Source organism: Delphinus delphis, chromosome 15, assembly GCF_949987515.2.
Source record: "Delphinus delphis chromosome 15, mDelDel1.2, whole genome shotgun sequence".
Classification (NCBI taxonomy): Eukaryota; Metazoa; Chordata; class Mammalia; order Artiodactyla; family Delphinidae; genus Delphinus; species Delphinus delphis.
This window is the reverse complement of record NC_082697.1, coordinates 51,018,516-51,294,410: the sequence shown is the minus strand read 5'-3', so window position 1 is coordinate 51,294,410 and position 275,895 is coordinate 51,018,516. Positions and strand designations below refer to the sequence as shown.

Below are 275,895 nucleotides of genomic sequence, written 5' to 3'. Positions count from 1 at the left end.
CCATGATCGATAGTGATGTAAGTAAGTAAATGGGGAGATGGGAAAGCTCTTACAGTAGAATGCCAGCTAATAAATGCAGAAGGAAGGATGCGGAAAATCACCCTTTGGCGACCATCGTAAGTAATAATTGATTCGGGCAAAAATTATCAATGGCCGCTAAGACCGGAGGGTGGAAGTTTAACAAGGAACTAGTATTTACATATTCCCAAAGTACATATTTCCCCACAATACATTTATTAATTACAAGAGGAAAAATATGAATTTTACAGTAGGCAAATGGTCCTCAAAGTGTAGTCTGGGGTTCCTGGAAGTCCCTGTGGGATATTCCAAAGGTTACATGACGTGTAACAGGTTGAATGCCAAAGCACAGATGAGAACCTGTAGTCCTCCATTAAGCCTACATTAAAGAGATTTGCAAAAAAAAAAAAAAAAAAAAAAGAACAACGCCATTCTTATAAAATTTCTTTGATTTGGAAAATATAGTGATTTTCATAAAAATATGTTATGCTAACACATAAAGGGTTTATTATTGTATCTTTTGGTAACAGATTTATTGGATATAACTCACATACCATACAGTTCACCCATTTAAAGTGTACCAATTGAATGGTTTTTAATAGATTCACAGAGATGCGGACATCACCACACTCAGTTTTAGAACAATTTCATCACTCCAAAAGAAACCTTTAGCGATCACCCCCAAGTCCCCCATCCTCCCACACTAAGCAACTATTAATCTTTCTGTCTCTATAGATTTGCATATTCTGGACATTTCATTTAAATGGAATCATACAATCATATATCTTTTGTGTGTGGCTTCTTTCACTTAGCCTAGTGTTTTCAGAGTCCATCCATGTTGTAGCATGCCAGTAGTATTTCATTATTTTTATCGTCAAATAGTATTGCACTGTATGGATATACCCCAATTTGTTTATCCATTCATCTGTTGACTGACGTTTGCATTGTTTCCACTTTTTGGCTACTATGACTAATACTTCTGTGAACATTATGTGCAAATTTGTGTGGACAGATGTTTTCAATTCTTTTGGGTATACACCTGGAATTGGATTTGCTGGGTCGATGTTTAACCGTTTGAGGAATTACTAGATTGTTTTCCACAGGGTCTACTCTATTTTACATTCCCACCAGCAGTGTGTGAGGGTTCCAATTTCTCCACATCCCTGTCAACAGTTGTTATTATCTGTCTTTCTGATTACAACCATGCTAATGGATATGAAGTGGCTTTTCATTGTGGTTTTGATTTGCATTTCCCTGATAGCTAATGATGTTGATCCTCTTCTCAAGGGCTTATTTGACATTTGCCTATCTTCTTTGGAGAAATGTCTATTCAGATCCTTTGCCCATTTTAAAATTGAGTTGTCATTTTATTATTAAGCCTAAAAATTCTTTATATTTATATTCTAGATACACTTCCATTGTCAGATATATGATTTACAAAATCTTTCTCCCATTCTGTGGGTTGTCTTTTCACTTTATTGCTCCCAGTTAAGATGGTGTCCTTTGAAGCACAAAAGTTCTTAATTTTGATGATGTCCAATTTATCTGTTTTTTCTTTTGTTGCTTGTGCTTTTGATGTCACATCTAAGAAACCACTGCCTAATCCAAGTTCACAAAGATTTACCTGTATGTATTCTAAAAAGTTTTATAGTTTAGTTCTTACATTTGGGACTTAGACCCATTTTGAGTTGTTTGTTTGTTTGTTTTTATGGGCAAAGTAGGGCTCTGATTTCATTCTTTTGCATACGGATATCTGAGTTGTGCCATTTGTTGAAAAGACTGTTAATTCCTCTCTGTGATTATTTTGGCTCCCCTGTTGAAAAACAATTAACCATAAATGTGAGGGTTTATTTCTGGACTCTCAATTCTATCCATGGGTCTGTGTTTATTTTGTGCCAGCACTACATTGACTCAATTACTGTTGGTTTGCAGTAAGTTTTGAAATCAGAGAGTGTGAATTCTCCAACTTCGTTCTTTCCCTTTCGTTTTGGGTCTCTTGAGTTTCCAGTTGTCATCTTTCTTGTCAATCTTTTTGAAAATGAATCTTCTTTTAAATTTTACATCATTGCAAACACACTCCATGGCAATTATTTTCAAGTATTCCTGCTTTTTCCACCTAACTGTATATTATAAAACTCACCGCCCCCATATTATAACCGTATTTACATATGGCTGGCTACATAGTTTAGTTATTTTCCTATTAGACACTAGTTTCTTTTTTTTACAGGCAAATGTATTTTATAAGATGCCCAGATCTCATTTTTTTCCATCATAATACATCATATAAATTCAGGGGAAACATTTAAACGTTTTTCAGATCACATGATCTGATATAGATTTTCTAACCAGAAGAATCCTCCAACTCAATTTGAAGAAAAAAAATTTTTAAGCATTTTTTAAATTAATTAATTTAGTTTTGGCTGCGTTGGGTCTTCGTTGCTGCGTGAGGGCTTTCTCTAGTTATGGCGAGTGAGGGCCACGCTTCATTGTGGTGTGCGGGCTTCTCATCGTGGTGACTTCTCTTGTTGCGGAACACGGGCTCTAGGAGCGTGGGCTTCAGTAGTTGCGGAACGCGGGCTCAGCAGTTGTGGACACGTTTCTAAATTTCACTATTGCTGCTGTGGCTGGCTTTATTCCTAACTTTTGGGGAACCTGGGTGAAAAGTATATGGGCATGCTTTGTACACTTGCAGTTTTTCTGTAGGTGTGAAATTATGTCAAAATAAAACGTCAGAAAAAAAAAATCTGCCCCTTTGAGGGGATTCCGTGCGGGGAAAGCATCTTTTTCTGCACTGGTCCAACCCTTGCCCATCTATCCAGCCCTCGCCCATAGGTCCAGCCCCCACTCACAGCGCACAATCACTGCACACTTATTCTCTGATCACCCTGCGCGGTGGGGACCGGGATTGTTCTGGCGCAGGGAGCTGCGGGGCCTGGGGACTGCTTTCCTGGACACTTGGCGGGTGGCGACCGGAGCGGCCCAGCATCCTCCGAGCGGACACCCTCCCTGCCTCTCGCCTGCCCAGGCGCGACGACGCCCCCGCCTCCCCTCCTGCAGGGCGCCCCGGGCCCTCCGCTCACCGCGACCCTCCGCAGCCCCGCGGACTCCTCCCTCCGCCCGCCCTCCTTTGCCCAGCCGGAGCCCCCAGTCTCCCAGTTGGCAGAGTGAAGACGCTGCTCCTCTCTAGAAAACGCCACTACCCTGACACCCCTCCCCTCCGCCTTCCTCCTCTCGCTCTAAAGCTGCTGCTGGAAGTCCCCGCCGCCCCCCTGCCCCTGGGCTCCAGGCAGGTGCAGGTTCAGGTCCCATGGGGCCCTCCTGCCCTGGTCCCCCGCCCGCTCCGCATTTCCACGTTCTCCGCATCCTCCGTCGAATCACCTCCTTCCCGCGTTCTCCCGCCCCCTTTCCCATCCTTGTTTTCAGTCCTCCGCCTCCCACTGCCTCATCCTCTGCGCCTTCCTCTCGCACCTACGCTCCGCCCAACTCCGACTGCGCGCTCTGGATCCCCGCACCTCTGCCCCTGCCTGGGCTCCGAGTGCCGTACCCCATCCGCACCCTGCGCCTCTCCGCCCGCTCCCCTGCCAGGTCTCCACCCTGGGCACCTTAGGAGCCCAAGTCCACAAAGACCCCTGCCGTGGTGGCGTTGAGCTTACGTTATGGGGGGTGGGTTGGGGAGAAGCAATAGATAATAATAAACAATGAGTCACATGGGCTCTTAGAAGAGGTACTTGCTGTGGGGCAATCAGACTGGGAGGAGGAGGGGCTGCGACTTGTGTTGGAGTGTCTGAGGATGACGAGGAGTACGGATCTCACCCGCGTTCTTCGGATAGCCGGCCATCTGCCGGATTGTCACTGAGGAATCATCCCTGGCCCCTGCAGAAGGCAAGTTAGAGCCGGTGCCCGGGCCTCAAAGGGCCTGGGTGGGCGTCCGGAATCTGCTGGGCCTGACGGCGTCCGCGCGCGCCTCCTCCCGGCCTCCAGGAGAATCAGCCACACTGAGCCTGGCGGCGGCTGGGGGAACGGGGGCGTGCCTGGACCAGCTCTCCAAGCTAACCAAGGAAAATGCAACCCCCAGGAAAAAGCACGCAGAGGTTGTGCATACAAGATGAAGCGGGGAGCGTTATCAATATTTTCTTCTTCTTCTTCTTTTTTTAAATATTTTCTTCTTAATGATATTACCGGATGTTTGCAAGGATGCCTGAGAGCCGGGTATTCACGGGCCGCGGGTGGAATGATAGTGGCTGTGTCCAATCCGTGTGCAGGAATCTCACCCAAGGCTTTTGAAAGGATTGTTGCCAACCTGGAAACAACGGATACGTCCAACAATCAGGACTGGTTGGATAAATGATCCACCCCTGTAGTGGTACGTTGTAAAATGGACGCTGGAGAGACATTTGTAATACATTAAGAAAAAAATAGGGAATTCCCTGGTGGTCCAGTGGTTAGGACTCCGTGCTTTCACTGCCGGGGTCGGGGTTTGATCCCTGGTCGAGAACTAAAATCCCGCAAGCCACGCAGTGCGGTAAAAAAAAAAAAAAAAAAAAAAGGCACTTTATCACCCCAATTTTCTGAATATAAAAAATATTTATCATAGACTTATCTCTAGATGGTGGAATTATTGTAGATTTTGTAATATTTTTTCATAATCAGTATTTTCTGTTTATTTTCATGAACATGAATTACCTTTTTTTGTTTGTTTTTTAGCTTGAAGGAAAGACCAATGCAAGATATTTTTTTAAAATAAGTGTAGGGACTTCCCTGGTGGCGTAGTGGATAAGACGCTGTGCTCCCAATGCAGGGAGCCCGGGTTCTATCCCTGGTTGGGGAACTAGATCCCACATTCATGCCACAACTAAGGGGCCCATGTGCTGCAACTAAGACCCGGTGCAGCCAAATAAATAAATATTTAAAAAATAAGTGTACAGTAGTCATCCTATTTACTTTTTATCCCCATCATAATTAATGCCCCCACCCACCCACTCACTGAGTGCAGAGACTCAGAACTTGTATCAATCTGCCACTTCTGAGGGATTTCTGCTCCGTTGACACTGGTGGGAACCACTCTTGACCAACAGGAACACACCCGTCCAGCAGGATGCCACCTGTGTGAACTGGAAGGCCACTTGCCCCCAGCTGCCTTCTCCCCTTGGATTCTCCTCCTGGTGGATGGCACTGTCATCCCGGGCTGGGCAGGCCAGTCTTCCCTCAAATACTGTCCCCCAAAAGAGGCCTACACTGAGCCCTTCTCAGTCCCCTTCTAGAATCTCCCATCTCCCCTCCCTTTGCTCTCCCCCGGGCTGTGGTGGTGCCCTCACCAGCCTCTCCGCTCCCACTTGGGACCCCCTCCAGTCTGTTCTCCTCAGGGCACCAAGGGAGTTTTGTAAAACGACACTGATCACATTCCTCCTCTGCATAAATCCGTCCCAACCTCCTACTACCCGTGATGAGCCTGGAACCCACCTGTGGCCTCAAGGCCCTGGGCCAGTAGCCTCTGCCAACCATTCCTGCCTCGTGGCCTTCCTGTCCTACTCCGTCTGGGCTCACTCCTCCTAAGCCCGCCCTCTTCACCTTTCAGCTCCCTCCACGGGGCTTCCTCAGGCACCTGTCATATGCTGAGGAGCTCCTGGTCCTCTCCTGGGCAGCCCTTAGCCCCAGATTTCATGGACTCATCAGCAGGAAGTCCTGTGTCTCCTGTCTACCTCTGGGAGGCTGGGGTTGTGACCTGTTTACCACTAGGTCCTGTGTAGCAGACATTAAGGTCCTCAAGAAGTGATGAGGCAAGAAAGCGGCAGGACTAGGAGGGAGAGGGAGGGTGAATCTAGGTGAGGGATATGTGGTGTTGCCTGCATGTTCCTTCAACTTTTATGGGAGTTTGAAATGTTTCAAAATTTAAAAAATAAGAAAAGCTTAACACCTCCGGATCCAGTGTATGAGCTCCCTGCCTGGCTTGGCAGTGGCTTCCCACCCTCCTGGCAAATGACAGGCACCACAGGCCGCTTGAGCCCCCGGAGGGAGGTGCACCCTTCCTGTGCCCCCACCCAGCCTCCAGGGGCCACCTAGTCAACCAGGCCCCCTCACTGGGGACCCAAGTGCCACCCCCGCCCCAGGCTCCCATGGCAGCTGCAGAAGGGGTCGATGGTGCCACAGCAAAATGCAGGGGAGTGGATGCCTGCAGTGACCCTGCCCAGGCCAGGACTGCCTGGAGTCCAGGATGAGTGGCAGGGGTCGAGGCTGGCCAGTCCCTCTCCCCACCTCCTCTACTCCATGCCTCCTCCACCATCAAATGTTAAACCAGAGCAAGCCCTCAGGCAGTCTCCTCAACTGACAGAACCAGCCCTCCAGGATGACTCAGAGCCTCAGGAAAGGAGAAATCTTGTGGGGGATGGGAATCTATTTAAATATAGAATTCAGACAAAACAACTTTTCAAGTTATGGTTACAGAATATAATTGTTACAGACAACTATGCTGTAAAAATAACAGCAAAATGGAGAGTTGGGCGCTGCGGATGTGCTGTGTAACTCACTTTTCCCAAGAGGGAGTCAACAGATACTGATTAAATTTGGAAAATGTTTGAAAACATAAGTCCTCTAAACTCTACTTTTAAAAAGTAATCCATTTCCTTTTGCTCAAAGGCAGTTTTCAAATGATGAGGAACACGTGGGCTGAAGCAACTTGAGGCCGATGCCTTTTCTCAGGGGACCCCGACTTATGGTTGAAGGAGGGGAACAGTGTTTCTTCATCTTTCCCTCCAGCAGGGCAGCACCCAGGGGACCTGAGGAGGGGCTCAGGCTCCCAGGAATCTCCCTCAGCCCCCAAACCACCCAGAAGGAACATGGCAGGGGCACAATACACTTCTGTCAGGCGTGCCCCCTCACACCGCAGGCTCACCTCCTCAGCAGAACCTTGGGCTGCCGTGGACATCAGGGCCCTTGTGCACAGGGGCTGTCAGTCCTGTGTGGCTCCCTGGAGGAGGTGGCCTTTATGAGGGTCCAGCAGGAAGAAGCAGGCTGAAGCCTCCTGGGAACTAGCCCTGGAAGGAGAGCCAGGGAGGGGCAGGATTGGCTTCCCAGGGGTTCAGGGCTGGACACCAAAGGCAGCAGAAAGTGGAAACCTCAGAGACTCCACCTAGTCTCTGAGTCAGTGGTTGGGTTTTCCAGGCTGAGGAGGCCCTGGGGGATGGAGGCCGCTGGAGAGCCCTCCTGGGCCTGAGAGATGGCCTAGGCCAGGAAGCCCTGGAGCAGGGCCAGGTAAGGGCTGGTGGGGGTTGGGGAGGCTCAGGAGCAGGGGGGTGGGGATTGGAGCTGGGACCTCAAAGGACCCAGAATCATGGAATTTTAAAAACCTACCCATGGTGGGATCTAGTGTACAGCTTCTTTTATTCTCTTTTTAATTTTTTTTTCTGCTTACAAAAGTAAATTATGCTTGATCAGAAAAAGATTACAACGTTGAAAGTGAAAATCAGCCCAGTGGCTGGGCCGCAGGCAGAAGCCCAGTGGAACGTGTAGAAGTTGCAGCCAAGTTCACTGACCCAGCCAGGATGCACCCTCAGTTGTCAGGGCTACGGGTCCTCCCTGGACACGATGGGGCCCATGGTGGACTCCTCCCCATCCACCAAGGGACTGGGGGCAGGCTGTCCTGCCAACCTTCCATCTTCTTTTCCGTCTGGAAGAGAAGGGGATGGGTCAGGCTGTTGTCAAAGGAAAAGGGGGAAGGGGTGGGGGGCAAACCTGGGGGTCCCAGCTGCCAGAGCAGGGGCAGGGATTGCTGACTCCAGAGACATGCTCCCAAAGGCCACTGGCCCAGGGACACAGAGGCTGTTTCCAGGAAACTTTGGGCCAAATCTGGGCTGAGCATCAGGAAGCTGCTGCTCCCTCCCCGCTGCCTGGCCCAGGATGGGGCAGGAGGTGGGGAGGGCCGTGGACAGGTCTGGAGGTAAAGACAGAGAGGCAGGTTGAGAGGTGTTGACTGCCCATGAGCATCTGCCCAGGGGAGCCCATGGGGCCAAGCTGCAGCCCTTGTTACGCTCTTCATCTCTCCATCTGAGGAAGGGTGACTTTGTCCTGATTCTCACAAAGGTGCCATATGGGGTGGGGTCCATATGGCCCCAGAGCCTGCCTGATCTGAGAAGTGAGCAGAGGTCTCAGTTGGGGTAGAAATGGCCTGTCCCATCCAGCTCAGCTGGAAGAATGGGCTCTGAGCCAGAGGGGGCCCCCCCATCCTTTGCAGTGAGCTAGCTGGTGGCCTCAGGGTGGTGACTTGGCCCTTCTGAGCCCTGCCTCCACACAGGTACTGAGGACAGAACCCTCTCTGCACTGGGCAGAGGCAGGTGGACATGAGGAGGCACTTGGAGCAGAACAGGCTGGTGGAAGGGCTCAAGGGTGAGCCAGGCCCACTGCAGAGGGGCCTCCAGGCTCTGGGGTCCCTGACTCCAGCAGGTGATGGAGCCTGAGGGGGTCCCTCAGGTCCCCTGAGAACTCTAGGCTTGTGGCTGGGGATGCCCCTATCTCATGAAAAACACATAAGAGTAGACACGGAGAGAAATAGGCCCAGGAACACAGACATATAAGAACCCACACAAACTTACTCTCCTAGGCAAATACACACATAGGGAGACAGAACCTTAGAGAAACACACGCGTGCGCGCGCACACACACACACACACACACACACACACACGGAGGCCTATAGACCCGCAGAGATTCACACTGAGATAATGTAGACAGATGCACGCAGAAATGTTCACAGCACACACATACTCCCCTGAGCCAGCCGAGCCTGCTGTCCCCCTGGCTGCCCAGGTGACAGGGGACTTCGGCCCCAGGAAGGTCTTGCTCCCGCCCTGCTCGCTGGGCTGGGGCCTCACCTGTGTCCAGCTTGCTGCGTTTTTGCTCAGGCTCCTGGGGGGCGGCCTCGATGGCCCGCTGAGCCTCGGGATGGATCTTGAGGAGGGCTTTGGCAAGGGTGGCGGGGCCGGGCACCCCCAGGGACATGATGCAGTGCACTCCTTTGCGCTTGGCCCCCGCCACTTTGGCACTGTCCTTGGAGGCTGTCAGCAGCACCAGTTTGGAGAACTTTCTGGGCTTCCTGGGGGCTGCGGGGACGACATCTGTGCCCGGCTCAGGGGACTCAGGGGAGGGCTCCTGGCCGGCCTTCACGCTCTCGCCCTCCTGCTCACTGGGCTCAGGCAGGGGCATTCTGGGACCGATGGCCTGGCCCCCAGGCCACGCTCAGGCCCCAGCAGATGGATTTCTCCTCCACCTCCCTGGAAGGAACCCAGCAGTTCAAGGGCTCCGTCCTAAGGCAGGAGGCAAAATCCCATTAGTGGAGGTGCCCTTAGGCCTGGGTTCAGGAAGAATCTGGGCTGGAGGTTGGGGCAGATGGGGCTGCCTCGGTGCCCCCAGGAAAGGACCTGAATGGAGCCAGAGAACCCTGGGCTGGTGCTTCTGCTCTCTTGGTAGCCTTGGGTCCGTCACCTCTCCCAGCCAAACCTCACTTTCCCATCTACAAAATGTGCCCAAAACAGGGCTCTCAAGGGGCTACTGGGGTGACCAAGGTGCTGACAGCTGTGAGTTACTAGGAATCCAGGCCCACAGGTGCTGAGCACGGGGTGAAGTGCTTCCACAGGTTTTTCCACTTAACCTTCAGCCCCATGTTATTGAAAGTTGATCTTTCTCATTGACCCAGGTTACAGATGAGGACACTGAGGCATGCAGCCATGAAGGCAGAGCTGGGAGTCCAGTCAAGGTGGGTCCAGAGCCCGCCCGTACAGCACCTGGGGTACCTTGTCCAGGATAATGGACACCCATCTTCCTGAGCACCAGTCTTCAGGGAAAAGTACTTTGGGGACAGGAGCTCAGGTCACTGATACTCCCAGAATGCCCGGTGCCCTTCACCCTGACACTGTGTCACCAGGAACATGGGCTGGGCCCTGGGAGGCAGAGCTCTCCAGATTTACAACTAGATCCAGCCCCCATCCCAGGCCAGAGGCCCCAGGGCACCCAGTGCTAGGGAACACTAGGACCCCACGAGGGCAGTGACCTTGTGTCTGAGCTGGTGCTGGCTCTGCCTCAGCTGAGTGGGGACAGGGCTGTGGAGGTGTCCAGAGAATCTGTGGTCACTGAGGGCTCCCTGGCTTCTGGTCTGGAGAAGCAGAAAGGATGGATGACAGGGAATTCCCTGGTGGTCCAATGATTAGGACTCTGCACTTTCACTGCCGGGGGCCCGGGTTCAATGTCTGGTCAGGGAACTAAGATCCCACAAGCCACATGGCATGGCCAAAAAAAAAAAAGAAAAGAAAAGAAAAAAATGGATGACAGGGGCAGCGCTGGCCTGGAGACCGGGGCTCTGGGGCATCAGTGTGGGCTAGCTGTTTTGTCTGTTGGGGGTGATTGGGTGGTGGGCAGATGGCGGGGTCTTTCTCAGTTTCCAGTTTGGCCCAGTAACAAGATTGCCGCCTTGGCAGACATCTCACCCTCCCTGTCCAGGACTCAGGCAGCACCAAGGCCCGTACACTCTTACTTGGCCCCCTAGACCTGTTTCTCCAACCTGGCTTTTAGTTGTGTTTCTCTGGGCGCGTCCAATGCACATGGCTTGAGGTGTCCATGCCCCGCACCCAAAAGTCTTCGAAGACCCCTTCATCCATGAGAGGAGCCTGAGGTGCAAGGCCAGTGCATGGTTGGGGTGCCTTGCCCCCTGCAAGCTCCCCTTCTCAGTCAACTAGACATGAAAGCAGAGACCAGACAACTAGACACGAAAGCAGAGACCTCCCAACTGCGACAGAGGAGGACCCCCACCTCCAGGGGGTGTAGCCTCAGGTAAATGCTTCCTGGTAGCAAGTCACCTGACCACAGGCACCCCTGGGATTGATGTCTCATTATCCCTCCTGTCCCTGGTCCAGCCCCTGGATAAGCTAACCCCTACTCCTCCCATGTGGTCCTTCCCAGCTCTGCCCATCCTGCCTCACAGGGCAGGCAACATGGTGGTACCTGGGACCTGGGGGGACATGGGGCCCAGCAGAAAAGACACTGCCTACCCCCCCCCCCAACCCAGAGAACCACTCTGGGCAGGAAAGGGTTATGGTGGGAAGCCCCACCCACAGGACCCTGCCTCCATACCCTGACTGGCCTGGTGTACAACACTGGCCAGCAGCCCACACCTCTGTGGTCCAGGAATGAAACTCCAGGAGGTTGGACCCCTTTCTCACATCATAAAAATAATTAACTCTAAATGACCATAGACTTAATTATGAGAGCTAGTGATAAAACTCTTAAAAAAAATAAGAAACGAGTAAATCTTCCTGACCTTGGATTAGGCAAAGCTTTCTTCAGTACGACACTAAAAGTACAGGTAACCAAAAAAGAAACACAAAAATTTGACTTCCTCAAAATTTAAAACTTTTGTGAGTCAAAGGACACCATCAAGAGAATTAAAAGGCAGCCCATAGGATGGGAGAACATTTTTGCAGATCATACATCCGATAAGGGACTTGTATCTAGAATTTATAAAGAACACATAACTCAGTAATAAAAAGACAAATAACTCAATTTTTAAAATGGGCAAAGGATCTGAATAGGACTTTCTCCAAAGAAAATATACAAGTGGCCAGTAAGCACAAGATGTTCAACATCATTAGTCATGAGGGAAATGCAGATCAAACTATAATGAGATACTATTTCACACTACTAGAATGGATCTAATAAAACAAAACAAAAAAACCAGACAATAACAAGTGTTGGTGAGGATGAGGAGAAAATGGAACCCTCATACCCTGCTGGTGGGGATGTAAATAGTGCAGCCACTTTGGAAAACAGTCTGATGATTTCTCAAAAGGTTAAACATAGAATTACCATATGATCCAGCAATTCCACTCCTAAGTGTATCCCCAAGAGAAATGGAAACTGATGTCTACATAAAAACTTGTACATGAATATTTGCAGCAGCATTATTCATAGATGCCAGAAAGTGAAACAGCCCAAATATCTATCAACAGATAAATGAATAAATGTGATGTATCCACACAATGGAATATTATTTGATAATTTAAAAAATTCATGCCACGACATGGGTGAACCTTGGAAAGATTAGCTAAGTGAAAGAAGCCAGTCATGAAAGATCACATATTATACACTCCATTTCTATAAAATGACCTGGAGTCTATAGAAAATCTATAGAGTAGAAAAATCCATAGAGACAGAAAGTAGATTTGTGATTGTCTAGGGCTGGGGGTGGGAGGGATGGGGACCAGAAGAGTGAGGAGTGAATACTAGTATGTATGGGGTTTCTGAGGTGATGAAAAAGTTCTAAAACTGATTGTGGTGATGGCTGCACAACTTGGTGAATTTACTAAAAGCCATTGAATTGTACATTGTGAGTGAGTGAATTGCATGGTATGTAAATTATCTCAATAAAACTTACGTATTGAGAAAAGAGAAATTAAGTCTATAATCAGTGGTTTCCCCACTTCATGATACCTAAGAATCACCCAGAATTCTTGTTAAAAATGCACAGTTCTGGACTCCTCCACCCCCAGACTTCTTTCTCAGTGGGTCTGGAGAGGGACCTGAGAATCTACATTTTTTTTTTTTTACCATTACCCTATTTGATTTGATACTTTGTGAAAAATGGATGATGCCATGGGCCCTCTGTTTAAGAAGTTTCTAATTTCTAGTTCATAGCTGAACTGTTTTTCCACCACTCCATGTACAGGGGTGGACAGTTCCTCAGGCTGGATCAGTCTCTTTTCTGGATTCATCCCTAACCTTCTAGCAATTTATTTTTGAGATGTGAATGGAAGAGTTGACAGGCAGCTATTTTAAGCTATTTATTTATTTATTTAAGCTATTTATCTATTTTGAAAATTAAATTTTTACTCAATAAAAGTTCATTGAATTAACAGAATTTTTAGAAGTGAAGCAGAAATGAATTAAAAAGATCAAAAGGCTTAATAGTTTACCTTACTTCACTCACTTTACACCCTCCACCTGCATCCCCAGTCGGATGGTTTGATATTGCTATGGGTCTCCAGTCACCCATTTATCCTAGCCAGCTGTCATGATATTGTAAGATGGCTCAGTGTAAACCCCAAACCACACAATGTTAAGAACTGGCAGGAGCCTCTTAGACACCTTGGGAGGCAGAATAATGCCTCCCCGCTGCCCATCGCTAAAGCTGTCTAGGTCCTGATCCCTGGAACCTGTAAATATGTTACCTTACATGGCAAAGGGGGAATTAAGTTTGCAGATGGCATGAAGGTTACTAAACTAGGAGATTATCTTGGATTGTCCAGGTGGTTCCATCACAATCACAACGATCCTAAAAAGCAGGAAACACAGGTAGAAGAGTCAGAAAGAGTGGTGTGATGATGCAGGCAGGGTCAGTGAGAGGAGAGATTCAATGTTGCTGGCATTGAAGGTGGAGGGAGGGGGATATGAGCCAAGGAATGCTGGAGGCCTCTAGAAAAGACAAAGAAACAGACTGTCTCTCCTAGAGTCCCCTGGAAGGGTTACAGCCCTGCCCACACCTTGATTTTAACCCAGTGAGGCCCGTGTCAGACCTCTGACCTCCAGCACTGCATGACTTTTACAAAGCTGTGTTGTTTTAATCCACTAAATTTGTGGTAATTTGTTATGGCAGCAGTAGGTAACTAATACAAGGTCCAATCCCTTGATGGTGAGGTTCTGAAAGCCAGGATCATGGGAATTACCTGGCGGTCCAGTGGTTAGGACTCCCTGCTCTCACTGCCGAGGGCGCAGGTTCGATCCCTGATTGGGGAACTAAAATCCCACAAATGGCGTGGCCAAAAAAAAAAGAAAGCCAGGATCATTGCCTGGAAACTGATGATGGATTAACAGAATTACCATTACCTTCATATGTATGGGAAAGAAATACCATCAATGTCCACCAACACCTGCATTCTCAGCTAAGAGGCCAACCCCTTACACTCTCTGGGCTGGTTTCACCTATGTAATGGGAGTAGTGGTGAACTTCGCAGGGGCTCTCAAGAGCAGGCAGGCAGGCAGGCAGGCAAGGGTGAAGTCTTCAAGTTACCAGTGATACTGACAGATGCCCCTTCTATAATCGCTGTCTCATGTGGTTCTTGGAGGGCTGCTGGTGGGATGATGGACCCACTTAGATATGCAGGTACACATCCTTACAGGGAGATTTTCAAAGCAGCAGTAAGACCCAGAATGGGTCAAGAACTGCTACTCTATAGTGTGCAGGGAACAGCTTCCCCAAAGTGGGAATTTCATGTAGTGGCACCTCCTTACCCTAATCACCATGGCTTGGAATCTTAGTTACTTTTACTCCTCCTTACCCACTGCAATTTGTCCTAAGACCTGTCTATGCTGCGCCCAAATGGCCCCTGCTCCCCGCCTCTCTCCTCTCGCATCATTACCGCCACCTCCTAAGCCTCCGGAGTGCCTCCCCCGCCCCAACATCTCAGACCTCCAACTGCCATCCCTGCGAGCATCTCTAAAGCCACAAGGATGGGACGGGACTGGGGATGGGTGCAGCGCAGGGGCAGTACTGGGCGGGGCGGACACGGTCAAGGAAAGGCAGACCAATGTGGGGCTCCCTGACTTGGGGTGTGAGAGCTCAGTCCTGGGGTAGGGTGGGTTGGGGAAGGACGAGCGAGGAGAAGAGCTGAATCGCTGGTGAAGGACAAGGAGGCGGCCTGAGCGCCGGGATGCAGAGCTGGGGGGCACCCCCCAGCATCAGCAGCCCTTGGGGATCCCCAGAGGAGCCCGGCAGGGACCCGAGACCCTCCCCAATCCGCTGGGGCCCGTCCTCACCGGGCACCGGCCGGGCGGCGACGGCAGCGGGGCCCTCCCTCTCCGGAGACCGAGCCGCGGCAGGTCCCTCAGCCTCCGTGCCTGGGGCCCCGGTCTGGGTTCGGGCAGTCACCTCAAGCTGGGGTCACGGAGCGAGCATGCGCAGAGGGTTTGTGGGGGGCCCATTCCTTGGACTAACTCGATTTCTCCGGGTCTTCCCCTCGCGGGGCAGAACTGGCGGCCTGACCAATCCCGCGCGGGGGCGGAGCCAGGGCTCGCGAGGGGGCAGGACCGTGCCGTTATTGGGCGGTGGCCCCCGGGGGGCGGGGTTCAGCCTTCCAGTGGCCAGACTTCGAGTTTTGGGCGGGGCTCTCCCAGGACAAGAGGGGGTGGGTTTAACTGAGACCACACGGCCTCCCCCAGTGTTTGACCTCGGCTCCACGTAGAGGAAGTCACAGCATTTGTTTAAAGGCCTCGATCGTCTCCGTCGTTCTTCTGAGCGAGCAGAGGGAAGAACTTTCAGTATGCTCATCAAAGCTACTGATTCCGCTCCGCCCAGCATCCCTGAGGGCGCAGCATTTTTGCCATTGGTCCCTCCCCGACCCTCGGTCCAGCCCTCGCCATTGGCCCCTCCCTCGTTATTGGTGCTCCCCGACCCTCCCCCGCCACAGGTGCAGACCTCGTCCATCATCCCGGCCTTCGCCCATCGGTCCAGCCCGCACTCACAGCACACAGTCACTGCACACTGATTCTCTGACTACCCTGGGCGGTGGAGACCGGGATTGCTCCCGCACGGGGAGCTGCGGAGCCTGGGGGCTGCTTTCCTGGACACTTGGCGGGTGGCGATCAGAGTGGCCCAGCATCCTCCGAGCTGACACCCGCCCTGCCTCTCACCCGCCACCCCTCCTGCACGGTGCCCCGGGCCCTCCGCTCACTGCGACCCTCCGCAGCCCTCCCCCCGTCCCCCTTCGCCCCGCTAGAGCCCCCACTCTTTTAGCTGCGCGTCCTAACGTTGGCAGAATGAAGACGCTGCTGCTCTCTAGAAAACGTCACTCCCCGGACACCCCTCTTCTTCTCCTCCTTTCTTTCTCTTGCTCTAAAGCTGCTCCTGGGCTCCCAGCAGGTGCAGGTCCAGGTGCCATGAGGCCTGCCTGACCTGGACTTCAGGCATTTCCCACGTTCTCCGCATCTTCTGCATCCGCCGTGTCCTCCAGTTCTCCCGCGTTCTCCTGTATCCTCCTCCTCAAGTCCAAATATCAGCAGAACCTGCAACTGCCTCTACAAAGGCTCCTAGCTCCCTCCTCCCCCGCCTCACCCCGCCACCGCCGCCCTGGCTCTGCAGATCCCTGATCACCACCCTCGGTTCAGCAGCCACGGCTTCCACCGAACTCCAATCCTTTCTCCAGGGGCCAGGTCATTTCCTGGGTATTCTTCAGAGTCATTCAAAGGCCTTCATGAATTTATTTGCCATTATCTATTAATAATCCACTGACTACTGGTTGTTTCTAATTTTATTACGTTATAAATATCTTTGTATCTAAATTCCTGACATCTGATTATCCCCTTTCTTGAAATTTCAAAAAATAGTAAAAGAAGGCAAATGTCTTAAGAGCTTTTTATTTTATTTTTGATAAGTTTTTTAAAAAATTATTTATTTTTATTTATTCATTTTTGTCTGCATTGGTTCTTCGTTGCTGCGCGCGGGCTTTCTCTAGTTGTTGCGAGCGGGGGCTACTCTTGGTTGTGGTGCGCGGGCTTCTCATTGCGGTGGCTTCTCCTTTTGCAGAACATGGGCTCTAGGCACGTGGGCTTCAGTAGTTGTGGCACGAGGGCTCAGTAGTTGTGGCTCACAAGCTCTAGAGCACAAGCACACCAGTTGTGGCACACGGGCTTAGTTGCAGCATATGGGATCTTCCCGAACCAGGGATCAAACCCTTGTCCCCCGCATTGGCAGGCGGATTCTTAACCACTGTGTCACCAGGGAAGTCCATAAGAACTTTTTAAACATGTTGCCAGATTGTCCCCAAGGAAGTGCACAAGCTTGGAGTCAGATGCCTGTGTTCAAATCCCAGCTCTGGCGTTAGCTTGCTGTGTGACAAGCAACTGCTTCCCCTGTCTCTCAGTTTTCTCATCTGATAAATGGGTATAATAACATCACTCACCTCATGGAGTCATTGTGAGAATTCACAGAGTATTATCCTGTGGGTCGTGGGTTCCAACATTTATATTCCGTAGTCCAGCGGTTCTCAGGCTTTTTGGTCTCAGGACCCCTTTAAAGAGTGATTATACTCTTTAAATTATTGAGCAGCTTGAAGAGCTTTTGGTTATGTAGGTTACATCTATCAATATTTACAATATCAGAAATTTAACATGAGAATTTAAAATAGCAATAATAAATTCACTGCATAACTGTATCTTCAAACCAAAAATGAGTGAGAAGAGTGGCAATGTTCTACATTAAAAAAAAAAATCTGTTTGGGGACTTCCCTGGTTGTCCAGTGGTTAAGACTCCTCACTTCCACCGCAGGGGACCCGGGTTCAATCCCTGGTCGCGGAACTAAGATCCCGTGTGGTATGGCCAAAAAAAGAAGAAAAAAATCTATTTAATATCACGTTTGAGAAAAGACAGCTGGGTTTGCATATCTGTGTCTGCCTTCACTCTATTGGGATACGCTGCTTTGGTTGAAGTACGTGAAGAAAATTTAGCCTCACACATAAAAAACTGGAAAAGGAAGGAATATTTTAATATCCTTTTCAGATAATTGTAGATATTCTTCTTTGATACTACACCAACACTCAAAACATGGTAGTTTTTTGAAGGTTAGTTGCAACATGGAATCTGAGATGATATCAGTGAGCTTTTTGTGTTCTATTACATGAAAATCCATTGATCTGTCGTGCATTTTGAAAGACTCTTTTACCCTCATGTGATTTCATAAATCATGTGTTGGTCTTTTCAAAAATATTTGTTCATTGACTTATACAGATCTTGCAAATGTTGACACATCTCATTATACAGTATAAATAAAATGTATAACATTCATTAATACTGCCACCAATCTCAACACAAAAGTCTGGCAATATTGGGAAGCTGTGAAGCTAAAGGTGGCATACAAGTTTTCCAAAATTGTACTTTTTGCCAGAAGACTTAGAATTTTATCATTGGCAATAAATTCTGTCAGTTTGGTGTCACTGCCTTGATTCACACTAAGAGTCACCATTGCTTCTGCATCATCAGTGCAAAGTCATCACAGTGAAAAAGGCAAACATTGTCTCAGTATTACTATGAAAATAATCATGGACCTTCTGAAAAGTCTTTGGGAACCCCCAGGGGCCACCAGAACACACCTTGAGAACAGCTGCACTTTCATTTTTCTATTAGCTTGTTCATCTTTTTCTTACTGATTTAAGAAACATTTTTATTGAACTCAGATTAACCCTAGTGTTCCACATGTGATGGAAATATTTTATTATTTACACTTGGTGGGGGAGGAGGTTGGGAAAATAGGTGTATGATAGGTGTGTGTGTTTACACATCTGAATCTTTATTTATTTGTTTGTTTGTTTGTTTGTTTATTTTTTGGCGGCACCTCGCAGCTTGTGGGATCTTAGTTTCCCGACCAGGGATTGAACCCGTGTCCTTGGCAGTGAAAGCACAGAGTCCTAACCACTGGACCACCAGGGAATTCCCTACACAGCTGCATCTAGTGGTCTTTTCCAATTTGAGTTTCTCTGTTTTTTAAAATTATCCTAAGCAAGTTCTTCCCATACTTACTTGAATAAATACTGGATAGTTTCTGTATTAGTTTGTCAGAGATGCTGAACAAGGTATCACAAACTGAGTGGCTTAAACAACAGAAAATTTTTCCTGGCAGTTCTGGAAGCCAGAAGTTTGAGATCAAGGTGTGGACTGGGTGGGCTCCTTCTGAGGGCTGGGAGGGAGAATCTGTTCCAGGCCTCTCTCCTTGGCTTCTAGGTGCATTACCCTGATCTCTGCTTTGTCTGCACACAGTGTTCTCCCCGTGTGCATTTCCGTGTTCAGATTTCCCCTTTTTAAAAGGACACCTGTCGTTTGGGTTGTGTCCACCCTAATGACTTCACCTAACTCAATCATCGGCAAAGACCCTGTTTCTAAACAAGGTCACATTCACAGGCACTGGGGATTAGGACTTAAACTTCTTTGGGTGGGGGTGGGGTGGGGACATAATTCAACTCATAGCATTTGCTTTTACCTTTTTCTAAAGGTTTGATAATTTCTCCCTTTCCACTTGATTCTCTCATGTTTTGGAATAAATAATAAATAAATAAATAATAATAAATAATAATAATAAATAATAAATAAATAAATTTTTTTTATATATATTATCAAATCGTTTCAAAATACTGATACTGCTTAGGGACTTGTCTCTAATTTTAATAGATTGAAAATTAAGTTTCTCATTGCCCCCCAAACCAGGGATCGAACCTGTGCCCCCTGCAGTGGAAGGTGGAAGCACGGAGTCTTAACCACTGCGCTGCCAGTGAAGTCCCCTGGAATTTATTTATTCAACAAATGTGTGTTCAATAGCTACTATTTACTCGGCACTGTGAACTTGGGAACCTCAGTGAACAAAATAAAGATCCTGCTCTCCAGGAACCCATATTGTAGGGTCAATGGAGGAGACATAATAAAATAGATATAATAAGTGATCAAGTTATATAGTTTGTTTAAAGTTATATACCTTGCTATATATCAATAGTTTGTGCTATCTGAGGGAATGTTTTGGATTATGGAAATGTTCCATTTCTTGATTGGGGCAGTGGTTATATTTGTATATGGCAAATGTACATTTCCAAAGGGAAATTTTTATCCTATGTCAACTATATTTCAAGAAAATTGATTTTGTAAAAAGCGTTGTGAAAGAAAGAAGGAAGGAAGGAAGGGAGGGAGGGAGGGAGGAAGGAAGGAAGGAAGGAAGGAAGGAGATCGAAAGGGGGGCCTGCAATTTGTATTGCGATTTATGTTGGAATTCGGGGTGGAGTAAGGATGTCACCGCATTCTTCGGATAGCGGGCCAAATGCCGGGTCATTGCTGAGGAATCCTTCCTGGCCCAAACGCCACCCTCCCCGCCACCCCTGCAGAAGGCAAATTAGAGCCGATGCCCAGGTCTCAAAAGGGCCTGGGTGGGCTTCCGGGGTCCATTGGACCCGACGGCGTCCGCGCGCGCCGCCTCCCGGCCGCCAGGAGCATCAGCCATACATTGTCCACGGCGGGAAACATGGGTGGGATCGTAATCCGCTCTCCACGTTGACCGAGGAAAAGCACAGAGGTCGTGTGCACAGAGCGAAGGGGTGTTTTGTCTGGTCTCCCCTCCTCCACCCCCCGTTACCGAATAACTAGAAGACCTCCTGTTTATCCTTCTGACATAGTTGTTTCATCGCAATTTCACTCCTTGGCCTATGCTGAGGCGAGACGGATTTAGCTTCAAGGCTTTTTGAATTATTCATAACAGTGAAACAAATATGACGTAACTCGGATGTCCATCTAATGATGACTGGATAAATAAATGTGGGCTATCCCTGCAATGCAATATTGTTCAGCCATAATAAGAGACAAAATACAGATATCTGCTACACCGCGAAGGAACCTGGGAGACCATACTCTGGTGAAAGAAGCCAGACACAAAAGGACAAATACTGCATGATTCCATTCATGTGAAATGCCCAGGACAGGCAAATCTATAGAGACAAAATAGATTAGTGATTGCCGGTGGCTGGGAGATTTGGGGGGAAATGGGGAGTGACTGCTAAAAGGGGACTGGGTTTCTTTTGGGGTAATGACAATGTTCTGTGATTAGATAATGATGATGGTTGCACAGCGTTGTAAATATACTAAAAGCCACAAAATTGTACACTCTAAAATGGTGAATATCGGGAGTTCCCTGGTCGTCTAGTGGTTAGGATTCAGGGCTTTCACTGCCGAGGGTCCATGTTCAGTCCCTGGCTGGGGAATTAAGATCCCACAAACCATGCGGCCAAAACAAACAAACAAACAAAGATAAAAAAGGAAGGATCAAGAAGTGGCATATAGGGGCTTCCCTGGTGGCACAGTGGTTAAGAATCCGCCTGCCAATGCAAGGGACATGGGTTCGAGCCCTGGTCCTGGAAGATCCCACATGCCACGGAGCAACTAAGCCCACGTTCCACAACTACTGAAGCCTGTGTGCCTAGAGCCCGTGCCCCACAAGAGAAGCCACCGCAATGAGAAGCCCGCCCACCGCAACGAAGAGTAGCCCCTGCTCGCCGCAAATAGAGAAAGCCCCCGTGCAGCAACGAAGACCCAACACAGCCAAAAATAAATAAATTAATTAATTTTTAAAAAAAGTGGCATATATATTAAAACTGCTCCCTCAGAATGGTTTGTATATCCATAGCCATAATTTCAGTTACTTTATATAATTTCACTTTATTTTTTAAGATTTTAAACATCTTTATAGGAGTATAATTGCTTTACAATGGTGTGTTAGTTTCTGCTTTATAACAAAGTGAATCAGCTATACATATACATGTATCCCCATATCTCCTCCCTCTTGTGTCTCCCTCCCACTCTCCCTATCCCACCCCTATAATTTCATTTTAAATACCAAAAAGTGAAACTAAAATATCTCTTGTTCCTTGATTCTAGACACGCATTTTCTGCCTATATTCATAACTTCTTTCACATTAAAATCATTGTTTAAACAGTACTTGCAAAGATCACTGATATGTTTTGTACTGATCCTGCCCTCATTGGCGTTAGTGGATACTGGCTTCACTGTCTGTACATTTTTCAACCAGATGGTGTAAGTGTTGAAGTGGCCTTTACATAGGTGAGGAAGGGATGTGTACTCCAGCGAGTGTACCATTGGAATCAAATTACAAATGTGCCCTATGCTTAGGCACATGTATCCACAGGAGATGGTGGTTCTCATTTCTAAAGTATTCAGTTTCAGTTTCAATCCTGGGATAAATATATCTTGAAACTTTATCTCTTTTTCTTTAGTAGCTTGAAAATTAAAATTTTTTTTAATTGATTAATTTATTTTTGGCTGCTTTGGGACTGTGTTGGGTCTTCGTTGCTGCGCGCAGGCTTTTCTGTAGTTGTGGCAAGCAGGGGCTACTCTTCATTGTGGTGCGCGGGCTCCTCATTGCATTGGCTTCTCTTGTGGAACACGGGCTCCAGGCGCACGGGCTTCAGTAGTTGTGGCACATGGGCTTAGTTGCTCCATGGCATGTGGGATCTTCCTGGACCAGGGCTCGAACCCGTGTCCCCTGCATTGGCAGGATGATTCTTAACCACTGGCACACCAGGGAAGTCCCTCCATGGTTCATATTTTTAAAATAAAGTAGAACTAATGAAAATTTGGATCATACATACATTTTAAATTACTAATGGCTGTACAAATATTCTAGATGGTTGTCACTGATTGGAGGAGGCTAAGGAGACATGACAGAGAAATACATTTGGGATCCTGGGTTAGATCCTGGACCCGAGAAGGACATTAGTGGAAAATCTGGTGAAATTTGAGGGCTTTAGTTAATGGGATTGTATCAATGTTCTTTTCTATGGTTGATTACTATGGTTATGTAAGATGCTAACATTAGGGAAAGCTGGGTGGAGGATATATGGGAAAACTCTATACTTTTTTTTCAGCTTTTCTCTAAATATAAGATTATTTCAAAAGACAAAGTTTTAAAAATTCTAGTTTGTGGTTAGAGAAATGTGTCTTCTCCACACTTTATTGTAGAAATATACACATTTATTATATGATATCACTTGTGTATAAAAAAATGTACAATTGTGTCCCCCAAAAGATGCATTCAAGTCTTAATCCCCAGTAGTTGTGAATGTGACCTTATTTGGAAATAAGGTCTTTGCAGACGTAAAAAGTTAAGGATATCAAGCGGAAATCATCATGGATTTAGGGTGGGCTGTAAATCCAGTGACTGGTGTCTTTCTAAGGGCAAAGAAAGGGGATGGGGACACAGACACACAGAGAGACACAGGCAAGAAGGCCATGTGAAGATGGAAGCAGAGATTGGAGTAACGTGTCCATAAGCCAAGGAATGCTGGACCCACCAGAAGCTGGAAGAGGCAGGGAAGGATCCTCCCCTAGAACTTTCAGAGGGAGTGACAACCAGATTTTGGACTTCTGAACTCCAGAAGTGAGAGAGAATAAAATTCTGTTGTTTTGAGACACAAAGTTCATTGGCTGGAGCGGCGGCTGCGCGGGTCGCGATGCTGTGAGATCTGCGGGCGCTGGTAAATCGGGCCCAGGATGCAGAGCTGGCAAATCGGGCCCAGGATGTAGAGCTGGCCGTGCCTGACGGGGAGCCTGACGCGGAATTGGGTGGGATAGAGAGTAGGGGGCAGTAGTCGGGGGTGAGGAGAAGGAGGAGGAGGCGGCGAATCGCTTGTAAATGGCTCCGAATCATGACCTGAAGCCTGAATTCCAGGAGGGTGAGTCTGAGCCCCTGGGGAAAAATCATCTAACAGCGTGTAAGAGGGAGAGGGAGAAGAATTGTAATAGGGGCGGGGCAGGCGCCAGCTATAGCAGCCTCGCTGCTCTAGCAACCCCCGCTCAGCCACTGGTGGGCGCCACAGTGGGCCTCCCCTCTTCCTCTCTTCTCTATAAAAGGAGTCGGAATTTGGACTGAGGTAAAATGTTTTGTTTTGTTTTGTTTTGTTTTTTAGATGCTAATCTGCCATCTTCTGGGTCTGCTAGCTTTCTGATTCAAATTGTTATTCCTTGTTCCAAAAAAAAAAAGAAAAGAAAAGACACACAGTTCGTGGTGGTTTATTGTGGCAGCCCCAGAGAACAGATACACCTACTTCGGATTGTCTCTGCACCAAAACATCCAGAGGGACAAGGTCCAATCCACCAGAAATGAGAACTGTAATTGGGGGCAATGGGACGGAAAGACTGTACTTTTACTTTACGTTTACTTTGTAAAATTTCTCTTCTGTGTGGACGGTCTTATGAACTGAAAATGACTGAGGCAGTGAAGGCTGGAAAAGAGGTCACCAGGGGAAGGTGATGCTGGAGGTCCCACTGTCCCCTTTTGGGTCAAGGACCACAGGAATGGGAAACCTCAGGGACCCTACCTAGTGGCTGGTTTTCCAGGTAGAGGGGGCCCAGGAGTATGAGGTCCTGTGACATAACAAGAAATATACAGTAGGGCTTCCCTAGTGGTGCAATGGTTGAGAATCCGTCTGCCAGTGTAGGGGACACGGGTTCAATCCCTGGTCCGGGAAGATCCCGCACAGCACGGAGCAACTAAGCCTGTGTGCCACGACTACTGAGCCTGCTCTCTAGAGCCCGCGAGCCACAACTACTGAGCCCACGTGCCACAACTACTGAAGCCCGCGCACCCAGAGCCCCTGCTCCTCAACGAGAGGAGCTACCACGATGAGAAGCCCTTAAGCCCGTGAACCCGCGAACCGCAGTGAAGAGTAGCCCCCGCTCGCCGCGACCAGAGAAAAGTCCACACGCAGCAATGAAGACTCAACGCAGCCAGAAACAATAAATAAATAAAATAAAATAATAAAATAAAATAAAATAATAAAATAAATTTATTTTTAAAAAAAGAGAATTATACAGTATATTTGATCTCTGCCTGTGGTTCCGGACACAGAGCTCCCAAATCCCTTGGAATTTCCCGGGTGACAGGAGTGTCGTTTGTTCTAATGTGGTGGCTCTGAGTGGTTAGGTTCAGGATGAGGGCTGCCACCAGAAAGACCAAGGCTTGATTAGAAACCTAGAACTTTCAGCCCCATCCTCTGGGGAGGGAACAAGGGCTGGAGATTGAGTTAATGATCAGTCACGCCCATGTGATGAACCCTCCATACACATCCGTGAACTATGGGATTTGGAGAGCTTCCGGGTTGGTGAACACCCAGAGGTGCTGGGAGGTTGGTGCACCCAGAGAGGGCATGGAAGCTCCTCGCCCCTTCCCTCATACCTTGTCTACTGCATCTCTTCCATCTGGCTGTTTCTCAGCCATGTCCTTCATGATAAACCCGTAACTTTTTTTTTTTTTTTAGCCACGCTGCGCCCCTTGTGGGATTTTAATTCTCCAACCAGGGATTGAACCCGGGCTCTCAGCAGTGTAAGCACGGAGTCCTAACCACTGGACCTCCAGGGAATTCCCTTTCATTGTTAACAAATTTGTTTTATTGAAGTATAGTTGATTTACAATGTTGTGTTTATTTCTGCTGTACAGCAAAGTGATTCAGTTATACATATATGTTCTTTTTCATATTCTTTTACGTTATGGTTTATCACAGGGTATTAAATATAGTTCTCTGTGCTATACAGTAGGACCTTGTTGTTTATCCATTCCATATGTAATAGTTTGCATCTGCTAATCCCAAACTCCCACATTTTTTCTTTTTTAATTGAGATTTAATTCACATGCCATAATATCCACCATTTTTTTCCTTTAAACAATTTTACTTATTTGCTTTTTTAAAGGAGCAGTCTTTTTTAAAATTAATTAATTAATTAATTAAATTTTTTGGCTGCATCAGGTCTTAGTCACAGCATGCGGGCTCAGTAGTTGCAGTGCATGGACTTAGTTGTCCCACGGCATCTGGGATCTTAGTTCCCTGACCAGAGATCAAACCTGTGTCCCCTGCAATGGAAGTCGGATTCTTTTTTTTTAATATAAATTTATTTATTTATTTATTTATGGCTGAGTTGGGTCTTCGTTGCTGCGCGCAGGCTTTCTCTAGTTGCAGCGAGTGGGGGCTACTCTTCGTTGTGGCGTGTGAGTTTCTCATTGCAGTGGCTTCTCTTTGTTGTGGAGCATGGGCTCTAGGTGCGCGGGCTTCAGTAGTTGTGGCACGTGGGCTCAGTAGCTGTGTCTCGCCGGTTCTAGAGTGCAGGCTCAGTAGTTGTGGCACACAGGCTTCATTGCTCTGCAGCATGTGGGAATATTCCAGGACCAGAGCTCGAACCCGTGTCCCCTGCATTGGCAGGCAGATTCTTAACCACTGCGCCACCAGGGAAGTCCCAACAATTTTATTTTATTTTATTTATTTATTTTTTGGCCACACCTCGGGGCTTGCAGGATCTCAGTTCCCCAACCAGGAATTGAACCCCGGTCACGGCAGTGAAAGTGCCGAATCCTAACCCCTAGACCACCAGGGAACTCCCTAAACCCGTATCTTAGTAAGGAAACTGTTTTCCTGGGTTCTGTGAGCCCTTCTGGCAAATTATTAAACCCTAGAAGGGGGTCATGGGAACACATGATCTGTAGCCAAGTCAGACAGATGTTTGTGGGTAATCTGGGGACCCACTACCTGGGATTGGCATCTGAAGTGGGAGCAGTATTGTAGGACTGAGCCTTTAAAATGTGGGGTCAGTGCTAAATTCTGTCAGTGTCAGAATTAAGTCATAGAAATCTTAGTTGGTGTCCACAGGAAATTGGAAAATTGGTGGGTGTGAAAAATCCCACACATCTGGTGTGAGAAGTGTTGGTGTGTGACTGTGAGTGTAGGAGAGGGAAAGCAGGGTGTTTTTCCCTTTTCAGGACCTCAGGGCACAGAGGCCCCATAGAGCCTCCCTGGGGCTGAGAGGTGGCCCAGGCCAGACAGCCCTGATGAAGGGCCAGGTCAGGGCTAGTTAGGGGTGGGGAGGGCCCAGGGCTTCTAGGGTTGGAGCTGGGCCTCAAAGGACCCAGAATCCTGGGATTTGGAGCCCACTTCTGGAAAAGAGTCAGGCACACACAGTAGGCACTGAATACATGTGCATTCAGTGAATTTTTATTTTTGCCCACAAGTTGACTTTGTTCATACCTCAATGGTAAAATGTTGCCTCACAGCATTCCCATCCCCAGGAAGGTGGGCTCTCCTGTCTGTAGGGGGCTTGGAGAGGATTCTTGTCAATACATTTTAGGGTTCTTTTTCTTGTTCATTTTTACCTGCAAGAGAAGGGGGTGGGGTCAGGCAGGGCCCAGAATTGACCATGGGAGGAGGACAATGGTGGCCAGTTGGGTGGGGCGGCCAGGCCAAGGGAGGGGGTCTCCCACTACCCTCTCGCCACCTCACTTGTGCCTCCCCCAAACCATGCCCAGGCCTCCCTCTTACTCAGGCACTCCCTGACCCCTACTTCTGGCCACCCTGGGACCTCCCACGGTACAAGCTCCGGCTTGCTCTGCTCTTCATCCAGCTGTATAAGGCCATCCCGTCAATCATTATTATCACAGTGTGCCACACTGCCGACCCGGAGGCCATTAATTTCAGGGCCGGAGGAAACGGGGCAGGGTGACCCCACAGGATGGAGACAGTAAGGGGACTGTAGGGCTCAGGGTCCCAGGCTGACACGGGGGCAGGAACCAGAGAAAAGACAGGGACACTCGAGATGCCCCCTCCCCAGCTGAGCAGAAAGAATGGGCTCCAAGGTAGATGCCAGCCTTGCCCCACCCTCTGTAGTGACAATCTGGTGGCCTCAGGGCAGTGACTTGGCCCCTCGGAGCTCTGCCTCCTCACAGCTCATGGAGATGGCACCCTCCACCCCCTGGGCTGGTGGGAGGAAGCAAGTGGACATATGGTGGCACCTGGGACAGGGCTGGCTGCAGGGAGTGCTTCCAGGTGAGCCAGGTACAGGCTCCAGGGTCTGGGGGCAGGGGGTTCCTCTGGCTCCTCAAGCACGGCTCCAGACCTGCCTGGACCCCTGGCAGGGGATGGAGGCTGAGGGGTCCCTCAGGTCCCCTGAAGCTCCTGGCCTGTAGCTGGGGATGTCTTGGGGTCTCAGTCCAGGGGAAGCAGCCCCCTCCCCCTCCCCCCATCCCTGGAGACTTTATTTGTCCTGGAAGCAACCAGGGTCCTGTTCTTGTCCTGGTAGCTGGCGGCTGGGCCTGGTCAGGCCTGGCTGATTGCGAGGGGGGACATGTCTCTCAACATGTTGATGGCCATTGCCATGGGCATCTCTCCTGCCACCATCTTCTCAAGGTATCAGAGCTCACCCCTGTGTGTGGGGCGGGGACATGCCTAGTCATCTTCCTTCCCACACACTCTGATTCCCCTAAGACCCCCAGGGATCCCCTCCCCAGAGGCTGAGGCCAGGGCCTTGGGCTCAGGAGTCCCTCCACAGGCCTGGGGATGCTCACATCCCCCTCAGGACTCTGGGCTGGGGGCCCATTGCCTCCCCACAGCCCTGCAGAGCCACCTTCCCCAGCCGCAAAGGGAACACACCCCAGGGGCCGTCACAGCGCCTGCTCCCTCCACCCACCCCACATCCCTGCTCTGTCAAGGGCCTTGGGTCTCTGCAGTTCTGGTTTCTGGTTTCTGGTTTTGACAGGGGAGGCAGCGGCAGAAGGCTGGAGCTGAGAGGAGGAGGGTCACATGTCCTGCCTCGCCCCACTCAGCCAGTGGCTCTCCTGCTCCTGGCCTCACTCCTTCTAGGCTACAGCTCTGGCTGGACTCCTCCCAGGGCCCCTTCGGGCCTATGGTTGGTGACAGCTTCCCCTGGGGTCAGCCCTCATGGCTACCTGTACCCTGACCCACTTCAGGAAACTGTCTCCTGAGGGAGCTCCTGCAGCCGCTGGTCTGGCCCCCTCCCTTCTGCCCTCTCCTCTTGCCCATCCTCCTCAGCCTCCTCCAGCTGCCCCCTCCAACTTGCAGCCCCAGGCTTGGCCACTGGGCCCCTCTCCTCTGCTTCCCATGTCATCTGGGAACACCCACCAGCAGCTCCCTGACCCCCGCCCCCACTCTGCCCCTCTTCATGTCCACCAGGCAATTTTGAAATTTTGTTCCTGCTCAGGATCCTGATGCCCCCCTCCCCCATCTCACTGCTCCCAGCAGGATCCTCTGGTCCTGAGAACATGCCATGGGACGAGCCTGGAGCTGACTTGAGGGGGATGGTCCTCTGGCAGGTGACAGTGGGGTGGGGGACCCCAGGGATTGCTGGGTGCAGAGGAAGGAGCAGCTTGGCACCCTCCCTCCCCTGCCCCACTCACACTCCCTGCCCAATTCCCCCTACTCCCTAGCCAGTTCAAAGGTACCCCCACATGCTGGTGGGGCAGCTCTCCCACCCTGGTCCCCTGCCCGGCACCAGGTCCTCACCTTCTGAAGAGAGCCAAGCTCTCTCCTCTCTGGCTCTTAGCCTATAGCTAGGCCAGGACAGGAAATGGACTTGGGCGTGCTATTTCCTTGCTCCTCCCTCCTGTGTCCCCATGATGGCTTCTTAGAAAAACAGTGGCTTCACTGAAACCACGTGACATTTTTCTGAGGCTATGATGGTTCATTTCATTTTCTCTTTCACCTGCTCTACAATAAAAGTGTTTAAGATGTACCTAGTTGTGGGACAACTAAGGGCACCGTGGGTGCAGGTGAGGGGGAGAGGGAGCACCCAGCTCCTGGGCAGGCTTCCCATGTGGCTGGTAGAGGAGGAATGTAGAGGCACTGGGCCACTAGCTGCAGGAAGTGGGGCCAAAGACTCCACAGTTCTGAGCCCTTTGGAGAGGAGGCTGAGCTCCTTGTGTAAGCACAGCTTTAAGTACAGCCCCTATGTCCAATCCCTGCCCTCTCAGTCTGTAGCCCCCAGCTCATACTCATTAGAATCCCTGGAGCCAACATTTTTGGCAGGAGATGCTTACCCTGGGAGCTCGCAGCTGGGAGCCTTCAGTCCTGGGAGACTTCCTGGAGGAGGTGATACTTGGGCTTGGGAGGGCAGTGACCAAGGGGTGTCCTGGGGAGGGCTAGCAGGAGGGAGACTGAGGCTTCCTGGGGACAGGTCCTGCAGGGGGGGGCCCAGGGTCCCTGACACATACAAAATGCCACTCATCTTACCATCTGCCGTCCACCACCCACCATCCCTGTATCTCTGCATCTAACTACCTACCTTTGTGGAGAATGCAGGCTGCCTGACACGTGTGCCTTGACAACCAGGAGAATAGAGTTCCTCTCTTAACATGAGGTTGTTTCACCGTTACTTTAACTAATATCCTATAGATGGGTATTTAGCTTTTTCCCTTTTTTTTTCATATTATGAACTTGTGCCAACACTATGCATGCATGGATGTCGCCTTCTGATCTTCAGGCGGCACGGCACTCTGTGACCCCTCCAGGGAGCGGCTCCCACCAAGGCTCTGGGGGCTCTGCAGTGTGAGGGTACCAGTTGGGGGAGTACCGCTTTATATTTTTATAAAATATGTTTATAATTTTTAAGTGATGGGATTTTGGTTGATCTTTTACTTTTCAGTGTTTGGGGGTTTTTTCCTCAGTATTTTTTAAAATAAAAAATGGCGGGGAATTCCCTGGTGGTCCAATGGTTAAGACTCCACACTTCCACTGTAGGGGATGTCAGTTGACCCCTGGTTGGTGAACTAAGATCCCACATGCCATGCAGCATGGCCAAAAATTAAAAAAAAAAAAGTGCCACGTCTGGCAGTCATAATTCATCTGAATTTTCATAAAGCCTCAACTGCTAACCTCTCCAAAGAGACTAAATATGCAGTCCTAACAAAATAAAGTTAGTGCTTTAAAAGCTCTAGAAACCCCCAAATTACGGAGAGCATCCACCCCGAGAAGGAAGGGATGGGGAGCACGGTGCTGCCCTGGGCCAGGGCGCATTGCACAAGGACTGCCGGCCACAGGGAAGGAGGCAGTGCCTGTGAAGGCTCGGGACCAGGACAACCCTTGTTGTCCATGGAAGGGCTTCCCTTATCAGGGTCCTGTCCTGGGCACAAGATCAGGGTCATCTTCCAGGGCCTTGGATCCGAGGTTTCTTCGGGGGCCGAGTGCTGCTGGGAGGCTGCTCAGGCAGACACTGACTGGTGTGTGCCCCCCTCAACCTGAGCTGAGGCTACCTGGTCCCAGCCAGGCCATCGAGCCCACACAGGGCCTGGAAGCTACCAGGCCTGGCCAGGACCATGCTTACAGGCCTGTTGGAGGGGGCGAGCTGGGACTGGGGGCCTCCAGATCAAAAGACCATGTTGGAAACCCTCACAGTTGGCCCAGTGTGCCTCAATATCAGCCCTGGGAGCTGCCCTCCTGCTGGGGCCTGGTATCCCTCTGGAAGGGAGGGTGAGATCCTTTTCTAGACCTCCTGCCCTCCCACCCCATTTACACCCTCCTTGCTGTTCCCATGATTGGTAATTGCCTATTATTTGTTTGTTTATGGTCTGTATTGCCTTGGGTGGAATGGCAGCTCCAGGATTCCTGGGTCCAGAAATCAAGAGGTGGAGGTAGGAGAGGCTCCACTCACCCCTGCCCCAGAGGTCACCAGCACCTCAGGCTCCGGTGGTCCAGCAGCTTAAGTTCCAGAAGGAGGAGTGCTTCCACTGGGGTGTTGCGAGGAGGCCAGGGAATCAGAGGTTGAAGGCACGGGCAAGGCCTGTCTGCCTGGGGGAACAAGCAGAGGCAGGTGTGCACGTTGATTCTTCTTCAAGTAGAAGGAAAAGAGGCTACAAAAAGGCCTGGTTCTGAGGCCCTATTAAGGAGTTTGAGAGTTTATCCTGAAGGCATTTGGGAGAACTTTAAGCATTTCAGAAGGTTGCATTTTAGAAATCTTACTCTGATGACATAGACGCTAAAGTGTTAACTGTGGTTGTTTCTGGGGGCAGGGAATTGCCTCTGTGCGGTTTGACTTTTCGTTTATCTGTATTTTCTCGTTTTCTACAATGACTATGGCTTACCTATATGGATGAGGCTTCACGGGGCTGCCATAACAAATGTCACAAACGGCATGACACAAAACAACAGGAATTTGTCACAATCTGGAGGCCAGAAGTCCTAAATTGAGGTGTTGCAGAGCCTCCCACCCTCCAACTTCTGCTGGCTGCTGGCATTCCTAGGTTTGTGGCTGCACCACTCTAATCTCTGCCTCCATCTTCCCATGGCCTCTCCTGTGCATCTCTGCATCTCCTCTTCCTTTAAGGACATCAGTCACTGGATTGAAGACCCACTCCAAACTCATGGTGATTTCTTCTGGAGATCCTTAACTGGTTACCTATGCAAAGCCCTTTATTCCAAGTAAGGTCACATTCTGTGGTTCTGGATGGACATGAAGTTTGGGGGGCCACTAGTCAACCTACCACACTGTAGGATACAAATAAAGTTTCAAAGGAAAATTTAAAAATCTTTTTGGAGGTCCCATGAAGGTTGGAGGGGAAGCCCAGAGGCTGGGAGCCTGGAGAAGAGTCCACCTTTAGAGTCTAGAAAGGAAAACATTTGTTCACACAGAGACCTGCATAGTAACGTTCATAGCAGCACTGTTCACAATAGCCAAAATGTGGAAACAACTCAAATGTCCATCAGTGAACACATGGGTAAACAAAATGTGGTATATATACATTCAGTGGGATATTATTCAGCCATAGTAAGGAATGAAATTCTGATACATGCTACAATATAAACCTTAAAGACATTATGCTAAGTACAATAAGCCAGATACCAAAGGACAGATATTTTATGATTCCACCCTATGAGTGTTGGGCTACACACAACAGGCCTACAAGGCCTGCACTTGCCTAGCTTTAAGAACGAAGAAAGAGCCCGGAGTCATCAACACAGACATCAATGGTTTAATGGATAGGGGGTTCTTATAGTTATCCATTTTATACATATTAGTGTATATATGTCAATCTCAATCTCCTAATTCATCACACCACCAACTAATAAGAACCTGCTGTATAAAAAAATAAAATTCAAAAAACAAAGCTGGCTTACACACACACACACACACACACACACACACACACACACAAATAATAATAATGGATAGGGGGGATCTTACATGTCTGAAGCAAGGTCCCGGAGCAGCTCCCCACCGTGTGCAGCTGAGGGTGGGGCAGGACATAATGGCAGTCTTCTCTGTGGGGAGGGGTGGGAGGTTTGATTACCAGTTATAGGGGCATGCCCCTCACTGCCCCTTTGATAAGAACAAGCACTAGCTGGGGCCTGGGGCAAGTACGTAGGAAGGTCAGTCATGTGCTTAAGATATAGGTGAAGCAGGCACTGGTCGGGCAGGGGAATATACAGAGAGCAAGAGAACAGCCATCTCGAGTGGCCTGACCATACAATGAGGTACCTAGAATAGGCAAATTCATAGAGACAGAAGACAGAATAGAGGTTACCAGGGGCTGGGGGGAGGGGGGAGTGAGGAACTGGTCTTTAATGAGTCCAGAGTTTCAGTTTGGGGGATGAAAAACATCTGGAGGGCTTCCCTGGTGGCACAGTGGTTGAGAGTCCGCCTGCCGATGCAGGGGACACGGGTTCGTGCCCCGGTCAGGGAAGATCCCACATGCCGAGGAGCGGCTAGGCCCGTGAGCCATGGCCGCTGAGCCTGCGCGTCCGGAGCCTGTGCTCCACAACGGAAGAGGCCACAATAGTGAGAGGTCTGCGTACCGCAAAAAAAAAAAAAAGAAAAACTTCTGGAAATGGATGGTGGTGATGGTTGCACAACATTGTGAATGTATTTAAATATTTATTTTTTTAAAAATATTTATTTATTTTGCCTGAGCCAGATCTTTAGTTGCGGCATGTGAACTCTTAGCTGTGGCATGCATGCAGAATCTATTTCCCAGACCAGGGATCGGACCCAGGCCCCCTGCAATGGGAGCGAGGAGTCTTAGCCACTGGACCACCAGGGAAGTCCCTGTGAATGTATTTAATGCCACTGAATTGTACACTGAGAAATAATTTAAATGGTAAATTTTATGTTTATGTGCATTTTACCACACACAAAACAACTGCACTAGAATACCATTTCTCACCTATCAGGTTAGCAAAAATGGAAAAGCACAGAAATGTACTCTGTTGGTGAGGTGGTGGGAAAGTAGGCCCTCCCATATTTTGCCAATGCACACTGGTATAACCCTTACTGAGAGGACTCTGTCCTTACTAACAAAACTACATTTGTCTTTACCTTTTGCCCTAGCAATCCCACTTCTAGGAATTTACCTTGAAGATATACCCCCTAACAATATGAAAATACATATGCTCCTGGTTACTCATTGCAGCATGGTTTGTAATTAGAAAATATTGGAAACAATTTAGATGCTCATATATAAGAGTGGTTAAATAAAAGTCCATCCATACATCTCTGTGAACTGATATGCAATGATTTCCAGGATATATTGCTAAGTGAAAAACAGTAAAGTGCAAAAGAGTATCTATAGTATGTTAAAGGAGTCTAAGAATGCAACATGCATGATTTTGAATTTTCTTTTGTTATTAAGGATATTATCAGAACAATTGATAACACCTCTATATAAGGTTTGTAGATTATAGTATTATTTCCACATTACTTTTCATATTTTGAAAACTGTGCTGTGGATATGTAAAGGAATTCATAGTTCTCCCCATAGGAAAAGGAGATTGTCACGAGCATTATTAACTGCAGTGATTCATGTACAGAATTTAGCACAAAATATTCAGTAAATACAGGGAATAATATCATTGGGAATTTGATTACAGGGAAGGGTCTCACTGAAGGTGGTGGGTTTTAAGAAACCACCACCTTCACCCTCAACCTCAGAAACACCAGCTTAGGCCCAGAAAAGACACAGGCTTTGCCACTTTGCCATAAATTACTCCAAAGGTTCATCCAGCTCATGCCGCAGTTCAAAGAGGCAAGATTACAACATCCCGAGCACCGTACACCGAAGCTACAGTTCCTACGCCAAGTGGTGGGTGGCCCAGTTACAGCGTCTGAGATGACTTTATCCTTCCCTGGTTACAAAGAAAACTAACATTAAACACAATCAAACTCAAACGGACCACAGTTCATTATGTGTCTGCCACGTGCTGGGTCCTGTTTAGGGTGCGAGACCCTCGAGATAACCAGGACTGCTGAGTGCGAGCTCAAGGTCAGGTTAAAATGTTGGCCTGCCTGCGAAGCCCAGCTTCTTCAAAGTCTGCTCTGAGGGAGACTGGCTGGTTCTCAGGCTCAAAGATAACGGACTAAAACCATTAACCTAAGACATTCTGCAGAAGGGTGAAAAATTTAAGGGTGTTTGTAACGTTTTTGCCCGGCCACGACGTATATAACATGTCCCAGGTTCTGTAGGCGAAAATCACATCGCTGCCTGGGCGCCTTACTCGGAGATCATAAAAAAAAAATCATTCCCCAGGGGCAGCCGGCCGGGTTCAGCGGCTGGAAGCTGCGAACACCACGGCCTCCTGGCTCAGCCTTTGGCTCAGGCCCTGGGCCTGTAGCTGGGCTCTGGGGTTCCGCGGGTGTCCGCTGGCCGGGGTCTGGGGGGCGGGTTCTCCTGGGTGCAGAAGGACGGGTGCGGCGCGGCCCCGGGCTCGCCCCAGGAAGCCTGCGATCACTTGCAAACAGCTGTATCAGTGGGCTCGGGCTCATCGCCTCCCAACACGGGGAGACAAAATGGCGGTCGTGTGGGGGCAGGGAGGGCGAAGCTACGTACGGGTTCCATGCCACGCTAGAACTACAACTCCCAGGATGACCTGGGTGGAAGGCGGGAGGCCGAGGAGAGCGCTAGCGTCGCTAGGCCCTGTGTCCTCTCGCCCCCTAGTGGAAAGTCTCTGGAATGCGTTGTTTGCTCCGGTCCGCCCCCCAGGCATTCCTCGCAACTGGCTGACGGGAATCGTAGTTCTTCGACGACAGAGTTGAACCTCCTTCGGGCCTTACGAAACTACACTTCCCGGTGCGGTTTTGGCGCCTGCGCACAAGGCCGGGGGGCGTACTACGGTTCCCGGCAGGCCCTGCGACGCGCGCAGCTGCGTGCTGACGCACATAATTGGTCGTGCTGACGTGCAGCGCGGCCCAGGCGGGGTGCGAGTGGCGCAGTCGGAGTCCGCTGCGGCCCCGGAGGAAGCGAGGAGTCGGCGGTGTTGGCTGAGGCGGGCGGGCCGGCGAGGCAAGGCGGCGGCTCCAGGCCCCGAGGGACTCAGGAGCTCGAGCAGCGGCAGCGGCAGCGGCAGCGGCAGCACCTCTCCCCCTCGGAGGCGGCGGGCGGAGGCGGCGGCGGCGGGTGAGAGAGCGCGCGAGCCGGGTGGGGGAGGGGCGGCGGCCCCGGCGCAAGGCCAAAGCGCGCGGAGAACGGCTCAGGCCGCCGCGCGCACGCGCGCTCGCCGCCCCTAGCTCGCGCGCGGACGTCCTTGCTGGTCTGCCTCCCCTCCCCCCTTCTCGCGGTTCCTGTCGCGCGCGGGCTTTTATTCTTCCCTCCCCCATGGCAACGGCGCGCGCCGCCGACTGCACTCGGGCTCGCGCGCGCTCTCGAGGGGGGAGCGCGCGACTCGGCTTCTCGCCTCCCTGACGCGTGCGGCGAGGAGGCTCTCCTGCAGCTGTCTTTGCCGACATTTTCTCGGCGAGGAGGGGGCTGCGGCGTCCGGGGCCCGCTGCCGGCTCCTTTCCCCCGCGCTTCTCCGGCGTCCGGCCTACCCGTCCCTCCCGGGGGCCTGGGGTCGGGCCCGGAGCCTCCCATACTATGGGGCGCCGCGCAGCCCCCTCCCCCATTTCTCAAGGCTGAAAATAGGCCTTGGCCGCTCAGCCAGTGCAGAGAAGGCCTTGAACTAGATGTCCGGGAGAGTTAGGCAGTTTGGATTCATTACTGTGTGTCATGAGGTATTAGGAAGAGAAGGGTTCTAAACGTTTTAAAAAAAATTTACGTATTTGGTTTAGGTATGTAAAGGCAGATCACATACTCCTTTCTTTCTTGCACTTTTTCATCGTCTCCCCCAAAGTTGTGTTACGGCTGGGGAGGAGGCTGCCAGCCCTTCCTTGAGAAAACGCTGGACTTTTGTCACTATTTCGCACACAACTTTTCTAGGCCTTGGTTTTCACTCGGACGCTTTTCTAAGATATCTTCTGGGTCAAAAATTGAAGAGTTGTGTTTCCTCTTGAGTGTGAGTCTAGGTCTCTTCCTGAGCTAGTATTTTAGCTTCTGGGGTTTCATAGTGTCTACTCAGCTACTACAGTGCCCCAGTGCTGAGCTTGTTGTGCTTATTACTTTTGTCCATTTTCTTGCACACTCTCCTCCCTTTTTGGTGCGTTTTTTTTCTTGAATACCATAATACTGAATTTCAAGACCCCCTTCTGCCTGGTTAGTTGGGCATCGTGATAATTTTCCAACAGAAAAAACGCCTTTTTTTTTTTTTTTTGCAGCTTTTACTGTCAGCTTTTAGCTTGGGTGATTTTTGCATACCCACAGTTCTGGACCCCAGTTTAAGTGTCCTTATTTAGGTTTTGGTGATTTGTGTTTGTGTTGTTAATACACTTTTTGGTCCATCCATCCTTTTAGTGTTTTGAGCACTGTCTTAGATGCTGTGGTATTTCTGTTTGTTTGGGTTTTGTTTTTCTTTCTTTTTTGGCTCATTCCGTAAAAGTTCTCCAGTCTGTTGTGATTTAATATCCTTTGCTTAGCAGCTGCTGGTTATCCTTTTCCAGGGAGTGGGAGGATTATTGTGTGAGGTGGTATGGAAGTGTGGGTGAATGGTTAAGCTGAAGAATTGATTGCAGGTCAGAAGCGTTCTGCAAGGGAAGCAGAAACTGGGTAGGGTATAGAGAGCCAAAGAAGGCCTAGCTTTAGAATAGGGAGGAGAAAATTTGAGAAAATAAAAGTGAGGGTTGGAAAATTTCTTGTGCTGTAAAGAAATTTTTCATTTCTTTGCACAGTTCCACTTGCCTTTCATAGATTTAGCATCATTTGTCACTCTTTTAACCCAGTATTGTTATTTCGTTTTGTTTTGCTTTCAGATCTCTAGAGTCTGCAACTGGGATTGGGCAGGGACCCAGCCTTAGAGTTGGGGGGTAAGGGGCTCCAAACTGTTCTAGAGTTGTCCTAGCTCCCTTTCATTCAGCATCTCCCTGTATGGGGTGGGGGGGGGCTTCAGTACATTCTTCCAGGTATTTGTATGATGTTTCTTTCAGAATTTTTAAAATGAAGCCTTTTCTTTTATCCAGTTCTCTGTTTTTCCCCTTTACTTTCACTAATCTCTCCACTTTGTTCCTTGGGTTCTTTCCTGGGATCATTTTCCCTCACACATTTCCCCATGTGAAACTATCTCGGACAGGATGAGTTGGAGAAAAAAACAGAGTACATGTAGCTGGAGAAAGGAATAGAGTGTACGTAGCCAAGAAATCTAATCAGTAAAACTAGGGTTAGAGGGCTCTTCAGAGTCATGCTGGGGTTGGGACAGATTGAGAGGATAGAACCTGGTAGGAGGCACGTGATAATGAGAGGGTTAAGGACGGCCTGGAAGAGAAAAACTAGGAAATGAGATAACGGGACTGTTAGGGAAAGTTGACAGTTTGACGTTAATGAAAGTGAGGTATGAAGAGTGGGGGTTTTGTAAGTGCAGGGGAAGGAATGTAGAGAAGGTATGGGGACAGTTGGAACAGAGGAGGCTTGTTTGGTGTATTTAGAGCATTGAGTTGAAAATGTAATATTTTACAGGAGCTAGTGAGAGTTCGGTGAGCCACAAACCATGTGAGAAATCCTATTGGGAAGGAAATTGAAGGAATATGTTATTAGTCAGGATAGTTGATTGGAAATGGCCCCTTACTTAAGAGGTGAAGTATAAGAGGATTACATATCCAAAGTTCATGTGTTTCTGATGTGCATGCTGGCCTTTAGCCTGGGCCACCTTTTGGATATCTAGGGGCTGTTCAGTCAGATATTTCTGGCTATCTTCAGGGTAGCCTGAAATGCTTAGGTCAGTTCTTGAAGAGTCTAGACTTGGACTGCAGGCCTTTGGGTGCCACAGATCTTCGTTTGGTGTTTGTTGTGCCCTGTTTGGAGGCCTCAGTCAGTTGCCAGGGTTAGGAATTAGAGTAGTTGGTGAAGATACCAGTTGTGTATATTGGGGCTAAAGGAGAATAAAGAGAGTGTGTGGAGAAATTTGGGAGAAATGGGATCTTTGTTTTGGGTGGAAACAGGAAAGCTAGGTGAAAACAAGAGTGGCTCTTGCACATTGTGGGGAAAGGCTGTAAGAGCTGGGCTATGATTTGGTGGAAAGAAAGCAGTGCTGGAAGGATGAAGAACAGGTTTTTTTAGGAGACCAGGAGGATTATGCAGCTAAAGGAGGTTTAGTGTGGAGAGACATGTTGAAGTAGGGTTGAAGAAGAGCAGGGATTTGGGTGGTGGTAAGTGGCTAGTTTGGGGCCAGGGGCCTGACCCGTGTCTCCCCGCTCCCCTTCAGGAGCGGTGGTGCCCCACCCCGGGCACGGGGCCATGTACAACGGGATCGGGCTGCCGACGCCCCGGGGCAGCGGCACCAACGGCTACGTCCAGCGCAACCTGTCCCTGGTGCGGGGCCGCCGCGGTGAGCGGCCTGACTACAAGGGAGAGGAGGAACTGCGGCGCCTGGAGGCTGCCCTGGTGAAGCGGCCTAATCCTGACATCCTGGACCACGAGCGCAAGCGGCGCGTGGAGCTGCGATGCCTCGAGCTGGAGGAGATGATGGAAGAGCAGGGGTGAGGGAGGGCTGGGGGAGAGCCAAGCACTGAGTGAGTGCAGAGCTGGGGGAGTTAGGTGGGATGTAGGGAGCTTAGGGCTGGTTGAAAGAGGCCTGGAGAGGACTTGTAGGAGGGGAGGAGGTAAAGGAGCTAGCGGATTGAAAGGAGTTAAGGGACAGTTCAAAGTGAGAGATGAGGAACCTGTGTCTGGGATATAAAAGGGAGCCTTTTATGAGGTATTTAGATGGAGGCACATGGGGAAAGAGGGGGGCCATTGAGAAGCAAATATGTGCTTTAAGGGAGAGGTGGGGAAGCAGACCAGGGAAGAGACAAGAGCTAGCTAGGTAAGCTGATATGTGTTGTCATTGGTAGAGAAAAGGAAGATAAATGGATTTAAGGATTGAGGGCTTGGACAGTAGCAAAGGCAGGAAAACAGGAATTGGAATAATACCCGGATAAAAGGGATCATGGGTTGGATAGGGAATTGAGATTTTGGAAAAGGAACCTATTAAGGTAGAAAACCTTTTAGAGCAGTGGTTTTCAAACTTAAGCAGTGGCGCCCGTTTCATATAATGCATGTTCCTTTGGAATCCCAGGAAATGAAAGACTTGTTCTTGTTGATTGGATTTGGGGAGGAACACCTGGAACTCTGCCTGCTTAACTTTCCTCTCTTGGCCCCTGGAGTGTAGCATGTTTAAAATCCACTGTTCTAGAGGGTGTAGTCAGTGGAGGGAAGAAAGATGACAGGAAAAGAGCAGGATTTAATAGAAGGGCCCTTTGGGTGACAGTGAGTGAAAAATTGTATGTGTGCATGGAAAGGGAAGGGATCCTGCTGGGAACGAGGGAACTGTAAACCTGGGACTGGGGAGAGTGTCTAGTCAACCTCTAACCCTGAAGGCTTTTGTTCTCCAGGTACGAGGAACAGCAAATTCAGGAAAAAGTGGCGACCTTTCGACTCATGTTGCTGGAGAAGGATGTGAACCCTGGGGGCAAGGAGGAGACCCCAGGGCAGAGGCCAGCGTGAGTGTTTCCCTCTCTTGATTTTCTCTGGACTTTATTCTGCTTTTGTTGTTCTCTCTGTTTAGTTTGGACTTTCTCCCTGCTCTTGTCTTCATTTTCTCATGGCTGTTTGTGTGAATATGACTCTGCATTTTGTTCTCTATCTCCTTTAGACCTTTGACCTTTTCTCCTCTAGGGTAACTGAGACTCACCAGTTGGCAGAATTGAATGAGAAGAAGAACGAGAGACTCCGAGCTGCCTTTGGCATCAGTGATTCCTATGTGGATGGCAGCTCTTTTGATCCTCAGCGTCGTGCTCGGGAAGCTAAACAACCAGTTCCTGAGCCACCCAAACCTTACAGGTACACAAGACCAAGAAGCCAGTGTCAGTTTCTCTTACTAATTCTAAGCACTCTGCTCCATTTTTTGTGTGTGGACTATGTCTTTTCAAATTCTTGAGATTTTGTTTTTCTGAAGTTGAAATGTCTAAGAAAGTTTGTCTTAGCACCCATCTCTGCCGTTTTTCATCTTTCCTCAGCCTTGTCCGGGAGTCTAGCAGTTCTCGCTCACCAACCCCAAAGCAAAAGAAGAAGAAAAAGAAGAAAGATAGAGGACGGTAAGTTAGTTGGAAAGCTATTCTAGTAGCCAGAGGACCAAACCTGTCATGTTTTTTCTTTCTCTCTGGAAATAGAGTATTCTTATTTCTAGGAAGTAGGAGAGAGTTGTCAGAAAAGTCAGGGAAGAGGGAGTTACCATTCAGGTCTCACCTGGTAGAAGAAATAATGTGTGCTGCTTCAGTGGGGAAGGGTTGATTCTGTACCTCTGCAAAACTGATCAGCAGCATTTTGGAGTTATGTTGTTTTTTCCATTTTGGGGTTTGTTGCTATATAATAGGTACCTACGCCTTTTGGAGAGTAAATAAGTTCTGGGCTTAGATCGGCACATTGGTGCTATTGGAGTTGTTCTGTGCTTTAGAAGCTTTTTTGGGGATGGATTATAAGTGGGTGGGCCAGAGAAGGAGGCAGGCTGAATGACCTGTTTCTGAACCCACATTTAGCAGGTCAGAGAGCAGCTCTCCTCGACGAGAGAGGAAGAAGAGCTCTAAGAAGAAGAAGCACAGGTATGAGCTGGGAACAATTGGAGAGGTTTGGTGAGTCCAGGCCTAGGTAAAAAATAATAATTTTACTTACTTTTTACCAACAGGTCAGAATCTGAATCCAAGAAAAGGAAGCATAGGTAAGAGGTCTTTGTGGCATTGGGAACATAGTGGCACATGGAGCAGTGAGCCATTGCTTGATGGCCTTGCTGGCTCTTTAGGGTTTTTTTTCCTTGGGGTAAAGCTCAGTTCCTTGATCTCCTACTGTCAGTAACTCAGTTCTTTCCATTTTACTTTTCATTTTATTTCTTTTTTTAAAAATGATTTTTATTTTAAATAATTTTGCCTTATTTCTCAGGTCTCCTACTCCAAAGAGCAAACGTAAATCTAAGGACAAGAAGAGGAAGCGGTGAGTGAATTAGAGGGGAATTTGCTTAGTGAGTAGATGAGTGCCACCTGGGGATAGGGCAGAATCAGTCACGTCCCTGACTGGTAAAAGGTTGAAGGGTGGATAAGGGGAACCCAGTGCAGGTGTGACAGCACCCTGAGCTGTGGTGGTGGTCTTCCTTCAGGTCTCGAAGTACAACACCAGCCCCCAAGAGCCGACGCGTGCACCGTTCAACTTCTGCAGACTCTGCTTCCTCTTCAGATACTTCCCGCAGTCGGTAAGGGGTGGTCCAGGAGGAAGGGAGGGAGAGGGACTTGTGGGTTAATCAATTTAATATTTATTGAGCGCCCACGGTGTGCTAGGCGCTGCACAGACCATTCGGAAGACACGGTCCCTGCCCTCTAGGAGCTGACAGGCTAAAGCAACAGGATGGACAGACATATACATTTCCCCTTCTCTTTTTTTTTTGTTTTTTGTTTTTTGTTTTCTTTTGTTTGTGATTTTGTTTTGTTCTGATATATATGGACTGCCAGAATAGGGAGGGTGGTGGTTTGTTCGTGGTGTCTGGGGGAGGAAGGAATCCTTACCCTGGCTTCCTTAATCGGGGAAGGCTTCCTGAAGGAGGTGGGCTCAGAGGTGAGTTGTGAATGAAGCGGGTAGGGAATGGACTGGGTGGAGGGTTTTGGGAGGTTTGGGGGAGGTAAATATAAAGGGGTAGAGGGAGAACATTTTTGGGGACTGATGTTGAGAAGAGAAGGAGCAAAGTGAACTGGACTTGAATTTCAATATGAGTTACTTGAATCCTGTGAGTAAGAGAAGGTTCTTTGGAAGAGGGTTATATTGAAGAAAGGTGGATGGGAGCTGGGGAGGGGGTTTTCTGTTCTCCCCTGAACTGATTTTCTTCCTCTTTTCCCATCCTCAATTACCTCCCTCAGGTCTCGAAGTGCTGCAGCTAAAACCCATACAACTACCTTGACTGGGCGAAGTCCTTCCCCTGCTTCGGGGCGTCGAGGGGAGGGAGATGTACCATCCAGGGAACCAGGTATCACCAACATAGGGCAGCCTAGTAGCCCGGAGCCTTCTACAAAGCAGCCTAGCAGCCCTTATGAAAACAAAGATAAAGACAAGAAGGAGGTATGTTCCTGAGTTAATGGATATTCTTTGGTTTGCAGGGCTGTGGATTCAGGATAGGTGTGTGAAGTTAAGGGAGAAGTAAGGTCCGGTTTTGTTTTTTGCATTCCTCTCAGTTATTCATAAAGTTCTCTTTTTCATTTGCAAATCCTTTAGAATTGTGGCTTTCAAACTTTACTGGGTGTTAGTTTTACATCACTGTCTTCTTTGTACTTACAAGTTGATAGAACTGGAACAAAAAAAATTTTTTGAACTACACCTAACTTTACTACTTATAGTGTCTCTAGTATCAGTTTCATTAAATGCTGGTTGTGGCTCATTAAAACTTTGCAACACACTGGGTTGCTGCTTGCAGTCTGAAAACACAACTTTGGAAAGATCTATTCAGTACCTGTTGTTTTATACTTGCTATTAAAATTCAAGCTCTAGGGCTTCCCTGGTGGCGCAGTAGTTGAGAGTCCGCCTGCCGATGCAAGGGACATGGGTTCGCGCCCCGGTCCGGGAAGATCCCACATGCTGCGGAGCGGCTAGGCTCATGAGCCATGGCCGCTGAGCCTGTGCGTCCGGAGCCTGTGCTCCGCAACAGGAGAGACCACAACAGTGAGAGGCCTGTGTACCGCAAAGGAAAAAAAAAAATTCAAGTTCTAATCATGTTTTCTTACTTCAACAGTCATGGTATAATTTAAATTGCTTTTTGCTAAATTTGTAGCTCTCCTGTCTGTTTTCCATGTTACCCAGAGTTGGTTTTCCAAACTGCAAGTTGGATCATCTCAGAAATTTAATTTACTTCCTATTGCTCTTGACTTTAATATTTAAAGCTTTTATAACTTGGTCTCTTTCTGTATTTCCCTGTACTTCATTCTGGTCTTTCTTACTCACATAAGTCACGTACTCAAATCTTTGTTTTTTTTCCTTTTATTTTAATATAGATATTTTTTAAGAGTGAAGTCAGTCATTTTGGGAAACTGCTTTATCTTTCCATTTAAAAATACCTTCTTTTTTGCACTCAGCATTTTGTAATGGTTGTCTGTTGTGAAATATAGTACATTAGTTTGCATTATGTTTTTTCTCTGGATAGAAGACTCAAGATTGTAGATTCTGTTTTCGTACGTTTCTCACTGTGTTTTATAGTGATCTCTTGTTATTGAATGAATGTGACTGCCTGTGGTGAGGAAAAGGACCAGTTGGTATAATGGGGTGCATAGAGTAAAAGTTTCATAGGAAAGGGTGTTGGGATCTTACAGGTGATAGGAAGTTTTGGTGCTTACATACCCGTATCCTTACTCTTTTTTCCACTCTTAGAAATCTGCAGTTCAACCTAGCCCCTCTCCGGAAAGGAGCAGCACAGGGCCAGAACTACCTGCTCCCACTCTGCTCCTTGCTGAGCAATATGGCGGCTCCCCACAACCCCTTGCAACAACCCCCTTAAGTCAGGAGCCAGTGAATCCCCCTTCTGAGGCTTCTCCAGCCCAGGGCCATTCACCACCTAAGTCTCCTGAGAAACCTCCCCAATCTTCTTCAGAGAGCTGCCCGCCCTCTCCTCAACCTACCAAAGTTTCTCGGCATGCCAGCTCTTCCCCTGAAAGTCCTAAACCTACACCAGCTCCTGGGTCCCGCCGAGATATTTCTTCTTCTCCTGCATCCAAGAGTCGCTCACATGGCCGAACAAAACGGGATAAGTCACATTCTCATACTCCTTCTCATAGAGTGGGGAGGTCCCGTAGTCCTACCACTAAGAGGGGGCGGTCTCGGTCTCGAACCCCTACCAAGAGAGGTCATTCTCGGTCCCGGTCACCTCAGTGGCGTAGGTCCCGGTCTGCACAGAGGTGGGGACGATCTAGGAGCCCCCAGCGACGTGGCCGCTCTAGGTCTCCTCAGCGACCAGGCTGGTCCAGGAGCAGAAATACACAGAGAAGAGGCAGGTCTAGGTCAGCAAGACGAGGCAGGTCACACTCTAGATCCCCTGCAACTAGGGGCAGATCTCGTTCTAGAACACCCACCCGGAGGGGCAGATCTCGGTCTAGGACACCTGCCAGGCGGAGGTCACGATCTAGAACACCCACTAGGCGCAGGTCTCGGTCTAGAACACCAGCCCGGAGGGGCAGGTCTCGGTCTAGAACACCTGCTAGGCGCAGATCTAGGACCCGATCACCAGTACGACGGAGGTCTCGTAGTAGATCGGTAGCCAGGAGAAGTGGCAGGTCACGCTCTAGGACCCCAGCCAGGCGTGGGCGGTCACGCTCCAGAACCCCAGCCAGGCGTGGGCGGTCGCGCTCCAGAACCCCAGCTAGACGAAGTGGCCGGTCACGCTCTAGAACACCAACCAGGAGAGGGAGATCTCAGTCTAGGACACCAGCAAGACGAGGAAGATCCCGTAGTAGAAGTCTAGTTAGACGGGGAAGATCTCACTCTAGAACACCACAAAGAAGGGGCAGGTCTGGCTCCTCATCAGAGCGGAAGAACAAATCCAGAGCATCACAGAGAAGGAGCAGGTCCAACTCAAGCCCAGAAATGAAGAAATCTCGAGTTTCTTCGAGGCGGAGCAGGTCTCTCTCTTCACCAAGGTCCAAAGTAAAATCCCGCCTGTCTTTGAGGCGAAGCCTTTCAGGGTCCTCTCCACGCCCTAAACAAAAGTCTCAGACACCACCAAGGCGCAGTCGCTCCGGATCATCCCAACCTAAAGCTAAATCTAGAACACCACTAAGGCGAAGTCGCTCTGGTTCTTCTCCGCCTCCTAATCAGAAATCTAAAACGCCATCAAGACAAAGTCATTCCAGTTCATCTCCTCAACCTAACGTGAAATCTGGAACGCCAAGGCAAGAGTCTGTAACAAGTCCCCAGGTAAATGAACAATCTGCAACACCACAAAGACAGAGCCGTTCTGAATCATCACCTGACCCTGAGGTGAAGTCTAGGACCCCTTCGAGACATAGCTGCTCTGGGTCTTCTCCTTCTAGAGTGAAATCTAGCACACCTCCAAGACGGAGCCGATCTGGGTCATCATCTCCACAACCCAAAATGAAAGCAGTAACGTCACCAATCCAAAGCCATTCTGGCTTCTCTTCTCCAAGTCCTAGTAGAGTGACATCTAAAACACCTTCAAGGCAAAGCAGATCAGAGTCTCCATGCTCCAAGACAGAATCTAGATCGTTGCAAAGACACAGCCATTCTAGATCCTCCTCTCCAGATACCAAAGTGAAACCTGGAACCCCACCAAGACAGAGTCACTCAGGGTCTACTTCGCCATGCCCCAAAGCAAAGCCCCAAACTCCACCAGGGCATAATCTTCCTGGATCAGTGTCACCATGTTCCCAAGAGAAGTCTAAAGATACATCAGCACAGAGTTGCTCTGGATCTTTCTCTCTGTGTCCAGGAGTAAAGTCCTGCACACCACCCTCAGCTCTGCAACAGAAAGGACAATCTCCAACTTCACCAGACTCCACATCTGGTACTTCAAGTCCAGAAATGAGACAGAGTCATTCTGAATCTCCATATCTGCAGACCAAATCTCAGACACCTCCTAAGGGTGGCCAGTCCAGGTCCTCATCTCCAATCACTGAGCTGGCACCCAGATCTCCAACAAGACAAGATAGAAGTGAATTGTCAGAAGGTCCTAGGCTGAAATCTGGAATGTCTCCTGAGCAGAGCGGGTCCCAGTCTGACTCTTCCCTATATCCTGCAGTGGACTCTAAATCTCTTCTGGGGCAGAGTAGATTGGAGCCTTCTGAATCAAAAGAAAAAACGAGCTTACTCCTTCAGGAGGATGTTACTGCATCATCTCCAAGACCAAGAGACAAATTGAGTCCTCCTTCTGTGCAGGATAGGCCTGAGTCTTCACCAGTACTCAGAGACACCCCTAGAACTCCATCAAGGGAAAGAGGTGGTGTTGAGTCATCTCCAGATACAAAAGACCGAAGTAGTGCATTAACTAAGCCAAGCCAAGATGAGGAATTAATGGAGGTGGTAGAGAAATCTGAAGAATCCTTAAACCAGGTCCTGCCCCATTTGTCTCCAGAACTTAAAGAAATGGCTGGAAGTAACTTTGAATCATCTCCTGAAATAGAAGAAAGATCTGCCATGTCTTTGACTCTTGACCAAAGCCAGTCACAGGCTTCTTTGGAAGAAGTCCCTGCGGTGGCCTCAGCTTGGAGCGGGCCACACTTTTCTCCAGAACATAAAGAACTGTCTGACTCTCCTCCCAGAGAGAATAGCTTTGGATCACCTTTAGAATTTAGAAACTCTGGCTCTCTTGCAGAAATGAATACTGGATTTTCTCCTGAGGTTAAAGATTTGAATGGACCTTTTCCTAATCAGCTGGAGACAGATCCATCTCTAGATGTGAAAGAACAATCAACAAGGTCCTCCAGACACAGCAGTTCTGAGTTATCCCCAGATGCGGTGGAAAAAGCAGGCATGTCTTCAAATCAGAGTGTCTCTTCGCCAGTACTTGATGCTATACCTAGAACACCCTCAAGGGAAAGAAGTAGTTCTGCATCTTCTGAAATGAAGGATGGTTTACCCAGAACCCCCTCAAGGAGAAGCAGATCTGGGTCTTCCCCAGGACTTAGAGATGGGTCTGGGACTCCCTCAAGGCACAGCCTATCTGGGTCGTCTCCTGGAATGAAAGATATACCTAGAACACCATCCAGGGGAAGGAGTGAATGTGATTCCTCTCCAGAAGCAAAAGCTTTGCCTCAGACTCCTAGGCCAAGGAGTCATTCTCCATCATCCCCAGAGCTCAACAATAAGTGTCTTACCCCCCAGAGAGAAAGAAGTGGGTCAGAGTCATCAGTTGAACAGAAGACTGTGACTAGTACTCCTCTCGGGCAGAGACGTCGGTCTGGATCTTCTCAAGAACTTGATGGGAAACCCAGTTCATCGCCTCAGGAGAGAAGTGAGTCAGACTCTTCTCCAGATTCTAAAGCTAAGACACGAATGCCACTTAGACAAAGGAGTCACTCTGGATCATCTCCAGAGGTCGACAGCAAATCCCGGCCTTCTCCTCGGCGTAGTAGGTCTGGCTCATCCCCTGAAGTTAAAGATAAGCCAAGAGCAGTACCCAGGGCACAGAGTGGTTCTGATTCCTCTCCTGAACCCAAGGCTCCTGTCCCTCGGGTCCTTCCAAGACGAAGTAGATCAGGTTCATCAAGCAAAGGCAGAGGCCCTTCGCCTGAAGGAAGCAGCAGTTCTGAGTCCTCTCCAGAACACCCACCCAAATCCAGAACTACTAGAAGAAGTTCTAGGTCATCACCAGAGCCCAAGACCAAGTCTCGTACTCCCCCTCGCCGTCGCAGCTCTCGATCATCTCCTGAGCTGACTAGGAAGGCCAGGCTCTCCCGTAGAAGCCGTTCTGCATCATCCTCACCAGAGACCCGCTCTAGAACTCCCCCAAGACGCAGAAGAAGTCCCTCAGTGTCTTCCCCAGAGCCAGCCGAAAAGTCAAGATCCTCACGCCGGCGGCGTTCAGCTTCATCTCCACGCGCTAAGACAACTTCAAGGAGAGGTCGTTCTCCTTCACCAAAGCCTCGTGGGCTGCAGAGGTCCCGTTCCCGCTCGAGGAGGGAGAAAACCAGAACAACCCGTCGTCGAGATAGGTCTGGATCTTCTCAGTCAACCTCTCGGAGAAGACAGCGGAGCCGGTCAAGGTCTCGGGTTACTCGGCGTCGCAGGGGAGGCTCCGGTTACCATTCAAGGTCTCCTGCCCGGCAGGAGAGTTCCAGAACCTCTTCTAGACGCCGAAGAGGCCGCTCTCGGACACCCCCAACCAGTCGGAAGCGTTCCCGCTCACGCACATCACCAGCCCCATGGAAACGCTCCAGGTCTCGGGCCTCTCCAGCCACTCACCGGCGATCCAGGTCCAGAACACCCCTGGTTAGCCGACGGAGGTCCAGGTCTCGAACTTCACCAGTCAGCCGGAGGCGATCAAGGTCCAGGACATCGGTGACTAGACGAAGATCTCGATCAAGAGCTTCCCCAGTGAGTCGAAGGCGATCTAGGTCCAGAACACCACCAGTAACCCGCCGTCGTTCAAGGTCCAGAACACCGACTCGCCGACGCTCCCGTTCTAGGACTCCACCAGTGACTCGGAGAAGGTCCAGATCTAGGACCCCACCAGTAACCAGAAGGCGATCTCGAAGCAGAACCTCCCCTATCACTCGCAGAAGATCAAGATCCAGAACATCCCCGGTCACCCGAAGGAGGTCAAGATCTCGCACATCTCCGGTAACTCGAAGGAGGTCTCGCTCTCGAACCTCTCCAGTGACACGCCGCCGATCTAGGTCCCGAACTCCTCTAGCTCTTCGGCGCCGCTCTAGGTCTCGAACCCCATTGTTAGCACGTAAGCGTTCTCGAAGTCGCTCACCACTTGCTATTCGCCGCCGTTCTAGGTCCCGTACTCCACGAACAACTCGGGGCAAACGGTCCTTAACAAGATCTCCTCCAGCTATTCGCAGGCGTTCTGCGTCCGGAAGCAGTTCTGATCGTTCACGTTCTGCTACTCCTCCAGCAACAAGAAATCATTCTGGTTCTCGGACACCTCCAGTAGCGCTCAATAGCTCCAGAATGAGCTGCTTCAGTCGTCCTAGCATGTCACCAACTCCTCTTGACCGCTGTAGATCACCTGGAATGCTTGAGCCCCTTGGCAGCTCTAGAACACCCATGTCTGTCCTGCAGCAAGCTGGTGGTTCCATGATGGATGGTCCAGGTCCCCGAATTCCTGATCACCCGAGAACGTCTGTGCCAGAAAACCATGCTCAGTCTAGAATTGCACTTGCCCTGACGGCTATCAGTCTTGGCACCGCTCGGCCTCCTCCGTCCATGTCTGCAGCTGGCCTTGCTGCAAGAATGTCCCAGGTTCCAGCTCCAGTGCCTCTCATGAGTCTCAGAACAGCCCCAGCTGCCAGCCTTGCCAGCAGGATTCCTGCAGCCTCTGCAGCAGCCATGAACCTGGCCAGCGCCAGGGCACCTGCCATCCCAACAGCAGTAAACCTGGCTGACTCAAGAACGCCAGCTGCAGCAGCAGCCATGAACTTGGCCAGCCCCAGAACAGCAGTGGCACCTTCGGCCGTGAACCTTGCTGACCCTCGTACCCCCACAGCACCAGCTGTGAACCTGGCAGGAGCCAGAACCCCAGCTGCTTTGGCAGCTTTGAGTCTCACGGGTTCTGGCACAGCCCCAACTGCTGCAAACTATCCGTCCAGCTCCAGAACACCGCAGGCTCCAGCCCCTGCAAACCTGGTGGGTCCTAGATCTACACATGCCACAGCTCCTGTGAATATTGCCAGCTCAAGAACCCCTCCAGCCTTGGCCCCTGCAAATCTCACTAGTGCTAGAATGGCTCCAGCCTTGTCTGGTGCAAACCTCACCAGCCCTAGGGTTCCCCTCTCTGCCTATGAGCGCGTTAGTGGCAGAACCTCACCACCACTCCTTGACCGAGCCAGGTCCAGAACCCCACCAGGAGGCCCAGGCTCCAGAACCCCACCATCTGCCCCAAGCCAGTCTAGAATGACATCTGAGCGGGCTCCCTCTCCTGCCTCTAGAATGGTACAGGCTTCCTCACAGTCAGTTCTTCCTCCACCTCAGGATCGGCCTAGGTCCCCTGTGCCATCTGCTTTTTCTGACCAGTCCCGATCTTTGCTTGCCCAGACCACCCCTGTAGCAGGGTCTCAGTCCCTTTCCTCTGGAACGGTGGCAAAGACCACATCCTCTGCTGGTGACCACGATGGCATGCTCTCTGGCCCCGTCCCTGGGGTGTTCCACCCAGAGGGTGGGGAACCAACTGCCTCTATGGAGGCCCAGCAGCCTTCTGCTTTGGCTGCCCTGCAGCCAGCAAAGGAGCGGCGGAGTTCGTCCTCCTCGTCCTCCTCTAGCTCCTCCTCGTCATCGTCATCGTCATCGTCGTCGTCCTCCTCCTCCTCTGGCTCCAGTTCTAGCGACTCGGAGGGCTCTAGCCTTCCCACTCAACCTGAGGTAGTACTGAAGAGGTGAGAGGACTTTTAGAACTCTTCTACGGGGAAGGTTTTGGGGATGGTTGGTGGGGGTGGGGAGGGAGAAGCCCTATCCAGAGGTTCTTGGCTCTCTGAGGAGGTATGGGGACCATGATCCTTAAGCTGGGGGTAGAAGAGAATGCCGGGGTGGGGGTTAACGGGGGGAGGAATGGGACAGGTAAAAGTCTCCGAAGGTTAATTCTCTAGAGGATAATGATAAGTTTTCCGTCTCTACAGAGGACAGAACTAGAGGAAATGGACTTAATTTTACAGCAGGAGGGATGGCAGTTAGACCTCAAGAGGAACTCCCTGGGCTGGAAGGATCTTCAGAGGTCATCCTATCCCTCTCCCTGCCTCCAGGCAGGACGGCCCCTCCCCCAGCCAACCCACACACACAGAGGCTTCCCCATGCTGTGGCTCTCCTCTCTGAGGACGGAGAGGACGGAGACCACCCAGCCTGGCTTCCACACCTGAGCCCAGGGACCTTATTCCTCCATCAGGGACATTCTTGAGGTTTAACCTTGATCCCTTTTGCTGCGGGCCCCAGCCTGTTGCTTGTGTTAGCAGAGGTTGGGTCAGTTGGGGCCACTGCTCTCCAGAGAATGCACTCACTGGCTCTCGGTTTGGAGAGCTCCGGGCCTTTCTCAGGCACCCCTCCCCCACTGCCATTCCTCCAGGCCAAGGAAGGTAGGGTTGGGGCTGGGGCAGCTTGTCTCCTTGTGACGCCCTCTTCTCCCACAGGGTCCCCAGCCCCGCCCCAGCCCCAAAGGAGGCTGTTCGAGAGGGCCGTCCTCAGGAACCGACCCCAGCCAAGCGGAAGAGGCGTTCTAGCAGCTCCAGTTCCAGCAGCAGCAGCTCCTCTTCATCGTCCTCTTCTTCTTCCTCTTCCTCTTCCTCCTCCTCCTCCTCCTCTTCTTCGTCTTCCTCTTCTTCCTCTACTTCTTCCTCCCCCTCCCCTGCTAAGCCTGGCCCTCAGGCCTTGCCCAAACCTGCAAGCCCCAAGAAGCCACCCCCTGGCGAGCGGAGGTGAGTGCTGCCTTGCTTGAGAAGGAAGGGGTGGGGTGTGACCCTGGGTTGTGAGATCCCTGCTGGACTGTGGTGTCTGCTTGTACAGTAGGAGTGGGGCTCTCCTCTCCCTGCTTACTCTGTTGTGCCCTGTTCTGGCAGAGGGCTGTCATCCAAGTGGGTGCTCAAGCCAGAATTGGGGAGTCCTAGGTTCCTTCCTCTCCCTGCCCCTGACATGCAGCCTGGTCCCAGGTTCCAGGGATTCTAGCTTTTAAGTCTCCCCTTTGCTACTGCCAGGGTCTGGCCACCGTCATCTTCTCCCGACTCTATCCACAGCCTCTTCCCTGTCTCCCTGCCTCCACGCCATTCTCTTCCACACGTAGCCAGAGGGATCTTTCTAAAACGCACATCTGGTTACTCCCTTCACAAATCCTTCCGGGACGCCCTGTGGCCTGCAGGATAAAGCCCCACCTCTGCGGGAATGGCGTGTGAGGCTCTTCACCAACTGGCCTTGCCTGCCCTGTGTTCTCCTCTCCTGCCCGCCCCCACACATGCCCTGTGCTCCAGCCACACTCAGCAGCGCCTTGCAGTCTAAGGAGAACCCCATGCCTTTGGACATGCTGTTCCTCCTGCCTGGAATTCCCTTGTCCGCCTGGTGAACTCCTCGTTCTGCAAGACTCCGCTCAAACAGCACCTTCAAGAAGACTACCCTGCCCCTTCCCTGCCCTGCCCCATGTCTCCCTCCCCTGGGTCCCCAGACCCCATGTACATCGGTCCTGCGGGGCTGCTTCCCACACGTGGGGCCAAGCGAGCCTCCCTTGGCCTTCCTTCACCATCAGACTGAGCCCCTCCAAGGGCAGGGACTGTCTTTATCTTTGCCTCCCCCGCTGCACCCCGTGCCCCGCCTGTTGGGGTACTCGGTGGATGGTGTGCGGGCGGATGGGTGAGTGAGCGGATGAAGGTGGGTCTGAGGTTGGCCCTGCGTGGTATGAGGTTTGGTGGTCAGGACCTGGGGTGGGGTGGGGGTGGTCCTGAGTGCTGGCTTGTGGGTTTGAAAGAGTGTGGCACTATGGGGACCTACTCTGATCCCCAGGTCCCGCAGCCCCCGGAAGCCAATAGACTCCCTCCGGGACTCCCGGTCCCTCAGCTACTCGCCTGCGGAGCGCCGCCGCCCCTCACCCCAGCCCTCACCGCGGGACCAGCAGAGGTAGGGTTGCCAGTGTGTGCTGTCCTGCCAGCAGCCCAGTCTGGCTGCCACTGATTTCTGCAAAATAAGTTCTAAGGCTCCAAGGTACCAAGGGTTGGTGGTGTCCTGTGTGTGGTCTCATGTCTGTCCTTCATTGTAGCAGCAGTGAACGGGGTTCCCGGAGAAGCCAGCGTGGGGACAGCCACTCCCCGGGCCACAAGCGCAGGAGGGAAACGCCCAGCCCTCGCTCCGTGCGGCACCGTTCCTCCAGGTATGTGTCTTTGTCACACTCTAGGGCTGGGCTCACTTCTGAGAGCTCCAGGGCTGGCTGGGGCCTCTGCATTGATTATTCTCTTCCATTTCAGGTCTCCGTGAATCTTTTTTGGGGAATTCCACCATACCCCAAGTTCTGGAGCCACAGGACGTGCCCCCTTTCTCCCCAACAGAGCCGTGGGAGGAGGTCTTTGTCTGCCCTCCCCACCAACCCTGGCAGCATCCTGGGGGAGGGCTCCCTTCTTTCCCTCCCTCTTTTTTTTTTTCTTTGTTCTGTGAAATGTTAATCTCTGTGAGTTTTTCCTGGTTCACATGTTTTGGGGGGTTTGGGGTGGGTGGGAATGAGAATGGGAGTTGCGGGAGGGGAGGATACAGTTTGGGACTCCCAGGTCTTGACTCAGAAAGGATCTGGGAGGCACTGTCCCCCTTTTAGCCCCGAGTTCTTGGGGGGGATGATGGTTTGGTACTTGCAGACCTGTGTGAGGTATACCTGGAAAAAAGGGGCAGTTGATTAGTTGGCTCCTCTTGGCCTCCCAGTGAGGTTGTGGCCCCCTCCCCCCCAACTTTTCTTCACGTTTCTTAAAGGCATTTTGGTTTTTTAAAATCTGTACAGCAAGAGCAACTTTTTCTGTCAAATAAAAACGAGAAATGCAGGAATTGGGTCTATAGATTGTTTATTATGGGTGGGGAGAGTTAGTTAGGAGAGGAGCTGCCCTTATTCTGTGGCTGCATCCCTCTTGCAAGGGGCATACCTTGGAGGAGCCTTATGGGGTGGCTCTAGGCTGTGGATCCCCCACAGAACCCACTCAAACCAACACGCTCGTTCCAGCTGGGAGCCAGCATGCTCATGCTAGGAGGGGGCTGGCCACTCTGAAGAAACAAAAGCCTCTAAACCTTTTATCCCCAGGCTGAGCAGAAGGCTGGCCTGGGGGCCCTGGGTTCCTCTCCCCATTATGGCCTTTTGAGGGGTAGGCTGGGCTGGGGGTTGGTAGCTGGACTCAGAGAGCTTGGGATACAGCAGGCTGGCCTGGAAGAGGCTGAGGGTGGGGCAAGGCAGGGAGCACCAGTGAGGTGATGCCTGAGTCAGGAGAAGGTGTGTAGAAAGAAGCAGCAACCAGGTGGACACCCAAATCTCTTTTATTGGGGGGGTAGGGCGGTTGGGGGACCTCTCACTGCACAGCTTGTTCATTGGCGCTGCTTCCTGAGTCCTGTGGCTTCATCACATCCGGCAGCTCGGGTGGGCTGGAGAAGGGCTCGATGCGCAGGGCCTCAAAGGCCTCATCTGGTGGAGAGGGGGTGGCCACTGCAAAGTGAGTCTCCCACACTTACAGAACCAACCTGATCCTGCTCCCCTCCCCCAGCCTGGCCATGCTAGGGCCCTTTTCCTCACCCTCTGCATCCCTCAGCCTCTGGGATTGCATCCACCTACAATCTCCCCCATCACCTTGTTCCCTTCTCTTGCTTCTCATCATACTTTGAATAAAATCATCATGTCATTGTCTCTCCACATGTCTCCTTGTGGTCCCCATGTTCCCACATCAACCTCTTTCTTGCCTCAAGGTCTCTGCATTTGCCACTCCCTAGCTTGACACTTAGAATGGCTGGCTGCCTAAGAAAGGCATCCAGGGGCAATCAAATATCACCTCTTCAAGGCCACGACAGTGAGAGGCCCGCACACCGCGATGAAGAGTGGCCCCCGCTCACCGCAACTAGAGAAAGCCGTTGCACAGAAACAAAGACCCAACACAGACAAAAAAATAAATTTTTTTAAAAAAGTTTAACCAAAAAAAAAAAAAAAAAAACACCTCTTCAGAGAAGCGTGCCCCAACCACCCTGTACAACCACCCACTCTACATGCCCAATGCCCTGTGCATTACACTGGGAACACTTAATCGCTAGCGCGAATGCCGTTTCTCTTGACCAGCTGCTTTCCTACTAGAACAGCAGCCCCAGGAAGATTTTCCCTGTCATTCCTGCTGTTACTACACAGATAAATGAACACAACTTTTTCTTCTACATGGGCAACTTCTCTCTACCTGGCTCAGGGATCTCAACCAATTAGGCTCCCCAGGGGAAGTCGGTCAGGTCTGACAAGTTTTAACTTTGGGGGTTGAGGGGCTGCAACTGGCCTCTAGTGGGGAGAGGCCATCTTTCGTAAAAGCCAGAGATGTTAAACATCCTGCAATGCACAAGACAACCGCACCCAGAATCATCCAGCCCCAAATGTCAACAGTGCTGAGGTGAAGACACATGGCCCAGCTTAATAACAAATTCATCTTCCAAGCCACAAATCTGAGTGACAATTCTTGCCTTCATCACCTCTCTCCATTCTTTGGAAATAAAGTCTGGAAGATGCTATTTAACACCAGACACTATCATATCTCCCTAACCAAGCAAACCACTTTGGGGGGTGGGGAGAGACCCGTCTCTGCACAAGGAAACTACCCACCCAGAAGTGCGTTTTTGCAAGTGGAAGCAGACAGACTGCAGTCCACACCACAGCCCCTATCAAAACAGCAATGACACAGCTGAGGTGATGCCACTAATGGTCCACAATCTATGCCATAAGTGGGGGTCATGGGGAGAAAAAAATCACCTCACTGTGCTGTGATTTTTTTCACCTGCAAGATGGTTGAGTAGCTGCAAGTCTATAGGGTGCCTCTGTTCAAATTAGAGGAAGAGATACTTTTTCTGGAAGAATGCAGCCTGGCCCTGGCTTAGAAAGAACAGATGTGCTTTCAGCCCTCCCTTACCTGCCTCAGAGAACAGCCTTGTATAGTACCCACCCTGTACAAAGTCTGCACCAGCCCCTCACCTGCCTCACTGTCACTGTGAGAGTTGAGGGAACCCACACAAAGGCCCGTAAAACTGCTTTTTCCTGAGCGCTTGCAGGGCCTGGGGTGCACGGGGGCTCACATTGCTTTGCTGTGAGGCTGGTCCCAGTGTCATACTCCTTTATGGAGACAAACTCCAGTCTGGGAGGGGCGGGGCGTGAAGTAGCTGCCCGAAGACACAGCTGCTGAGGCCTCACATAGTTTATCCTTATGAAACTGAGAAGTGCAGCTAAGGCTATATGCTCCCTCCTGAGCCCTTGCTACATTTTCTTACAAGAAGCTAGAAAAATAACTCCCTGTAACTTCATCCAGATTTACCCAGCCATTCACACAGCCCCTGGGTCTGTCTACAGCTGTGAAAACACCCTATAACTCCTGTTTAAATTTCCAGAGACAAAGGATAAAATTTAAATCTTTTTCTTGGCAAAAGGAGCAACATAAACCACCCCCACCCCTCAGGTTTCTGAACTTTGGTCACGGTGGAATGTGGTTAAGGAGAGTACAGGCTCTGGGGCAAGAAAGGGCTGAACCTGATCTAACCTCCCCAGGCTTAGTTTACTCATCCTTAAAATGATCACAATACAGCTCTGGCCTGTACAGAGATGCTGGGGGAGTAAGCGATGTACCACGGAGACACTGGCTGGCATGGTGCCCAGCTCAGACAAGGTCCTGGCAGCCGGCAGCTGAACTGTGGCCTCCCACATGACTGCCAGCAAGCCTCGGCGTCCATGTCTCCCAAATGGGGATGGCAGTGCTTACCCCTCAGGGCTATCAAGAGGATTAGATGGGACAACAGAAATAAAATGCAGAGTGCAGGGCCAGGTGCCCAGTAAGTTCCCTGTAACTGTAAGCTAGTACTGTGACTAAGAATCTTTGAATCCTCCATGAAATGGGCTTCAATTTCTACAAGTATCTCATGTGCTTCTCATTGTTTTTAATGGGGGAAGCAAACACACTATTATAGGATATTGCCGGCATTTGGTGAACTGGGAGACATGGTCCAGGAGGAACAACTGCAGGCTCCCTGACCACCCCTTTCTTTGGCCATTTCCACCCTGTCGCTGTCCCTCTCACCTGCCCTGAAGGCTAGCCCCACAGTGGCTGGGGCCTGAGGCCGTGCTGTCTGGCTGGTGAAGCCACACTCGCCCAATGTCTTTCCGTCGTCCAGAAGCTGGTCGTCCTGAGGAGAGAGGCAGGCAGGGTCTCAGAAGAGGCCCCAGGAGGGGCAAGTCCCAAAGACTTCTCTGGTCAGCAACTACACTGAAAGTCAGAAGACGGAAAAGAAACAGCCCCGAGTAGGGCCCAGAACCACCCCAGAGTATATCAAACAGTTTCCAGGACTACACCCAAGACTTTCCAAATCAGAACCTCCCAGGGTAGGGTAGGGGTCTGGAAGCTACACTCCTGCAACTCCAGGTGAATCTAATCTAATTTCAATCTACACCCCCCCCTGCAACTCCAGGTGAATCTAATTTCAAGTGTCAGTGACCCCCATCTGGCCACAGGCAGACCTGGTTGAATCCCAGCTCTACCACCTTGCACAAGATGTGCAAGTTTGATGTGAAGTTTCCTTATCTGTAAAACGGGAGTTATTGGAATTCCCAACTCATAGGGCAGCCAGAGGCTTCAATGAGCAAAGGACCTACAGAAAGCACAGAGCACAGCAAGTGAAACAAGCTCAGGCAGTAGGAAAGGTCCTTATTATAGAAGCCCCAGCAGGTAACAAGAAGAAAAGGCCTTTAGAGACAAAGGGGGTGAAGGCTCAGCCTGCAGCAAAAGATCAGTTTCCCAGTTTCCACCCAGAATCAGATCAAGGAACTTAGGTGAGGGACCTCATGCTGCCAGAAACTTGAAATGAGGGGCCAACAAACAGGACTCCCCAATGAAAACCCCAAATCCCACGACATCCTTGCTGGATAATTGCAATTGGCTCGTAAGGGGGAAAGGGGCGGGGGCTTTTAGAACATCAGCAGTAAGTTGGGGAGTAATAAACAGTTGTTGGGTGAAGAACTGGTGGGACCTGACTCATCTCAACACCCTCCATTTCTCCATTTCTTTGTATTAAGGCGTGTCTGGGGCGGGGGGCGTGTGAGAGTCCTGCACACGATTGAGCATCGGGGTTCAAATCCTGACTCTGCCAACAACCTTGGCCTCGTTAAGTGGCCACCTCCGAGCCTGTTTCCTTAACCGCAGAGCAGGGAAATCAAGGGCCAGCACGTCGCGGGTGGGACCGCTGTAGGGATCAGATGTGACGCTGGCCCTCGGCGCTCAGCATAGGGCCTGGCGCGCGACTTTCAAGCCATCCGAACGGAGACCCCCGGTGTAGCGACCGCTATCGGGGCTTCATCTCCCCGAGTTCGAGCAACGGCCCCACGCGGCGGAGTTCCGGCCCGCGGCAACCGGTCGCTGATGTTTACATCAACGACTGGGCCGCCTTGCGCCCACGGCCAGGCTCGGGCGGCGGTTCCGAGCAGCACGCTCCCCCAGCTCCCGGCCGCCCGGAACCGACGGGACCGCACCTTGTACAGCCGCTGCTCGTCCGGCGGCCGCTTGAGGATGCCCTCGACGATGCGCTTTAGCTCGAACACAGTGCTCGACTCCTTGGCGTCCGTGAAGATGGTGGTCTTGTGGCGCCGGATCATGAGGAACACGTCCTGGGGGCGGCGGGCCGGGGTGAGCGCGGAGCCCGGGCCCCCACGCACGGCCCACCGCCCTTGCCGCCCCCGGCCCCGGCCCCGGCCCCGGCCAAGCGCCCCTCCCCCAGCACCCGCTCACCATCGCGGCGGCTGCCTCTCCCCCTCGACGCGCCGGCGCGGCCGCGCTCCGCCCCGTTCCCGGCAGCCCGCGCGCTGTTCCCAGCGTACCCCGCGCCTGGCGGCCCCGCCCCATGACCGCCATTTTAAGTAATCCGTAAAGGGGCGCGCTACGGCCGAGCGTCCGACTGCGGACTGGGCGCCGTGGCGCGGGGCGGGGCCGGTTGGTGGAGTGGCGGAGGTAGTGGGAAGCCGACAGGGACCGAGCGCGGGAGGGACGCAGGGCGCGGTGGCGCCATCTTGGGTGTGGCAAAGCGAGTTCCCCATGTTGATGCAGTCTAGGGGACTCCCGTCCTTGTGGGGAATGTCAGCCTTGTGGGGACTAACTTCAAGCGTAGGGTGCCTCACAGCCTAATGAGAGTGAATGAATGATGTGTCTCGGTCATCAGGGCGGCAAGACATTCACATCTCAGCGAGACCTGGGCTGCCAGGTTTGGGAGTCTGACTCATGATTATGGGTCTTCCTGGCGGGTGTTTTGAGGAGGTGTTAAATTCTGGATCTTTCGGCCGCCGTATCAGGAAACAGCCCCATGTCCCTGCCCTAGCCTTGCTGTAAGGATTATTTAAACCAGTTTACCGAGGCTTTAGGGCCTGTAAGAATCCTTGGAAGCTGCTTTTGGGGTTAGGGAGTGTGTAAGCAGCTCTTTGCAGGAAACTGCCCTCAGCAGGAAGCCCCTTTTCTTGTCACTTTAGCAAAGCTATATTGTAACTAACTTTTTGGGGGGGGGGGCATACTGCTCACCACGTGGAAACTTAATTCCCCTGACTAGGGATCCAACCCCCTGCCCCCCTGCGTTGGAAGGTGGATTCTTAACCACTGGCCCACCAGGGAAGTCCCTGTAACTAACTTTTAAACCAGGCACTGCCCCTCCACCCACCCCATGTTCTACCTACCCATCTCTGGCCCAAGCACACCTTTCAAATCTTTTAATTACACAATACCTTGCCAAACTAGTTGGTTCTTTAGAACAATGAGCAAGTATTTAACAGATGACCAGATCTCTTCCCTAGCTTTCCCTTCAGTAACCTGAACAAACTGTGTGACCAAACTGTGTGAACAAGATAACATCTAGAGGAAGAACCCAAGAAGTTAACCAGCCTGCATGCAGTGGAGGGATGGCAATAATTCTGACCCGCTATCTCAACAATTAACTGAGATTACTTCCCTTCTGCCCTTTAGAAGTTTCATGGCCGAGCACAATCTGTGGAGGTGGTTTTTGGGGGACGCCGAGTCTACCATCTCCCCAGATTGTTGGCATTCTGATTAAAAGCACCTTTCCTTTGCCACCAACATTTGTGAGTATGCAATTGATTGTGAGCAGCAAGCAGCAGGACCCCCATTTGATAACAAGGCCTGGCAAACATCCTCGGAAGAAGCAGCATGCATGGCCAAAGTTGGTGTTCACGCTTCCCAGGAGGAGGGTGCCCTGGGCAACTGCCCGCCTTTCTGCCCAGGTCCACTCAGGCTCCAGAAGGGCCTGTGGACTTGGTTTCCCTCTCTGGCTGTCCTTCGTACCTACTGACAGCCTAGGCCTCCCTCCTTGGTAGTTGGATGCTCTCCTGCATCGCCCCAAATTGCAGTTATACTAGAGCAAGAGAAGGAGGCTTTTTCAACCTCTCCCAGGGAGAGGGAGAACCTCAGCTGAGTCATTGCTGGCACGTGCCAGAGAAGGCATGCCGTGGCACCCAATGAGAGATGAGCCAGTGGTGACCCTGGATGCTGAACAGCTCAGCAGTTGTTGAGGCCACAATTTGAGGTTCTTTGGAGTGGGTAGAATCTGAAGATGATGCTGCCTTGGCCCTGAATCAAGCTGGTGGCTAGCCATGCAGGCTCTGGGCTCAGACCTGCTGGGATTCAAATCCTTGCTCTGGCACTGAGTGTGCAGCCTTGGGCAGTTAACCTCACCAAGGCCCAGTTTCCCCCTCTCTGAGATTGGAGAATAACTGTTTGTAAAGTTTGCGGAGCCTTGGTGTAAGCAGATGGTGGGGGGGGTCCCTGGAGAGAGAACCCAGCATGGTTTTCTTGACAGAAGAGAAGCCATTTTTGGCCTAAGCCACTTTGTGATCTAAGCCTGGCCTCATTGCAAGCCCTTTCATGAATATGCATGTACCCTTAGCCTAAAATCCCCCCAATTTTGCTGTTCGGGAAGACACTGCTTTGGGAAAGATCCCTGGTGTTCTCTTCACTTGCTGCAAATAATAATAAATCCTTCCTTCTCCCCATCTTTGGCTTGGTTGTGGTCTTTTCGCTTGACACTCACCAAGAAGCAAACCCAGTTTGCCGGTAACATCACCAAGAGTTAGCACTCAATAGATGTTTCCTAAACTATAGCTATAGTTATCATTTTTGACTTCTGGCCTCTGGCTCCTCAGGAGTCCTTTGAAGTCCCTTTCCTTCCTGGGACTCCTCCACACCTGTGCCTCAAGGCAGCCCTTTCCCTCAGATGGGATCTCTGTGCACCCCATTGTGCTATGGTGGGTGGGTCGGTTGCAGGAGGTAACTGCAGTCCTCGTGTCAGTGAGTACAGTGACACCTCCTGCAGTGGGAATGGGGTCAGGAGAAGTTTGAAGGAGGAGCAGGGGCTGAGCCCCCAGCCACCCAGTTCTGTGGTCTAGCTGGGTGCAGGCCCTCCTTCCTGGGGGCCATGACAGACAAAATGGGAGTCTCAAGATGGTGGGTGAGCCAGCTGGCCAGCTGCTCTTGCTTCTCTGCACAGGAAGTCCTCCTGGGCCCTTTCTGCCCTGTGGCCTCAACCACCCAGCGCTCATGATAGAGACCCTCCCCGGCCTCCAAACTAAGCCTGTAGGGTATCAACCTGGTGGGACTTCTCCTTTGGTCTACTTAAACTTTTTAAAGTGTTGATTAATAAACAGTAATTGTCAATCATCACTCGTTACTAGTGTGCCTCTAGTTGTGTCATACAACTGGTTTCATTTCCATGAGGGAAGTGACAATTCAGTGTGGAATTAGAGTCAGTCGCCCAGATTCAAATCTGGTTCCACCTCTTGCCTGCTGTGGGTCTTAGGGCATATTACCTAGCCTTTCTGGTCCTGTTTCCCCATTCGTGAAATGGGAACACCTCACGGGTGTTCAGAGATCAGCTGAGAGCCCGCCAGTGCCTGGCTCAGCCTGCGTGCTTGCTGGGCAGAACTGAGTCATTTTGACTCTCCCTACAGCCATGATAGGGTTCGTGTTACCAGTTCAGATTGTAGATGGGGAAACTGAGGTTGAGTCAGTACTCCTGGGAGAGGCTGGGCCATCTGGCTGCAGCTCTACCAACTGGAGCAGGTGAGCAGCTAGAGAATGCTTGCTTGGACAGGAGCCTGATGTCCTGTCCCCGGTGGGTTCTGAGGACTATCCTCGCCGCCCCAGGGCCTCCCTCCTGGCAGATCAGGCAACCGTTGTGAGGCCAGGGGCAGGATGCTACTGATGCAGGGCCAGGTCCATACCCCGCCACCACCGCCGGCGCCCCCCCTGCCCCGCCCCAGCTCCAGGCCCAATGACCTTGCTGACAGGCGGGATGCAGCAGCACAGGGTGCCGTGCCACTGAGCCTGCTGGACAGAGTAGAGCTGTAGCTTGTCCAGCCCTGTGAGGCTGCCACAACAGGAACAAGCAGAGAGGAGGCAGGCCTGGAGGCCACACTGTTGGAGTGGAAGTGGAGAGAACCAAGGTGGTAATACCCTCTTTACCACCCCCAGCTGCCTCCAGAATCAGACCACCTGGGTTCAAATCACAGTCTACCATCTACCAGCTGTATGCCTTTAGGCCTGTTTTCTCATCTGACAAATGGGGAAACCCCCCTCACAGAGTGTCTAGTGAGAATCTCATGAGATGGTGCAGTAGAGCTCTCTGCACCGTGTCTGGTGAGGGTTTAACGAGTAGCAGATTTCTGCTCATTCCCTTCCGTGGGCAGCCCGCCCTCTCCACTTCTAGGACACTCCTGCTTAGCTCTCACCTTATGCTTCAGAAACACTTGGCTCTGGGACTTCCCTGGTGGTCCAGCAGTTAAGACTCCACGCTCCCAATGCAGAGGGCCCGGGTTCGATCCCCAGTCAGGGAACTAGATCCTGCATGCCGCAACTAAAGATCCTGCATGCTGCAACGAAGATCCCGTGAGCCTTAACTAAGAACCAGCACAGCCAAAGAAAGAAAGAAAAGAAACACTGGGCTCTGAATGGGGATCCATTACTCTAATCACGGCAGGTCCAAGACTGAGGCATCCTGGCTCTCAGTCCTTGGCTTTTTCTGGTCTCAGTACTTTGGGAGGCATCTTGAGGAAGTTCTCTGGGCTGGCCCCCGGCTGAGGGCGGGATGGGAGGATGGCCAGCATCACCCATCAGGGGCGGCCAGGGTCCCACCACAGATGTGCCCACAGCCTTTTGCCTGGCCTGCCACAGCCATGCCCTGTTCTGGGTACCCTGGTCCCCAGTGACCCCACCAGGGGCAGCCAGTAGATGGCCCTCAGCCTAGGGGAGACAGCAGCCCGGAGCTCCCTCACTGCCCAGTCCACAGCCCCACCCTCCCAGCCTGGCTTGGCCCAGCAGCGACCACGTGCTGCAGCCACTTTTTCCCCTGGGAGGAAAGAAGGGAGGGAGACGAAGCTCAGGCCTGCGTGGCGGCAGCTGCACTTGGTCCTGCCCAGCCAGACTGCCCCTTCGATGATAGCTTCCCCTGCCCCCCCTTTCCCGACTGCCCCGTCAGCTCCAAAGGGGGGCTTCAGAGTTTCCAGGTTTTGTTCTGGTTCTTGTTCTTTCTGCTGTTCTAGAAACTGAGCTCTGTCTATAGGGATGGATGATTCTTGGCCTGGGGATGAGGAGATGGCAGAGAGGGGATGGGACACCAGGTCCCAGCACATGAGGGTGGTCAGGGAGTTGAAAGGGCCTAGGCCGGTCTCCAGATGCAGGTGGGGGAAGGGGGCGGTCCTGGGCCTGGGGGCCTGGCCAAGGCTAGGACACAGCCTCAGACTCATCCAGGGCATGGATGGGGGCAGTGGCAGAAAAAACAAGGATATCAGAAGCTATGGCCAGGCCTATCTGGGGGCTCCTGTCTCCTCTTGGCAGAGGGCATGATGTCAGGTGCCCCAAACTCCTAAGACCTTAGAATTCATGGGAAGGCCAGGCCTGGTGGCTGGCCATCTGCCTCCTGGGGCACTTTCACTGCAGTGGGGCAAAATCTATTTGAGTTTTCTATTGCTGTGTAGCAGATGACTGCAAACATAGCAACTTAAACACTAATTTATTAAATCACTACTCTGTGGGTGGGCTAAACTGGGTTCTCTGCTTAGGATCTCACCGGGCTGAAATCAAGGGCTTGGCCTGTCAGGGTTCTCATCTGGAGGCTGGGAGTAGAGTTGGCTTCCAAGCTTGTTCTGGTTATTGGCCAAATTCGGTTCTTTGCAGTAGTAGTGCTGAGGCGTCCCTTTCCCTGCTGGCTGTCAGCCAGGGGCTTTCATCAGCTCCTTGCCACGTGGCCCCTCCATCTTCAAAGCTAGCAATGGACAGTCATTTCCTTGGTGTTGAATTCCTCTCATATTTGAGTTTCCCTGACTTCTTCCAGAAAAGAAGGGCACACAGACCAGACCTAGCACTGACTCACTTGCCTGTCTGACTGGAGCTCAGGGGGTTAAATATGAGCAGGAAGGGAAGGGAGGGAGTGTGAGACCCTGGGACACTCGGGAGGCTCCTGGAGGAGGGTTGGCAGCTTGGGTTTGGTGAGCCCCAAGGAGGAGGCAGGGGATAGACAGATGAATGGGTGGGTGGATGGCCCCTTAACTTTATTAGGCCTCTAAGCCCTAAGTCAGAAGGGGCAGGGTGGGGGGATGTGTAGATCCCCACACAGACCAGGCAGCTGAGGGACTCCAGAGTCTGGCTTCAGGTCACTGCATCAGAGGCTGAGGCGAGCCTGAATCCAAGGGCTGTAAGTAGCCATATTGGTATAGACACCTGGACGGTTGGGCAGGGCACAGCCCTTGCCCCAGCTCACCACACCCACTAGGACCCAGCGCCCAGACCTCATACAGGTCAGGGGTCCTCCAGAGTCACGCTGCAGGAGAAAGAAGAGCTTAGGTCCCAGCCCTCCAGAGACTTTGGGTCCCAGGGCTGCAATCCCCCAGGTGGTGCCTCTGGGTTGGGGTCCAGGACACTGAGCCCTGGAGGTGGTACCTCCTAGGTCCTGGGTTCTAAGGAGGTAGGGTGCTGGCCATAGCAGCATGGACTCCAGAGTTTCCAGGCAGCTTCTCGCACATGGCAGGCATCCTTCTGGCCCTCGACATAGCCGGTGCACAGGTTCCCTGGCAGCACTATGTGCTTGGCACGAGGAATGTTGGTGCCCATGTAGTAGAGGAGGTCACAGGTGTGAGTACCCAGCAGTGGCACCCGTACTCCCTGCAGAGGTCGCCACTCTGGGAGTGGCACTGGAGAAGAAGGGGGGACTTCTAAGAGCTGGGAGACAGTGAGGTGGAAAAACTGTGAGGATGTTTGGGTCCCTGGAGGTCACGGTGGGTCCTGGATTGGGGCAGTGAGGGGCTGGGATTCCCGATCAGAGAGAGGTGGAGAGAGATCGCCTGTCCGGCCCCAATGCCCCAGTGCCCCGCCCTCTGCCTCACCTCCTGAGTGGAGGCTGCCCTAGCCAGTGACCCAGCATGGTGTGCCTGGTGGTGGGCAACGCCCAGGCTCAGGCAGGCAGATGGGCTGGACTCATGTGCTCAAGGGCACTAGGCGGCGAAGCTGCAGCAACGCCAGGTCTCCTCGGGTCCCGTCCTCTGAGTAGTCCGGGGGCAGCAGCACCCTCTGCACGGGCACCAAGAGAACGTGGGGCGAGGCCAGGACACAGGTGCAGTGCCCCGAGGCGCACGGGGTACTCAGATGGCAGCGCCCTCCGGCATGACAGCGGTGGGTCTAGTTAAAGCAGCTCCTTCTCCACCCCCAGTAGGGCCCCCATCCCCGCCACCCTCTCACTCAGAGCCTGGGGACCATGCTTCCACCAAGTGGCACGCCCCGTTCCGTGGGTCTTGCTCCACCCGCCCCTGCCCCCTTCGACGTTGAGCCCTCAGAGTAGGGGAGTGCCCCTTGTCCAAGCCTGGGCTGCCTGCTCACCTCAGGAAGCAGTGTGCTGCCGTCAGCACCCACTGGGGGGCGATGAGCGAGCCCCCCCCCCCACACACACACACGTGCCCCGCGGTGCTGGATGCTCGCCTGCCTCGGCCACTCTCCGTCCTGGGTGTCCCGGTCCCCCACGATGAGACTTGACACGTGAGGCTGCCCGCAGGCTGTGGGAGGACAAGGGGAACTCAAGGGTGAGCAGAGGAGCGGGGAACTCGGAGGAGGATGAGGGCAGGGAGACACAGGGCTAAGGTTGGGGGGGGTGGGGGGGAGTGGAGGGGGGTTGGCACACTGGAGGAGGAAGCACGGAAGGGACTGGATTATGGGTTTGGTGTCAGATAACAGGGTGAGGGGAGGGAGGTCAGAGATTAGGAATGAGGGTGCCCTCTGGTTGGAACCTGAAGAGAGAGGAGGAGGATCTAGCCCCCCCAGAGGCCCTTTTGTCTTCCTTTAGACCCTGGTTGGTCCCAGACCTAGCCCTGTGGCCCAGGCTCTATGCCCTATGCCCAGGCCCCAGAGACCACCCCTGCCCCCCACCCACTGTGAGATTTGGCCACCTTAGGTCTCGATACAAGCCCTGGACCCCAGCCCCTCCCCCATCTTGTATTTCCATTGCCTGACAGCTGCTCCTGCGTGCCCCCCACCCCTAGACCCCACAGCCCCTGGATTCTGTTCTCACTCTTGCAGCTGGTGTCCTCCTTGCTAACTGGGCTGGGGGACAACCTGGGGGCTTAAAGACCCAGGAGGGGGTGGGGGCCTGGCCAGGAGGTAATTAAGGAGGTCAGGGCGGGGCTGTGGCTTCATCAGCCCAGCCTTGAACAAAGATGCTTTGAACAGTGCTTTTGAGGTGGCAGGAAAGGGACACCTGGATTTCTCAAAGGAAACCTGGCTTGGGCCAAGGTGCACAGAACTGGGGGCGGGAGCCTGTGCCCAGCCAGGCAATGTGGGGGGCGATGTGGGGTGGGGATGAACGGGGGTCGGGGTTGTTTTGGTCAGGCCACAAAGCTCCAGAGGATCCTTGGCCGCTCATCTCTGAACCTGATCCTGCCTCCTGGCTCCTTGCAGTGCTCAGTCACTGGGGCTTCTGAACAGCATTGTTCTGTCCAGAAATCCTGGCCGGGACAGCCTCATACAGAGCCCAGGCTTCAGGCCTTGCATAGACCCTCCCAGCCCCAGCTCTGCACAGTTTTTTTGTGGGGGGTGGGGAATGAATGTCTTATGAATATCTTGTTTAAACCTGGCAGCTCTCCTCGCTTAACCCTAGAGGCAGGAGCAGACTTGACCTTTGGAAACAGTCTCCTCTTCAATTTGGGGTGGCCAGGACAGCAAGGCTGCCGGTCTCGGGTGAGGCTGGGAGATGCTGGAGACAGGGCTCAGTCGGTGGGCTGGGCCTGGACTGTGCCCACTTCCCAGAAGGCTCTGGAACCTCCTTCTACCAAGTCATCCAGCAGCCCTCCACTTGGTTCTTCCTCCTGGGGGCCTTCCTGCCCAGCACACCTCCTCCTCTGCCACGTCACAGTGGGAGTTGATGTGTGATAGAGGAGGTTTGATTTGTTTGTCCTCCCTCCATGAGGCAGGGTCTGGGTCTCTGTCCCTGTCTTAGCTCAGGCTGCCAGAACAGAACACCACAGACTGGGGAGATTAAACACAGCTTATTTCTCACCATTCTGGAGGCTGGAAGTCCAAGAACAAGGAACTGGCAAGATGGGTTTCCCTCTGAGGCCTCTTCTCTTGGCTTGTTGGTGGCTGGCATGTCACTGTGTGATCACACGGCCTCCTCTTTATGTCTGCTGGGCATTGCGGGGGGGTGCTGGTGTCTGTTTTTAGAAGGACATTAATCCTATCGGATCAGAGCCCACCCTTAAGGCTTCATTTAACCTTAATTACTTCCACAGACAGTCACATTGGGGGTTAAGGCTTCAACATATAAATTTTGGAGAGGACACAGACATTCAGTGCATACCAGTCCCCCATGGCCTGAACAGTGCCCAGCACAGAGTGGGCACTGAGTCTTTGGGAGTGAAAGGGGCCAGCAGGGCATCATGCCGGGAGTGAGGGTGAAGGATATGAACGAGGGGACCTAGAGGCCAACCGGCCCCAGCCCCAGCCCCTCCACTCGAAGTGAGGGAGGGCAGCCTCAGGCCTGACCTCTGCTGTCCACACTCTAGGAGCAGGCTCAAGCCCAGGCTCAAGGACTCCGGAGTCGGCTTGTGGAACGCCCTCCCTCCAGCCCTGAGACCTTGGGAGAGTTTCCTCTTCTGTAAAACCCGCCTCCCAGGTGGTTGTGAAGATTAACTGGGTTCGCCCACGCAGAGCTTGGAATAGTGCCTGGCTGATGTAAATGCTATAGAAGTGCCACAAGAATAAAAGAAGCACCTTCCCCAAGGCTCCTGACCTTTCGTTACCCCGGATTCAGCTGCCATTAGAGGGCTTGGCAGGAATGGAGCCAGGTGGGCAGTGTTCCCCTTGGTGCAGAGTTGGGGCAGCTGGAGAGGCAGGTGGGAGTAAGAGTGACCAGGGACCCTGGGAACACACAGCTATCTCTGGAGATATGGGCCAAACCTTGAGAAGGGAGTTCACTGGAAGGCGGGATGGAAGGAGCTGCGTGTCTGCCTGTTGCAATTTAGGTGAGGCGGGAAGCCTGGAGGACAGACACCTGCATGCAGGGACCAGGAAACAAATTCCCACTGAGAAACTGGCTTATGGTGGGAGGATCTGGTACTGATTGAATATTGGACAATCAAAGCTGAGAGGAGTAGGAAAGGAACCTCGCTCCAGGGGCTCACCCCAACCCAGCCCCTGTCTCAGATTGAGAAACTGAGGCACAGACCCCTGCTGGGCCCACATGCCCTTCAGTCCCACCCTTGAGTCACACTGCAGAAATGGCCCCTCAGCAAATGCCATCTACTTGCCCTTCTCACAACTATCCTTCTCAGGGCCATAGCTGAGTCAACCCCACGTTTTTCTGGTGCTGGACCTGTCCCCACTCCCAGGGGAGGGCAAATGACCCAAACGGGGGCCATCATCCCACCATGTCCTCCAGGTCACAGTGATTGATCAAGAGGTGACACATGACCCCAGACCAGCCAATCAGAATCCCTCCCTGGGATTTTTATCCTGGAGGAGGGAGAGAGGACCCCTTGGGGCCCAGGCAGGGGGCAGCCATAGCTGCAGCCACTGGCGAGGACTCTCAGCTGGCCTGAGAGCCTGCAACCTTCCAGGCTGAGAAAGAGTGTCCTGTGAAGCTGGAGCTCCTCATTCCAGTCATCCTTGCCCTTGGTGGGCTGTTCTTTATCCTTCTAAAGCAACTCTCCTTCACTCATGCTGGTACTAGGGGATTCTTTTGCTTACAACCAAAGTCTTTAAATGCCAAGGATGAAAACAAAATAACAGTTCAACAAAGGTGCAGGGGATGTGCCCCCTGAGCTGGCTGCCCTGCCAGTGTGTTTCAGTATGGTGGTGCCCAGCCCACCATCTGCAGCACAGGACTCATCTCTGACGAGGGCCCAGCCCTACCCTTGGCCAGATCCCAGGGGCACCCTGTAGACCTGGCAGCAGGAGGAGGTGGGACGGGGTGGCCTTTCCAGGATCCAGGTGGTATGCTCACTGATGTCCCAGCAGAAGCTGGGCCCTTTGGGACGGCCACAGCCAGACCCCACACCATGCTGACCCAACAACCAGTGGTCATCTAAAGCAGCCTGAAGGGGAACAAAGGTGTGGGGTGAGCCAGGCCAGGGGGAGGGGCATGCCGTGGCACCTGGCTGGAGTCCTCTTGAGCCTCTGGGTAGGTGACCCTGAACAGGACCCTATGGGTGGACGTGGGACGTGCACCTGGGCAGGCTTGAAAGTATTTCTGTGGATGAGTCTGTCACATGGGCACTGGGCCACCAGAGGCTACTCTGCCTGCGCTGGAGGAGGGGCAATGTCCAAGCAGGCCTGCAGGGCAGTGTCGCAGCATGGCCGGTCTGGGGCCAAGCGCTTAATGGGCATTAAATCACACTGTCTTCCAGTAACACATGGGACACCAGGGCAGTGAGTGTTCTGCTTGGGTCAACTCAGAGGGCCTTTGTGGGAAGTGAGTGGGGGCACCCTCAGGTTTTGGCTGTTGGGGAGGGCAGATGGGGGGAGTGGAAATCTCAATGCAGGTGAGTCTTACAGGAGACCTGGGAGACCCCACCTGCCCGGTACCTGCTGGCCCCTCTGAGTCAGGCCATGCAGTGAGAGGTGGACACAGGCCCTTGTGAGCTGAGTGACTTGAATAGTTCTGTCACCTTGCTGGGCCTCAGTTTCCTCACTGTGATGAGGGGGAAGAGAAGCTCCAGCCTTGCAGGGCTGCCGAGGGGCATGAAGCCTGAGCGTGGTGTCCTACAGCCTGTGTGGCTGTCCTGGTGGGCAGAGGCGAGGAGGGCACCCTCCCAAGACTCCTCCACCTGCTTCTTCACAGAGACAAGCTGTCAATCGACCAGAACTTCTCATACCTTCTGCTCTCATAGCACCTCTGGATCTCATGAAAACGCAGATCTGCCCGAGCAGTTCCAAGCAGCCCAAGTCGGCCCCGCTGGCCTGGTCCCTTGGCCATGCTGAGGCTGGGGGGAGACACGCTTGATGCTGCCCCTCCACCCAGGCCACCTATGGAGCTTGGAGCCCCCACACCCCCAGGACAAGCCTCAACCACGGGGAGTCAGGAGAGAAAGGGCCATGCCAGGTCCTTGTCCCCCACAGGCAATGCTGAGGTGTGTCCCCGTGATTTCTCAGGGGATCCTGGCCAGACAGAGCCTCAGCTGCCCACAAGGGTAACCTCCTCATCTGGGCAAACGTCATTGGCTCTCAGCCCTCCTGCCTCAGTTTCCCCACTCTTCACTGGGGCTTCTTGGTATCACCTCCCAAATAAATTATCTGCACCCTCGTCCTGGTCCCAGGTCAGCCTTTGGGGGACCGTGGTGAGACCAGGAGTGTCTGGCGTCTGTGTGGTGGGGAACACGGCATGAGCGCTAGGGGTGTTTGGGGGCATTTCCTCCCCTGCACTCCACTCCAGCCTTCCTAGCCCCCAGGGACCCTGTTGCTACTTATGTCCTCCTGTAAATTATCTTTCTTTTTTTAAAATATTTATTTGGCTGCGCCAGGTCTTAGTTGCAGCACACGGGATCTTTGTTGCAGGATATCTTTAGCTGCAGCATGAGTGTTCTAGTTCCCTGACCAGGGATTGAACCTGGGCCCCTATATTGGGAGCACAGAGTCTTAACCACCAGACCACCAGGGAAATCCCTGTAAATTATCTTTCTGATTGAACTAACCTGAGAGGGTTCTGTTGTTTGCAACCAAAACCCGTATAGCACAGATGGGTGACGATGGTTTAGGAGTTAAGGAGTGGTCTTCGAGTGGATGGGACATGGGTAACTGTGAGGGTATCCAGGAATCCACCCAGGGCCATAGAACGTGGTGCAAGGCATCAATGTGAACATACACACGTTTATTAGCAAAGGGGACAGAAGGGGACTGGGCCTGGTTCAGCAGGCAGTCCTGCCACTGGCGTGCCCCCAGCCCTTGGTGAATATGTCTGGAGCTGCAGTAACTACTGCACCTTCATGGGCTTAGGTGTGCACAGGCCAGCTACAGGAGTCAGGGAGCCCAGAGCAGAGCGAGGGGCAGCAGCAACTGAGAGGGGTCTGGCCTGGGTGTGCTGTGGCCCACCAGCATCTGGATCCAGTTGAAGTAACTACTGACATTGGTATAGATGCCGGCCTGGTTGCGCCTACCACAGCCCACTCCCCAGCTCACAATTCCAATCTGAATCCACGGCCCATTCTTTTCACAGACCAAGGGTCTGCCTGGGTCACCCTGGAAAGCAGTGTGGGTGAGCAAGACCTGGGATGGGGCAGGAGGGGCCAGTGGAGAGGCTGGTAGAGCAGGAGGGGCTGTGGAGCTGGGCAGATTGGCTGCAAATCCCACTCCTCCCCCTGGAAGCAAAAAAACTTCAGTTTCTGCATCTGCAAAGGGGGGCAATAGTCTATCCACTCAATTTCACATAGGATCAAAGGAGGTACAATTAATGTAAAACAGGAAGCTTGTTTTATAGGCTGGATAAATGAGGTCTACAATGATTTTCTCATGAATGAACTCTAAGGGTGGATTGGTAGGGGGTCAAGGTGGTTGCTCTCAGGCCCAAGATTGGGAGGGGTGGTACCCAGTTTCAGTATGGCCCTCATTGGGGCAGGGGTACTCACTTTGCAGGCGTCAGTGTTGCCATCCTCAGAGCCAGGACAAATCATATTATTACTGCTGTGACTGCTGTAATCAGGCTGATGGAACAGGTAGGAACACCTGGATTTGTTTATGATGGAGACTTGCACTTCCTGAAGATCGTAGGGAGGTGGCAGATCTGCCAGGGGTTGAGGGTGGGAGAGAGAAAGACAACAACCTTAGCCTCTCCTCTGCCATCTGGGGAAAGGGGGTATGAAGGGGAGTGGACTTCCTGGAGTATCCACAGTACCTGGGACATTGCTCTTGATTCCTCTGCTCTAGTCCAGCACCCAGTATGTGGTGGGTGATGAACAATATCACAGAAGGACCCAATGGATGGACAGGCTGTCACAGCACCTCCCTGAGGCTTGGTTTCCCTCTCTGTAGCCTGCAGATGACAGGCCCTGCCTGAGCCAGTGGGGAGAGACCATGGCTGAAGCATACACAGGGGGAGGGGCTGATGCAGCTGAGCCTGTTTATAATTAGTATAGCTGCAGGATCCAGGCTGAAGTTTTCCCAAATTTGATGAAAGCTATGAAACTACACATTCAGGAAGGTGAACAAATTCCAAGTAGGATAAACACAAGGAGATCCACACTGAGATACATTTTCATCAAAATATCAAAATGCAAAGACAAAAGGAGAATCTTGTAAACAGCGAGAGAGAAGCTACACATCAAGTATAGGGGATCTTCAACAAGATTGACAGCCACATTCTTTTCAGACACCCTGGAGGCCAAAAGGCAGTGCAATGACATATGTAAAGTGCTAAGAGACTAAAACAGTCAACCAAGAATTCTAGATCAGACAAAGCTATCCTTCAAAAAAAATGAAGGCAAGATTAAGATATTCCCAGATAAGCAAATGCTGAGAGTGTTCATCATTAGTAGGCCTGCCCTACAAGAAATGGAAAAGGGAGCCCTTCAGGATGAAATGAAAGGGCAGTAGCCAGTAACTTATACCCATAGGAAGAAATAGAGAACACTGGTAAACGTAACTACACAGGTAAACATACAAGCCAGTATTATTATAGTTTTGGTTCATACTTTTTTTGCTATACAATTTAAAAGACAAATGCAATTTAAAAGACAATAATTGTAAATCTCTGTTACACAGAGATTGCTTACACAATATATAAAGATATGGTTACACAATATATAAAGATGTAAACTGTGACAATAACAACTTGAGAAGAATAGAGTTGTATAGGAACAGAACTTTTGTATGCTATTGAACCTAAGTTGATATTAATTCAAAATAGACTGGTATAAGTTTAAGTTATTAACTGTAATCTCCAGGGAAACTGCTGAGAAAATAACTAAAAAATATACAGAACAGGAAATAAGAAGGAAATCAATACAGTACACTAATAAAAATCAATTAAACACAAAAAGGAGGAAATAAGGAACAAAAAAGATATGACTTAGGTATAGATATAGATATGATATAGATATAAGATATCTATATCTTCCACATCCGACAAAATATAGAAAACAAATTGAATAATGGTAGAAGTAAATCCTTCCCTATCAGTAATTAATTTTAATGTAACCAATAAACACTCCAATTAAAAGGAAGAGATTGGCAGAATGGATTAAAAACAGAGATCCAACTATATCCTGTCTACAAGACAATAATTTTATTATATTTTAATTTTTGTATTTTTTAAAATTTATTTATTTATTATTTTTGGCTGCGTTGGGTCTTCGTTGTTGCATGCAAGCTTTCTCTAGTTGTGGCAAGCGGGGGCCACTCTGTTGTGGTGCACAGGCTTCTCATTGCGTGGTTTATCTTGCTGCAGAGCACAGGCTCTAGGTGCACAGTCTTCAGTAGTTGTGGCACATGGGCTCAGCAGTTGTGGCTCGTGGGCTCTAGAGTGCAGGCTCAGTAGTCGTGGCGCATGGGCTTAGTTGCTCCGCGGCATGTGGGATCTTCCCAAACCAGGGCTCAAACCTGTGTTCCGTGCATTGGCAGGCAGATTCTTAACCACTGCACCACCAGGGAAGCCCGACAATAATTTTAGATCCAAAGGTAAATATAGGTTTAAAGTGAAAGGTTGGAAAAAGACATTCCATGCAAATAGTAACCAAAAAGAGCTGAGGTTGCTATACTAATGTCAGACAAAATGGATTTTCAGTCAAAACGTGTTACAAGAGTCAAAGAAGGGGGACTTCCCTGGTGGTCCAGCAGGTAAAACTCTGTGCTCCCAATGCAGGGTGCCTGGGTTTGATCCCTGGTCAGGGAACTAGATCCCACATGCATGCTGCAACTTAAGAGTCTGCATGTCGCAACTTAGAAGTCTGCATGCCACAACTAAGAAATCCCACATGCCGCAACTAAGTATCCCGCATGACGCAATGAATATCCTGCATGCTGCAACTAAGACCCAGTGCAGCCAAAATAAATTTAAAAAAACTAAATAAATATTTTTAAAAAGAGTCAAAGAAGGACATTATATGTTGACAAAAGTGGTAAATCCTCAAGGTATAATAATTATAAATATCTACACATCTAACAACTGAGTCCCAAAATACATGAAGCAAAATTGATGTAACTGGTGGGAGAAATACACAGTTCTATGAGAACAGTTGGAGACTTCAATGCCCCACTTTTATTAATGGATAGAACAACCAGAGAGAAGATCAGTAAGATAACAGAGGACTTGAATAGCATTATAAAGCAGCTAGACCTAAAAGACATATACAGAACAATCCACCCAAACAAAAGCAGAATACACATTCCTTTCAAGTGGATGCAAAACATTCTCCAAGATAGATGACATGTCAGGCCACAAAATAAGTTGCAATAAATTAGAAAAGATTGACATCATAGAAAACAGTGGATTGAGGCTAGAAATCAATAACAGAAGGAAAACTGAAAAATTCACAAATATGTGGAAATTAAACAACATACTTCTAACCAATGGGTCAAAGAAGAAATCACAAGGAAAATTAGAAAGTATTTTGAGATGAATGGAAATAAAAACACAACATACCAAAACTTATTGGTTGCAGCAAAAGCAATTCTCACAAGGAAATTTATAGCTGGAAATGCCTATGTTAATAAAGGAGAAAAATCTCAAATCAACAATCTAACTTAAGGAACTAGAAAAAAAAAGAGCAAATTAAACCCAAAGGTAGAAGAAGGAAGGAAATAATAAAGAGAGGAATGGAAAAAAATCAAACTAGGGAACAGAAAAACAATAGCGAAAATCAACAAAACCAAAAGTTGGTTCTTTGAAAGATCAACAAAATTGACAATGAAAGTGGGGACATTATTACTGACCTTAAAGAAAAATTAAGGACTATAAGTGAATATTATGAACAACTGTATTCCAACAAATTAGATAACCTAGAGGAAATGGACAAATTCCCAGGAACACACAAAATACTAAAACAGACTCAAGAAGAAATAGAAAATCTGAACAGACACATAACAAGTAAAAAGATTTAGTCACTAGTCAGAAACCTCCCAATGAAGAAAAGCCTTGGGCCAGATGGCTTAAATGGTGACTTCTATCAAACATAGGAAGAAATTAACATCAATCATTCTTCCAAAAAACAGAAGAGGAAGGAACACTTCCTAACTCATTCCATGAGACTGGCATTACTGTGACACCAAAGCCCAAGCAAGTTATCACACACAAAAAGAAACCATAGGGCTTCCCTGGTGGCGCAGTGGTTGAGAGTCCGCCTGCCGATGGGTTCGTGCCCCGTCCGGGAAGATCCCACATGCCGTGGAGCGGCTGGGCCCGTGAGCCATGGCCGCTGGGCCTGTGCGTCCGGAGCCTGTGCTCCGCAGTGGGAGAGGCCACAACAGTGAGAGGCCCGCGTACCGCAAAAAAAAAAAAAAAAAAAAAGAAACTACAGACCAACATTATGCAAAAATGCTCAACAAAATACCAGCAAACTGAACCCAGCAGCATATTAAAAGAATTCTACACCACGACCGAGTGAAATTTATCCAGAGTGCAAGGTGGGTTCAACATACAAAAATCAATCAATATAACATACTACAGACTATAGTAATAGAATGAAGGAGAAAAAAAACCCCACATGGTTATCCTAATTGATGCAGGAAAATCCAACACTTTCATTATAAAAACACTCAATAAACTAAGGATAGAGAGAACTTCCTTAACATGATAGAGATCATATGTGAAAAACCCACAGCTACAGAATTGTGAAAGACTGAAAGCTTTCCCCCTAAGAACAGGAAAAAGATAATGATGCCAGTTTTTGCCACTTCTATCTAACATTTTACTGGAAGTTCTAGTCAGAGCAATTAGGCAAGAAAAGGAAATAAAACACATCCAAGTTGGAAAGGAAGAAGTAAAACTATGTCTATTCACAGGAGACATGATCTTATATATAGAAAATAATGAAGAGTACACAAAGAAGGACTAGAATTAATAAATGAATTCAGCAAATTTGCAGGATCTAAAATCAAGACACAAAAGTCAATTATATTTCTATACACTACCAATGAACGATTTCAAAAGGATATTAGAAAAGAAATATCATTTTACAATAGCATCAAAAAGAATGAAATAGTTAAATTTAATTGAGGACCTGTACACAAAAAACTACAAAACATTGCTGAAAGAAATTAAAGAAGACATAAATAAATGGAAACATATCTTCTGTTTATGGACTGGAGACTTAATATTATTTAGATGATAATACTCCCCCGAAGCAATCCACAGATTCAATGCAATCCCTATCCAAATTCCAATGGCCTTTTTAGTGGAAATTGACAAGCTCATCCTAACATTTAGAGGGACTATCAAGAGACCCCCAAATAACAAAACCAATATTTGAAAAAGTAAACAAAGTTGGAGAATACACACTTCCCAATTTCAAAACATACTTGGAAGCTATAGGAATCAAACAATGGGGTCCTGGCAAATGGATAAACATACAGACAAACGGAACAGAATTGAGAGTCTAGAAAATAAACCCATTTTTCTTTGGTCAACTAATTTTTGACAAGGTGCCAAGATAATTCAGTGGAGTAGAGAATAGTCTCTTTAACAAATGGTGCTGGGACAACTAGATATCCAAATGCAAAAAATGAAGTTGGACCCACTACTTCGCACCATAAACAAAGATCAACTCAAAATGAATCAAAGAGGACCTCCCTGGTGGCGCAGTGGTAGAGAGTCTGCCTGCTGATGCAGGGGACACAGGTTCGCGCCCCGGTCCTGGAAGATCCCACATGCCGCGGAGCGGCTGGGCCCGTGAGCCATGGCCGCTGAGCCTGCGCGTCCGGAGCCTGTGCTCCGCAACGGGAGAGGCCCCAACAGTGAGAGGCCCACATACCGCAAAAAAAAAAAAAAAAAAAAGAATCAAAGATATACATATAACAGCTAAAACTATAAAACTCTTCAAGAAAACATGAGGGTAAATCTTCATGACCTCGAATTTGGCAATTATTTCTTAGACATGATACCAAAAGCAAAAGCGCCAGAGAAAAAATAATCTGAACTTCATCAAAATTAAAATATTCTGTGCATCAATAGATACTATCATGAAAGTGAAAAGAGATGTGGTCCACGAGTCTTGGCTCAGTCCTGCATCTGAAGTGCTCTTCCCCCATCAACACCAGGGACTGACAACATGGAACAACCCGGAAGGAAGGAGCTATGATGCCTCTTTCGAAGAAACTGAAGAGTTAAGTAAGAGGATTCAAAACACAACTTTCTGACACTAAAGCCTACCTGTTCTGCAGAACTTCAGCTAGGTCTTCATTTCAACTTTCAAACCTTTAGCTCTTCGTCCTTTTCCTGGAGATTATTGCCTCTTTCCTGGCATCACTTGGCTAAGCATCATGAACCCCATTAGGCCAGCTGGTCTTACCCTTAGCTACATATTAGAATCACCTGGGACGCTTAAAAATATCCCAATGTCTGTGCCACATCCCAGACCAATTAAATCCATGGAGTGAGACCCAGGAGCCAGTTTAAAAAAAAAAAAGAAGAAAAAAGGAAAAAAAAACCCCACAGAATAGGAAAAGATATTTGCAAATCATATATCTAAAAAGGGTCTAGTATCCAGAATATATAAAAACGATTACAACATCACAACAAAGACAACTCAGTTTAAAAATGGGTTGGGGGGCTTCCCTGGTAGCGCAGTGGTTGAAAGTCCGCCTGCCGATGCAGGGGACGCGGGTTCCTGCCCCAGTCTCGGAAGATCCCACATGCCGCGGAGCGGCTAGGCCCGTGAGCCATGGCCGCTGAGCCTGCGCGTCCGGAGCCTGTGCTCCGCAACAGGAGAGGCCGCAGCAGTGAGAGGCCCGCATACCGCAAAAAAAAAAAAAAAAAAAAAATGGGTTGGGGGGCTTCCCTGGTGGCACAGTGGTTGAGAGTCCGCCTGCCGATGCAGGGGACACGGGTTCGTGCCCCGCTCCGGGAAGATCCCACATGCTGCAGAGCGGCTAGGCCCGTGAGCCATGGCCGCTGAGCCTGCGCGTCCGCAGCCTGTGCTCAGCAATGGGAGGGGCCCCAACAGTGAGAGGCCCGCGTACCGCAAAAAAAAAGAAAATAATAAATAAATAAATTTTAAAAATTGGGTTGGGAATTCCCTGGAGGTCCAGTGGTTAGGACTCTCTGCTCTCACTGCTGAGGGCCCAGTTTCAATCCCAGGCTGGGGAACTATGATTCCACAAGCCACGTGGTGTGACCAAAAAAAAAAAAAAGGGTAAGGGACTTAAATAGCCATTACTCCAAGGAAGATATACAAATGGCCAACCAGCACATGAAAAGTTGCTCAACATCACTAGTCATTAGAGAAATGCAAATCAAAACCACAGTGAAATACCACTTCACACCCACTAGGATGGCCAAAACAAAACAAAACAAAACAAACAAACAAACAAAAACCTGGAAAATAACAAGTTTTTTATTGAGGAGAATGGAGAGAAATGATAACCCTCACTGTTGATAGGAACGTAAAATGGAGCAGCTGCTATGGAACACTGTTTGTCAGCTCCTCAAGAAGTTAAACATAGAATGACCATGTGATCCAGGATTGCACTCCTAAATACATTCACAAAATAATTGAAAAGAGGTATTCAAGCACAAATTTGTATACTAATACAAATACCCAAAAGATGGAAACAACACAAATGGCATCAATGGAGGAATGGATAAACAAATTGTGCATCCATACAATGGAATATTATTCAGCCATAAAAGAGAATGAAGTTTTCATACATACTATAATATGGATGAATCTTGAGAACATTATGCTAAGTGAAAGAAGCCAAACATAAAAGGTGACACAGTGTATGATTCCATTTATATGAAATGTCCAGAACAGGTAAATCCATAGAGACAAAAAGTTGGTTGGTGGCTGCTAAGGGCTGGAGGGAGGGGGTAATGGGGAGTGACTGTTTAATGGTTATGGGATTTCCTCTGGGCGTGATGAAAATGTTTTGGATCTTGATAGAGTTGATGGTTATGCACTGTGAATGTTCTAAATGCCATTGAATTATATACTTTAAAATGGTTAATGTTATATGAGTTAAACCTTAACAAGAAAGAAGGAGTGAAGTACTGACACACACTAAAACATGAATGAACATTGAAAATATTATGCTTAGTGAGAGAAGCTAGCACGTAGTGTATAACTGTATTCATATGAAGCGTCCAGAGTAGGTAAATCCATTAGACACAGAAAGCAGATTAGTGGCTGCCAGGGGCTATGGTCCTAGAACAACGGGGAATTAGGAGTAATGGCTAATAAGCATGGGATTTCATTTTGAGATGATGAAAATGTTCTGTAATTAGACAGTGGTGATGGAACCACTCTGTGAATATACTAAAAAAAAAAAACCGTCTGAATTGTATGCCTTTTTTTTTTTGGCTGCACCACACGGGGTGTGGGATCTTAGTTCCCAAACCAGAGATCGAACCCACACCCCCTGCAGTGGAAAGAGTCTTAACCACTGGACTACCAGGGAAGTCCCTGAATTGTATACTTTAAAAGGATGAATTTTATGGTTTTTGAAGTATACTTCAAAAAACCCCCCAAAACAAACAATGCCTGATGCCTTTCTGACAAGTCCACCCCAAAACCTCGCACACCCCTGCAGGCTGGGGGTGTGGCCTGGGCCGGTGCAGGGGGGCCTCCCTCTCTGGTTTCTGGCTCACAGACTCGGAAGGGAGGGGTAGCTGAGTGTGGGTACAGAAAGCCCTGCTCTACGGGGGGGCGGGGTGTGGAAAGGAGGTGAGGAGGGATTGCTCAGCGGGCCAAAGCCAAAGCACAGTGGCACACAGACCAAGGTGGGGGCCACTGCAGCTGGTGTGGCTGGCACAGGACGTGGTGAATAACACTCCCCTTCCCAACCCGTCTGTCCCCAACCTCACTCTTTTTCTCATGGATGTCCCCCCAGCCATTCACCCAGCAGTCATCACGGTTCTTGAATTCAGAGGAGGAGGACAGGACACAGACGGGCTGGATGTGCTTATTGAAGGTGACGGAGGAGGACAGCTTCAGCAGGGAGCTGTCGTCCTGCAAATAATTCCTGGATTTGGGGTATATAATAATACTCTTCACCCTGTAACGATGGAGGTAGGCCCGCAGGCTCCAAATGGGTGGTGTGACAGACAGCTCGCCAAACTGGACCGACCATTCATAGGGATCTCTGTTGCTGGCAGGGGAGGAGAGAGCTGTCAGGGTGGGCCACCTGAGCACACCTGGGGCTGCTCCCTGAGCTGAGACCCCCGAGCTGCTGCGGGGGCTCACCCCAGGCACCATTAGCAGGTCTTCCTTCGACCAAAGAGGCCAGGGTAGAAACGGGGAGAGCCCAGACAGCCCCAAACAAAGTCCCACACCTGGGGACTTGGGGGTGTTGGCAGGAGGGTGCCTCCCCTAACAGCTCATCTGGCCAGTCACTCAACCACCTGTCACCTCCAAGAACCCTTCTCAAAAGGCAACGAGCAGGTGCATGGGCGCCACAGCAGGCTGGGCTCAAAACAGCTACCGGGGCCAGTGTCACCACAGGCCAGGCTGTGTGTCCAGCACTTACTTCAGCTCATTCCTCCCCCCGGCGGGCGGGGGGGGAAGGGGTCACCTCTGCTGGGAGGTGGGGTGAGGAAGGTGGAGGTTGGTGGTGCCATTTGGGGACAAGTGACGTGAGAAAGAAAAGAACAAGACAAATGTGCGTGGGAAAGTTCTGGGAGAACGTTCTGGTAGAAACCGCACAGCGTTTCCTCCCGGAGCGCCCTGGGGGACTCGCGTGGGTGCGTTACGGGCTGCAGCCGGGACTGCGCCTCAGGAGCACACGAGGGCCGTGTCCACGTGGGGCATGCGCGCAGGTCCTGGTGCAGACCCAGGGCCCGGGGTCAGCGGGCCGCCCGCCCCCAGACTCATTTTTGGAAGCAGTGCGCGGCCGAGAGCACCCAGCGGCGGTTGAGCAGGCTTGCTCCGCAGTAGTGGGAGCCCCATAGGCGCAGGCTGCCCTGCGCCCAAGCCCTGCATCCTTTCCATACACTATGAGTGTCGGGACAGTCCGTTGGCCACATGGCCCTGGGATGGACAAATGGACACCAGGCCGAGCTGCGGGAGGCAGGCCCACCCCGTCCACCCTCACCCACCGAGTGGGAGAAGAAAAGGGGCGCCCCGGGGAACCGCGCGTCCAGGGGTCTTGCCGCCCAGGAAGAAGGGGACGCTGGGGACCTGCCCCACGTGGTCCACAGGTGCCCGCCCCTCCCCCACACCCAGGGGGGCCCCATCAGTTACATGCGAGCATAGAAGAGTTCTAGAAACCTGGGGCGGGAAGAGGAAAAGATGAGTCGCCATTCGCGCTCCGGCTCAGGTGCCCTGCGCAGGGAAGCGCGTCCCCTGGACGCCTTACCTGGAAGCAACAGGTCCCTATCCCGCAACGCTGCGGGTAGGAGAGAAAGTGAGCTCCCTTTGGTCTCCACGCGCCCCACCTTCCCCCATCACCCCTAGCTGCGCCGGCAGCCCCCGCCTCAGCTCACCCTGCCTCGCGATTTCGACCCGCACCAACAGTTGCGCCAGCAGCAGCGTCCTGACCTGCGCGCCCACGGCTTCTTCTTCCCGCCGCCTGGCGCCCCCTCTGCTTCCGCCAGCTCCAAGGCGCGGCTGGGGCGCCCCCTCGGGGAGAGGGAGCCACGGGAACCCTGGCCGCCCCCTTCCCTCAGCTTGACCTCTCTGGTCCAAGGGATATTTGGGAACCTGGGACGTCACAGTGCCCCGGCTTTGAGCTTCTACTGGAGCTCGGTCCCCCAACTAAGTACCTTGTTATGGCCCAGGAGCCAGTGTACCCAGACGATCCCTTTCTTGTCTGCGACCCTGGGGACCTGGCTGCCCCCCATGCTGCCCTCTTTTCTACCCATTCCTTCCGCTAGGAAGGACCAAGGACCTGCCCCATAGCCAGGACTCCCGTGAAAGCACATTAGCAAGTCCTCACTGAGACCCCCATTGGGGGTCTTGCACTGTGTCATCTACTGTTAAACGTGATGATCCATTACAGGACCCACAGAATAAATGTTGGCCTGATTTGACCATCTAGAGGACTCTTAGCCTCCATGTCTGCCTGCTGCCCAGCAACAAGCCTCACCTAACTCTGTGGAGTCTACAGGTAGCTTCCCTTCCTTGCAGACAATATTGCAGGGCACCAAAGTCACCAAACTGACTCTCTCATAGATGTGAGCAGACCACTGAGTTGGGGTCCACAGGACCACCCTCTGAGTCAATGATTTTTTAGGAGGATTCACAGAACTCAGAAAAGCTGTTGTACTCCTGGTTATGGTTCCTTACAGTTAATGGATACAGATAACATCAGCAAATGTCAAAGGTGCAGAGGAGAGTCTGGAAGAGACCAGGTGCAGGCTTCCAGTTGTCCTCTTCCAGGGGAGTCAGGTGGGCAGTGCTTAATTTTCCCAGCAATGACGTGTGACAACACTCGTGAAGTTTTGCCAACCAGGGAAGCTCACTGAAAGTTTGGTGTCTAGAGTTTTTACTGGGGTTTCATCACATAGGCATGGAGGGTCCATGTGGCCAACATTATTTCTCAGATTGCAGCCCCTCCAGAGGTCCAGCTGATCCAGTGTGACCCAAAGCCCCGCCATAAATCACATCGTTATCATCAACTATCCGGAGTGGCCTGAGGCCCCAGGTCTACAAAGACAGTCTTTTCAGGCAGGACATTCCAAGGGCTCAGAGGTTATTTCCTAGGAGGTGGGCAAGGGCCAGTCCTTTCTTTGGATTGTGCAGGGTTTGAACATCCTAGGCCTGTTCAGTTAACCTTTTACTGCACAGCAACCAAGGATGAAGAAATATTTGTGCATGCACCAGAAGGATCTATTTCAATAAACTGAATGGACTCCAAGGAAACCAGAGATAATACAGTAAGTCCCCTACATACGAACGAGTTCCGTTCATAAGTCCAACAAAGTTAGCTGAGGTACCCACCTAACACAATCGGCTATATAGTACTGTACTGTAATAGCTTTATAATACTTTCACACAAATAATACATAAAAAACAAACACAAAAAATAAAGAAAACTTTAAAAAATATTTATTTATTTGGCTGCACTGGGTCTTAGTTGCAGCACACAAGATCTTCGTTGTGGCATGCGGGGTCTTTAGTTGTGGCACTTGGGAATCTTAGTTGTGGCATGCAAACTCTTAGTTGCGGCGTGTGGGATCTACTTCCCTGACCAGGGATCGAACCTAGGCCCCCTGCACTGGGAACATGGAGTCTTAGCCATTGGACCACCAGGGAAGTCCATAAAGAAAACATTTTTTTTTTTTTTTTTTTTTTTTTTTTTGCGGTACGCGGGCCTCTCACTGTTGTGGCCTCTCCCGTTGCGGAGCACAGGTTCGGGACGCGCAGGCTCAGCGGCCATGGCTCACGGGCCCAGCCGCTCCGCGGCATATGGGATCTTCCCAGACCAGGGCACGAACCTGCATCGGCAGGCGGACTCTCAACCACTGCACCACCAGGGAAGCCCCAACACTAATGGAATTTTAATTACATAAAAGATTAGAGAAAAATGTGTTGTTGGGTGACCTGGCATTCCATTAAAAGTATTGAGTTTCTCTGGGGAAAAGTGGAGAAAAATGTTTTGCTTAGAGCATCCAATGAGATTTTGAATGAGTGAGTAAAAGGGGAAGAGTCGAGAGTTTCAAAAATGCACAGCCAAGTTTTCCCCTTAGGATGGGCCTCCTTGTCTGGTAGCAGTGACCTGAAGGCAAGCCCGGGCACAAAGGCCAGCTTTGGACTTCCCTTGAGGCGGGGACAAAATGCCCCTTCCCATCTGATCTTTCCCCCTCCCCCACTCAGCGGGCTCTTCCATCTGATTCCTGGGGCCTAAGGCGTCAGATGAGGCCACGTGCAGGAGTCAGCACCCACACCTCGCCCCAGGAGTCTGAGCCCAGGACGCAGGATCCAGCCTGCGAGCCAGGGTGGGACTCCTTGCAGAGGGCTGCAGGGAGGTGCCCACCAGCTCTGAGTGCGCTGGGGACAGAGGCCCTCAGTCTGCTGTGCCTCAGGCTGCAGAGCACAGAGGGGTCTTTGCAAGCCCCACATCCAGAGGGGAGGGAGGCAAGGATGTCAGCCCTGACCCACCCCCAACCCACAAGCCAGCCAGACCAGCGTCTGCCTCTGCTGGGAGAAGGGGGCCCAATTGTTCCAGGCTCCTGACAGAGTGAGATCTGGGGCACGCCCACACAGGGGATTATGGTTTCAATGCTGCTAAATCCCCTTGTGGGCAGCCCTGATCCCAGGGGACAAAGGGCCTGTGTTGAGTCTCCCGAGCGGGCTCACAGCCAGCACTGGGCCAGGGTGGACAAGGGGGCCGGGCTCCTCTGAGGGTGGGGCTTCCAACATAGGTATGCATGGTGTACACGGCTGTGCAGGGTGAGTGCAAGCTCCTGGGTGTAGGGAAAGCTGGGCAAGCGTGTGTGTGTGTTAAAGGGTGCATCCACGTGTGAGCCTGTGGTGCACACGTGCATTTTGAACGCATGTGTGTGCATGTGCATCCCTTATAAGCATGCTCATGCACTCTATGAAAATGCACCTCCCGTGTGCTCTCGGGCATGTCCTGTCAACCCTTCCTTGTCCAGGCTGGCAGCCGTTTCTTCCTCCAACTTCCACCCCAGGGACTTCTTCCTGGAGTCCCAGCCCAGACAGACCCTCCTTCTGGGCTCAAACCCTGGCAGCCTGCATCTAGAAGGAAGGCTCAAGAACAGACAGCATTATCAGAAAAAGTGCCCGAGGGTGGGCTCGGACAAGAACACAAGTCCCCTTTGTGATGTCTCTGGGCCCTTTCCTCTAGGAGCTGTGCCTGCCAAGGTCCTAGGCCTCTTCCACCTCCGCCTCCCCCAGGAGGATTCCAGGGCCTCGGGAGGGTTTCTCTGCCCCTCTGCAGGCTATTGGCCCTGCCCTTCCCCAGCCCAGCCTCTGATGCATTCATGGGGCTGAAGGCCTCTGGTGGCTGGGTGAAGGCTCTGGAGGACAATGGGGGCTCTCATCTTTGCAACATGAGTCAGTGGTGGCCTGAGCCCTAGGAGCCTGTCCAGGGAGACCAGTGCATGGCCAGAAGGAGGGGTACGGCTTTCTGGACAAAGCTGCTCTCTGCTCCCTTCTGCCCACTAAAGGCTGGTTGTCAAATGAAGCCCCCAAGCCGCCTGCAGCCACGACCATGGGCAGGGCTGCATCTGTTGCAGGGTAGGGACAGGGATCCTGACTTTGTGGGTGAAGGGCCACGTGTTTCAGGTTTTCTGGGCCATAAAGTCTCTGTCACACCTGACCAGCTCTGCCTTTGCAGCCTGGATGCAGCTCCAGACGATATGCAAATGAATGGGCAATAACACTTGTTTGTGGACAATTACATTGGCATTTCATGAACTGGCCACGAATCACATTCTTCTCCTGAAATTTTTCTAACCATTTAAAAATATAAAAATTACTCTTACCTCACGGATTGTGCAAAAACCAATGGAGGGTTGGACTTGGCCTTTGGACCATAGTGTACTGACCCCTGGCGTAGGGACCTGATGTAAGGAAGGAAGGTGACAGCTAGACAGGGCCTCCACCCTGACCCTAGGCCCCCCCAGCACAGCCATCTCGATGAAGCCAACGTCCCAGTTCCTGGCAGCCAGCACTTCCGAGTGAGGCTGTGAACACACCAGACCATGCTCTGCACCCCTTCTCCTTGTAACCACATGGGGGGGGGGTTGGTTCAGGACACTGTAGTCTATGCCCAGCCTGTTTCCTGTGGCAATGCGTCAGCACAGCTGTGGGGTCCATTTCTTCTCCAGGCCTGAGTAGTTCACCGCCACAGCGAGGACACCACCATTCATGAAAACTGTCACCTAGACAGACAGGTCTGTTGTGTCTTATCTTGGGCGATTCCAAAGGCTGCTCAAAGAATAACCTGCATACCTGACCACAGGTGTAAAGCTTTTGTGTTCAGGCCCGTGGATGGAGAAGGATCTCACTGAATTCTCGTAACACCTGTGAGGGGGGTCTATTGCTACCCACATATAACAGAGGGGACAATTGAAGCATACGAGAGTGACATGAGCTCCCCAAAGGGCATGCCTAGGAAGTAGGGAAGTGGGGATTCAGACCCGATCTGGCTCCAGATCCATGCCCACAGTACCCCTATATTGAGGACTGTGACCCCATGGCTCTTCCCAAAGGTCAGGGAGGCCATGCAGACAGCCTGAGCTCCGTCCAGTCACAGAAAGCCTGGGCTTGCTGTACCAAGAGGGTCCCCAGATCCCCTGCCCTCAAGAAACACCCCATTCCCTCCCAGATCAAGTCTGACCCCTCGGCCTTGCCCAGGAGCTCTGGGGAGAACTGGCCTGGAGAATCACCCTGTCCCCACCCACAGCACTTCTGGTCCTGTGTCATTGCTGCTGGTCATCCCATAGCCCATTCAGCCCAGTTCATCCCCAGCTACACCAGACTCAGCACAAAGGAAAGATCTCAGACGTCTTCCAGTGACAGGCCATGGAGGGCCAGTGCCTGGGGTGTCTCTACCACCTGGCACCAGGCACTCAGAACTGGACTGTCCACTTCGGCTGTCTAAGGGCCAGAGGGGAAAGGCCAGGGAACCCAGGGCTCTGCCCAAGCATGAATAAGGCCCTGGACCAGGTTCTGCACGAGGTAGGAGTCCTGGGCCCCATGAAGCTACTGGGGGCAGCTGCCCCGAAGCACCCCTGTGGGGTTGAACCCCGTTTGGTCAAGCTGGAAAGGGCTCTCAGGAAACCTCCCCCACCTCCAAAGTCAAGGTCAAGTGCAGGTACCCAGGAGAGAGACCCACAGGTGACAGCAAAATGCTTGTCACTGTTTCATTTTGTTTGTGTAGGCCACAGGGCCAAGACAGTAAACACAGCACATCCGGGATCCTCCCCCTGGATGGCTCTGGGGATTCCTCCAGGAAGAGCCCCCACTTCCCAGCTCCTTTCTGTCCCCCTGGTGGCCCCTTTGTTCCTTCATTCTGGAGGGGGGCCCATAGGGCCCAGGAGGGTATAAAGGGCCAGGTGGAGGGCGCCCAGGTACAACAAGACTCCCCAGTGCCAGGACTGGACCACAAGACTCTCCAGGCCAGGTAAGACAGTGCCCCCAGCCATGGATGGGCCAACGAGATCGGGTGGGACCCATCTCTGAGAGTCAGATGGCCTGTTCTCTTCTCTCCAGGAGGCCTTCACTCACCAGCCAGAAGCCATGCTGCTATGGCTGACCCTCACCCTTCTGTGGAGCCCCACCTGCTGGGCAGGGCGTAAGTCTGGCTGGGTCTCTCCCCTCCAGCCCATCCCCCTAGAGGCCACCCTCACCTCCCTCCATCCAGGACCTGGGGTCTGGGCCCAGCCCTTCTCACAGACTAACTCTAGTCTCAGGCGTGTCCCATTGTCTGGAGGGGGTACACCCTCTTCTGGGCAGAAATAACCAACATGTCCCTGTGTAGTTTTTTTCTTTTATCCCACCTGGTTCTTCATCTAATAGAGATGTACGGGCCCGGAGGAGGATGGCATTTCAGTACCTTTAAAGACTATGAAAATGAAATCACTGGGATTCGAGTGTTTGTAGGTGCTATCGGCATATTTAAGAGGTGAGTAGGAGCAGGACCATGGAGCCCCTTGCTGTGTCCCAACTCCTGCCCCAGTCTTGGGAACAGGGATAGTGGGGCTTAGAGCCCCTTCTCCCAACACCCTCACTGGGTTCCTGATGACCCTAGGAGTTCAGTTGAGTCCTTGGAGTCCTGGAGCCACCAGTCATCACCTTTTTTTTGTCCCTTTTCCTCTGCTGCTTCCTCTCCTGCACACCAGCTCTACTCCCTTCTCTCTCCTCCTGCAAGTCCGGCCTCTGCTTCCTGGGTTGATCTAAAGGGAAGGGTAGATGATGCTTCTCCCTACTTTGTCCTTTCAACCCAAACTCAACCATAAATGGTCTCTCAGTTTGAGAATACCTGATGGGAAAAGCAGGAGAAAGGTCTGCCCAGTTTAGGGTCAAAGAGAAAATGAAGTGAGGGTCAGAGTGCACCACTGATTGAATACAAGAAGTATATAGAGGCAGCAAGCCCAGGGTCTTCCACTAATGATGGGGTGGGGGCGTTGCTCAAGGTCTGGGGTGGATCTTTGCTCTGCATTTACTGGGTCCCAGGGACCTGGGAGAGGGAATGGGCCAGAGCTGCAGACACTAAAGGAGACAGAATGTGGGTGGGGCCAGATGAGGAGGGGAGGCTCTGGGACAGGCACCAAGGTCGGGGAAGGTCACAGATAAGAGTCACCTACTTCTCAGGCCTGCCACCTGGACTTGTTGGAGTGATTGGGGCTCCAAAACCTGGGCCCAGGGACAGCTCCCTGCTCTGAGTCATGACAGTAGCTGGCACCTCCTGAGCATCATGGTGACTGGGTACCTTGTGGAGCTCTCCTGATGGAAGGTCTCAGTGACTGCTCCCCCAATCACTCCCACTTTGCAGATGAGCACACTGAGGCCTGCAGTTGCTAGGTAGCAAGCCCAAAATCACAGAACTTGAAAGTAGCAAAGCAGGGGATTGAGATCAGGAAGCCTGTTTCAGGCACCCAAAGTCACGTGCTCAGGGACTTATGCTGCAGTGACAGGGCTGTCCTTCTTGCTGGTGACCAGGGGATAAAGGACCTGGGGGTGGTGAGTCACCTGGATCCCAGGCCTTCAAAGCTCCCCCTTCCTCCCAGTATCCAGGTGAGGTTTGGATCCCCTGGAGTGAAAAATATGGAGTCTCAGGTGCGAAGCCCCAGGAATGCCTCCTGCTGCCAGGTTAACACATTATAGGAATCTACGGCTCCTACAAGCTTTTCCTCCAGCACCTGGTCATATACACCGACTTTGAGTACTGGAGAGGAAGCACTCTCCACACTTGGAGAGGAAGGTGGCAGGACCTTTTTTGACTCCCCAGGTAACAGTAAGGAGGTGCTCACTGGAATCTTTGAGCATTACAGGCTCCTGGGCATTTCCAGTATCGGCTTTGAGTGGGATTATCCTCTAGTAACCTTGAACTCTGTTCCACCAGATAGCACCACAACCTAAAAGAAATGAGTGCTCCTGGGTCTCCAGGGCTGGGACCTGGGTTACCCTGCTGAGCCCATCTGGCTGGTGGTGGGCTTCATGCACAAGGGAGTCTGAGTTGAGACTCTGAATCAGAATCCATCAATAAATCAAGCTTCTGAAGCAACAAGGTGTCCAGGCATGGTCCTTGAGTCTGGGATAGAACACAGCCTTCTGAGCTTGTGGGGGATGAGGCCTCCGGGGCGGAGCTCACTGAGCAGAGCTGCAGGACGAGGCAGGAGGTGGGTCTGACACCCCAGGCCTCGGTGATTTTGCCCAGGATGCTGGGCCTGCCCGTGCAGACCCCAGGCAGATCCCATAATCTATGAGGATTCCTGGCTCCGAGGATGCCCCATCCCCCACTCCCTGCTACAAGCTCATCCAGGTGGCCTGTGCTGCCCAGGCTCAATTCCAGGCTTCTCTGAGTGTGCAAAGGGCTTCAGGGAAACCATTCATTCATACATTAATTCACTCACTCAGCATACATTTGCCAAGGCCTGGTCCACAACAGGCTCCCTGGACACCAGAGAAATTAAGAGGCCAGCTATCCAGCTGGGGACACCCGATGGGGGACAGGTGCAGAAGCAGATGGAGGCAGTTGGTTACTGCATCTGAACTGATAGGGACAGGTGTAGCGCCTTGTGTAGCACATGCCCAGTGATGGGGTAGGCTTCAGGGAAGCCTTTCTGGAGGAGGCAATATCTGAGCTAAGTCCTAAAGGCTGAGTGAGAACTGGCCAGGTGGGGACAAGGGGAGGGGGGCATTGCAGACCAAGAGATCAACATGGGCAAAGGCCAGAACCAGGGGTAGTCAAGCACAGCACTCCTTGAAGAGTGGTCATTTGTTATAGCTTAAAGGAAAACTAAAGCAGACCCCAGGCCTTTCACATTCTATCAAATGCATCCATCAAACTGCAACAGCCAAACGCTCAGCCACGGTGTAAGGCGCCAGGCCCTGTCCCACCTCAGCTCCCTGCCCCAGCAGCCCTAGAAGGACAGGACGTCTATTGTCCCCATTTGCAAAAGGAGGAAACGGAGGCCCAGAGAGCACAGTGGCTCGGCCTGTCACACAGCACTAAGTGGCAGAGTCGGGATTCAGGTTGAGGAAGTCTGGCTGCAAAGTCTGGGCTCAGAACCGCAAAAGTTTCCTAACGGATCCTCATGTCTCTTTGTGATACTCACTGACATGTTCCTCTTCTCTAATTCTAATTTTACATGCTGGTTGAGAGTCACTTAGTGGTTCTTAACCTGGAGTCTGTGGGAAAATTCAGGAATCCTTGAACTCGGATCAGGAAAAAAGCACTGATATTTTCATTGTCTTCTACTGGAAATTTCATGTTTCCATTGGTAGAAGGGACCTGGGACCCCTCTTTAACAGCACCTGTGCCTCTTCATATCAATTAGAGTTGTCCCAGATAGCTTGAAATTCACACTCAGCACTGCTTCCAAATTATGGGTGTCTGTGTTTTGCTTTTTCCTTTTTTTTTAAACTTTGGCCACGCCCCACTTGTAATGCAGGATGGTTCCCCGACCCCAGGGATCGAACCCTGGCCTCTGCAGTAAAAGCACCTAATCCTAACCACTAGGCCACCAGGGAACCCCCAGATTTGCCTTTTACTGAATCAATAATAAAAGCACAGGTGTTCATAGGACACTTGTAAGGCACGTTTTAACAGGTGTATCTGCAGCTGCTTTGCGGGACGTTCTTTTCTTCTTGTGTCAGGGGAAGGCAGAAGGAGGGAACCAGAAAGGGCAGCAAAACTCATAATAGAGATTTTCCAGTCTTAGGCTTGGTTAAGGGGAATCTCCAGCTCTTTGTCTGCGCTGTGCTGAGTATGGTCTTTGCTGAGGGCTTAGCAGGCTGGCAGCTCTTCTACATTTCCTCCTCCCCAGGTGGGCTCCCCACTTGTCACAAGGGGTCGAATAGGTGAAAGCCTGTCCTCCTGTGTGGTCCCTTGGGGAGATGGGTTGGATTGTGCTGAGCTCTGCATGTGCCCATTAGCTGGGGGACGTTTGCAAGAACCAGGGACAGGGAATGGGGCTGAACGCTGGCTGGGAAGAGGCCGAGGAGCCAGGGGTGCCTGGAGCTCAGCAGGGGTCTCCGTGGATCAGGGGCAATGGGGTGTGGCAATGATTGCCTGACTCGGGACTTGTCACTGGGGTCCTGCCTGGCCTTGGCCACCATCTCCCCTAGTGACATCAGGCAAGGTGCGGAACCTCTCCGAGGCTGCTGCTTCAGATACAGTGGGAATAAAGCAGTGATGTGATGTCACCAGGATCAGGACACTAGTCTGGAGGCCTGATCCGAGTGATGCTCCCCCAGCAGTGTTATCCGCAAGTCCTTGGATGGGGCAGTGGGATTAGACTTCTAATTTACTTAGAAGAGCACAAGCAACTCCACCTAAATGAGGGAAGGGTGGGGCCCTGTCTCCCACTTTCTCTGCAGCCGGCCTTCTGTTCCGTGCAGTTGCTTCTGTGTCTTCAACCCCTTGGGGGTCACCTAGGGCAGAACCTGCCTGATTTCTTCCTCCTCACATACCCAGGCTCTGTGCCTCTTGGGTGTTTCACAGCAAACATCAGTCCTGGAGTCGGGGGGGGGGGGGGGTTGGAGGGGGGAGTGTGCGGCCGGAAAGTCCGCCTCCCTCCCAGCATCCGGCTGAGGTTTAGGGCGCACTGGAGCCCGCGGTAAGGAGCCCCCAGCGGTAGCGGGCCGGAGTCCCTGCAGTAGACGCGCTAGAGGGTCACCCGGGCGGCCTGCATCCGGCATCTGCGCTGCGGCACCAGCAGGAGGCGCCAGGCCACCATCGGGTACCGCGCGGGGCTGCGGTTCAGCGCCCGCCCTCCCGCCTCCCGGCTGACACTCCCGTCCGCCAACGGCCAGCACCTGCTCCACTGCCTTTCGGGAATCGGCTTCAAGTGGGGATTTGGCCCCGAGAAGCCGTCCGCCCAGTCGGCCCGCCGCGGTGACCAGAGAGCTGATGACCCGCGCGGGGAAGCAGGACCCAGCGAGGCCCAGTGCGGTCCTGAGCCGGTCTCGGGTCCCACCACGCCCTGCTTCCTCGCGGCCAGGTGGTCAGGACCAGAGGCCAGGTGACCCCGAGCTGGTACCAATCGGCAAGGCCAGAGTGATGCTGAATGCCCGTGTTGAAGAAAGGTTCTGCACACACGTGAGCCCGCCTGATTCTTGCCCCCAAGGGGAGTGGCTCCAGGCGCCCCCAAGCTCCCTGGGCCCGCGCACTATGCGAGCCTTATATTCTGATGACCGGAGGTTCTGAGAACAGCGTCTCAGGACGCTGTCTCCACCACGCGTGACTCCGTGGGGCCCGGGCAGGGCTTGGCCCGGAGGACACCTCAGTGTTTGCAGTGGGAATGATGAAGGAATTCCCAAGAACCGGCTCCCAAATAAGGATGAACCGTGCCCAGGAAGGTGCTTCGCAATTAGTCCCCACAACAGCCCCTGAGCTGGCGCCACGCCTGCTCCGGCCCCTCCCTCCCCTCCTCCCCCCACCCGCTCCTCTTCCGGCTCTCCTCCAAATGCTCCTCTTCTCCTACCTTCCCCAGTCTAAGGCAGTGACTGCTGTGGGGATCAGTGCTGTCACTCTTCCCATCAACACTGTCCCATTCTGACCCTCGTTGTTGCCAACCAGGAAGCACTGGGAGGCGACCCGCTCCCAGCTGCCAGCCCCAGGAAAGGTGGGCCCCAGAAAAGGAGTGGAGTCTCCTCAGTACTGGAAACATTTCCCTTTTAGCAAGCCAGGGGCAAGGAATTAATTATGCAACAGAAAGGAACTGGTTCCAGAGTGCTGCTTGTGAAAACTGCTTTCTGTTGCAATGTTTTGTGTACGTGTGTGAGTAATTCTCCTGTGACTTGATTTATTCCTGCAACAGGGGTGGATGGATGGATGGAAGGATGGACTGAAGGAGCAGTAGCATCCATCCTGCACCCATGTGGGGCCAGGCCTAACGCCAGATGGTTTCACAATTGTTCTCTCATTTAGTCCTCACAACACCTCTCAGGTGGGTGTTAACATCCTATCTTTACAGATGAGGGAACCCAGGCTGAGAGAATTGTTGTAATTTACCCAGTGGTTGTGGAATTTAAACCTACTATCGCTCTGCCCCCCCCACCCCCGCTCCCCTGTTCAGATGTCCATCCAGTGCCCATCTGGGTGCCATCTGGGGGGAGAGATGTCCTTTCCTGAGTGTCCCCACACACTTCAAAACTCACACAGCAGGCAGTCTCCTTGCAGGTTTCTTTCCGCTGCTCTGGGAACTCGGGGCCCAGAACTTACAGGGACTTTGGCAGAGCCGGCCTGGCCCCTGTGATCTCCTTCTCAGTGGTTCTACAAAAGTTAAGAAACCGGGCACATGTCAAACCTGAGCCCTGGGGTCCAGGCTGACGGAGGGACGGTTTATCCTGGGCTTGGATCCTGCTCTTCATCTGGCCTTTGGTCAGAAGTCAGCCTGTCAGCCTTCGGAACATCTGCATACATTCTAACCTCTTCCTTATCCACGTCCTGGCTGAGTCATGGAGGGTCGTTTGTTTGGGGGCTGTGAATTGTTTCTTCTCCACACACTGAACTCCCAGGCCCTAACCTGTCCCTGGACAGTGTCACTAGTCCCAGGCCCACCAGAGGCCCACCAGGGTGCAGGGACCACCGGCCAGCCATCAGGGGGCCCTTGAGAGACATTCAGCCGTGCAGCCAGGGTGGTTGGGCAGCCAGATGCTGAGAGGAGCTGCTGGAGGTGGGGCAGCTCCTCCACTCCACCCCACCCCCAAGGGGCCCCAAGAGAACCCTCTCTGTCTGTTGCACCAAGCCGGGGTTGGGGTGGAGTTTTATGAGCACAAGTGTCAGTCTTCCAGATCCTCTGCAAACACCCTCTGGAAGTGGCCAGGGAAACAGATGACAAAGGGGCTGGTGTGTGTATCACAACCAAGGTCAGGCTGCAAGGTCTCCGTGGGTTTTGCTCTTGGTTCAGGCTCCTTCCTCCTCACTCACCATCGGCACAAGTGGGAGGTGGGGTGGGGGGAGGAGGCACCCCTGGCTGGGGGAACTGAACCGTTTCTGCTGTCTTTTGCCAGCAAATGTGGGGCGCTCTGAGGAACACACACACAGACAGATCACATACACACATGACACACACGCAGATACACCCAAACACAGACACGTACAGAATGTACACAGACACATAAACACACACACACACGTACACATATAGATGCATAGAGACATATACAGACACACACAGATACATACACAAATACAGACACACACGCAAACATATACACACAGAAACATAAATGTGAACATACACATGAGGCGTTTTGCTTAAGTGAAGGACCAGCTATTCCAGGAGTCACGATGCACCAGAGTCACTTTGAGCTCTGGAGCCTCAAGCACCTGGGCTGTCACCTTCAAATCCCCAGTTTGAGGTCCATTTTTTCTGTGTCACCTCCAAGCCTCCTGAATTGCAAATCCCACCAGAAGGGTGAGTCTGGACTGCATCACTCAGAGTTCACAGGGCCCCAAGCAAGAGTAAGGCCACCGGCTCAAGCAGGGGCACAGCGTGGAACCCAGAGGTGCTTGAGGGAGACTTTGCCAGTGTTCCCCATCCAGTCTGTATAGGTTGGCACATGGGTGTAGACACCAGGCTGGTATGGCCCAACGCAGCCTGATTCCCAGCTTACAGTCCCAACCGGGATCCAAGCATCATAGATGGAACAGAGCAGTGGCCCCCCCAGTCACCCCAGGGACAGGGAGGGCAGGAGCCGAGCATGAGGCCTTCCGGAGCCCATGGGCCTGCGCACCCTCTGCTGAGGTCACAGGGGCTGGGCAAGGATGCTGCTCCCTGTGGATGCTGGGGTGTGGGGGTGGGGACCGAGTGGGGACACGAAGAACCTGGAGGGTGGATGGAAGCCACCGTCACCTCGCAGGAGTCTTTTTTCCCATCACAAAGAGGCACGGAACATGTCATACTGGATGAGGCCCTTCCTGGGGAGGCTGGGCTATCCTAGGTGCTCACCTGCTAGTACGTCTCCCAAACCCAGATGGGCCCAGCCACCGCCGGGAGGACCCACGCTAGGACTGGATCTCCTGCGCCTCTGCCCACCCAGCTCCTCCCGCCTCCCAGAACCAGGAGGCAGGGGCTGGGGCAGTAAGTTCAAGCCCCAGGCATCTGCCTGGGAACTGAGGGCCCTACTAATCTCACAGCCTCTCAGCCTCAACTGCACTGGCTCTGCCACGGGCAGAATCCAGGACACTGGCCCAAGGCCCCCAAGTCCTATGCAGGTCCCTGTGGTGAGAGGGCTCAGGGAGTCTAACTGCACCAGGAATCTGTCCCCTGGGCCACCCCTGCCCGTGGTCGAGGGTGGACAAGGAGACTGTTCACAGACACGGAGGTCAAGTTGGGATGGGAAAGGGAGGGAGCGACCCACCTGCCTCAACACAGTAGAGCTGGGATCCGAACACCCAGGAGGCGCTGATGATCCCACATGCCAGCTTCCGGGGATGATGGCGCTGGGAGTGTCCCCACTATGTCAGCACAAGGGTCTGTGTCCCCCAGGTGGGCCTCGGCCGCCCCTGCCCTCCAGGAGACTCTGCAAGACCAGCAGGGAAGTAGCAGTGTGGGATGCCCTCCATGGAGCCCCGAGCTCTGGGCGAGCCCGCCGCCCAGCAGGGCTGAGGGGCCGCCCTCACTCGTGCTGCAACGGCAGCAACAACCACTACCACAACCCAGTGACAGTGGAGACAGCACCCACAGTGACCACAGCAAAAGCAGCAGCAGCAGCAGTAACAAAAACGACACACAACCACGTGAGTCAGGGCATCCATTTAGCTTCCTGCTCACACAGACCCTGAGTCCCACATCCAGAGCCGGGTGTAGAGATGCCCCTTCACTCTTGCTGGAGACGCCGTCCTGTTTAGTAAAGCACAGCTGTTCCAAAGCACACGATCAATCAATCAATAAAGACCTAGGAGGGAACAGACGCAGGTGCTGCCTCTGCAGCTAAGGAGCCCGTGGCCGCCCTCCACCCGCCCCACTCACCCGAGGAAGCAGTAACGCCCAGGGCGCCCAGCTGAGGGGGGTGAGGGAGCCCCCACCCACGTGCCCCTTGAGGCCATCCTCAGCTCACCTGCTGCAGCCACATTCCTTCCTGGGCCCCTTGGTCTCCCACAATCTTCCCGGCATCCCTGGATAGGCCCCACCCCGGGAGAGACCGGCAGGTGGGGACGGGGCCCAGCCTCAGCCATCACATGTGTCCCCTCCTCTCAGTTTCTACTCCAGCACCTCCTACGCACACCCCACTGGCCCTGGACCCTTGGCTGGGACGTCCAGGGCTGGGCCAACCTGGAGGCAGCACATCCTTGAGGGCCCCTAGGAAAGACAGACCAGGGAGGCAGGGTCACCATTCTGGTCATAAAGTCACCCCGCTCTGTTAGACCAGGAGTGCAAGAACAGGGCGAATCCCAATTCTCCTTCTGGTCTGGGGGAGGCCACCCCAGATGGAAGGAGCTTCCGGGTCTCCTCCTTGATTCTTCCTCCTCCCACCTCCCCAGGAGGCTCGCTGGCCCCCAGGGCCAGGCCTCTGCCCCTTGGCCCTGTCCCAGCCAACCAGAAATCTCCCTGGAGGATGACAGAAGCAAAAGACCCAGGCCCCACAGGAGAGCAGAGGGGCCAGTGGCGGGGCAGGGCAGCGGTCAACAGATGCAGCAGCAGAAACAGGCAGAGGCCTGGCCAGCCGCATGACTCTCCACCTGCAGACACTGTTTGAGGGTCAGCATCCTTGGATGGCACCCGAGGGATGGTTGGTGGGTCCCTCACCGATGGCAGTCACCCGGAGCCCTGGCTGGGCAGGACCTGGCCCGCTCCTCGCTGGCAATCCTCTCGGACTCCTGTCCTGCCCCTTCCAGGGAGACAGCTGAGAGGAGGCCGGGTACCACAGGGCCCATCTGAGGCCAGTCCCTCCTAGGATCCAGGGTCGGTGGAGCTGGTCGGGCTTCCCCAGACTGAGATGTGAAAGCCACGTCATCCAGCAGGCAGCCCATCACCTCCTGTGTCCAGGAGACCTGGGGTCCCTACTCGCTGCTAAGGGATGGCCACCTGGCCTCCCTGTCCCACCCAGGGCACACGATGTCTCCCTGTGGACCGGCCACCTCCTGACTCCCTTCTTCCCAGAGGAAACTGCAGCTCACGGAGAGTAGAAATCTCTAGGTTCATGGTTAATCCACAGCAAAGCCTTCACTTTTCATTTGTGGAGTAGGACAAGGCAAGTTGAATTTAGTGAGTTTGACATTATTAGAATTTCTCTGATGATTAGGGACAGTCCCCACTGGGTCAGTTAGCAGAAATTAAACCCAAGGACCCCAAAGGCAAACCTCCTGAGTGATGTGCATCAATGGCAATATCTAAGGGTTGGAGCTCAGCAGGTGGCTGAGGCTAGATGCTCCTTTGAACATAGCCACCTGGGTGCTCTGCTCGTGGGAAGGGTGACTGGTCTCTGAGTGCAACCTGTAAGACCTGCAAACTTAGACCTCACGTGCAAACCAGGGCGGGCTGGCAGTGAGCTTGCGTATAGTGTAAGCAGGGCGAGGGGGAGGGCAGTGTGAGTCAGACTGCAGGCAGGAGGTGTGTTCATCGGCGTCCCCACTTGACCTTGACCCAAGCAGTGGAACCGAATTGAAGGAATAACACGACTTTCCAGTTCTCATAGGACTCCTCCCTACAGACCGAGTCAACCTGTAGGATTCTTGGATAATTTCTGGGCAGAATGGGGTGGCCTCAAGAAAGAATAGACTTCTGCTAAGGAGAGAACTCAGTGCTTGAGTGAATAATTAGAAAAACAAAAGAGATGTGTCCACATTGTCCACCAAACTGCTGACATAGACCATACTCATTACCATTACCATTAACTCAAGAAACATTTACTAACATTTTTTTTTTCCAGGACCGTTTTCTGGACACTGACTGTATCATGCTGGATAAGGTAAAGGTCTCACCTTTCATAAGCTCAGAATATTTCCTGGGAAAGATAACTGAGTAAATAGACAGTAATAAGAGAACATGACAAATGCAGGGACAGAGGTTTACCTTCTGGTTATGTGTGTTAGGGAGGGGATGATAAACAAGGAACAAATGAAATAAATTGTATATGTTAAATAGTAATAAATGTGCTGGAAAAAGAGAAAGCAAGGAAAGGAGCAAGAGTGGAGGGAAGGAACATTGTAAACAAGATGATGACATGGTGACATCTGAGTAGAGATTTGTAGGAAGGGAGGGAGTGGCCATGCAGTCCTGCAGGGGAAGAGGAAACCCTAGGTGCAAAGGCCCTGAGGCAGGAGCATGCCTGCTGTGTTCCCAAACACAGCTGGGAAGCCAGAGAGGCTGGAGCCCCACAAACAAGGAGGAGAGAGATGAGAAGGGAGGCTGGAAAGATGACATCATTTACTCTGAGTAGGGTTTGGAATAGAATGACAGGATCTGACTTAGGTTTTAAGAGAACCACTCTGGCTGCTGTGCTGAGAACAGCCTGGTGGGAACAACAGCCGAAGCAGTGGGACCAGTTAGGAGGCCATGACAGAAATCTGGGATAAAGAGGACAGTCGCTTGGGATGGCATGGGAAAGAAGTGGCCAGATCTGGACGTATTTTGGAGATAGGATAGAACTCACAGGATGTGCTGATGGCTTGAACTTAGAGAATGAGAGGAAGAGAGGCGTAAGGAAGATGCCACAGTTTTGTGTTGTTGGGGTTTTTAAAATCAGTTTTATGGAGGTATAGTTTACACAGAGTAAATTTCACCATTTTTAATAAATTATAGTCCTATGAGTTTTGATAAATGCATCCAGTTATGTAACCATTACCACAATCAAGATATAAAGCCAGTTCCATCACTATTAAAAAATCCCCCTATGCCCCTTTGGGGGCAATCCTTTCCCCACCCCAGCCCCTAGCAACCACCCGTCTGCTCTCTGTCCCTATAGATTTGCCTTTTCAACAGTGTCATATAAATGGAATCATGGTGTGGAGCCTTTGGAGTTCAGCTTTCTCCCCTCGGCATCATGTGCTTAAGGTTCACCGTGTTGTGGGGCTTCCCTGGTGGCGCAGTGGTTAAGAATCTGCCTGCCAGTGCAGGGGACACGGGTTCAATCCCTGGTCTGGGAAGATCCTACATGCCACGGAGCAACTAAGCCTGTGTGCCACAACTACTGAAGCCCGCTCACCTAGAGCCCGTGCATCGCAGCAACAGAAGCCACCGCGATGAGAAGCCTGCACACCGCAACGAAGAGTAGCCCCTGCTCGCCACTAGAGAAAGCCCGTGCGTAGCAACAAAGACCCAACGCAGACAAAGATAAAAGAGGGATTTCCCTGGTGGTGAAGTGGTTAAGAATCCGCCTGCCAATGCAGGCGACATGAGTTGGATCCCTGGTCCGGGAAGATCCCAAATGCCACAGAGCAACTAAGCCCTTGTGCCACAACTACTGAGACTGGCTCTAGAGCCTGAGAGCCACAACTACTGAGCCCGCATGCCACAACTACTGAAGCCTGTGCACCTAGAGTCCATGCTCTGCAACAAGAGAAGCCACCGCAGTGAGAAGCCCATGCACCACAACGAAGAGTAGCCCCCACTCACCACAAATAGAGAAAGCCCGTGCGGAGCAACGAAGACCCAACCCAGCCAAAAATAAATAAATAAATAATTTAAAAATAAATAAATAAATTTATAAATAAAGATTTAAAAAAAAAGATTCACCATGTTGTATATAGTTTGTTCATTTTTGTTGCTAAGTAGAATTCTACTGAACGGATGGACCACAGTTTGCTTATCCATTCACCAGCTGAAGAAACATTTGGGTTGTTTCCAATTTTTACCAATTCTGAATAAAGCTGTTATAAATATCTGCATACAGATTTTGTAAGAATATGTTCTCTTCTCTCTTGGATCAATCTTAGGAGTAGGATTGCTGCATGGATGTTCAACATTACACGAAACAGTCAGCATGTTTTCCACAGGGGCAGTACCAGTTTGCACTCCCACCAGCAACATGTGAGCGTTCCAGGAGCTCTGCATCCTTGCCAACACTTGGTGTTGTCAGTACTCCAAGGTTCCCAAACTGAGCAGTTGGAAGGAAGGACAGCTGCTTTGTGCTGAGATGGAAATTCTGCCAGTGGAGCAAGTTTGAGAGGGAATACTGAGATTCATTTGGGGTCACCTTAAGGATGAGATGTCTGTATGATATTTACAAGGGGATGTTGATTAGTTGAGTGGACATGCAGGGAGAGAACTCTGGAGTCACCTCTATGGATAGTGTGTAGAGCTATGACACCAGATGCTGTCACCCATGGATACAAGTAGGTGAAGGAGGAGAGAAGTCCCAGATATGATGTTGGGGCATCAATCACACAGAGGTTGGGGAAATGAGGAAGAACCAGCAAAATAGACTATGTTCTGTGAAAGTGATTATTCCCCCCTCAGTAAGAATTGAGACAACTGTGTCCCTGAAAACTGGTATTTGTCCTGGTTTCCCTGTGTGTGATTGTTTAGTAGCTGCCAACAGGAAATCAGACCCACAGGCCCATTGGGTCAAGGCCAAGTGGTGAGGCAGATGAACACAGCCCCCACAGTCTGACACACACCACCTTCCCGCATGCCCTGGTTATGCTCTTACTCACTAGCTGCCTGCCAGTCTGCCTGGTGTCATCATGTGAGGTCTAAGTTTGCAGACCTTGAAGGTCATACTCACAGGCCCAGTCATCTTTCCCATGAGCGACTTTGTGATACTATGAGCACAACGACCTGGGCACAGGTAGCAAAGTTTGGCTTGGAGCTGGGAAATCCATTGTCTCCACCTTCACGTAGAATTCCACACTCCCCAGCCAGTCTGGGGAGCTTGGGGAGCTTGCGCCCTTGGTGAGGAGACTGGTGAACTCATTAGGGCACCATCAATGGGGTCATGGTGAGACTCCTTCAGATGCCTCCCCGGGCAGTAGCACTGACTGGGAGACTTCAAGCAGGAAAGGGAGAGAAAGAAAATACTTGCTCTTGAGTAAGCATGATATGAAAACATGAAACTAACTGGGACACCCTCCGAAGGTCCAAAGCTCTTGTGGATAGGTATGAGCTCAAAGCCTTCATAATTTGGATAATTTAAGTGTGATTTGATTGCACTGACAAAATCTGACATACTGTTTCCATGATAACAGTGTTTATTGTAAAAAAAAAAAAAAAGCAAAAAAGTTTTCTGTCAATCTAAAACTATTCTGGGGGCTTCCCTGGTGGCTCAGTGGTTAAGAATCCGCCTGCCAATGCAGCAGACACGGCTTCGAGCCCTGGTCCAGGAAGATCCCACATGCCGCGGAGCAACTAAGCCTTTGTGCCACAACTACTGAGCCTGCGCTCTAGAGCCTGAGAGCCACAAGTACTGAGCCCACGTGCTACAATTACTGAAGCTCACACACCTAGAACCCGTGCTCTGCAACAAGAGAAGCCACCACGATGAGAAGCCCATGCACCACAACGAAGAGTAGCCCCCACTCGCTGCAACTAGAGAAAGCCCACGTGCAGCAACAAAGACCCAATGCAGCCAAAAATAAATAAAATTAATTAATTAAAAAACGATTGTTCAGAATAGTTTTAGATTGACAGAGGGTCTGAAGCAGGTATATCAGTTACAAAGGCATTTAGCTGCAGTAAAAGAAGATCAGACCAACAGTGGCTTGAAAGCACACAAGAAGGATGGAGGTGGCTGTCTAGGATGGAGGCAACTTCTCAACCATGTCCTCACACCCGCAGCTTCTGAATCTTTGTTCACTGTCAATTTAGGTGTTATTCAACTCGTAGCCTCATGTTGATAAGATGGCTGCTAAGGATTAGGCATTACATCTGTATCCAAGACTAGAAGAAGGCAGACGGTGGGAAAGGATAATGCCAACTGAACATGTTCCTGTTATCAGGAACAAAACAAAGTCTTCCCAAGAAACTACCCATCAGACATCTGTTTCCACTGGGACCTTGTGGGAGACTATGGAAAGGAACATTTAGTTTTTCCAGTCTCTGAGGTGGAAGAAGGAAGGGAGGGGTGTTGGAATGGGGTTATTGGCTTAGCCAGCCAAAGGAGTCGGCCACCGAGGGACCTCATGGGGTTAGATGTGATTTACACACTTGTTCTGGATGCAGAGTAGAGACGAATTGGCAGGTCCCTGGTGTGGAAGTGAAAGTCTTCTAAAGAATTAAAGATCTGAGGAAGGAGCATGTGGAGGAGCAGTAGCCAGACCTCGTAGCCTATGACCAAGGCACTTCCATAGTAAGGACATGGGTCACTGTGGCCAGATGGCGGCACCCCTGCCCTGGGGGAGGTAAGGAGGACTCTCCCTGGGGCTGCTCCATGTGGGGAGTTAAAGGTGAGTGGAGGCACCTGCTGGGAGCCCAGGTTGGCGTGCCAGCCCCTCCCACTGGCACTTCCCCTTAGCCCGACAGGCCAAAGGAGCTCCATGTGCGGCCCCCAGAGGCAGGAGGTGTCGGTGGAGCCGAAGCAGTGATGGCCCCCACCCCCGCCCATTTGGGGCTTGCTTCTGGCCTGGTTCCAACCAAGGGGCAAACAAGCTCTCTGCGATGCTGGTGTGGACCCCACCAGGGCTGGACTGACCACATTTCCACCTCCTGGGACCCCCACCCAACTGGGGAGGGAGTCACTGGAAATCTTGTCACACTTTGGAGCCGGGGCGGGCTCCCCACCCCATGGCCCAGCCCGTCTGTCAGGCTTCTTGGGGCTCTGGGAAGGTGCCTCCGGCTCTGGGGTTCCCTGGAGGGTGATGGCCAGCTCAGAGAAAACCCACCCTCACCTGAGGGTCCCACATTTACGGGGTGACTTCTCAGCCCCAGTAGATGTTTCCTTTGTTTTCTTTAATTTTATTTATTTATTTATTTATTTTTTTTGGCTGTGCTGGGTCTTTGTTGCTGCATGTGGGCTTTCTCTAGTTGTGGAGAGCGGGGGCTATTCTTTGTTGCGGTGCGTGGGCTTCTCATAGTGATGGCTTCTCTTGTTGCAGAGCATGGGCTCTAAGTGCACAGGCTTCAGTAGTTGTGGCATGTGGGCTCAGTATTTGTGGCTCACGGGCTCTAGAGCACAGGCTCAGTAGTTGTGGCGCACGGGCTTAGCTGCTCCACGGCATGTGGGATCTTCCTGGACCAGGGCGTGAACCTGTGTCTGCTGCATTAGCAGGCGGATTCTTAACCACTGCGCCACCAGGGAAGTCCCCCCAGCAGATGTTTCTAGGTGTGGCCTTCTCAGGGGCTTCTGTCAGGATGCCATTGGAAGCAGAGGTAGAGGGCGGTGAGAGTCAGGGTGTGGGGGACACTGAGCCACAGAGGCCAGTGGCCAGAGACAGAGACAGAGAAGGAGTGAGGGGACAGGGACAGGACGTGGGGGAGAGAGGAACAGAGGAAGAGCCTGGAGGGCAGAGGGGGAAATGGAGGCAGCAAGAAGGGCAGCGAATGAGGCACTAGTGGAGGGGTATGGGGGGGAGGGGAGACTGAGTCCAGAGAGGAGGGTAAGTGGACAAGGGAAGCAGAGTGACAGGTAAAGCGGGACCAGGTCACAAAGGGGAGGGGCCTCACCTGAGCCACCTGCTCACCCCCCAGCTGGTTCCCAGGCCAGCGGGAGGCCAGGTTAGCGTTTGTTTGTTAATAAGACCAACCCCACAGCACTTATTAACATGGGGGTAATCAAAACAATATGAACAGAAGTTTTAGGACAGTGCTCGCAGTAAAGGATACCAACCAACCAAACCACACCTGTGCTGCCTTCTCAAGCTCACTGCACTGATTTTACATTTACGTTTCTAGTTGGAGACCCTGAGGCAGCCACTCAGCTCTGTCCTCTGCACAGCTGGACCTACTTGTCTTCCTGACTGTTAGAAAAAATCTCTCTCGCACATACTCATCAAACCAACCACACAGCCCTGCCTGCACATTCGCTTGTTTCTGGGAAGCACAGGTGGCGCTGATGGGGTACAGTATCCTGGGCCTTGGGAGGAGGGGCAGGGCTGGTCCAGGAGGCCAGAGGCCTGGCTGCAGAATGGTGGGCATTGGGAAAGGGGAGCATTAGCTCGGTCCCAGGCAGACCCTATGGTGGCCTAGGACCCAGCTCTCAGCCCCACCCCGTGGGGGCAGGTGAGGTGACTCAAGCCCCCACAGAGACCTGCTGTCTCATTGTTTTGCTCCTTCATTCCGAGGGGAGGATTCACAGAATCAGCAGTGAGTCACTGGCTGAGTCAGCTCCTGGGGAGTCCTGGCTGCCTCAGCCCAAATCTGAGACACCCGGCTCTAAGATGAGGGAGGATGGGGGACACCCCACTCGTGTGTGTGTGTGTGTGGGGGGGGGTGTTCTCCTAGCCAGCCCTGTTTCGGAAATTCAACAGGCAGGTTGGGGACCTGCCTGGCCCTGCAGCCCCCAACACCCACCTTTCAGGTGGGAGAGCTGGGCCTCCTGCTGGGCCTCCTGTCTCCTCTCCATTTGGTCTCCCTGGTGGCAAGGGGTTACAAAAGGACAGTGCAAAGGTCAGAAGTCAGGATGTTGAATCCTAGGTGGGCAGGACACCTGGGTCCCTGGCCAGACCACCATCCAAAGTCCTACCTGCCAACCCCCGTTTTAACCCTGACTGGACCCTTCTTCCCAATGTTCCCATACCCGAGGGAAAAAATAGGAACTAGGGTAAAAATAATTTATTGAAATTGGAGGAATAAATAAGATGTGTGGGAGGAGTTACAAATAACTGTAAAAATCATTAACATGTATGTACCCAAAGGCGCTCCGGGCCTCGGGGGTGGGGCCTGAGCCCAGGGGCGGGGCGGGGCCTCCCCGCGGAGGAGATCCGGCGCCGGCACTCGGGCGCTCCCAGAGGTAGACCGCTTATTTACAACGGAGGAAACAGCACGTGGTCTCCCCAGATCCCTAAACCCCGCGGCCCCGGGCGGCCCTGCGAGCTCGCCGCGCCCCCAGAGCCCGTCCCCGGCGTCCTGTGGGCCCGCTACCCTGCGAGTGCCCGCGGAGCTGCACCCCTTGCACGATCTTCTGTACCCAGGAGCGGTGGGCGGCTAGGCTGATGTAGACGCCAGGCCGGTTGCGCTCCGCACAGCCCTCGCCCCAGCTGATGACGCCCGCCAGCAGCCAGGTGCGCTCGACCTGGCACATCAGGGGGCCTCCGGAGTCGCCCTGCGGAGAGGAGGGAAGGTTAGGGACCCGCGTGGGGCAAGCGGTGAGCAGAGCCCAGGACCCGCGCCGCAGTAGGTGGCAGTTCCCTTCGCGGGGGACCATTTCTCCGACCTGGGGGCCGCGGCACCCTAACCAACGCCACCAGGACCGGGAGGGCGGGGAAGGACACACTTCCCAGGCTCACTTCCGGTAAGAAGCACTTTGTGCTAGACCTTCTCCCTCACAGCCCTGGAGGCAGGGAGGATTGTGACTTGCTTCACAGTTGAGGAAACCGAGGCTCAGAAAGAAGAAAACTGACCCAGCCCGGGTGTGGACCATTGCACCGTCCCACCGTGCTCCGCCACAGTGGTGGAGCTGGAGCTGGCTCTGGGGGCCAGGACCGTGGCACCCCTTCAGGAGGATGCCAGCTCCCTGAGAATGGGGTCAGGCACACCGGAGGTGCTCAGAATGTTTGATGTATGAACGGCTGAGCCAGGCTGGGGCCGGGTTCTGTAGGCATCTATCTAGGGGGACTACCAGGTCACAGCTGATTCTGGGAGGAGGCGCAGGAGCAGAGGGGTGATGGAGCTCAGTGGGGCAGGGCTGGGAAGGAGGTGGTGTGCTCACCAGACAGGCGTCCCGCTCCCCCTCCAGGTAGCCGGCGCATAGCATGTCCTCCGTAATGGCGCCCTGCCCGGCTCCCCGCCAGTACAGGCGGCTGCAGACTGCTGAGTCGATGATGGGAACCTTTAGCTTCTGGAGGGTCCGAGGGTCAGGCAGGGGCACTGGGAGCAGGGAGGAGAGAGTCAGGCTTGGGAGACTCTCCTGGTGGCCTCCTCAATTCCCTCCTCAATTCCCTCAGCAGCGTTTCTCAAAGGTTAAGTGGATCAACTCTGTCAGGCTCTCCCACAATGCCTGCAGAAAGCCCAAATTCCAGGACTCCACTCTGGATCTACTGAATCCCAAATTAACGTGCAGCCTGAAACTCTGAATCTTTAACGAGATCTCTGATGCCAATGAGATGGTTCAAACCAATGGTCCAGGCTTGTCCCATCTCAGGCACTACTTTATCCAGCACTGGTACTGCTACAGGCTAATGGCCACTCAGTGTTGAATCTTATTGGGACTTGAGGGACCCCTGCCATCCCTTAGGGGGATTGATCCTAGGGTTGGTCTGTAGACCTTCCCCAGTTCATAAATCCACCTTTCACAGGAGCCCCTAAGAATGACCGTGGGGAGACTGACTGAAACTTCAGAGTCAGTGGGGTCCCCAGATGCCCAAACTGGTGTCATTTCTCTTAATTCCTTTGGAATCTGGTTAAAGTTCCATATATATATGTCACTGCTTCTCTGCCTCTTACTTCATCGAATCTAATTTGTGTTTCTAGATGAGGTTTTCCAAACCTCCAGACTTGGTTTGCCAATTATATTTTACCATTTATGGAGACTGCATTTTCTCCTGGGAATTTTGCCTGCAATTGTGTCATGATGCCACCAGGGGGCGTTTATTCCAGATTTGGAATCTTAGGGCTGTTTTCATATTCACCTGGTTCAGCTTGGTCCCATAGACACCTCCTCTCAGCTGTTCCTATATCACTTAATATCTTGGTTGATCTGGCATCTTTGCCTCAGAACACAGCAAAAGGTACCTTTTAACTAGAAATGATCTAGAACTATCCACCTAGGCTTCTGTGTCATCACATCTCTGGGTCACAACCTGTCTTTTCTTCTATCTGTGTTGTGCTCTGCCTCTGGCCTCTATCCTTTGCTGCCCGTGGCACCTGTATCTCCCAGTGTCCACCGCCCTCTGTCCCCACCCACCCCCATACCCCTGGTGAGAAAGAAGCCACACCTCCATCGTGGATGCTCCCCCAGCCAGCAACCCAGCAGTTGGTGTCCGGAAGGAGATGGACGGAGGAATCAGGCAGGCAGATGGGCAGGATGCGTTCAGAGAACTGGATGGCGTGCTCCAGGTGCACCAAGGCGATGTCAGCACGGGCGCCTTTCTTCCAGGAGTACGCAGGGTGGAGCTTCACCCAGGCAATACCCACCTCCTGGGACCTCGGGCCGGGGTTCCCCAGCTGCCAGGCCCCCAGCAGCACAGAGAACAGGGCTGGTTTGTTCGGATGGCTAGAAGGGAGAGGGAGGGGGTGGCATCAGCCAGGAACCACTGGGTGTTCAGGAAGCGTCTGGGAAGGGTTTCTGGTGTAATGGCATATGAAGGCTCCTGGTGAGCAAAAGAGGCTTCTGGGGAGAAGCAGGGACTCTCCTGAGGGACCCAAGACTGGACTGAGGCCTGGAAGCCGGGGCCGTGTGGGCAGCCCGGGGTCTGGGGAATCGAGTGGAAGGGACCGGCTGAGCGTACGTACCCCTTGAAGCAGTGGGCGGCCGTGACCACCCAGCGGTTGGTGAGCAGGGAGCCTGCACAGTGGTGGGTGCCATTCTTCTGGATGCTCACAAGCCAGGGCCACTCAGCATCGGTGCTGTCCTCACCACCCACGATTCGGTTCAGGCGTTGGGGCTTTCCACAGGCTGGGGGACCTGGCGGAGGAGGGGCCGGTGTGTCAGACCCTCAGGCACAATCCTCATCCCTTCCAGCCCCCCTTCCCTGCCTTCAGCACTTAGGCCTGTGCTCCAGTCTCCTCCCACCCTGGCTCCGTTCTTTGCTGCCTCTTCCCCGGCCCTTCCACCCTCTGCCCTCCACTCTGGCTCAGCACTTGGTCCTCTAGCCCTTTTACATTCTCGGGCCGCTCACCCCCTCCTGGGCCTCTCTCCTCCGCATCCCGACTCGCTGGGCCGCATCCTCACTTTCTGGGCCTCTTTTCCTGCCTGCCCTTCCTCTCCAGCTCAAACACCCTCTTGCCCCACTGCCCGCTTCTGACCTGTCCCCCACAGACAGACACACAGACACTACCCTGCCCTTCAGGCTTCCTCCCTCCCCGCTTCCCTGAGGGCAGCTCTGACTTACCAGCTGTCTTGGCAGCAGCTAGGGTGGCTGAGGGCAAGAGGAAGAAAGGGTCAGGTCGGTGGAGGGGAGCCCTGGTACCCAGCAATCCTTCCCGGTGGCTCAGTCCCTGGGGCCCTCCAGACCTTCCCAGGCGGGGCATTTCCTGGAGCCTGGGCAGGACAGACCGAAACCTCAGGCCCTCGGTGTGAGCTGCAGCCTTGGCCTCCCTGCAACTTCCTGTCCAGCCTGTGCCCGGGCTCCATCCAGCCTACCTGGGGGTGAGGGGTCAGCCCCTGGGGTGTCTCACTGAGGTGAGAGGGAGAACCCCCCTCCCAGGCCTTAGGTCTGGATGCCGCTGCCCCGGCAGTGGACCATGCAGACCCAAGAGACAGGAACGGGACATGAAGAGGGTAAATAACAAGCAGAGCTGAGCACACTGAGCACTGACTGCACTAAGCCCTGTCCTGGGCCCTGTAGTGCAGTGTTCTATGTACTCCTCACAGCTGTGGAGGAACCTGAGGCTCAGAGCAGGCAAATGACAGAGAGGGAGAGGGAGAGAGGGAGGTGGGGGAACAAAGCAACAGATGAGAGGGAGAGGAGGGATTCAGGCAGGACCAAGAGGGAGGACGGCTGGGTGGACAATGGGGAAGGGGTGGAGGGGGCAGCAGGCCCTCAGGACTCACCTGGAGCAGCCAGAAGCAGCAGGGAGGTTACAATGCTGAGGTAGTGCCTCCCCAGGGCAGGGAGAGTCTCGGGAACCACCATGGCCACTGCCGACAGGAGAGCTTGGATTCCCTGCAGGCCACCCCGGGTTTTATCCTGTGAGGCAGAATGCTGTTGGACCAGTCTCCCGAGTGAGTGGCTCAGTCCTGCCACCCCGGGCTGTCAGTCACAGGGAGGGGGTGGGGCTTTGGGGAGGAAATAAGCCGTTAAAGTCAGGGGTGGGGCTGGCGGTGGGGTTGGAGGGCTCTAGCTGGGACCCCTACCTCGGGCCTGGATCCGCGGACTCAGGTCTCAGGATCTGGGCTCTGGAGGGGCAGGAGAGGGAACTTGGGCCCTCAGGTCTAGGCTGGGCCTTGACCTTGACTGGAGGGGCAGGGCAGAGAAAGGCCCTTAAGCTTGAAGGGGGGGTGGTCCGGGTGGGGAAGGAAGGCACGCAGACTCTGGGGCCTGGGTCCGCGGTGGCGGGAGCCGTTGGGGAGGCCCTGGGGCCTTGGGTGGGTGACAGCGGGCAAGGGACTGCCCAGAGGCTCCCTAACGGCTCCTGTGACTCAGCGGAAGACCTGACCCAGCCCTGGGCTCGGGGATCCCGTTAACCCACTTGCCAGAAGGCGTGAATCAGACCCCCGGTGGCCACCTGTCCCGGGGACACCTTCCTGTGGGCCCTGTCACTCAGCAGCCTAAGGATTCATCTCTCACCTGGACTTCCAGGAACCCCAGGTGGGGCAGCCAGTTGCCCAGGTGGCTGTGACTGATGCGGCTGCCTGGGGAGGGCTGGGATGCTGAGTCCCCACACCCCACCCCAGCCCCTGTGCTCCCAGGACCACCCCCCTGGACCCCTCCTTGGGGTCAAACGGCTGCTGGGTGATGCTTGAGCGGGGAGCCCAGGTGGGGGTGTGGGAAGCAAAATGCTCCCCCAAGGAATCTGCCCGCGTGATCCTGTAACCCTCACCCTGCAGTCAGGTCTTCCGTGACTCAGTACCCCACACTCCAGACACCCGTGCCCTGAGCAGGAGGAGTCAGGCTTCTTCTGAGAGAGACTGTGTATCTTTGTCCTTCAGTCATTTGATCAACAAAACTTGCGATGGCCCTCGATATGCCTGGGGAGGGGCATGGACATAACAGCAGTTACGGTGTGCGTAGTGAGCCAGGCACCACCTCATTCAGTCTGCAAAGTCCCTTATTATTATTCCCATTCTGCAGATGAGCAAACTGAGGCCACTTAGGGAGGTGAGTGACTTACACAAGGTCCCGCAGCTGGTGAGGGGAGGAGCCCAGATGTGAACCCCAATTCTAGAGAAGGGCCAACTGGACTCTTGGAGCCCTGAGGGAGCCCAGCAGCAGACGGATGGTGACCCGCCCCCTGGGGTCAAAAGTGCTGGGTGGGTGGGAGCCCAGGGGAGGCACCTGATGCCGGCGGGGGGCGGGGGCCGCCAGTGAGGGCTGCCCAGAAAGGAGGACCTTGAAAGGGAGGCTGAAGGAAATGATGGAGTTAACCCTACAGAGGCTGGGGATGGGGACCAGTTGGGGGGGAAGCCTGAGGTCACGGAGAGGGAGTGAGGGCCCGGTGGGTGGCTCGGGGCATTGGGAGGGGCTGCCACCACAGCCCGTGTCCTTTGTGGGCAGACCGCCTACCACAGCTTCTCCTAAGACCCACAGCTTAGCCAACACACGTTCTGCCCCCAGAGCCTGCCCAGGGGTGGACTCCCCTCCTGCTGTCCACCTCCTCAGGCTGTTAGGGGTTCCAAGAGTCTGTGAGACTCACCTGGAGATCATCGATACCAAAAAGGATCATTGATGTGTTTTACTGGCCCCTGCTTGGGTTGGAGGGGCAGGAGGCAACTCAGGATTAAACCGCAGGCCAGAGGTGCCCTCCTGCTGCGTGGAGGCCCCTGCCCCACTCTACCCAAAGACAAGGCAAGGGTGGGGCGCAGGAGCGTGAACAGCTCCTAGCTGACGCATTCACCTCTGTCCCAGGACTGGGGGTGGGGAGACTGCTGGGAAACAGAGTGGCTAAGGTGAGGGGCACCTCCAGTGGGGCCCCAGCAGCAGTCGAGCAGAAATGCCAGCAGGGTGGGGGAAGGGGGCTCCCCGCCACTGCCCTCCCCCACCTACTGTCTGTCCTGGGTCCACCTCTGTGCCCTGTGGCTGGCCTTGCCCCTCATGCTCTTCCAACCCACTCCCTTCCTGAATCTAAGGCAGTTGGCCTCCCCAGCTCACCCTACAAGCACTTATTGGGCACCGGCTGTATGCCAGGTCCTGTGCTGGGCACTGGGACACGATAATGAATAAGACACATGTCCTATCCTTAGACAGCACACATCTCCCCAGGGGTGGGAGGCAGTGAGCAAGTAATGACCGCAAGGGGTCATGGGGGGATGGGCACAGAGGCCTGGGACTGGGGTAGGAGTGTCAGGGAAGGAGGGGGCTGTAGGCGTGGACCCTGGAGGGCCATCCTGAGGGTGGGTGCTGTGTGCTGCGACTCTCAGAGGAGAGGGACGGTGAGGAGGTTCCCCATGGATCCTCGGGATCTAGGTTGGTACCTGGTGCACACTGGGTCTCGATGGATATTTGTTGAATGAATAAACAAATGAGGAAGAAGTGAGTCTGGAGAATTCCACTGGGGACCGACTGCTTCAGCCTCTTGCCTCTCCAGTTCCTCTGTGTTCCAGCTCTGTGTGCCATTCATGCCACCTGGATCACTTCCCAGGTGATCCAAGGGGCAGGCATGTGCCCCAAGATGTTTCCGTCTTCGTGATGGGGTGGCCAGGAAGATAGCCCCAAGGGGAAGGGCCCGGGAAGAACCAGGGGAAGTCCAGAAAAGCCAGTGAAGACTTCCTGGCACAAGTCCTGGAAAAGGGCCCCACAGACCGGCTCCCCAGTTCCCAAGGAGTGGAGACCTTGGTATGATTCAATATTCATTCAAACAGAATATTCATTGTGCCCACGGTATGCCAGACCTATGCCAGGCATCGTGGCTGGGCAGCTCTTCACCGGGGCAGGAGATGGATGGGCTGCCCACCCTGCCACCCACTATCCGTGTCCCTGCCAGGCCGTCTCAGGACCACTGATGATTTTGCAGGGAGCTGGGGGTGACAGATAGGGCTGCAGAGGCCTCAGAGGGCATAGCAGCGGGAGCCAGTAATGCTCAATCCAGAGAAGTGACTCACTGCCCCCCTTCTCTCAGCATCTCAGACGTGGGCACCGGAGTCTGGCAGATATCTGATCAGGGGTATCCGTTCATTATCCAACCAAATCTACTGAGCACCTACTGCGATACGGCTGTGAACAAACCAAAGACAATCCTGCCCTCACGGCAGGGACACCAGGGGAAACAGAATAAACAACATAAATAAGTAAATCATTTAGTTTAATAGATGATAAAGTCTATGGGGAAAACCAAAGCCGGAAGGGACTCGGGTGGGGGTGGGGATGGGAGGGGGAACAGGAGGTGGGGTGTGGCATTTTGGGGTTTGTAATCTTACATCAGGAGCCCAGGGAAGAAGTGCAAACCTTCAGCTGAGACTTGCAGGAGAGGGGCAGAGGCAGGTGTGGTCAGAGACCATTCCAGCCGCAGGAAGAGCAAACTCAAAGGCTCGGTGGGTGGAATGGAGGATTCCAGTGGCAAAGTAGAGGCACAGGGGCTAAGGGGGCCTGGCCTGGCCACCCGGCCTCCTTGTGTAGGTGACACTGAGCCTGGCTCCAGCGGATGAGTTGGGGACACTAAGGAGAAGAGGTGGGGAGAGCCATCCAGGGTGAGGGGCCAACCAGCTCAGGGCACAGGGACAGGGTACTCGGGGCAGAGGTCACCAGACCACCAGGGTCCTCGTGGGCCCAACCATATAAGGGAGCCTTGGCTTTAGGGCAGAAGCCCTGCACAGAAACCCAGCAGAGAGCGTTGGCCGCGGGAACTGCTCTCTCCTCTGAGGCTCATTTTCATGCAGTTCTGGCCCTGGCTTGGAGGTTGCGAGCTGTTTTCTGTAAGGAGAGGCTGGATCTCTGAGCTGGAGAGGGGAGCCAGGGTGGGGTGGGGGTCATGCTGAACTCCAGGCAAGCCACTTGGCTCTGAGATCAGCACTGCATTCCAGGTGTGGAATCCAGCCCTCCAGTGGGTTTGGTCAGACCCACACTGCTGTGTTTTTTAAATTGGGCAAATCCACATTAAAAAAAAAATCTGGGGGCTTCCCTGTCGGTCCAGTGGTTAAGACTCCATGCTTCCAATGCAGGGGGCACGGGTTTGACCCCTGGTTGGGGAACCAAGATCCCACAAGCCAGGCAGTGCGGCCAAAAAAAAAAAAATCTGAATTTTGACTAATGCTGTTGTGAACACGAGTGTACAAATGTTTTTCTGAGTCCCTGCTAAAACAGATGTTTGCACACCCATGTTCACAGCAGCATTATTCTCAGCAGACAAAAAGGTGAAACAATCCAGTGTCCATCGATGGATGAATGGATAAACAAAAGGTGGACCATTATGTACTGTTCAGCATGAAAAGGAATGAAGCACTGACACACGCTACAACATGGATGGACCTTATGCTGAGTGAAATAAGCCAGACACAAAAGGACAAATACTGTATGATTCCACCTATATGAGGTCCCTAGAGCAGTTAAATTCATAGCAACAGAAAGTAGAGGATGGGTGCCAGAGACTGGGGGAGGGGGATCGGCGTTAGTGTTTAATGGGAAAGGAGTTTGCTCAAGAAGATGAAAGTTCTGGAGACGGATGGTGGTGATGGTTGCACAACACTGTGAATGTATGTAACGCCACTGGACTGTACACTTAAAAATGGCCAAAATGATAAATCTTATGTATATTTCACTACAATTAAAAAATGGAAAAAGAAATCTGAATATCCACTGTTTCATGAACCTCAGAAGCTGTGGCAACACTGGGCCCCGCTGGGCTGAGAGGCCTGATTCCAGGCCAGCCACACTTACCCACCCGCACTCCGCGGTTTGGGCCAGCCAGGGCACCACATCTTTGGGTATCTCCTGCGCTCGGAGGGCAGGGCTTGGGACAGAACAGATGCTCCATCCCTGCCGGGTGACTCAAGTAAGCTCCCAGAGCAAGCAGAGCACTCCGAAGGAGCCAGGGACATAGCAGCTGCTTCTTCCAACCTGGCCTCAGTTTATGCATCTGTGCAGAGGCCTGTCAGCCCCGCTAAGTCTGTCATGACTGCTCAGGCTGAGCGCCGACTGAGCAACAGCCAGGCTGTGCTGTCTGCAGGCGAGTTTTTCCAGGGCCCTAATGGTTTTTTGTTTTTGTTTTTGTTTTTGTTTTTTTTCTATACGCGGGCCTCTCACTGTTGTGGCCTCTCCCGTTGCAGAGCACAGGCTCTGGACGCACAGGCTCAGCGGCCATGGCTCACGGGCCCAGCCACTCCGTGGCATGTGGGATCTTCCCGGACCGGGGCACGAACCCGTGTCCCCTGCATCGGCAGGCGGACTCTCAATCACTGCGCCACCAGGGAAGCCCCCTAATGGTTTTGAGGAACCTGGCCTGGCTGGTCTCCAGGACACTGCTCACCAGCTGGCATTTCATCACCTTCCCGAGGGGACATCCTTCCATCTAACCACTCCTGAACTGTCCTAGGAGCTCGGCTGTCACTCGGGGCTCCCTGCCTCTTGGAGACTGGGGTGAAGAATGCTCTTAGTCATGGAGGAAAGGAGACATTTCCAGTGATGTTTGGAAAGGTCTCCCCATCCCAAAAGCCCGGGTCCCCCTCAGAGCCTCACCATGGCTCCTATGGCCCCAGGCCTCGCATTTCCTCTACCTCTGCCCAGGCTCCTCAAGGCCCTCTTGGTTCTGCTTACCCCAGTCCCAGCCCCAGAGTTCTGTTTCTTCTTTCTTCCACGAGAAACCCAGCTTCATCAGTGCACACCGAATCCTTTCGCCATCTTCAGGCTCTCGGACCCTGGGCTGTGTAGTCCAGGCACTCCCCACCCGCACCCCCCACCCCAAATTCTGCGAAATAAAATTTTCTCCATCTTATAACAGCATTGCCTGTCCTCTTGACATTTCCTCAAAATGGAAGTTGAGCATCCCCCTCCTTGCCAGCCTTCCTTTCTGTAGTCTTAGGGGTCCCTCCTCCCCAGTCCCTTCCTCAACCCCATACTTTCTAAACACAGAGCCCCTCCTTGACCTACACCACTGTCTGACTCTTTGAATGCTGGACATCCAGGGTCCAGGTGTTAATAGTGTGACTCCATGTATCTTCACTCTGGTTAATGTCTTCCTGGAATATAGAGCATTGTTCATTCTCGTGGTCCACTGAGACTTTCAGCACTTTTAAAAAAACTGCACTTATACCTGTTCCTCCATTCCTTAGTGGTCCATCTCTTTCTCGATGGCAGGTCTCCATGTCAGCTTCCTCCAGAGTTTTCCTTCCATGGCTTAGAGCATTCTCCTAGGTTTTGCTCATAACCTATTCCTTCTTCGGAAAAGTTGGCTGTACGTCAGAATTCTTAGAGCACGTTTTCCCCATTGACTCCTGTTGTTCTGGAAAAATATCCCACCAGCCTGGCTGGGAATCACCAGGGAGGAAGGTGGCCAGTCATCCTACAGAAATGTCGTTGGAAAGGTCTCCTTTCCTCCATGACTAAGAGTGTCCTTCACCAGTCAAGCACACTGCTCTTCCTCCTACCCAGGACCAACTAGAATGACTCTCACTGCAACACTGAGAAATCAGTCTGGAAGGACTGCAATTCCTCTGCACCAGGAAACAGAGAGGGGAGCCCCATGCTGGGAAGGGCTGAGCCCAGATGGAGCCTGATGGGAAGAGTTGAGCTGGGAAAGGCAGAGGGAGTGGGCACGCTGGGCAAACTGCCTTGCTAGGTGCCCATTGCCGGCCTGGGCCACTTCTAGCACTCTTGGTGACTCATCAAAGACTCGCAGACCTAGGAGTTGTGAGGTCAGAGGTCATGGCCAAGGGCTCATGGAGAGGAAGTGACTGTACAGAATTAACTTCGGCTAGGGGTAGGTGGAGAATGAGAGGCCCCCAGTTCCATAGGTGAGCTGGACACAGAGCTGGAGTCTGCAGGTCTGCCTGTGGGGTACCTACTGAGCCATGAGCTAGGCAGCCACGTGATGCTGGCCAGAGAGAAGGCGTGGAGAAACCAGCTCCAGCATCCCCTGCAGGGTGGAGAGCCACCTGCCTCCAGCCACGTTCCTCCTCCCCCACCAACCCTCCAGGGAAATAAGTGACTGTGCTAATTACTGCTAATGAATGGCTTCTGGGTAAGTCAGAGTGTGGACGTTTCTCTTGCCAGGAGGACAGACAACTCTGGGGGAGTCAGTTGGCAGCTGGGATTGGGATACCCCTGATCTAGGGGCCCAGGGAGAGAGACACCCCCCACTTGCAGTCCATAGCTGTGCCTCTAAGACACAGGCTGGGTACTGAGGATCTGGATTCCCACCAGGCATCTTTAACTAGGAATCTGGAGGTTCCCTCAAATTCAGACACTCCCCAGGCACCATGTCTCAGAAAACGGCACCACCATGCACCCAGTTGCTCAAGCCACACGCCTGTGAGCCATCTTTGATTTAGCCTTTTCCTCCCCACCCATAACCAATTGTAAAGGAAAAACTCCTTTCCTGTACACATAGAATACTTTTGACACCAGGTGTGTGGGTTTTTCAACCACAAGCAATTCTCTGTGGACACCAACTGTGTGTCCTACGATTTAACTCAATTCTGACACTAACTGGAGTTTGTGCAGACGCCACAGGTTAAAGCCTCAGTCCCATAAGACTCCCCCCATCTCAGATGCCAATCACAAGTGGTGGGTCCTCAGGTCACCTGCACTTGTCTGACGTGGCTACAAATCTGGAGTTCCCAGGAAGCCCCTCCTCAGGTTTGATAATTTACTATAACGACTCAAGAGAACTCGGGGAAACACTTATTTACATTTACCAGTTTATTATACAATAAAGGACACAGATGGACAGCCAGGTGAAGAGGCGCATGGGGCAAAGTCCGGAAGGGTCCCGACTGCAGGAGCTTCTGTCCCCATGGATCTGGAGTGTGTCACCTGCCTTGCATGTGGATGTGTTCCCCACCCTGGATGCCTTCCAAACCCTGTACTTTAGGGATTTTTATGGAGGCTCGTCACGTGGGCACAATCCATTACTAACTCAATCTCCAGCCCCTCCCCACTCCCCAGAAGATGGGAGATGGGGTTTAAGGTTTCAAGCTTCTAATCATGGCTTGGTCTTTCTGGTGACCAGTCCCCATCCAGGAACCAAAGAGGCTACCAAGAATTATCTCATTAGAACAAAAGATGCTCCAATCACCCAGGAATTCCAAGGGCTTCAGGAACGGGGGTGAGGGGGGCAGAGACCAATATATATATATATTTGCAGTGTAAGTGTCTGACATTAAGCTTTTGGTTGCTGGGGCAACCATTTCAAGACATCCATCTTGAATGAACACATCGCCAGCTGTGCAACATAGCTACTAGCTGACAACCAGATAAGGAGCCAGGCGGCCCCGCACATGAAGGATTAGAAAGGTTTAGAAAGCCCTGAGTGACCTAGATAACTGACCACTGGAGTGACCCCACTTTTCCCTTCCTGAACCCAAATTCCCACTCTTAGGTTTTATTTATTTATTTATTGGCCTTGCCGAGAGGCTTGCGGGATCTCAGTTTCCTGACCAGGGATTGAACCTGGGCCACGGTAGTGAAAGTGCTGAATCCTAACCACCAGACCACCAGGAACTCCCCCAACTCTCAGCTTTTAAATTCGGCCATGAATTAGAATTTAAATTCGACAAAGAGTGAAGCCGGGAAACCCCAGCCTCCTCACTCTTGGACCCTAATAAAGGCAGAGCCCCCTGTCCGCGTCCCCCATCCCCCCCCACCCTCGACCTCGCTGTGTGGCCCTAGGGTGTACGGTGTGCCCCCCCAGGACCTGTGAGTAATAAATCTGGTTTCTTTCCAAAGTTTCCTGAGGGTTGTTGCTAAGGTGTGTCTTGCAATCATAATAAGAACCACAAGGGCCAGCCCAGCCACAACACGTCTTGTGAAGGCCTTGCCGTGTTGTAGGGCTGGGAGAAGGGCTCAGGCATCCCTCGCCACCAGCGTTACTACTGATAGGCTGAGCCCAACACAGCAATACTTCTTACTTCCCACCAATCCATCGGCACGTCCTGGTGTCTCCAGCCCAGAACAAGCGAGTGGGAGAGCCCAGGCCTTCTCCCCCACCCCACAACCCCGGCACAGGCCCGCCAGCCCCCCTCCTGGTGGGTCCTGGGTCCCCTCCAGGCTCTTCTCCCGCAGCAACCAGAGATGTTTAACAAAACACCAACTAGGTCACGGCATCTGCCCATTAAAAACCCTAGCGGTGCTCACTGCACTTAGGAGATCTCAAATCCTCGCGTCTCCTCCCTGCAGGTGCTTCAGCGTCCACCCGTGCTGACCTCTTCCCCTTCCTGTCCTCACTCCTGGCTCAAGCCCAGCCCCATTGGGCCTCTATTTCTTCTTGGCCCTTTGCACGTGCTGCTCCATCTAACCGGAAGGTCTTGACCGCACCTTCAGAGCAGGCACCTTCTCTTTGGCCTTAGTTTAAGTGACACCCTGTTATTCTTTTTTTAAAAAATTAACTAATTAATAAACTTGGCTGCGCCGGGTCTTAGTTGTGGCACGCAAGATCTTCGTTGCCACGTGCGGGACCTTTAGTTGTGGCATGGGAACTCTTAGTTGTGGCGTGTGGGATCTAGTTCCCAGACCAGGGATAGAACCCAGGCCCCCTGCATTGGGAGCACGTAGTCTTAGCCACTGGACCACCAGGGAAGTCCCTCTGTTATTCTTTTACACAGCCCTGTTGGGAAAAGTGTGGAAGACTTGAAATGGGCAAATGAGATGCCTGGATAGCCTTCCAAGGCAAGCTGGAGCCTCCAGGGATCATCCGATCCCATAGGGGAGTGCACCTTTGTTTGTCTCTGATGAGGAGGCTATTTGACAGCTCTGTGGAGACAGAAGTTAATTGGCAGAAAACTGATAGTAATGCCAATAATTCCTGCTCCTAGAAAGCAAGTCATATCCCACCAATGCTACTGATTACCCTGTGAGGATGGACAGCATTGCTGGTTGGCATTCTCGTCATCCTGTGGAAGAGATGATTCCAAAAGTTACATTCCTTGCTTTAGGCTACTGAGCAGTCTTCCATCCATTATTAGTAAATTGATTTCAGCATTCCTGATTTCCCATGTATATGTCTCTTCTTCAGATTCTCTTTTAAACCAGTTTTAACATCTTGATGGTTTCCTCCTTCATTAATGAGTTAAAGTCTTTGACACATGCCACTCATATTTATTTGAAAGTCATGCTTTTACCTTTTTTGAAAATTACACTTTTAACAGCTCACTGTTATACCCACAGTGCTTGGCACGTAGCAGCTCCCACCTTTGCTGAGTCAATTGATTACTTAATTAAATGAAACAGTACGCAACTTTTTTCCTGATAAAACAGGCTATGGATTCTATTTTTACCCTTTTATATTATTGGAATCATGCTACTGCATTATTTTAATCTGTTTTCTAAATGTAATATATTTTGGTATCTTCCCATGCCAGTAAACTATTTTCATAACATGAAAATTAACACTGGACATTCATTCTTTTTACTACTGTACAGAATGCTTCATTAAACAATCTTATTCAGAAATCTTTGAAAAACATCTCTGATTATTTCCACAAGTTATATTCCTAATAGAGATATTGCTAGGTCAAAGGTTATAAACTTATATACAGCTTTTAGCATGTATTATCAAACTACTCTCTGTTCTAAAATTGTATAGTGATTTATTTTCTTTCCTTTCTTTACCATAGAAAGATGAAATGCAAATATTTTTCCCTCATATCCTGGCAGAGTTTCAAGATCCCGTCTTTCTTGCCCTCGAGGAAAAGGGAACTAGTTTTCCAGGTGTTAATGACTTGGTCATAAGACTTACCTTGCCCTCAGGTCTGCTGGGAAAGACAAGAGGAGACAGGAAATGCTTCACTGAGGAACAGAAAAGGGGAAGGAATTCCCCCAGTCTAAATCAAGGAAAGACCAGCAGCTCAAAGGCTCAGGAGCCCCAAGGAGCCCAGGCTTCACCGGGAGACCCCAGCCATCAGGTGCCAGGGCCTGGGAGTGCCCAGAGAGGACCCACCTGATCAGAATTTACTCCTCACCCATGCCTGCCCTGAACTGGGCTGCGCTGCCAACCTCCACTTGTGCCACACCTGCCACCTCCACGCTTCCCTAGCAAAGCAGATATCCAGCCAGGATGCTCTGAGGGGGCCCAAATGAATGTCACCTACAGGCTGTAAATAGTTGCTTCCTCAAGCCCCCGACTGCCCCTTAATGCCGCTGCTCCAGCCCTCCTCTAGACCCCCAAAGGGAGTAATTAAAGGGTTAATGCTGGGGACTTCCCTGGCGGTCCAGTGGTTAAGACTGTGCTTCCAATGCAGGGGGTATGGGTTTGATCCCTGGTTGGGGAACTAAGACCCCACATGCCACTCAGCATGGCCAAAAAATGAAAAAAAAAAGGGGGGGTGTTAATGCCTGTTGAGACAGGGGACCTCCAAGAGTCTCCAGCCAGCCTTTTCTGATTGTTTTCTGCCTGTAAAGAACTGGTTGTTCAATATTTTTTATGTTGCCCCTGCACTTGTCCTGGGGATGGGGAAGGGGTCAGTGGGAGCAGTGCAGGAACTGACCTGAACAAGCCCCAGACTCCCTGAGCTGGGATAGTGGTTACTGTCATCTTCATTTCTCCTGCTTTCTTTCCCAACCTGATTAATCCTCTGAGTCCTTCCCAACTTTGCTTCCCATGGGACCAGTCTCTCTCTCACAGCTGTCCTAGGCCCACAGTTCAAAGGGCAGCCCACACTGCTAAGGGCTGACACTGCTCCAGAATCATCTGCACCTCAGTTGCAACTTCTGGCACTCAACACGTGAACTCACTTCAGCCTCCTTACCCTGCTCAAAGCACCGTCTTCCCCACCATACCTAGGAGGAAATGAGCTCAGAGAGGGGAGGAGCTCACCCCAATTCACATGACTGGGAAGTAGGAAGTCCAGGAGTCAAACACCCCAGGGCCATTTTAAGACCTTGATAAGCCTGAAACATTTGTAACCTTGAAGCCTCCACCACATGGCATCAAACATGTGAACGTGCACCTCCCTTTACCAAGTAAATGCAATGACCCTGTTACTATATGCGTTCAGTCGCAGTTGGCAAGTGAACACAGTGATATGTTGGAGACATTTAATAAACATCTATTCGTTTCGATTTGGCAGCTCCCTGTTCGGATTTGAGAGTAAGAATTATTTTTCAAGACGCAGACAGTTTTGTAAGCCCCACCGTGCTGTAATACTGAAAGGCTCCAACAGGCTGCAACCTTGGTCTTCTCACGCATGTCCAGCTCCCCCGGCGCCCCCCGCACCCCTGACGCCCCCCACGCCCCCCGCACCCCCCGCAGCATAATCCCCATTTAACGCACAAGAAAACCACATACAGGATTCCTCTGGGTGCAAATAGCAGAGGACTGTGACTCACACTGGCTGAGGCAAAATAACGACTATTACTGTGAGTCTACTATTCCCGGAAACACCTGCCCGGGAGGACAAAAGGTGCAAATAACTTTACGCCTTGACTTCAGAAAAATCCATCAAAAATGGCACCACTTTTTAACAGGTAACATCAAACAACTGTTGAAGCTCCAAGACTCTGAAACCCTCACCTCGCTGAGACGACAAATCCTAAACTACCGTGACCAACAACCTTAAACTGTATAACATGATTCTTATCCAATCCTCATTAAGGTCTACCTTAAACCAGACCTCCAAACCTCACTATCTCAACTTTGCCCTTCCCACCTCCTCTCCACTAAGGACTCTTTCAAGATGCTGCTCTTCCTGAACAAGGGAAGCAACAAACTCAGTTCTGTCTTTGCAACAGGCTGCTTGGATAGTACTTTCAAGGAGCCAGCATTTGACGAGGGAAACAGGACCAACACGGTGGGCCGAGCCCAACTGGGCCAGACGCAGCACTGGAGTAAATCTCCCTGGAGGGGTGGGCACTACCTGCCAAAGAGAAAGAAAGGGAACAGATGTCTGGGAGCCAAACAACAGTGTCTACTGCAGTAACCCATGCCCAGCTGGGTTAAATGCCTTGCCCAAGGCCACGCAGACTGTTGGCATAAGAGCTGGGAGGAGAACGCAGGCCTTCTGGCCAGCAGGCCATTGACCTCGTCCGCACCCACACTGGAAGCCTGGGAAGCCTCCTTCCCTGATCTCCCGGGTGCTGCTGCCTCAGGGTGACCCAGGAGGAAGCTCCTGCTCCTCGTCCCTCCGCACGAATCTGCACTAGTCCAGGTAAATATAAGCTAATTGCCCACTGATTAATTAATGACCTAGAACCGCTCTGGAACCTCAGCAGGCGGAACCATGATCACCGCGAGGGGGATGCCGGGAAGGCGGCGGCTGGGCCGATATTCGGCCTCAGAGGCTGCCGGCTGTGGGCTTTGGAACGAGGGCGGCCGCGTTGGGGGCGGCCCTTCCGCGCCCCAAGACCCCTGCCAGCGTCCCCCCGGGCCTGGACGCGCCCGAAATAGAAGGAAAAGCGTCTTCATGGTCCAGGAGCCTAGCAGGTGCCGCGGACCGCAGCGGCTGCCTATCAGACTGTGTCTGTCGCCCCCAAGTGGCCGTGTGGGGGACTCGAGCCGGAGTTTGCTGCTCCCCACCTGAGCCCCATTCCTCCTCCTGCCTTTGTTTCCCAGAGCCTTGGAAGAAGTAAAATACGAACCATCAAAAATGAGAGGAGACGGCTTCCCTCGTGGCTCAGTGGTTAAGAATCCGCCTCATTGTAGGGGAGACGGGTTCAAGCCCTGGTCCGGGAAGAACCCACATTCTGCGGAGCAACTAAGCCAGTGCGCCACAACTACTGAGCCTGCGCTCTAGTGCCCGCAAGTCACAACTACTGAAGCCTGCGAGCCACAAGCCAGTGCAATGAGAAGCCCGCGCACCGCAACGAAGAGTAGCCCCCGCTTGCCACAACTGGAGAAAGCCCACACGCAGCAGTGAAGACCCAATGCAGCCAAAAATAATAAATAAATAAAATAATTTTTTTTTTTAAATGAGGAGACTGTGTTCAGGAGTTTTGCAAGCTGGATGTTCAATACATTATCTTTTAAAAGTCATTGTTGGGGACTTCCCTGGTGGTCAAGACCCCACGCTCCCAATGCAGGGGGCCAGGGTTCGATCCCTGGTCAGGGAACTAGATCCTGCATGCCGCAACTAAAGATCCCACATGCTGCAACTAAGACCCAGTGCAGCCAAATAAATATATATTTTTTAAAAAGTCATCGTTAGAAGTTGTATTATATAAACCTACAATTAAATTATATTCAAAAATGTAGCAAATAATCAAAATTCATTGCTTTCTATTTATTTTACGATTATCTATGTTCTTGAGGTTTTTGTGTCTATTATATCCGTATGGTGGAAATACCATACAATGATGTGCTACTGTACATTTATTTCTGACTCCACATTCAGTGACCCTGTTGGTAACTTGACATCATCCATAATGGGAGTATTTACACCACAGAAATTGGCAAACTCTAGAAATCAGTCCCCACCCCCACAACCCCCAACTCCCACCAGGGTCAAACATTCACCAGCACACCACTTGAGTCAGACAATGGTGGGGTGCACAGAGAATAAGGCCCATGTCTTTTGGGGGGCCAGCACAGGAACATAATCAGTTTTATCAAGGCCCAGCACAGGTCCTGACCATGGTGCTCAATGAATGAGGAAGGGAGGGAGGGAGAAAATTATGTGCTAAACTGGGCTCTCTGTAAATTTTCTTAAGATCAGCTTACCTAACCTTGATTGTGCATCTTACCTGACCTTTCCCCGGTTGACCTAACAGTCCTCACTGCACGGTGTGCAAGGCCTTGAATGCCAACAATTGAAATAGTTTCCCTGGTGAAGGTCAGCCAAGGAAGGATTTTGAGTTGGGGATGATATAATTCAAATTTTGCTTTAGGATGAGAATCAGGCCTGTGTGCAGGACAGGTTGAAGAGAGGAAGGAACAGAAACCAGGAGACCAGACTGTTTATTCAAGACTTGGCTCAGCACTCAGGACCTGTGTAGGGGCAAGGCTGTGGAGAGGAATGTAAATCACAATCCATGGCCCCAGGGAGTTCAACCTTATGGTGCAAGAGATAGTAAACTGACGATTACTATGAGTGTGATAAGTGCGTTGAAAAAGGCAGTTCAAAGTGCCAAAGAGTGACATTCTTTCTGGAGGAGGCAAAGAAGCTGTGACCCAGCCCTGACAAGTAGGGCTTGTAGGCAGAGGGAAGTTATCAAAAGAAGGAAGAGGGGTGGGTCCCAGGCTGAGAGAACTGCCCAGGCAAAGGCCTGGGTTTGTAGAGGGCCTTGGAGATTTGGCTGGAACAGGAGGGCTAAGAGGAGGGTGATAGGAGATGGATCTGGAAAAGCACTGGTGTTCTCACTGCTGAGGCTGAGCAGGAATGGTTAGTGTGGGGGCAAAGAGCAAGTCTTGACAGAATGGGATGGGGGATGCTCTGTGTATTCTCCTGTTGTGAGCTCCATGTCTGCAGCAACATGACGTTTCAGCCACATCTCCTATCTTCCTTCTGTGATCCAGCCAGGAAGGAATACTGATTCCCAGTATGGCTGAAGGCTCCTGACTCCATACCTGGCCCACGCTGCTCTTATGACCAAAGTTCTGTTCAAACACACATATTCTCTCCATCTATCTATCTCTCTGTCTCTCTGTCTCTCACTCACACACACACACTCCATTTTGGAAATTTTATACAACTTTTATCATCTAGCTGGATGGCTAGATTCAAAGTCAGTCTCCTGAGATTCTTTTTTTAAAAAAATTTTTGGACAAACTCAAAAAATAAAACTGCCTTTAAACAGCTTTATGTTTGATACATTAAAATTTTCAATTTTTTTGATGTTTGCATTTTGCTTTTGTATTCTGGGGCTATAAATATATTCTATATTTTCTTCCAATATGTTTCTATAAACATATCATCACATTTTTATGAATGATATGAAGTACAGATATACTATTTTCCAAATATATTAGCTAATTTTTTTCAAGGATGCTGACTGAATAACCTTTTCATTCCCCACTGATTTGAAGTGACATTGACATAAGATACATTTATGTATATGTGTTAGGGTAAAATTCATTCACATATCTGTTAAGTTTTAACCAGGGAAGCAGAACCTCCATGAGCAATATAAAATAAGGAATTAATTGTAGAGATCACGTTTTACATGATTGTGGGAGTAAGGGGGAAAGCCTATGGAAGGCTGGCTGCCTCTTCATCTACAACTGCTAAAGTCAGAGAAATGAGAAAATCAGAAAAAGAGTTAAGGGGGAAGCAAGGGACAGCGAGGACAAACTGGAACCACATCTGTCTCTCTCTGCCTCTACCCTTGATAACATAATGACTTGCAGAAGGAGCTGGTGCCCTTCACCTTGAATCTGCAAATGTGCCTGGCTCAGGACACTGAGAAGCTAGTGGAAGAGACTTGGTGAGAGCTGCAGGAGCCATGGACCTGCTGCTGACCAAAGGGGCTCAGCAGATCAGTGACCATGTGCATGAGCTAGTGAGTGAGGACTCATCCCTGCACTGACCTCAGAGCTTCATTGCTGTTGCTTCATTTAAACCTTCCCGATCACACACAGATTTCTTTTCAAGCCATACCAACATGGAAGGGAATTCTGGGGAACATAGTTCCCAATATATATATATATATATATATATATATATATATATATATATATATATATATATATATATATATATCAAGAAGATATAACAATTATAAATATATATGCACCCAATATTGGAGCACTTATATATATAAAATAAATATTAGCAGAACTAAAAGGAGAAATAGACAGTGATACAGTTATAGTAGAGGACTTCAATATCCTACTTTCAACAACTGATAGATCATTCAGACAGAAAAACAATAAGGAAATACTGGACTTGAATAACACTATAGACCAATAGACCTAGCAGACATATACAGAACATTCCATCCAAAACCAGAAGAAGACACATTCTTTACAAGGCACATGGCACATTCTTCAGGAGAGATTATACATTAGGTCACAAAACAAGTCTTAACAATTTTAATAAGATTGAAGTCATATCAAGTATCTTACCTAACCACAATGGTACGAAACTAGAAATCAAAAATAGGAGAGGGCTTCCCTGGTGGTGCAGCGGTTGAGAATCTGCCTGCTAATGCAGAGGGCTCGAGCCCTGGTCTGGGAAGGTCCCACATGCCGCGGAGCAACTAGGCCCGTGAGCCACAACTACTGAGCCTGCGCGTCTGGAGCCTGTGCTCCGCAACAAGAGAGGCCGCGACAGTGAGAGGCCCACACACTGCAATGAAGAGTGGCCCCCGCTCGCTGCAGCTAGAGAAAGCCCTCACACAGAAACGAAGACCCAACACAGCCAAAAATAAATAAATAAAATTAAAAGTCCAGTTCCTTCCTAACTCTACTAAAAAAAAAAATAGGAAAAAAATTTATAAATATGTGGAAATTAAATGATATACACCTGTACAACCAACCAATGGGTCAAAGAAGAAATCAAGAGGGAAATAAAAAAACTATCTTGAGACAAATACAACATACCAAAACTTATGGGATTCATCAAAAACAATCCTGAGGTAAGTTAAGAATGATAAACACCTACATTAAGAAAAAAGAAAGATCTCAAACAATCTAACTTTACACCTCAGGGAATTAGAAAAAAGAAGGAAAAATAAGTCCAAAGTTAGCAGATGTAAGGAAATAAAGATTAGAGATAAATTTCAAAGACACTAGAAAGACAATTAAAAAGATCAACGAAACTAATAGTTGGGGTTTTTTAAAAAGATAAAACTGACAAACCTTTAGCTAGACTAACAAAGAAAAAAAGGGAGGAGACATTACAACTGATACTACAGAAATATAAAGCATCATAAGAGACTGCTATGAACAACTATACGCCAACAAATTGTATATAACCTATAAGAAGTGGATAAAATCCTAGAAACATGCAACCTATCAGACTGAATCATAAAGAAATAGAAAATCTGAATGGACCGATTGCAAGTAAGGTAATTGATGCAGTAACCAAAGACCTACCAACAAAGAAAAGCCCAAGACCAGAAGCCTTCGTGGGTGAATTCTACCAAACATTTAAAGAAGAACTAGCTACTACTCCTTCTGTCATGGAAAGATGGTGTGTGAAAAATGTAAAAAGAAACTTGGTACTGTTATCACTCTAGATACATGGAAAGATGGTGCAAGGAATATCACAGGAAGTGGTGGAAGAGAGCTGGACAAAAATAAAGCTTTGACCTAAAAAAAAAAGCAAGACTTGATCCACATGGAAAGAATACGTCCTCCACTTGCAGAATTTGTAAAAGTTCTGTGCACCAACTGGGTTCTCATTATTGCCAGTGCTGTGCCTACAAAAAGGGCGTCTGCACTGTGTGGGGAAAAAAATTTGGATACCAAAAACTACAAGCAAACGTCTGTCTAGATGTATTGAAGTTTCTGGCTTTCATATGATTTACTTTTTGCTTTGAATTTTCAAGGCATAACATAGATGTTCAGGTTACAAAATATGTCTTAAAACAATTAGGTTTAAATCAGGGAAGTTGATTGGTATTCATTCTTCTGTTTTCAAGCAGTTCTGAACTGCAACAGTGTAACTAGTTTTCTGTCTTAAGTTGCTTTTTTTCCTTACAAACATCTTATTGAACTGGAATACATGGCAAATGTAATGAAAAATGATTTTCCCAGTTCTATATGTACTTTTTATTTATCATTATTTATATATTATTTTTATCCTTTCTCTCTACTTTATTTGTAGATATTGCAAAAGTGTGAAGGAGATTATTGATATTTGGCTCTGAACTTGGCATCCAGACATGTAATTCTTCCCTCATTCCCTGTTGGTTGCATAGTTCTCAGAATCAGCAGCCCCTTAATTAATTGCAGCTTCATAGGGAATTTAAATATCTGAGACCTTTATTACTAAATTTTTCCTTAAGTAATTAGCCCAGACCCAAATCAAACACAAGCTGTAGTTATGATATTTTCTATTTGTTCTTGAAGCCAAAGTACCATTATCTTTCATATGAGAATGAGAACACAAGGGATACCCTGTATATGTCCACATGAATACATTGGATTTCAGAAAAATACATATTCCATACATTACCTTGAATTCAAACTGTCATGAAAGCCAGGATAACTATGTGCACCCATGATGATATGCAATGAATGAATCACCACTCTTAGGGAAAGTGCTTTGATGCAGAAACCAAACTTTTTTTTACCTCCTCTACTTCCCCCTCCCCTGCTAAAAATAAATAGAATTTAATTAATTAATTAAAGAAGAATTAATGCCAATATTTCTCAACTTTCCAAACAATTGAAGAGGAGGGAACACTTCCAAACTCATTTTATAAGGTCAGCATTACCCTCATACCAAAGCCAGATAAAGACAGTATAAAAAAAGAAAATTATAGGCCAATATCTCTGATGAACATAAATGCAAAAACCCTCAACAAAATGAGAGAAAACTGAATTAAACAGCACATTAAAAGGATCATGCGGGCTACCCTGGTGGCGCAGTGGTTAAGAATCTGCCTGCCAATGCAGGCGACACAGGTTCAAGCCCTGGTCCAGGAAGATCCCACATGCCGCACAGCAACTAAGCCTGTGCTCTACAACTACCGAGCCTGCACTCTAGAGCCTGTGAGCCACAACTGCTGAGCCCGCGTGCCACAACTACTGAAGCCCGTGCACCCTAGAGCCCATGCTCTGCAACAAGAGAAGCCACCGCAATGAGAAGTACTGCAATGAAGAGTAGCCCCTGCTCTCCGCAACTAGAGAAAGCCCACGTACAGCAATGAAGACCCAACACAGCCATAAATAAATAAATAAATAAGTTCACTATTGAAATAAAAAAGGATCATGCACCACAACCAAGTGAAATTTATCCATGGGATGAAAGGAAAATTAAACATATGCAAATCAATAAATGTGATATACTACACTAACAGATTGAAGAATAAGAATTATATGATCATCTCAGTAAATTCCAAAAAAGCATTGACAAAATCCAACATCCTTTTTATGATAAAAACTCTCAACAAATGAGGTATAGAAGGAATGTACCCCAACATAATAAAGGCCATATATGACAAGCCCACAGCTAACATATTCAACAGTGAAAAGCTGAAAACTGTTCCTCTAGATCAGGAACAAGACAAGGATGCCTACCTTCACCACTTTTTTTTTTTTTTTTTTGGAGTAAAATTGCTTTACAATATTGTGTTAGTTTCTGCTGTACAATGAAGTGAATCAGCTATATGTATACCTATACTCCCTCCCTCTTGGACCTCCCTCCCACCTCCCCCATCCCACCCATCTAGGTCGTCACAGAGCACTGAGCTGAGCTCCCTGGGCTATACAGCATGTTCCCTCTAGCTATCTATTTTACACATGGTAGTGTATTTATGTCAAACCTAATCTCCCAATTCATCCCACCCTCCCCTTACCCCGCTGTGTTCACATATCTATTCTCTATGTCTATGTCTCTATTCCTGCCCTACAAATAGGTTCATTTGTACCATTTTTCTAGATTCCACACATATGTGTTAATATATGATATTTGTTTTTCTCTTTCTAGGTTACTTCACTCTGTATGACACCACTTCTATTCAATATAGTGCTGGAAATCCTAGCCAGATCAATTAGACAAGAAAAAGAAATAAAAGGCATACAAATCAGAAAAGAAGTTAAATTCTCCCTGTTTGTAAATGACATAGTCTTACATATAGAAAACTCTAAAGAGTTTGCCAAAAATATGTTAGAATAAATGAATTCAGTAAAGTTGCAGGATACAAAATCAACATGCAAAATTCATTTGCATTTCTATACACTGACAATGAGCTATCTGAAAAAAGAAATCAAGAAACCATCCCATTTATAATAGCATCAAAAAGAATAAAGTTCTAAGGAATATATTTAACCAAGAACATGAAAGGTCTGTACACTGAAAACTGTAAGACAGTGATGAAGGAAATTGAAAAAGGACATAAGTAAATGGAAAGATATGTCTTTATGGATTGGAAGACAATATTTTAAAAATATCCACACTACACAAAGGGATCTACACATTCAATTCAATCTCTATCATAATTCTAATGGCATTTTTCACAGAAATAGAAAAGGTAATTCTAAAATTCATATGAAATCACAAAAGACCTTGAATATCCAAAGGATTCTTGAGAAAGAAGAACAAAGCTTAAGGTATCACACTCCTTGATTTCAAACTATACTACAAAGTTATTAGTAATCAAAACAGTATGGTACTGGCATAAAAACAGACACATAGACCAATGGAACAGAACAGAGAACCCAAAAATAAACTCACACACATACAGTCAATTAATCTTTGACAAGGGTGCCAAGAATACACAATGGGAAAAAGATAGTTTCTTCAATAAATGATGTTGGGAAAATCAGACCCTTACACCATACACAAAAATTAACTCAAAATGGATTAAAGACTTAAACGTAAAACCTGAAACCATAAAACTCCTAGAAGAAAACATAGGAGAAAACCTCCCTGACATTGGTTTTGGCAATGATTTTTTGGATTTGACACCAAAAGCACAGACCACAAAAGGAAAAATAAACAACTGGGACTATGCAAACTGAAAAGCTTCTGCACAGCAAAGGAAACAATCAACAAAACGAAAAGGCCACCTACTGAAAAGGAGAAAATATTTGCAAAGCATATATATACTGAGGATAATATCCAAAGTGTGTAAGGAACTCACACAACTCAATAGCAAAAAAATAAATAAATAACCCCATTTAAAAATGGGCAAAGGACCCGAGTTGATATTTTTCCAAAGAAGACATACGATATCCAACAGGTATGTGAAAAGATGCTTGACATCATTAATCATTAGGAAAATGCAAATCAAAACCACAATGAAAAGAAAAAAAAAAACCACAATGAGATATCACCTCACACCTGTTAGGATGGCCAACAGGTCATCCTTTTTTTTTTTGGCCTTGCTGCACTGCTTATATGATCTTAGTTCCTTGAGCAGGGATCGAACCCGGGTCCACGGCAGTGAAAGCACTGAGTCCCCGAGGATGGCTAATATTAAAAAGACAAGAGCTAACAGGTGTTGGGGAGGATATGGAGAAAAGTGAACCCTCGTACATTGTTGGTGGGATGTAAATTGATACAAACATTATGGAAAACAGTATGGAGGTTTTTCAGAAAATTAAAAATAGTACTACCATATGATCCAGGAATTCCACTTCTGGGTAGATATCCAAAGGAAATAAAATCAGTATTTCAAAGATATATGCACTTCCGTGTTAATTGCAGCATTATTCACAATAGTCAAGATATGGAAACAACTCAAGTGTCCATCAATGGATGAATGGATAAAGAAAATGTGGTATAAATATACAATGGAATACAAATATACAATGGAATATTATTAAAAAGAAGGAAATCCTGCTTTGGGACAACATGGATGAACCTGGAGGACATTATGCTAAGTGAAATAAGCCAGACACACTATGAACACAAATAGTGTATAATCTCACTTACATGTGGAATATAAAAAAGTCAAACTCAGGGGCTTCCCTGGTGGCGCAGCGGTTGAGAGTCCGCCTGCCGATGCAGGGGACGCGGGTTTGTGCCCCGGTCCGGAAAGACCCCACATGCCGCGGAGCGGCTGGGCCCGTGAGCCATGGCCGCTGAGCCTGCGCGTCCGGAGCCTGTGCTCCGCAGCGGGAGAGGCCACAGCAGTGAGAAGCTCGCATACTGCAAAAAAAAAAAAAGTCAAACTCAGAGAAGCATAGAGTATGGTGGTGGTTGCCAGGGGCTGGGAGGTGGGGGAAATGAGATGTTGGCCAAAGGGTACAAATTTCTGGTTATAAGATGAATAAGCTCTAGGGATCAAATGTACAGCATGGTAACTATAGCTAATAATATTGTATACTTGAAATTTGCTAAAAGATTAGATATTAAGTGTTCTCAACACACACACGCACAAAATGGTAACTACAGGAGGTGATGGATATGTTAATTAGCTTGATTGTGGTAACCATTTCACAACGTTTACATATATCAAATCATCACATTGTATATGTTAAATATATAGAAATTTTATTTGTTAATTATACTTCCATAAAACTGGATGAGTCAATAAATAAATATTGTCAGGGAGAAACAAACCAGATGGTCTGACAAAGATGAATCTGTTTTGCACATTTTGAGAGGTAAATTAATTAGCAGAGCAGTAAGTCTATTCATTCTGTCCCTGAGTAGGTCTACTTGAGGTATCAGAGAAAACAATTCCAGTTGTTTCTGGATTCTGAGAAAACCTGAGAGTCGTGAGCTAGAGCATAGGTGATGGGACACACCTGTGTGACGTCTGTTGTCCTTCCATCAGCAGCTGCTTGGTTCATCCAGGTGTGCACCATTTCCCTCATCAGAATTTCTCCACAACCCCCTCAAAACAAGCTCGAACAGCACCACTTTTGACCATGAGGCTTTTTTTGCCTGGTGTGATTAGCTGGATCCCAGTTCAGAATAACGGTTTTGCGCCAATATTTAAGACTCTGAATCAAACAGTGGAGAGGGCAGAATGATCTGAAAACAATCACAAGTATTGTGAGAACATACCTTGCATTCAGTTTTTTAGTCAACTGAGGCCTAATTAGGAGAATAAGTGTCAAGGATCAGACTGGTCAACTCTCATTTATCAAGTGGCATTTAAAAATTGATGGACTGTTTTATCTCTTATCTGGGTCAGAGTCAGAGGTAAGTTACAGGTACCCCATTTAAAAATATTTTTTAGCCAGGGTGGGAATTCTTGTACAAACCAGTGAAACCCAGAGTGTTAGGTATCTTCTGAGAAGTCAACACATCATACTCCTAATAAGATATCAGTTACTGGGAGTTTGGTTTGATCACATGGGATGTCCCAATAACAAATGTAAAAAGTGGAAATTATTAACTTTTCACAGTCTACTTAAAGCTAATATTATACCAACCCATATAAAATGTAGGAAACTTGCAATTATATAGGCCATTTACCTCATCCTGTACTTTATACTATAGTTGTCATATGTATTATATCTACATATATTACAGACCCCACAATAGACTTTTTGCTTTAAACGTTCATGTGTTTTAAAGAAATTGAGAAGAAAAAGAGTATTTTATATTTATATACATATTTTCAGTGCTCCTAGTCCTTTCTGAAGATCTTTAATTTCACCTGGGATCATTTACCTCTAGCCTGAAAACTCCCTTTAGCTTCTCTTATAGTACAGACCTACTGGCAATAAATTCTCTTAGTTTTCATTTATCTGAAATTGTCTATTTCCCCTCCATTCTTGAAGAATATTTTCATTGGATGTAGAATTATGGGTTGACAGATGGGTTGATAGTAATGTCATCGCCATTATTCCAGCACTTTAAAGTTGTTCCATTGTCTTCTGACCTACATTATTTATGATAAGTCAGCAAATTGTACAAGCTTGAACTGAAAGGGACAGTTCTTTAAATCCCCAACTTTCTACAGACAAGAAGCAGGTTGGCAGAGAAAGCTATTCAGTTACAGAAATGAACCATGTTTTATGGGAAAGCATGGATGATTCAGAAGTCAAAGCCAAAAGCCCAAGGGCAGAGCTAAGAGTCATGAAGAACTACTCCCAGGGCCTCTAGACAACACACACTCCCAGCTCCTGGAGCAGAAGGGAGTAGCACGTGTTCTTAGTGAGATTTCAGAAATGCTATAGACCAGTGCTTGCTGTGTGGGGTTATCTATTGTGGTTACCCTGTCCCTTCCTCACCCTTGCATGTTGGGGGAGCAGGGTGAACTCCTTAGTTCACAGTTCTTCAGATCATGAGGAACTATGCCCAAGAAGCCTCGTCTGCACCTAAATCTGATTTAGTTGACCAGATCCTGGACCTCAAGTCTGGCTGATACCATAAGAGGATGAGACTTTGGGTGGGGGGTACTACGTTTGTTCCCTTTCTTAATTTTTTCCCCTGAAGTTAATAATTGCCTTTGTACCTACCCAAACTTTCCAAATCTCCACCAGGTCAATCCCATTAGGGAACATATCAGTTCCTTTTTTTTTTTTTTTTTTTTCTCTTTTTCATCCCTCCTTGATATACCCATTTTCCTTTCTCTGGGATAGTTGCTCTCTAAGCACCACTGTCATCCTGGGATGTCCCTTTAACTGTCATCCTTGGAATTCCATTTGCCTCTCTCCTGGTTTGGATTCCCTGTCCTGGGTCTCACATCTTCCTCTTTCTTGATTTACATCTTGTTTTGGTGTAGCAAATCCTCCAGTTGTTTCATCTGATTGAAAAGACAGCTCAGTGGCACAGTGTATCATGATGACAGTGTGACACTGTCAGCATTCCTGTCTCTTTTGTCACAGTGTTCCAGTGAAGGCTGCTCTCTTTGTTTGGGGCACAGCTGCCATTCTGGAATCTCCCTTCACCAGCATACTGCAGATTCCCTTCTCTCTTCTGAGTTTCATCTCTGTTTTCCACAGCCCATATTTCCTACTTTCTTGGTTTATTCCTTCTTTTTTTTTTTTTTAAATTTTATTTATTTATTTATTTTTTGCGGTACGCGGGCCTCTCACTGTTGTGGCCTCTCCCGTTGCAGAGCACAGGCTCCGGACGCGCAGGCTCAGCGGCCATGGCTCACAGGCCCAGCTGCTCCGCAGCACGTGGGATCCTCCCGGACCGGGGCACGAACCTGTGTCCCCTGCATCGACAGGCGGACTCTCAACCACTGCGCCACCAGGGAAGCCCGGTTTATTCCTTCTTTAGTCAGAGAACATCTTCCCCCCAGTGGCTTCCCAAAAATCATGCCTTGGGGGTAAATTTTCTGAGAAATTCCATGTTTGAAAATGTCTTTATTTCACTCTCACGCTGGAGTCAGTGTCATAGCTATTGCTTCTTGATGACGTTTCCTTCCCTCCTCCTTTCTGCTAACAACCTCTGTCCTGTGGTCACATAGTGGCCATGCGACCAGCCTGGGCTACTTGTGGGACAGTTAATGTCCTTCCGTAGGATTGCTCACACTGAGTGGGGCAGAGGAGGAGCTGTAGCCCACTTAGCTGGCATTCCTTGAGGAAGAGACTCCAGTGTGCCTGGCTCCAGGAGTCACCTTGGAGACTGGAGAATGCATCACCACCAGAGAGTGGCAGCACATCCTGGGGCTAAGATGGAAAGCCATCTGCACCACCCTGGGTCCTGAAGCTCTTCCTTCAACTGGAGCATCACAGGAAGGTCCCATGAACTGGGTCCCATGAACCAGGACCAAAGGTCCCATGAATACTTGTTGTGTTCCATGAGTCTCAGTTGGAGATTAATCCTTTGTCAGTTGCTTCATTTTCAAAAATTTTCTCCCATTCTGAGGGTTGTCTTTTCGTCTTGTTTATGGTTTCCTCTGCTGTGCAAAAGCTTTTAAGTTTCATTAGGTCCCATTTGTTTATTTTTGTTTTTATTTCCATTTCTCTAGGAGGTGGGTCAAAAAGGATCTTGCTGTGATTTATGTCATAGAGTGTTCTGCCTATGTTTTCCTCTAAGAGTTTGATAGTGTCTGGCCTTACATTTAGGTCTTTAATCCATTTTGAGTTTATTTTTGTGTATTGTGTTAGGGAGTGTTCTAATTTCATTCTTTTACATGTAGCTGTCCAGTTTTCCCAGCACCACTTATTGAAGAGGCTGTCTTTTCTCTGTTGTATATTCTTGCCTCCTTTATCAAAGATAAGGTGACCATATGTGCATAGGTTTATCTCTGGGCTTTCTTTTTTTTTTTTTTTAGAAATTAAAGTTTTTAATTTTCTCTGTTGTTTCTTGATCCACTGAAAATAATTTCTCAATGTAACACATTTAGGCAGCTTTTTTGTCACTTTCTTCGGGTTCTACTTCTTTAGGCAATAATGACTCGCTTTCTATCCTGTTCCACTGATCTATATTTCTGTTTTTGTGACAGTACCATACTGTTTTGATTACTGTAGCTTTGTAGTATAGTCTGAAGTCAGGGAGCCTGATTTCCCCAGCTCCATTTCTTCTTTCTCAAGATTGCTTTGGCTATTCGAGGTCTTTTGTGTTTCCATAAAAACTGTAAAATTTTTTGTTCTAGTTTTGCTGTCACCTACTTTTGAGAGAAATCCACATGACTGCAGAAGCCCTCCTAGATGATCACTCCTGAACATTCTGCAAGCTTTTCTTTTGGATGGTCACTCCTGAACATTCTGCAAGCTTTCCTTTTTAAATTTCAAAACAACAGCTTTTCTGCTGTTGTTTTGAAATTTAACTTCTTTCAGTCATTATATTTTCTAAAACTCTTTATACACATTCTTTTAAAATTTCCCCTTATATTATGAGCATTTTCCACATTTACCCACTCTCCATGGAAATGTCATTTTTTATTAATTATATTCAAAGGAAGTTTTATTTACCATCATCCAACAAATTTTTGTTTTTGTTTTGTTTCTGCAATTATAAATGACCTGGCCACTGACATCTTCATGCTTTTTCTGTATTTAGGATTTTCCTCTTAGAATAGATTTCCAATGATGAATTCACTGAGTCAAAGGAAATAACTATTTTTAAAAGACTGACAGACCAATTTATGGAAGGGTTCTGCCAGTTACATGCCCACCAGCTGGGGCATTTCCCCACGTCCTTGACTAACAGCATTCCAAGGTCAAGCTAACTCCACACAGGAGAACAGTATCTCCTTGCTGTGGCTTTGATTTGCATTTCTTTAATCACTGATGCTGAACATTTCTCAAAAAGTCTATAAGCCAAATTGCTTTCCTCTTCCGAGACTAGTCTGCGTCCTTTGTTCTTTTCATCTTTAGGGGCTCAGGGTTTTTCTGATCAATTTCTTAAGCACTCTGGACAATAATGTTGTCATCATTTGGCCACATTTCCTGCAAATATTTTTCCTATTGTTTGCTATTTTATTTTGAAGCCAACTTTGCTTGTATTTTTTTAGTTTATGGGCCACATCTCTTTTCTTTTGTGTTGTGTACTGTGACTTCTAACATTAGAAAACATGCCCCCTTCCAGAGTTGATAGATACCCACTTTTTTTTTTTTTTTAAGGAGAAACTGATAAAACATATTTATGTCTCTGAATCCCTCTGGATTCCAATCCTCCTCACCTATTTGGTGGCAGGAGTAAGGAAGGGACCTAGCTTCCTGCTCACCCTGCACCCCTACCCCCAGCTCCCTGCTCAGTTGGGGGTCCACAGGCTCCGGGCCAACGGGTGTCCAGGGTACACGGGTGCTCTTTCTCTAGTCACTGGAGTCATCAGGAGCCCAACCTTCCCCGGTGTCCCCACTTTCTGATCACCTCTCGACTTTTGTTGCTTGCTTGATTTCAAGGCACAGCCTTCTTAGAATTGGCTTTTAAAAGCAAAGGCAGAGAAAACCGAGAAGGACCTGAGAGTAAGTGGTCGGCCCAAAAGAATCTGAAAGGCCTCTGAGATCCTGGGAATTAATCATCAGGTGCCTGGAGAAATGTGGTTACCCTGACGTTCTGAAACACTTTCCAAAGTTTATGATTAGACATTTTTGATTTAATTCTGTCTTGCCATCTCCTCCACACCGTTCACCTTGATGTTCCCCATAACTGGACAGTGCTGGGCACCCAACGTGCTCAAAAAACACTTGCGGACTGAATGACCGAATGATTCTAGAATCCCTCTTCCCATACTCTGCTCCTCCCTCCCCGAGGGACCCCACTCGCCCAGACACCCCACCGGGAACTCCGGGACACAGGACACAGGGGTCGCAGAGAAGGGACAGGGGAGGCAGGGGGGCGAGAAAAGGCGGGTCAGCGCCTGGGTGGCAGTCACGAATTCAGGGTGACGCCTCCTCCCCCTCACAGGGCTGATGGAGAAGCAAAGTGAGAATTGGGGTGAGGGGGTCAGGAGAGGAGGACAACGGACGGTGGGAGTGCTCGCGATGTGTGTGTGGGGGAGGTGGGAGGAATGGGAAGAAGAGGGACAGTGAGGAGGTGAGAGACCCGCCCCCCGCACCCCCCCTCAGCATCCTGCCCGGCCCGCCCGGCGCTGCTGCAGGCGGCCACTAGAGGGCAGAACTGCGCTGACCAGGAGCTCCCGCGAAGGCCAAGGCAAGAGGGCGGGGGTTGCCTGACACCCAACCCAGCCCCGGAGACCGCGACCCCGGCTCCGACTACCCCCCGGGGCGTACCGTAGCACACCCAGGCCACGCTCGCACCCACTGCGCAGGCGGGGAGGCTGAGGCAGGGCTCTGCCTCTTATCCTGCGCTCCCCATCCCAGTTCTGGAGGGGATCTGCCGGTCCTGGTCCCTTCCTCCGGCCAAAATCCGAACCGCCGCCTGGGCGGGCAGTGGCCGCCGAGACCCGACTCCGCCTCTGACGTCAGCCCCATACCCCAAATAACTTCCTCCCGGAGTCGCTTCCGTGGCGGCCGCAAGTCCCGGACACGGCCAGCCGCGCCCAGGGCAGGGTTACCCGGGGACGGTCATCCCGGCCCGGCCTTCCCAGAACCAGCTTCCGCCCCGCCCACCCCGGCCCTCGGGTTCCGGGAAGCCCACCCCCCCGGCCCCGGCCCAGGGGAGGAGGGTGCCGCCCCGGGGACGGGAGGGAGGCAGGGGAAGGGAGGTCATGGCCACCTTGGGGCCGGTTCTGGGACTGCTGGGACCCACTTCCTGGAGGGAGGGCCGGTGAGAGCGCTGGGGTCGACTGGGGACCCCGCTCCGGACTCCTTCCCTGCTCTCCTTTGTTCCATAAGCACAGGTGACCTGGACTTTTCCGTGCCCATCCCCCCTCCCCCCAAAAGTGTAAGCCCCAGTCCTGGACTCTGTTTCTTTCACTGATGTCCAGTACATAGTAGATGCTCAATAAATATGAATGAACAAATGAATGAATGAAACAGGAAGGGTCTCATGGGCAGACTGTAGTCAGCTTATGTGGGGCCTGTGGTCAGTTGGGGGATGCGGTCAGCCATGGTGGGGGTTGGAACCCCATGCCACAAGCACCTAAATGGGGCAGATGCACCTTGGCCCCCAAACCCCAAGGTGTCTTAGGGTGAGGGGTCTGGCCTCTTGGGGTTCAGGGCCAGGTCATGGAGGAGTCGGGGTTCTGGGGTGCCTCCTTCCTGCTGAGAGGAACTGGGCGGGCCAGGCTGACAGGTCCAGTGGCATAGCCAAGCTGACACTCATCTCCAGCATATAACCCCACTTCATGGAGCCCCGAATGTTGTGCTAGTGTTCACGGAGCTCCTGCCACTGCTGTCCCCTGCCCGTCGGGCACTGCAGCCAGGCCAAGACCATGAGGCAGGTGCCGGCTGTGGCCCTGCTCCTGCTCCTGCTGCTGCTGCAGTTTGGTGAGTCCTAGAGGCTGCAGGGCCCCTCTCTCCTACCTGGAGCTGTAGCTAAGCCCCCCACTCCCTGGCCAGGCCTGGGGCTGCAGCACGGGCCTCTCCTCCCTGCCCCAGGGGGAAGGTTCCAGACATCCCACCTGGGGGAGTGAAGTGGGGAAGTTGGATTGGGGTGTGGATGCAGGCCCGGGAGGAGCCCAGAGGCAGTAACCATAACCCTGCTTCCCTTGCCTTGGGCAAGCACGGCCAAGCTCTGGGCTTGGCGCTTCTGCTTCCTCTCATCTGGGCCTCTCTCCCTTCTCCAAGGGCTGCATGGGTGCAGGATCTGAACTCAAAACCCCTGCCCTCCAATCCCTGGGCCACTGTTCGCTGGGCCCGGGAGAGGTAGCTGAGCTGCTGCCTGAGCCTGGGATCCTTGGGAGGCTGGTGAGGGCTTAGCAGGGAGCAGGGGGACAGGGGTGCAGGCTCCAGCTCCCACCAGAGAGGGAGGGTATGGGAGGAGCAGGCCCTGAACCCCTGTCCCCTCTCCCAATCATGGGTCAGGGTTAGCAGGTGCCAGCCAGGGGACCCACCTGCAGGCCCCTCCCAGTGGGCGGGCTGCTCTCTGCCAGGGAAACTCTCCCGCGTTCCTGGGCCACCTCACTTCCCTGTCCTTAAGTCACCTCCCAGGGCCAGGCCGGGTCACCCCAGGCTGCAACTCAGCCAGGGCTCCAGGCTTTCCACCAGGGGAGGAGGGCACCAGGGCGGCACCTTGGTGGGGAGGCCCCAGGCTCCCTGGGCTCCACAGGGCCTCTCCAGGTCTCGCTGCCCCGCCTACCTCCCCTGGCCTCCTGGTTCAAGAACCACAGCGTTCTTTGAGGGAGCCCATCTCCGCCAGGGTGTGTAACACTGTGATTGCTCCTGGTGGGTTGAGAAACCAAGGTCATTGCCAAAATGGAAACAGCGGCCTGCACTTGGCTCTCAAACAGCTGTGACCAGAGGCCTGAACTCCTTCAACACTGTCCTTGCCCCTCATCCCTGGCTGTTCCCTCCTAGAGCCTTGGGTCTCTCCTATCCCCACTAGCAACTAGCTACAGGAGCATGAGGGCCCTGGGCCCAGAGGAGGGGCCTGACACCCCCACCAGCTCACCCAGCCCCTATAGGACACCCACCCTGCAGAGTTCAGGTCTCCACATCACCCCTTCCCGGTCAGCCGTGCTCCCACAGCTGCTCCCATTCTCTCCCTCTTATACATTCCCCGGGCTCAGGCCCCCTGGATGTGGGCTCTGCCTTCACAGAGCTCCTGAGCCCATAGGTGAGATGAGACAACAATTCTACCCCCAGGGCAAGGTAAGCAGAGCTCTGTGAGGCCAGGCAGGAGGACAGAAAGCTCAGAAGAGGGAGCCAGCCTTCCCAGACAGTGCAAGCGAGGAGGGCTGCCTGGAGGAGGAGGCATTTCAGTTAGGCCTGATCTGGATTAGGACCATATAGAATCTGGATTTGTAGACACCAGGAGGAAAGGGGTGCTGTGGGCAAACATTCAGAGGCCAGAAGGCTCAATCCGAATGAGAAGCAGAGTTGCATTAGGCTGGGGTGAGGAAGACTGCAGAGCTCTAACGGGGTAGGGGGTGGGTGTGCTGCCAGGCAGGGTGGGAGTGCCCTTGATCCTGGGAGCAGGCAGTGGAGGATCCATCTGCATGTATGGGAGGGGGGATGGCTGTGGGGAGAATCTGGACAAGGCTCTGGAAAAGTCCCACAGGGAGGGAACAAGCCTGAAAGCACGTTAATGCCGGCGAGGACAAGGTGAATGGGAGCATCTTGCCAGCAGAAGCATCAGCCTTAGAAAGGGCATGGGGTCTGGTGTTATCAATCTAATTAAATCATATTATACTAAGATGAGGGGCTGGAGGGAACTGCCCTCCTGGGGGTATTTGCATTTTAAAAAGGCACCTCATTAACACAAATCAATGTCCAGGCAGAATTCCTGCTCCCCCCCACCCCCCGCTGGCCTGGGCTGACTACTTCCACCCTCACATTTCTGCTTGGCACCTCTACTTTGAAGAGTGGCCAGTCCTGCCTGTGCCTCCTCAGGCCCCTCCTCCTCCTCTTGCTCCAAGCACAGCTCCCCCCCACACCGCTTCTTCATCCAGCACCCCCAGCATTGGGGAGTGCACCCCTTAGACTGCAAGAATGGGGGTCCTGTAAAAATCCCCAGGGTCCTTGGGCACCCCATAGAGAGGCGTGGCTCAGCCTGGTCGTTTCCTGCCCCCAGGGCCCCTCAGCTGCCTGGAACTGGTTACCAAGAGGGGCTGGTGTATAGGGGGAATACTGAGGGCTGAGGTGGGGAGAGGCTGTCCTGAGCCCCCCACCCCAGCTCTGATCAGATCTGCCCCCAGTGAACCAGATATGTGAGTGGGGCTCTCTCTACAGGGCGGGTATTTCTGGAGTGTTGCTGGCACTGGGCTGGGGACTGTCGGCCTGGCTGGGGTTTCCGGGCTGGGGGGGGTGGGTCCTGTCAAAGCCAAGTAGCAGGCCCTGTGCCTATGTCCAGAGACATGGGGGCAATGGATCCTGGGGAGATGGAGGCCATCACCGAACGGTTCCACCCTCACACCTCCCCTGTCCCTCCCATGGGCAGGGATGCCATGGCCCAGCAGGGTGCCCTGGGCTCCAACTGCAAGCATGCTGGAATGTCTGAGAGAGGGGTTGGCTCCTGGGAATCTGGAATCTTGGAAGGACTGACCCACAACCACTGGCTGGCCTTTCTCTACTCCCCCGAGACCCAAGTATCTGGGCTGTCGCCCCAGGACTCCAGCCAGACATGGAGCCCCGCTCCCTTTATCTCGTCCTTCATCCCAGCCCCGGGCTGGTGGAGAGGGATGGGGAGGGAGATCCCACAGCACCAGGGCCGAAGGCTGGATGCTCCGCAGAGCTTCTGACCAGGACGAGTGTGGGGTGTGGAGGGAAGGCCCTGTGGGGACAAGAAGGAGTCCTCCTGCCCCAAACAGGAGAGTCAGCCCTGACAGGGTCCCCTCACTGGCATCTCCTGATTGTTTCCCCCTGTGGCAAGGGGCTTGTCTGCCCTTGCAGGTGAGCTCTGGCCCACATGTCTGGCCTGTACACATCTCGGGGGCCAGACCTGTGGGGAACTGAAGGCTGCTGGCCTCTCCTGCCAGGTCCCCCTGTGGGCTGTCCTGCTGAGTCCTCAGGAGGTTGCGTGTGGAGCAGATGAGGGGCTACGCTGACCAGCAGTGGTGGGTGGGGCGGGGAGGAGCAGACCTCAGCTTCAGCTAAGTTGGCTGATCACCCTCTTTTTTCTCATTTCCAGGGACTCAGGAGGCTGAGGCATTAACTGGTAAGCATCCAAGTCCCCTGGGTCGGGGGATAGGAGTGGGCTTGTCTGAGAGCTGCAAGACTAATCAGAAACCCACACCCTCACACACCCCCGGAATGAGACCCAGAATGAATGGGCCGGGCACAGGGAATCCCACAGTGCAGGAAAGTCGTGGAGCCCAGGCAGGAGTGGAGGGGGAAGGTCTGACACACAGTGCAGGTGGCACAAGAGGGCCATCAAGGCAGGAAGCATGGAGAAGGGGGGCAGGGAAAGCAACAGAAAAAAAGATAAAGACAGAGTTGGAAGACCACTCACCTACCCTACGTGGGACCCTCCCAACACCCACTGACCTTCCAGGAGCCCATTTGTCAGGCTCTGTGATAAGACCTTTACCCGTGTTATCTCACTCCCCGCCCCAGGTAGGTCTGATGTCACCATTTCACAGGTGAAGGGAGTGGGGCCCATGGTGGTGGGGGACTTTCCCAGAGCTGGGAAGGGTCTGCCTGTGTCAGAGGCTGACCTGATGCCCAGGCCTCTGACTTGCCTAAGGTCCCCAAGCAGGTCAGGGGCAGGGAGGCCGGGAAGTGAACAGAATGTGAAAGTGTGGGTTTGGGGGTATGGAATCAGAGTCGATGGAACTGGCCCCCAGTGAGCGCACCCCTGGCTGTGTTCCCCTAGCCTGCGGAAGCCCAAGGATGCTGAATCGGATGGTGGGCGGGCAGGACACCTTGGAGGGCGAGTGGCCGTGGCAGGTCAGCATTCAGCGAAATGGAAGCCACTTCTGCGGGGGCAGCCTCATCACAGAGCGCTGGGTCCTCACTGCAGCGCACTGCTTCTCCAAGTGAGTTGGCTGAGCCCCGACGCTCCCCCTCCCCACCCCCTCGCCAGCACAGCCAGCCTCCCTCCCCACCAGGGGCGCAGACAATGCAGACAGGACAACACCTCCCACACCTCCCCAACCCCGCAAAACGCCCAGCTTCAGCACCGCGGACAGAGCCGACCCGCTGCAGTGTGGGGCGCTCAGGCTGACCACCTATGGGGGGCGGGTTCGGTCTGCATTATCTGAGCTTTCCCTACCAGAGTTCCCTTTAGGTCCAACCTTGGGGCCAGCTTCCAGCAGCAACCCCTGCTTCCTGGCTCTTGCTCCCCCCAGCCCAGCTGGGAGGGGTACACTCCCCTACTGCTGGTCTCACCAGTGAGGTGTTTTGCCAGACCTGGGGCCTGCCCCTGCCGATGCTGGCAGGCTCCTCCCATGCCCTGGCCCTCTTCCCCGTCCCCCTCCTACACCTCAAATCCAAGACACTCCCTTTCTGGCTGGGACTCTGGGTACAGGTGGACTCGAGCAGAATGGCCTTAAGGTCACCTATGCCGTCCCTAACCAAAGGGCCAAGTCACCCAATCCCTACTACCATACTATGACCCACCTGGTCCTAGACCTTCAGGGTTTCCCAAGCATCTTGGTTCTTGCCTCACCACAGCTCTGCAATTCTTTTAAAACCTCACATTTTAAGTTCAGATATTCGGGCTCAGAGGGAGTAGGCGGCTTGCCTAAGGTTAGGCCCAACCCCCAGATGCACCCTGGTGGGTGATCATCTCCTTCAACCCTCACAGCAAGCCTTTCAGGTGGGGAATGTTAGTGTCCCCATTTTACAGACAAGGAAGCTGAGTCACAGAGAACTTGCTGGGTGACTTGCCCACGGTCGCCAGGCTGGCCGGGGTATAGCTGGGAATTAAAGTCAGGAATTAAAGCTGCTTCAGTTTCTACCCCCTTACCCACCTCATCCTGATGTATGTCCCACTGGAGATTACTTTTTTGAAGACAATGTACAGAGAGATGTTGGCACCATGGGGAGCCCAACTCCTCCCTCTTTCCCATCTCCATTTAACTTCCACCAACTCCACCTGTGAAGCCCTTGTGGGGCTGCCTCACACCAGCTCTCTGCTCTCCCACCAGCACCTCTGAAACATCCCTGTGCCAGGTCCTGCTGGGGGTGCGGCAACTGGTGAAGCCAGGGCCGCATGCCATGTACACCCGGGTGAAGCAGGTCAAGAGTAACCCCCTGTACCAAGGCATGGCCTCTAGTGCCGATGTGGCTCTGGTGGAGCTGGAGGCACCTGTGACCTTCACCAATTACATCCTCCCTGTGTGTGTGCCTGACCCCTCAGTCATCTTTGAGACGGGCATGAACTGCTGGGTCACCGGCTGGGGCAACCCCAGTGAACAAGGTAATGGGGCAGGGCCAGGAGAGAATGCGGGACATGCCTAGAGAAGGCAGCGTGGGGGCCACTCTGAACCAACAATCTTTTTCTGTTGATATTGGTGCACATGATCTCTACTCAAATGGGTGGAGTAGGTATGGGAAAGGGGCAGTAGACTCAGGAAGAGGAGGCATGGGGAAGTGGAGAGTGGGGAATAGAAAGAGCCCAGGCTGGTGGGTAGGAGGAGGGAAGAAGGAATTCTGTCTCACAAAGCCCCCAGCCAGAAGAGGAGGTCTAAACGCAAGCAAGAATGGGAAGGGACAGAGTTGTGGTTCTCAAGAACCCAGGGCCCCGGAGTCCTTAGTAAGACTGTCCACTGAGTCGCAGGCTGTGTCTCCCCTCCCTAGACCACCTGCCCAACCCCCAGATCCTGCAGAAACTCGCTGTGCCTATCATTGACACGCCCAAGTGCAACCTGCTCTACAGCAAGGATTCTGAGCCCGGCTTCCAGCCGAAAACCATCAAGGACGACATGCTGTGTGCTGGCTTCGCCGAGGGCAAGAAGGACGCCTGCAAGGTAGGGACCAGGGTGGGCCGTGCCAAGGCTGAGCCCTGCTCCCCAGACCCCAGTCAAGGTGGAAGCCAGCCCACCTGGGACAAGGGATAAGGCCCCAGGAGGCGGGCCCATGGGGTCAGGACAGGGCTGTGCATTTGACCAGCTGGGAAAGCAGATTCCTGGACCCCACCCGGGGGAGTCAGGCAGCAGGTCTGCAGTGGGACCCAGGAAACTGCATTTTCAACACACTCTCCTGAGATGAATCAGGGTGGATAGTCTGGGGATGTTAGAGAAATGGGCACCCCAGGTCAGAGAGGAAGGACTGGGTGGCGGGGTGGGGGTGGGGGGGTGGGTACTGGGCAGGGAAGAACAGATAAAGGGAGGCAGACAGGCATGTGTGCACCCATGTAGCTGCAAAGCCTGGCTCTTGTGCCTCCGTGGACTCTAACGGTACCTCTTCTTCACCTGCAGGGAGACTCGGGGGGCCCCCTGGTGTGCCTTGTGGGTCAGTCATGGCTGCAGGCTGGGGTGACCAGCTGGGGTGAGGGCTGCGCCCGCCGGAACCGCCCAGGTGTCTATATCCGGGTCACCTCCCACCATAACTGGATCCATCGGATCATCCCAGAACTGCAGTTCCAGCGGCCTAGCTCGGGTGGCCAGAAGCGGGACCCCCGGGGCCAGCAGCCCCTCGGTCGGAACTTTGCACCCTGCCTGGCAGCCCATGCCATCCTCCTGGTCCTCATGGCCCTGCTCACCTTCCTCTGAGCTGCGCTCAGGCCAGTGGGCCAGTGGCGCCCCGGAGCCTATGATGTACATTTGTAAATAGCTCTCCAATTCTCCCTACTCTCTAACGCCCACTTATTTTTATTTATGTTCACTCTCCAATAAAACCCTAACCTCAGTGCCGGCTGCCTGGGTGTAGACCCTCGGGGAAGGATGGGGCCGGTGCTGGGCAGGGGGTGTGGCAGATGAGGCTCCCCAGTGGAAGGAGCTACAGCAGGCACATTGGAGGCTAGACATCACCGAGTCCTGTGACACCTGTGGCCTGACCCCCTCACAGGGGCTTCCCTGACCCGCCCCCCCGCCTCAGCATCCTTGCCAACGTGGTCGTCACCATGAGTGTTGCCAAGGGGTGCCCTGTTCTGGGCACTGGGGGCAGCAACAGACACTGGCAGGGGGCCCGGCAGAGGGTCCTGAAGGAGGGGGGCTCTGCGGGGTGTGGGGGAGCACAGCCCCCACTGCCTATGTCTGAATCACCCTGAACTTCTCTTGGCTGTCACACAGAGGAGGCAAGGCCCAGGCCATTCGGGGCCGTGGAGGTCAGCAGGACAGGCCCCCCACTGAGACAGGCCAAGGCTTCAGCAGCTCCCTGGGCCAGGACCCCCTCCTTCTTCCTTCTGCAAAGTTTGGGGTTCAGGCCATCCTTGCAGCAGTCTTTAATGGTTTCTGCGAGGATCCCTGGGGAATTCAGGAATGAGCTGCAATCCTGCACAGAGAGCCTGGTGCTTGGCCCTGCCTCCAGGGGCCCCACCCCAGCTCTGCTGCCCCCTCTCGTCCCTTGTCCTGTCAGTAGCTCCACGCCATCCCCCTCCCAGTCCTCCCGTGACGGCCTGTGGCCACCAGGAATCCAGCAGAAATAGGTCTCAGAGCCCAGGCCCCAGCTCGTTCTGGCCCTGCCTGTCCTGGCCGCGATGGTGCGGCTGCCCACGGAGGTGGCCCCGGGTTCTCAGCCTGGCCCAGCATGTCCACGGCAGGCCTTCTGCAGTCGGACGGCCAGCTCCCCAGTGTGGGCTGATTCCTGAAAGGCACCCAGCCTCCTGCCGTGCTCAGTGACCATGAACAGACGAAGAGGCCTGAGAGGGCAGGGCCTCGCACACCACACACGCACACCCATGCTCACATGCTAGTACATGCACACACTTGCACACCCACACACAGAGAAACATGCACACGTACGTGAGCACGTGCACAGGCCCAGCTGGCCCGGCAGGTGCTGGGAGAACGCAGGCCTGGCTATTTATGGAACGTATCAATAAGCACTTAGCAGGCACCTGCTGTGGACCGGCCCCGGGAATGGAGTGGGGAACACACACTGAATTCGCCTCTGCTCTGCTTTGCCTGGGCATGTTCCTGCCAGGCAGGGAGCACTGCTTGGTGGCCCTCCAGGGACTGAGCCATCTGAGGGCTTTTTCTCCAGAGCAGAGATGGATTCCGAGTCCCGGCGGGGAAGGTGGGGGTGCGGGGCAGCGGGTGCACTGAGGCCTGATGGGGGGACGACCGGGCTGTGGGTGTCCTGAGAGTGGCCCCAGGGACAAGTTCTGGGTCATCTTGGCTGGGAGCAGGGGCTGGCCTGGGTCCTGCAGCTTGGGAGAGAGGCGACCCTGCTGTGGGGAATAGAAAGAGCTTCAGGTCCTGCAGTGATATGGGGGTCAGAGGAGGTTAGGTGGCCCATCTGCCACGTCTGTGGTGAGAGGCCAGGATGGAGCCCAGGTGAGGGCCAGGCCCCCCTTGGAGGAGGACTTGCCACCCTGCCCCTGCCTCCTCTTCCTGCTGTCTTAGCTTTCTGAGTGCCCTGGGGTCCCCCATCACCCCACCATCCTCCTGCCTCTGCTACAGGGCAGGGGTCTGGTCAGGGTCCTGTGGGCCTAACAGGGAGGAGGGGCGAAGATATCAGGGCAGCCCAGTGCTCCCTAGTGACGCCCCACCCAGCCAGGCTAGGAGAGCGAGGCTAGGGTCCTGGGTGGGTCCCAGGCGGTGGCCAGTGTGCGACCCTAGGGCACAGATCCCCCACGCCCTGGGCTCCCTAAACCCAGGGTGGACACACTCAACGAGACAGCTGCAGGAGGGGAAGGGACACACTCGTGCAGAGACTAAGGGTTTAAAGGGAAGCAGGTTTTATTCACACTGTTCACAGTGCGCTCAGTGCTGTGAAGGGGAAGGAGAGAAGTGCCCCCAGCTGTCACGGGTCCCCTCTCCCACCTGGGTGGGGCGCCACTCAGACACAACTTTTGCTGCCCCCAAGCAGCGCCTCAGGGCCACTGCCTGGTGGGTGGGGGCCCCACCAGGGCCCCGCCGGCTGCAGGGAGAAGGCTTTGGAGTGATAGCCGGCTGGCACAGACCACTAAGCCGTGGCGGGCGGAGGGAGCGGGGCTCAGCCCAGGGCAGGGCCCACCTTGCAGCAACCAGAGCAGCCAGCAGGTGAAGCCACAGGAGGGGGCCACAACCGAGCCTGGAAATCCATGTGCACACACACCATACTGCACGCTTAGGATCAGCCTGTGGGAGCCCCAAGAAGGAAAACCACTGGGCCAGGACCCCAGGACCCCTGACCCCTTCTGGCCTCAAGGATCAGGGGTCAGCCATGGTCCTGATGCCAACACCTGGAGCAGGCAGGGGTGCAAATCAAAGCCCCCCCCCCCAAACCAGAGACACCGTCCCGACCCAGGGACTGTACACCAGCGTCCTGATTTGCAGTTTGTCTCAGGAAAGCACGGCTCAGTCCAAAGGCGTCAGAGCGGCACTGCCTCTGCTCACAGACGCCAGCCCTGGAAACACGACAGACACTCCAAGAAGGCTGAGAGTTTGGGTTGCAGGAGACTCCGGCATCTCGGGGTCAAAGACATCCTACCCAACCTCTGGGAGCCAGAGCTCTCCAGGGAACACGTGGAATGGGAATTTCCTCAAAGCCTTGGCGTCCCGGGAGTTTCTGAAGAGCCACCACCAGGGGGAGCCAGAGTGGCTGTGGGGGGTGCAGGCCCAAGGAATTTCAGAGAAATTTCTCTGAAGCTGGTGCTTCTGGCCAGGGAAAGAGACAAGACAGGTGCACACGCTTGATGCAACGAGGCATCCGTACTTTTAAAAAAGTCTCTTGAAGATGATCTCCTTGGCCCAAGGGATGGGGGCACGATACCATCAAGAGATGATGGGTGAGGGCCGGGGGCTGGTACAGCCGAGGCGGGGAGACAGGCCTGTGCTGCTCTAACCTGCCAGCCCCAGGCTGGACAGTGACACAGGCGCCAGGCCCGGGGCTGTCGCGAGCCCAAGGCGGCGCTTCTGCAGTAGTGGCTCTTCCGTGCATTTTAAGACACTAACAGTTGTTCTGCTCATTCATAAATACACAATTTTATTTGCTATTTTCAGGGGAAACTTAGGCATTAAACTGTAAGCTGATAAAATACGGATACCTAAAAAAGTACAAAAGTATAAATATCCCCTTACAATAAATTTTAGTGAATTAAGTCTTAATATCTTTAAATTAAAAAAAAAACCCACAAGCCTATCTATTACGTCAAGGTCACAAATCAAACAACGCTAAATGGCCAGCAGCGCCCCACTGGTACACCCCGAGGCCAAGGAGGGGCTGCCCAGCCCCCGCGCGCTCCACCGGGAGGACAGGTCACCAGGGCCAAGTGTGTCCTACAGAAAGATTGCTATAAACGGATGAAGCCAAACATTTAACAACATACAACAGACCTTACAAAAGGAGGAGGTAAGTCCTAGGTGCTGGAGAACTTGGTTCATCAGGTAATATTGGCAAAGGAGAAGAGGGCACAGGCAAGAAGCCTCTGGAAGCGTCTGGAACCAGCCAGCGGTCGGTAGGCACAGCTCCCCTGGAAGCTGGAGGTCAGGTGGCAGAGCCGCCTGCCCGGCCAGGCCCCCCAGATGGACAGGACCCACGACCAGCTGAGGAAGGTCTGTTCTCAAAGCATGCGGACAGCGGTTTTCAAAGGAATCCCGGTAGCTCCGTCACGTCAGGGGGCAGGGCCCGTGCAGCCTGTGTCCCCACCGCCCCAGAAACGTCAGAGAGAACTGCATAGTTACACGAGAGAGCCGGCGAGAGAGAGAGATGTTTGTGATGTGCTGTAAACATCCAATTTCCAATGTGACCTGGAGTTTCAGCTCCAGAAGCCGGGTGGACAGGCTTCCCGCCCCGACCTCCATCCCAGGCGAGACCAAGGCACTGATGGGCGCCAGCTCCCCCTGAGCCCCAAGGTGGGTCAGACGAGGCAAAACTTGTACCTCCCTTTACATGACTTAACAGATCAGCCCAAAAAGCAGCAGCACTTTTAGGCATTTCTAAGAAGTGAAAGCACTGGGTTGTCTATTCACAATTGGAAAGAAAGGATGCAAAGGTCTCTCGCCTGGAAACTACAAATGGAGAAGCCTTGACTGTGCCAGGCCGGATCAGGCCAGTGGAGCCCAGCTCTGAAGGAGGACCGGGAAGTAGTGAACACGTGGAGGCTGGGAGAAACCACCAACCGGTCATGTCTGGGAGGCACAGCAGACCCCCTGCCCTGAGGAAGAGGGCCTGGTGCATGCCAGGGTGACCAGCAGGCACCCAGAGCCCAGGGCTGTGGTGCTGCGGCCACTTCCTACCAGCAAGGCCCAGGCTCTGTTACAGACTGTTTATGTAGCACCAAGAACGCTGTCCTTTAAATGATCTTCGGTGATTAAAGGGTCAGTCAGGAGCGCCCTGCCTCAGGCCCGAGCGGCACTTGTGAAAACCAAGCGGAGGGCCCTACAGAGACGCCCGCCCAGGCAGCATGCCGCCTCTGAGTGGCGACGCCCGGCCTCGGACAGCTGGTCCTGTCTCTCACCACCCACCTCAGAGGCAAAAAAAGGATTCACACCCAGATCTCTAGAGAAATTGTCAAAAGCAGGTTTCTTCTCACGGCCAAGCTTCCTCGACATGGCAGATCATTGCATCTTGGGAAAAGGTAAAACGTCTCTTCAGTTGTCAACACTGTGTTCCTCACATCCTTGAACCCCGTTCTTGCAAAATCTGAAAATGCCAAATGCAGACAATGAGGACTCGGGCCCTGAATGGAAAGGCAGCCTGCAGCCGGGAGCTTCACGGCCCTGAGGCCAAGTGCCCTGCTTGGGGGTGGAGCCCACCGCAGGCCAGGGTCCGAGAACGGGGACCCCGTTGTGCAGGCCTAGCTTGCCCACCTCCAGGCCGCACACAAGGGGCAGGCCTCCCAGCTCTCCACCTCTCCACCCGAGCCTGACATCACCATGCCTGGGAAGTAGTGAACCTGTGGAGGCTGCGAGAAACCACCGAGCAACCACGCCTGGGAGGCAGCAGCAGACCTGTCCTCAACCCGGCGCCTCCCGGGCCTCCTGAGACATGCGGCAGGGCTCCGGGGGGATGACTCCTCATTGAGGCCCCAAGGACTTCTGGGCAGCATCTCTCTCAATGGCCTCCTGAGGATGGGAGGCTCCCTGCTCCCAAGGGTGCCAAAGCCCACCTGGCGGTTTAACTGCCCACCGACTCCTGATTTTCTCTCCAGCCCAGCTTGATCCCGGGCAGAAGACACATGTGTGCAACCAGGGCCCCTGGGCCGCCAGCCCAACCTGACCCTCTTCTTTCTTCCATGCCCCATCATAAACCACGTCCCTTCCACCCTGCAGCCACACACCCAGAAACCTGGGCCCCTGGGATTGCCGTCACCCCCACATCCATACGTGCCAACTTGCTCCCCACACTGCCTGGCTGGGGTCACATCTTCTGTAAATGGACCACCCTCCTTGAGGGTGCCAGCCGCCTCCTTGCTACAGCCAGACAGGACTCTCTGGGACACACACCTGACCCCACTGGGGGACCCTGCCAGCCCTCGGCCGCCATGCTTGAGCCTCTCCCTCCCACTCCTCCTCAGCACCTCGGAGCCAGAGCAGCGCCCCAACCCGGCCTTCCTCGCCACTGGAACCATCCATGCCTCCCATCTTCCCCCAAATCAAGCTGCGAGCTCCTCAAGGCCACAACCCCATGGGAGCCAGGGGAGACTTTGGAGCTGGCAAAGTGTGCTGTTTCGACACGTCAAGCGTGGCTACTGAGCATCAAGTAACCAGGACAGAAAGGCCACGCGTCCCGGCCAAGCCCAACCATGCCCAGGCCAGTGCTGTAAGATGACCCTCCTTGCGATCCCACTGGCAGCGAGAGTGGCCTCCCGGGGGCATTTTCCACTTGAATTTCAGAGCTAAGAGAGATACGGCCCAGAGGACACTGTGTGTTGCTGAGCCCTGGACCCGGTGCAACGCGGGGACATGCCTGGAAGGGGCCCGTCCTGCTCGTGCCAGGCCCAGCTCACACGGATGACCAGCCAGAGTGAGGCCCTGCGGGCACAGGCAGACTTCTCAGGCTCATGGCCAGTGGCCACCGGCCCTGACTCCTGCTCACTGTCAGGGCGGCTGTCCAGAACCACACGGCCCATCTCTCACGTCCCCCGAGGGCTTGTTCAAATGACTTAAGAGAAGCCCAAGCTCTCCAGACTGTCCCCTGACGCCCCCCCATCCCTGTGGTTCCCCAGGCCTGTCCCTCTCTCTCTGACAGCTCCGAGGCCGTCCAGGAAGCACACCCTCTTGCCCGCTGCCCATTCCCCAGTAGGTGCACCTTCCACTGTGCTGGGGGAACAGCACCCCAGGCTGAAGGCCCCTCCTCAGGCCAGACAAGGACAAGCCCCTAAGCTCAGCAGCACTCGCCCGCTCACTGGGAAAGCCCAGGAGGCCCCTGTCGGAGGGACATGGTCTGAGGACGTGACTTGGGGTGAGGGTGGGTCCCCACTCAGCCCTAGAGGACCCTCTGGCCCCCTTGGTGCTAGTCCCAGCCCCAAGAAGGTCTGCCACCCTATCATCGTGGCTGTTTGCAGGGAAAGCTGGAGTTTGGGGGGCCATGAAGCCGAGAGCTGCTCACTCAGTGGGAGCCCAGCAGAGCAGACGGCGTCCGAGTTCACAGGCCTCAGTGGTGGAAAGGACAAGGCCCACGTAACTACCACGCGGCCTGGGAGCAAGGTGACAGCACAGGAGGGGCTGCCCTGCCAGAGCCAGAGCCCCAGTGACTATCTCCTAACAAGGACAGAAGACCCCTCCTGGGACCTGTGACGGTCACGGCCCGTCTGCCCTGGAAGGAGCTCTCACTTGGGCTGCCGCCCACAAGAAGGCCTGAGCTGGGCCACAGGGACTGAGCAGGCTGTGCATGGCACATGGCACCCCCGCCCCCCACCCCAACCCAGCGGGCCCAGGGGCCAGGGCCACTCCAGGGCTGCCCTGCCATCAGCTCACCTCGCCCCTCCCACAGCCCAGACCCTGGCAGTCAGGGCCACTGAAGTGGCTCCTGCCAGCAGATGTGAAGTCTGTAACTGGGGGTAGGGCGTGGGCAGTGCTGCTGAAAGAAGCCCCTCCTCCTGGAGGTTGGCTCCTCTGTCCCTGCCCCCCCACCCCACCCCGTGTCCCTGGCTCCTACCACAGTTGACCATCAGGCCACGCCAAAGTCAAGCTGAGCCCCTAAGGTGCAGTCACTCCAAACCGAGACGGGCCACAAATGCAAACTACCGCCTGATTTCAAAGACTTAGAGAAGAGCGAAGTAAAATATGTCAGTGATTTTTTAGGTTGAAATGACAATATTATGCATGTAATGGGCTAACAGTATCAGCATCAATTTCACGCATCTTTTTACTTTCTTAACGTGGCTGCTAGAAAGTTTAAAACAACAGATGGAGCTCGTGTTGCACATGCCCTGGACGGCAGTGGTCCAGACCAGGGCCCAGCAAACCTTTCCTTAAAGGGCTAGGTAGTAAATACTTCAGGATTTCCAAGTCAAGAGGTAAAGCTGAGGATATTATGCACTCATATAATCACCAGAAAAATAACCACTAAAAATGCAAAAGCCATTCTTGGTCTGCGTTCCCAGACCAGACTCATAGTCAGATGTTGGCCTCTCAGCACGTGGCCGGCCACAGGCTCTTCCCAAGCTCCTCACCTGCAGGGCTTGGCGGGGAACCCCTGCATGACACCTGTGCCCTGCCCTCTCTGGGCCTCAATCTCCCCTGTGCAACGCAAGGGAGCAGACGAGGCGCTCCCTGCTGATGGGATCCTGGCTGAGCCACAAGTTTTCGACAACAAGAAGGGCCGGGAGGCAGCAGGGACTTGAGGAGCAGCGAGGGGCTGAGGGGGCGTCCACGGAGCCTCCCATGACAGGGCAAACAGAAGGAGGGTCCCCACAGACTCCTCTCCACCAGCACCCCTAGTCTGAGGCATGAGGGAGTAGGGCTGCCACAGGCTTTGGTGTCGGGATCAGGGCCCACTCTCTGTGGCACAAGCTCCGACTCCTTGGCCCTGAGCCTGTGGGTAGACTGGTGACGGTGGGGAGACTGGCGGGCTGGGGGCTGCGTGTCCCTAGGGGGCGCAGGCCCACGTCCCTGCTGCTGGCACCCATGGCAAGGAGGCCCTTCCCAAGCCTGACACACACAGCGCGGAGGTGCCTCAGCCAAGGTCCCAACCCCACCCACACGGGCATCCTCAAGGGGACAGACAGCCCCGCCCCGAGACAGACTGGCTCCAGTGCAGATCTATGCGCTGGCATCTATCATGGAAGGTTCTCTGTCAACTACAGGCATGAGACAGACGCAGCGGAGGAGGGGCTGGGATCAAGGAGACTAAGGTAGGTGGTCAGTTTCAAGGGCGCAGGCTCACCATGACATTTACACTTAATCTGAGTCATTCCCTTCGTGACCCGTGTCCTCGTCGTCACTCTGGCTCGGCACCGGCAGGCGGCAGGGAGGAGAAGAAGAGAGGGACCGTCAGTGTAGGGCGAGGCGGGAGGCAGCAGAGGGAAGCCCACCCAGACAGGCCAGGTCTCCACGGAACAGCAGAGAGCACGGCGCTCAGGGATGGACCTAAAGTTGTGCTGTGCGGCGAACTACAGGCCAGCCTCGTCCAGATCACACTGTGGGGGGAAGCACGACGTCCCTGGGCCCCAGCACTCCCGAAGTTCCAGAGTTTTCCTTCCCTCTGTGTTGTGAAAAACTGAACCTTGCCCAAACAGAGGTCTGGCCTTTGCCCTCAGCTCCTGGGAGGTCACGACCTCCAGGACACACCAGTCTGACCATGTGATGGGGGGGGTCAGTTGGCTGGGGGACTGGAGACTGCAATCAGGCACATGGGTGATCAACTGTTGATCAATGGATCAATCATGCCTACGTGACTGAGCCCAGTAATATCTCTGCACACGGAGGCTGGCGGGGCACCCCTGGTGGGCGGTGCTCTGTGCACGGTGCCACGCATCCTGACTGCATGAGGAGCACCTCTGCGACATGAGCTCCACGTCTGGCATACTTCCTGGCCTCTGCCCCACACACCCTCCCCTGGCAAGTTTAAAATCCCCCCTCTTTGTACTTCCTGTAATAAAGTGTAACTTTGAGCAGAACAGCCAGCAGTGAGTTCTGAGTCCTCCCAGCAGATCATGGAGTAGGAGAGTGGTTTGGGAAGCCCCTGAAGCTGGGGCTGCTGGTGGCCGCTCTCAGTGGTGTTCCCCTCGCTGAGTTGCCCGACCCCCACCCGCTCTCTCCTGCCACTTCCACCTCAAGACGTGTGTGTGTGTGTGTGTGTGTGTGTGTGTGTGTGTGTGTGTGTGTGTGTGTGTGTGTGTGTGTGTGTGTGTCTGGCCCGTGCTGTGGGCACCCAATGAGCAGGTCCAGTGGACCCAGTGTCCTCAGAACATGAAGTACTGCTGTGCACAGGTGTCCCCAGATCGTGACCCCCAATCCGGCCTCAACACTTTTCCATGGCTTACAGAGGCCCTGGCTGTGCTCCACCTCCTGGGGAGCTCCTGCCACGGCCCCAGTTTAAAAGCCACTGTTGCTGCCACACGCCAGAGCCAGGTATTTCTGGAGAGAGAAATAGGGCCGCACTTTCAATGGCAAAGGGATTTGGGGTCATGAGTGGAGTTCTGTCAGCACAAACGCATCCCTTCTGCAGCTGAAAAGCCACCCGAGGGACATGAGCTCAGGCAGTTGCCCTGGAGAACTTGGCTATGAGAATTTTTCAAGTTCAGAAATAAAAGTTTCTAAAAATAAGACAACTTGCAAAAGAGCCCTGCAAATGCTCAGAGGTATGGCTCCTCGTGAGGCTGGGGGCTCCGGGAAGTGGGGTTGCCTCCTACCCTGACTCAACAGGAAGCACGTCCCCAGGCATGGCACCAGAACCCCTTTGCTCCCGGCCCATTGCGGGGACCTGCACCAACCCCCACGACAGCCTGTCCTGGGCAGTGGCGGAACAGCCCGGACCCTGCACTTGCAGCTGCAGGCACCCTTGCAGGCCAGGGGTTGGGGGTGGGGTGGGGGGGCAGGATGTGAGGACTCTGGAGGCCCCAGGGCCTGGACAACTGCCCAGTCGTGCTGGGGTGAAAGAGCTGCCTCGAGCACCAGTGGAGGATGGCCACCGCGGGAGGACCAGCGGGCGAGGTGAATCTGCCATCCATTTCCAAGCCCATGCCTCCAAGGAAGACCCTGAAAGGCTCATAGGGGCAGTTCTAGGCAGGTAGCAGCCAGGGTGGCACCAGCCAAGAGTGTGAGGAAGGCCTGGAGCCCCCAGTTTAATGTCATCAGTTAAAACCTCGCTGGCCTTGTCCACACTCACTCAAAACACCCTCTGATAGCATGCCAGAGCCTTCCCCCAGGGCCGCCTGTGGGCCCAGGACACACAGGCTGGCTGCCACAGAGCCCCTGGATCCCCTCAGAGCCGGCTATGGGGCTGTCCAGGCACCACCTGGCTTGAAGGTCCAGAAGTCCTGCCCAGGCTGATGCTGGACTCTGCAAGGACAGACACATCTGGAGTCACCAACCTCAGGAACAAGCCCAGAGGAGATGCCACTAGAACCTGTCACCTGCAGGCAAGGGTAGCAGCTGCTCCCTGCCACGAGGCTGCCCTTGCGCTCCTTGGGAGACAGAAGGGCCAGACGTCCAGCAGGGAGCCGGTACAGTTCAACAGGAACTGGCCTGTGCCAGGCCAAGGCAACACTCCGTGGAGTCTCAAAATCACACAACCTGCCGGATCTGCTCCGTTTACAAACCAGCACGACTCCCAAGCCTGGGATGGGTGTATCCGAGGCAGGTGCCACCAGGAGGCTCTGCCCTCCAGCCTCGACGTCCCCAGTACCCAGGAAAACAGCCCACAGTGGCATCACTCAGAAGCATAGCCCCCACCGGCAGAACTGGAAGACAGCAACACTTCCAGGAGCAGGCTAGCAGGTTAGAAGAGGTGAGGGCGGAAGGCCTGGGCTGTGGGAGCCGCAGCATGTTCAACAACCCCGCGCTCCACCACTCGCGTCCCGTGGACGTCCGTGTCCTCTCTTCCAGGACTCTGCTTCTGATATGCCAGGCGAGAATTATGTGATGATGGACAAGCAGCATGAGGCGAGCAGGCCGCCACGAAGCCTGCATGGCCAGGAGCGCCGCGACGACAGTAAGAAACAACACAGCAAAGGAGAGAAACCCAGCCCTGCAGAGGGCACTCGGGCCGCAGCCTCACCCACCTTGGCCTTCTCACTGGGCTCACTGGTTGTGCCATACGGGGAGTTGTGCAGCTCCTTGGAGACCACGCAGAGGAACTCGGCCTGGTCTTCACTCCCGTAGTTGTAGGAAGAGCCAATGCTGACCAGCTGGGAGGAGAGAAGGCCAGTGGGATGTGGGCAGAGAGCCTCACACACCTGGCTCAAGACCAGCCCCCCACCAGGAGGGAAACAGCCTGCAAAGACCCCCGGCAAAGACGGCCGATGCTCAGGGAAGCTAAGGGACAGGATTCAACCAAGAGACTTTTAACGAACTTACTGAAAATAAAGTCCCTGAACACCAACACTCAAGCTCAGATGCACCCGTACACACACACCACGTGCAGGACAGGCCTCCTGTGCCAGCACGTCCAAGCTCCTCTCAGGTTCCTGGCTGGGTCCAGGGGACGCTGAGTGACCCGGGGAGGGGAATGCAACGCTGGAGTGGGCATCAAGCGGGCCGGGCCCGAGAGCAGGCAGCAGGGCGGTGGCACTCTGCTCTGCCCATAAGTTGTGCCCTCCGCACGAGCTCTGAACACACGAGTGTGAGCACACGCCCACACACATGTGAGGGCGAGTCCCTCCCCAGGGAAGCCAGGACCAAGCCTTCCTCTCACTGGGGCTACTGACTGCGAAGGGGCATAGGAGGGACGCAGCAGTTCCGACAGGCTCAGGGAGAAATGCCGGGGCTGTGGCTTCCCACGCCTCAGCCGCAATCTCAGTCTGGGTGTGTCCACGCCCATGGCCCTGCATCCCTGGGCCTCCAGGTCACCACACAGGAGCTGAGGTCCGACCTGCCTGCTCCAGCTTAGCCCAGAGCCACCAGGGACTCTGTGTTTAATCAAAAGAAACGCACTAAAATTGTAGTGAGCTATCAGTGGCACAATTATCGAGGCAGTGCCTGGAAGGCCCTCCATCTTTGCCTTCTCTACTGATGGAACTGCCCACGGAGGAGAGGCCAGGGGCAGGAGCGCCACGTGCAGTGACAAGGACACGGTGAGCACCGCCGAGTGAGGGAAGTGTGCAGAGCGGTGCGGGCCGCTCTGGGAAAGGAGAGGAAAGCCCCAGGGCCAGCGTGCCCACCCTGTCTCTCTGGTAGAGAGAAGTGGATGGTTTTTAGAGGTTATGGAGGGAACTGATCAGATCCCCTGAGAAACTCATCCCTCCCACCCTTCCCCCAAGGCTAGGTAGGGTGCCCACCTGACAGTCTCTGCCAGAGATAACACTCTGGATGCTGGGGAATGGGGTCCAGGGAGTTTGTGTTTTGTGTACACATACAGGTATTTGTTTTCCCAAACATGGGACTGATTTTGCAGCAATGCTGTTTTGTAATTTCTTTGTAAACCTTAGGTTTTTCAGTGGGGGTTAGATGGCTAACAAAGCGAGAGTGAAATAAAGAGTTGAGGACGGGGAGGAAAAAATAAATAAAAAGGTCTGTTCTAGGAACAGACTGGAAGGCTGTTCTAGGTTCATAAATGCCTCTCAGAGACAGACCTGCCACCTGCGGACCTCAGGGGTGCCCGGCCCTGGGTGCAGATGGAGCAGCGCATATGCAGCCACTCATAATCAGGTCTGCCCAGGGACCACATCCTCACGAGGCGTGTAAGCCTCTCAGAACCTGGCTCTGGCCTTGTCACTGACCACTGGCCAACGCTGGGTTAAGCCCCACCACCTCGTGGGGTCCCAGGCTCCGGCCCCTCTTCCCCTGCAGTCTGGCTCCTGTTTCTAGGAAGCAGACAAGTGAACAAACGTGACCCTGGTTCTGGGGTTTCTCTGGCATGAACGGGGGGAGCACGTTCCCAAGGGAGGAACTGGGCAAAGCGGGTGAGACTTGGGGAGAGAGGAGCTACTCTTTGCTGGGGGTTTGGGATCCGCCCAGAGGAGCTCAGGACAAAGCCCCTGAGCTGGTCTCAGGGAGGATATGCCCATGCAGGAGGCACGGGAACCCCTCTCCCTTCCGCAGGAGCCACAGCGAGGGTGACCTAGTTCACGGATCCTGAACCAGTGACCGCAGCTCCTGTCTCCCCAGCCCTTTTCCAGGCTGCACACCAAGGGACAAAACGAGGGGTGGTGGGAGACTTCCTTTTCTTTGTGAGCCTGGTGTGACTGTGCTGGGGTCAGGGAGTGAGGAATGCAAATGTAACCACGGGACCCCACCGGGACACCCTCCACACCCCCGCCCCAGGGCAAGGGCAGGGCATCAGAGCAGCCCTGCTGGCTACGTCTCCAGGTGAAGAGTGGGACACAAGTGCCGACTGTGTCTTTCATGACATTTCAAGAGGACGCCAAGCATTCTACAGCCTGATTCATTATTTCAAAAGACCCATAAGAAAGGGTAGCCTTAATTAGGAGGGATGCCAGGGAACCCCATGATTTCCCACCGTGGACAGAAAGCTGGCACCAGAGGAGGCTCTCAGGAGCCAGAGGGGGTGGGCTGGGGTCACAGACCTGGTCTCCGCCCTTCAGGACCAGCGCCCAGGGCTTGGGCCGGGCAGGGTCATAAGCCCAAACCTCAGAGTCTCTGCCTAAGACACACAAACAGCGACAATGAGCTTGTGGGCAAGGTACCACCCACTCAAGAGGACATCCTTGCCGTGTTCTCAGGCCCACAGGTAACGGGCTACAGTTCCCCAGGACGAGAGGCAGCATGCCCACAGAAACACCAGAGCGCTGTGAACAGAGGGCGGTGGGTGGGTGGAAGAGACTTGGCTCTCACCCCTTCTCACAGGCATCCTAGCAAAAGCAGAGCTGAGGAAAATGAGGGGCATGGCCGAGCCAGAGTCAGCAGCACTTCCCAATCAAGGGCTGGGGGACTGCAGAGCAGCCCCAAGGGGAAGGGCATCTATGCCAGCAGCAGCACAAAGGAGCCGGAGCCCCATCTGCTCGGCCAGCACAGAAGGGCCAGGAGGGGCCAGGGCGGACAAGGGAGGGGATGGGTGCCGGAGTCATGCCAGGAGGCACTCAGGATACACACACACACACACACACACACACACACACACACACACACGCACACGGAGATGTTAGAAAAAAGCACACAGAACAGTGCTCCCACAAAAGAATGGGCTAGACTAAGAAAAATAACTGCAGAGAGAAGACTTGGGAGGTGGGACCCTAAGAACAACTCTTGCCGCTCCCCCCATCACCCGTGACCAATCTAGTCAGGACTGGTACAGCTGCTGCTTGTGAGAGGTGCTGGAGACATGATGGGGACCCATGCTTCCATGAACTGCAGGCCGCCCAACACCTCATTACTGGTCCCAGGGGCCAGCTGACCTGAGGACCCGAGCAGGGCCTTTATAATTAAAAGATCCACTGTGCTGCAGGCTCAGGGGGTACTCTACCTGCTCAAACTTCCAGCCGTCGGACATGGTGGAGACCATCTGCGTGAGCTCCTCCTCCTGACACTGGAGCACACGGTACACGTGCTTCACTGGCACCTGTGAGAAGGGCCACAGGTGAGGGCAACGCCCGTGCCCCGCCCCCTCGCAGCCCCGCCCCACGTGCCAATTGGGGATGGCGACGGGGGCCCAGGCGACAGGGGCCCAGGGGAGGCCTACGGTTCCCTTCCACCTCTTGGGCCCAGGTCGTGATGCCTAAAGAAACCCCAAAGGCATCCACTGAAGAAGCAAAACAAACATGCTGGAACAGCTGCCGTCTTCTGCTTTCCCATCCACCTCCAAAAATATTTCCATTTCTGAATTCCAAAATAAAATGAGTCATGTTCCTGAAATCCCAAGAGCACCTGTGGCTAGATGTGAATACACGATGACAGCCATTCCTGTGCCTTGGGGGAACCACACAAACTAAGGGGGTGCCTTGAGAGCTAAGCAGGACCAGCCTCAGCCCTGCTCACAGAAAAAAGCTCTCAGACACGCACAGCAGCTCAGACAGGAGCCCGTGGATCTTCCGATCCACTCACCCACCCGACCTTCGCTGAGCTATGCTCCAAGCTCGGCTTCTGGCAACACCGCGGGGAGCACTGGCCAAAGGCCTGTCCTAATACAGCTGCCGCTCCAGCCGATACACAATGTGTCAGTGATAGGGTCACAGCTCGAAGTACACGGGTCACCACACAGCCCAAGTGCTTTCATTTGTGAAACAGTGGAGGACACTGAGCACTGCTCAGCCTGAGCCTGCTAATCCCCTTGCCAGCCTGTGAGGGGGCCTCTCCCACATCCACCATGCAGGGGGGACACAGGCACAGAGGGCTGGTGCCAGCCCAGGTCACAGGGTTCGTAACCAGAGGGGCTGGGCGGAGGGAAAAGAGGCCTCAAACTGGCCAGAGATGACTGGGGAGCTCGTGGCCACATCTCCTGCCCCCTCCCCAGGCCCCTCCCGCTGTCCCGATGGCCCTGTGGCTCCTGCAACAGGGAGAGGGCGGGAGCTGTGTGGTGGGTGGTCCCAGCCTCCCATGCCGTCACCCCAATGTGCCCTCCCCTGGCCCCTGACCAGCCACTTGGAGCGGCCAGGCTGTCAGCAAGCCTCTTCACAAAGGCCAAGAGCTCCAGCTCTGGGCCTGCCGGGTGCCCAGCGGGAAAGCCTGGGGTGGGTGGGGGGCAGTGAAAGGGTTTTAAGTGGATGGAGACTCTTCATGTAGTCTGGCATGAAGCTCTGAGAGAAAGCGCACTTCACAGCAGCCTCCTGGCAGAGGGAACCCACCAGGCAGGGCCTGGCGCTCTACTAGCAAGTGCAGAGCTGGCACTGCAACAAAGACTAATGCCTAGACCCTCTGGTACCTCCCTTCGTGGGAGGTGCTAGACACAGCCCATCTCAAAGAACACTGGCCTAATGGGCAGCAGAGTGGCCGTGCTGGGCCTGGCACTGCTGACCGTGGCCAAGTGCAAATGGGTCCCACATGGGGCTCTGCACCATTGGGGACACAGTCCAGCACAAAGAGTACCTACTGAGCCCTTCCTTCCTGGTAAAAGCCAAACTCTCATCGTGCCTACACACACCTACAGGACCCCCACCTCATCCGCCTGTGCCCAGCTTGCCGCCAACTCCCCTGTGCTGTCCCTCCAGCCACACTGGCCCTCTGAATGGGTTGAGTACTCAGCTACCACAGGCCCTTTGCACTCGCTGTGCCCTGTCTGCAATGCCCTCCCTGAGACGGCCACACACTCAAGCCCCACAGAGGCCTCCTGCTCTCCCTCTGCCCCCTCCTCACCCTCACTGGACCGTCCTCCTCAGCAGCTGCTCATCGTTCCCCACTGGAGTGGGGCCCCCGAAGCATGTGCCCTGTGTGCCGGCCAGGGCGCCAGCTGACAGCACCACGGGAGGTGTCCAGAGGGCGGGCCACAGGCACCAGGACAACTCCAGAGGAAGCCAGTCAGCAAGGAGGGAGGGAAGCGAGCCGCGCCTTTATGCCAGGCCTCGGAAGGTTCCTGCACCTTAGTCACCGGTCTCACCTGTGATGTTCTGCTGTCTCGTTCTCTAATTTTGTCCTTTACAAGTTTTATTAGTGAGGTGATATTGTAAAATTCTGCTTCCTCCAACACCCCTAGAATAAAGAAAAACAACTATAATTCCCACCAGATCAAAGAATAAACGTTGTGCCTCTGCCCCTCAGTGGACCGGTGGCCTGTTCTCAGCCCAGCCCACTGGAAGCCCCCGGCCCCCGTCCTGCCATCCTACAGACTCTGCAGACACCGCTGGCTCTCAGGGCCCCCAGGGTGCACACGGAGAAAGGGCACGTTTGTGGACGCACGTCTGGCCCGCGTCCTTCCAGGTGACCTGCTGGGTGCTGAGTTCACGCCAGGCCCCCGGGACGTTTCTCGGACAGACCCCCTCCAGAGCCTGCGGCCGTCTGTCCTGGGCTAGCGGCCACCTCACATGGGTCCCTGTGTCACTCAGTCAGAAGACAGCTGGTTGAGAGGCTGCTCAGCTGTGGAACTCCTGCCAACTTAGGAACCCTTTCCTGCCGTTTGCAAAGTCCCCAATTTAGGGGCTCTGAACGGCCAGGTAACTCTGAAGAGCGGATCGGAGGGGCCCTGCCTCGGGGGCTCCTCATGGGTATTCCAGAAGGTCAGGTGCATGCCTCCTGCCACCATGCCTGGTCGTCCCAACCAGTCTGCACTCTGCACAGCGGGTCCCGGCGCTAGCGGCACCGGGGGCTCGGAGCCGTGGACTCTGTCTGACCCTCAAGCTGCAGCCTAATGAGGTCTCAGGGACTCAGCAGAGCGGGTGGTGGGGCAGCCAACGCCCAGGCAGACGTGTCTCTCTTCAAGGCCCCAAAGGGAGGTGCATCTCAGGATGATGCGGGGCGACGTCCTATCAACCCTTCCCTTTGGATCCAGGGGTGGGGACTGTGGGGCTGTGAATAAGCCCTGGAAGCCTCAGGATAAGCACTTTGGCCTGAAGGGCCAGCCTTCTACCATCCAGACGCTCCAGGCGCCCCTCGTGCTCTGAGGGGCAGATGGGAAATGGCACCCGTGGGGGCCTTTCTCCCGAAAAAAAGCACTGCATCTGAGGCTGACGGAAGACAGGTGAGTGAGGCCAGGCAGCAGGGGCTTGATCTGTGGCAAGTACCACATTTGCTTTCTAAGCAAATCATGCTGGGAACAGTTTGCCTAAAACTGTACAGCTGCACACACAGAACACACGTGTGTGCGCGAAAAAGACACTGCAAAAGAAGATGCAGACACGCAGTCGGAGGAGCAAGAGGGCCCGGAGACAAGGAGGGAGCAGGCTCAGCTCAACAAGCAAAGGGGAGAGAGCCCTGGGCTCTCAGCACCGACCAGACCCTGAGCTGGGAGCCATAGCACGGCAGGCATCTGGAAACGCAGGAAGAACTCAGGGGGGGTTCTGCCAGGGCTGCCCCAGAAGGAGAGCAGACCCAGGGTAACCGACACCGGGGACCCTCGGGAGGTGGCGGGCCCCAAGCTGTGTGAATCAAGGCAACCAGAGAGCAGTGGGCCCCAGGGAGGAGCCCCACCCTCAGGGCACCACCAACCGGACACCTGAAGGAGGGAGTGGGTTGCAGTCCCAACCAGCCCCCACCCAGTTCTGGATTGTCTCAGCTTCCTGGAGGAAGAAAAGGGGAAGAAGCAGCACCGAGCAGCCCTGTTCCCTCTGAGATAAGCATCTGTGAGGGATGGAGCTGGAGAGCAAGGGAGGGCCCCCCTGATCCCGGTCCTGCCTGCAACTCACCTTCCTCGGCAAGGTCTTTGTTAATGACCAGCTTTCCGTGTCTCAGGTAGTTCAGCACAGGCCCAAAATAGGTGGGGTCTCTGTCGATTAAATAGGCACCTGTTTCATCCTACAAAGAACAACACACCAAGGTGAATCCCAGACAAGAAAGCACAGTTCCCACAGCTGGCCCGCAGCCCAGCCACAGCTAAAGGGGGTTTTGGAGGCTTGTGGGCTGTACGTGTCTAACACACAACTGGAAGGATCAGCATTTATGGCGCTTTAGGGAACCCCTAAGCAGTGTCGCCTGCTTCCAGCCACCTGCAGCCGTTGACCCTGATCTGTCACCACTGCAGGTGAAGCCAAGTTTAAGCTCTGCTGCGTCAAGGTGACCTCCCTATTTACTCTGAGGCAGGGAGATTGTGTACAAGGCCTCTTTCCTCATAGCTCCAATAATTCCTGAGAGCGAGTTCATCCTTTTCTCATTTCAGCAACCGTCTCACAAGAGTAACCTGACACACTTTCCCCCATGGGATGCTCTCAAAAGCGGGACTGATGCCAACAGGTCAGCATCTGAAAGACACCGTGACCCAGGCCGCCGCTGCTCATTTTGGGGCTCCTCGCTGGGCAGGACTGGGTAGTCAGAGGCTCATGGAACACAGCTTCATTTTCTGTTGCCAAGTGACCCTAGAGCTCCCCTGAGACTGCTGACCACCGAGGAGGCCTCCCCCACAGCAGCGCCCCCCCAGGGTCCATCTACAGAAGGCACTCCCTCCACACCTGGGCAGGCCCTGCTTCGCCCCCAGGGCCAGGGCCTTTCTGAGAGTTAGGGACCCTCACTGCCCACGGCACACGGCATCAGGCATCTTGGCAGGGAGGTGGCGAGGCGGAACCCCCTGAACCTCTTGGACATAGTGAGCCCACGGGCCCCAGAGCTCACTCCCACTGGGAGGAATCTCAACTGTGAAGCGGAGTGCTGTGTTAGGGCCCCCTTCTCACTCATAAGCATCAAATCTGGAATTTTGTGTAATAAACCTGGTGGTTTCAAGGGTTTCCTCCTGAGTCCACAAAGCTGTAAAAACCTGCTCTCCTCAGATCAAATCCGGATATGGGGCCAGCAGGACCCAGAGCCTCGCTGATGGGTGGGCAGGCCCCGCTCAGCCCAGAGCACCTCTGCCCCTTCCTCTCTCCTACAGGCCCTGGGTGCTCAACCCAACCTCCTGCCTCGATAGGCCACTGCCTGGTCCCCCCATGGGCTTCCTGTCCCCCAGGGCAGCATCCAACCACACACAGACCCCCAACTTCGTCTAAGGAAGCACTGGTCAGATATTGTCCCAAGGGATCCTGCCTCCCGGCCTGGCTCCTCAGCCCTTTCTCCAGACTCCCTAGACCCCTCCTCTTTTCCAAGCAAGGCCAGAAGACCCCTGGGACAGGCTTCAGGAAGAATGATGCTTCAGCAGCCTCCCTACTGGTGAAAAACAGCCGCCATTTCCTACAAAGGGGCCGAGGTCTGGAAAGAAAAGGATGGAGCTGCCACAACATGGAATCCAGGGGCTCTTGCCTGCACCTTGTGGATGAAAAGAGCCCAAGTGTGACAAGTGCAGATTGCCAAGCTCAGGAATTATTCATCGGCTCACTGCTACCTCCACAGACAGCTGGCAGAAGGTCGAGAAGGAAAGATCAGACAAGGACTGGGCTCTTCTCCGCCCTCAGGACACCCCAGGGAGCCTCCCTTGTCACACGGGGCTGAGGCCCCACGACGGGGCTCAAGGCCATGCCACCGACACACTGGGTATCTCGCTCAGCACTGGGAGTGGGCGGGAGAGGAAAAGGAAGTGACCCAGGCCTCCAAAGCCTGGAGGGATGGGGGATGGGACAGAGGAGGAGGGAAAGGAGGTGAGCCCACAAAACTGTGGTGGTGGCACGCCCAGGGCCAGGTGAGAGGGCCACCGCCCAGATGCAAAGGGACCCCAGACCAAGCACTGGAGAGCATTGGAGAGCATTGGAGAGCCAGCGATGGGGCTGGGCCTCCAGACATCAGGCTGACCCGTAGAAGGGCAGGGGTGGGAGGCTGCTGAACAGGGGTGGCTTTTTCACTAAAAGGCCACGTGGCCAATGCTCCGAAGGAACTCCTACCCAGGCCCAGCCCTCAGCTCGGCGCACACCAGGCCAGGCTCGTGGCCCCATCTTAGGGTGCCTGAGGTGAGGCCCTCTAACCCCGGGAGGGGGAGGACTCCCCAGGAGGGACTGGGGATCCAGCACCCAGGCTGGCAAATGCAGAGGTAGCAGCAAGGGGCGGAGGGACAGCACGCCCCCAGCAGCCTCCCCAACATGCTCCCACCCATACCCTGTGCTCAAAGGCAAGTGGCCTCCGTGCTCAACTACCCAGCCATCCAAGGGGAGGGGCAGGCTTGTCGCTGCGTGGGGACCCTTGCCTTCATAAAAGGAGCAGCCTCACGGATACGTCCAGAACAAGGCCAAAGAGTCCAAGGTGTTTGCTGCTAACTGGACTGGAGCCCAGGCCCAAGGGTGGAAGAGCAAAGAGGACCCCACCTGCGTCTCAGGGTCTGGAACCCAGGCTTTGTATCCACCAACAGACGTTCCTGGTGGCCCACCCGGAGAACAAGAGAGGCACTGGTCCCTGGAGGTGCTGGGAGCACAGCTGGGAGAGAGCTGGCACCACGGCGAGTGGGGGCACAGAGCCACAGCTGGAGGGAGCACGGAGGTCAAACCCCTGGGGTCCAGGCTCACGCTCAGCTACTCAAGGCGCATTGCTCCTCTCTCCAGGCCTCAGCTTCCCCATCTGTCAAATGAGATACTCAGCCAAGAGGCCGGGGGCCCTTCTGGCTCTAACGGTCTGTGTCTAGTCCAACGTCTCTTCAAGGTGACAGAGCTGGGCTCGTGACCTGTCCTGGGGGCTGGGACAAATTCCAAGGCAGAGGAAGCCACATGTTCTGGCCACAGAGATGGGGAAGCACTGAGCCAGGAGACTGAAGCACACACCTGGCCGGGCCCTCGGAGGCCTGCGCCTTCCACGCCTCCTCCCCGGCAGTGCCTCCAGTGACACCCTCCCCACCCCCCACCCCCCGCCGCACAGTCCGTGGCTTATCTTAAAAACCCGTGTGAAAACGTAGAGGAGGCCATCCTGGGCACTCAATCCACACATAGGTTTAGAAAGCTGGGGCCGAGCACCCCAGAAAGAGAGGCCTGGATGCTGGGCATCCAGACCTGCACCAGAGCACTGGCTGCCCACAGCTGGGCACCGCCCCCCCATCTCATGCCAGCTCCCTGGGTGTCCCAGGACCCGCTGCCTGAGCCAGCCTCCAGGGCACTGGGGAAGCTGGAATGGGCTTCAGTTGGGACCCTTGTCACCCCATGCTTCTCCCACGTGGTGTCACCAGCTGAGGGCAGGAAGCTCAGTCCAACAGCTGCCACGCTGGCCCCAGCAGTGTGGCCTTAGCACTCCCTCCCGGGAGGGAAGACCCACCCACCTAGACTTGGAAATGCAGGCCCATGGGGTGACCCTAAGATACTGAAGGTCAAGTGGCCATCCCCTAGCAGTGACAAGCCCACCCCTCCAGCCCTGCCACTGCTAAGCAGACTTCAGGAGGCTTCATGGCAGCTTCCTCCATGAACCCCACAGGGCTCTCTGGCCCAGTTTCTTCCCGTGGATTTGTTTTGCTCTGATGGGCTTCATTACGACACAAGGACGAGGACTTCCCTGGTGGTCCAGTGGTTAAGAATCCACCTGCCAATGAAGGGGACACAGGTTCAATCCCTGGTCCGGGAAGATCCCACATGCTGCGGGGCAACTAAGCCCGTGCGCCACAACTACTGAGCCTGCGTGCTGCAACCACTGAAGCCTGCATGCCTAGAGCCCATGCTCTGCAACAAGAGAAGCCATTGCAATGAGAAGCCCGCACACCACAATGAAGAGTAGCCCCCGCTCGCTGCAACTAGAGAAAGCCCACACACAGTAACGAAGACCCAGCACAGCCAAAATTAAAAAAAAGAAAGAAAGAAAGAAAGAAAAAGAAACAAACAAGGCTGAGACTCTAGGGTTAGGAGAGACTGGGCAGCAGCATGTTGGGGCGGCGCTCTCATCCTACAAGGAGTGCCGGGGGCCCCCAAATTCCACTGGGCTTTATCTTGGACAACAGCCCAGAGGACCGCAGACTGACTCTCGTTTAGAGGCACCCAGGCAGGAGCTCTGGAGGAACACCGTCTTCCAGCACCTAAGCCCGAGCAGCACTGGAGAGTGTACACGTGCCGGCAAGGGCTGCCTGCACACTCGACTGTGACCAGGCTGCGACTGACACGGGCACCAGGGCCCTCGGCATCTCATGTTGCTTGTGTTTGTAAGTGGCCCTGGGGCCTCCATCCTAAGGCAGAAATAAAGAAAACTACAGAACACAGAAAAAGAGAAAATACCAAAACATCCCAAATTCATAAGTCTCAGACTCACTTATGCAAAAGCTAAGAGAGAATGGTCTCTGTGACACCCACACCAGCAGCGGAAGGGGACGCCCGAGGCTCGGCCACTGGCAGCTGTGATAACAGCACCCCATCCATCACCTGCTCACGGGAGAAGAACCTTGTGATGTGCACTTGGCATGGTCACACTTACAAAAGGCAGCAAGACACGAGGATCTCTCTCCCCCCTCCCTCTGTCCTCTCCTCAATTTATATAACAAGCGTGTGCTACATTTATATAGTGGCAAGGCTTGAGGTTTTTGGGTTTTTTTGTAAAAGAGCCAGAATTAAGATTGCTTGCTTGACAAATCATTTTCCTCTATTGACTATCCCCACTTCTCACTGAATCTGCATTTGACCTACTTGTGCTGGTTTTTAAAATATATATCTACCTTAAAGGCATAAAAGAGAGAAATGCTGGACTTAGCTCTTGAATATTTAATGGAGGTCATGCCCGTCAGGTTACACACTGTTTGCTGGGGGCTCACTGACGCCCAAGTTGGCCTAATCCCACTCCAAGGGGGCCCAGCCTCCGAGGCCGAGCTGTTGGGCTCCAGGGAACTGTGAATCCTGCATCCCTGAGCCTGTGCTGCAGAGGGAACGCCCTGGCCACGGCCAGGAGCACCTTGCCCGCAGTCACTTCTCTGAGAGGAGGCAGCAGGCAAGACAGGCCACGTCACACGCTCTCTGAGGAGACCCCTGACCTGCAGTCCCAACATGGACAGAGGCAGAGAAGACGATCCTAATTAGAAACCCACACAGCCCCAACCCGTCCACTCCCTTCCGAGCAGCCCAGCAGCCTCAGCCCTCGGTGCTGGTTAGGAGGCAATGCTCTGACAGGGCCGCTGAGGTTCTCCTGTTCGCCTGTGCCTGGCCCTCACGTTCAAGACAGATTCGAGTGCACTGCGCGGTGAAACATCATAGGTCCAGGGCGGGCCCCCCACCCCCTTGATAGAACCGTGCACATGGCCTTGAAAACGGCCATAAGGAACAAGGGTCGAGGAAGTCAGGCTCTCAGGCAAGGCTGGAGACGGAAATGCATTCTGTGGCCACGTCTCACTCCAGCTCCGTGCATTCTCTGGAGAGGCCTGCACCTGGCTCCTTTCTATCACATTCCCAACTTCCACAAACACACGAGGAAATGGAACACGACAAACACACGGCCACTGGAGACTAGAAATGCAAAGGGTTGAGTGTCCCAAGCTAAACGCAAGATGTATTCTGTCAAATTTCCCCATTTGAAATCTGAACGCAAAAGCATAGAATTTTCTGTACACAAACATTTGCAATCAACATAATTAGAATTAATTTTCACTCTGAAATTATCCATTTCAGTGATTCTGTTTCACTTTAAAACCTTCACCTCTGCTCTCTTTTCTCTTTTGTTTTCTACAGTTTGTCAAATCCTTGACCTAGAAGAGGCCTTAGACATCACCAATTACAAATGAGGAAACAGAGGCCCAGAGACCTGTCCAAGCAGCGGATGTGCAGAACTGTGCTGACGTGTGTGGGAGTGCTGGCTGCTTCTGACTTAGCTTTCCCCATATAAGACCCTACGACGCCCTGTGTACACCTGGAGATCGGAAACCCTCCGGCACACACAGGGAATAAAGGAAAAGCAAGAGCTCTGGGCCATTCCCACCCTCAGATCTCAACAAGCACCCAGCTCTCAGGGTCCTGACCCCCGGGTGCCTCCCAGTCTTAGAATGTGGCTTAGAAACAGAATTTAGGGTGACATAGAGGACTCAAACGAGGCTCACTAAGAAACAAATGCAAGAGGACGTGTGAAAGGACCCCAGCACATGAGGCTCCTGGTTATTCTCGTAGAACAAACGTGCTTCAAATTCACCTAAGGTGGGGTTGGGGGGGGGGTCCCACCAAGCTCCACGAACAAGCGGAGATGGCTCACAGGGACCGTTCAGCTCAGCTGGACCAGGGCCCACTTGGAGCAGATGCCACATCAACTGTGCAGGCAGAAACAGGCATCGGGCCACCCCAGGGTGTGGGGCAGTCGTGAGCAGGATGTCATGGGTGGACCTGCCAGCCGGAGAGCCACCCGTCCAGGTCTCAGTGCTATGAACATCTCTGTCACAAGGCAAGGGGGCAGCCATCTGTCCGAACTTCTCAGGTACTTCCCTCCCTACAGACACTCCAGTTACAGAACACCTGCACATAAATCCCCTACAGATGCCACACTACTTAGCTTGGTTGAGAGAGAGAGAGAGAGAGAGAGAGAGCGAGCGAGAGAGAGAAACTAGGAAGTCAACTTGACGTGGAAACAGGCGGAAACCACGACCGCCTGGGAGAGAAGCACCAGTAGGAAGAGCCCAGGGTCCCTGGCCGCAAACCTCCCCACAGTGGTTCTGCCAGCCTGGAGGCGAGGCCCCCTCCAGGCCCAGAGTCTCCAGTCCCCTGGACGCCAGTCACTCAGCTCAGGCAGGCAGGACATTCTGCAGCCAGGATGCCCCGCCAGGGGTTCACACCACGCCCGCTGCTCCCAGGGGTGCCCAAGCCCTCCCCAGCAGCTGCCCCACAGCCACCGCCCTGCTGGCTCCAAGGCAGCCTCTGTTCTCTTCCTATGCTCGGCCCTGCCGGCAGACCGGTGCAGAGTTCCCCCTTCCTTCTCGCTGGGGCTGAAGAGCAGGCCCATGGCTCCTCTGCACCCTCGCCCACCTCCCCTCCTCACCGAGGAACTGCCTGGCGCCCAGCACTGCCTGCCTCTCCGTTACCTGTTTCGAAAGACCTACCTTGGCCTATGTAGTGGCAGTGATGGGCTGGCCCAGCTCATCACCTCCAGAACCAGCCCCAACAGAGCCTGACTTGTAACACCAGGCCAGGATCCTGGAAGTCCAACTACTGAGGAAACTAAAACCCACAGAACATAATACGGATGATGAGGAAAGATGAACGGTACACCCCCTGCTCAGACGCCTCTCTGATGCCAAGAGCCCATCCCAGACACACATGGAGGATGGTACTGAACTCTGGAGCTGTGTTCTCTAGGCTCGAGGGCATCAGGTTTCTCGTACGATAACTCGATGGCTGCCCAGGAAGCTGTGCCCCTCCCCACTGGCACAGGCTCCAGTGCCCAGAGTTGGGAACCGGCCCTCCAGGGCCTGTCCTAAGAAGTGCCCATCTGGGAAGCAGGGGGCACTGAAGGGCCCAGCTTCCACACCCCACCCTTTGAGGTCGGCCCAGCAACCAGAGCTACCTGCCAGCAGCATGAGGTTTGCCGCAAGTGAGGGAGCGTGTAATAAGTGACAAATAGGAACAAAAACAAATTCTGAGGGGGACAAAAAAGCATTCTTGGTACATTCTTTCTAAAAACAAAGTACAAAAGTAAAATAAAGACTATTAAGAGCCATCTCTAATTCCTGCAACAACCCAGCATGAGGCACTGTGTGGGGGAGGGCTCAGATTCCTCAGCTTCCTTAATTCTCACAACTCCTCCTCTGTGACTCTGCTCAGAGAGGTACATTAACTAACCCCAAATCGCAGGGCAGGTTAAGTTGTGGGTGGAGTCAAAGTCAGGCCTGAGTCCAAAGTCTAACTCGGCCACCATGAAAAATGCCCCGTACCCCCAACACCCACATCCCACCAACTCCAGACCGGAATGTGCTGGGTGCTCGGCAGTCTGGGGAGAGCACCAGTGCTCGAGGTGGCCTGCTGGCACCCTGGCCACACAGACCCCTCCCTGGGTGCCACACAGAGTCAGCTTCTCTAAAGGACTTTAAAGATTCCTGGCCCAATGAAAGCTGTCCTTGAGCACCCCTGGAAAGCAGCCATGTGCACCCACTCCAGGGGAACGCAGCCACAGATAAGCCATAAGGAACTGGCATCTCTGGGTTCCCATAAAACTCTATTTGCAAAACCAGGCAGGTGGACCGCAGCTTTCTGACTGCTGCTCGAAACCAAGACCAGTCACTGTCCTGCTGGCCAAGAGCAAGTGAAGGCTGCCCGTGCGGTCGGGGGAAAGAGGAACTGCTCTTCAGTTGACGACCACTTCCTCCCAGCTACCCTCAGACGGCTGACAGGGGGACAGCTGATGGCTGTGTCCGATGCCCCGAACAGCTCTCCTCACTAAAGGCAAGCCCTTCCTCAGGGCCTCCCTGCTCAGGTCCAAGGGGTCCTGTGGAGAGGTGACCATGGCATCCACGGCGAGTGAACCCCCACTGCACTGGGCCACCACCTGCCCAGGGCCTGAGCCAGGCGTGGGGTCAGGGCTGAGAATATGCTCGGAGCCAATCCTCAAGTAAAGCGTGAGACGAAATGCACAGTGGCTCGGGACCCCCACTCCTGGCCTCAGACTGGAGACCCAGCCCTCTCACTGGAGTTCACGATGCTCTCAGCCTTTTCACCTCTGACTTAGTCACACGGAACATAATCTGCCGTTTCACTCTAAGTAATCCCCACTTCTCCTGCCAAGCGGCTTAAAAGATAGTCCTTCCACCCACACCCCCATCACTTAGCCCTGTCTGTAAAACTCCTTTCACTATCTTTCTAATCCTGAAACTCTAGCCAACACCAAGTACGCTGGGGGTAGGCACAGGCAAAGAACTGCAGAGGACATGGCATGTCATCAGAAACACCTCGACGGCCCCACCCCTCAAAGACCCATCTGATGCCACCACATCTGCAACCCCAAAGCCAGGACAACGGCCCTGTTGAAGGGCAAAAGCTCATGTGAAACACACAGTTTTCTCCAGGTCTGGCTCAGCTGCAGAGACTGAACCCCCACCCCCATCCCAAATCCTACTTAATCTGAGTGGTTTCCAACCACCAAGTAGTATTTCCTGTTTCCCTTTTATTCCTAAAGCATCTCCACACTGAAACAGGGACTGATTCAGCTCTGAACAAACTCTAACCTGTTTTCAACAATGCCACTGGGCCAGGTACCATGGAATACAGAGAGATATAACCCAAATGAATCACATGTCGAGTATTTACAAAGCACTTCTGGGAAGGAGTGTTACACCTGGCCTGCCCCTGATGGAACAGGGGAGAGAAAAATGACCCAGGATAGCAGGTGAACAGATGCCGAAATGAATAACACAGACACAGCCCTACTGGGGAAGCACCAGAAGGAAGTGAGAATTCACACTTGGGCTATCTATAGAGAGAACTTCGTGGCAGCAAGGGCTCCGAGTCAGAACTGGAGACAAGAGGGTAAGGGTTTAGCGGCTTGGGGCACCACGGGCACTGGGTCCCAGTTACAGCCCAGCTCCCCACCATCCCTAACAACCAGTCTGTCGGCTATTTAACAAAGCACTCCTCCAGAAAAATGTCCTGACACCACCCCTCCCACAGAGCTTCATGACTGAGCCCCCCGCCAGACCTTGTGCGTTTAACAGCAAGCTCCAGGTACTCTCCCAGTGAACTCCAAACCCATCAGGCTCCTGAAAGATTCCAGATCTTCCACTTCTTGGAACTCCTCCCCCTGATCTCCCCACCCAACCCCGACCCAAGCACTACTCTGCAAGCCCAGGTGCTCAATAAACAGGAGACAAATGCCCAGCAGGAAATCTTCCACCAGGTGCGTCCAGCCCTGTGAATATCTGCAAGGTATCCTTTCATCAATCTCAACTATGAGGTCAGGGCTTGGAGATTTTTACATGTGAATCAACATCCTGTTTCTCTTCCATCACATAATTGCTGGCATCCCACTCTTCCAAACACCCCTTTCCCTCCACCCTCATCCTCAGATTCCTCACTCAAGGTTTAACTACCTAGGAGTGAATCTCTGGGACATTCTTTCACCAGAACCAAAGGGGGAAAAAACTGAGAAGAATGAGTACTTTATACATTTTCTCATTTGAGGTAAAACACTCTACAACCATGACTAACGGGAATTAGCATTACTCTTTCTAGCAAATTCACATCTGTGGCTAAAACTAACCCATATTTACTATCAACTATTTTATGAGACAGAAACTGTATCTGCTGCATTACCTTTATGTTCTAAATTTCAATTTTACAATTGGGAAATCAAATGTGGTTAAGTGGATGATGGTGAAAAAAAGCAACTTCAACATAGACATACTCTGATAAATTACCCTCCCCAAAGGACTACTATACAGTAAAGCATAATTTTTTTAAGTAGTCTTGAAACAGTAAAGACTTAACTGGGCAAACTATAGTTAATCAGCTCTGAATAATTGTCTCAGTGCTGAACAGGCAGCCATTGCTTCAAAATAGCCCAATGGACAAGAGCAATGTAAAATCGTACTCAATATACAAAAGAGAAACCCTCAAGTAGAAATGCAAGTGAATGACCACTAAGGCTCACTGTTTAAACAGAAAAACAAAACAGTAAAACATACACCCACGCTATAAAAGGAAAATCATAGCTAACAAAAGCTTATTTCTATCCTGGAGATGACTGTCATTTTCTGGGAGGTCAACTCTCTAAGAGTGGAGAGCTTGGTCAAATGAGCAATGGAAACAGCTGGGGGGTGGGGTGGGGGGGTACCAGAGCACTGGCATCTCAAACCCTGATTTCTACCCATGACTGGTGGTTTTGTGGTAACTCGAGTTCTTGTTTCCCAATCATAAGGTCATGTCACACAGAGGATGGTCTGTGTCAGGCTTCTGGATCTTGAAGAGGGATCTGAATCTTTCGGGAAGCCTATGCCTGGCAAATGCTGGGCTGGCAAGGCAGAAAGCCAAGTGCAATTATGTAGGCTCGAGTGAAAGACACAGGAAAGTTAGAATAAGGTTTGTGAATTGCCGAGGATAAATACAGGTAACAACTATTCTTCCAACAGAGGCTTTTCTGAGTTTCAATGCTGTTCAGCTCCAGAGATATTCTTCAGCCACACAAGTCTTGTAAAGGTAACAATCAAAATAGTTTCTAGTACCAGCTGCACAACAGTATGAGCATTTAATCTGATGAAAGGCAATCAGCAAACCAAGCTAGAGACTCCTATCCTTTTGAGAGGGCAATAGGAAAACTAGGTTAATTAGAAAGCAGATTGAAAAAGATTTCCTATTTTGCCCTTCCTTAACACCCCTAAGCCACCCCTTAACATGAGCAACATTCCGTTTGAAAAATCACTCTATGGACGGCAATTTCTGAGAGTGCTGAGTGGGTGCGTGTTGCGGCTGAAAACGATGGAGCACCAACTCTCTAAATGCAAGTCACTGGGAAAGGCAGGCCACCCGTGTCAACCCCCCACACCAACGTTAAGTCAAACGTCTGGAATGTGAGAAGATGAGAAGAACACCAGGGTTCTCGGATTCCAGAGCCACTAAGTACACTGGGACAGAGAAGAGGTGTTCTCACACCGGGGACAAAACAATCTGGGGAAGAAAAGAAAGTAGATCCACAGCAGAGTCTGGGGTCTGCAAAACCTCCTCCACCGAAGAGCAGAGAGGGCGAGACAGAGACACTCCGAGGTGGACTGGCTGGGGATCTTCGAGGGTGGTGGGCGCCAGGGCGCCATCCTCTCCTTCCCCGGCCCAGGACAGGGAGTCGGGGGGCTCGGGTCGAGCTGGTGACGAGGGGAGCGCGGGGCTCGGAGCCGAGGCGGGTCTCCTCAACGTGGGGCAGGGGGCGTGCGGCGGGCCGCCGACCAGGGCGGCCCGAACCCTCCTGGCTGGCCCGCGCGGCCCTCACCTTGTCCGAGTCCAGGTCGGGGTCGGCCTGGCACAAACGGTACAGGAAGGATTTCGGATCCCGGCACAGCGTCTGCCGAGTGGTGAGGAAGTAGGTGCCGCCGACGTTGAGCCGGACCCACTTGGACACGCTGCCGGGGCGCTGGGCTAAGGCGCCGAGCCCCGCGCTACAGCGGCGGCACAGGCTGGCCCCCAGCCCCGCCCCGAGGCCGCCCGGGGCCGGCGGCAGCGGCTCGCAATGATTCTCCGCCATCATCCCAGCAAGCCCCGCCACAGCTCCTCTCTACCGGAAGCGTCCGGCCTTTAATACAGTCCTCCGAGCTCCGTCCCGCCCACAGGTCCGCCCTCGTAAAGCGCCCACCCCGACGTCACGCGGGAGGCGGAAGTTCAGGTCCGGAAAAGCGGCCGGCCGTGCCACCTTCCGGCTGAAGCCCCGCGCGGAGTGGTCCCATGACGCCGGTGCGAGCGGGCCGCGCGTCGGACTCTAGAGGGGTTCGCTGGCCTCCGCCGGGCACCTGAGTGCCCGGACGCCAGGTTCCCGGCCCCGAATCCAGGTCACCCGACCCGCGCCCCGGCCAAAGGAAGAGCTACGTCAGCGAGCGTCTACACTCTACATGCTTTTTTATTACAAGACTACCGAGCATACGTGGAAAATTCATCATCCGGTAACTACATCTAAAGCACAAATATTTGAAAAAAAGAATAAACAGATTCATTAAATTATGATATGATTAAATCATCGACCAAATAGAAAATTTATATAATAAAGCCAGAAAAAAAAGTTGTAAAATATAGTTTACAATAATTATTCACATTCAAGGCTGTACATCAATACATACAACGTGGCCCCGAACATGAATTCAATCCAAATAATTCATATATTAGATTTTAAATAACACAGACTGAACTAGAGGCCAACAATAGCCAGCAAATAACCTTATATAAGAATAAAAATACAAAAGTGTATATCCTAATATCATTGCATTATTTGTCTTCATAAGTTTTTTTTTTTAATTTTTGCTTTGCCTGTACATCACAGTTACAGCTACAGACCAGGTAGAGAATATTATACATGTTCTAACTGACTGCCACCAACCTGAAAGACAGCTAACATACTACTGATTCATCCTATTTTGTGTTGTTAAAGAACAGCTACAGCAGCTCTAAATATTGCAAAAATTTGATTGCAATGTCCAAACTTATCATGACAGAGGTTTTTCATCAGCAAAACGACCCTTATTCATAGTCACTCAGCCAGATGGGTTAGACTAGGGTGGATTACACAGCTACAAAACATTTTGCCTTTTGTAAAAAGTTCTCTGTACATAAAGTTTGGTATTTCTTCATATTGAAGAAATGAATTCTGGGGGAAATTCAGGTATACATGTAGGCTTGCCCACCATGCTGTCTGAGCTACAGATAAAACTGCCCTTTGCTGGAACAGCTTCCGCCCCAGACCAGTTCTCCACAGGCAGCCTAATTTACAACCCTGCAATCTTGGGCCAGCAGCCTGCACCCCTCAGAGGCTCTGGGAGTGACTCCTGCCCCGATTTAAGGCACTTGCCATGTAGTCTGCCTAAGAGACAAGGGCCACACCCACTTGAGTTACCATCAGTTCATGTTAGGTTTGGATATGAAAAGAAACAATATGGAAAAACGCATATGGCACCATCTCCAAGAATAGTACCTTCACCATGTTCTCATAGTGGCTGCAGCCTCTGCCTCATTCTGTGGACCAACCTGGGGAGAAGGGGATTTGGGGTGTCAGAGGGAAGGTAGGAAACCTACTTCTGCACAATCTGGCCATAATCTCTGGCATAGCCAAGTGGTACTGAGCATGGCACCTAGAAAAATCTTTCATGCATGTTTCACCTCAGAATTGACAGACCCCAAACTAAAGTGGAGAAATTAAGAATGAAACCAAATTTGGGTGGTCTGTACTTCAAGACAACTAGGCAACCTGCAACACTGTGGGCGAGGGGAGGAGAAATCATTAAATCCTTGTCAGCCAGGACAATCACATTCTACAATGAAAAAGCCTGGCCAGGGTGCTCTACTGAACTGCTAAGACCTTCTGACTAAGTCCCGCAATTTGAAGAACACGGGGGCAAACAAACTTCTGTAAAATCTAGTTGTCTACATGGTTTCTTTTTCAAGTAGAGCCTTTGCTCTTTTACTGATTCCAAATGGCCCAATGTACTTTCTGAGTCTACAAACTTAATTACAACTAATCCACTAAGTATGTGGCAAGGTCAGTTCAACACTTTTTATCTCTGCTGACTGTGCAGATGCAAATTCAGTACCATTGTGGACACAAAGTACAAGACTCTGTAAATATCACCAAGCACTTGAAAGCCATAGCAGCAGGGATGGGAAGGTAACATGCAAGCACAACCAGGTTCTTTCAATAAAATAAGGAAATTGGCTTTTGGAAAAATATGTCACAAATGGCCTGCAGTAATGACAACATTTTAGCATTTAAAAAAAAAAAAAAGAGCAGTCTTATTCAAACATTCTTGGGAACACACAGCTTACCAGAAATTGATTTGTTCAGGATCTGTAGGACACAACTAAGAAAGTTCTGTACTGGAACTCTGAACATCTAAGCATCAGATCAAGACAGAGGAGAAGAGAGACTATACTAGCTTTAAAATGAACAAACTCTTTGACCCCAAAATACCACTTCTAGGAATCTGGGCAGGGTGGGGGCAAGGGAGATCAGAGTCAAAAATCAAAGAATTATAAGGATATTAATCACAGCATTATTTAAATAGTGAAAAACCAGAAACCATCTAAATGTTTTATAGCAATGAAATGGTCAGATAAATTATAAAAATTATTAACCATTAAACTCTACAATCATTAAAAACAAGGTTTTTGAACGACATTAAGATAAATACCAAGTGAAAAAAGCGGGGTGCAAAATGGTGCATGTTGCAATGTTCCCACTTCAGTTACAAAAGCAAACACATGTGTGCGGGTGGGGAGTAGGGGGCAGCAGGCTAGGCACCAAGATGCTCACAGTGGTCCTCCCTGGGCGCTGAGCCTCCAGTTGATTTTTTTCAGAAAACAAATGTTTCTTAACAAAGTACAAAATCACCTGGAACCCCATGCTGGCACCCTGTCCTCGGGGGTCTGTGCCACAGACTGTCTCCTACAATTCCTTCAGGTCTGCACCACAAATACCACAGAGTAGCCCCCAAGGGGGCTGGGGTAGGTGCAGCTCCCATCAGCTCTGGCATGACCCCAAGAGCCATCTTTCCCAAAGCAAGTCTGTAACCAGCCTCCCGAGAGTCAAGGTTCAGGATGGCAGGCATGCAGGGTGCCACTCACAGGGTGGGGCTTCGTGCTCCACATGGGGCTGCCCATTGCCCACTGGCCTGGTCAGGTTCACAGAGGGAAGGAAACCCCATCCAAACCCAGCTTCCTCACGTTCCCAGAGAGAGGCAAGGCACAGCGGGCTGTCTGGGCCAGCAGAGACTTGGCCCTCCTGGCCGTTCTCCCTCCACTCTGTGCCAAGAGAGGCTGCATGGTGTGAGACCATCGCTGCTTGACAGGTGCTGGCTTTGGTGCTTATCCCTGTCTTGTCCCCTCTCAGTAAGACACTCCTGGATCTATTAAACACCAGGGCATTTTCTTTCTCACCTTGGTTAAGACCACATTTATATATATTTCTAGGTATGTCTGCATGTGTACAGAGACTGACACCCACGTCCACGTCTTAGAACATAAGGCACCTGCATGCCAGAACGATGGCTCAAAGGATGAGGTGGATAAAACTAAAGATGACATGAGTAAGCACAGGGTAAGACTGGAATATATAGGGGCCTTAAAAAAACAAAAAGTAAAGAGGACTCTAAGCAGAGAACGGTGACCTACAAAGGGTTCAGCTGTCACTGGCTCAGGTTGGGCAGTCACTTCAGCTCTGCCAGCTTCGAGCTCAACCCTGAACCCCTTATTCTCTGGTTTCGGAGGTTAAGATGGAGCTTGTCGGTTAAGCCCAGGAGGTAGTGGCGCTATCCAGAGGGAAGAATGCAACAGAAGATTTGTCTCTCCCCGAGCAGCCCAGCCGAGTGCTCTTTTAAAAGCCAAATATCAGCTCTGCTTATTTCCCTGCAACCAGACACCCAGGAAAGACGCTGTGCAGAAGCGGGCTCCTCACCCTCCTAACTGCACACACACAGATGAGGACGCTCTGACGAGGGTAAATATAAACACGGGAGTGCGCCTGAAATCAAAGTCCTGAAAGAAAGGGTCAAGAAAGACTCACTTTCTGGAAAGCACGTGAACACAGGCAAGACTTTTCCAAAACGAGGAGGAAAGGGGGCTCAGTCTACGACCACACGCCCAGGGCACCCTCAGACGCCCCCAGGGCAGGCATCCCCTACACCTTGGTATCCTCGACACACACACACACACACCCCCCAAGCAGAAACCCCTGGCAAACCTGGCTCCCACCTCTGCTCCCATCCAACCCCTCTCCCTGTCCAAGCACCGTGGGATTCTCCACATCCGAACCTTTCTCCTAGTTTAAGAGCCACTACTATTATATCACTAAAAAAAGTTTAAGACATCTTTCCTCTACATGTGGACCAGTGGTCACACAGGGTGATGGATGGTTCGTTCGAGATAGGAGATGGGGGTAGGGAAGTAGTCAGGGGACCTTTTCTGTGGGAGGTTCTGTTGGTACCTTTGTGAAAGTCTAAAGGAAATGGCAAATTCATCCCTCCCCTGGGGACAGAGCCATTCATGTCTGTGAGCGGCAGCCTGCGGGCCCCAGTGTCTGCTCCTCTCCCACCTGGGACTGAGGACTGCCCCCCAGGGACACCCTGGGCAGGGAGAGGAATGGCTGAGCCCTGCCTGGCTGACAGGCGTTCTCTGTTCAGGGGGCAGCAGCAAAGACAATCAACGGACCGGTAAGCCCTGGACCATCCTAAGTGCACAGCAGTGCGCAGCCTCTAAAGAGCTAAAGGAAATAAGCCTGAAACTGGAGGAGAGCAGGCTGGGGCTTGGGTTCAAGTGTGGTGTTCCTGCCCCTCATGCAAGGTGAGTGACACTTTTTTCCAGGCAAAGTCCACTTGATGGGGACCAGATGACCGGGCAACATGAGAAGGCTTTTTGATTTTCATTGTGCATATGTAAAAACACTCTGAGTTAGACTATGAGAACGTTCAACTTTAGCAGGAAAAGTGTGCATGTGGCAGCTGGGAGCCTGCCCTCCTCCATGAGGCCTGGGTGTGATGGAGGACCATCCGGTGTGCCAACTCCAGGCACCTCTCAGCCCTGACTTAACCCTCCACCTTTCAAACAAAACTCTCAAGAGGGGCCACCAGCTCTCACTCCTCCACAGGGAGGCCTCCAGGCCCATCCGTTGCACTGCCCTGGCCTCACACGGGGAGGGGAGGCCACTGAGCCCCATCTCCTGGTGCACCTGGTGTTCCTCCCGGGCAGGTACTCAGTTCCCCGCCTCAGAGGGCAACGCTGCTCCGAGGGATGACACATCAGAATGCTTGGCTGGCACCTTCTAACACAGCAGCGACTCCATGTTTCACCGGGAAGACCTGTTCTACTTCTCAGTGCCCGAAGCCTGCCCGGCCAACACAACTCACAGACAGCAAGGACCGCAGAAATCTCACAGCCAGGGCTACTTGAGGAGGCAAGCACGGGCCGTGGAGACCAGGCCATACACTAGGGACGCGAAGAAAGGAGCACACAGACAAAAGCCAAGAACCCGCCTGCCCCACAGAGCTCAGGGGCCACCCCAAGAGAGCTATGCCCGGCTCCCTGGTGAAAAGTTAGTTCCATGATGATCCGGGGGCAGAGAGAGCCCAGAGACATGCCTGGGTGGTCCCCTTGGCCACAGTAGGACCGGCAGGTGACAGGGCACATGGTAGAGAGCTGGTGCCGCGAGTCTGTCTACAAGTCCGGGCAGGAACCAGGCGGATGTGCACGATGCTGGTTCCCGTGGCGAGCAGAGTGCGAGAAGCTCCACATGGCACAGAGAGCAAGCAAAGCGACCCTGAATTCCTTTTCGTTACTGGTTTTGTTCTTTGTGTGGTTGGGTATTTTTCTTTTCTTTTAAATAAAAAAGCTGCAAGGTTCCGCCGTCTGCGTCCCCCTTGAGATGGCTGGCAGGTGGTCTGGAAGTGTCCAGGTGGTGGTGAGCCGTGCTGGGCACACGTCCTGCAGCGGGTGCAGGGCCGCGGGCGTCACTGCACGGCGGCGTCCGGGTGGCTCTGGTATCTGTGCCTCCACACCTCCTGGATCTTTTTGCACCATTTGTGAGCATTCCCGCTCGGGTCCATCAGGTAATACGTCCTATTCGGCTGCAGAGACAGAAACGTTTAACATTCTCCAGGGAGTCCCACTAAGACCAGCACCTCCACCCATCAGCGAGCAACTGTAAAAAGAAATCGCCGTCCACTGCAGCCACCGCAAGTCCCTTCTGGAAGCACATGAACATGTGAATTTTTTCCTTCCACATATGTGCAGAAATTAAACATACAGGTGATGACCTATAGCTCCCTGAGGTCACCCCCAAACTGAAAACAAGCACAGGTATCTCCCAGCCCAACTGTGAACTGAGCCATGAACATTGGGGTCCCTGGAAGGTGGGAAAGGGGGAGACCACTGCCCCCCCAACTCCAGATGCCTCCTTGGGCCACAGCATTTGGATGCTCTGAATGGAGGCACAAATTCACAAAGGCCTCTTAAGTGCCCTGCAAGGGAGAACCCGTGGGGACAAACTCACCGTGTGGACAAAGAAGGTTTTAAAATTCTTAGCCTCTGGCCGGAGTTCTTGTGACCATGGAATTTCACCTTTCAAGACTTTGTTGACAGGATCCACATAATATAAGTGTGGCCCTTCTGTGAGCAGTAACTGTCGTCGCCGTGCAAATAAACCCTGATGCAAATTAAGAAGAAAAAGAAAGAAAGAAGACACTGCTAGTTAAGGCTCAGAAGTGGATGCTGACAGCACTTACTGCTGCCTTGGAGGCTGGACTGTCAGAGTAGCTCCAGGCACAGGGACCACTGCCAGCCACCTGCCCACTCGCCTGGGACAGAGGGGCGTGCACACCACCTCCTCACCTGGACCCAGCCCCTCAGGTCAGAGAGAAGCGGGCAGCACTCACTGCCCGGCCTGTCTCCCTCTGTGAGCTGGATCCCGACGGCCCTGTGCTGGGCGTCATGTGGGGGAGCGGTCACACAGGCAGCGCACCCGAGGCCAGCACACCGGCACACGGCCCTGTTGCTGAGTCGGCCAAGAGGGGCCTGCCCTTGGCAGTCAGGACCCTGCCGCTTCTCCTGCCCTCTGCTCCGTGCCGAGGCACAGTGTCCTGTCTGCTGGCGGTCCCACCACAAGCCATCTTCACAGAGGTTCTCATGGCAGAGATGCCCCAGGGTATGGGAGGCTGAGTGCAGCCAGCATTGCAGGCTGGGAGCCCTAACTGAGAAGGGCCCACAGCAGCAGAGAGAGAACATTTGTGGAGTCTGATATTTTGGACATGTTAATCCATTTAATTAATCCATAAGACATAATAAATAAGATTTTCAAAAACAATTCTAATGAAGTAATAAATGACTTGCTGGGATTCAAACAGAACCTCTTCAACCAGACAGAAACCTTGACCTCAGTGAACCCAGCCTCAGGCACAAATCGGAACCCTGGCTCCCCAGTCAGAAACGAGAATCTGCATTTCTGTCTGCCACGGCCTCTGCGTGCTTTCAAGTGCCTCCCCCGAATGGCTGAAATCTTCCTCAGCTATGAAATCTAGAGATGATCTCTTAAAGGGAACCAAGACAAAGGTGCTATGGGCAATGAGTTATACAGGAGCCCGAGGAGCAAGGCCTGATCCTGAGTGAGAACTGGGAGGAAGATACAGACGCACAGCAAGGAGCCATAGTAATCTAACTTACCTTGCGCTTGTCTACTGGACCCATTTTTAGTATTAAATTATTTTCTACAAACTGGTGCCTATAAAAAGAAGAAAACATGAATGAGACACCCATATCAGAGTCAGAGACAGAAATTCTCCAAACTCCTCCCTTCAAAACAAACTCCCCGATGGCATTGTGAACTTTGCTTCAGTAACGTGAGAAAACCCAAATGTACCTTAGCATGCAAGCCCTACTGCTTTACAGAATTTGCAATCTGTATGTGGACCAGGGTCCACAGATCCTAGAAATATCACCTACCCTCACCTCTCCTCAGCAGTGTTTGCACAGCAGGGGAAAGGCAGAGGGGAGGTGGTGGGAACACAAGTCTTCATTACTTTAAGCAAGGCTGGGGTGAGACGCAGAACCCCACCAGAGCGGGGAGGCCGCTGCGAGGAAAGCTCAGGATGCAGACTGTTGTTCTCAAGTCACCTCCTCAAGCTGGGACCCCAACTCAGCACTCAGAAACCACTGCACTGTTTAGAATCACAAATCCCTAAAAGAGCCAAGTGGGAAACTTGGTTTAAGAACATCTTATCTGGGGACTTCCCTGGAGGTTCACTGGTTAAGACTTCACCTTCCAATGCAGGGGGTGCGGGTTCGACCCCTGGTGGGGGAGCTAAGATCCCACATACCTCAAGGCCAAAACACCAAAACATAAAACAGAAGCAATACTGTAACAAATTCAATAAAAGACTTTAAAAATGGTCCACATCAAAAATAAAGAGAACATCTTATCTGGTATTTCTACCATAGTAATAAAGCACTTGTATACAAAGACGGCAGGAATTTAGAAGGAAAAGCTTCAAATACAGGTTTTGACTTAATATATGTTGTTACCAAGTATAGTCCACTTTGATTCGTAGGAGTTTAATTTCTGCAGGTTCTCTCTTTTGGTTAAAGCTAACAGTTACTGCTTTACGTTCTGTCTGATTTTACTGAAATTCCTAAGGTTCTACTGTAGAAACAGTAAAAGGCATATGACAATTGTCTCCTCAAACAGTGACAATTTTACCATGTGAGTATCTGAGCACATCCACCTGCTTCCCCTGGCTCCTCTTGGGACGTCCTCCCACCGAGCTTAACTGGCCCCCAGGTCTGCCCAGCCTAACCCACCAGACCAAGGCCCACTCCCCAGAGCCCACTGGGCTTCTCCACCAAGGCCCCATCACGGAGGACCCAGGCCCAGGTAAACTGACACAGCATCATATGGATTTTGAAAACAACTAAGAAAAATGTCAATAACAACAAAAAAAGTGTTATGACCTTTTTGAGGAAAAGTGCGATGCTTCCTCTCAGACGTATTTAAAAACCAAACAAACAAAAACAAGACTTGAAACAAAGAAAAAAATCAAGGAGATTTTATGAGAAGGAGATGTAATGAGGGTCACTGCAGCACAAGAAATACAGGGCCAAAGGGAAAGCCCCTTAACCAGCAGGCCCTACTATGTCAGAATGTTTGCGTAGTAAAGAACCACAAATTGATAATAAGCGGAAGACTTTAATTAAATTATCGGCGGGGCGGGTGGGGCGGGCCAGGCAAGTGCCGTCTAATCCCAGGCCAGTTAAGGACCACACCACCAAGGCCTCCAGTTAGCTGGGCTGCTGGGGCTGGATCGCCAGGGCAGCCTGACAGGCAAGGACAGAAGAAGCCTCAGGGAGCCTTTGCAGCCTCAGCTGGGTTAACATGAAGGACGGTTTAAAACAGTATATTAAACAAGAGAACGAAAAAGAGAAGGGGCCAGTCACCTACGCTGAAAAAACAAGTCACCAAATACAGAGTAACAGACATGACTACACGGGAACAAACGGAATCTCTAACTACAAAAATAACCAAAATTCACATGAGAAAAGGCTGGAGAAGATTTTCAGCAAATGTTACCTATAAAGAGTAAACATTTGTACTCTAGAGAGCATACATAAAGCAACATAAAAGGCTTAAAACCTTGAAAGAAAACTGAGAAAGGACACAAACTGGAAATTCCCAAAAGGGAATTAAGTGACCACAAATTCTCAATGGCTCTAAACAAAGAAAGGAAATTGAGCCCCACTTTTCAGGCGTTCTACTGGGGTGCACTGGGGTGAGGTGAACGCAGGCGGGGGCTGTGGAGTAGCATTCTCACCAGCACCACCACCACCGGCCCTGAAATGAGGAGGACTCGCTGAATACTGCAGTAATCCGGCTCCCAGGAATTTATTCTAAGGAGGAAAAGAAAAACAAAAAGGAGCACAAATGTTCACAGCAGTACTAGTCACATGAGTGAACCTGAAGCCTGGGAAGCAGGCGAGCCCCTTCCCAGCCCTGCAGAGGGAGGGGCCCAGCTATCTCCTAACACAAGGCCAAAGCCTGCACCACACTCTCCCAGCTTCTCCCAAGAGACAGGAGAACCACGAGTGGCCCAGAGCGGGAGAGGCCAAAGCAGGGCTCCGACTGCACCCCGTGGCTGTGGTGAAACGAGCCCAGGAAGCAGGACGCAGAGTGGGTAGTCGGAGCAGCCCAAGGCTCCACTGTTAGCGTAAACACCCCGGTCCATTCATTTAGTTAACTAACCAAGCAGCTTACAACAGGCTACCGGTTATTGATCTACTTTGAAAAGCTTAAGGACTTAAAGGAATCAATTTGATCTTTTACTTCAGAAAGTCAATTCCCACCCTCCTGAAGAAAGCTCCCCCAGGCCCCCGCCCCGCACTGGCACCTTCTTCTCTCTGGCAGGTGGTAGATGCCGTCTGCAGATTAAGCGCCGAAACCAGACCTAAGTCAGAGACACGCCTGATTCTCAGCATGTAGGTAGCATGTAGTTAGCATGTAGTTAGTGTGTAGACAGGGCTTTAACACAGCCTCGCTTTCTCACACAGCCTCTGGCTCCCATCATTCAGGCGACAGTTGTCATTGCCTCTGTACAGATGTCAACGTGGGGGCTGAGAGTCTCACAACTTTCCCACCATCATTTCACAAGGGGTAACAGTGTAAAACCCCCTACTTTTTTTGATTCCAAAGCCAGTTCTCTCCTCCTCACCCTCTCCCATCCCACCCAAACCCTGAGAAGACCAACCTCAAGGATATAAACCTGAGGCCACCAGCAACTTTGGGCCATTTCAGGAGAGCCGAGTGAGTCTGCCAGGGCCTGACGGGCTCTACAACCACCTCGGGCAGGCTATCCACGCTGGGCTTCTAGGCAGGTAAGGGAGGACCACATGAGCACGGCCAGTTTGCTCTAAAATGCCATCTCTCAACCCTTCAGGTCTCAGGACCCCTTTATACTCTAACTTTATGGAAGACCCCAAAGAGCTCTCCTTCATTTGGGTTAGATGCATCGACACTTATGTATAAGAAATTAAAACAGACATGTTCAAATATTTAATTCATTAAAAAGCAAAATAAATCCATTCCACATTAACATAAATGATTTTTTAAAAATAATTTCTTTCGAAAATGAAGGTAATTCATGAGAAACATGACACTGCTGTCTTTGCAAATCTCTTTAACATCTGGCTTCACAGAAGAGAGCTGGATTTTCACATCTGCCTCTGCCTTCACTCTACTGTGATATGCTGTCCAGGCTGAAGTACATGAAGAAATCATAAGAGTATTTTAATAGCCTTTTCAGATATTTGTGGGCATTCTTCTTTGATACTACACCAAAACTCCAGAAGTGTAGTTTCTTAAACGTTAGCTGCCATGTGGAATCTGAATCCCCAAGAATGAATTTTTCATACTTTTGACATTAGAATCCACCAACCTACCTTGCACTTTGAATAGATCTTCTGCCCTTATATGATTTTACAGCACCAAACATTGGTCATCTGGAAATAGTGGTTCGTTGAGTTATGGAGATCTTCCAAATGTTGACAAATTTCATTCTACGATATCAACAAATCAATTCATAAATATTGCTACCTTTCTCCCCAAAAAAGTCTTTAAATATTGGGAAGATGTTAAGCTCACAGTGATGAATAAAGTTTCGCACAATTCTAATTTTCACTTGAAGGTTTTGATTTTATCATTGGTAACAAACACCAGCAGTTGTTTTCCTTGAAGTGACAGGCTCATTCCAGTCATTTTCCAGAAAAATGCTGGTCAAATAGCCAAGTCTGAACAACCAGTTTGTCAGTCAAACCTTCCAGTGAAAATGGTCTTCCACGAAAAGAGCAGCTCCTTCAGCTCCCAGCACAAACCACCACACACCGCTTTTCTTGAGGTAGCCGTCACCCTGTAGGTGCAGCAGAAGTGCTTTATGCGTACTTCCCTTTTCGTTCTACAGCACATTAATTAAATCAATCATCTTCAATGACCACTCCTAAGGGAGGCTGGCTTGTTGTCTTTTCCTCTGCCCCTGTGATCGTGTGGCTGTGAAGAGCCGGATCTTTTCGCACCTCCTGGTGCCATGGCCGGGATTCATGACCTGGCACTGACAGTTTTACCCACCATTGCTCCCGCACCATCACTGTACATGTCAACATGTTTGTTCCAGAACAAATTGTGAGATTCAAAAGAGGTGCTCAACACGGACTGTCTCAGCACAACGTGTGCTTTCTGCCAAGCACTTAGGTAAAAGAACCATCTTTCTTTGATGGTAAGTTGGGGTGAACACCGGACAAATACAAGTAAAGCAGTGAGTCTAGTCCCATGTGTAGATTCATCCACTTGGAAGGCAAAAAAACAATTTGGAGGTAGAGATACCAACTCACTCCCTGTGTCCTCCGCAGCCACATCTTTAATCCAGAGAGTCGCTGTATCGTATCGTGGACCACCGTTGTGGCCGGGATTCCTCTCAGTGGCTCTCATCTGCATCAATAGCATTCACTCAGCAGGGTCAATGGCCCGAGGCTCTTCAGCCTCCCAGCGCTTGTGTGACTCCTCCCGCTGCCCCACTTAACTCCTCGGGTAAGGCGCTGCAGAGGCTTTCTGATGTTTGGCTCTGAAAGAGCTCATCACGGGTACACTTACAATATTCAATTCCTGTATTTTAAAATTCTGAATGACTGGTCTCTAAATGATGCTGCAACTTAACTGGCACCAAAATAATATGCAAAGACATTCTGTTCATAGACACAACACAACAAGGTATTCACATCTATAAAGCCAGGGAAAGACAGCCTTTTGTCCTATTTCTGTTTCATATTTACAGTTTTGCCTAGTTTCTCTGGAGTGGATTCCTTCCTTCCATGAGTCAGAGAACCCAGTGTCTTCTTTTTGCATCTTTAGACTGAGGTGATGCTACTGTGGGTGGGAAAGCAAGTCTTCTCCCTTTTTAAGTCAATGATCTATACTCAAATATGAAAAACATATAAATGTTCTTTTGTTTTAGAATATATCATTAAAATCTAAAATAAGTTTCAGATAGAAATTATTAAAGTTTTTGAGAAATTTTAAAATAATATTGCCAAACAACTCAAAGTATACTTACTTCTTCACTGTGTTTCCATGTGGACACAGGAAAAATTTCAGGATTGCAAAGCAGTAAATTACTCGATGATAGGAAGTTACAATAATTATAGGAGGTATAGCTGAAAATAGCTAGTAAGAGCCCAGCAGAAATACTGAGAACTTATTAATGTCTAAAAGTGCACATATTTATACCATAAACCTACTTCTTTAGAAGATTCAAAAGACAGAAAACACAAATTCCATTAGCTGTCAAAGCAATGTCATCCTACAGTGTGTAGCTTCTGAAAAACTCCACTGTACATTTATAGAAAATAAAAGTAGAAAAGCAGACACCATCTTAGTATTATTACAGAATGATTATTATGGTCCATGGGCCAGACATTGAGAATCACCGTTCTAAAGAATGTGCCTGAGGGATCTCCACTGACCAAATGAGAAATGCCTTAAGCTTTCCACAGCCAGCTTCCAAATGGGATTGAATTGGGAGGAAAGGGAAGAGAGCGCAGAAAAAAAAGAAAGAGTGGGTGAGAGGTTGCAGGGCCTGACCGGCCACCAGTTGCTCTGCCCTGCCCGGAACTTAGGCTGAAGGGCCCGGGCTGCCCAGGGCCTCTGAAAACACCCCGGGCGAGGCACATGGGCCTTCTGAATAGCCACCCCCATGCCGGCAACAGTGCTTCTCGGCCGTGCTCTGCACCCGGCCAAGCCTGTGGGGAGGACACAGCAGGCCCTTCTCAGGGATCACAACCTGGTGCATGGACCTGCTCAGAGCAGGGCGCCCAGAAGGAGCCCTTCCCTCCTGCTCAGTACACATTAGGGCTCCTCGGAACACCACTGCAGGAAACGTAAGCCCCCAAGAACTGGAGATTGTTTCAGCTGGCCAAGAGATACACTCACTTTTCAAGAGATGAGATCTTTTTTTTTTTTTTTTTTGATGTGGACCATTTTTAAAGTCTTTATTGAATGTGTTACAGTATTGCTTCTATTTTATGTTTTCGTTTTTTGGCCACGAGGCATGTGGGATCTTAGCTCCCCGACCAGGGATCGAACCCACACACCCTGCATTGAAAGGCGAAGTCTTAACCATGGGACCATCAGGTAAGTCCCTAGAGACAATCACTTCTAATTGTACAAAATCCTAGCCTCATCCACCTGCCACTTTTCCTCTGCGTCCCCCACTCCCATTCCTCCACACAACAGCGCCCATGTCCAGGTGGTCTCTCTTCCTCTAAGCCTCCTTCCCCACCCCCACCCAGGCTCCTCTCTGCCTGTGCAAAAGGTGAAACCATAAAAATGCTTGAAGAAAATGTCTAGGTGGAGAAGCTCTTCTCAACAGGACCAAGATGGAAAGCAGAAAATAAACACACAAACAGGTTCAACTTTGTAAGAATCTGCAACTCTCCCCACCAAAAAATGCACAAATAGAATGAAGAGATAAACTGAAAAAAAAAAATGTTTGCAAAATAAACGGAGAAATAGTCTTCATATCTATGGCTCTGAAAAGTCAATTTTAGAAAGATGCAAAACATACAAGAAAAAAAGAGTCAAAGGATACAAATGAACCTCAAAAAATAAATACAAATGGCCAATAAACATGGAAGATGTTTGCCTCGATAAGAACACAAACGCCAATCACATGGGTCCATTTCTAGAGCATCTGAACGCTCCAGGGCAGGAAAGGCTGTTGGGCAGCGGTTATTTAAATCATGGTGAATCCAGGTCCCAAAACGGTTGCTGGCATGCCTGGCCCACCAAGTCCCAAAGGCCAGAGCCCGGAGGGTCCCAAACCCACTCACCCCCCAGCCAGCCCTCCAAACACCCACTTCCAGTTGGACACTTTGAGGGTCCTTATCTACAGAAAGGCAGCTGTGTGAGGCGGAAGGGAGCAGAGCCTTTACAGCAGTGGTGACGAAGGCAGGACGCCCAAGCTCTGTCAGTTACCACGGCTGGCGTTCATCCCCGCGCGTTCCACCCTGCGTTTCTAAATGGGGCGCTGCTTACAGCTGTACGTTCTTACCAAGGGTTTCCGCTGGCCTGCTTCTCCAATAACAACCTCTTCTCATCTTCAGAAAACTGTAAGTCCAGTTCAAAAGAATTAGTGTCCAGGTCGTGGATATACTGCTCGATGTTGCTTCCCACCCTCTGGGGCAGCCCCGCGTCCGCGGCGGACAGGGAGTGGGAGGAGGAGGACGACGACACCTGCATGCAGCCGAACTGGCTCAGGAGATTGTCGTACTGCACAGAGAAGAGGGAAAAGTGAGAACAGTGCCTGGACTTCCCTCCAGTCCAAAGATCCAGACACACTCTGACCTATCGTACACCCAGCAGGCCTCACCCCAAAGGCCATGGGAGACGAGTCACTGACACGCAGCCCAGCTTTCTCCTCTACTACACAGCTGACCACCAGCCTCAGGCTGGATCCAGCCTGCCCTGCGTCCCCCTTCTGATGGCAATGTCAGAAGCTGTTCGCCCCAGAGAGGAGCTTATCCTCAGTATTAACCTACAGGAAGGGGAGGCCCGGGACCTGTGGCCTGCTGGCCTCTTTGAGCCCCGTGCTGCCCTGGAGGATCAGGATTAAGATGGCGACACTTGAGTACCAAGAAGCCAGAGCTCTCAACATGGCAAACATGATGGAACAGCAGACAGAGGGCCTGCAACAGACACTCAAGAGTACGCACACACCCATGAAGCCAGGCTCCCTGGGCACCGAGACCTGAGACAACCGGGGCCTCAGTGGCTCCCTCAGAGCCTGGCCAGCAGAGCATGCTGCTCCCCTGGCACACCCCTGCCAAAGGCCCTGGGGACCCCGCCTGTGCCTGCCGGCCATGACCCCAGAACAATATCAGGGCCCAAGGGCCTGGTCGGCAACTAGGGCCAAGGGAGGGAGCCCTTTGCAGTCTGCACACGCAGAGGCTGTGGACAGCCGTGACCACTGAGGTAGGGAAGCAAGTCAGTGGGGAGCACAGATGGCAATCCACATCTGGCTCAATTCAAGTCTGGGCATAAAGGATATTTTAGGGCAAAAAAGGGAGGGATGTGTTGCTTAAAACAGTAGGTAGGAGACATAGGGGGCTCTTGATCTCCAAGAGGTGATGCCAGTTGTAATTTTAACTTAGCCTTGGATGACTTTTACGTGAACTCTAGAATTCCTCAGTCAACTGAGGCGGAACTCTATATAAGATAACTGGTTGCAATAAGCCACAATGACAGAAATCAAACCAGAAATATGGACTATGACTGATAAACAAAACACCTGACATTACATGTAAATATGGGGGTCCTGGTGGAGGGTGACCTGAAGGTGGTGACAGACACACTGCAGCTCACCATCCTCCTCAGCCCATTTCTGCATGTTTCACACCGTCCATAAGGAAAGTTTAAAGGACAAAGTATACTGAAGACCCTATGTCTGAGCTTCCCTCGGACCCCAGGGTGCCTCATCCCTCGAGCCTGTGCCACTGTCCCGCTTGTACCAGGCACTAAGAGCCGATAGTGACCAGTGTCCATCCTCAATACTACATCCCCCCAAAGTTCAAAGCAGCAGCAGCACCCTGGGATTCTCTGGGAAATACCAGAGGCATTCCAGAATGTCTTCAGATACAAAATTATAAGGACATCAGCCAAAACCGGAAAACAGAAGCCCACCAGGAGAATCAGCGCCCAGGCTCTGGTTCGACCCCTTTGGGCAAAAATTAACTAGAGGAAATGAGAAAGGGATGCACGCACCTGGTGATCTGCACTCGGGGCAGACATAAGCCTCTTCGGCCCCAGTCTCAGGCCACAGAGTGTTCACTGCCCCTCCCCCTCCACGGATCTACATTGGCTCCCCCTTTAGCCACTCATCCCACCACCTGGGGTCCCTGGCCCCGCCCAGAGGAGCCACTTCCCAGGCGGGGCCGGCAGGACCCATCTCGGCCCTGGCGCACTGGCTTACATTGCCGTAGCAGTCCTCATCATCTTCTGACATGGCCGGTAAGTAAGCTGTGAGCTTCGGAGGCGTCTGGTGATGCAGGTTCTCCCACGTGATGGACTCAAAGAACGGATGAGCTTTCAGAGGGCCATACCCTTCCATTTCTTCACAGCCTAATCGCTTTGTGGCATCTAAAACCTTAAATACAAGTCAAGTCAGCATTGGGGTTAAAAAGTAATTCTGACAAAAAAAATTACTTCTGAGTAGTAGTTCTTTTCAATTCTTGGGATCTCCTGGAAATAGGAAGGGCACAGTGTGCTGGGGACAACTGAGTCACCATGGGGGGTAGGGGGGTGGCCACGCGCAGCTTTCACTTCTCCGGAGTCTCTGCTCCTCCCCCCACAGGTGAAAATGAATCACTACATCAAAAGTTAAATGAATAGCAGCAAGTATTCTCTTAAAATCCTAAAACAAGAAAAAGAGGAACTCACTGGCTTTAATAAGAGAATGAAGAGTTTACATGAACAGGAAGCTATCACAGACGGGGAGTAAAGTGCCTTGGGTCCCCCGCCTGCACGTGGTCTCAAAGGGCCCCACAGCCAGCTCCTCCAGAATTCGGCTGCCCCCCCCAGACCCACAGAGGATCCAACGCACTCCCCCACTGAGGGGACAGACACACAAGGGACAGGTGGGAAGAGGCTGACTGACCCTGCTCCCCCAAATCAAGTGAATGGAAGGTCTGGAGCCAAAACACACCAGGGGAAGGGACACTATAGTTTCTAGAACATAAACAGACACTCCCTTCCTGGGTAAATCTGTTTACCTTTGCTATATAGCTTGGGTTGATCTTTAGCACCTTCACGTAGCTGACTCTAAAGTTGATACAGATGTCGCTAAGTAGAATTTACAACCACCTGCCACTGCAGCACACCGAGCTGCTGCAGCGTCTGGTAACTTAAAATGGTGTGTGTGTTGATGAGCAAATGCAAAGTGATACAGTAATTTCCTATCTTATTAAGCTCAAGAATCAGGCACTTGGAAACTGAAAAGGCCTAACAGGATGAGACTGAAGATATGCATCTACCTACAATCACTATCAACCCTAAAATGCCCTTTTATTAAACATAGGTGCCTCCAAGGAAAGGCCCTCTGACCACAAGTTCAGAGGGACTCAGGGTGTGGCTACTGGATCATCCTACCAGAAGAAAATTTGAAATATTTACCAGAAGTTTTTCCACAAGATCTCTTGCCTTAGGAAAGAATTTTTCAGGAAAGTCATATTCCAACTTAATGATCTTCTGAAATATAAGATATTCATTTCTGTAAAATAAGAAAAGCCATCATTCTGGGCAGGGTCACACAAACCTCCCCAGTACAGAGCTGTACTTTCCTGGGACAGCCATCTGCCTCTCTCCCCAGAGAGCCACCATGTTCACTAAAGAGCCGTCATAAAACTTCCCCCCACTCTGCCCTAACCCTGGGACTGCCCCCTCCCACTTCTCTGTCAGGCTGCTGAGAAGGGCTAGGAGTGGGGTGTGGGGTGTGGGTCTCTTACCCAGCTCGGAACGGTGGCAGTCCTGCCACAAGCTGGTATATTATGCATCCAAGAGCCCAAAGGTCTGAACTTTAAGGGAGGGGAAAAACAAAGAAGAATGACATTTGTAACATTTCAGTGGCGAGCATGGTTCATTTCCATCCTGTCTGTTCACACCACCCATTTCAGCCTCTAATCTATTTCTCACCTTTAAAACCAGGTCAGTGTGAGGGTGAAAACCTGCTCTGGGATCTCCTTGAGGGGGCCTCTCTGCGGATCCAGGACCAGAGGATCCCTCCCACACACAGCAGGCACTACTGGGCCAGGCTGGGCGCCTCGCTCAGGGGCAACCAACGACCTCACAGTCCCGGTCTGGTCCTGGCCAGGGAGCAGCGGTCACTCCTGACTACAGCAAATACTGGCCAAAAAGCCCCTTCTTCCAGTGCCAGGGGCAGGGGCAGGGGCACTGGCAGGTTGGTACAGCTGAGTCTCAGATTCTCTCACAGCTCACTGTTTACCCCCAGGCCACAGACGCGAGCTCATGTATGCCAAGGAGCCAAATCACAGTCCACAGGATGCGCACAAAACAAGCTTTCTCTTTCCCTTCTTGGACTCACTGTGCAAAGCCCTGCCCCTCCTTTATGAACATTTTAATTATACATTTTAAAAATTTTTATTTTTATTTATTTTTGGCTGCATTGGGTCTTCGTTGCTGTGCATGGGCTTTCTCTAGTTGCGGTGAGTGGGGGCTACTCTTCATTGTGGTGCGTGGGCTTCTCGTTGCAGTGGCTTCTCTTGTTGCGGAGCACAGGCTCTAGGAGCGCGGGCTTCAGTAGTTGTGGCACGTGGGCTCAGTAGTTGTGGCACACGGGTTCAGTAGTTGTGGCTCGCAGCTCTAGAGCACTGGCTCAGTAGTTGTGGCGCGTGGGCTTAGTTGCTCCGCAGCATGAGGGATCTTCCCAGATCAGAGCTCAAACCCGTGTCCCCTGCATTGATTGGCAGGCGGATTCTTAACCACTGCGCCACCAGGGAAGCCCTTAATTATACATTTTAAAGGAAACACACTACGGTTCTGAATTTCCCTAAGTCTTTTCCAGAACCAGCTGGCAGGGACCCTGGAGGGGCTGCTCTGCTCACCACCCTCCTTCCCTCCTGCTCCTGTTTTTTCTCTCCCCTCAGTGCATCTCAGAGTTCATGGCTGAGAACTACTTTGCATATTTTATTTCCTCTGTAAATCTTGCATTCTATTCCCAGCTCAGCCCTATGAAAGCATCAAGACACAACTTGCCCTGCATGGCCAACTACCTCCCCACAAGCCCTAAATGTACGGAGGGTTCATGCATTGCTGGATACAGTCAGTTTCTGCAAGAGGCCACAGCTTGGCATTCTGGAAGATGAAATCGTAGGTCGTGGGTGGAGACAACAGGCCAATTACAGTGCTGGGGGCCTTGGGTGAAGGCTCTGTCCTCAGACCCATATCACAGCACCGTTGGCCCGGGGTAGATGAAGCACTTGATGTGGGTGAAAAATGCCACAGATCAGAAATCTGAGTCACAACACACAGATGGAGTGAAGGGCATGTTAAAAATGAACGTACATTCTACTCAGTAACTAGTTCTTACACTTGGTTTTCTCTGCTGTTTAGTGTAGTTAAAATGGGGAGCTACAAGAGAAAAACGCCAACGGAAAAGTATCGGCCTTTCCATGTGGCAGTGGCCAGAGAGGAGGGGCAGAGCTGTGGGGTGGGGCTGCCTCTGCTGCTTTCACAGGTCATCTCCAGGGAGTGGGACTGCCAGCAGAATGGCTTCTGGGCTAACTTTCCACAGGTATCTTGCCATTTAAAATGTTTTTTAATACAATGAAAACTAAAGGGGGAAGCCAGTGTAACATTTCTGGAAAGCAGTATGCACCGATGATTTTTTAAATGCTCAGTTAAACCAAGTCACTCTACTTCTTGAAATTCAAAGAGGAACGTGGGGGATCCCTGGGAGACTCTCCAGCTGAACAGGCAGGAGGGCCCTTCTTCCCCAGCGCAGGACATGCCGCACGTAGAGGCACACCAGGCTGTGCCCAATATATGAAAACTACTTCAACGTCTTTAACAGTAAAGGAAAAGCTCAATGAACTACAATGAATTCATATGTTGGAAAATCACACAGCTGTTAAAAGATTTCTGCCAATAATGTTAGTGATATGGGGAAATGTTCACCATATAATCACAGGGAGCAGGATTCAAAACTGGTTATTCAGTATGATTCCAGTTGTATAAAAATTATGTAAACACATTTAAAACACACAGAAAAAAGTAGCTGGAAAGAAAGACATACCAAAACTTATCTGTGACTACAAGTGGGTTGGAGACTATGAGTGTTTTTTTGGCTTTTATTGTTTGTTTGTTTTATTTGGCCACCCGGACTGTGGGATCTCGGCTCCCCACCAGGAACTGAACCCAGGCCTCAGCAGTGAAAGCGCCGAATCCTAACCGCTAGACCACCAGGAAACTTTTTTTTTTTATTCTCCATATTTTCTAAGAATTCTTTATAATGAGTAAGTATCATTTTTAGAATCAGGAAAAAAATTCTTAACTATTTTTTAAATAAGTATCACATGACTTTAAAAATTAAAAGCATAAAAAGGCATCCAGTGAGGTCTCACTCACAGCCCTAACCCTTACCCCCACCACAGATAACCAGTTATCCATGGCTTGTATATCCTTCTTGAGGTTTAAATGCACAGACAAGTGACTCTGGGTGGCCACTCTGTATCTTCCTTCTCTCACTGAGTAGAGCCTGGAGACCTTCCTCCATTAGTACGAAAGGAATTCCTCTTCTTGAAAGTAAACCCCAACTCGAGGGAAAGCTAGTTCTTAGGCAGCAGTGACACACACTTGGAGAATCTGGCCCAGTGCACCCACCACCTGGAGGAGGGTCTCTCAGCCTGGGCCCTGTGGGCATCTGGGACCCGTCATCCTTGCTGGGGGGCCATTTCTACACTGTAGGATGTTGGGCAGCGCCCTTGGCTCCACCCATTCCCTTCCCACCCCCGCCAAGTTGTGACACCAAAACTGTGTCTAGACATGGCCAGATGTCCCCTGGCGGGCAGAACTGTCCCAGCTGGGAAGCCCTGACCTACAACAGCATCTGGCCCACAGTGAGAGCTCAAAGTCTGTTGGTTCAATAAGAGTAGAAAACAAAAAGCAAAACAAAAACAAAAAAAGCCCAAAGAGCCCAGCAACTGCTAAGATGCCCAAGCTTAATTTTTCTGAATATACTTCCAACCATCATGTTTGTGCCCTGTGGCTCCACCCCCTAAAGAGGTTTTAAAAAGCCATCAGGCTCAGAAACACAGAACTGCTGTGCCAAGAACCATCACTCCTCTGCTGCCCTGGCAGTCGCTTGTCACTTTAGGAAGGCGGCCCCTGGCAACCTGCCACTGCACGACACTGACCGTGTGGGCCTCTGTCAGCTCCAGCGATGGTCCCAGTGGGTTGAGTGTCTGGCTCAGGGCAGGAAGAATTCAAAGAAAAGCTTCAACCACAGAACTTGTCATCTCCAAACTCTGAAAGCCTAGGTTCTACTGCTGCCTCTCCATCTTCTACCTGCCTCATGTCCACCCAAGACAGCACCCCAGACTTCTCCCAGCTCCTGGCCATCGTCACCCCCACCTGCTTTACCTCCACTGCCCAACTGCCCTGCCACTGACCCTCTCCACTCTCTGGACCTCCACTCTTGTGAACACAATATCCCACCCCCTGCACTTCTCATTTTCACAACTGAGGACTCCACCAAGGCTCTCAATCCTGTCGCCACCACTGGGCCTCCCCCCTGTAGTGATAGCTGGGCTCCTGCTGGGAAACTGGCCCAGTCCTGTCCCCTCCCACAGACGCTGCCTTCTGGGCCTGTCCTGCACTCTGCAGAGCACGTTACACTGAACAGTTGACCTGCTGCTGCTGCCACAGCCAGGGTGCCTGAGCTGGAGGTGGCACCGTGGCACCAATGGTCCCGGGGCTCTGGGACACAGCAGGAAGCCTCGTGTCACTAATACAGACCTGTCGGCCACAGTACTCCCCACTGAATAGTTAGTTGTTTAGTTGTTCCTGAAGGAACAAGATCAAATCTCGAAGCATAAAAGCAACAACCACCCCAGGAAGTATAAGTAGTAACAAAGTAGCACACAGGTTATCAAAGGAAAGATGCTGGTTAAAAGACAAATGGCTAACTTCTTCCAAAGTAGGCTTGGCTATGTAAAGGCCATGAAAGGCACTCTCTTAACTATTAATTTCACCTGAAAAAAATACCAACTACTTATAGAGAAAAGAGAATTATGGATCAGATGAAAACAGGTTACCTTTTACAGGCCGATTTCTCTGTGAGCAGCTCTGGAGAAACATACTGGGCTGTTCCTACAAACGAGTTGGCCCTGGCTGATGAGAAGAGGGAAAAGGGTAAAGTTCATGCTGAGACACAGAGCATTTTCCACAGTGGACGCTGCACAGTCAGTGTTCATCTCTCGGGAAGCCACCGTCACCTGAGATCAGACTGTACGCTCCCGAGAACGGGACTTGTCAGAGGCCCTCCCATCACACCCCCTTCTTGGACCCGCCCCTTTGAGGGCTGGCTTCAAGGTTGCCTGCTCAGCAACACCAGCCCTGACTGCCAGGGCAGCCCCTCCTGGACCCCTCCCTGCCTTTCGCCAACACACCTGAGTGGCCCTCGCCCAGCATGCTGTCAGCTGGGAGCATCTTGAGGACAGGGGCCTTGTCTGTTCACTGCTGGACCTGTGGTGCCTAAAACAGCCCCGGACACACGCAGAATGTGGAAAGGACTGGATCTCCCGCAAGCTGCACGCAGGGCAGGGATACCCTCTCCTCATAACAAACAGTTCAGGCAGGTTAGGGACTACGAGAGGAATAAGACTCGGGCGTCACGGCCAGAGACCCTCTGCAACAGTCTGCCACCTCTAGTACTGGACTGTGCCAAGTTCAACTGCAGACTTGTGGGGTCTGGCTGCTGGCCCCACCCATCACTGCCACAAGGAGGCATGACACCCACGTCACCCTAGCAGGTCCTCAGGGGCTCATCAGTGGCCAGGCAGCCCTGAAAGAGCAGCACTGTGGGCACAAGCCAGCCTGCCCACACCCCATCCCCCAGCACCACTCCAGAGGTATCCCCCGCAGGGCATCCTCTGGCATCGGGGACAGAACAGCTGCTTTCAGCCTTGCCCACAACCAGAGGACACAGGATTGGGGATTCCTGTGTGAGAGCCGCCCACCATCTGAGGACAAATCACTTCTCTAAGGAGCACATGAAGTGCTGGGTCACCTCCACTGATTGATTCACTGGGGACACCCATGGCACTAGCAGCCAACTGCCTCCCACGACCTTCCACGCCTGCGCTGCATAACCAGACTCGGTAACCCGCTTTGAACGGCTGCCAGCGAGGCTCTGGTCCTGCTCAGACTGCCCTTCCCACTACCAGGTCCCTGCACGGCAACCCGGGGCACATGCAGGACACAACACCACAGCTCAACACCATTGTGCTCCAGACAAACAAGACCCTTTCACCTAGCCTGACCTACAGATCAAGCTGTCCCTTTCCTCAACATCTTTAATAATCTGGGCTAGAAATTACTTGTCTCCGTAGACAAATTTTCCTGAACTAACTTAGAAAGTGTACCGGGTAAAACATTACACCAATATACCTACCACTGAGAGGTCTCTGGCCCTTCAGGATCACTTCTGAAATCAGGCAACACTAAAAACTGTAACAGGCCCCCGGTGAAGGGACCTGCCTGTTGGCCCCACTGTCTCAGCTGTGGACAACTGGGCCCCCGGGACATCTGGCAATGCCTGGAGACATCTCTCGCCGCCACAATGGGGGCGGGAAGGGGCTGCTGTCACCTAGTGGGTAGAAGCCAGGGATACAGCTAAGTATCCTGCAGGGCACCAGACAGCCCCACAGCCAAGAATTCTCCAACCCCAAACGCCCCCAGGGGCTTGGCTATGAAGCCCTGGGTGGCCTCCTTGGGACAGCGCTCTGCCCAGACATTAGCACCTGCCCTCCAAAGACCCGGCTCTAAACACAGCAGGAGCAACTCACTCAGTTCTGGGATGTTCTAGAGGAGGAAGAGCTGGGGAAGGGAGGATGGCTGAAATTGCTTCTTTTTAGTCTTTCCTTCTCAAAGTCAACCACCCTGCTACACAAAGTGCTCCAGTTTGGGGAAAGTACCCTTCTCTTCCTGCACTGACTGAAGGCTCTGTACTGGGCACCTCAACTTAGGCCTGACTCAGAAATAACTTGACAGGGTACAGCCACCTGCAGTAAAACACGACAGACCCATGCTTTGTCTATAGCTGTATTCTTTACAGTGTATGGCTATAAACAACACACCACCAGAATTAAAATGCAAAAGAAACCCAGGGCCCATGGCCACACCAATTCAGCATGCAATGGTCTGCTGTGAGGCAGGCCCACTGGCCATGGTGGCCATCGGCTCCCCATCTGCCATCCCTGGGGTGGGCAGCCAGCAGGGCTCCCCATACGGGAGACTTCCTAACTGCGGGTCCAAGAGCCTCCAAAGGCAGATGCCTAAAAAATACAGACAAGGCCGACATGCTGCACCTTCCCCATGTGTTCCCAGATGCAGTCTCTGTCCTTCTCTGTGCCCTGGAGCCAGCAGGAACCCCCAGTGGGAGACAGGAGAGAGATGGAGATTATTCCTCCTGGCCAACCCCCAGGCCACAGCCCTCTCCCACCACAGAGCCCACCCCCCACCCCCACCCCCACCCCCACCCCGCCCTCAGGTGCTGGTCCCTCCCACCTGCCCTCCCAGGGCCGAGGGGCTCTCTATCCCGCTGCGGGAGCCCAGCTTCCTTGGGCCCTGCTGTCTGTAACTGGTCCCCTAGGTCAGCTACTCTCCTGTAGAGACTTCTCAGCCACGTTTGCATCCTTCCAGGACCCTGACAGCCGAGAACACTGAAGTGATTCAACAGAGGAAGAAAACAAATCAAGAGCTAAAACCAAGTGAAACCAACCTTACAATGAATCAAAGAAATGTTAATTAATATGGTAGCCTATCAAATCGGCAAAGATAAAAAAGAAGGAAAATGCACAGTATTGGCAAGGATTTGAAGAGGAAAACCTCACAGTGCTACTGGTGGGAATGTGAAATGCTGTGACTTTGGAGGAGCAATTTTCCAAAAAACATCAAAAGCCATACAGGACAGGCTTGCTTTCTGACCCAGCAATTCATTTCTGGCACCTGATCCTCCAGGACGGAGCCAGCACAGATGGCAGGGCCATGACACAATCCTTCGGGGGACAGGCTTCAACTCGATACTTCACCTGTTCAGTGTTTCTGTTCTTCATAATAATTGTGCGTCACTTCCGTGATTTATATTTTTAAATGCTATTATTGAAAAGTTCTAGAAATATATTTTTATATGGAAAGATATGTATTACACATAATTAAATAATTCAGGCTATCACACAGTATGCAGAGGTATTTGTGCTTTTAAATAGCTACATTATGCACAAAACAAAGTGGACAGGAGACACACACACACCACATGGCTGGGCTTTAAAGAGCAAATCGTGACGGCATCAGGACTGTGTGCTGCTGCTGCTGCTTCTGTAAGCTTTCTGGGCCTGCGTCTGCTTGTCCCCCACAACACCTGCTGCTTCCTCTTCCCCAGGAGCCTATGTCCACCTTCTTAAAGGGACTCCCAAGTCCCTGGGGATACAGAGTCACCCCCTTAGAAAGGAGCTCTTTCGCTAGTCTAGAGATGAATGAATCCTCTGGAGTGTGGAAAAGAATAACTGTCCTCAGAATGATGTTCTAAAGACATAAAATAATATCTACAAGACTATACATAATGAAAGTATCAAAATATTAAAGTAATAAATATGCAATATACTAATATGTTTCTTTTTTATTAATGCACCAACAAGATCTGGCAGCAGGTCTATTAATAGAGTAATTCTGAAGTAGCGATGAGCATAAACAATAGATCAAGAATCTGTGACGACTGTGACAGGACATGAAAACATCTGTGATTTCTAATGACACAGATGTTTGTTGCCTAACTTCATAACTGAAGGAGATGCTCGATTTCACTGAAGGGTTAGTGAAAACAAGTAATTTTCTCCTCTCCCACTTCACGAATGGCAGATTTCTATCTGTGACACCAGGGTAAGAGCCCAAGAGAGCATTAGAAAGCCACAGAGATAATCTAGTTACCTACCCCTGTAAACTCAGAGATTAGCCAGAGGTCAAAATTCTCCAGCTACTGGAAAACCAAGGCCCACAAGCCACTGTTGGCTTATGCTGCCTCCTTTAGGCTACTGACCCACTCAACAGGAGGCCAAAGGGTCAGGGTAAAGAAGGGTTTGGGCTGGGTTGTTACCTCCACCATCAAAGTGGTTCAAATAAACGGGCCAGCACCCTGGGCTGTGGACCACTCTGGCCACCACAGATCTGCAGGTCAGACTGTGAGGTGCCAGTGGGGACGGAGGGACCTGACATGCTCCTGAGGTCAGAACACTCTCTTCAAAGCCAAAAGTGCAGACTGCTATTGTCTTATCCATGAACCCACATATGAAGCACAGCAAACACACTCCACAAAATGTGCTTATTAGCTCTTGGACAGAACACAAGCAAATTGAATCCAACAACACATAAAAAGGAGTGTGCACCATGACCAACTGGGATTTAATCTCAGGAATGCAAGGGTGGTTCAGCACATAAAAACCAATCAATATATTACATCACATCATTAGAATAAAGGACAAAAACCACATGACCATCTTGATCAAGAGATGCAGAAAAACCATCTAACAAAAATTCAACACTCCTTCATGGTAAAGTATAAAACAAACTAGAAACAGAAGGGAACTTCCTCCGGGCTTCCCTGGTGGCGCAGTGGTTAAGAACCCGCCTGCCAATGCAGCAGACACAGGTTCGAGCCCTGGTCCAGGAAGATCCCACATGCCGCGGAGCAACTAAGCCCGTGTGCCACAACTACTGAGCCCACGTGCCACAACTACTGAAGCCCGTGTGCCTAGAGCAACAAGAGAAGCCATCACAATGAGAAGCCCGCGCACCACAACAAAGAGTAGCCCCCGGGGTTTCCCTGGTGGCACAGTGGTTGAGAGTCCGCCTGCCGATTCAGGGGACACGGGTTCATGCCCCAGTCCGGGAAGATCCCACATGCCGCGGAGCAGCTAGGCCCGTGAGCCATGGCCGCTGAGCCTGTGCGTCCGGAGCCTGTGCTCCGTAACGGGAGAGGCCACAACAGTGAGAGGCCCGCGTACCGCAAAAAAAAAAAGAGTAGCCCCTGCTCGCCATAACTAGAGAAAGCCTGCGCGCAGCCACAAAGACCCAACGCAGCCAAAAATAAATAAAATGAATAAATTAAAAAAAAAAAAGAAGGGAACTTCCTCAACCTGATAAAGGCACCTATGAAAAACCCACAACGAACATCATACTCAATGGTGAAAGACAAAGCTTTTCCCCTAAGGTCAGGAACAAGACAAGGATGCCTGCTCTCGCCATTTCTATTCAATGGGGAGGTTCTAGCCAGGGCAATTAGGCAAGAAAATGAAGCAAAACGCATCCAGGCTGGAAAGGAAGAAGTAAACTATCTCTAATCACAGATGACATGATCTGTACGTAAAAAGTCCCAAGGAAGTCACTAAAAAACTATTAAAACTAATAAACAAGTCCATCAGGTTGCAGGACGTAAGATCAGTGTACCAAAAAAAATCAACTATATTTCTATATACTCTCAATGAACAATCTGAAAATTAAGAAAACAATTATATTTACAATAGCCTCAAAAATAAAATGAAATACTTAGGAATAAATTTAACAAAAGAAGTGCAAAGCTGGGACTTCCCTGGTGGCGCAGTGGTTAAGAATCCGCTTGCCAATGCAGGGGACACAGGTTCGATCCGTGGTCCGGGAAGATTCCACATGCCACAGAGCAACTAAGCCTGCGCGCCACAACTACTGAAGCCCACGCACCCTACAGCCCAGGCTCCGCAACAAAAGAAGCCAACCGCAATGAGAAGCCTGCGCACAGCAATGAAGAGTAGCCCCCACTCACTGCAACTAGAGAAAGCCCGTGCACAGCAACGAAGACCCACCACAGCCAAAAATAAAATTTAAAAAAAAAAGTGCAAAGCTTATAACACGGAAAACTACAAAAAATTTTTGAAAGAAATTACAGAAGATATAAATAAACAGAAAGACATTCCACGTTGAAGGATCAGAAGACAATATTGTTAAGAGAGCAATACTCCCCAAACTGATCTATACATTCAACAAAATCCCTATCCTAATCCCAGATGGCTTTCACTTAGCACAATGTTTTCAAGGTTCATCAATGCTGGAGCCTATATCAGAACTTCATTCCTTTTAAGGCTGAATAATATTCCACTATACAGATAGACCACACTCTGTTTATCCATTCATCAGTTGATGGATACTTGAGTTGTTTCCACTCCTTGGCTATTACAAATAAAGCTGCTATAAACACTAGCGTACAACTTTTTATGTAAACATTTGTTTTTCAGTTCTCTTGGATATATACCTAGAAGCTGAATGGCTGATTATAAGGTAACTATGCTTAACCTTCTGAGGAATTGCCAGACTTTTCCAAAGCGGCTGCATCATTTGACAATCCCACCTGCAGAGTACAAGGGCTTTGATTTCTCAACAGCCTTGCTAATACTTCTTATCGGATATCTTTTTGATTAGTCATCCTAGTGGGTGTGGAGTGGTGTCTCAGTGTGGTTTTGATTTGCATTTCCCTAATGATATTGAGCATCTTTTCATGTGTTTATTAGCCATTTGCTTATCTTCTTTAGAAAAATGTCTATTCAGACCCTTTGCCCATTAAAAAAAAATTTTTTTGTTATGAGTTCTTTATATATTCTGGATACAAGCCCCTTATCAGATATATGATTTGAAATTTTTTTTCCTATTCAACCCCACAGGTTGTCTTTTTCACTTTCTTAATGGTATCACAGCACCAAAGTTTTAAAACTTGTTCTGCTGCTTGTACTTCTGGTATTGTATCTAAGAAACCGGACCCTAACCCAAGGTCAAGAACGTTTACTCCCATGATTTCTTCCAAGAGTGTAATAGTTTTAGCTCCTACATTCAGATCTCTGATTTGTCCAAGTTAACTTTTGTGTATGTTGTGAGGTGGGATAATAATGTTTTTGATGAATTGGTCATCATTGGAGGATGACAGTGAACCAATTCATGCTTTCCAAAAGCTGCAAATAAAGGGGAATGAAGCAAGCATTTATCCTGTTTTTCCTCCACAATCAATATCACTAAACAAATAGTGGCTAAGGGGAAGTTTCTCTTTAAAGAAGAATTCCAGGGATTTTTCCCTGGTGGCGCAGTGGTTAAGAATCCACCTGCCAATGCAGGGGACACGGGTTCGAGCCCTGGTCCGGAAGATTCCACATGCCGCAGAGCAACTAAGCCCGTGTGCCACAACTGCTGAGCCTGTGCTCTAGAACCCGCGAGCCACAACTACTGCCTGTGCACCTAGAGCCCGTGCTCCGCAACAAGAGAAGCCACCGCAGTGAGAAGCCCAGCAGCACAACAAACAGTGGCCCCCACTCACCGCAGCTAGAGAAAGGCCACGCGCAGCAACAAAGACCCAACGCAGCCAAAATAAAATAAATAAATAAATTTATTTAAAAAAAAAAAAAAAAAGAATCCGCCTGCCAAGGCAGGGGACACAGGTTCAATCCCTGATCCGGGAAGATCCCGCCTGCCACAGAGCAACTAAGCCCATGCACTACAACTACTGAGCCTGCGCTCTAGAGCCCGCAAGCCACAACTACTGAGCCTGCGCGCCCTACAGCCTGTCCTCCGCAACGAGAAGCCCGCGTACCACAACAGAGTAGCCCTCGCTCGCTGCAACTAGAGAAAGCCCGTGTGCAGTAACGAAGACTGAACACAGCCAATAAATAAATAATTTTTTAAAAAATTTTAATTAAAAAAAAGAAGAATTCCAACTCAAGAATGAAAGAACTGGGCTATGATCACTCTGCATTCTCTAATGAATTGATGGATCTAGGATATCATGGCTATAAAGGGCTGTTGACAGGGAGAGACGAATGGATGCTACATGCTTCCTAATGAAGAACACACCACACACACCAGCCTCTGGTGTGAAAGGACTGAACCTGAATGTGATCAAGCAGCCACATCCAACTCCCAATTTTCAACACATACAGAGGGGAGAGGAGCATGTTACATGACTCCACAGAGATGCAATCAGCAAACTCTGGGAAACTCTATAAGACAAATGACCTGGTTTCTTCAACAGACTGCAAGGGAAAAAACAGATGGAGAAGAAGCTATAGATAACAGAAATTTAAGAGAAAAATTAGCTAAGCTCAATGTGAGAATTTTATTTGAAACCTGATTCAAGTAAGCAACAACCAAAAAATTATGATGTGGAATTATGGCGACTGGAAACTTAACGCGGACTAAATATTTTAAGATATTAAGCTATTACTGCTAATTTTTTAATGTATAAAAATGGCATGGTATTATGGTTATGTTTTTTAAAAATAAGCTTTGTATTTAGTAATAAATACTAAAATATTTACAGGGAAAACAAATCGATGATGGTGGAAATCAGGTCACAAGGATGTTCTGAATTTTTACAAAAAGCAGGTACCCTTGTGTTTTAAAAACAACAACACTCTATGCATCACAGATATGACTAAACGAATACCAATACTGAAAAGACCAGAGTAATCGCTTCTCGATGGCTGGGAGGTATGCTTGGTGGTGGGAGTATAGGGGGGCAGGTGGCCCTGCATGTGCTAGAGTGGCAGCAGGGCAGAGGCTGTGAGAGGGTCTCCAGCCCACAGCACAGCAGGATGGAGGTCAACGCTGGTCAAAGGGTCTGGACAAAGGCGGTCCACAGAGGGCCACTGCACAGGTACAGGTGCAGTGACAGTGATGCTGGCTCTGAGGCTTCCCCGCTGCATCCCCTCTCCAGCAGTCCCCACACCTGGCGCCCCCCCCTCCCTGCACCCCCATATGTGGTGAGTGGAGCCTCCACGCCCAACTGTACCAGAAAGGCCTGCACAACTCAAAACAGGCTTCCAGACACAAACCTCAAGTCTCAACCTCCAGGGCACCCTGAACTCCCCAAGCTTCTTGCAAAGAGGGCCACGGCCAGGCACACGGCCACAGATGAGGGGCTGACTCCATGTTATTAAGCCACCCTCAGTGTGGAAGCTCTGTGGGACCCCTGTGCAAGGTTAGAAGGTCTAAGTCCTCTGTGCCAGAAAGGCCCATCGACCCATGTGCCCACCCACCCTCACAGCACAGGGGTCACTCCCTGGACCCGACAGGCAGCAGTAAGAGAGGAATGCGGGGCTCCCCCCATCCCAGGAGCCACCCACTGGGACGGAGGTCTGTGAAGACAGACAGCCTGTCTCTCACAAGGCGGAGGGCGAAACATGCTCACTGCACAGCTAAGGAACCTGGGCCTCGCTCCCACCAACACTTCCCTTCTGGAAGCTTTAAGATGTTTTGAGGAAACCATCTCTGTACAAAAGTTTATAAAGCTAATACAAGTGCTCGCTTCGGCAGCACATATACCAAAATTGGAACAATACAGAGAAGATTAGCATGGCCCCTGCGCAATGACACGCAAGTTCATGAAGCGTTCCACATATTTTAGCTGATTCACTTTGTTATACAGCAGCAACTAACACAACAATGTAAAGCAATTATACTCCAATAAAGATGTTTAAAAAAAGCTAATGCAGGAATAAACTCTAAGATTCTAAACTATGTCAAACAGAAAATGAGAGTATGTCACCAAAATTATTCATTCACGTAATTATACATGTTTTCTACATTTCCTCTAAGGAAAAAAAAAAAAGCCAACTCAACTGTGTATATATAAGTATCGATAGTTCTGCCTGGTTTACAATGTTAAGGACTTTTTAGCCTCCTGCTTCCAGACAGATTTTAAAACTCAGGTTTATTTCACTATTTCACCAATGCATTTAAGTTCTTACATTTTTTTAATGGCTACATGACAGTAGGACTAGCCTGTGCCAAATATCAGATCTGAAGAAAATCTAAGTGAAGAAAAAAGGACCAAGCAGACTCTGAGGGGGTGACTCCCATGGCTGACTGGCAGGCGGTGGCTGGTCTCAGCGGCAAGTCACACACGAGATGCCCAGCAGCCCAGCAAGAACATTCAGGTTCTTGTTTGGTTCACCTCTGTCATGGACAATGCTTAGGTTACGAGTTATACCATGTCTATCAAAACATAATTAGCGGCCAACAAAATGTTACTATACAATAGGAATGAGTCAAATAGATCAAAGTTTGGGGCATGTCACAGGAGGACTTCCTGGGGCTTGGGAAGTGCACCTCCAGGCAGGAGTCCTGGGTGGGAAGTACAATACAAAGGTAGGCAAGCGTCGCCAGGACTAAGCCTCACTGAGAAATAAGAGCATCTGCCTTGACTGCAAGTTCTGTTTCAAACACAAAAGGGTGGTGCTTTAAGATTCTCAGAAAAGTTCCCGAATTCAAGATGCCATCTTGTGACTCAAAGAGTGTCTGTGCACAGATGAAAGCACTGACAGAATCTTGACAAGAACCCTCCGTTTGAAAACACAGGGCTGGGAAAAGGCCTGGAAAGGAAAGATCACACACCCTGCTGAAGGGAACCCATGGAAGCCCAGCCAGGCCCTTCCAGCAGCACAGAGTCAAGACTGCCCACCATGCCCGGGAGGAGCAAAACCCCAGGTGTTAGCCCCGCAGCTGCTGCGAAACAGGCCTCAGTTCAAGCCCGAGGCAGAGCAGGCCAGCGCAGCTGAACTAGAGGGCTCTTCGGAGAGGCCCAGCTCCTCCCCACCACTGCCCTGCGCTCACAGCTCCCCTTTACCACGCAAGAGCAGCTGCAGCGAACTGGATGCTTCTGTCTGAATCTTTCTTCCACCAACAAACCCTCTACCCTCCCCTAGCATGTCCATCCCCCCAGGGCTCTCCATCAAGGTCCTTCTTTGAGGGGTACCCACAAGCCCGGCAGAGAAGCACATGCCCTGGGTGGAGGTCCCTGCAGCAGCCTCCCAGGTCAGGGTAGCTCTGACAGTCACACCTGTCCGTACACCCAAGTTTCATTTTCAAGGTCACTTATTAACTCACACAGGGGCTTTGAGTTTCCCCCAACCCTCACCATAAAGGGCTTTATCTTCTCTCTACCCCAATACTTGAACACAGTTTTCAGGAGTTAAACTGCCATTTTTTATACCCTCGGAGTTTATGATTTCCATTCAACAAACACCTGAAGGACAGCAAGATGCCCCCACCCCCACCATGGCCGAGATGCCCCTGGGTAGCTAAGATACCCAGGGCTCTCTTCTGACCCAGGTGGACTGCGAGCAACTGTCACAGTACATAATCCGGCTAGGAAATACCCTAGAGGAACAGTGGTTAGAAGGGTCTGCAATGATTAACATGCACTTGACCAGCAGGAAAAAAACAGCCCCCAACTCATTCTGTGATCTTATAGAACCTCACTATAATCGGCGTGCCTGGGCCACCACCCCCGGCAGGTGCGCACAGGAGACAGGCAGACAGTCAGCACTGGGATACAAGGTCAGTCGCGCGCGTGCGTGCGTGCGTGCGTGTGTGTGTGAGTGCGCGCGCGCGCGCATACCACCCCCCCAACCCCAGAGAACCCACAGTGCCAACAGGAAGACCTGGGAGCTGACCTCACACCCCTGCATGGGAGACCAGGAACAAATGTGGCACCCCAGCATCTTCTAGGAAGATGACTAGGGAGGGTGAGCCACAGTGGGCATCTGAGGGCCTATGATAACATGCAGAAAGCGCCTGGTGACCTACTACCACTTGAGGCCAGGAGGACCAACCACAGGCAGCCTGCGAAGCCCCTCCCTGCACCCACCAGACCAGGCACACACCTGCCCAGACCCTCAGCTAAAGTTGCCCAAAGGCAGAGGCTTCCTCTGTGAAAACTCAAGCATCCATTTTATAATAACAAAGGTACTACAGACAACTGTCATTAATGATGAGCATAAGGCAATTCAACCTGTTTCTAAGAAGTTGGTTTTGATTTAAGCACTGAGCAGGGATCTACTAGAAATAAAACACACACCTTGTTTACTCTCTGGGGATAATACTTTTGCTGTTCCAAAATCTGTGATCTGGATGTGCATATCTTCATTTAACAAAATATTTTCTGGTTTCAGGTCCCTGTGAAAGCAGATTTTTTTACGTTTGAGATGAAATATTTAAAACAGTAACATTATTACAAACTCTAAATTTTGCTAAAACCCCAAATGAACTGATTAATACCTATAATCTTTACAGACTAACAACCAAGAATGCAAGTCTAAAGTTAGCACTGAACAAATATCAACTGCATATAATGAGGACAAATTACATCATTTCATAACTGCATCTACCATTTTAATAAACTTTTAATTGAAGTATAATCTATCATGCCTAACCTATAAAGCGCCTTTAAACCTTCTGTGGTATCATTACGCAATAAATGTACACCTTAAATTTGTATATACATATGTCAACTATTTCTCAATAAAACTGGGAGGGAGAAAATGGTTAAATGGTAAATTTTATCTATTTTAGGCTTTTTTCTTTTTTTTTTTTGTCTGCGCCGCGCAGCTTGGCGGGATCTTAGTTCCAACCAGGGATTGAACCCATGCCCCTTGCAGTGGAAGCTCGGAGTCCTAACCACTGGACCACCAGGGAATTACTGGTAAATTTTACGTTATGGGTATTTTACCACCAAAAAAAAAAAAAAAACAGTAAGAAAAAGAAAGCTTAAATGAACACTTTCAACTTGACTTTATCGGAAAATCATGGAAAATGATAAGTACACACAGAATCTACAACTGACAAAATAAAAGCACCAGTCAACATGGCTAAGAGAATCGTTAGTCTGGCAAAAAAGACATCTGACCAATTTCATCTGATATTAAAGGTCCACAGTCTCTCAACATCAGAGTAATGTGAACTCTTCTTAATTCTCACAATGAGGCATCCCACCCTCCATAAAAGAGACCAGAGCTGACCCCCCAGGCCTGGGGAGCAAAGCCTGTAGCCCCCTGGCTTGGTACCTGTGAATGATGCCCTTGCCATGCAAGTACTCTAGGGCAGACACCATCTCAGCTGTGTAAAATCGGGTGCATGTCTCATCGAACGAACCAATTTTCCGAATGTATTTAAGTAGTTCTCCATTTTTGGCATAACTAAGGCCAAAATCTAAACATTGGATAGTTAAGGAAGAGAGCAAAAATCTTTCTTTTAAACTGATCTTAACAGCCCAGTAGCAATTTTTTAAATTAATTAAAACTGAAGGTACCTGTGGCCTGAGACAGCTGCCCCTCTTCCAGCCAGACCCAACCGCAACCGCTGGGTCTGCAGGGAATCCCTGGCTCCAGGACAGGGTCCCAGCGTGAGTTTTTCACCAACAACAAAAGCACATGCCTCTCAGGCCAACTGCCCCTTCTGGACCCCCCATCCCCAGAAGACACCTGTGGGCTCAGTGAAGGGAAGCCGCTAGAGATGGCGGTCAGGGCCTGTGGCCCCAACGCCATCAGCACACAGCCTCCAACCTGCACCAACCGCATATGCCGTGCTCAGTCCATTCACGTAAAGATTCCTCAAATGAATGCTCCTTCCCAAGTATAAAGTGACAAGTTTTGTAAGAGAAATGCCATTAATAGATAAACTCAATCTATTTATTGGGCCCCCACTGGGGAGAGACTCGAGGAAAACAGTCATCTTTCCCTCGGACACCACTGCAGTGTGATTTGTTTTACTTCTGTTCTCCCTTTTTCGAAGAGGAGAAACTATAAATGGATCCCATATAACTGCTTCCTCCTGGAAGCACCGAACATCCACACCTCTTGATGGAAATCTACAGGTACTCTGCCACTCCCTGGCAGAGTGGCACCCAAGTCCTCACCCGCCCTGAGCATCAGCTCCGAGGGGGTAAGGGGTGACCTGTGCTCAAGGTGTCCCATCTGGCTTCTGTTTGCCAAGGCACTTGCCATCTCCCACCAAAGAAGATGCCTGAAGCTGCGGCCCAGGAGGGAAGAGACCACCAACCGAAGCTGCTCAAACCTGCCTGTGATCGAGCCCCACATGTGGCCTCCCAAGCCCTTCCAATTAGAACAACGTTTAACAGGAAGCTGAAGCCCAAAACCAACCTTACTTCTAGGGAATGCAAAGGGTCTCGGCCAGGGCCCCTTCCCTCCTCTCCTTGCTTTGATCCCTCCTCGGGGAAGGCTGGTATCCGTGGCCTCCTCACCAGCAGCCTGCAGACTCTGGCCCACCCAACCCCAAGCAGGGGCCCCGCCTGGATCTGGACCTGGACCAGCCGCAGAGCCTCCCCACTCAGGAGCACAGTCTCCCAGAAACCAGCAGCCCACGTGAGAGGCTCGGCCATGGCCACAGGGCCTCTTCTGGCTTCACAGGTTTTGCCCCTTATCTGACCACTCCCTGAGTTCCTGTTTCCGGTGTAAGGGACACTTCTAGTTCTCTGCTCGGCTGTGGCGCTAAGTGACCGACAGGTTTTGAACATGACATGTTGTAGATCATGGCTCCAAGCCCGTGTTCGCTCTGACCACACATGTTCCTCATTGCCCAGAAACACTCTTTCAGACCTCATTGGTCCATTTCACACCCTAGAACATTTCTACCTCCCTCAGCACAGCTAAGGCCCCAGGGCAGTGAGGGGAGGCTGCTCTCTCACAGGGAGCGAGTCAATTCCTGGGACGATGAGCACAGATCAGGCCTGTGGCAGAGCCTGAGAGCCTGCTGAGCCCAATGCCTGCGCTTTGCAGAGGAACCCAGCCCAGAGAGGTTAAGCAACTGACTCAAGGTCACAAAGCCAAGGAGGGACAGGACTGGAGCCCAGCTTCCTGAGGTCTAGTGTGCTGTTCCTGTCCCCAAGCTTCAAGAGACGACACACAAGGACAGGCAGGTGGGAGGTGGAGGAAGAACGCAGGTTAGCAGAGCAACAGTCTCTGAAACCCCTCAGCCTTCATCCCTGCTGGAGGGAAAGGCACCCTGGCTGGCTGGCTGTGGTGCCCAGCCCTGCATTGCACCTAAGGAGGGAGGGAGGGCTTCTCTGAGCTCAGCCCTCTCTGGGGAGCAGGAGTTGAGTCTGGTCAAACTGAACCTCCAGAGGGCAAAGAGGCTGACAGTGCCCAGGAGGTCCCTCACGGATCTATCTGCCTGTTTTCAGGCTGCTGCAGGGGTGTCACCAGCTCTGCCTCACCTGTCCTGAGAGTGTGCTTAGCCCTGTAGTCGCTGGAGGAGCTGCTCCCCTCTCTCCCCAATGTGTAAATTACAGCTAAAAGGAGGATAGTGTGCACACTGGGGCTTTTATTCAGGCAGAGTGCTTCCTTTTCTTTATCTTTCAACACACTGTATATTACAAAGGATTTCCAGTGGAGCAGAAGTCCCCAGGTCTCGCTCCTGTCAGAGGTAAGTGAGCCCCTGCAATCTCCACAGGCTTTCAAATTTGTCTTAAAATGTCAAAAGCAACAGACACCACTGGATAGAGACCTAGAGTCCCCTCCACCTGCATTACTCTGGCCAATCCCGTCTGAAATCAGACAGTGAGCTCACTCATCTAGCCTCTGAGTGCCTGATCCTACTGAACATGACCTTGGGAGAAGATGAAGTCAAGTGTGTGCGACCTGCCGGAGCCTCCCAACCAACACGACTTATTCTCCCCAGGCCCCGTAGGAAGCCCAGGCCTGGGACTCCAGGAATTCTGGCAGCCAGAGAGCCCCACAGGCTCAAAGAGAAGCACCATCACGTGGGTGCCATGGAGCACAAGAAGCAAGAGGTCTAGGTGGCCTCAGAGGTGAGATACAGAACAGATCGGTCACTGATGGCTGCTGCATGAGCAGTGACAGCAGACGGGGACATGGGGCGACGCTGAAGCCAGGTGCAGAGGCAAACACTTTAAAAGACCTAAAACAAACCAACAAGGAACCCCCCTCCCTGCCCCACATGCTCTTGGCTACTAGACCACTTTACTGCTCCCCTTTACGGTGAAACCACTGGGAAAAACCTGCTTTGTTTGCCTTTCCTTGCCTCTCTCTCTTGATTGAGCCCTCAGCCCCACCCCCAGACTGCCACTCTCAACAACACTTTGCATGGGAAGCAATCCACAGGTCAGGCCAGGGCCCAGCTACTTGACCACTTGGCACTATCTGGCAGGGCAGCCAGCACCCTCCACCAGAAACCATCTGGTCCATTGCCCCTGGGACTCTGTTCTCTCCACTCATTGGAACTCTTCCCTGCTGGGCACCCTCCGGCCCACCGACACCCCAGCCCACCCCCCACCAATCTGCACACCAACCTGACTTCTCAGGCTCTGCAGGCAGCCACCCAGTAGCCCACTCAGGCCTCAAGTAGCAAGGATCAACGGATGCATCAATTACAGGACCACTGTGCCCCCAGCTCTGAGGCCCCACCCCCAGGAGCCAGCTTGACTTACAAGAGCCTTCCCTGCAGCAGCAGCCCGAGTGAGAGCAAATGGCTACCCTGCTCCAGACCCTCCTCCTGGACTCTGTGCCACACTTAGAAGAAAATCCAAAATTCTTGCCGGGACTCCGAGGCCCAAGGAGCTGACCCCTGCCCAGCCTTTTTGTACCCCCCACACATACGCACACCTGCCCCTGCTCTGCCCAGGCCTCGGGCTGACGTCGTCTCCTCAGACCACCAAGTTAAAACAGCTGATCCAACTCTCCACCGACCAACTCCTACCTGGCCCTACTACTCTTGTTCCCTCAGTGTCTATCACACAGCCATTAATCACCTGTGTATATCTAACTCCTGCACAGAAATGCAAGCCCCATGAGGGCAGAGCCTTCACCTCATGTACCAGCATGTTCCCATCACCTGGAACTCAACCAGGACTTCTCAATAAACAAAAGGAAACATTCAGCTGACAGTTGAAGGAGCCAGAAAATGGTGTTAAAGGGGAAACAGGATCGAGCAAAGTTTTAACCCAGAAGAATATGTGTGGAGAGAGGAGAGAGGGGAAGGGAAGGGGGTTAAGATCAGGCCCCCACCCCCAGGTGGGATGGGGAAGCCAAGCTTTGCAGGTGGTGGGGTGAGGGGAAGGGGCTCTGGAGACCTAAGGGCAGGAGGAAAAGAACAGATGCACAGACTGAGGTTTACACTTGAACAAACTCTCAACTCCAGTTGGCAGTTCGACCTCCCTCGTCGAGAAGAAGCCAAGAGTAGCTGCTGGGATTGAAGACAGAGTCTCTGGGCAAACGGGGGCTGAGGGAGTCCCGGTTTGGAAGAACAACTGCAGGAGAGGGGCTGGCGGGCCTGGCTCTATGATGAATGGCCCAGAGACAAGCTGACGACACAGATATGGCCCACCCTGACTGCCACGGTGCCCTGTCTCCTTGAACCCTGAGCAAAGAAGAAAGAAAAAAGTGCTTCAGGGATTACAGGAGAAGTCAGGGAACGTGAGATGCCGTGAAATAAAACAAAGAATCAGCAGGGTGTGACGTCCCTGCAGGAGAAGCAGCTGGAGAAGCAGTGTGCACAGCCCTGGAGAGCCAGGCACTGGATGATCAGAGACATCCATAGGGGTGGGAGAGGGGGAGGCTGGAGGGCCCTGGGGAGGGGCTGTCTCTGGGAGGACAAGTCCTGGATATGGGAAGAAAGGGTTGGGCTCCTGTGGGTCACTCCCTAGACTTTCTACCTGGCAGCTGAGCCTGAGAAAGATGTTCCTTCCAACCAAACCCCACAACCCAGGGCCAAAGAGGGCAGAAAGGTGCCCACCTCCCGGGAGCCCCGGATGCCCAAGATCCTTCTTCCTCTCTCTCACTTCCCTGCTTTGAGCACTGGATTCGACACCTGACAGATACTCCAAGGATGCTGATTAAAAAGGAATGAGGGCATGCTTTTAAATAAACGTCTAGCAAGAACAGCATTAAAATAATGATCCTTTAGATATGAAGCTTACCAACAAAAAACCTCAAAAATGACTGTGATGATCTCCCTTGAAGTAATGTTCTACTTCAGTGAATGTCAGCAATCCCAGGGGGTCCCAAAGCAAAGTGATGTGAATTCGTCTGTATTTAGAATAAGCTACCCTTTTCCCTTCCAGGGAAGGGGCTACTTGTGAAAACAAAAACGGGGTCATGGTTCCAAAACGATAAGGGGTCACTGGCGTGATATCAGAAGGCTTTGACTGTTCAAAGGATACAGAGCTTTTCATCATCCTGAAATGTGAAGTAAAGTTTAACAAAGAAGGGGTGATCCAGCCGCGACATCACGTCTCTCTCTCTGGTTACATACGGGACTTTGTTCTCTTTGATAATGTGACGTTTCTCTAGAATTTTAACTTAAGAGAGAAGCAAGTTACTACAATTGGAAATGGTAAGAAAACACTAAAGACACAACTCATAAAGTAACAGATAAAAATTAAAGTTTTTCACAAAACGCACCCACCAGATTTGTGATCTCTAAGACCAACAGTGTCCTGTCCCCTGAAATCAGCACAGAAACCTCCAGGGGCTGGGCAGCCAGGTGGCCGCGTACCCAGAGGTGCGCTGTTCCTGCATCCTAGACACTGGAGCATCCTAGCTCGCTGGAGTTAGTTACTTACTAGCATATTCCCTTGAGGTTGCCAGTTCTCGGGCCAGGACAACCTGGTTTGGGAAGAAAAGGGGGAAAAAGAAGAGAAAAAAACACCCAATGTAACCAGGGCACTGAGTCTCACAAGTCACCCTGCAACCAACCACACAGGCTACCCCGCCCCCACCACGAAATTACATTTTAAATATTTTTGGTCCTGTGCTAACAAACATAGCTGAGTGTCAATGACTAAGTTAATGTGTTCTAATAGTTAAAGGAAACACATGTATCTCTCAAATGTTTCCAGAAAGTTCCTCATCAGATGCCAATAGTCCCCCCTCATGCAGTGAAATATATATTCAGGAACACCTTATGACCAGCATAACCCTCACACAAACAGTAGGAAGAAGCAGCATATAATAATATCTCCACAAGGTGGGTACTGGGAATTTCTTCAAAAACTAACTCTATGGATAGGTCCCCAGTACATGTTCATTGCAAAAGGCCACCCTGAATTTGGGCTTTTACAAATAATAGTTGCATTTCACTTGATGCCACTCTCAGATGCTGTAAATCCCATCCCTGCTACTGAGGGCACAGGAACCGTGGCCGACAGAGAGCACCTCCCTCCAGCATGCAGTCACACACACACCTGCCCCCCGCCCCCCATGCCCTCTCCACAGCACAGCCCGGTTTTACACTCTACTTCGGGGACAGAGCACCAGTGGGGCCTCACACACATTGAAAAGAACTTTCTACACGAACACACCCTGGGCACAACCTGAGTAACAACTTCCAAATGCCTGATGAGCCCAGTCTGGCAGTGAGCTGGGGTGGTCCCCACCACCGCCAGCTGGTGCAAATTCCTCTCCTGAGACACCTACAGGGAAGAGCCGAGGACCAGAGAGCAGATGAAAACCTGCTGACTCCCGGGAAATACCGGAGCCTCCGGGAAGACCTCTGGAGGCCCCTGGTTGTAAGTTATATTCCGTTAGGGAATTCTTCACCAAGTTCATCAGAAGTGACCCTGGAAAAGCACTGTATGTAGCCCTGCGGTTTTTAAGAACAAGGTCGGATTATATGTGTTCAAATGGAAAGATCTTAAAGATCTCTGTGGAGAAAGGAACCTGTGTGGATTGTTCTCAGGCGCTGGTGAGTCAAGGAGAGTGGGCTAGGGAAGGGCTGGCATTCTCTAGGTTATGTACTGATGTAATGCTAAATTTCTTCACAGCAGCATGTACTAGCTACGTAAGTAGGAAAAAGGAAGAAAAACACTGAGTGCTAATATTTAATGGAATCCTATCTGAAGGAGATATTTATGTCATCTTTCTGTTGTGTGAACTCTGCATGTTCTATGCAGTTTCCTTATGTCCCTCCACATGGCCCGGGCCAACTGCAGGGGCAGTAGACATCAGGATCACCCTCAGGTTGCCGGCGGCAGTGGACCAGGCTTCCCCCTCTCCAGCGCAGGCTCCATCACGTGAAGGTCCTACCTGGGGATCCAGCCTGGGAGCTGCCTCCCCTGGAAACCTCATTTTAGGTTGTCTCTATTTCAGGAATGGTGAGAAGGAACTGAGGGTAGCACATACAATTTGAGACCCAAGGCTGCAGGATTCCAAACAGTACCAGAAAGGAGGCTCCAGGCTCACGGCACTTTCCTGGGCACCACCCTGGCCCAGGGATGACAAGAATCTCAGCTGGGGCTTTTCTACATCAGGAATCTGTCACCCAGAACAGATGGCACCTACTTTTTTACCCATGGTGGAAACCCAGGAACACAGGGGAACTTCATAAATACATCCTCATTTTCCAGTCAATATAAATGTCCAATGAAGTACAGCTGAGAAAAGGAGAGAGAACGCTTCTTCTTTTACTGGACTCATGTAAGTAACTGTAAAGAACACCCAAGATTCTTTTCAAAATAGTTTTTTCTTTCTGCAAGGACCTGTGAGTACCAGACCTACTGGGGATTATGCTCAAAGTTGAAGGTTTTTATCATGAGGGCCCAATTCTTCCATTAACTTAAAAACTGCCAATAAAAAAATCTAAATAAAAAATGTAAAAGGAGCAAAAGTTAACACTTAAAACGATGTTGGGAACATGGGTGAGCCCCAGTATGTCATGTTCTTTGTATTTTGAATTATTTCATAAATGGAAAAAAAGAAAAGGAAAACAAATTTCACACGAGGTTTCTTCCCAAAGGCCAGGCAAGCAAGTCTCATTATTCAGGACCTGCTGGCCTGAGGAGCTGCAGCTCATGCTGGGCCCAGCTCAGAGACCACAGCGGCAAGGATCTGTCTCTTCTGAAGGCACGGCCAGGGGACAGGGGCTCTGGCCTTCCCGAGCCTGCAGCAAGCCTCTGGCCCGGCCACAGCCACATGAGGCCTCCAACTCAGCAAAGGGCAGCTCTGAACCTTCATATCTTTGCTTTAAGAGGAAAAATACCACAAGATAGGTAAAACTCTCTCAGGTAACAAAAAGAATTACCCTGAGTGTGACTTGACAGTGCTGTGATAGTAATTCTGTCCATGAAACTGAGGACACAAAAATCTGGAAGCTAGCAGATCTTGGGCTGCAACTCTAGCAAATGTCAATGGTGTACTGTTTTATATTTTAAAAATAACAGAGAAATAACAAAGGTCATTAAATGTTTCCCCAAAACTACGAAGAGATACCAACACTAATGTTTAATCTAAGGAACAGGAAAGCTTCCCAGGGTCTTGCTAACAGGACACAATGATATGAAATGTAACTTAGAATACAATCTAACTGCATTTTTTGAGAAAATTAAAAATAAGATCATGAAATGCCTTTTAAAGCTTTCCCCTACAAAATCATGAGCTAGATATTTAAACCACATGATCTGCCTGGTGGTAGCCAGCCCCAAGTCACCTTCACAACAGGAGAGGAATCCCCAAGGGCCTGAGACCCTCCTCTGGGGTAGAACACCACTGTAGTGTCTTAGTCCCCCAGCTCCAAGTCCCAAAAAAGGCCAGTACTCCCAAGGAAAACACCCTCATTCAACAAACAGCAGCAGTCTGTACTCACTGTTGAAAAAGAGCCTTCACCAAGAATTTTCCCAAATTTAAAGTCTTCTGGCCGTTTCTTCCGAGGCTGTGGTGGCGGCTGTGTGGCGTGTTGCAGCGAGTTGGCGCTTGGCCGGGATTCGGCCGTGGTGCTGTCCATGGTGGGGCCCTGCCTGCTACCACAGCTGGGAACGCCAGGGGCCGTGCTGGACTCAGTCTGGGTCCTCACCATTGATGGGGACGGGCAGGAACATAATACCACGCTGGACTGAATAGGAACGGTGTCATACTGGTGGACACAGGAAAAAAGAGGTAAGATTCAAAGTGGCTCACCCTTCCTAAATGTATGAACTAAAGTGTTGACATCATTGAAACACCACCAAGCACAGGGCAGACCATCTGATGTTCTGCCATGCAGTTCGGGCCACTGCCCTCCTCTCCCAAGTCCCTTCCCCGCTCAAATTCCACCCTGCCCTGTCCTGCGTGCCCACAGACCCCAGCACCCAGAACCTACCTGCCCTCACCCTCTCCCTCAGTTCTGTGTAAGTCTCCAACACCTCCCCCACCCCCACCCAGCCATGGCCAGCTGGCCTTCCCATCACACTGCCTGGCCTAAACATCATCTGTGGCCCTGTCCACAGAGAAAGCTGGTCCAACCCTGTGACCACGTTGTCTCCCATCCCAGAACCCTTCCCCTGCTCACCCACTCACATTTGATATAAGGCTAGACACACAGAAGGCACTCAGGGTTTGAACAGACTAGCTTAAGACTGTATCCCGGACTTCCCTGGGGGCGCAGTGGTTAAGAATCTGCCTGCCAATGCAGGGGACACGGGTTCGATCCCTGGTCCGAGAAGATCCCATATGCCACAGAGCAACTAAGCCCGTGCGCCACAACTACTGAGCCTGTGCTCTAGAGCCTGTGAGCAGCAACTACTGAGCAGGCGAGCCACAACTACGGAAGCCCACACGCCTAGAGCCCGTGCTCCACAACAAGAAAAGCCACTGCAATGACAAGCCCGCGTACCGCAACAAAGAGCAGCCCCGGCTCACCGCAACTATAGAAAGCCTACACGTGGCAACGAAGACCCAAAGCAGAAATAAACAAACAAACAAATAAATAAATAACTATACCCCACAACTAAATAGAATTTTAACCTAGCAGTCCTGGAACACAGAAGTATAACTTAATGGAAAGAAGAGCCCAAGAATTGCCAACTACATGTAAAAGTTATAGTTAACAAGAAATAAGCTGTTCAAACTGGGCCCGTGAGCCACAATCACTGAGCCTGCGCGTCTGGAGCCTGTGCTCCGCAACAAGAGAGGCCGCGATAGTGAGAGGCCCGCACACGGCGATGAAGAGTGGCCCCCGCTTGCCACAACTAGAGAAAGCCCTCGCACAGAAACGAAGACCCAACACAGCCATAAATAAATAAATTAATTAATTAAAAAAAAAGAAATAAGCTGCTCAAAAAGAAGACAGTAGTGGAATAACTGCTTAACAATTTGAAAAATAACTGATTTAGAGCCCAACTGCTCACTACACACCAAACTTACCTCTAAACAAATTAAAGAATTATGTTTTTTAGTTATTTAAACAAATTCAAAAACCTAACAAGTTTTTAAAATTTTTCAATGCAATCGCTATTAAAAGAAGCTGGCTTCCTTGCAGAAATCGACAAGATGATCCTAAACTTCATATGGAAATTCAAGGAACCCAGAATAGCCAAACAATCTCAAAAAAGAACACTGGAGGACTCACGCTACCTAATTTCCAAATTCATTACAAAGCTATAATAAGACAGTGCAGGTCTTCCCTGGTGGCACAGTGGTTAAGAATACGCCTGCCAATGCTGGGTACACGGGTTCAAGCCCTGGTCCGGGAAGATCCCACATGCCACAGAGCAACTAAGCCCGTGCACCACAACTACTGAGCCTGCATGCCACAACTACTGAAGCCCACGTGCCTAGAGCCTGTGCTCCACAACAAGAGAAGCCACCGCAATGAGAAGTCCGCACACAGCAACAAAGGGTAGCCCCTGCTTGCCACAACTAGAGAAAGGCTGTGCAGCAATGAAGACCCAACGCAGCCATAAATAGATAGATAGGTAGATAGAAAGAAAGATAGAAAGAAGACAATGAGGTATTGGCATAAGGATACACACGTGGGTGACTGGAACAGAGTCCAGGAATAAACCCGTATGTCTACGGCCAATCGATTTTTGACAAGAGTGCCAAGACCCTTCAATGGGAAAGAACAGTCTTTTCAACAAATGATGCTGGGACAACTGGATATCTACATGCAGAAGAATGAAGTTGGATGTCTTTCCCACGACAAAATTTAACTCAAATGGATCAAAGATCTACATGTAAGAAATAAAACTAGAAAACTCTCAGAAGAAAATATAGGAGTAAATCTTTATGAACTTGGCAATGGTTTCTTAGATATGAAACCAAAAGCACAGGAACAAAAGAAAAAAACAGGTCAAAGGAACTTCATCAAAATTTTAAAACTTTTGCGCTTCAAAGGCACCACCAACAAAGTGAAAGGACAACCCAATTATGGGAGAAAATATTTTCAAATCATATATCTGATAAAGGAATTGAAGGAATTGTATTCAGACTATATAAAGAACTCTTACAACTAAATTAAAAAAAAACCACACAGTTAAAAAATAGGCAACAAATCTGAATAAACATTTCTCCAAAAAAGACATACAAATGGCCAATAAGTACATGAAAAGATGCTCTACATCATTAGTTACTATGGAAATGCAAATCAAAGCCACAATGGGACTCCATTTCACACATACCAGAATGGCTAGAATCAAAAAGATAATAATAACAAGTGCTGATGGAGACAAAGAGAAATTGGAACCATCGTATTCGTGGCAGGAATGTCAAATGGTGCAACCACGTTGAAAAACATTACAACAGTTCCTCAAAAGGAAACAGGTATCACATAACCCTGCAATTCCACTCCTAGAAATGAAAACATAGGTCCACACAAATCTTGCACAAGCATGTTCATAATAGCATTATACATAACAACTAAAAGGTGGAAACAACGCAAATGACCATCAACGGATAAATGGATAAACAAAATGTAATCTAGCTATAAAATTGAATATTCAGCCATAAAAAGGAAATACTGATATATTCTAAAAAACAGATGAACACGCAAAACATTATGCTATGTGAAAAAGGCCAGACACAAAAGCCCCATACTGTATGATTCCATTTATCTGAAATGTCCAGAATAGGCAAATCTATAGAGTAAGAAAAATTAGTGGTTGTCAGAGGCTGGAGGGGAGAATGGGGAATGACTGCTAATGGGTTTGTTTTTGGAATGATGAGGATGTCCTGGAATTGGATGGGGATATACAACCTCATGAATATACTAAAAGCCACTGAAATACACTTTAAATGGGTGAATTGTATGGTATATGAATTATATCTCAATAAACTGTTATAAAAATAGCTATATCATATATGACTACATTAATTTATATATAAGATCTCATTCAAATCTGTAAATCCTAAAGACTTTTTCTAACGACGAAACACGCAAAGGATTAGGCACCAAAAAAACTCAAGTAACTAGATGGAGAGATATACCGTGTTCTTGGATTGGAAGAATCAACATTGTGAAAATGACTATACTACCCAAAGCAATCTACAGATTCAATGCAATCCTTATCAAACTACCAATGGCATTTTTCACAGAACTAGAACAAAAAATTTCACAATCTGTATGGAAACACAAAAGACGCCAAATAGCCAAAGCAATCTTGAGAAAGAAAAACGGAGTTGGAGGAATCAGGCTCCCTGACTTCAGACTATACTGCAAAGCTACAGTAATCAAGACAGTATGGTACTGGCACAAAAACAGAAATATAGATCAATGGAACAGGATAGAAAGCCCAGAGATAAACTCACGCACATGTGGTCACCTTATCTTTGATAAAGGAGGCACGAATATACAACGGAGAAAAGACAGCCTCTTCAATAAGTGGTGCTGGGAAAACTGGACAGCTACATGTAAAAGAATGAAATTAGAACACTCCCTAACACCATACACAAAAATAAACTCAAAATGGATTAAAGACCTAAATGTATGGCCAGACACCATCAAACTCTTAGAGGAAAACATAGGCAGAACACTCTATGACATAAATCACAGCAAGATCCTTTTTGACCCACCTCCTAGAGAAATGGAAATAAAAATAAACAAATGGGACCTAACGAAACTTAAAAGCTTGTGCACAGGGCTTCCCTGGTGGTGCAATGGTTGAGAGTCCGCCTACCGATGCAGGGGACACGGGTTCGTGCCCCATCTGGGAAGATACCACATGCCGCGGAGCGGCTGGGCCCGTGAGCCATGGCCGCTGAGCCTGTGCGTCTGGAGCCTGTGCTCCGCAACGAGAGAGGCCACAACAGTGAGAGGCCAGCGTACCGCAAAATTAATTAATTAATTAATTAATTAATTAAAATAGCTAAGGGACTGTGGCCATACAAAGCTCTGTTTCTTATACTGCGTATATGTTTGTTCATAAAGGATAAAAATTTTCTCTCTCTATTAAAATAGGGAAGGGAGACTTCAGAGAACTATGAAGAAGCCTGTAGAAAGTGCACCAAGAACAGGCAAGACAGGGGAGCACACAGTAACCAATGGTTTGCAGAGGGTGACAGCTCAGCCACAAGAGAAAAGTTGGAGACAGAGAAGCTCATTTTAAGATAACAAGTAAAAAACAAATCTAGACAGAACATCCTGTGACCCAAACATGATGAGCACGGAGGTGGAGAAGTGAGGCAGCAGGTGGCAAGAACAGGCAGGAGTCTGGGCAGTCCCCAAAAGACCATATAAACCTCGGCTCCACAAGGCAGGCCAGCCCCGGGAAGGCCAGCTCAGGCAGGGTCACCCCAGAAGACACACCACATGCCAGCTCCCAACCAAGGAGCCACCACCAACTCTGGAGCTGCACCACAGCTGGGAGAGGGCAAGCTTCTTTTACTTATTTGTCTGTCAAGATCATTATCACTTCAGGTAAGGTATACAAATATGAAGGAATTAACCCAAGGCATAGCATCAGTGAAATACTAGGAGAATATGACTAATTGGCTTTGTAAAAAATATCTAAGAGAATCTGACTTTTTTTTTTTTTTTTTTTTTTTTTTGCGGTACGCGGGCCTCTCACTGTTGTGGCCTCTCCCGTTGTGGAGCACAGGCTCCGGACGCGCAGGCTCAGCGGCCATGGCTCACGGGCCCAGCCGCTCTGCGGCATGTGGGATCTTCCCGGACCGGGGCACGAACTCGTGTTCCCTGCATCGGCAGGTGGACTCTCAACCACTGCACCACCAGGGAAGCCCGAGAATCTGGCTTTTTAAATGTGGCACACAGCACAAAACGTGACCAGCAGTACAGGCTCTCTAGCTGGAATGGGAGTCCAAGACACACCATTTAGTTATGGCAAACTGCTGTTTTCTTGAACGCTCTATGGGTCGCAGTAAGTCAAGTGTGCCTTATGCATTTCATAAACACTCTATCTCATGAGAGGTACCAAGGGCTGGACCAAGCTCTGTGGTCAGTCAGTACCTTAATGATTTGTCCCTATAAACAACGCATACAATCTTAACAGAAGTGTAATCAAATTCAATAACTTCCTTGGAGATTAGCTGGAACTTTCTGTCCTCGAAGGCAGTGGTAAGTGGGGAAGAGGTCACAGTCACCAGGCTGAAGCCCATCAAGAACCAAGATAGGCCTGGACTGTCCTCACCAGCCAGGCCAGCTGCACGATGACCGAGAGCTGTGCCCAGGGAGCACCAAGAACCTCACAGGGCTCCCAGACACAGCTCTGGGCCTGTGTCTGTAAGCACTCCCTGGGCCTGCAGGGTCATTCCGAGTGCAGACCCTCAGGCCCGGGACTGAGGAGCAGCAGGACTGTGTGACCCAAAGGGACACACGCCGAGAGAGGGGAAGCAGAAAGAGCCAGCACTTCACACAGCACCGTCCCAGGCACTACAGCACTGCTTCCAACAGGCCTGCTCACAGGCCCACCGGGGGCCATCGCTGCCCAACGAGATAGGGGAGGGGAGAGCACTGCCTGTCTCTGTCGTGCCCCACCCCCACCGCACCTGTCCCACCAAGTGTGGGCCTGTTTACCGACCTCATCTAAGTTCACCTGTGCGCCCAGCCTCCTGCCAAGTGAGGCTCAAGAAGACAACCGGAGATGCACAGAACAGTGGCAAATGTTGCTTTTAATTCAAAACTGACAAGTGAACTACTGAATAAAATCTCAAACATGAAGTTTTTAAATAGCAAAACGTGATGAGTTGACTCATGGACCTGGAAAAATGTAATTTTACATAGACATGCTTCTGGACCCAATGACAATTCTAGCAAAGGCGCCAACGTATGTGTCACATGAAGGTTTCTGGCACAGGCGAGGGACAACCCACTGCTTCTTCACGGAGGGCAGAAGCTCAACTCTGGGAGGGGAGGTGCTGGAAGTGACAGCCAAGAGCAGCAAGGATGAGGAGGCAGGGCCTGCAGGCAGCAGGCATCCACAGCCACGGAAAGCAAGACCTGGCGTGACAAACACCATCAAACTGGCTACTCCAGGGACAGATGACCCTGATGTCAAACACCCTGGGAAGGCCCAGCACAGTGAAGAATGCTTATCCTGGCTTCAGGAATACTTGCCGAGGAAAGGGTCTTCAGCTCCAACTTCCATAATGATAACTGAACACCCGTCCAGCCCACGGAGAGTGGTCTCCAAAGACAGTGAAAGGTAAGTCTAGTGAAACACTCGTTGACAAGTACATGTTTCTGAGAGCTTTCTTTCCTTTTCATCAAAGTAGTTTCTATGGTTATTTAAAGAAAAAAAAAAAAAAAAAAAGGTCTCCAGAACAGGTCCTCAAAGGAGAGCACTGTCCCTTAGAAAATACAGGTTTGCTCCTGACCTCAGCTGGGCCGACCCCACACACAGGTACCAACCAGGCGGCAGCCCTCAACTCGCAACTCTGCCCATTTCTGGTAGACATGCAGAAATCAACCACAAGGTGCGCTGAAAATCAACATGCTGTCTCAACAGAGCTGGACCTGCCTCCAGACCTATGACACCGAGCAGCATCTGGCTGGGCAATGACAAGGTAGGAGGTAGAAAATCGTGCTGGATAAAACCTGCTCACGTCCTCCCTGACACCCGTCCATGATAAGCGCCACGGAAGATGCCCAGGCTACCTGTATACTTCCCAGAACCTGTCACACGGTAAAGGTTGGAGCACAGGATTTTCCCACCTGTAAACATTAATGCACCTGATGCCAACTCTTACTTTTACAAGATGCCTGGCAAGTTCATCCAGCCCAAAAGCACAACTTCAATGAGAGGTATGAAGGCGGCTGATAAGCCTCTCTTTAAGGGATACATGCCACCTTATAAATTAACATAACCTAGTTATGTTTATGTTAAACATAACCTAGTTATGTTTATGTTAAACATAACAGTATAAATTAACATAAACTAGTAAGCCGTCTTTCTCTGTCATTGGTAGCTGGCTGAAACTGTCAGCATGCTCTGGACAGGTGCAGAATGTTCTGGAGCCTAAGCTAAACCACGCCCGCTTCAGTTTGGTGGGCACTGAAGTAAAAGGCTTGACTACAGTCAGAGGAGAGAAACAGAGTGTGTGCTCTGGAGACGCTGGCAGGTGGAAACATGACCCTGGGGCCAGGCTGAGAGGGGGCAGGAAGAGGATGTTGTATGTCTACACACATACACCTGCCGGCCTCACCCCCAGAGCACAACCACCATCCCCCTCCACCTCAAATGCCCAGGACTCCGCCACTGCCCCCAGGAACCTCTCCGCCCCTTCATCCCCCCACACACAGCAGGCATATTTTGCTGTTTGCCACAGCTTATAGTGCATCCCGCAGCGCAGTGCACACAGTCCCAGGAGGGTCAAGGAGAGCGCCAAGACCTTTAACTCACTAGCGCAGACAGCTCTGGAGTGACTAGATGTGGAGTGACTTCTGTTAAGTACACCCTATTCTCCAAAGCCATGCTTTTCTGTTATGTCATAAAAATACATGCACTCATTTTGCTCATCAGTGTTTCTCAAAAAAGGTAAATTAACCACATTTTTAACCCAGTTACTCAACAAACATGGCCGCTGTGCTAGCGAAGGTCCAGGGACTTCGCTGTAAGGCAGGCATGGTCCCTACCCCTAGGAAGCTACATCCCAACACAGTGACAGACCCAATATCATTTACAGAACTAGCAGATGAAAGCTGTGAGGGCAGCCATGGCAGAAGTGGATGAGTGCTGTGAGGCCGGAGCGTAGGTTGGGGAGGGGCTGGCAGAGGGTGCTGGGGGGGTGGGGGGGAGCGGTCAGAGGGCTGCAGCAGGTCCAGGGGAGGGTGACAGCGGCTTAGATGTGCTGCAGTGGCAGGAAGGGGAATACTCACATACAAAATATGAAATATAATAATAGCTAATCATGCATCACGCATTTCAAAATTTCACTTTCCCCTAATGTTTCAGATTCAAAATTCAGATTCAGCAGCCTTTATGAGTCAGAAGGAAAAACCAGTCATTCTGAAATCAACATCCAAGTGAAGTGTAGAATGAACTCCGGATTTTTGAAATGGCAATAACAGATGATGTAATACAGACAGACATACACACATATCTGCTTTTCCACCACATGCTTTATGAGAAACGGCAGGGCCACCACCAGCACTTCATAGCAGCTTCAGTGATTTAAGGTAAATGCAGTAGTACCCTCAAGACCACGCTGTTTTATCCACTTCATCAACAAATATTCACTGAGCACCTACTATGTGCCATGCACTGTTCTAGGCACTGAAGATACAGCGAAAAACAAAACTGAGTCCATGCCCTCAAGAAGCCCACATTCTAGTAGGAGCAGACAGACTCCCCCCAAAAAACAAAAGCCAGGTAAAATACACAGTGTGCCAAATGGTGATAAATAACTGTGAGAAAAATACAGCAGGGAAGGAAGATGGGAGTGGTACAAATTTAAATAATCAGAGAAACCCTTACTAGGAAGGTGACATCTGAACAAAGACCCAAGGAGGTGGGGAACGCCTTCCCAGGAGAGGACTGGGCAATGAGAAGGCCCAAAGGCAGGAGGAGCTCTAGACTCACAACAGTCCAGCTTGGCCCTCTGGACGGGCCACCTCCAGACAAAACCTCTGGATGCCAGGCAGGACCTCAGGGTCCCTGAAACACTCCTCCTGGGGTCACTTCTGGGCACCTCAAACCACAAGGGTGGAAGCCTGAGCAATGGGACTTGCCATAAGAGTCCTGGTGCCTCCTGAACCAGAGTCTGATGCCAGCCTAACCCTGGCTGTACTGTCCCTCATCAGACCTGGGCTGAAGATGCTGAACACCAGACCACTGCCGCTCTGGAAGCGCCACAGCAGCATCTGCTCTGCTCCAGCTTTATGGGCATGATGACACAGGGACTTGTCATGGCAGCCTTTCTCCTTCATGGAATTCCGCAATTTCCTTCCTGCCTCGGCCATAGCACGCCAGCCAAGTACCTCAGTGCAGGACCAGCTCTCATGGGCCCTCACTGATGGAGAGATGTTCATAGTGACAACTCTGTGCTCATGCTTTCTCTTCCTGCAGTCATAAGTCGCTGGCATGGGTATGTTTTAATGAACAGTTTCACTTCTGCAGTTAAAATGATGGTCGAAATATTACCTTTTAAAGCACTTTAAAAGCATCAATTATAAAATGAAAAACCTACGAAAAAAGCCCTCTTCCAGTGTGAAAAGCCCAAATGCTTATTTGTACTACAGCTATTATTCTAAAGGGCTGATTTTTTTTCACATTTGAGGTGGTAATTAAGCTGCATAAACAGCACTCTGAGACGGTCTGCCATGATCTGGAGGACACTCACTATACGGTGGCCCAGGGGTGGAGGCGGGGGTCAGGCTCCCGAGGAGCTCCTTCCAGCCCTCCAGCCCGGGGCCCTGCAGAGGCAGTGCAGCCCTGTGTGCCCAGGCAACCCAGGGCCCTGGGAGAGTCACTCCCTCCCAGCACAGCCCAATCAGCTTACCACCCATTTGGTGACCCAAAATTATGGTAAGTAAATACAATCTGGTTCCTCAACAGCTTCTGAAATTTAAGTCTCTGGAGAAATTTAAAGCAACAGTACCCTGTCCCCCATCCTCGCCCTCCCTAATAAAATGGAGCTGGTCACAAGTTCTCAAGAACACAGCTCTCTACCTGGTCCTGTAGGCACTGTGTCACCACAAGTCATGACTGCTGGCCTTTCCTACACACACAGGTGCACCCCAAATGCAAGCACCTCACACCCAAGAGAAGGCTGGGAGCTGCAGCCTGCCTCACCAACAGCTTCACACCAGTAGCTCCCTGTGGCCAAGGCCTCGCACTGACCAGGCCAGGCCCCAACCCCCACCCTTTCTCCCCCACTTCCCAGTACCAGCATCGTTTAAATCCCCCCACAGGACAGGACTCCTCCTGTGCTCCTCTCTCCTGCTTCCTGTGTGGCTGTCAGAACAAGCTTCCATAACTGCATGAAGTGGGAGCCATGTCTGTGGCTCAGCTCTACTGTGAACAAGGACGGACGGCTGTTCTCAACTGAACTTGGCCAGGAAAACCAGCGCCACGAACATCCAACACCTGGGATGTCTCTGGAAAAGTGGGTCACACCCCCCTAACTGCACTCAACATGCACCTCGTCCTCCACCTGTCACCGTGTCACGTGACTGAGTAAGCAGGAGGGCGCCTGTGTGCTCACAGCCTCCCCAGAGCAGGACCACAACACCCTTCTGCAAGAGCATCTCTGTCAGGAAGACAAGCCCAAGTCTTAAACAACTGACTTCCAAATGAACTTGTAAAAATACTGTCCATAAACTGGGCGTTTTCTGTAGACTTCAACTGGTTTCACAACAATTTGTATATAAAAACTTAGGATTTTCAACTTCTTTGACTTTTTGAGTGTTAAGTTCAGCAGTCTCCTCTTAGAGGTAGAAACTCTCAAGGGAAAATTAATTTGCGATGGACTTACATTTTCGTATCCACCAAAAACACATCAAGGTTCAATTTAACTATGCAATACATTGCTCAACCACTAGAGAGCTTAGGAAAATATGAACATCAAAATATCCAGTATCCAACATTCAAAACTGCTAAATGTGACAAATATATATATATATATTTTTTTTAAAATAAATTTATTTATTGATTTATTTCTATTTTTGGCTGCGTTGGGTCTTCGTTGCTGCATGTGGGCTTCTCTCTAGCTGTGGCGAGCAGGGGCTACTCTTCGTTATGCTGCGCGGGCTTCTCATTGCGGTGGCTCCTCTTGTTGCAGAGCACGGGCTCTAGGCATGCAGGCCTCAGTAGTTGTGCCTCGATGGCTCTAGAGTGCAGGCTCAATAGTTGTGGCTCATGGGCTTAGTTGCTCTGTGGCATGTGGGATCTTCCCGGACCAGGGCTCGAACCCGTGTCCCCTGCACTGGCAGGTGGATTATCAACCACTGCGCCACCAGGGAAGCCCTGTGACAAATATTTGACTGACAAATAGATTAAAATGCAAATGAATTTGGGGCAAAGGAAAACAATGACCCACAGATTTCTTTTCTACCTCCGTCAAGTCTCCTATACTAGACACCTCACCTCTTCCAAAGCTGCAGACAACAACTTCACTAACCCTTAGGTTTACTGCCAGGTAAATGGAAGCCTTATTTTTAAAATACATAGTCATATATTTGTAAAGCGCACCTCAGACCTTAATTACCTGGTGGCAAGACAGTATTACGAGGGTCAGATGAGGAAGTGGAGAGAGGACACAACTCAGCAGGTTTCAGAAGGCACTGCAAGTGTGTAGGGGAGCAGCCACAGCCAGTGGCCTGGGTGGCTTCCCAAGGCTCCTGCTGTGTCTAAACATGGGATAGGGTTCAGCTGAAGAGATGATTTCTTCTCCAAAATGGTTCAGAGAGGTTGTGTTAGGATGGAAGACTCATGGTTTCTCCTCCTCTGTTATGAAATATAGTTTGAAACACTTTACAATGAAAAGTGATTTATCTATTCATTCTACTAACAGATACCAGGAGCCCAATCTTACTTGAGCCCTAGGGACTAGAAGGAGAAAAGAAAACAGCAAACAGCCCCTGAGTCAGCACCAGGAAGCAGAGGAGTTGACTTCAGGGAAAAAGGGCTGACTGATGTTCCTCAGATCCCTCTGGATCTTTCTTTATGTCTTTATCTCTTTAGAAAGGATAAAGTGCAAATTAAGCAAGGATTTCATATGAAGAACAAGCTTGGGAGTTTGAAGCTAGACTCAGGGTTGGTGTGATGAGAAACAGTCTTTCATCCTGAGGAGGGAGCCTGTCATTCCGCACCAGAGCCAAGGATTCAAACCTGGGGGCCTACACACCCTGTATTTGAGCAATTGCAACTAGATGCTTTAAACATGTCTTGGTTCTTAAGAGTTTAAAATTTCTACCTACAAACCTGCTGAGGAAGAATCTGACGTCACAAGAATAAATAGCTGCAAATGCTTAATCATTAGTTACTAAACTGTCCAAACCTTTTGCATATGAATAGCTGCTGCCTCCCACAAACAAGTTACAGGTACAAGTACAGAAGTTACCACCAAACTGTGAGAACTCGTACTCTGCCAGGTTGGGACCCCAGCTCTGCTCCTGACCGGCCATCTGACCTTGAACACACTATGTCACCTCTCTGTGGCTCAGACTTCACCTAATAGTCAGGGATAAGGAGGACAGGACCTTCCAGGCTTGCTGTGAGGATTTAATGAGTTAATCTATACAAAGCACTCAAGCTGACTCCAAGGGAGCACGCTATAAACAGTTGGTTTGGTTTGTTTGTTTTTTAATAAATTTATTTACTTTATTTATTTATTTTTGGCTATGTTAGGTCTTCGTTGCTCTGCGTGGGCTTTCTCTAGTTGTGGGGAGCGGGGGCTACCCTTCGTTGCGGTGCACGGGCTTCTCATTGTGGTGGCTTCTTCTGTTGCAGAGCACGGGCTCTAGGCGCGCTGGCTTCAGTAGTTGTGGCATGAGGGCTCAGTAGTTGTGGAGCACGGGCTTAGTTGCTTTGCGGCATGTGGGATCTTCCCAGACCAGGGCTTGAACCCATGTCCCCTGCATTGGCAGGTGGATTCTTAACCACTGCGCCACCAGGGAAGCCCCTATAAGCAGTTTTATGATTAAATAACACAGAAGACAAACACACATACACACACACACACACACACACACACACACACACACACACACAGAGGTTTTCCCAACCAAGGGTCATCAGATGATAAAATAAGCTCTTCAAGACCAAAATGAAGCCCATCCCCCTTCCACATACTATATTTATCTGTGAGTAAACTGAATTAACTATATACTGAATTAGGAGGCCCAATTCTAACTGTGAGGCAGACAAAATGATACAGGAAGGCTGGGCTCCCTAACACACTGGGAGAGGAATCAAGATCAAAATCAGGGCCTTCTATGGTCAAGATGCTGTCATGCAGCTTAAGACTCCAGCCAGCAAGAGAAAGGATCTCAAACTCAAAAGGCTAAGCTGCCTTTAAATGCTGCCTGGGCAGAGTGTGCTGTGAAAGGCCCTCGACTGGTACAGCCAACACACCGCACAGAGGAACACCTCCCTCTAGGCCCCTGCATAAAGGGGGGTGGTAGACTGCCATAAAATCCGACCAGCTCATCCCCAAAGGGACACTGCTCTCAAGTCAGTCGTGCTCACTGGCAAAGAACATTCTGGTAAGAACCTTCTCTCACCTCAAGAAAGTCCACAAAGCTAGGCCCAGCACAGAAAACCTGGCAGAGGCAGGGACAGCAACCACTGCCACCTTCCCCAAACCCCAGACCTCTACCATGAAGAACTAGAGTGAAGGAGCAAAATCGAGGACCCAAGGTGACTTAGCTGAAATCATGGGTAACTACGCGTAAGCCACACTCTCTCTGAGCCGTAATTTACTATTCTGTGAAGTGAGGTGTATAACACTGACCCACCCCTTGAGGGCTGCTGGGTGCCCACAACAGACAGGAGCTCAAAGTCACTTTGTGAAATACATCTGTCTTGTGTTCACAGGGCAGACCAGGCATGGCTACTGCCTAAAGTGGTGGGAGGGGATTGCGGGGCATGGGCGCTTGTAACACAGACCACGCCACATGCTCCACCCACATTAGCCTTCAACCACAGGCAGACCGGGAGGCTGGCCCACATGACACAAATGGTCACCAATGCTCTTGTGCAACTCGACACATAGCAAAATGCAGCTCATCCTAACCAGCATGGAACTACACTTAGGAGCTCCAGGTGGATGGCTGACTGGATTTAAATGAAGACCCGAGTAAGACTTTCTATTGTTCCATGGAGCAGCTTGGAGAAAGTGCACCAGGAGATGGAGAAGCGTCTAGTGGGTGATCCCCGAGGGTGACCACTTAATCTGTCCTCCCACTCTCTTCTGCAGCCCCTTGGAGCCTCTCACCCAACGAAAGGCAGGTGGAAGAACACAAGGTCACAGCTGCCAGCCGCCTAAAGTCTAGTACACAGGCTTAACAGACCCCAAGACTCAGTAAACAATGTCTGAATTTTGCTAATAAACCTGTACCTTCAACATTAACTTTGTGCATACCACAAACATACTATGAAACACTGAAATACAGGATTTCTTTGCTCTTCTAACTTCCTTGGATACTTTGGAACTGCATAAAGGTATACTTTACATGCCATTAACTTGATTAACATGAACATCAGGATGCAGGTGACTTCTGGGTTGGAAGGGAGGAGATTACAATCAGCAGAACCATTCAGAGGGCTTCTAAGAGCCTAGTAAAATCCTACGTTTAAAACAGGGTGGTGGCACATGCAAGTTTGTTTTAAATTCTCAATATACACCCCTTATAGATACAACTGTAAATAATATTGCTTAAAAGGACTTAATGAACTGCCATTTTTCTCTACTTCTAAAAATAACTTTTATTAAGCACTTGTTGTTGTCACGCACACTTCTGAGCATTTCACACATATTATCACAGTCCTCAAAACAACTCTTGGGGGTAAGGACCACTGGCATCCCTTTTTACAGATGGAGGCACTGAGGCACAGATCAGGTCCCTGTCCAAAGTCAAAAGCCCAACAGTGAAGCCAGATTCAAACTCGCTCTCAACCCTCCCCAGCTGGTAGAGGGTATGTCTGATGCTGATACTCCATGTGACCCAGGGAACAAGAAAGTAGGGTCCCAAATTGGCAGGACCTTCCTGGGAAGCATTCAGTAACCACTTCCATATCACATCTTAGGCTCAAGTCCTTCTGACTTGCCAATTTCTGCTACACTGAATCTAGTTCAGTCAAATTCATACTAAGATTTATATTATGAAAACATTCATTAAGAAAGTACTCCGGGCTTCCCTGGTGGCGCAGTGGTTTAGAGTCCGCCTGCCGATGCAGGGGACACGGGTTCGTGCCCTGGTCCGGGAAGATCCCACATGCCGCGGAGCGGCTGGGCCCGTGAGCCATGGCTGCTGAGCCTGCGCGTCCAGAGCCTGTGCTCTGCAGCAGGAGAGGCCACAACAGTGAGAGGCCCGTGTACCGAGAGAAAAAAAAAAAGAAAGAAAGAAATTACTCCCAACAGCTGGAAATGGCCAGTGTAAACGTCCACAACAGGACAATGGCTACTCATGGTTGACCCACAGAGAGGAGTACTACACAGCCACTGGAAGTGGCTCATGCAAAACACTCAGTGAAAAACAGCAGGAGACAAAGCTGTCTCAGATATACGGTCAATTTGATTTTTTTTTTTTTAAATACAGAAAGGAAACGATGACCCCTGGGCGAAGAAAAGATAGATCTTCCAGTTGGTTCCCAGTACCTATTAACCTTGATGGCTGCAAGGGATGAAATTTGACCTAGGAGGGTCAGCAGATGCAGCACAGGGGCTCCAGGCAGTGAAGGCCTCTGAGGGACCTTATCAACAGCGCACCGACCACAGGGGCCACTAAGTCCTCAATAGACACTGGTAACACCACGTGGGGCCCAGAGACCTTCTGCACTTCCTTCCAGGTCCATCAGTTAATTCATCCAGAAAAGACGTGCGATGTATAAAAAGTATTTGCTAATAAGTAGATGAATAAATTAATATCTTTTAGATACAGATCCTATGTGTGAGGAAGAAATCATTAACTACCACTGGGGGCCCAGTGTGGAAATCCTATTTATGCTTTTAAAGCCTGTCATCCTAGAGCAGTATCAGAAAAACAGAAGCAATTCAAAGACAGTCCAATCCATATACTTAAGATTCTGTTTCACAGCCAAATAACTTGGATGAAATCTAGAAAGAATATGCATTAAAAGCTTTAGTGAAAAAGCTTTTCAGTAAAATCTATTATTAGTCAGAAAACAATAATATCAACAAGCTCTCGCCTTCTGTTTTACTAAAATAATTTAACATATTAAACTTGCCAACTAAGAAAAACTGAATTTCTAAGCTCAAGTCACATTAATTATATACCACTTAAATATGAATCTTTCCTTGGGAATTAAACTCATTCAGCAAACGTTTTTCCCCTGCAATCTAGTTTGTGAATCTGAGTGATACCTAACTTGATCCAAAGCAATTTATCTTGAAAGTTAGGTGATGTGGTGAGGCCAGCAGGTACTGAGCTGTTTCCCCTTCTACTCAGAGGAGCTGAACCCTGGGGCTCCTCTTTCCCACTCTCCAGCTTCCAACCCCGGCTCCTTAAAGGAAACCTCCCTCAGCCTCCAAGACTGAAAGGTCAAGGGCTGAAATAAAATCTAGAGCACATGGGCACTTCCAATGAAATGAGAACCGTTCTCTAGGGTTCCAGCCCTCCCAACCCCTCCCCTCCAGCCCCCCCTTCCCCTCTCCTGCGCTGGGGATCCTCAGCAGCCCCGTTATGTTCCCCTTGCTGACACTGACCCACCAGCCATGCCCTCTCCTCCTCCTGTGTCCTTCAACCTCAGTGGGGACTGCACTGTAATCTGTCCTTGCCGGCCCACAGCTTGTGCCCCTCCCCCAGCAAGGTGCATGATCCTTGAGAGCAGCAAACGGACCTGTTGGAACTTCCTTAAAATGCCCTAGATTTTGTTTACCCTCCATTGGTGTTTCCCACACATAAACATACAACCACAGTGATATGGATAACTGTTCTAATCACCCTAACAGATTATCCTGTTTTTTTTTTAAAAAAAAGCCAGATTAATGTGGTCAGACTTTTGTTTTTTAATCCTCTGAAGCTCCTCTCTCTTTGAAATAGGAGAAAAACAAACCAGCCCCCAGAATGCCACTGGCCATACATATCAACATCATCTGGCAGGAACACCCTTCCAGCAGTGTAAACTTACATGGTTTTGCAACGGAAGGAGAGAGACCCAGCTTATTTCTAACTAACAATGCCTATCCTGACACCTGAAAAGGCTCCTTTAACAGATGCTTTCCTTTCCTGGGCCTTTATCTGCAAATTCTGGATAACAAGTTTCTTATTGGGAACAATAATGGCCAACTGAGACAGAGAGAGACTTTGTCCCACTGTTAACCGCTAACTCCCACAGAAGAGCTTCACAACATCATCAGTGTGCAGAGAAAGATCTATTTTGTCTAGCATGACATTCATCCACACCTCCACCAATCACCAACTTAAGAGTTCAGTTACCAGAAACAAAGAGAGGAGGAGGAAGGAAAGAAGAGCAGGCCAGGCCAGTCCAGTCTCTATTTCACCTTCTCTTAGCCAACCCCAAACATGTAAACAGCCTCCAGACTCCTAGAGTCCTAGGGAGGGACTTCAATGCCTTCAGGCCTCTCCGTCATTTTCTTCATAGTGCTTTGCCCTTTTATCAGTGCCCTGCTCTTTCTTCCCACAAATTCCTACCTTCATAACTGTCTTGTTTTTGCTGTGGTCATATGGAAACGACGTTGGAGGGGCAAATCCATAGATGGGTGGGAAAACAAACCAAACTCATGACTTTCCTGAATATGCCTATCTTCAGAGTTCTGGGCTAGAAGAAACTCCAAACTCTGTGCTTGTTTCAATCTAAAAGTCTCAAAGTAACAGCCCACAAGTCAGGCCGTGACTCAAGACCTTTAGACAGTAAACAACACCATAGCTTCACTTGAAAGAAAAAAAGCTAGAGAACATACCAAAGCTAACCACCTACTTTCACAAGGACCAGGTGATACAGATCTATCCTCCTACCTGCAAAGAAAGCACAAAGAGACTGAGCACACAGGACCTGAGCAGATCACGGCAAATGCTAATTAGATCACAAATAGCAGCTTCCAAATACTCCGGAGGGTCACGGGCCTTCCCCGATTAGAAAGCGTTTCTATCAGTGGGTTCAGGTTCACTCGGCACCTGGGGACATATCTGAACCTGCACAGTGTCCTGGGGGCGTCCATGCCTGCATAAAGGGGCCAGAGCAGGCAGGCACCTGGACCCCATGCCAGCTCTGACCTGGTACATAAGTCAGAAGCCCACCAAGTCCCAAGTGTCTTCATCTGGAAACCAGAAGGATCCAACTGAGTAAGCATGAAGGTCCCTCCCAAAATAAAAATACTGTGGTCATCCTATGACACACAAACAACAAGTATCAGAGAGCAGAGCAGGGCCATAGGCCTAATTCCAGTCAATCAGAACTAATCTTGTTTCATCTTTCCAGTGATAAGTCATGTGGACATCAGGCACTCCTGATACATGCACTAGGGGCACCCAACTTCCTTGGGATTCTTCCTGAGTCCATAACCCCAGTTTCATCAACGAAAGACATCAGACAAACCCAAACTGAGGGACAGTCTATGAAATACCTGACCAGTACTCTTCAAAAGCATCAAGTTCATGACAAACAAGGAAAGACTGAGAAACTGTCATAGAGCAGAGGAGACCAAGGAGACCCGACAACCAAATGCAATGTGGTACCCTGGATGGGACCCTGCAACAGAAGAGGACATTGGGGGGAAACTGAGGAAATCCCAATAGGTTTGCAGTACAGTAAATAGTGTGGCACCAATGTTGAAGTCTTAGTTTTGACAGATGTGGCAGGGTTGTATAGATGTTAACATTGGGGAAGTGGGATGATGGGTATTATGGGAATTCTGTGTTGTGTTTGCAACCTTTCTATGTATCTAAAGTTATTCCAAAAATCAAGTTTATTTTATTTTTTTAATATTTATTTATTTATTTTGGCTGCTCCAGGTCGTAGTTGCGGCACGCGCAATCTTCGTTGCGGCGCGTTTAGTCGCAGCATGCAGACTCTTAGTTGTGACATGCAGGATCTAGTTCCCTGACCAGGGATCGAAACCGGGCCTCCTGCATTGGGAGCGTGGAGTCTTACCCACTGGACCACCAGGGAAGTCCCTCAAGTTTATTTTAAAAATAAGTTTGTTTGGAGGCTATTTTGATAGCTTCAAGCAAACTTAAAGGATCTGAAAACATCCTGTGTCATTAAAAAACCTGACTCAGGGGAATTCTCTGGTGGTCCAGTGGTTAGGACTCTGCGATTCCACTGCAGGGGGCACGGGTTCGGTCCCTGCTCAGGCAAGCAGTGCAGCGTGGCCAAAAACAAAAACAACAACAACAAAAAACAACTTGACTCAGAGTCCATACTGAATACTAATTTGAAAAATACAGGGCTACTAAAGGGAAATAATACACTTGAAAGGAAGGGAAAAAACCTGACACTGAATAAATTCAGTATAAATTTCCAAATACCACCACCTTCATCATGCACTGTCCAAAAGACATCCGTGTTTGAAAGCACAGCAGGTCTCCCCGAGAAAGCACTAGGCAAGCACAGCTACCTGGTCTTCCCAGCACACAAAACGGCACTCCCTCCTTGAACTTCCTCCACGGTCAGCCACTTCCCTGCTCCCCTGTCCTCCCGGCTGCCCCTGCCAGGAAAGCCCCCCTGCTCGGTGCACCCCGGGGCCAGGTTCTTCTGTGTTCTTCACTGCAGCAGCCCTACAAAGGCCGGCCACCCACTCCTGGCAGGGCACTGCCCTCCCTTCTGGCCGCACTGCTAACCATTTCCCCTCAGCCCCTGAAGCGGGGCCATGGTTAAGGGAGTCACAGAGGGGTGAGAGCGCGCACGTAGGCTGCCCCCCACCCACTAAGCTGCACATCAGGTCCTTTTCACCCAAGGATTCCTTCAGGGCATGAGCATGGAGCCCTGTTCTGTTGATGTCTATTCTCCTAACTCACCACCTGACCATCCTCACCCACCCACCACCCACCCCCCTCCGAAACACAAAGCTCAGTGCCAGTGCTTCTGGGTAAAAGAGTTTTCTAAGATTTAAAAAAAAAAAAAAAAAAGCACTTAGATTGTATGAGTTTTGTTTTTATAGGAATGAAAATAAATGTATTCGCAAATAAAATCTATATTTAGATGCACAATTTTAAAACTGTCTATCTGATAATAACAACTATGTACATACAATCGGCAGACTATAATTTTGACCAATGAAAAAAACCCATGAAAGAAAAATGCCAAACTGCAGGAAGAAAAAAATGAGTTAACAATGGAAAAAGAGAGTAGTATGGGCTGAGCTTCTGAGACTGTGCACTGAGGAAACAGTTTATTCTCTCAGTCTCCAGTCCAGGCTAAGCCACAGGCCACTCTGACAGAAAAATGCAGAATGGCTAAGGGCTCACCCTCTAGGAAGGAAGCCGGTTAATAATGACAGGACCCCAGAAATGAGCAGTTATCAAGCTTCCTGGCTTGCTAACTTACCTGCTTCCCCGGGGCCTAGCTGCTACGGATCAGACTTTCCTAAGAACATGCCTGAGCAGAGCCAGTATTCGGGCAATTTTCCCAAAGACTGGGCTGTTCCCACCATTTCCCATAGGAGAAGCACTGCTCACGGCCAGTGCTGGCACACACTTAGGTCTGAAGTTCCCATCCACTCCCGCCCTCCTCCTAGGTTGGTGGCTCTCTCACTCACACTCGTTCACCCCATATCCGTGCACAGGTGCATGGCAGGAAAACCCAAGACAAGGTGGGCTTCTCAGACACTGAGTGTTGGGATCCCCCAGGACCACCAGCCGCACAACCATCTCAGGAAGGTGGAGCCCCTCACAGCCAGGGGCACAGCTGTGGCACTGCACACACCCACAGAGCATGTGCTCCTCTTAAGACAGGACGCTCTTAGAAATTAGAGCAAAGCCAAGAGCTGGGAAAAGCTGTCTCTGACCTTACCCAAAGCAGCAAAGAGAGGTGTGCCAAAGGGACCGCAGAGCAGGGTGGCTGCTTCCGTCATGAGGGGAAAGCACCTTGGCTTCTGGTCAGAGAATGTGCTAGGGTCATCCTGATCCTCAGGGCCCACCTGCAGGGTCCACAAAGCCGACACTGGCTCTTCTACAGGTTAGATACTCAGGGTCTGACCACATGAGGACAGTGGTCCATGGCAGGGCTCATCCCTGCCTGTTGGCACAGCAGGGTAGCAGTGCCGACTTGGAGAGCCTCAGCCCAGAATACTATATGCCTGACACTAACACTTACTAATCCAGATTTAACCTGACATTTGATCACCAAAACTTCCCAAGAAGGACTGTAGTATAAAAAGGAACCAGTGGCTTTCAAATACAACCTTTCAAGGGTTGAAAGGTGGTAAAAGGGTAGGTGGTATAATATATAGAGAGAAAAAAGAGCCATCCCCTTTTTGAATTATATTTCCTTAGACAATGAAGAAATGGTACATGGGACCATGTTTTTAACCATCGGACTTCTTTCTAGTTTGGAATGCTTTCATATTAAGCAACAAACAGTTTATGATGAGACCCTCCGTCCCTCAAACACATACAGCTCTGAACACAGGGAGTCAGAATACACATGCAGGATTCAGAGATGTCTTCGTTAATAAATAGCAAAAATGGTAAGACAGGCTTGTCACAAATATGCCGGGTATGAGAACCATGAAGAGAAAGCGTGAAAAAGAGTAACAGAAACCATCTAGACTCCAAGTTTAGAAAGATATATACATAAAAAGGTACAGAACCTGTTTTAGAGAAACAGAACATTGAATATATAACAAAAGCTGATGCAGACCAAAGGGCGGTAGCAGGGGACACAAAGAAGCTGATTGGCCAGAAAAGGCTTCACAGCCTGGGGGTGGGGAGGCCAGTGTGTTTCCACTGAGGGGAATTTCTTCAGGCAAAGAGGAAGGGCCTAAAGAGGAGAACCTGGCAGCCGAGAACATCCTGGACACTGTCCTGGGCTTTATAGGCTGGGAAGAGAGGCCACATGGCACGGGCAACTGAGGGACGCTCGCGGAGGAGGAGCTAAGTGACAAGCCAAGAAAAGCAGGGGAAGTCACAGGAGCATTGGAATTTGGGGACCCCCACCAGCAACTCACTTCCTCACCAAGAAAGGGAAAACTAGGAAGAAAGCGTGTCAATGTTTTCAGCCCCACAAGCGACAGTGTGTGATGAGCACGCAGTGCGGCCATCCCCCTCCAGACATAACTACTTCCTTCACTGCAGGAGGGTGTCCACAGCCACGCCACCATCGAGCACAAGAACCGACTGCATTTCAGACCCGGTGCAAGAGCAAGGTCTGCAAGGTAAACCTTCTTCCCCTGGACGGGGCAGAGTTCCCAGGTCCACGGCAGCCCGTGTCTTCCCAAATCTTCCAGAAACAGGGAGGGAAGATAGAAAAGTTAACTCCAAGCCCCTTTTCCCACAGGTTTCCACTGCAGGTCAAAGCACTAAGGAGAACTTCAATGCGACTTCAAGCCTCCCAGCGAATCTTATCAACCATCTTTGACAGGATCCAATATTAGGCTGTCACTTTGAGATACAACTCCTGCTGCAGTAAAATTAATTCCAAAAAAGAAAAACAGGTTGAAGAATGAGACTTTAACAATGAATTCATTGTTAAATAAGCTTTTACCCGGATGAATTCTGCCCGAAATACTGCCGAGAGAGACACACACACAGCCTCTCATCAGCCCTCTCCAGTGTGGGCAGACCTGCCACCAGCTCCATAAACAGGCGGAAGACAGGGACCTCCAGACATACCTTCAAACCACATCTTTAAATATTTCGAAGGCTGCAAGTGGCTGGTACAGAGGGCACACAATCCTATCTGTAGGATAGAGGAGGTCACCAGGCCACCAGGAACTATGTGCCCACCTTCATCAGGCCCCTCAACTACATTACAGATGGAAACCACACTTGTTTGTTCTTCTGTGGGCCATGCACCCAGTCATGAGCTGCTAAGGTCAGATTTGTCCCTCTTTTTCACACACAGAGTTTGCAGTGCTGTTCAGTTCTCGCTTCTGTGAGCCTATGTGTAATCCAACTATTTAAAAAGAAACCTGAATCAGTTGCTCTGATAAGGGATCTGAAGCCCACAAATGTAAACGCTTTATAATGAACTCTCTCTCTTAACACATTCAAAACAACTTGGAATTTCTTGGGATAAAAATTCCATTTTAGGGACTTCCCTGGCAGTCCAATGGTTAAGACTCTGCACTTCCACTACAGGGGGCACGGGTTCAATCCCTGGTCGGGGAACTAAGATCCCGCATGCCATGCGGTGTGGCCAAATAATAAATAATAAAATTCCATTTTAAATTAGGAAAATTTTCTAGACCAAGATGATGGAAGCAGACTTCATGCAACTATATAAATGCAACCAGCGTCGAGCACAGAAAACAGACCCCCCCACCCAAGAACCACCATGAACCCAACAGGCCTTTCTCCTCTAAGACATCATCATCAGAACATGTCCCCCACTGCTCTTGAGAAAATGCCCTCTGCCTGTTGTTTCATCTAGAGACTGGATACACAACTGGTTCTCAATATTCAAGTTATTTTTTTTAAAGGGTTTGGTATCACAGTGAACAACAATGCAATCCAGTTACGGAAGAATGCACTACTGAAAAGGCCTTAACAACACATGTCCAAAACTTACAGTTTCCACACCAGCACTTCCTCCCCGGTGATCTGCCCTTTGAACCTGCCTTCAAAACAACTGCTCCACACCCCTATGGCCAGCTGTCATCACAAGGGCAGGCGCAGAGCAAGCACACGTTGGCCCCAACCCTCACACCTGCTGAGGGAGTCATTTCTGCATCAAGTGTTCCTCAGCAGTGGCTCCTTGCTCCATAGTCACAGAAGTGAAGTATCACGTGGGATTCCATCAAAGTCCATTTCCACAGAAGATACTTCTCAGGAAGGGACAAAGTGTAGGGCCAGTGGAGGATCTCCTCACACCATCAACTCAGAAGGGACCAACTTTGTTCGCCCCCTCATTTCTGCAGCGCTTCCCAGTTCATTACACACTTGCCCTACGTGCACCCAAACCCCGCGTTAGGTGGCTCAGCAGACAAGGGCACAGATTGAAGAGGGGGACCCACCCAGGAGCTGCCTTTTCCTCCTCCGCAAACGTGTGCTAAAGGCAGCCTAGACTGTGTATACCGACTCAAGTCTCAAGTGCCACCGCCAGTCCACCCCACCCCCCACCTCCGTCATTGTAACCCATTATCCTGTAGTATGTTCTCCATTACACTTATCATTATATAAATATACCTTACATATCTTAAAAAAAAAAAAAAGGGCAACCTAGAGGCCAAGTCCTGCTTTGAAGAGCTGCCCAAGGCCTCTTTTCAGGTCCCATATCACCACAAGCTGCTGCTGTGATCCTTCTTATAAAACGCATGTCAGAAGAGTAGAACAAACCTACACTTCCACCTTTTATTAGTATAGGGACCTCACCTTGCCACCTCTGGACCCAGCTCAGTAAGTGCTGTAGGGATGTCACAAATACATCACACTGCACGAGGCCACATGAGAAGCTCCCCAAAAGGGTGTGTGAAAATCAGAACCCACTTCTTTCCATGTTCTCTGCCTTCCCCACTGGTTTCCCACACAGATGCAGTCACCCTTGCAAAAGCCACCCTAGAGTGTGCAAGGAACCACTCTCCCTAATCACAGTTTTACCTTTAACAAAATCGTTGCACAATTTTTTAAGAAGCAAGGATTCCAAACCTCACCCATTCAGAATATCAGCCCTCAAATAAGGAGGGACCAGAGACTCTTTCCAAACAGCTGCTTTCTGACAGTGTGAGGCTGAAACAGGCTCCAGGGGTCACAGAGTTCAGCCATCTGCCCAAAGAAATAGCTAAGTGTGCTGTCCTTCCACGAGAAGATGTCCCTCCTGCCTCCCACACAGCAGTCCGAGGACACGCACAACCCCCAGGAAGACGTCCTGGGCAGTGGTACTGAGGACTTCCCCAGACAGAGGGCTGCGACCCTCCCTCAGGGCACCCCTCCCAGGAGGGGCAGGGTGGCACCCAGGCCTCTGCCATCACTCAGACATGGGTTCAAACTGCACTCTATGTATTAGGCAGGTACTTAACCTCTCTGCACTGTGGAAGCTGAAGTTTCTGCACCTGTAAAATGGGAGCGACACCTATCTCACAACACTTTTGACAGAAGTCAAGCAACACAGTGTGAGCTATCTTGCAAAGTGCCTGCCTTGAAGTAAGTGCTCAATAAATGGTTCTGACAGCCTCTGGCTCACCGTAGTACCAAACTGGGCTGGGCCATTTCCAGACTTCTCAACTCATACTGCTCCCCCGCTGGCTGTACACATGTAAAGAAGAGGGAAAGTAATTGGGACGGGGCCTCTCCTAAAGTGCCACCTTAAAAATCCAGGTGCAAACTCACTTGAACAGTGCAAATCTATCTGTCCCCAGATGAAAAATCCACTACTGGGGGCATCTTTGCCGTTACTGACGGGAAATACAGCATATTCTCACATACATGTGGACAAATGTAGCTGATGAAAACACAAAAGCCTAGTTCCTCTCACTTCCTGATGGGGAGGTCCATCCTGTGTTCTGTAATTCATTTTTTCTCACTGGATTCCAGTCTTTTTGTACTAAAAAGCTGCCTTCTGCAAAGAAACTCCAGATGTCAAGTGTCCATCACATGGAGCCTCCAAGACTATGACACGAAATGCTCTTTTCCTCTTCCCCTGTACGCCATCAGAGCGCACACCTTGTACTGCAACAGCATCACTGTGTGAAAGTTCGTCTTACAAACTTCCACGATCACTGTCAGCCCCAGCCGCCACTGAGGTCCGCCAAGCAGCCTAACTCGTGTTTTTGCGCGTTAGCCCAGGCACCCCGCGGTACAGCCACACATGTCGCAAGAGTCAAAGGCATCCCTTGGTCTTTCACCATTTTTCTCAACTGAACAGGTCCTCCTCCTCTCAGACTTCAGAGTATCACCCATCTCTACAAACCGGAGTTCTCAACCTCAAGTCCATGGACCAGCTCCAGAAGGATCAAGAGCCTCCTGAAGTAACTACAAAATTCAGTAAAGCCGTGCCGTTTTCTCAGGAGGGGACTCAGATCTTGCGTCAGACTCTCAAAAGGGCCCATGACCCCTCAGAAAGATTAACAGCCGCTACCGTGGAAAATAAGGGGTAATGTAAATTTCTTGGGTCTTCCCTCATTTAAGGGATTTGGCTTTTGAACCAGACTTTGCAAGCGGTCTCGATATTCTTCCATTCTTCACATTCGCATACAAGGTATAAATCCTTAAACCATCTTCCCAAGACTCCCGAACTTAACCGAGGGCAAACATAAAAACACTAGGGATACTTTTAGCAACAGAGAGAAAACACAGAAACACTAACGATACTTGCAACAAAACATTTAACCCAACAAGTGCTTTATCTCTTTCCTTCCCCCTAAAATCCCTCCGCCCGGTCAGGCTCACTTGCTCGCGGTGGTGGTTTCAAGCCCGGCCTCGAGGAGGCTTCCCATCACGCCAATGCCGGTGCCGGAGCGGAGCCCCAAGGCATGAAAAGCACCGAAACCCCACCCCACCGGGCCGGGAAAGGAGCATATCGAGTGTATCAGACTCCACCCCAACCGAGAATTCGGAGGGACCCGAGCATCAGGTGCTTCGAGCAAGAACTCGCACGTCCCGCTTTCGCTGCGAGCGGAGGCACTGGGACCCCGTCCCAGGTGAAGGCCCGAGGCGGTTCCTCTGCAGAAAGAACGAAAGGTAACCCCGGAGGCCTGACTCAGGCCGCGCCGCGCCGAAAACAAACTTTCCAAGCACTTCCACCGCGACGGGCCGGTGACACCTCCCCGGCCTCCCCCGCCCTCCGCGCGCCTGTCAGCGCCCCCGCCGGGCCGGCGCCCGCCTCACCCGGGCCAGGGCTTCCTGCAGCAGCCAAGCGGCGCCCCCACGGCGCCCAGGGTCCCAGGTCCGGCCGCTCGCCGCAGGTGAGGCGCCGCCCGGCCCCCGGGACCGCGGGCCGCCCCGCCGGGCCCCGGCGACCGCCGCGCTTGGCACGGTGACGGGCCGGCGCACCCGGGCGGCTGCCGCGCACTCACCAGCTGGCTGGTGGTCCTGGCCATGGGCCCCGCGCCTGCACGGCGACTCCCCCGCAGCGCTGCGTGGCTCGGCGCCTCCTCAGCGTCCTCCTCCCCGCAGCGGAGCCCCAGCAATGGCCGCCCGCATCCTGCGCCCGCCCCGCGGCCTGCCGCCCCCAGAGCCGCCCCGCCCCCGCGCGACGCCAGGCGGGACTTCCGCCACGCCGCCGCCACCGCCGGCGCCCATTGGCCAGACTCGCCGTCGCTCTGCCGCTGCCCTGGCCAGCCCCGCCGGCGCCTCCGAGCTGCATTTCCGGGTTGGGGCCCGGCAGGCGGGAGAGGCTCGGCCCCGCCTCGGGCGCGGGGGGTTTGGGGGGAGCTCCGCGCGAGCCAATCCCAGGGCCGCGGGGCGGGGCCGGGCGCGGAACCGGGCGAGCTGTCATCCCGGCTGCCAGACAGGAAAACTGAGGCTCGCTGGGGTCGGCCCCGAGGCGGGAGTGGGGCTGGACTCCAACCGTGCAGCTTCGACTCCGGAGCGGGGCTCTGAGTAAAACATCGAGAGGAGCAACTTCACTAGTTGCAAAACTAAGAAGTGTTCGCGGAAGGAAATCTAGACTTTAAAGCCATAGCTAGAAGACAGGAAACAATCCCATCTCATCACTGCTAATAGTCCCAGGGACACCTTAAGAACTTTCTACTCTGCTTATAAATTTTTTTGGAGCTGTTGTTGTTGACGATGATGATGTTGAATTTTTTGGTAGTTGTTATTGTTGTTGATGACGATGATATTGTTGCTTTTTTAAATTGTGGTAAAATACACATAAAATTTACCACCTTAACCATTTTGGAGTTCAGTGGCATTAAGTACATTCATTCAATTTGTTCTAAGATGATGTTGTTTCAAACAAAATTAGAATCGCCTTGTTACCTGAAGGTTTGCATATTTTAAAATAACTTTTTTTCTATTTCCAAAAGAAATACATGTTCATTTTTTAAAATAATGATTTAGACAATACAGAGAAGTAACCGTAAGATAAATTAATCCTTCATCCCACTGGCCAGAATTAATTGTTGATTAGCACTGATGGCTGCGAACATTCACTTGGTGCTTACTCTTATTAAGGAATTTTCATGTCTAGGGCTTCCCTGGTGGCACAGTGGTTAAGAATCCGCCTGCTGCTCTTTTCTCATCCCCCATCCTATGTGTGGTTGAATTTGCTCCTCGCCATGTCTTCTCACAAGACTTTCAGGATCAAGCGATTCCTGGCCAAGAAACAAAAGCAGAATCGTCCCATTCCCCAATGGATTCGAATGAAAACTGGTAATAAAATCAGGTACAACTCCAAGAAAAGACATTGGAGAAGAACCAAGCTGGGTCTATAAGGAGCTTCACATATGAGGTGGCACACATGTATGCTATCAAGGTCAATTGCATCTTACTGTATCAGAACATCACTAGTGTCTGGAACAGCTGCCTGTGTTTGATGGGAGAAATGGAATGGCCCTCTCCTCTTTTTTTGATCTTTCCTCACCACTGTTCACTGTGTAACTCAGAAATAAATATGAAACCTTTTGTTGGAAAAAAGCAAAAAAGAATCTGCCTGTCAATGCAGGGGACACAGGTTCGATCCCTGGTCCGGGAAGATTCCACACGTCGCAGAACAACTAAGCCTGTGCACCACAACTACTGAGCCTGTGCTCTAGAGCCCGCGAGCCATAGCTACTGAGCCCACGTGCCACAACTACTGAAGCCCACATGCCTAGAGCTCGTGCTCCACAACAAAGAGAAACCAACCATAATGAGAAGCCTGCACACTGCAACAGAGAGTAGCCCCCGCTCACCCCAACTAGAGAAAGCCCATGCCCAGCAACAGACCCAATGCAGCCAAAAATTAATTAATTAATAAAAAGGCAAATGTAACCCCTATCCCTCAGAAGGCTCCCGCTGTTTTTTTTTTTTTAATTTATTCATTTATTTATTTTTGGCTGCGTTGGGTCTTTGTTGCTGCCCATGGGCTTTCTCTAGTTACGGCGAGCAGGGGCTACTCTTCGTAGCAGTGCACGGGCTTCTCATTGCGGTGGCTTCTCCTGTTGCGGAGCATGGGCTCTAGGCACTCAGGCTTCAATAGTTGTGGCACACAGGCTCAGTAGTTGTGGTACACGGGCTTAGTTGCTCTGTGGCATGTGGGATCTCCCCGGACCAGGGATCAAACCCGTGTCCCCTACCTTGGCAGGCGGATTCTTAACCACTGCACCACCAGGGGAGGCCCAGGCTGCCGCTGTTTTGATACTCACTGTTTTCACTTACCAGTGTATCATCGTGTACCCTGTCTAGCTCCCCTGATATCTGATTGCTGCCTTCCTCAGTTGTAAGGACTACAGAGGACCCCACTGGAGGAAGCCTAGAGTCTATAGATCCATGTATTGATCAAGCTCCCTCCTGACACTGAAGTGGTTCCCAGACTTCTACCTCATGAACAAGGCCCTGCATGTCAATCCAGGCACACGCTTACTTCTTCCCTTAGTAAATTCTTAGTAGACGTAATTGCTGGGTCAAAATGCCGGTATCCCCTTCAGGACTTTTGCTGCAAATTGCTATTTGCCTACCCCACTCTGAGAGTGAGACACTCTCACCCTCAGGGGACACAAAGACAGGTCCAAGGTAGACACTGCTCTGGCTCCCATACCAAGCCACATCCAACATTATACTACATCAATAACCACTACTGCATATTAAGAGCAGTGTATTGGATTTTGCCTCAAACAATAGGTACTACGACCATTTCCATTCTTTACATGAGGAAACCAAGGCTTCAGTGACTTTGTTATTCTTGGTCACAGAGTTACTAGGTTACATAGCACAGGACTCAAAACCAGTCCCGACCAACACCGACGCCCTGCTCTCGGCCACTGGGCTCAACTGCCTCCCAACAACTCTTATTTTCTATTTATTTCAATCCTCACAAAGTAATAATACTTTATCCTCAAAGAATGCTAACCACTTTATCTTCTCGCCACAACCTTGAGATACTCAATGTTTATTACCATCTTACAACTGAAGAAATTTGCCAGACACAACGTTAAATGTGAATGTAAATATATATATAGCTATAGAGTCTAAAAATATATATCTTGGGACTTCCCTGGCCGTCCAATGGTTAAGACTCTGCACTTCCAATGCAGGGGACGTGGGTTTGATCCCTGGTCAGGGAACTAAGATCCCACAAGCCCCGCGGCATGACCAAAAAATGTGTGTGTGTGTGTGTGTGTGTGTGTGTGTGTGTATGTGTATGTGTGTATCACAAGCACCCTTTCTCAGAAAGTTACTGAAGCATGAGCTCCACCAAATGAGGGGGTAAGCACACAGATGGGCAATAAAGGGAAGTCCCAGGAACTGTCCATTCAACAAGCACGTATTGCACCTCCCCTCCATGCCAAGCACTGTGGTAGACATTGGCAATTCACTGGTGAACAAAACACAAAAATCTCTGCCCTCGTGGCACTCTGATACCACCGGTGGGGTGCAGGGGGGGGCAGCAACCATAATAAATAAGCACATCTTATGGGATGTTGAAGGTAATAAGTCCTGTGGGGAAGAAAGAAAATCAGGTAAGTGGGGCAAGGAGTGCCCAGGGAGAAGGTGCAATTGAAATGGATAATGGGGAGAAATCCCAAGATTCCTCAGACCCAAGGGAAGCGAGCAGGCTTCAGAGGGCTCCCCCAAAATAATGAAAATGATAGATTCTATGATAGGTTTCACCACATTAAAAAATTGAATTAAGAAGCTGACAGACAGGGCTTCCCTGGTGGTTCAGTGGTTGAGAGTCCGTCTGCTGATGCAGGGGACACGGGTTCGTGCCCCGGTCCGGGAAGATCCCACATGCTGCGGAGTGGCTGGGCCCGTGAGCCATGGCCGCTGAGCCTGCGCGTCCGGAGCCTGTGCTCCACAACAGGACAGGCCACAACAGTGAGAGGCACGCGTAATGCAAAAAAAAAAAAAGAAGCAGCTGACAGATGAGAAAAACTTCAGAAAAACAGCCACACCAAAAACGAAGCACACGTAACTTCCCTGGTGGCACAGTGGTTAAGAATCTGCCTGCCAGTGCAGGGGACACGGGTTCAATCCCTGGTCCGGGAAGATCCCACATGCCACAGAGCAACTAAGCCCATGCACCACAACTGCTGAAGCCCGCGAGCCTAGAGCCAGTGCTCTGCAATAAGAGAGGCCACCGCAGTGAGAAGCCCGTGCACCACAACAAAGAGTAGCCCCTGCTCGCCACAACTAGAGAAAGCCCATGCGCAGCACCGAAGACCCAACAGAGCCAAAAATAAATAAATAAATATTAAAATAAATATAAAAAAAAGAAAGAAAGCACAATCGCAGTTCACGAGGGAGCTCACTCATCTCAGCACTGAGTGATATTACAGGCATAACACAGATGCACTGATTCAACCAGTAATACTATACTCCACCCTGGCAGGATCCCGAGAGGAAGTGGGGTATGAGAGAGCAGAATTCTCACCTATTTTAACAGAAAGGCAATAGATAATGACTACAAGTGATAAAGCAAATCATAAAGTACAAAGACATTACTTCGAAAGATGGACAGAAATGATAGGAAGAACACTTACACCAGTGGTAAGTGGGCTGTGAGTAGGGAGCTATGTGGCGGGGGCTGCTGCTTTTCATTACAAGCCTTTCTAGGGCTGTTTGGCCTCTTAAACATTGATGCAAATAATGATTAATAAATTGGTATATCTTCTTCACGGAAATTCTAAGAAGCTCTCACTTGTGAATGTAAAGCTGTGTGAGGATGTCTATGACCACATGGCTTTAATAAGAAGCAAAAAACATAAAAGAAAAACAACCAAAATATTTATCAAGAGAGTGGTAAAGTAAATTAGGTACATTCCTCCTGAATTCTCTGCAGCTGCTGAAAAGCACAGGGCAAAGCTCTAACACAGAAAAAGAGTAAGGGCAGAGAAGCAAGTTGCAGAATATGAACTGGAGTCTTAGCCTTTTAAAAATTAGAGTCTATGACACCAAAGCATGGCCAATGGGGATCTTGAGTTATGCAAGGAAAAACAGGGAGGTGAACAAAGCTTGAGGAAAACGTCCGTGGTCGACACTAGAGCCTGCTGGAGAGCAGGTGGAGGGGATCACACACAGCTTCAGGGGAAGGGGTGAGGGGAGAGGGGGAGGCCATGGCCCTGAAGAAGTCTGCCGAGCAGGCAGCAGGGGCAGGGCAGGGAGGGACAGCTGAAAGAAGAACGAAGGACAATTCTCAGTCTTCACGGGGCCAAAAGGCAGCCAGCGTGCAAAGCCCAAGTCACGCCAGGCCGCTCCTCTCACCTTGCGAGAGGCAGGGTACCCCCTCCATGGGCTGGGTTTGGCTGCCCATCCCAGGACAGTGGGCAGCAAGGGAGATGGACTCACCTGGCCCAGCACAGTTCATTGGCACCCCAGCTGGAGAAAGGAGAGGGACGGTCCATGGCTCTGATCTGTCCCTTCCCTACCCAGAGCCTCTATCTCTGGCTGGCTTGAGAGTGACCTCAGGCCAGGAGTGCAAGGGCTTGGCCTGATGTTGTGAGGTCATGTTCTGCCCAGGGAGGGGCAGGAGGATGACTGTAACCATCCTGGGAGGGGGCTGGAAGGCTGCTTTAAGCACATGGCCCATGTGTGTGGAGCACTTGTTGTAAATCAGGCCCTGTGCTTGCAGTTGGCCTGTGCTGTTTCCTATGTTTCACTCACTTCTGTAACCCTCGTGGCACAAGGGAGGAAACGGGTTCAGAGGCTACAGAACCTGCCTAACATCACACAGCTAGTGTTAATTATCTAGTACTGTGCAACAAATGATCTTAAAACTTAAAGGCATAAATCAGCACACATTGATGATCTCATGGTTCCTGTGAATAAGGAATATGGGAGCAGTTTGGCTAGATGGTCCTGTCTCAGGGTCTCTCATGAGGTTGTGGGCAAGTTGTCAGCTCAGGCTGTCACTGAAAGGCTCGACTGAGGCTGGAGGATCCACTTCCAAGATGGCCCATTCACCCAGCTGCTGCTGGAAGCCTCAGTTCCTCATCATGGGGTCTCCTCCACAGGGCTGTCTGTCTTCATGCCACAGCAGCTGGCTTTCCCCAGAGTGAATGAGTCTAGAGAACACCCAAGATTGAAGCTGCAGTGACTTTTACAACCTAATCTTGGAAGCGATATAGCATCACTTCTGACACGGTCTGTGGGTCACAGGGTACCCCTGGTACCATGTGGGAGGAACTGCAGGAGAGTGTGAGTTCCAGGAGGTGGGATCGCTGGGGGCCATCTTCAAGGCTGGCCACCACAGCTGGTCAAGGGCAGAGCCAGGACTCCAATCCCGCTAGGACGCAGGGAGAGACAAGGTGAGAGAAGCAGGCCAGGCCCACACCCCCGGAGGTTTAGTGAGCCCGGGAAGAAAGCGCTCTACCTGGAAAAGGGGAGGCAGGGAGACCAGTTAGGACACATCCAGTTAGGGAGAGACATGGGGACTCTCAAAAGATAATGGGGGGGACTTCCCTGGTGGCGCAGTGGTTAAGAATCCGCCTGCCAATGAAGGAGACATGGGTTCGATCCCTGGTCCAGGAAGATCCCCCATGCTGCGGAGCAACCAAGCCCGTGTGCCATAACTACTGAGCATGAGTGCTGCAACTACTGAAGCCCACGCACCTAGAGCCCATGCTCCACAACAAGAAGCCACCACAATGAGAAGCCTGCGCACCGCAAGGAAGAGTAGCCCCTGCTCGCTGCAACTAGAGAAAGCCCGTGTGCAGCAACGAAGACCCAACGCAACCAAAAAAAAAAAGATATTTGGCGTGGTCTCTGCCTCTGCCTACTAAGTCCCTGGTCACCATGGCTGAGGTTTGCTCGTGGCTGCCGGTGGATGGATGAAAGATGCCAAATTCAGCCAACGATTTCCAAGCCACCTGGGTAAATATCCTCCCATGTGAATCATGCTATGTGAGGAAAAAACCTAGACTGAAAGTCTGGGAATGGAAAGTTGCATGAGGTCTCAGGCAAGTAAGCTTCTCTCTCTGAAACTCAGCTTCCCCAACTTTAAAATGGGCTGACTCCCCATACTGGTCAAAATTCCAAAGACTGAAAACATCCAGTGTCGATAAGCATGTAGGGCAACTAGCACCTTCATACACTGATAGTTGTAATGTAGTATCCCCTTTAGACCCAGGCAGTGGGGAGCCCTGGCCTAGGCCCTTCTCTCTAGAAGGTATGGTGGGGAGAATAACAGAATAACAGCACCTCCAAAGATGTCCACATCCTAATCCCCCAACCTGTGAATATGTTATCTTATATGGAAAGGGGGAATTAAGGTTGCTAAGGAGCTGACCTTAAAATCAGGAGATTAGGGACTTCGCTGGTGGTCCAGTGGTTAAGAATCCGCCTTCCAATGCAGGGAATGTGGGTTCAATCCCTGGTCGGGGAACTGGGATCCCACATGCTGCAGGGCAACTAAGCCCACGTGCTGCAACGAAGAGCCTGCCGCAACAAAGAGTGTGCGTGCCGCAACTAAGATGCGACACAGCCAAAAAATAAAATAAATAAATTTTAAAAATCAGGGGATCATCCAGGTAGGGCCAATATAATCACAAGTGTCCTTTAAAGATGGAAGAGACAGAAAGAGTCATGATCAGAGTGATGTAATGTGAGAAACTGGACTGCCATTGCTGGCTTTGCCAATGGAAGGGGGTCATGAGCCAAGGAATGCCAGTAGCATGTACCAGCTGGAAAAGGTAAGAAAACAGATTCTCCCCTAGAGCTGCCACAACCTGATGTTAGACCATTGAGGTTTATTTTTGACTCTGACCTTCAGAATTGTAAAATAATTTATGTCTTTTTAAACCACTAAATTTGTGGTAATTTGTTCCAGCAGCACTAAGAAACTAATACAGAAGACCCTTCTGTGGCCACAGGATGGAGGAGGAACCCACAGGGCCCAAAGGAGTGCCCAGGCAGGGCCCCCTTCAGCCTTTTGCATACACTTGAGCATCAGAATCCGCAGAGTTCCCTGTGCATCACTCCAGGGTCCATCCTCCCCAGGGCAGCTGGGGTGGGTGGGGAGGAACCCAGCTGGTCCATGGTGGGATCTGGTTATTAGGTCAAGGGACATCCATTTTAGAGAACACTGGGTACCTTGTTAAAACAGTGAGACAGATCCACGCATCCCCACCTGGGAAGCTCTCCACTTCACGTTGTTCAATTTAAAAAAATAGTGAATGTTAGAGCAGTATTAAAAGTGTATAGGACTTCCCTGGCGGCCCAGTGGTTAAGACTCTGCGCTTCCACTGCAGAGGGCGTCGATTTGATCCCTGATCAGAGAACTAAGATCCCACAATCCACACAGCGGGCCAAAACAAAAACAAAACAGTGCAATCCCAGGTTGTAAAACAAAGACATAAATGTGGAAACAAGTCCAGGGTCACGCTGTAAAGAACCACACCAAGCTGTTAACGGTGGGGGAGTGGGGCAGAGGGGCGTGGAAAAGAGGGTTGTGGTGCAGGGGGTTCTACAGGCAGGCGATGGAACGGAGAGGGAACAGGCGCAAAGAGGCGGGGCCGGGCGGGTCTGGGCGCTGGGCCGCCCTTAAACTGGGTCAGAGGGCTCCGCGCACCCCTATCGCTCGGGGGAGGCGCGGCTCTCCGCAGGGCGGCCCAGATTGGCCAGAGCCAGAAGCCCGCCCACAGGAAGGAGCCCCGCACAGGGCGAGCGAGTCAGCGGGTGCCGCACCCCTTCCCGGACCTGCAGGTCCTCTTAGCCCGGGCGCGCAGCGTAGCGGGTTGGACCAGGTTCATTGTGGACGACCCGCCCCTCAGGCACAGCCCGGTTCGGCGTGGCCCGTAAGTCGGTCCCCAACCCCCAAACGGACTTCTCCGGCCGGGACCACCCGGAACCCCTGCACGAATCCGCGTGCGACCCCGAGCGCATTAATGGCCCACCACGGTGCCTGGTGAGCTCGGGGCCTAGGAGGCCCGTCATCCCGATGACAAGCCCGAGGCTTCAGGAGGGACCCCTCAGCGATGAGACTCCAACTCGAACCGCAGGCGCTCGGCACAGTCCAGAAGCGTCCAGTGGAAGCCTCGCAGCACCCAGGCTCGGCAGCCAGGTGTCCCCCGCCCCCACCCAGGGGAGTCGCGACGCGGCGGCCGCGTGGGCTGAGCACCTCCCTGCAGAGCCTCTCTTACCAACGCTGGGCCCTTGAGTCCTCCCACCCACACCCAAACAAGCCACGAAAGAGAAGCTGGGAGCCCCCAGGTCACCTCCCCGGATCCCACTCCAGCTTCTCCAAATAGTGAAAATCGCCCGCACCCACCAGTGACTCAGGCACACACCTGGTGTCACCTCCCCCGCCCCCCCAGTCCACACCCACACCAGAGCAAGCCTGTCCCCATACTTTGTCTCTGGCCCCACTGCCACCCGACAGCCAGTCCCTCAGGGTCTCCTTGTTACCCCCACACCCCCAGCAACCAGAAGGAGCACTTAAAATGCCAGGGCATCCTTGTGTTTAAAGCCCAGCAGCGTCGGGCTTCCCTGGTGGCGCAGTGGTTGAGAGTCCGCCTGCTGATGGACATGGGTTCGTGCCCCGGTCCGGGAAGATCCCACATGCCGTGGAGCGGCTGGGCCCGTGAGCCATGGTCGCTGGGCCTGCGCGTCCGGAGCCTGTCCTCCGCAACGGGAGAGGCCACAACAGTGAGAGACCCGTGTACTGCAAAAAAATAAAAAAATAAAACCCAGCAGACTCAAAACTCAAAACCAAAGTGAGCGAGGTGGGTGCAGAGCTGGGGGAGGTGGGGTGGGAGTGGGAGTGTCCTTGGTGCAGTTCCCCTTTGGGGAGATCTGGAGATGATAATGGGGATGTGAATGTACTTAATGCCACTGATCTTTGCACTTAAAAATGGTTAAAATGGTGAATGTTACATATATTTGACAAAACAAACTCACTCCAGTGGCTGCCCCCACACCCCAAATAAAATCCAAACTCCCAGGCCAACTGCAAGGCCCAGCTCCCCACGCTGTGGTTCCACTAAAGCCCCCAGGTCACCTCCTCCTCCAGCCCTAGCATCCATCTGTGTTCCATCAACACACTAAGCCTGTGCACTGGGCCTTTGTGGGGCAGTTCCCTTCGCTTCCAGCCCAGCATTCACTCCCACTCTCCCTGGTGTCACTCTTGCTGACCACCATCTCAACTAGCCCCTCTGTGATTCTCCACCCAGAGAGGCAGCATGGTAGCAGGGTTAACAGAGGCCCGGCAGCTGGGCAGGCCAGGCCATGTCCCCACCCCAGTGCTCACCAGCTCTGGGACTTGGTGCCCCCGTTTCCCCAGCTGAGAAATAAGGATGACAAACAGGAACCCCTTTGGATTGTGGACAGAAGGAAGGAGTACTAGTACATGCTAGAGCACTAGGAGGCCTGGCACTGGTGGGTACTGTAAAAGCTCCTCCCTATTGGGCTCCTGCAGGTGGCCCCCACCCCAGGCCATCCCTCAGGCCTGCATCACATGGTTGTTCTTCCCAGCCTATTCACCATCAAACACAGCTGGGACCTGCAACCGTTTTTGTCACCTTGGGCCTGGAGACACTTCCTTTAGTGGCTCTGAGGCAGAGGCAGGAGGGGCAGTGGCCCAGCCACGTACAATGGTGCCCCATGACCTCCTGCACCAAGGGCTGCTCCTGTGTGAAAGGGGGAGAGGGGTGCCTACCCCAGGACCCAAATGGGCGGAAGTCAAGACAACAACCCCAGACCTGGGGCTCACCAACGCCTGTGTCGTGGCTGTCCTCAGAGCCAGCAAGGCCCCCTACAGCCCACCCGCCTTGCCTCAAAGCTGTCCTACTGGGCTTCCCTGGTGGCGCAGTGGTTAAGAATCTGCCTGCCAATGCAGGGGACACGGGTTCGAGCCCTAGTCCAGGAAGATCCCACATGCTGTGGAGCAACTAAGCCCGTGCGCCACAACTACTGAGCCTGCACTCTAGACCCTGAGAGCCACAACTACTGAGCCTGTGTGCCTAGAGCCCGTGCTCCACAACAGAAGCCACCGCAGCGAGAAGCCCACGCACCACAAAGAAGAGTAACCCCCACTTGCCGCAACTAGAGAAAAGCCTGCATGCAGCAACAAAGACCCAGTGCAGCCAAAAATAAAATAAATAAAATTAATTAAAATGCAGAGATTAAAAAAAAAAAGCTGTCCTACCCAGGGAGCCCAAGAGCCTGTGCTCCCAATGTGGGGGGACTGTTGCCAAGGCTGAGGACACCGGAGGCTGCAGGATGACACTAATGGACAAACACAGTGGCAGGGTGCAGGATACACACCGAGGACCCCCAAGCTGCCTACCAGCACCAGGCAGGGTCACCCACAGCTGTGTAAACACCAGGGCACAAGCGGATCATTTTACCCACTCAGGAGCTGGGTCAGGAAGTAGAGCTGTTCAGAAAAGAAGCCAAAAGAAATGGAGCCTCAATTATCCTGAGGGCTCAAGGCAGTAGAAACTCTGGTTGGGCAAGTTGACCGGGGTCAGCCCAGGGGCCCCAAGGCCAGTGCAGATTCCTCTTGAAGGTTGGAGAGGAGTGCCCGGTGCCCGTGTCCAGGTCCAGCGCTGTGGCCTTGGGCCTCCACTTGGCCCACCCAACTCAGGGGTACAGAGAACTACCCACAGGACACCCGCACACACCAGCCTCCCAAACCCTTTGCAGTGCCCACCCGAGGCCCCTCCTGTCTTCGGCTCCATCCAGCCTGTTCCCTAACTTGTCTCCATGACCATTGATCCATTCTTTCCTGTTAAACATTCCAAGGTGCACCTACCCTTTAGCTCAGCCCCATAGGCAAACTGCTGAAGCTGAACAATCACTCCCCAAGCCCCTTCCTGCTGGATTTCCAGCCTGTAGTCCATGGCTTCCCCCTCCTGCCCTCTGTTCATTTTCAGCTAGCTCATCTGCCTGTGGGTCTGCAGGCCTCAGACACATCTGTCTAACAGAGAGGGGACCTGCTGCCCCCACTGAGCCCCATAAACCCCACAGGCAGGGTGAAGCTGGAATCCGGCCACTCCCAACCCTGAGCCACAAACACCAGCCCCAACCACCACCACCAACAGCCACCAAGGTGAGGACAGAAACAGCAAAAGCCCCACTTTGAAGCAAAAAACTCAGAGACCAGGCGAGTCCCGACGGGGCACATGTTTATCCAAGCCAGCCGCCTCCGGGCCGAGGCCCCCACCACTCTCTGGAGACCAGTTCCTCGATGGCCCAGCCGACAGTGTCCAGCTGGGGTTGGGCATCCCCTCCAGCGGCGGTCCTCAGTCACTGCCTGGCTTCTTCCGCCTGCCACACCAGCTCGCCCGAGATGTAGGTGGCCCGGACGTGGAGAGAGTCATCGAGCACCACAAAGTCTGGGTCAGAGGTGGGTGGTGAGAAGCAGGCAGGGGCAGGGCTGCCACCGTCCCCACCCCAAGGCCCGGGTGCAGGAAACCAAGGCCCAGCACACGACTTGTGCAGGACATCCCAGCCCATCACAGACTGAGGCCCCAGAAGCAAGACTCCGGGCAGCAGAGAACAGCCAACAATGTTCCCGCAGACCCTTGCCTGGCCCATCTCAGATGCCAGAAGGCCTAGCCTACCGGATGGGAAAGGGGGGCCGGACCGAGGCCACTGGCCAGGCAAAGCCACCTAGGTGAGGGGAAGAGCCCACCTCCTGCCCACCTGCCTCCCTGGCTCTGTCCCAGGCCTCCCAGGAACTCCCAGGCCGCCCCTCATTGGGCGCTGACCTGCATCGGCCCCAAAGTCCAGGGTCCCCTTGTGCTTCTCCAGGCCCAGCAGCTGTGCAGGGTGCAGGGACGCAGCCTCCAGGGCAGACTCCACGCTGCAGCCTGCTCAGGGAGCACAAATGGGTGACTACCCCCAACCTCTGGCTGGCTCTGCCATTTGACTTCAGGGCAGGCAGGGCCGGGGGTGGGGGTGCAGCGGCAGAGCACCGAGTCCTGGGTGGCCTCATGATGCCTGGGGTCCTCCTTTCTGGAGGGGTGCTTTCCTTGGAAGCCAAGGGGAGGGGCCTGCAGACATTTGGGTCTAGAGCATTTTGTCAGTGAGGTCCCTGCAGGGCTGGGATGGGTGAGTGGCAGGAAGAGGGTACCCAGCAGGGTTCCCCCCCCAGCCCCAGAGCTCCAAATCCTAAGGTCACACCCCAAGACTCCGCAGCAGGGTGATGAGGCCCTCCCCTCCCCCCAACCTGAGAATACTGCTGGGTACCCCAATTCTCTCCATCCCCTGCTTCACCCCCCAAGCCAGGCCAACAGCTGTCTGTGCCTCCCAATTCGTCTCCCTGCGGCTCCAAACAGCACCTTGGACCTCGGTGCCCCCCACCCCCGGCCCCCTGCATGACATCCCAGCCCCAAGGCACTGCCAAGAGCCCCACAGGGCCTGGCCCACCACAGCCTCTGCCAGACACACCCTCCTCACCTCCCCAAAAACATGCCAACCCCATTGAGAGGCCCCCGAGCAGCCCAACCCTGGAGCCTGGAGTGCTGCCCCCACCCCACTGCCCTCCACAGCTCTGCACCTGCCAATCCTGCAGTTCCACAGGCCCCAGGCCAAGGCCCTGCCCTCGGGTGCCGTGGCTTCAGTGCCTGTCACTGTGGGTTCCAGCCATCCGCTTGCTCGCAGCCCTCTCCCTCTGCCATGAGCTCCTGCAGGCGGGACCTTGGCCACATTCCTAGTGCCCATCCCCTGGGGACCCCACCAGACACAGACAGGCCCTGGTGGTCCCCACTCTTCCCTCCAGCTACTCCCAGATGTAGCCTCTGCCCCAGCACACACACTCACACACACGCACACACACACGCGGCACACGCACCCCAGCCTCACTAACCTGTGGCCTGCAGGAAATGCCGGACGCAGGTATCCATTGGGGCTATGCTGCCACTCAGTGTGTTGGTGCCTTGAGAGCAGAAAGGGCAGGTTCTGGGGAGGCCAAGGGCACCAGGCACACTGGGCCACCCGAGGGCCCAATGGGTCGGCAGGGGACACCCAGGTTCTTATATCCCACCAGAGGGGCTGAGAGGCTATCCTCACTCCGGCAGTCTTCGGGACAGGGGTCACTCACCTGCCACATAGGCTGTCAGGCCATCCACCTCCACCTCCTGCTGCCCCAGCGTGTGACGGCCATTGCCCAAGCCCAGGGCAGGGACAGCATCAGTGACCAGCACCAGCCCTGCAAGGGGAAGGGGCCTCAGGAGCTGCCCAGCCTGGTCTTCCTACTGGCTCCCACCCTGTATGGCCGCTCACCCTCGGGGTGGGCCCGGTGGGCGATGCGCAGGGCGGCAGGGTTGGTGTGTATGCCGTCAGCAATCATCCCGTAGAAGATGTGGCGGCCCAGGGGCAGCCGATCACTGGTCAGGAGCCCCACGATGCCTGGGTCACGGTGGTGGAACTGGGCAGGGGCAGGCGGGGGGCGCTGAGCAACAGCAGGACCCCTGCACCCTCCCGCCAGGAGCTGGGGTGGCACTCACAGGCAGCATGGCGTTGAAGAGGTGGGTGATGAAGGTGGCCCCGCTCTGCACGGCTTCCTCCGCAGTGCCCAGGTCAGCTACTGAGTGCCCTGCGGCGACCCAGACTCAGACTCGGCACCCAGCCCAGGACCCCGGATGGGCTGGCCCCCAAGGTGATGACACACCCCCTTACCTAGGGACACGCAGATGCCAAGGGCCGTCAATGCCCGGATCACCTCGTGGCTGCGGCCCAACTCGGGGGCCAGTGTCACGATGCGGACGTTGTCCAGGCCCCCATAGGTGGCCAGCAAGTCTTGGAAAGCGTTGGCCTCAAAGGAACGCAGGTGGGCCTCGGGGTGTGCACCCCGCTTCTCGTGGCTGATGAATGGGCCCTCCAGGTGCACCCCTGGGGGGAGGGGAGGGGATGATTCCAGCAGGCCCCCTGCCCTGCAGCCCCCACCCTGGCCCCTCTTGCCTGCCCGCCCTCCCTCCCCAGTTGGGCATCTGGAAGGCAAGGGGCTGCCAACAGGTCCCCAAGGAGCCTCCCAGGGTAGGGGTGGGGAGAGGGGTCAGCCACTCACCGAGGACCCCTGCCCCATGGGGACCACCACTCTTCACGGGGATCTGAGGAAGGACCTGGGGGGAACCAGCTGTTAAAGCCCTGCCCCCCACGGCCCAGCACCCAGAGGTCACAGCCCAGTCAAGGTCAGAGGTCAGAGTTCAGAGCCCAGCCCCTGCTGGCCTTCCCTCAGGTGTTAGAAGATGGTCGAAGGCCCCAACCACGGGAAAGCACAGCACATCAAGAAATGACAGGTGGGCTTCCCTGGTGGCGCAGTGGTTGAGAGTCCGCCTGCCGATGCAGGGAACACGGGTTCGTGTCCTGGTCCGGGAGATCCCACATGCTGCCGAGCGGCTGGGCCCGTGAGCCATGGCCGCTGAGCCTGCGCGTCTGGAGCCTGTGCTCAGTAACTGGAGAGGCCGCAAAAGTGAGAGGCCCGCGTACCGCAAAAAAAAAAAAAAAAAAAGAAAGAAATGACAGGTGCCCAGGGATGCAAACCTGCTCTGCCTGAGAGGACCTAGAGGCGGGGAGACAGCTCCCAAGCAGGGGGCAGGCACATGGCACCAAGGCCCTCAAGGGCCCCGTCAGACAGAAGCTAGGACGCAGCGGGCTGCGCACCAAAGGGTCTGGACCTAGACAGGATGACCAGCCTGGCCTCGCTGAGCTGCAGGCCCAGGAAGCAGGGCTGGCACAGGAGGAGGGCACGCAGTCCAGGCAGAGCAAGAGGCAGAAGCAGGGCTTGGTGGCCAGAGAGCTCAGGCACCGATGGCGCAGCCACACTGTGCCCGGATCTGGACACCAGGGGCAAAGTCACTTGTGTGACTCTCTGGGGAGATTGGGGGGCTGGAGGGCAGGAGATGGGCCTGAAAGGGCTAACAGAAAGCTAACTCTTATCTTTCCTGGTGGAAAGCAACACTTACGCTGCCCTAAACCAAAAAGTTGAGCAGGAGTACTAGCACATTTTCTAGAGATACGGGGGCAAATTCCAAGGGTCAGCTGAGTTGAAAGTGATTACCTCTACGTGGGAACTGGTGGGAACAAAGGGCTGCTGTTTTTCCTAACAAGCCGTGTGATACACGTAAGTTCACTAAAGGGTTAAAAAATTAAAATTAGGGCTTCCCTGGTGGCGCAGTGGTTGAGAATCTGCCTGCTAATGCAGGGGACACGGGTTCGAGCCCTGGTCTGGGAAGATCCCACATGCTGCGGAGCAACTGGGCCCGTGAGCCACAACTACTGAGCCTGCGCGTCCAGAGCCTGTGCTCCACAACAAGAGAGGCCACGACAGTGAGAGGCCCACGCACCGCGATGAAGAGTGGCCCCCGCTTGCCACAACTAGAGAAAGCCCTCGCACAGAAACGAAGACGCAACACAGCCAAAAAAAAAAAAAAAAAAAAAAAAAAAAAAATTAAAATTAAAAAAAGAAATAATGGCTGCGTTTTTCTAGAACAGAGTTTTAAAAGGGAATGCTAGAAAGCACTGAGTAGACAGAACAGTCTGGAGATGAAGGGAATGAGGCACGTTCAAGGCAGGAAAGCAGTGGAAAAGGTGAAAGTGTAGAGGGCGTTTGGGGCCTGAGGAAAGGGCCTGGCTGCCACCCTGAGGAGGTGCCTGATGTTGACTCAGCAGACAATGGACCTGAAGCAGAGAACAACGCGCTCAGACCCTCCTCCTGGAAGGGTAGGAAAGGGCAAGACTGGAGGAGGAGACCCCAGAAAAAGAGCAGGTGGTCTCAGTGGACCTGAAGAACTTCTGACAAAGTAGCAATCTGTTTCCGCCCACTGTGAAACGTCCCTGGAGGGAGATGGGGCAGAACGAAGGGAGGGGCGTGTGTGGGGACATCCAAGTGAACAGTTCTCTGGTTTCTAACGTTGATACTGGTATCAAAGTTTTCATATTCAAAGCCCTCCACGATTTCCACCATAAATCAGTTTACTCTATGCCTCCCAAGGCTTTCATCCTGTAAGCATTTATGAAGGGTGACAGGAAGAAAACGTAAGACAGAAGCCCTACTGGCCCAAAACTCCTTCCCCTATGGAAGAAGCCCCACAGTTCATATCATGATGCTCGAAGGTGCTGCTTGAAATCAAGGGCAGCGGGTGACAGCACGGCATGGGCAGCGCGCAGCAGAGGAGCTACACAGGACGGAGAGAGAGAGGCAGAGGCCTTCCACGCGGAGAGCTTGGGGGCAGAAGAGGGAGCTGCCTCGAATGGCTGAAATGCAGGTGGGGAAGGAATGCTCAGGAGGGTTGGTCAACCCTGCAGGAGGTTGGGGGAAACATGAGTGTTGTGCGGAGCCTGACACCTAGGAAACGCCACTCTGGCAGGACCCAGGGCTGGGAGAGCAGTTGGGAGACTGGGTTAGGAGTCACTAAGCCTCACTGTTGGGGACCAGGAGAGGGGAGGAGAAAGAAGGGGGGGCAAGAGGGTAGGCATGTTCCTGGATCCTGGGCAGGGAAATTACAGCCTGATGACTGAAAGAGAAAACACAGAACTAGGGGCCAGTTTGCAGCAGGAAAATGAGATTGGTTTTTGACACCTGACTCTGTCGTGGGAGACTCGGGGAAATTTCCGGAAAGATGTCCATAGCTGACATTTACCAAGGGCATACTATGAACCAAGCATAGTGCTGAGCGCCCAATCCTAAGAGATGCATTCCGTTATTATTCTTACTTAAGGCTTGAAAAAACTGAGGTTCAGAAACAAATAACGTTGTCCCGAGTCTCCGAGACGATACACGAAGTCAGGGGGCCAGGACCGAACCCGGGTCCACAGCCAACCTCCCCCAGCTCCAGGCTCTGAGTCTGCGTGCACACACCCAGGAGGGGACCCCACAGCAGGCAACACAATCCAGGATCCTGGGATGGATCCTGGTCTGGAGAAAAACTACAAAACTAGAACATAAAAGGTAGACTAAAAGGAAACCGTGTTAATTCCCAAAACTCAAGGACTCCATGGTACTCGAATAAAGGAATACCCATGCTTTTCAGAAAAGGGTAAATACTAAGGAGCAAACACGTATGTTGTGTGCCAGCTACAATTCAGAAATTCAGAGAAACAGAACAATATACAAACAGAGAAAACAAGATCAAATAACATAACGTGGCAAAGAGCAAAACCGGAAAACCTGCGTACAAAGTAAAACTTAAAAGAAAAATGGACTGTGGACAACTGAATCCCAAGACTTGCAAATGAGAAAGAAGTGTGGTGGTGCATGCGGGACCAGCAGAGGAAGCCTGGGGCAGGCGATGGAGCTTCTTCCTGGAGAGCTGTCCACTGGCACCGCATACCACAGATCGGTGGTGGGGCATGATCAACTAAGGATGTGGCAATCACAGAGTCCCCAGCAGCCATAGTCAAGGAGGTGCCTGGAGGCGGCCAGACTGCAGGGTGGGGAGGGCGTATGGCAGGTGGCTGAGGCAGCGAATGCGGAAGCCCATGGGGACAGTCAGACCTGCAGTGGCACACCAGGCGGAGGAACACCTGGATGAGAAAGCCCAGGGGAGGGGACCCCCAAGCCCAGGTGGAGGGAGGCCAGCAGGTGAGGCCAGACTCAAGGGCCAAGGGGTGTTCGTGAGGGAAAGAGATCAGATTTGAAAATTAAGAGGCTGGGTGTTCCTGGGGCCTCCTTCACTGGAGGCCGGGAGCCTGACCTCACCTTGCAATAAACCTCCGGTGGCGAGGTGACCAACGTGGGACAGAAGGAGGTGACTCCGTGCGGCAGGATCCTCCGGGCCACCAGGGCGACTCCCGAACCCACGTCCTCTGTGGCCTGAGAGAAGTCAACGCCAAACCCACCTGCGGTACAGACAAGAGGGGATCACACGGTGCTCAGAGCTCCTCTTCTGGGTCCCCGCCCCGCGGGCTCCGGACCACACCGTTGATCTGCACGTCGATGAAGCCGGGCGCTAGGATGCAGCCCCCGCAGTCCCTCTGCTCGTCAGCCACGCGCCGCTCCTCAAAGAACAGCTTCTCCGGGTCCAGAATGCGGCCCCCGCGCACCCACAGATCCTCCCTGCGCACAGAGCGGGGCGGAGGTTCGCATCACCGGCCCCGGAGCCCACCAGGGCAGCCCCGGCCCCGGCCCCGGCCCGCGCCCACCTGAGCAGCGCCCGGCCCCGCAGGATGCGACAGTTGGTGAACTGGATCACCGGGTCCCGCGCCGCGCCCTGCCCGCCGCGCATCCTGAGCCCAACCAAGCGGCAGGCGCCGGATTCCGCGCCGAGTTCCGGCCTAGAGGTTGGCCGGGCGCACGTGACCCTCAGCTGAGGCGTGCCCACGTGATTCGGGCACCCACGTGACCAGCGCAGCACACAATGACGCGGTGACGTCTTCCCGGGTGGCCCGGCCCTCGGCCCTCGGCCCCTCCCTCCCGGCCCTGCCACCCGCGAGCCCCGGCACCCAACAAGCGACCCACACCCAGGCATCCAGTCACATCCGAGAACTTTATTGGACACGGTTCGGCGCCAGGGCCCAGTGGGCCCAACACACTGCGCCACGGCCCTGGCAGCCAGGGCTGCAGGAGGTGGTTCCATCCAACGCGTCTCAGGGCAAACGGTAACCGGTAACCGCACAACGCAACAGTCTACCTAAGATTACTATAGAGTTGGGAGACAGAGGGCTGCTCCATAGACGTATGAACAGGTCAAATCTTTATAAATAAACATCCAGTGAAGAGAAAATGACAACTCTAATTCATCCTTATACACAGAGCACTCTAGGGCAGATGGGTGGGGGGCGGCCAGAGGCCTGCATCCTCACTGGTCAGGGGCCTGGACCGGGAGTGGTGGGCCCAGATGTCCACGGCACGGGGCGGGCAGGGGCAAGGCTGGGGGCAACAGACAATGGGCACTAGGACACTGCGCATTTACAAGACCAACTACTGGCAGGCAGCTGCCCCGTGCGTGTGTGTCAGGCTGTTCGTTCTGGAATGAGGAGGGGGTGGTCTTTACATCATATTCTGTGGCTGGTGGGCCCGGAGGGGCTACTTTGTGGAGAGGATGAGGGCGACGATGAGACCGTAGAGGCCGAGCACCTCGGCGAAGATGAGGATCAGGATCATGCCCACGAATAGCCGGGGCTGCTGGGCAGTGCCCCGCACGCCGGCGTCCCCCACGATGCCGATGGCAAAGCCAGCTGCCAGCCCACTCAGGCCCACGCTCAGGCCAGCGCCCAGTTGAAGGAAACTCCTGGGGGAGAGAGTACACAGGATGGATGTTAGCCAACAGCCAGGGAAGGCATTAGGCATGGGTCACCAGCCATCCACCCAAGACCCCTCCTGGCTCCGCACAGTGGCTTTACCCCAGGCAGGGTGTAGGGAGAGCAACCCAGGCCTCACCTGTAGAGACTGATGCCATCATTCAGGGAGTTGGCAATGAGGACTGCCACCACCAGGCCATAGATTGCGATGATACCGGCCATGACCACCGGGATGATGGACTTCATGATCAGCTCCGGCCGCATGACAGACATGGCTGCGATGCCGGTGCCACTCTTGGCTGTGCCATAGGCAGCACCCAGGGCTGAGGGGGAGAAGATGAGGTGAGCCCAGAGCACCTGTGGCCAGAACCCTGGGGGCAGCTTTTGGCATACTTGAAGGCCAACGCAAGTTATCACCCGCAAGGGGCAAGATGAAAGTGGCACTCAGCCAGGAGCAGGTGGCTTTCAGAGGAACAGCCATAGCTGGGCACTCAAGGAACCCACGGTATGGGTTCCTCCACCAGATACCCTCATGGCTGTCTGGCCCATATGGGCTCCTGCTTTCCTGTGAAATCCCAACCCAGGCTCAACAGCACTCCCCATGCCTGCTACATAGATCCCATGCTTCCATGGAGCCTCAGACCTAAAAGGGGGAGCTGTGACAGGCTGCCCTGTCACGTGGGGAAACAGGCAGCTGGGCACAGAAGCCTTGCAGATTCTGGGCACCTTTTGTCCCACCAGGCACTTTCCCACGTCAGGAAAGGCCTGGAAAAGCACGAGCTATGTCAACAGCCCAGATGTTGAGCCTGGGTCAGCCCACAAGCCCTGGGACTAAGTGCAGAGACAACACGCTGGAAGAGCCACTGCAGTGCAGGGTCAGGGGAAGCTGGCCTGGCAATTCTTGTCCTCTCAGGCCAGAGGTTCGCCCACTCCCCACCCTGCCCACCACACTTCCCACAACTCCCAGCCCAGGGACACGCTGCAGCAAGGGCTAGTGTGTCTGTCAACAGGCTGAATGCTCTGCCAGAAAAGGCAGCTCTCGGCACCCTCAGCCACAGAGCAGGCCAGGACCCTTGAGTTCAGGGAGAATCCTCTCTGAACAACCAGAGAAAGGGCAAGTCAAAGAGAGGACAGGGTACAGGAAAGACAGTGGGCTGTGAAGCCATCACCCAGGCCAACCCCAAGGCCCCTGCAGACCTGTGAGAAGCCTAGCTTGTGTTGAGGCCTCTGGTAACTGGGGTGGGGGGGAGGCTCTAGGCACTGCAGGACTCCTGTCTCCCCTGCCACTATCTCTCCTCCCTCTTCCCAGGGTGGGCTGCCTTCCTGAAAGCCCCCCTTCTCCTGGCCTGTCTTCCAAGCCTAGGAAAAACGTTTGCAAGTACAACAGACAACCACAGGGCCCCAGGCAGCTGTTCTGACTCCAGTCGCCACCCTCGAGGCTCCCAATGTGCGGCTTGAGCAGATGCTGACATGGGTTAGAGGTGGAAGGGGCCAGGACAATCCCAGACATTCCTGTGCATCTTTGACTCACCTGTTTGGGCTGTCAAAAGATGACTAATCTGTGCTCATTGCAGAGCAGGGATGAGGTCAGAGGGGCTCTGCCTTCCCAGGGCTCTGAGCCTGGTGAAGAGATAGACGCAGCCCCTCCAAGCATGGTAACATGTTCCAGGAAGAGTGGGGAGGTCTGGGGAAAGGTTTCACAAGGGAGGTGACAACTGAGTGGAGGGCTGATAGTGAGTAGGTAGTCACAGAAAGGCGAGGCAAGAGGAAGAAGATTCCAGACCACACAGAGCAGAGATACCAGATAGGGAGCAGAGGGAGGGAGGCAGTGGTGGGGGCAGCAGGACCTTCACTGCTTCCCCTCCACACCCCCGACATCCAGCCTTCAGGTGCCAATCTTCACCAAGCTGCTCCTGGAGCAACCGTGCATTTTTCAGCCTCCTACTACGGGCCCAGCACCACACCAGGCCAGCGCCAGGGCTCATTACTCAAGGACGAGGACACAGACTGATAGGTGGCACTGGGTGAGACCCCATTACAGGGAAGCCAGCGCCCCAGGCAGTGGGCCCCGCTGCAAGGCTGGAGCGGGTGAGAGTTGGCAAGTGAGCTGGGCCCTTCTCTGTAGAGTGCAGCATGGAGATCATGTGGCTGTGCTTCCCCTGGGGGTGGGGAAGCCACAAGAGGAACAAAGGGAAGAAACAAGGATGACCATCAAGAGGGAAAAGCAGCCTAACCCAGGCTGCTGGGCTGGGAAGACCCAGGATGCCAGCTCCAGAGTCCAAGCCTGAAGGTGCTCCAGATGGAGCAGGGAACAGAAAGAGGAATCAGGACACAGTTCCGTGAACATAGCGCCAAACACCAGTGGCTCACTGGTAGGGAGGAAGTCACAGAAGATATGGAAAAGGAGCAACTGATGGCTCCATGGAAGACATGATGAAGAAAAAATATACAAGACTTGGGTCGTAAGTTAAGAAAAAAAGGGAAGCTGGAATGGGTGATGGGGATTGGGAGAGGGAGTGGACCTCATTCAGTCGTAAGAAGCCCAGTCAGCCAAGTGCTAGGCAGGCCAGTGGCAATCTGGGCCAGGAGCCGCGGACAGAGCTTGCACTCACCCTAGCAGCAGCACCTGAGGCCTGAGAACTGTTCAGGAAGGCACAAGGAAGTAGACGAAGACAGGCCCTGGAGAAAGGTTCTAGAGAAAGAAATTAAGTCAGAGTCTGACCCAACTGACCAAGTAAGAAGCTAGCTACTGTAGGGCCACAGTAAGCCCCATGTAGGGAGGGGAGCAGGAGTGAAGCTGCATACGAGCCAACCAGAACGGGTGGCCCCAATTCCCAGGAGCCTGGGGCAAGCAAAATACCTCTGGACCAGTGATACCCTGTCTCAGTAACTTCCAAAGACCTGCTGGTCAGGCTCTATTCAAAAGTACCAAGTAAGTTCTAGAAGGACAGGAAGAGAGGCACCTGGTGATCAGAAGGAGGCCAGGAGCTGGATATGGAAAAAGGGTTCGGGTGTAAACTCTGCCAGATTTCAAGTTCCACATGAGCAGGGTTCTTGTTTTGTTCACCGATGTCCCCCAGTGCCTGGCACATAGTAGGAGCTCAATGGAGAATTACTGAATGGTCAATGACAGACAATCAACAACCCACAAGTGGCCAGGCACTGGCCCTGGAGGCATTCCGGAGGCAAAGAGCAGAAAACGGTGAGGGAAAAGAGGGTACAGCAGCCTGCTGGGAGGCACGGAAGAACAGGCAGCTCTGGAAGATGTGGAAATAGTAGGCATCGCCTAGGACAAAAGGGGAAGTACAGGCCACTTCTCCCACCACAAATGATCCTTTACTCGCACATGACGGGAAGGGCAGGGCCCACTCAGCAGCTTGTGACCAGCAGGCAGGCCCGCCTGGGCAGAGGGAGGCCCCAAGCCCCCACCCCACTAGTGTTTATAGTCAGCAGAGAGTGTTTAGAGTTCAATCCCTCCACATACCTGCATAGGGAGCCTCTCCAGTCCACCACACAGGGTGGGGCAGGGCGAGTCATCAAAGCCCAAAACCAGACCTACCTCAGAAGGCCTAGACCAGACCAGGCCAGACCAGTCCACAAGGGCTGCAGCTGGGTCAGGACTCACCTCCCTGGGTCCCACATTCCTGGCCGGGCCCAAGTGCTATTCTCCCAGAAGGGCCCATTTTCATTGAATTTTACATCCCAGGACTGATAAGACCCAACTTCAAAACCAAGGTGCCATCAAAAACCTTGCAAGGCCCCTTCTCCATTCCTAGGGCAGCCCCTCCCAATTCCCGGCCTCAGGGAAAGGGAGAAAGGTCATTCATTCATTCAGGCCTGAACTGCAGACTTCCTTCTATGGAAAAAAAAACCAATCCCCTCAACACTGAGGCTTCATGCTACCTCGCTCACCCCGACAAGCGTCTGCAAACGCAGTGCTGAGGGTGGCCTGTCTCCCAGACATCCATACTGCACCCTCGGCCTGTCTGACCCACCCCCACCCCCCAACTCCACTCCCACCTCTGGGTCCCTGCCGGCTCTCAAGACCAACCTCTCAACCCAGTTTTTCTAACCAACCCACACCGCCTACAGGGGTATTGGGAAACACCGACAAGCCCTAACCGGAAGCACCTGCCTAGGTGCAGACCCACCTGACCCCCGCCGACGGGCCAGGCTGCCACAAGGGCGAGGGCTGTGGACCACGGCGGGGAGCGCCAGGGCCGGATTCCCCACCTCCGCCGCCCACGGACAGGGTCGGCCCTGTGTCGGGGGGATCTTTCCGAGGTGTGATGTCACACCTGCCCGCAGGATAGGGGGGGCGGGTGCGGAGCAGACGCAGGACCGCGAGCCCCCACCCCAGCCTCGCTCCCGCCTCTCCAGGGGCTAAGATGGCAGCGGCGCCGCCGCCCCACCCCCGCACCGACACGACCGGCTGGCCGCGGGCCAGCCGGGGACCCCCGAGAGACCCTGGGACCCACACCGGGACCTAGCCCGCATGCCCTGCCCTCCAGACACCCGACGGGCCCCTGCAGCCCTCAGGGCCCCGGCCCAGGCCTGCAGTCACGTGAGACCCGGGACCCCCAACAGCTCGAAATTACGTCAGAGTGACGTCACACGCCGAACCCCGGAGAGCAGCAGGCACGAGCCCCGCGCGCCCCCCGCCTCCCGGGTCCCTCCTGCCACGGCGCTCACCGCTGAAGACCATGGCGGCCGAGGCGCCCATGACCGCGAAAAAGGAAGCGTACTCGGGGCCGCTCTTGGCCTCGGACATGTCTGCGGTGAGGCGGGGGCGAGGTCGGGCCGGGCGCTGCGAGCACCGAGCTGTACGAAGCGAGCAATCAGGCGGCTGGGAAAGCGATCCCGGCCGTCAGCCGCTGCGCTCTAAATACCAGCACCGCAGAACAAAATGGCGGCCGTGGCCGCGTCACATGACCCGGGCCCCGCCCCTGCGGGCCATACCACTTAGCGCCGGTAGGGGGCGTCATGGCCCCGGGACGCCTCCTAGCGGCCCGCTGACTGCCCACGCACTGTGTTGTCGCCTTGCCGGCCTGGACCCCTGCGCCCCGCCCCACCTCGGCCTCCTCAGGTGCGCTGTCGGGCGCCGCCGGCCTCTCGAACCCCGCGGCGTTGGGCCCGTCCGGTCCCCGGGCCGGGGCGGGGCGGTGGCGCGCCATATTAGCATATGGGGCGGGGCTCGAGGTGTCCCACCTCCTCTGCGGCTGCGCGGCACTCTTCGGTGTTCGCTTCCGAGCGTCGTTTCTGTTTGCGTTCTCAGTGTGCAGGCTGGCCGAGGAGTTCTCACGGCCCAGACCGCAGGGACCCAGGACTACCGTCTACCCCGAACGTCCTCATACTTCCTGGGGTGATCTGAGAGTCCAAGCAGGCGGAGCCGAAATCCTGTGTCTCCCGTTGCCCCCCACCCCCACCCCGCCGAAACCGTCCCCAGACTCTTCCAGACCCACCAGGCCCCAACCCAGCAATTGGTGATTTCTCTCCTGGCTTCCGAGGAAGAGGAGCCCCCTCCCCCGTATCTGTTCCCTCCTTTGCATCAGGGACCCAGACTACAGTTGGAGGGGTTGTCTCTGCCCCTCAAAATGTAAGCATGACTGGTCTGAAGACCTGTCAGTGTTGCAACCTGTGAAGGCTTCCCCGGATTTCTACATCTTCTGGTGTTCCTGTTCTCCCTGTTCCCACACAAACCCTGCAAATGCAGGGCTGCCCGTATTTCTGGAGCAGCAGTAAGTGGTTCCCTCTCAGCCCAGCAGGCAGTCTGGCCTGGGACTGGCCCCACCCTGATGATTCCATGTGACCATCCTGGCATCCCAACTGGCTGCCTTATCTCTGCCCACCAGCTCTGGTTCCCTTTGCCTTTTTGTCCCATGCATTTCAGGAGCCCTGGGTGGCTGCCATCTGGTCCTGGGTCTCCCTTGAGCCCCAAGCCCTTGTCCCAGCATTAAAGCACTCTCCCTGAACAGCCTGAGCGGTAGCTGTCATCAGCCTTCTCCATGTG

General features: G+C 51.7%; 15 protein-coding genes, 1 non-coding gene and 1 pseudogene across 21 annotated transcripts; 7 read left to right on the top strand and 10 right to left on the bottom strand.

Moving 5' to 3' along the window:
* Positions 1 to 7,353: 7,353 nt before the first annotated feature.
* Positions 7,354 to 14,969, bottom strand: FLYWCH2 (FLYWCH family member 2). 2 transcript variants are annotated; one of them, XM_060033002.1, is made up of 3 exons: positions 14,812 to 14,969; positions 8,883 to 9,314; positions 7,354 to 7,681 (listed from the first exon to the last, which is right to left on the bottom strand). In XM_060033002.1, exons 2-3 carry the CDS (start codon positions 9,211 to 9,213, stop codon positions 7,578 to 7,580), a joined length of 435 nt encoding a protein of 144 aa, XP_059888985.1. In that variant the 5' UTR covers positions 9,214 to 9,314; positions 14,812 to 14,969; the 3' UTR covers positions 7,354 to 7,577. The 2 variants fall into 2 exon arrangements, with proteins under 2 accessions (XP_059888985.1, XP_059888984.1); XM_060033001.1 differs by lacking the exon at positions 7,354 to 7,681 and adding an exon at positions 7,713 to 7,945.
* A 20,664-nt stretch (positions 14,970 to 35,633) lies between these two features.
* Positions 35,634 to 44,202, top strand: LOC132437937 (serine/arginine repetitive matrix protein 2). 2 transcript variants are annotated; one of them, XM_069541400.1, is made up of 10 exons: positions 35,634 to 35,754; positions 38,924 to 39,197; positions 40,092 to 40,199; positions 40,375 to 40,539; positions 40,716 to 40,793; positions 41,235 to 41,297; positions 41,381 to 41,413; positions 41,632 to 41,682; positions 41,846 to 41,938; positions 42,597 to 44,202. In XM_069541400.1, the coding sequence occupies exons 2-10, from the start codon at positions 38,956 to 38,958 to the stop codon at positions 42,805 to 42,807; spliced, it is 1,044 nt and encodes a 347-aa protein (XP_069397501.1). In that variant the 5' UTR covers positions 35,634 to 35,754; positions 38,924 to 38,955; the 3' UTR covers positions 42,808 to 44,202. The 2 variants fall into 2 exon arrangements, with proteins under 2 accessions (XP_069397501.1, XP_059887557.1); XM_060031574.1 differs by having other exon boundaries at positions 42,024 to 42,713.
* A 4,347-nt stretch (positions 44,203 to 48,549) lies between these two features.
* LOC138414274 (uncharacterized) lies at positions 48,550 to 49,610 on the bottom strand. Its single transcript, XM_069541385.1, has 2 exons — positions 49,562 to 49,610; positions 48,550 to 49,249 (listed from the first exon to the last, which is right to left on the bottom strand). The coding sequence occupies exons 1-2, from the start codon at positions 49,608 to 49,610 to the stop codon at positions 48,633 to 48,635; spliced, it is 666 nt and encodes a 221-aa protein (XP_069397486.1). The 3' UTR covers positions 48,550 to 48,632.
* Positions 49,611 to 49,731: 121 nt separating this feature from the next.
* On the top strand, positions 49,732 to 53,898 carry SRRM2 (serine/arginine repetitive matrix 2). Its single transcript, XM_069541384.1, has 7 exons — positions 49,732 to 49,876; positions 50,555 to 50,760; positions 51,015 to 51,109; positions 51,519 to 51,803; positions 52,876 to 52,989; positions 53,129 to 53,239; positions 53,334 to 53,898. Exons 1-7 carry the CDS (start codon positions 49,732 to 49,734, stop codon positions 53,341 to 53,343), a joined length of 966 nt encoding a protein of 321 aa, XP_069397485.1. The 3' UTR covers positions 53,344 to 53,898.
* A 462-nt stretch (positions 53,899 to 54,360) lies between these two features.
* On the bottom strand, positions 54,361 to 58,988 carry ELOB (elongin B). The gene is made up of 4 exons (XM_060031575.1): positions 58,851 to 58,988; positions 58,595 to 58,729; positions 57,150 to 57,255; positions 54,361 to 54,523 (listed from the first exon to the last, which is right to left on the bottom strand). The coding sequence occupies exons 1-4, from the start codon at positions 58,971 to 58,973 to the stop codon at positions 54,411 to 54,413; spliced, it is 477 nt and encodes a 158-aa protein (XP_059887558.1). The 5' UTR covers positions 58,974 to 58,988; the 3' UTR covers positions 54,361 to 54,410.
* A 5,785-nt stretch (positions 58,989 to 64,773) lies between these two features.
* Positions 64,774 to 70,569, bottom strand: PRSS33 (serine protease 33). The gene is given in 9 exon segments (XM_060030995.1): positions 64,774 to 64,932; positions 65,133 to 65,302; positions 65,495 to 65,717; positions 65,719 to 65,764; positions 65,985 to 66,049; positions 66,051 to 66,157; positions 69,598 to 69,688; positions 69,748 to 69,796; positions 70,469 to 70,569. Coding segments are annotated over 9 exon segments (1,011 nt in total).
* Positions 70,570 to 71,609: 1,040 nt separating this feature from the next.
* Positions 71,610 to 81,759, bottom strand: LOC132437660 (serine protease 41-like). Its single transcript, XM_060030994.1, has 5 exons — positions 81,608 to 81,759; positions 81,392 to 81,399; positions 80,602 to 80,877; positions 72,215 to 72,369; positions 71,610 to 71,828 (listed from the first exon to the last, which is right to left on the bottom strand). Exons 1-5 carry the CDS (start codon positions 81,757 to 81,759, stop codon positions 71,610 to 71,612), a joined length of 810 nt encoding a protein of 269 aa, XP_059886977.1.
* A 6,175-nt stretch (positions 81,760 to 87,934) lies between these two features.
* ZG16B (zymogen granule protein 16B) lies at positions 87,935 to 92,896 on the top strand. Its single transcript, XM_060030993.1, is given in 6 exon segments — positions 87,935 to 87,998; positions 88,223 to 88,328; positions 89,434 to 89,453; positions 89,456 to 89,607; positions 89,609 to 89,743; positions 92,540 to 92,896. Coding segments are annotated over 6 exon segments (825 nt in total). The 5' UTR covers positions 87,935 to 87,943.
* A 12,624-nt stretch (positions 92,897 to 105,520) lies between these two features.
* PRSS22 (serine protease 22) lies at positions 105,521 to 109,746 on the bottom strand. The gene is made up of 6 exons (XM_060033000.1): positions 109,625 to 109,746; positions 108,963 to 108,989; positions 108,364 to 108,535; positions 107,847 to 108,124; positions 106,622 to 106,779; positions 105,521 to 106,015 (listed from the first exon to the last, which is right to left on the bottom strand). Exons 1-6 carry the CDS (start codon positions 109,704 to 109,706, stop codon positions 105,755 to 105,757), a joined length of 978 nt encoding a protein of 325 aa, XP_059888983.1. The 5' UTR covers positions 109,707 to 109,746; the 3' UTR covers positions 105,521 to 105,754.
* Positions 109,747 to 127,939: 18,193 nt separating this feature from the next.
* On the top strand, positions 127,940 to 128,245 carry LOC132438732 (cysteine-rich PDZ-binding protein pseudogene; annotated as a pseudogene).
* Positions 128,246 to 140,114: 11,869 nt separating this feature from the next.
* PRSS27 (serine protease 27) lies at positions 140,115 to 147,074 on the top strand. The gene is made up of 6 exons (XM_060032999.1): positions 140,115 to 140,169; positions 143,471 to 143,497; positions 144,155 to 144,317; positions 145,431 to 145,702; positions 146,083 to 146,252; positions 146,703 to 147,074. The coding sequence occupies exons 1-6, from the start codon at positions 140,115 to 140,117 to the stop codon at positions 146,994 to 146,996; spliced, it is 981 nt and encodes a 326-aa protein (XP_059888982.1). The 3' UTR covers positions 146,997 to 147,074.
* Positions 147,075 to 150,334: 3,260 nt separating this feature from the next.
* On the bottom strand, positions 150,335 to 178,048 carry KCTD5 (potassium channel tetramerization domain containing 5). 2 transcript variants are annotated; one of them, XM_060031566.1, is made up of 7 exons: positions 177,774 to 178,048; positions 165,707 to 165,815; positions 163,966 to 164,057; positions 161,899 to 161,994; positions 158,540 to 158,665; positions 155,701 to 155,759; positions 150,335 to 152,013 (listed from the first exon to the last, which is right to left on the bottom strand). In XM_060031566.1, the coding sequence occupies exons 1-6, from the start codon at positions 178,026 to 178,028 to the stop codon at positions 155,715 to 155,717; spliced, it is 723 nt and encodes a 240-aa protein (XP_059887549.1). In that variant the 5' UTR covers positions 178,029 to 178,048; the 3' UTR covers positions 150,335 to 152,013; positions 155,701 to 155,714. The 2 variants fall into 2 exon arrangements, with proteins under 2 accessions (XP_059887549.1, XP_059887550.1); XM_060031567.1 differs by lacking the exon at positions 155,701 to 155,759.
* Positions 178,049 to 178,376: 328 nt separating this feature from the next.
* PDPK1 (3-phosphoinositide dependent protein kinase 1) lies at positions 178,377 to 249,750 on the bottom strand. 2 transcript variants are annotated; one of them, XM_060031561.1, is made up of 14 exons: positions 249,635 to 249,750; positions 222,255 to 222,521; positions 219,238 to 219,280; positions 218,836 to 218,973; positions 213,704 to 213,848; positions 212,719 to 212,816; positions 200,885 to 200,960; positions 196,559 to 196,627; positions 196,227 to 196,323; positions 195,028 to 195,201; positions 193,111 to 193,328; positions 185,690 to 185,747; positions 184,524 to 184,676; positions 178,377 to 184,098 (listed from the first exon to the last, which is right to left on the bottom strand). In XM_060031561.1, the coding sequence occupies exons 1-14, from the start codon at positions 249,656 to 249,658 to the stop codon at positions 183,982 to 183,984; spliced, it is 1,677 nt and encodes a 558-aa protein (XP_059887544.1). In that variant the 5' UTR covers positions 249,659 to 249,750; the 3' UTR covers positions 178,377 to 183,981. The 2 variants fall into 2 exon arrangements, with proteins under 2 accessions (XP_059887544.1, XP_059887545.1); XM_060031562.1 differs by having other exon boundaries at positions 193,111 to 193,166.
* Positions 210,158 to 210,261, top strand: LOC132439069 (U6 spliceosomal RNA). The gene has a single exon (XR_009522300.1). It is a non-coding gene; the product is annotated as a U6 spliceosomal RNA (small nuclear RNA).
* A 994-nt stretch (positions 249,751 to 250,744) lies between the features above and the next one.
* On the top strand, positions 250,745 to 250,996 carry LOC132438730 (large ribosomal subunit protein eL39-like). The gene has a single exon (XM_060032998.1). It carries the CDS (start codon positions 250,745 to 250,747, stop codon positions 250,994 to 250,996), a length of 252 nt encoding a protein of 83 aa, XP_059888981.1.
* Positions 250,997 to 261,814: 10,818 nt separating this feature from the next.
* AMDHD2 (amidohydrolase domain containing 2) lies at positions 261,815 to 268,945 on the bottom strand. Of its 2 annotated transcripts, XM_060031563.2 has the most exons (12): positions 268,788 to 268,945; positions 268,565 to 268,701; positions 268,345 to 268,484; positions 264,712 to 264,766; positions 264,324 to 264,536; positions 264,152 to 264,240; positions 263,928 to 264,072; positions 263,746 to 263,853; positions 263,512 to 263,580; positions 263,203 to 263,329; positions 262,412 to 262,513; positions 261,885 to 262,036 (listed from the first exon to the last, which is right to left on the bottom strand). In XM_060031563.2, the coding sequence occupies exons 1-12, from the start codon at positions 268,868 to 268,870 to the stop codon at positions 262,018 to 262,020; spliced, it is 1,287 nt and encodes a 428-aa protein (XP_059887546.1). In that variant the 5' UTR covers positions 268,871 to 268,945; the 3' UTR covers positions 261,885 to 262,017. The 2 variants fall into 2 exon arrangements, with proteins under 2 accessions (XP_059887547.1, XP_059887546.1); XM_060031564.1 differs by lacking the exon at positions 263,203 to 263,329 and having other exon boundaries at positions 261,815 to 262,036.
* Positions 268,946 to 269,112: 167 nt separating this feature from the next.
* On the bottom strand, positions 269,113 to 274,793 carry ATP6V0C (ATPase H+ transporting V0 subunit c). The gene is made up of 3 exons (XM_060031565.1): positions 274,578 to 274,793; positions 270,025 to 270,208; positions 269,113 to 269,875 (listed from the first exon to the last, which is right to left on the bottom strand). The coding sequence occupies exons 1-3, from the start codon at positions 274,654 to 274,656 to the stop codon at positions 269,671 to 269,673; spliced, it is 468 nt and encodes a 155-aa protein (XP_059887548.1). The 5' UTR covers positions 274,657 to 274,793; the 3' UTR covers positions 269,113 to 269,670.
* Between the last annotated feature and the right edge of the window lie 1,102 nt (positions 274,794 to 275,895).

Bases quoted from the DNA above. Each gene is read 5' to 3' on its own strand.
- FLYWCH2 (XM_060033001.1), bottom strand. From the start codon at position 9,213: ATGCCCCTGCCTGAGCCCAGTGAGCAGGAGGGCGAGAGCGTGAAGGCC. The intron at 7,946-8,882 runs GTGAGGCCCCAG...CTTTACCTCCAG, and splicing joins ACGCAGCAAGCTGGACACAG to ACCTGTCCACGGCCCTCCCC.
- LOC132437937 (XM_069541400.1), top strand. From the start codon at position 38,956: ATGTACAACGGGATCGGGCTGCCGACGCCCCGGGGCAGCGGCACCAAC. The intron at 41,298-41,380 runs GTATGAGCTGGG...TTTTACCAACAG, and splicing joins TCTAAGAAGAAGAAGCACAG to GTCAGAATCTGAATCCAAGA. The intron at 41,939-42,596 runs GTAAGGGGTGGT...TACCTCCCTCAG, and splicing joins TCAGATACTTCCCGCAGTCG to GTCTCGAAGTGCTGCAGCTA.
- LOC138414274 (XM_069541385.1), bottom strand. From the start codon at position 49,610: ATGGACGGAGGAGGCCGAGCGGTGCCAAGACTGATAGCCGTCAGGGCA. The intron at 49,250-49,561 runs GTGCAATTCTAG...TTCCGGACGCAG, and splicing joins ACTGATAGCCGTCAGGGCAA to AACGCCTGCGAATAGCTGGA.
- SRRM2 (XM_069541384.1), top strand. From the start codon at position 49,732: ATGAACCTGGCCAGCGCCAGGGCACCTGCCATCCCAACAGCAGTAAAC. The intron at 49,877-50,554 runs GTACCCCCACAG...TGTTCCACCCAG, and splicing joins CGTGAACCTTGCTGACCCTC to AGGGTGGGGAACCAACTGCC. The intron at 52,990-53,128 runs GTAGGGTTGCCA...CCTTCATTGTAG, and splicing joins TCACCGCGGGACCAGCAGAG to CAGCAGTGAACGGGGTTCCC.
- ELOB (XM_060031575.1), bottom strand. From the start codon at position 58,973: ATGGCGGTCATGGGGCGGGGCCGCCAGGCGCGGGGTACGCTGGGAACA. The intron at 58,730-58,850 runs GTGAGCGGGTGC...CGCCGCCCCCAG, and splicing joins GAGAGGCAGCCGCCGCGATG to GACGTGTTCCTCATGATCCG. The intron at 57,256-58,594 runs GTGCGGTCCCGT...CTCTCTCCTCAG, and splicing joins ACGAGCAGCGGCTGTACAAG to GACGACCAGCTTCTGGACGA.
- LOC132437660 (XM_060030994.1), bottom strand. From the start codon at position 81,759: ATGTGGCCAACGGACTGTCCCGACACTCATAGTGTATGGAAAGGATGC. The intron at 72,370-80,601 runs GTGAGGTTGGGG...AACCCCTGGCAG, and splicing joins GGACATCCATGAGAAAAAGA to ATCTGCCACCTCCCTACGAT. The intron at 71,829-72,214 runs GTGAGTACCCCT...ACTGCTTTCCAG, and splicing joins GCAACACTGACGCCTGCAAA to GGTGACCCAGGCAGACCCTT.
- PRSS22 (XM_060033000.1), bottom strand. From the start codon at position 109,706: ATGGTGGTTCCCGAGACTCTCCCTGCCCTGGGGAGGCACTACCTCAGC. The intron at 108,990-109,624 runs GTGAGTCCTGAG...TCTTGCCCTCAG, and splicing joins GCTGCTTCTGGCTGCTCCAG to CCACCCTAGCTGCTGCCAAG. The intron at 108,125-108,363 runs GTACGTACGCTC...TCTCCCTTCTAG, and splicing joins GCCGCCCACTGCTTCAAGGG to CCATCCGAACAAACCAGCCC.
- PRSS27 (XM_060032999.1), top strand. From the start codon at position 140,115: ATGAGGCAGGTGCCGGCTGTGGCCCTGCTCCTGCTCCTGCTGCTGCTG. The intron at 145,703-146,082 runs GTAATGGGGCAG...TCCCCTCCCTAG, and splicing joins GGGCAACCCCAGTGAACAAG to ACCACCTGCCCAACCCCCAG. The intron at 146,253-146,702 runs GTAGGGACCAGG...CTTCACCTGCAG, and splicing joins GCAAGAAGGACGCCTGCAAG to GGAGACTCGGGGGGCCCCCT.
- KCTD5 (XM_060031566.1), bottom strand. From the start codon at position 178,028: ATGATGGCGGAGAATCATTGCGAGCCGCTGCCGCCGGCCCCGGGCGGC. The intron at 165,816-177,773 runs GTGAGGGCCGCG...TGTTCTTTGTAG, and splicing joins CCGACCTGGACTCGGACAAG to GATGAAACAGGTGCCTATTT. The intron at 158,666-161,898 runs GTAGAGTACCCC...CTCTCCTCCCAG, and splicing joins ACGGCTGGAAGTTTGAGCAG to CTGGTCAGCATTGGCTCTTC.
- PDPK1 (XM_060031561.1), bottom strand. From the start codon at position 249,658: ATGGCCAGGACCACCAGCCAGCTG. The intron at 200,961-212,718 runs GTGTGTGTTTTA...TCTTCTCATCAG, and splicing joins ATCCCCAGAGAGTAAACAAG to CCAGGGCCAACTCGTTTGTA. The intron at 195,202-196,226 runs GTAAATATTTCA...CTTGTATTTAAG, and splicing joins ATCTTGTGGAAAAACTTCTG to GTTTTAGATGCCACAAAGCG.
- LOC132438730 (XM_060032998.1), top strand. From the start codon at position 250,745: ATGTCTAGGGCTTCCCTGGTGGCACAGTGGTTAAGAATCCGCCTGCTG.
- AMDHD2 (XM_060031563.2), bottom strand. From the start codon at position 268,870: ATGCGCGGCGGGCAGGGCGCGGCGCGGGACCCGGTGATCCAGTTCACC. The intron at 268,485-268,564 runs GTGTGGTCCGGA...TCTGTACCGCAG, and splicing joins CATCGACGTGCAGATCAACG to GTGGGTTTGGCGTTGACTTC. The intron at 262,514-263,202 runs GTGCAGAGCTGT...CTCCCTGAGCAG, and splicing joins TGGAACTGCAGGATTGGCAG to GCTGCAGCGTGGAGTCTGCC.
- ATP6V0C (XM_060031565.1), bottom strand. From the start codon at position 274,656: ATGTCCGAGGCCAAGAGCGGCCCCGAGTACGCTTCCTTTTTCGCGGTC. The intron at 270,209-274,577 runs GTGAGCGCCGTG...TCTCCCCCTCAG, and splicing joins GGCCGCCATGGTCTTCAGCG to CCCTGGGTGCTGCCTATGGC. The intron at 269,876-270,024 runs GTGAGGCCTGGG...TCTCTCCCCCAG, and splicing joins GATGGCATCAGTCTCTACAG to GAGTTTCCTTCAACTGGGCG.